Below are 288,358 nucleotides of genomic sequence, written 5' to 3'. Positions count from 1 at the left end.
AACTTCAAAAATGTTAATCTTTTTGATAATAATAATTTTTAGTACGGGAAAGTCCTGCATTTGCCTTAAGGCACGATGCCATGCGCCCCCACTAGTTTAAAATATTTGAAGAAGTATAGAAAGAGTTCATAACACACTATAAGCATGACACTAAGCAATTTTGATACTCACATTAGTATGATTGAAATTGATAAAAATACTAATATATTACGCTGTATATTTTTATAAAAAAATTTAAATTTCTCCATATATCAAAATGAAAACTTATGGTGAAAATAAATCCGAGTCCCATTGAGAATTTCTAAAAGAACAGTAACATGTAATTGGATAATATTTATAGTATCAATTCTGCTTAGATGCATCGCCTGATTCGATCCAATATACTCGCGGATCGGTTATTTACGTCCGTGCTTTTTCGGTATCCGTCGTATAAATCACGGTCGCTCATTGAACCAGTGCGATAATGAAGAAGTTTTCGCGTTCCTGGGCGAGCGACGTGCTAACACTCGGACCTTTCGCTTTGAACTTTAACTGGGAAAAAGTATCTATTACGTTCTCAATCTGGGTAATATTCGGATGATGTTTTAAATTTGTGTAATTAAAGGTGATCTGGATCACAACATTGGATTATTACAAGTCGACGTGATGATTTCCGTTTTTAATTCCTTCCTTTAGTGTAGTAATCGCAAAATAATTGAAAATAAAAAATTTTGATATATCTGCGTTTCAGAGGTTTTGAACATTTTGGCATACCTTAGAAAAAAAGCATGTTTTGTGTGTATGTAGTGCGGATACAATTTCTCGTCGACGGATTTGCGAACACTGATCAACCGATTTGAATGATTCAAAAACCATTCGATTCCCATTGATAAGGAGACGTACTGAATCTGATGCGCATATTTTTAATGATTATTAACTTCCCGTAGGGTAAGTTATTGTAATGGGCCGAAAAAGAATTGAAAATTTTTACATTTCTCGACGTTTTGAAGGTTTCTGAACATTTTGGCATACCGCAGAAAAAATTGATGTGTGTGTGTGTGTGAGTGTGTCTGTATGTATGGATACAATTTTTCGTCCACGTTTTCGGGCGCACGGATCAACAAATTTGAATGGTTCAAAAAACATTCGATTCCTATTGATAGGGAGATGTGCAGATTAGTTTTTAGCAAAGGCAGGTCCAGCCGTTTCAGAGATATGGAGCAAAGAGTGCAGAAAATAGAAATTGAGTTTTTGAGAGATCGGAGCATGCGATTTGAATGACCTAAAAAACAATCGATTTGTATTGACGGGGAGAAGTCAATATAAGAAGGGGTGATTAGTTTTTGGCAGAGGCAGGTTCAGCGGTTTTGGAGATACAGAGCTAAATGTGCAAAAAATGGCAGTTTTTGAGAGAACTAAGCGTCCGATTTAGATGATTCAAATAACTTTCTGCTTGTTTTAACAAAATAATTGATTTTGAAAAAAAAAAAAAATTGTTTCAAGTTTTTTTTTATTATTTTTTTTTTAATTTTTGTATATCGAAAATAATTCAGATTTTATATTTAATTCTGACTAAGTTTTAATATACTTTAAACAAATAATTTCAACTTTGTAATTCAGTTTATATAATTTTTATAAATATTAGACAATGTTTATAATATTTATAATATTCTATTTAAAATTCAGATTTTATTTTTAATTCTGACTAAAGTTCTAATATATTTAAACAATAATTTCAACTTTGCAATTCAGTTATATTATTCTTATAAATATTAAACTATGTTACAGTATTTATTTATAATAATCTATTTGAAAGCATTTAATATTCCTCGAGCATTTTGTTACGGTACGGGAAGTTGCAGCAATTTGCTTTAAGGCACGATGCCACCCACCCCACTAGTTTTTTTCACCAATTTTCCTTGCCACTATGCCATGCACCTCTAGTTTGTTCAGTTTTTAGTTGTTTTGAACGAATACTATGTAGGAAATCGGAGGACTTGTTTTTTTTTAATTTAATCGTGTTTTTCAAATTATATATCGTGGAATCCACAAATTATATTTACATAAAATAAAGCAATATAGATGCTTAAATTATTCCTCAAGTAATCAAGTAAAAATCATTCCATAACTATTGTTCGTTATTTCACAATTAATTATTTTCTAGAAAAGTGTGGTGTTATAACTTACTCCGCATTTCGGGTTAATTGTAATTTTTACCGGGGTAAGTGTAACAAAAAAAACGACAATGATACCTCTGATAATTTATTCTTTTCTTATTTTTAGAAAACCCGATTCTTTCTAAGTTATTATTTTCCTAAATCAACGTAAACTATAATTAATATAAATAAAATATATGTTTCCTGTAATATACATTGTTTCAATAAATCAACGTAAACTACAATCAATATCGTAATACAAATAAAACAATTAAGGGGCACAGCTTTTTTTCAAATTTTCAAAAAATCGAATTTTCAATTTTTTCATATCTCGATTGGTTATACCTTTAAAAATAACATACCGAAATTTTAAATCGATATCTTAAATAGTTTTTGAGTCACAGCCATTTAAAGAGTGTATATATAGTATATAGTATATAGTATATATATAGTATAACGATCATTTAATCTTTAAACGCGTTTTTCTCGAAACAGCATTTTTCGAATTTGCTGCAGCGATTACTTAAAACAAATGATCCGATCACTATCAAATTTTTTTTACATGCTCTATATATAGTTCTCCGTAAAATAATCTCTCTAATTGTCATGCATCCTGTCTCTAAATCTATCATCATACCATAAATCTCAAGTCATTTGTTTCTGTCATTTGATTTTCGCCTAGTTTATTTAAAGTAATTTTTTGGCGGATTTAAACCATAATAAATATTAAAAATTGATTTTATGGCAAATCAAACACGCGCTGTGAGTGTCTAGTGATCTTATACCTAGTTTCAGTGTGATTAATCAGTGTTTTTGTGTAAATAATTTTTGACAAATCACTGTGCTAACTTTACACAACTTAGAGAAGTGTCACCCTGCGGGGGACACTATGGACAAATTTTCCATTACGGAAACATATAACGTGCTTTACGACGATTCACTAACATGTTCTGAATATGTCAATAAACAATTGCGTCTGAAGGAAACAGAACTTTCGTCTGCTAATAAGCATATTTCAACATCAAATACCAATATGGACGTCGATCTAATGCAAGTAGCCAATATTGAACAAGCTATTCAATGCATTTCACAAGACCCTGCAGTGACTGCTTCAAAGCTGGTATGTAGTCAAAATCAAAATAAGCCCAAACAATTAACTAAGGTTCAAACATACAATACGGAAAATATTTGTACAACTAATCCGAGACATTCGTGGCAACTTGTTACAACAAAAAAAATTGTACAAAGTAAGAAGCGTAAATTATCTGATGATACTAATAGCACTCCGGTAACTCTGTCAAATAGATTCGAACCGCTAAATAGCATAAATCAGTTGCCAAGCACTATTATCAATACTACCAATAATAATGATTTCTCAACAACCAACCAAAAACCTCCACCGATTTTTATTTACGGCGTCGACAATTATAAAGATATGATGGACGAAATCAACACTATTATTGATATCGAACAATACACTTTCCGCTCCTTAAATAATAATGTAACTAAATTAATGTGTCAGAATTCTGATGTTTTCAGAAAACTAACTAAACATTTGCGTGCAACAAATGTTATTCATCATACTTATCAACTAAAAGAGGAAAGGGCGTATCGTGTTGTAATCAGGTATTTACATCATACCACAGATTTAGCAGAAATCAAGAATGAGTTCGTGAGGATAGGTCATGAAGTAAGAAACGTTACAAATATACTACACAGAGAAACTAGAAAGCCACTAAATTTATTTTACCTTGATCTTGAACCCGCAAAAAATAACAAAGACATATACAGCGTAACAAAGATTCTTAACAACATAATTCGTATAGAACCGCCACACTATAATAAATCCGTTGTGCAATGCAAAAGATGCCAACAATTCGGTCACACTCAACGTTACTGCAATAAGCCGTTTACTTGTTCCCGTTGTGGTAACAATCATACTACATCAGACTGCAAGAAACCTGAAAATGTATTAAATTTTTGTACAAATTGCGACGGAGATCATGCAGCTAGTTATCGTGGATGCCCAGCATATAAGAAGGTATATAATCAAAAATTTCCAAAAATGAATCATAATACACCACAAACGTTTATAAACCAAAAATCCAACAACAGACATACGGTTAATCCAACTATTACCACTAACCTGTACCCGAATCTAAATCCAAATCAGATCGCTAATCAAGGTCACCCTCGAACATATGCACAGGCGTTAAATAACAACGTTAATCCAGAGTCTGCTTCAGGCATATCTGCAAGCTTCGCTCAGTTCATGCACGAATTCAAACAGATGTTTAATCAATTAATTCATCAAAATGGTGTGGTTTTAAACCTGCTAACAACTGTATTAAATAAAATTAATCCGTAATGGCTAAATTTATAAGAATTGCACTTTGGAATGCCAATGGGCTCCTACAGCACAAGCTAGAATTAACTACTTTCCTCACTTTGAATCACATTGACATAATGCTAATAAGCGAGACGCACTTTACTAGTTTCTCTTTCTGCAAGATTCCGAATTACACACTACACTATTGCAATCACCCGGATGATACGGCTCATGGAGGATCAGCCATACTTATTCGAAATACAATAGTTCACACCGAACTTCCTCCGTACCAAAAAGAACACCTACAAGCAACAACAATACTTGTCAGTATGCATCTTTACAAATTATCAATCTCAGCAGTGTACTGCCCTCCACGACATAATATCAAGCAAACAGATTTTGAACAGTTTTTCCATCAATTGGGTGCGAAATTTCTTGTAGGTGGTGATTTTAACTGCAAGCACACTTCTTGGGGATCACGTCTGATCTCAAGCAAGGGTAATGAGCTCCTGAGAACCTTAAATAATAATAATTATTCATTTCTGTCCACTGGTACCCCGACATATTGGCCTAGTGATCCTCAAAAAATACCAGACCTGCTCGACTTCTTTATTTTGAATAACATAAATGAGAACGTGATGAATATTAAGCCATCATACGATTTATCCTCAGATCACTCTCCAATTGTTTTAACTATAGGAATAACAGTTATACAAAAAATAAATTCGAATATATTACATAGCAAATATACAAATTGGGAAACATTTCGAGAAGTTTTGAAAGAGCGAACAAATTTACATATCAGTCTCAAAAGCGACGCTGAAATTGACAAGGCTACTGAAGATTTGCTTCAACACATTAAGACTTCAATTCAAGAAGCAACTCCTAAAACTCAAGCATCACCTGCATTCCAAGATATTCCGTTGGAAATCAAAGAGCTTATTCGGAAAAAAAGACGTGCTAGAGGTAAATGGCAACAAAATCATAGACCTGACGATAAAAATACATACAATAAACTTTGCAGAGAACTTAAAAGCAAACTTAGGCAAGTCAGAAATGAAAATTTTGAAAAGTACATTAATAATCTATCCAGATCAGATAACTCGATATGGAAAGCAGTTAGTAATGTGAAGAAGACTAAATTCTTTTCTTCACCTATTAGAAACAGTGCTAATGATCCTTGGGCAAGAAGTGAAGAAGACAAAGCGCACCTATTTGCTAAATACTTGTCTAATGTTTTTAAACCATTTGATTCCACCATTGATAAAGAGATTGATGAAGAATTGCTTAAACCTCTACAGTCTTCACAATCTTTCGAACCTATCAAACCCAAAGAAGTCAACTCTCAAATCCAGATGTTAAATACAAGAAAATCGCCTGGTTTTGACAAAATAACAGCAAGGGCGTTGAAAGAACTTCCTAAGAAAACGATTGTTTTAATAACTTATATATTTAATGCCATACTAAGAGTAGAGTATTGGCCAAAATCATTTAAGACTGCCCAAATATTAATGATTCCTAAAAAAGGGAAAAACTTGACTGAGGTATCTTCATATAGACCAATATCCTTGCTTCCCGTAATATCTAAACTGCTTGAAAGGATCCTTTTGGACCAAATCAACAACGAGCTTCCTTCAGATTGGATCCCCTATCATCAATTTGGCTTTAGACGTGAACATTCGACCACACAGCAAGTTCACAGGGTTATTGACACTGTACTCAAGTCATTTGAAAATAAGCAATTTTGTAGTGGTGTTTTCCTGGATGTTCGACAAGCATTCGATAAAGTTTGGCACCCAGGACTTTTATATAAAATTAAAACATACTTTCCATCCAGGTATTATGGGATTTTAAAATCCTATCTACAAGATAGGATTTTTCAAGTGAAAGTAAATCAAGTAACATCTGATTTTCACAAAATAATGTCAGGTGTTCCACAAAGTAGTATTTTTGGACCCTTCTTATATGTATTATACACAAAGGACCTCCCATTACTTGAAAATCTGACAATTGCTACATTCGCTGACGATATTGCCATACTAAGCAGTAATCACAGTGCTGATCAAGCTTCCCGACAAACGCAAGAACTTATCAATGAACTAGAAATGTGGCTTGCTAAATGGAAGATTTGCATAAATGAAACCAAATCAGTTCATATCACATTTACCCTGAGAGAGGGTACGTGTCCTCCAATTTATTTAAATAACGTCCAGATTCCGAAACAGAACATAGTGAAATATCTTGGTCTCCATTTAGATAGCAGACTTACTTGGAAAAGCCATATAAAAACAAAAAAGCAGCAAATAATGATCAAAATAAAAGAACTTGATTGGCTACTGCGTAAAAAGTCGAAGCTCTCTGTCGAAAATAAGTTGCTGCTATATAAATCGATTATTAAACCAATCTGGACCTACGGAATTGAGCTCTGGGGATGTGCTTACAAATCCAATATAGCTATAATGCAGAGAACTCAGTCAAAAATTTTACGTTCAATTCTTAATTCTCCGTGGTACGTGACAAATGAGACCATTCACAGCGACCTCAATATGAAAACGGTGCAATTAACGTTTAAAGAAGTTAAAGAAAAATATAAGCGCAAACTGGACTCACATTTGAATCCTTCTATAGTTGACGTTACTCAACCTTTTGGCATTAGGAGGTTGAAACGACAATGGCCCCTAGACTTAGTCTTAGATTAGGTCTAATATATCATACTAATTGTAAAACTGAGAAGTTCTCATTGGAGTTCTTCTTAGGCATCACTCATAAATATTGTCATTTTAGCTCATAGGAATCTTTATGTATTTCTGATTGCTAAATAAAACTGAGTTCAAAAAAAAAAAAAAAAAAAAAAAAAAAAAAAAAAAAAAAAAAAACGACCAAAATTTAGGGTAAAATTCTACTTTTCTTTGAAAAACGCCGTCATTTTGTCAATTCTTGATTTTATTTTATCGTAGTTCATTTTACAGACAATATTATCTAGTTTAACAAGATTTTTTTTTTTAAATTTCATCCACGCAGAAGGCCGGAATCACTGCAGCAGTGAAGGGCCCTTTTATTGTCGCGCCGTTGGAGATCGACAATAACTTTAAAAATATTTAATTTTTTTCTTCAAAAATTTTACTATATATTTTTAAAACATGTATAAATATATTCCTAAAATTTTGAAATGATTGATAAGATAGTTTTTTTAATATAAATTTCCAAAAATCACCTTTTTTTAGGCGATTACACTAGTTGTGCCCCTTAACATGTCACAAACTATACATTCCACATAATCTTCTTCACTTGAATCTATAATATGTATATATATGTATATATGTATATATATATATATATAGTGTATATATATATATATATATATATATATATATATTATATTAAAACTAGCTTTTTGTTTCGACTATCTGAACAATATAGCAAGTACAAAATATGTTAAATAATATCAAAAATTGATAAATTCGAAATGAAATAAGATAAATGTAATTGAAAGTTAGTTGCTAATGATAACGCAAACCGAAATTTTATGATAGTTTAACTTTATATCATCTGCCAAAAATGACGCACCTGCACAATTCTGTTTACTACATCGGTCTGCGTGATAGTAGTAATGACAATATTCTATAGGACGGTTTAGATGTCCAATTAAGTCAAAAAAATAATTTAATGTCGTTTAAAATTCTATCAAAAAACGTCTGTAGCTATTTACCCCTGTTACAATAGGCCCCAAGCTCACCTATGTTAAGATGATGTTATACATGCATGTAATACTACAAATTGCAGTATTGTAATACTACAACAAAGGACTTACATATAAACCGATATCATAGTTCTGATCTGAGTGAGCGGTCCTGTATCAGTAAAGATGTGGGCTAGCACGAACTAGTCCCGGGTTCGATCCCATCCTCGGACAAACATCAAGCTGCGGGGTTATAGATCTAAAATATAATTTCAAGTAAAATCTCTTTCGACGCTCAGAATTATTAAGACAACTCTATGATTGGTTTATCTTAATTAATAAAAACTATATCTCAGTTGGTTAGATTATCGACATATTGCTTTCTAATAGCGCATTAAAAACCTAGAATTAATCAGCCTACAAAAATGCTTATAGCACACCTAATAGTTATGATTGCTATTAAATTAATGAATAAATTTCAAAAATAGTCCCGATTTGGACATACGGCATTGAACTGTGTAGTTCTGCATGTTCCTCAAGTATAAAAACAACTCTTGCATCTTTCAAGAGGTAATAAGGAACATAATCATCATCATAAAATTATATTTGAAAAATTAATAGACATAAATGAATAGTTAACTTAGCAGAAGAGATAAAAATATATTTAACATAGATGAATTCTAATTTGTTTCTCATCATTGGAGAGGACTCTACATTTCTGATTATTTATTTGTAAATATTCTGCTTTTTCGTTGTAATCAAATCAAATATTTTCATGAATACTGTGCGTGTAATTTACACACGTAATATGCGAATTTATTTACCGGATTTAATTAAAATAATGATATACGCATATTTGATAATGCAACAATATTTGTTTGCTTTAATAATAGTTGCAAATTTCATATTGATTAAAATCAAATATAAAAACAGTATACAAATATTTGAATTATGCTGTAAATTGAATAGAAGGCCAACTAAAATATAGAAGATATAGTGAATTTAATAATATTGTTCGTAATATAAATTACGATTTGCGAGTTCCGTTCGAAAAATAAAACGCATCCTATTTATGCAGATGTAGAGATAAGATGATGCACCATGTAGATGCTCTAACACTTTTCTGAAAGAAACCGGTGGCAGACTAATAAAAAAATGATGTCTTTTCAAAGTATCATAGCAAGTAAATCACCGTATAGACATATATTTTTATTGTGTTCTATGATTGTGAACAATTATAAAAAAGGGGTACTTTGGAAACATAACTATATCCAATTTTTAATATCCAAAATAGGTGTCTATTGGGAAATGCAATACTTCTCTACCAAAAACCGTGGTCAAAATCCAAGTTTTTGCTGGTAATAGTATTGATGTTCACATTAAAAAATACCGAAATATTCTATATTGAAACACTATCACTAGTTTGGTGAATGCTACACGTAAGCTTAATTTGGGGAATCTCCATTTACTTAATCAAATGAAATACCGACCACTGTAGCTGAAGGCCATTAGTTAGCAATGTGAGTAAATTTGAAGGTCCAAAGGTTCAAGGACCATGAAATTTGTATATCCCATATATGAATACATAACTATTATTTTTTTATGTTTAGCAACTATTATGTTGATTTATTTGCTATTACGTTTTGTTCTTAAAAATATCTACATACATTTGTCAAACGACATTAGTGAAAATTATGAAAATAAAAAAGTGAAAACTCTCAACAGTATTGCATTTACTTAAGGGGGTTGTTCTTTTTTTTACAAAAAATGCAAGGTATTTGTTTTTGTTTTTCTCGAAATGTATTTATCATAGAGACATGCGGTTTTTTTTAAACAAAAATTACAAAAACATAGAATATTACTAAATTTTCTTTTTCTTTTTTTTGCTGTCATTTTTTTAACCAGGGGGCGACAAAGTCGGCCTTGCAAAATTGATCTCTTTTGCGGTGCCACAGATAAATCCGTTGCGCATCGCCCGAAACATAAAAAAAAGAAACTACGTTGAAGAAGAAGTTTTAATCCAGTCCCCCTACCAAAATGAAAGAAATAAAGCAAGAAGGGCAAAAATGGCAGCTATTTTATATAAAAGTGTTAAAAAAGGCCTTGTTATTGGGCGAAAAGCTTCGCAGAATTTTTTTGCGTTATGTTATCAAGTTGTTTGAGGTAGGGGCAATTGCAAGTCGATCCGACTTGTAGTTTTTTTTTAATTTGTGGCACCGCATTGAAAAAAGTCATTTTGAGAAAAACGTATTTAAAGTTTTTAATATATTGTACTAAATACACCATTTAATTTAATGTACTAAATACACCATGGTGTTCAAAGATGCTGACATATTAAAAAGGTCATGTGCATGAGGTATTATAATGAAAAAGAGAGCAGCTGACATACAATAGCTCCGGAGCGATGAAAAAAACGGTTTCAGAGGATTATATATATAGATATATATATATATATATATATATATATATATATATATATATATATATATATATATATATATATATATATAACTTCGTCAAAAAAATAGATATTGAGATGATTTTTTTTTAAATAATTCTAAAGTTTTTAGCTTTCATAATATCAAAAAATCTCAAAATCGAAAACAAAATAAATAAAGACCGAACAACCCCCTTAATTACAACCATATTTTGACAAAATTTAAATTAATCTTATTATTCGTGGTTTATTTGTTAACTTACAAAATTGGATTTCTGTACTTGCTCGACATCTAAATTTGTAATTTTATAGTAAAAACAATATTTTTCCCTGATTCATTTCTCATAGGTTATATACTGCAGAACTTACGATTTTGCATTCTTCCTACTCCCATGGTGTTTGCTCAATGTATGTCAAAATCTCTTTTTAATTAGTTGATACGAAGTTACCATTCTCTATTACATTTTGCAGTCAAGTTGGTTGAGTTTGTAGAATTTGTTTGCTTCTGTTAGAGAATATGTTATACCCTCTTTTTTTAATTTTTTTAACAATAGTTTAATAGCAATCAGAAAATTAAAAAAATATATATGCTCTTGTACTGGTTTTAAGAACTTTAGTAATAGTAATGAAGTTCTAAATACACATACAGATTTATATAAAGTTATATGAAATTAATTTCATTAATTTATATTACAAATTAGCAATACACATCAGTTACTAACAGATATACCAGAATGACTTTTAGAGTTGTAATAATGGTGCGTGTTATTCCATTTTAACGTATTAGTGGTGCACCACTACGCACTTCGATAGTGGGCTTCTTCTTCAATCTTTTAATAGTTGATGTTTCCAATATAGGAGTTATTGCAGAGTTATTTTGGTTTATAATTTCATCTTGATGGATTTCACTTTTGTTTTTCATTACCCCCGGGACAGTGTCAATTCTCAGACCGCTAGTACATGGTTACTAATGTATCATTGTATGTAGATGCATTTGCAATACCTCATAATTTAGATAGTTTTCTTTGGATGGATAAAATTTTTGATCGATTGGCGTAGTTCCACAATTCAACGTCACAAATCCAGATCGGTTTTATCATCACTCTGTAGTATTTGGTTTCTTGATGATATTTTAGATTTACCTCCGATTAACTAGAACAGTGATATCAATTTCTTTTTCGTCTGTTTTGTTTTACTGTTGATGTGAGTAATCAACAAATAAATTACTGAATTGTTAACAGGAACAGTTTTAGAGAGAACCGTATAGTGGTGTCGAGTTGCTACCGCCGTAATCATTGAAATTTGCCAAATTTAATTTTTGGTACTCTAACTCAAATTCTAGCACTCCAACGCAAATTCTGGACTTATATATATTCATATTGATATACATTATATAGAAAGATTATATACAGGATAAATATAATATTAATTTGTTTGTTAACTATTCTGTCTGGTTTATTAACATTGATTTCCTCGGCCATCGACATGTATTTAAGTTATGAATCATATGTGCATTTCCTTCATGTTTGTCATTTAAGCATTTGTTGCAATAAAATATTTTTAGAGAGAAAAAAATCGGAAACGACGATCAATAGCTCCTTATATAAAAATAAGTCTACATTAAAAAAATATTGAATGAACCGGATTTTCACTTAGGTATCTATAGAGGTATAAATGTCGGATTAAGGAACTAAACGATATGAGACACGACATGATATGTCTAGGATTTATCATAACACTAAATACACCGAATATTTAATGTGTTCCGTATCCATAAAGATTACGAGTCATTTTTTGTGAAAATATCGAAAACGTCGGCTTATGAAAGCGGATTGGTAGATATGATATTTTGATATTTAATATAAGTATGAAATTTATAAAAACAGATTTATACAGATTGAAATATACAATTTGATTCTAACTATTGTAATACCTCATAAAAATGATAAAAAATCAGGGCACATTCAAAATAATTGGAAACATTGAACAATACATTTTATAAAATTAGTCTAGGCTGAATATGAATTGAATGAATAGGCAGTTAACTAAGTAGAATACAAGACAGGTAGATAGTTAAGTAGTAGTAAAGTAGATAGGTAAATAGAATATGCGTTCTTCGTAGATTCTAACAACTGTCTTTGTCAAACGCATATGTGAATTTTTCGGCCAATTTGATGATTTGCGCAAAACGCAAATATTCGGCGCTCTTCCTCAAAAGGTAAATGGACACCGCATGACATTTGCCCTTTATCAATATAAATGTTATATGGTGAGATTTGTTTTCATGGATTTTTGTACGCCAATGGTTAGACCAGTTTGGTCGACAATAGTTAAATCGGTTTAACTCAGATGTTGTTGCAGTTGTAAAAACAATTACTATATTATCTGGGAAATTCCAATAGATGTATCTTCCAGAACCAGAATGTCGCTTGAAGAGCGCTGACCTGTATACCCTCATTTTGAAAACTCTTTGCGTTTTAATTGTAGACTCCGTTCTTTAACCAAATTATTTAGCTTTGGTGAGTTTAATGTATTATATCTTCCAATACCAATATTATCATGTGCAAGAGAATAGCTGCAGCTATCAATAGGATGCTTCTAAATCGATTCATCCAGCGATTTACCTCGGCATCAGTATCGACGCCAGCGTTCGATATGATCGACTGATAAGCGACATCTGTTTCCATGTCGATTGTCTAGCATTGATTAGCGGCTTATTAATCTGTCGGGACGCGATGAAACGGAACGGCTTAGTTGCGGTGCATATTCGACACATCTGACATCTCATACATCACAGATAGTGTGAATCCATCTAGATATGCTAATTATACTAATTAACTTCAACTGCGCGATTTGTGTTATTATCGATGATTGACTCGATTACCTGCAACTAAATCCAAACTAAGCTCATACAATAAGCTACTTTTATATAAATCTTTATTCAAACCAATTTGGTGCTATGGTATACAATTGTGGGGCAGTGCTCATAAGACTAATATAGAATTAATACAGAAATTTCAAAACAAAGTTTTGAAAATTGCCTTAGGAGCTCTAAAATATGCTCCCAACTGGTTGATTCATGTCGACACGAATACACCTACCATAAATGAAGTAATAACAAAAACAGCACACAAGTAGAGAAACAAGCTAATCAGCCACTCAAATTCATTAGCAAACTCATTGATAACAGAGAACTATTCAAGAAGATTGAAAAAAGAAAAGCGCCACTGGATTTAAGCCATCAACTATCCTGATAAAAATGGAAATAACTTAATCATTATTTACAAGAAATTATTCAATAAGTAAATAGTTAAAATTATGTTATTATCAATAAAATATTGTGAATTTTATATCGAATGGAAAAACAACTACTGAGTTGTTTTTTCCAACATGCCCTTGTAGTATACAATGTCCCTTTTCGGTCGACTATTGTAAATTCATCAAGTTTATTGAATGTCCTTTACTGGACAGTTGTAAATAAAAGAGATAATTAAAAAAAATCTGCAACGATGAAATGCTTTGAGCTTTAGGTGATAGAGACCAAAAGGTTTGATCGTGTTTCCACTCAGAATTGGCTTCAGCCTGGCATTTTAAATGATTTTGATGCCTTTTTTCGAGAAAAACCGATATGCTAGTTTTCAACACTCTAGCTCATTTGACCGAGATATCATTGAAAGTATGCGAAAGGGGCCTCTTTTTTCATAGTCACTTTTTGTCACAACTGTAAAAGATATCGACAAACAAATAACGCCATTCTATTCACATTGTTGTAGACTATTTTATAATAACAAATATTGTTCAATAATTATTATTTAGTTTATGAAAAAGTGAAAATATTTTTGTTTGTTTCAAATTTTCGGATAGTGCGGTAATCGTTTTTCTTATGCTATCCAACATTTAGTTTTAGTCCATGTCGTAGAACACATTCAAAAGTTGAAAAAAGTTGAAGCATGACTAAACCCTCTGATTAATCATTACTAAAATGTTATTTCAGGCTTCATTTTGAGCTGCATATTCAAAAGATTTTTTCAAAATATTATCAGCAATATTAGATAGTCGGTTGCTCTTAAAGCATTAAATTATTATATCAGATTCTTGTAAATTTGCTATTATGAATTTTATTTCACGGGGTGCAATCTATAACCAAGTAGTAATGAAATCTATTTTTACTTAAAAACAAAGACCAGAATATGTTCCCAAGTAACCATAGTTCTTTCAGACATTGCTGCATATAAAAAATGAGTCACAAATTCTAATATAGAGTATGTAAAAATATAAATTTAGTGGTGTGTGGCATTATGCCTTAAGCAGGTTGCTGCATTTTTCCGTACCGCAAGTAATCGAGGAATAAAAATATTTCGATAGAATTTCTAAAAACAGCTGGACCTGCTTTTTCCAAAAAAACATTTCCTTAAAACGTAAAGACATGCAAAAAATCGTTAATTTAAATTTTTTGCGATCACTATAACTTACCCGGATAGTTAATACTAATAATAAAAATATAAAAACAAAATTTGTTAGTCTTTATTATTTTCGATAATTTAGTTTATTATTCTTTTAGATTTTGTTTTTTATTGCACTAAAAGCATAAAAATTTTGTCATGTTATCTCAAAGTGTAGCGTTATTGGTCGTACATATTGTATGAATGCATATATTTATGTATTACAGGTACAATTTTTTTAAAATAAATTAAATTCAATTAATTCCTCATAATCGGCTCACAAAAATACTTGCAAACATCACTCAAATATGTTTTATCTGGCTCTTATTGTTAGTGTGGAATGTGGAATGTGGAAGCGTGAAAACCTACCGTAGTCTAGTATATATCAGCATTTGGTATACATCAACTAATTTAAAATATATAATTTTAGGAGCTGTTGTGTTGATTTTTCTTAACTACGTAGTTTTTTAATTTCTAGTTGGCTTATCCATATTTGATGTACTGCTTTTATCACAATTTATCTAATCAGTCTGATTACTAAGCCGGAGAAATGCTAGTTTCAATTGGAAAAATCTTTACTTACATATTTCCAACTGAAAACTGCCAACTACTACTTGTTATCAAGCTGTCTGTCTTTCCTAGCTAATGCAAAGGTATATTCATTTTTTTTTGTTTATGATAGTACATAAAGAAAGAAAGAATATGATAATAATTGGAAATTATTTTTTTTACTTGTATATCAGGAAATGGACCAGAAATAACGCCAATATTTCTGTTTAAACGCTATGACTATCTTCAAGTATTATTTTTAGAGGTCTTATATCACCATAATAAATATTTTCAGAGTGCAATAAGTCTCAAACGATATCTGTAATGACAAGACGGCATGTTCCGAGTTCCATCTGTGGTATACTTGGAACTAATAAACGAACTCGTAACTTATTTCATTATATTTTATACTTCACGTGTTCCCGTTTTGTTTAGTAGAAAAACATTTCTCCAGATGGTTGAACGAAGTGATAACTTTTACACCAAGGTTTCTGAGTTATAATTTCAGTTTCTTCAATAAACGAGCATACTTATTATACATATAAAAGTAAATGTTTCACTTTGTTCAAAGTCTTAGTTGAATCCAATTTTTATATATAATTATAATTAAATTGAATCCAACATTATATAAATTCATAAATAATTAAGAAATTGTGTTGAAATTAAACGTTTAAAAATTTGTATATAAAATAAAATATTTATTTCTAAAATGAATTGTTTGTTTGTAAAATTCGAATGTTTATTAAATTTAAACAATATTTTTTTAATAATTCACACTAATATTCACAGAAAGTGAAGAATATATTTAGCAAAATGCTGTGCGATTATTTGTGTGATTATTTATGGCTTAGTCGTTACAGGTATCGATATCGATACCGGCAGCCTGATGACAAGCAGTAGACCTTTAGGCCATCTATATTTAGAAATATGCTTTAGCATTTCATGTAAGTAATTATTAGTTTATACATGAGTATATGTCACAAATACGTTAATCATATTTGACAAAATTCAAATTAGTCGGAAATCGTTAGTAGTAAATCATAATCAGTGTGAATAATAGGGACAGTTATTTAATCCTGTTATTAGTGCAAGTAATAATTATCATGAACAAGCCTGCAACACACGATACGTCTTACTTAACGCAAGTTTCATTAACCAACTCGAGCTCTCAAACTTGGAATTCTCGTCGCAACACACAATATCTGATAGCAATAACCTAGATAGAGCAATTTCATGATACAAATAAAACTTATACTTACATTATTGGTAAAAAATTAATCTTAATTAATTTTATTTTATAATAAATCCTATGGTATCATAGATTAATATGATATATGGAAAATATGCTGTACTCGTATATTGGAAAAATAATCCGTATCTAGTCGCCGAAGTGGCGGAATCCGAGTGGAAAGGGTTAGTCTACTTTGGGATTTAAAATAATTAAGTTTTAATTTTTAATTTAATTTATTTGTTGAGTTTATAGTTTGTGAGAGTTATATTATTTATATTAATTATTGTGAGACAATTTATTATTTATATTAATTATTGAAACACTATTTAACTTGTATAATTATTCAATTTCATCAGAAATACAAAAGTATATACTTGAGGTATATTAACTATTTTGCCGAAGTGTCAACAAAAGACGATTGCGATTGCTTAGATTTTCTTTATTTTGTTTTATACAATTATGGCTAGATGTCAGGAGGACGCCATAAGTTTATGAAAGTGTTAAATTTTAAATTAATTATTTCTAAAACTGTTTTTTAATAAAGCTGACATTTTCTGCAGTATTATTTTGTACAATTTACTTCAATTAATTATTACAGGACAATTCAGAGTTTATTATTACAAACAACATAAATATGTAGATCAAATAATAATAATTTATTATGAAGCAAATAATGCTAAAATAAATATTTTTTTAATCTAATTCTACAAAAATCAATATAATTGTTTATTACTGATTCATTGTATGAATTTCAAGTATAATGCAACTTAGATATTAATTTTATTTTGATGATTTTTTTCAAATGAATTTAATTGAAATTTTTTTAAAATCTACTAGCACAAAATACATAAATACTTTATTCACAAAAATTACATAGATATTTGCATAGCATTTATTACGCATAATAAATTTTAACATAATATTCATATTTTATTCAACTTTTGCGTATTTTATAAAATTCTAAAACTTTATAAGAATTATTTATAACTATGTGTAAGTGACATTTTGCCCTAAGGTAAATAACAAATAACATTTGCTTTAAATTGCATAAGCTTCCCGATATGTGTGAATAATTGAATTTATCAATAAATATTTGATTTGTGTATGATAGAACTATATGATTACATATCTAAGTATCAACTTGTATATGCAACATATTTTGGTATCTGCTAACCTTTCCACTTGTTTACTTACTTACATGTCCTATATGTCTGCTTGTCTTCCTGATTACCAATATGTCTGTCTATTAGTCGACTTGCTTACTTATCTGCTTTTCTATTTTCTACCTTTCTACCTTGTCTATCTTTCTAGTTGCTTACATGTCCACCTACTACAATTTCACCAATCTACCTCTCATATATCAATATTTCTACATGCATATGAAACAATCCTAGTGATTTGTAATAAACATTTCAGACCATGTGAAGTTTTTAACTTTTTTACCTGCAACTCGCAAACCACTGGACCTGCTTTTGCGAAAGTGTAGTTAATTTTTTACTCCATCAATAAAGTAAAATGATGTTTTGATCATAAGATTCAAAAAATCCGTTTTCTCAAAAACTCCAAACTTTTGCACTTTTTACTCTGTATCCCTATGGTATCTCTGTAACGGCTGTTTCTGCCTAAAACTAATCAGCACCTCTTACTGTCAATACGAATCGAATGTATTTCAAATCATTCTTTGAATCTTCGTTGAACCGTGTTCTAGAGATCGATCGTTGACAAAAATTTATATCTACACAAAATACACATACACGTAGATCCGTTTTGCTAAAATATATCAAAATATTCAGGAGATTTTGTAACGTAAAAATAAGCAAGAAGATTCAATTTAGATTTGTTTGCAATTACTATAACTTACCCTAATGAAAAATAAAAAGATAAATCAAACTTTACAAATTATTTTGAAAAGCTATAAAAATTTGTTACAGATATTTTATTTTATTTTATTCTTTGTGATTGGGACACGCATGTTTTAATATCTTTGTGTTCATACACGGTAAAACTTTTCTTTTATCGTATCAATCTAAATCCTTAGAAAATATTGCGTGGAGCAATAATGTTTTTATAATTGCAAATCAGCGACCGTAGCGCCTGCTTGAATTATTGGCTTATATATATATATATATATATATATATATATATATATATATATATATAACCAGTCGGTTTACTCCATCGCTAATAATTTAATGGTGTGCTGTTGCAATATTCCAACCTCAGCGCCAGGAGGGCGCGCTTTGCTGGTCGAGCCCTCATTAAAGCATCAAGCGAACACGCTATATTAGTGGCCGCAGTGGCCACTTCGGCGGACGCGCTAACCCGTACAACAATTATTGACGAGATACTAAAATGTCATACCTGAGATGTAGCATTAATCGAATTGAAAATGTATAGTTAATCAAATTCGAATTGATTCTAGATTGGATTAACGTCTACCATAAATTGCTGATGATATTGTGACCACTATATATAGTTTGTAGCGAAATCTTTTACATGAGAAATAGATTGATTTTATTATCTTCCGTACGGTTAGTTATACTAATCGCAAAAAACATGGAATTAAAAATTTTTGCTTATCTTTACTACGTTTAAGCGGTTTTTGAACATTTTGCCATACCTTATAAAAAATAGATCTTTGTGTGTGCGTGTAGTATGTGTGTGTGTGTATGTTTGGATATAAAGGCAGGTCTACTCGTTTCAAAGATACGGGGTAAAAGTAATAAAAATGGCATGTTTGAGATAGCAGAATGTCCGATTTGAATAATTTGAATAACACCACTAGTTTTAACTCAGATTTGTTGAAAAGTTATTTGTATTATTGTACAAATTGTTGTATTTTTGTACAATTGTATTTTCATACATGTAAATTAGACATGAACCTTATTTCATGTTTCTAATTCAATCTCCAATTTGACTTTGAGCAATTATATTGTGAAACCAATAATGTCACAATAAACTACACGAAAAAACAACTATTTGACTATGCTAATTAAAACTCTCATGTAATTATTGTAGAAATGTGTTCTTTTTCTGTTTTTCAAAAAATTGTCACTTGGTTCCGTAGGGTAAGTTATAGTAATCGCAAAAAATCGAAAACATTGTTTTTATATTATCTTTACGTTTCAGAGGTTTCTGAACATTTTGGCATTCAGTAAAAAAATAGTTCTGTGTATGTATATGTCATTTGGGGAACAGATCCAATGTCTCATCTTTAATTTTAAAGGTATTTTACAAAATAATTGGTACATTATTTAGCCAATGCAAAATATAAATTTCAGGCGTTCTTTTTTACAGAAATAATACATAGATATAACCTTGATAGGGTATATCGTCAGAAATATCCATGAACTGAGTTGATATAACCATTCAATACTTTGTCTCTTGTTAAATTGCTTTTTAAACCTTTTTTTTTTATATAGTATTTTTTATTGTTTCACACCTTTATTAAGCTAAGGATTCCAATACACTGGGGCCTCGCTTTACGGCCTAGATACGTTCCGCAAAACTTGGCCGTAAAGCGAAAAGCCGTATAACGAATCAATTATTCTAATACGTATTCATACAAATTCAATGGAATCGGTTCCAAATTTAATAAATATATAATATGGTTTTATTCAAAATGCATTTTATTTTTTTTATTTTGTTTAAATTATAAACATATCTAACAAGAACATAAATTTTATATAAAATAAAAAACTTCAAAAACGTTACATAATTTTCAAATAAAAATGAAACAACTAAAACCTACAGATCACTGTCACCATCATTTTGCGCTGGTGGGTTGAAAAATTTTGTCTTGTTTGTTTTGCCTTCTTGTCTATTTTTTCCTTTAGTAATTTATAACAGTTAATGGCTGAGTTAATTTCTCGATACACATAAGCGCTACGTTCGATGTCAGGATCGTTTTCAAGGAAGATGTTTATACCTTGTTCAAAATATGAAAAAGCGCTCGACATGATTTTTGATGTTAGCTGTTTGGATACAACAGGTTCTGTATCTTCATCAATTGCCGGCTCTGCTTGCAACTGAATGAGTTCCTTATATGAAAGGGGTTCCCTATCAGTTGCAAGTAGATCCAGCACATCAGATTCGTTCAAATCTTCAAAACCGAGATTGCGCAATATATCGACATAGAGAAAAAAAGCCGTTATAGCGAAACATTTTAGGCCGTATATCGAAAACGTACCTTAATTAAAGAGGGCCGTTATAGCGAAAGGCCGTATAAAGAGCGGCCGTATAGCGAGGCCTGGGTGTAGTTATTTTCACCCCCAGCTTGTAACATGTAAGCTTTTATGAAGGTTATATACGAACACTTGAATCTAAATTGTAAATAACAATTCAGTTCATAAATCAATTAAATAACGTATTATTAAAAATATATATTGAGATTTATTAAAAAAGTAAAAAACCTTTAGTAGATATCAGTTGGGAAATGTGTTTATTAATTTTTGAATACAATCGAACGGGTTGTTTTTTTTTTAAATAAATAATCGGAAATTTTGTTCCATATACTTGATGAGTCTGTTGTCTTAATGAACATCCTGATATATTTTGAACCCACGAAAACTAGAAATTACAAAAATTGGTTAAAGTATAGAAGCATAGAAAAATTTATAATCTATATCCAAATATTCTGATAATTAGTACTTACTCAATATACAAGAAATATATCGTCAAAATTTTATATGTTTTGTTAATATTTTCCATGATGACAGGAAGAATATTTATTACTTTATTACAAGCTATATTCTGGACATATTAATTCTAAGAATACAATTTCAGTTATTTTAAAGACGACATAAAATACTTTGATGCCTCCAAAGTTTATAGCATAAAGCAATTTCATATAAAAGCATAAATCATATAAAAATGAAAATATTGTAATTTTCTCATAAGCATTATGAGCAAATAACAGTAAACTTTTATGGATTAATCATGTCAAATTTATTGCGATTTGAGTAACGACGGATAATTTGAAACGTTAATATTTTTATGACTTTATATTAACAAGATATATTAGTACATAGATTATTGAAATTTAAATTTCTACCTGTGTTTTTATGCTCGTGAGATTCTTAATATCTATTGTGAAACTGAAATGAACTAATTTGTATAATTATATTTTAGTAATGTCAATAAAAATAACTCGTAGAAAATAACTAACGTTTTGATTAGGCAAATAATAATAAAAAACTAGTGGTGTGTATGGCATCGTGCCTTAAGGCAAATTGCTGGAACTTTCCGTACCGTAACAAAATGTTCGTGGAATATTAAATGTTTTCAAATAGATTAATACAAATTTTGTAACATTGTCTAATATTTATAAGATGAATTTTTTTTGAAAAAAAAAATTTTTTGGAACAACCATTTTTTTTTTCAAAATCAATTATTTTGTTAAAACAAGCAGAAAGTTCTTTGAATCATTCAAATTGGACGCCAAGTTCTCTCTGCCATTTTTCGCACATTTAGTTCTGTATTTTCGAAATGGCTGGTCCAAAAACTGATAACCACTTCTCCCAATCATTACCAATTGAATGTTTTTTAGATCATTCAAATCGGATGCTCCGTTCTCTCTAAAACTCGATTTCTATCATCTGCACTCTCTGCTCTGTATGTCCGTAACTGCTGGACCTGCCTTTGCCAAAAACTAATCAGCACATCTCCCTATCAATAGGAATCGAATGCTTTTTGAACCATTCAAATCGGGTTATCCGTGCGCCCGAAAATGTGGACGAAAAAATGCAGACATACAAAACATACGCACACATCCATTTTTTCTGAAGTATGCCAAAGTGTTCAGAAACCTTCAAAACGTCGAGAAATGCAAAAAATTTCAATCTTGGCCCATTCCTATAACTACCCTACGGGATGTTAATAAAATAAATAAGTTTTGATCACATTTACTGAATAAATACATCGATGTATTTTGTCTTAGCTTTTATTTGTCCATATATAGACTTGATTTGAATTGGTTCAAATTTTCAAATCAACACAACACTAGCAGATACCTTCTGCGTATGTATTTGCGAATTTGTAACAAATTGACAGCAACGATCAATTTGAATAAAATCTTAAAATACCAAGACACACATTGTTCCTAGTAACTACTTCCCACAATGTTCCATTTGCGAAAGTCACGCCGTGAACTTGAGAGTCAAGGGAGCAAGTTAGTGGGAGAATGTCCAACCCTTTGTCGAGTACCGTTGACCGACAACCGTGCCAGAACTACGGGTTATTGCTTGATTGCCTGAGGGTATCCCGGTGAACGTCTCAGTGCGGTTTGTTAGGGAACAACTCGCAACGAACTGAGTCCGAATGTAGTTTGCACTGATGCCGCATGTCCCGTAAGGCTAACGATGCGATTAGGTGTATCGCAGGAGCAGAGGATCACGAGTCATGGTGGTCTGATTTGTGGTCGAATGCAAATATAGGTTCGAGGGAAATTATCATTGGCGATGAGTTTCAAAAGACGTTGGAATATGAGAGGAATTCCACTAGCAATTAGATGTTGAAGTAACACTTTAAGAAATGGGTCTTATAGTTTAAGCTCTAGGAAAATAATAAATATAGGATGTCAAAGTGTCTGTCTTATTCTTGCGTTAACGTACTAAATCTATATAATAAAATTATTTCTGAATAATAAAGATCAAATAACAATGAATCTTTATACACTAGAAAATTTCACCTATTGAAAATATTAAATATCTGGGAATATATTTGGATCGAAAACAATTATAGAAAACCCACATTATTGCCAAACTAAAACAAATAAAAATATATATAAAATATTGCAGATCTGAATTGGCTAATAAGGCGTAAATCAATCCTATCGGTTGACCACAAGTTATTGATCTATAAAAATGTAATGAAGCTCATCTGGTCCTATGGTATAGAGCTTTGGGGTTGCGCCAGTAGGTCTAACATTGTTTTAATGCAACGGATACAATCCAAAATCTTGAGGTAGATCACCGACACACCTTGGTGTGTTAGTATAATAAAAAACTATTCGAAGCATCTTATAGCACTTTTACTTATGATTCCGCCTACTAGAAGTTTTTTTTTTTTATTTCATTAAGTAATTACAACTGTCCATAAATATGACATCTAGTAATTTTTTTTATTAATATTAGTTTGTCAAATATCTCCCTTTTGCTTTTTTGCTATTGGTTTATAATACAAAAAGGCGGAAGGGAGATATTTGACAACCTAATAAAAATAGAAAGGGCATATCAGGCCGCCCAGTGGTGGTTCTAATATTATTGTTGTTAAACTAAAATAGATTTGATCCAGGTAGTCTTATAAACTAATCAAATTAAACTATATATATTAGATTAAACAAAAAAAATAAATAATAAAAAAATAATAATAATAAAAAACAAATAATAATAATCTTCTAATCTTATCTAGTATTAAACCTAGGTCGTGGTCTACATTATTTCTAGACGATAACATAAAAGCCTTACTGTGCTAACTAAATAAGTTTTGTTCTCTTCAGTCTGTATTCGAAAGTTGTATCATATAATTTGGCTGCAAGTTCGTTGCTGTGGTTGTCAATATTTTGTTTGTGTCTCATTGAATAGTTTTTAATTTTTTCTGTGACTATGGCTGTGCAAGTGTCTTGATGTATCATCCAGTTTGGGACATATCTGGGAGCTCCTACTGCTTGTCTTAAGAGTTTGTTCTGGAACCTTTGTATAATTTGAATGTTACTAGAAGGTTGAAGAAAAAAATTTGTTTGGACTTGACAATGAACTATTCACTGTAACAATTTTACAGTGATTATTTAGTTTATATTATAATTTTACCTTATATTTTAATTATTGTTATGATTTTTAGTTACTATTATTTTTATTTTTATTTTTATTTTTCTATATTATTTCAATTTTAGTTACCTTCTTATATCAGTTCTGTAACTCATAGAGTTATTTGACGCTGATTGTTATAATTAAAAAAATTCAAAAAACTAATCTAACTTTTTTTATTTATTATAAACTTGTTTATAATTAATTGTCTTAAATATTCTATATGAAAAATCAAGTAAACTTTATATCCTGTAAACTAACAGGTTTTCAAATGAATTTGAATACGTTCAAAAGGCACGTTTGTATATTATGATATTTATAAAGTATATTATATAAAGGTACATGCTACATAATGTTATAATTGTCTAATTCGCATATCTCTATTAAGAATACCGTAGGTTAGGGCACAAAAGTCCAATTTGACTTTCAGTAATTATACTTTCTAATAGAGAAAAATAATAAATATGAATATTACGTTTACTATATTATAACACGGATACATTTGCTTTATTTATGAATCTGTTTTATGTGAGTATCAAATGTAAACTAGTTGGTATTGGTATTTTGCCTTGAGACTTAATCAATAAAACATAAATTAATTTATAAGTGATTCAGAGTATTCCGAGTGGATTTATTACACATCATTGCAAACAAACAAACGAACACGTTAACTCGGAGTATTTTCTAAAAGCAAATTTTTAAAAATCAATAATTTTAATTAATCAATAATTATATTTGAACCAGTTTCCGTAGGACTTTAATGGTTTACTATGTTCAAGACCAAATACACTATCGTTATACTAACTAAATCATCTAATTTTTTTTTTAACAAACGTCAAAACAACTACTCATTTTCTCAACCTTTGATGAATTTTTAAAATTAAACTACTTGTCGTAAGGCCGTAATAATTCAGTAAGTTCTATAGGACCATGATATATATCGCCAAAAAAGTTCCATAATAATCGGCCTAAATTTTTTTTTCAACAGTTAATTACAAGAAAACGGCTCAGTAGATTTTCACTTAAAACTAATCAGTATCATTCCCAACTAATATCTTTCAAACAGTTTTTGATTTTTTAAAATCGGTTCGGTAGTATGAGCTTAAATGTGGACAAAAGATTTAACACTTTTTTGCAAATTACAAAGTAACGGGTCGGCCGATCGTCGCACAAAACTGAGAAGCAATAATCCTCATCGAGATACATCAAATGCTTTTTAAATATCTGAAATCGGTTCAGGCGTTTTTGAGCAAACGTCGATTAAAGTTCTAATTTTGACAAATGCCAAAAAGACCGTACTAATTTTTGCAAACTTTGACGAATTTTTAAAGCTAAACCAGTTGTCGTGGGGCCGTAATATTTTAGTATAATCTAGAAGACTATGGTATCTACCGTCAAAAAAACAATCATAAAAATCGTCAAATTTTTTTTTAAACTTTATTACAAGAAAACGACTTGGCCGATCTCTACCAAAGACTAATCAGCACGATTCCCAACCAATATCTTTCGAACGGTTTTTGAATTCTCAAAATCGATTCAGAATTACGGGCCAAAACGTAGATGAAAATTTTTCCACTTTACTGCGATTTATAAAGAAACGGCTTGGCCGATCGTCTCACAAAACTGACAAACAATAGTCCTCATCGAGATACATCGAGTATATTTTATATTTTTGAAATCCGTCCAGCCGTTTTCGAGAAAACGTCGATATTTACGGCAAAAAATCTGTTCACATACACGCACCCACACACACACACACGCACATACTTTTTCCAAATTTAGTCTCATTCGATTCGGAATGGCTTGAAACGTCGAGAAAACATAAAATTGGCAATTCGGATTTTTTGATGAAAACATAAACTTCTCCTTCGGAAAGTTAATAATTGTTTCATCAAAATATTAATTCTCTAAAGAAAGTAGCGGCGTATAAAAGTAGTCATATCGATATTATGAAATATTTTCTAAGATATTGTTTTTAAAAACATTAATAAATGTATTTTTCTCTGAGGGTTTAGTTTAGGCACCTTTTAACGAATGATCACAACCACAACTATAAGAAAAATTGCTCATTTGAACTTCCTATTATTTAGGTCTATATAAAATCTATAAGGTACATCTAATTGTCGACATTTCCTCATGAAGTTGTGTAAATGTGGAAATTTCATCTAAAATTGAGTCAATGAGTTTCGCTGATCATACTAGCGATTATAAAAATAACACATGTCAATTTCTTCTTCTAATATTTACTTTATCATGCTTCAGATTATTTTTTCTTTAGTAATTGTGTCGGTACTTCATATAGATATCTGTTCATTGGTAGCCCCAACATTTCAGCCTGCTTCCTTACTTTAATTGGGATGGGTAATTTATTGCATTTTGTCATGAGGAATTAACTCTAGTGAAGATTGATCGCATACGTTTTAACTTCGGTTGTTTTTTGCACATTGTTACCGAGAGTCTAGTCTTGTCTGTCAGTGAAGTTTATTGCTCTAGCAGAAGCCGAGTGTTTTATATAGTAATTGAGTATCATTGAGTTTTTGTTTCACGAGAGGCTATTATCTCTGACGCCATTGTGTCAACGATATTTACTTACAATCAGACATAAAGTATTGTTGCAAGAACTGAGAAAGACTTTATCAGGAGTAGAAACGTATTATTTGAAAGTAAACTAATTTTATTCCATAGCGTATTATACTTTTTAACAGCCACTGCATTAAACTTTATTGTTTTACTAATATTATTTGTTAAACAACAATTGGTCAAATAGCTACAATCGAGCTTTTTTTAAATTAAAGCTTTATGTTGCTATTTATAGCAGATACTTTTCATAATTTGTGAGCATTTTGCCGAACCCATCATCTGATTTTCAAACCGTTGGTATCGCTTTTCATTAATTATATTATCTTAGTTCTTTTTCACATACAGGTTCCAGATCAGCCACCTATTTTACTACACTACGTAAGTTCAATTCAAATCACCTTTAATATCTTACATTGCCTCTTCAAGTTTGTTTTATCGAATGCTTTCTATCCACTTGAGAAGCATCGCTTTTTTGAATTCTTTATTTTTTCTCACAGATTTGCTTTTGACTCTTCGAAATAGAATTTGACAAGAACTATTCATATAAGCCCAATAAAACTCATATGCCAGTCTGATGCAAGAAGTTTTTTAGCTGTTTTCTGGTTTTGTTTATAAATATAGCGATATAATTTAGTACTTTTTCGTAAAATACTGCGGATTACTCCATTTAATCATCTCAGTTACCAGACTGGCGTAATCTATATTTGGGTTCTTCAATCCAGATAGATCTGAATATAACTCGAGCATAACTTTGTCTGTAGTACAGACTGTACCATAAGTTAATTTCAATAATGTCTGAAAATATTGAAATTAGTTGCATGACAACTCAGTTGGAGGGTTTTGATGATTTTTGGTAATATATTTCTACCATCTTTGACATGGATTTGTGGTGAGTGTACACAGTTATATAATTAACAAACTTTTTTTAATTTAACAACGACCAAAACTTAATGTTTTATGAACCGTTATTATGATGCGCAAAAGAACTCAAGAACTCCGCGGCTAACCACTCTTTCTTCAGCTTATAGGGCGTTAGCGTGCATAATTTTCATGTAGTTTAGCCCACAGAAGACGATTTTTCATTTTTAAGATCTGTAACCTCAAATAGAAATTTGATATCAGCCTGCCTCATATCGAACTTATGAAGAATAATTGGAAACCTACGACCAATTTTCCATTATTTTTCTGTATGATATATTATATGAAAATGAGGAATATAACAAATACACCGAAATTTATTTGATGGATTTTCAAAATATATTCCACAAAATCGCCGCTGCTGTACGGGAACAGCGTGCAGCTCAGTTGCACTACTGAATGGACAGCACAATGATAGATTTTAAATTATTTCTAAAACTATCAATATGTATTGAAAAATTAAAAATTACGCTTGCAATGCACACATAGAAATTACAATAATTCTCAATATTTTAACTCATAGTGATAACTCTTGGAGCAAAGGCAAGCACAGCATGTCGTCCAGTAACGACATCCGTACATACAGCATGTCATGTGGACGTCGTCCAGGGACGACATTCTTAGCGAAAAGGTTAATACGTAACATTTCTTGTTTCCATAGTTCTGTGATGTGGAAACTACTCACTTACTTGGAAATATATTTGAGTCTGTAACTTCAAGTAGAAACTGGTATCATTACTGCTTGTTATTAGGTTGTATGTACCGAAGGATTTGAACTCAAAACATTATGGTTCTAGTTATATTTCTGGAACCTACCTGCTACAGCATCGTATGTTAATATATGTAAAATATTATATAAAGTAAAATATAACATTAGAAATACTTGTACAGGAATTACGGTAACTGAAAATGATCAAAATATCTGACAGATGCAGTCTATAAATTTAGCTTTGTTGTATGGTTTCTCCATGACCTGTATCAGTGGATAAAATATTTGCAAAGTGCTGATTATGATATAATGCAGCAATGTTTTGAATGGCTATTTTTATTTGCGAATATGAGTTCAAGTGAAAACTGGTATCACTACTGCTTGATATTAAGTTGTATATTGCGCGGTATTTGAATTCGATTCCTTGTGATTGCATGATTCTTTTATTTCTGCACTAAGAATGATTTTATAGCAAATTGGTATAAATCATTAGTGATAGCGGTATGTTAATATATACAAAATATAACATAAAATAAATTATGAATGTTTTTTTTAATTTTATTTTTTCATTATAAATTACAATCTGTCTAAATAGAAAGACATTGATTAATTATTTTGACAAAAAATTATGAATAATAGTACAAGAATTATAGTGATTCAAAATAATTAATATAACTAATCGATATACTTGACAAATTTAGCTTAGTTGAACTGCTTCACTTTGACTCGTCTTAGTCGAAAATTGTACGGATTTTTTGAGCAATACGTTTCATATCAACGGTGTTAAACATGTAAGCAGGGCGTTGCGATATCTCGTCGCCTGGCAGCTGCATAATCGCGGGAGCTCGACGTATATGTGACGTGCCGCTGCCGGTATCACGGTTTGTACGATTCAAAATGCATAATTTCCTTCCGCGACGCGGCTGCTCGTATGTGAGCAGAGTGGCAATATCTGAGAGCAATCTGTTATGCGACTACAAGCTTCATACCGCTATATATATTGCTTCAAAATATATGAGCCAAGCTTTTTAGATTATTTCTTGTAAGTTAGATGTATTTTTGTTAAATTTTACACCTCAGACCCGCAAAGATTTACAAGAAACCTTACTAATAGCTCGTATTGTTTTATAAATAATATTCATTGATATAGGATGATAATTTTTCTATTATTGGCGGTATAATGGGCACACTCGTGGGTAAGTGGCTAGAACGACTGGATCTGAATTAGCTTGTTGTCAAACTGTAGCGACAACGGTTTTTACTAGGAAGCAGAGATAGCAATATGTTTAAAAGAAAATAATTTTGATCCGGCATTGCTGCATTAATAAATACTAATCGTTCTCTTACAGACAACTCTTTGGGTTGCGATCGTTGAAACTGACTACCATTAAATTAGCACAATAGTTTATAGGACTCTTAAGTTCATGTTTATGTTTAAAGTTCATTACTTTAAAAAAATATCAACATCACGAAATATTAACAATTGTGTAAATGTAAGGCCTTTTTGTAGTTTAAAGTATAAAGTGAATGTGAAATATATTCCTAAATTTTAAAGCTTTGGTTTTGCGATCTTTCAGGATCTTTGTACTACCAGATTTCAAGCAGTGTTAAAATCGATTACTACTTGAGAGCATAGAAAAAAAATTTTGAAGTAAAATTAGCTTATCTGAACAGAGATACTAAATAATTATCTTAACTGGAAAGATCAATCTTTAAAGCGTCGCTTAATAGCCTTCTATTGAATAGAAATTAACATAAAAAAACTGATCGTCTTGATATAATAAGCATACTCGTTTGTTACAATCCATATATAAATAGATGATTTAAAGTCAATTTTTTGCAATTGGAATTTCATCATACAAAAATGACAAATTTCTACAATTTATTTTGCAAAATTGGTCATATAAATTTATTTTATAATTGAAAATCAGTGTTTCTCTTAGGTCTGATTTGATATTAATCATTTTCGAACTTATTATTAACTAGCTAATGCATGTGAACATCTATCAATTTCAATTATTGAATCATTTTTATTGAAAAATATATTTTACAGGCAATTGAAAATTGTTAATTTGAAATAGGCTTTTTGTAATTTTCATAGTTATTGAAGGTGCTCTATTGATAAAAAATTATTAGTATTAGCAATTTATGGAAACGTCACACATAACACACATCTAAAATATTTTTGCTCAAATTTAGGTGCGCTACATTGAAGGAAAATTCGATCTTAACGTCACCAAATTATAATATAATATAGATTTTATTGTACCTTAATTACAATTTTGAATCTATAATCTTAAGCTCAAATCGTCGAAATCTGTTGTTTATATGTATTGCCTTAATAAATAGTGCGTACCTTGAATAAAATGTTCAGCAAAATCTTTATATTTAGCAACACACTTACTTTATTATCTATTTGAATATTCAAGTCAATTATGCTCAAGGGCTCGCCCGTAGGTAAGCGGTTAAGAGCGACGGGACTTGTTTCAGAGGTCCCGGGTTTGATCGCCGCTTCGAGCAGCCTGTTGTCAGGCAGCAGTGACAACGATTTTCACTTGGAAATATAGATAGCAATATGTTTCCAAGTGAAAATAACCCTTGCCCGGCATTGCTGCACCAATAACAAAGTCAACCCTATTAGATTAATTCTAATAACAAATATCGTCAAATATGCCCATAGGACGTAAAGTTCTGATTGCTGTTAAAAATATTCAAAAAAAAAATATGCTCAAAATTATTATTGTTAAAACACAATTTAAATAAAAATTATCATTTTATATAGCATATCATTTCCATTTCACAATCTAGTTCCGTTTCTCAACGCGAATAGTGTTTATGGATATATTCCAGCATTATGGGTCGCTAGATGCCCAAGAATAATATATGTTTTTGTGTATTTGGTATTATGTCACACGACTGAATTCGTTTTTCGGCCAATACGGTTATCTAAACGAAACCTAATCATACCCTCCATATAACCGAAGTTATCAATGTCTATAAGGCAAAAATGACGGTCGAGTTGCCACGCATTCTGTTTTTTGTTCTTCTCTGCACAATCCGATAAAAGAAAGTCAAATTCTTAGATTTGCGGTTGGTAGCTATTTTATTCAATATGTTATTATTCACCAATTATTGGATTAATGTGCAGATATGTTAACAGGTAACGTTAATGAAAATAGTTAAATGAAATTCTTTCAATATGATGTATTTGAAAAAAATCCAATTATAATTTGGAACCAATTATTTTATAAGAAATTTAGTATTATGTTTTTAGGAAAACTCGACATGTGCAATACTTTTGTTTTTTTAGAAGCAAAATACTGGTGTTCGTTCGTGTTCGTACGTTAGGTGAGATGCACCTGTAGTTGCTATTGCAATTTGTAATGTGTAGAGTAACCTCTAAATATTATAAATAAATTATAATAAAATTGTATTAAAAATGCATTGAAATTATAATATACATTTTTTAAACTTTATTATATGACGTTTATTATTACATATTCAAGCAATAAGCTATTGTTTCTCAGAAATTTTTCGATATGTTACCATTCCTGAAATTCTGAAAGTCTTGATTTTATTTCGCACTCAATGTTAGATTCGGTAATTTTAATTACTGATGTTTCAAATAATTTTGATGTTTTAATGTCACTAATTTATTATTAATTCTATAATAATTATTCATCTGAAAAGTCATATATTTCGAACTGTTCTTTTGTCCCATTTATATCACTCGATATAAAACTGTTTGTAAAATACTAACTGTACTATTAGGTATTAAATATTTCAAGTGAAATGACATGTCAAGTTTATAATTTAATAATTGAATTTAAAATGACAAAATAACGTAAGCAATAAATAAATGTTTAAATATCAGCATTTAGCAACCATTTTTTAAGGTTTAATCTTGCATCTCCTGGCTAATGATGCCCTGCCTACAAATCATTTTTATTAAAAAATCGGTACTAATGCTAAACATCCTTTCTGTTAGGTCCCACTATGTCAATTTTACAATTATAAGGCTGTATTTTGAACTTTCTTCTAAAGGATCCTTAAAATTAAAACACAACAAATATAGAAGGCCTAAAACATTATGATCTATAAATTTGATCAAGTAATTTATAACTAATAGTGAATACCTTTAATTATATCAAAATAAAATGAATGAAAATAACTTATAGAATGTACTTAATGTTCTGATTGTTGATAATAAAAAAAATAAAGAAATCCAGTTAACAGTTGGCGTAAATTTTCTTTATCGGTCCAGTAATATTAATAAAAATAATATTAACTAGTGGTGCATGGCCTTGTGCCTAAAAGCAAATTGTTGGATCCTTCCTTACCGTAATGAAATATTCATACAATAATAAATATTTTCAAATATATAATTAGAGGCACGTCAAATATATAATTATAAATACTGTAACTTTCACTATTCATATTTTATGAACAAACGGTAAGTGCTTATAACTAAATTGTAAAGGTAAAATTATTTGTTTGAAATATATAAGTGAGTTTTGAAATTCTATCTAGAAATAAATTCAAAATCCAAATCATTTTCAAAAATTGTATTCACACATACGCACACACGAATACGAATATCCATTTGGTATGCCAAAATATTCAAAAACTATGAAATGTAAAGATATACAAAAAAAATTATTTTCCATTTTTGGGCGAATACAATAACTTACCTTACGGGAAGTTAGTATATATTTTCGTCTTTAGAAGCCCAGTTAGATTAGATCAGATTAATATTATATATGACCTTATAAAATTGATAATTTAATATAAGTAAATTTATATTAGCACGGTGCGTTGAGTTTTACTATAGTAGACTCCTATTTTTAGTTTCTGTGATCCATAATTTTTTCTCGGTGATGTGGGCTTATTGATCCAATTTGTCATGAGCCTTTGGGGTCTATATGAACTATTTTGGTAATTACTGTTCTGCATAAACATAGTATCTAACATTTCGTAAACTTTTAAATATGTTATAGCTATGAGTTAAATAAAACATTTTTTATAGAAATTATCTTTGATCATAGAGAAGATTTTATCAGTGTTGGTCTATTATAATCAGGATGATAAGGGGTACAGGCTAACCAAGCGTTCGTAATGCGACAAAATATAACACTTTGTCTACGGTCGACGGTGCCTCGAACGAACACAATGACGGCCGGAACTGTTAGTTCTTATTAACGACGAACAATGAATTTCATGCATTGTGGTTTTATGAATTGTTGTTTGCCATCATCAAATAGACATTACGTGCTCGGCTGTACGTTATATTCACAAGAACAACAATTTGTTTTTTGGATATATTATTTTTGTGGCTTTTCGACATAAACAGATCAATGAAAGCAATATCTTATCATTTTATTCAAGCTTTTGTATTTTAGCCTTAATTAATTCCATACGTTTGATTTTGCAGATATGTTGTAATTATCTTTATTATTTTTTATATTCATTCAAATAGCCTCATATAGTCCCAAAGGGATATTTTAGCCAACATAGATTGATTACATATAGAGATAGACTATTTAACATAATATTAATTCTATTATGCATAAAAAACACAGTAAATAATAGCACTAAAATATCATTATATTATTTTACTAATAATATATCTTGCATTTATTAGAAAAGATACTTTGAGATGTTGCAGTATGTTATACGGTATTATTCTTTGATTTTTATATAACGTACAATTCCAGACGTTGTGGTCCAATATGTCTAGTAGTCTCCATACATTTAAATCCAAAGCGAATGTCAAAGTGAATGAGTTTTATTATTCATATTTGTCATTTTAATCTTCAGCATATCTTATTTGTTGACATATTATCTGTTAAATAATGATATATTGTTTTTCGATTTTCACAATTGTTCTACCTTATTACTATAATTTTTTAGTACATTACCCCTTCTTGTGTCCGTTTACAATCTGTAAAATGAATTATCAAAATTTTATTAGCCATTTAGAAACAATTTAGTGACAATATACTTACTAAAGATATAGATAATACGAGAAAAAACCTTTGCATTTTGATTAAATGGCTTATACATTTCTTAAATGGGTATAGCAGTTTCTGAGAAAATGTCGAGGAAAGTCATAATTTTGGTACTTGTACACATATTCATTTTATTGGAAATATTCTTGCAAAATAAATAAATAATTTCTATATCTGATTTTGTATAGGAATCTAAATTTATAACATTTGTAATTTTATATATTGCTAATATATAATGAATGAAGAAACAAAATATTTGAATACATATATCTTATGAGATATTTGTCAAAGAGCAAGTAAGACAGTAGCGAATGCTCTATTAGTTTTTATCAACTTTATAAATACAAATAATTTTGTAATAATAAAATTGATGTTTAACTACTCTCTGTTATTTAGTGAATGTACAGCGTTCTAATGTAAATTTTAACATTAAATTTTCTAATATTGTATATCTATTAACAATATTTTCCAACAAAGTGTATATTAGTAAAATTGTGTATAACATTATATGTTTACTGTAATAAATACTGCTTATAATATAAAATAATGTTAAATATATTTTATCAATAAAGTAATAGATATTACAGATATTTTACCATAATTCGCAAGAAAAGAGCATAGTAAAAAAATCATTTTATATGTGACTTTCAATTCTGAAAACTACATATCATGATCCATAACATAAAATTTTCGTGGAGAAAGCATTATCTGTAAAACATATTTAAAAAAAAATAACTATTTCAAAATATTTTCATGTAATTTTGTTTTTTGGGCAAGAGCTTATAACGATCTGCATCGTATATTTCTTCAAATCTTATGCCGTATAGAATCCTGGAAAAATTAGTACTCGAAATAATGTCATTTTATATGTTTCATCTTACTTGATTTTTTTTTTCATATATAAAAAGTGTGAAAATTCTCCATAACTTAAGTAAAACTGAAGTGAATCATAGCAAGCCCTGCCTTATACCCTGTAATAATTGTGCTGATGATTTGTTTTACAAATTTTATCCAAGTTGGCAGATGGCAATTTAACATGTTCTGTAACTTCAACAATATGTTTTGATGAATGAACTAAAAAATAAATAAATTACACCTTCACCATTTGGTAATTGTTCTAATAAATTTCAAAATAATCTCTATATTTGAGAAATAGCTACATCCAACAAAATATTCATTTACATTCTTAATAAAATATATTGCATCGTGTTTTTTCTAGATATCTAGCGAATCTTTTCATCCTATAGTACGATGCGCAGAGTATAGTGTATTACATAATATTTTAAACATGACCAACAATACGCTGGCTGTACTACAAATTGCGTTATGAATATGAAATTTTTGCAAAAAGTTATACGCAAGAATAGACCGTTACAGATGTGTGCACTAACACAATAATGATGTGGATAAATGGAAGCATTTGTTATTTTTGTACGCGTTATTTCAGAGTTGGATTGCTCTAGACACATTATTTCAATGCTTGGAATAGTAACATGAAAATGTTATATTATTGCGACTAGCCACGAGCGATTTCGTAAAGTAAAATACTCAACATATATGTTGGCAGTTTTTGATTTGTTATAAATTTACACAATTTGTATTTAGTTACGTGGACATTGTAATTCTTGAATAAATTAGGTTACTTAAGTTATTAAAGATCGCGGGCAGAAAGGTTTACCATCATTATCTCAAACACAAGTATGATCTGGCGTTTTTTTTAGTTTTTCTCTCCTACTTTAAAGAATAGAAAAAGATCTGTAAACAGTTCTACATCCAAATAAGGAGATAAACGGCCACATTGTCAAATTTTAAACGAAAGTGTTTTTGTTATTGTTAGTCCTTTTGCTTTTGAGGACGATTGTTTACGATATCTGATTATAATCTTCAGGTATACGTTATTGAATTGTTCTACGAAAAGTATTGTTATTTTTAAGTTAGATTGAAGAGTTTTTTTTTTAATAAAACCTCTAGAATAACTTACTCCTGGTTAAATAGCACAACTTAAACTTTCACGTTGGTGAGGTGTAACCAATAGGAAAATAGTAAATAAATGAGGAAAAAAGTAATTTTACAAGAGATGAATTAAATTAAATGCTATTTTAATTCTGATTATGAATTCTTCTCAGAAATTCCTATATGAGGGTTGTACCCAGTGTAATCTCTATAAAAAAGGGTTCATAAAATATGTATTTCAAATAGAATTGTATTAATCTTATTTGTAACGATTGTATTTACGATTAAAAAACAATGAGTCTGATTATAATAAATTAAACAAATATAGCTATCAACACCGGACTTCTGAAGTAGTAAGGGTTGATCTTTTTTTGTTTATTGTGTTTAAAAATACATATTTAGATTAAGATTTTTAATTTTGTTGTTTCTAATAATTGAACTGCATTGCATTGATTAAATAATGCATTTAACACTTTCGGGACGGCACCGATTTCAAAACAATCTACTTTACCGGCTGTAAACTTGATTTCATTGTGTATGTTATGCAATTTGTTTGATAAAAATTTGTGGTCATTGAAGGACATACATTTTTAATATTAATTTATTTTTGATCATTTTATAAAGAATGGTGACGTTCAAAACAATTTCCAAAATGCATAGCTGGTTGATTTTGACATGTTTTACAATAAAATGTTGTTAGCCGCCTCCCTCCTGGTGCTTTTCTGTCAGAATAGTCAATACAATCCCTTTTTCTTTTAGAATTAAATGCCACTGATTAGTCAGTATATTTATTCATTTTTGTGCTGCACTAATGGTTTGTTTTTTCTATTATATTGTCTAATAATTCATTTGTAAAATATAAAGTAAAATAATCTATTGGATGTCTTATATTGCTTGGTATTTGTAGTCGGGGTGTTTGTTGATGTATGTGAAACTCGATTACTGAAGGAGAATCGTCACATTCGCTAATGTCTTCCCGCTCTTCATTTATTTTGTCGAACTTCTTCTTTTTGTTGGTTAGATATCATCATCACATTCATCATTATCATCGGTGCGAATAGTAATCTCGTAAAATTTGTCTGTATGAATGTCTATTTCATAGACATTATTACTCATCTTCACTACTGCTTAATTCACAAAATTTACCAGTCGTTTTGCCATATTTAAAAGCGCTCGGTCGTTTTAAGTATTAAAAAAAGACCATATAGCAAAGAAAAAGGCTAAAAATACTACTAAAATAATTTAAAAATATTTTCAAAATACAATACTGTATCACTGCCATATGTAATTTATTCAACTTTTTGATGCAAACAGAGTCATTGTTTATAAAACAGCCTGTGCCTCACAGAGTATGTTTGTCCACTGAGATGGACAGCCGTCCCCAAAGTGTTAATATTCCATAAAAAAATTAAAATGTAGAATCAAAATAATTGATTTTTTGCCCCTGGGCAAAACTCCGCGTAAAAAACAGGTAACAAATTTTTGAAAAGTGTCAAAAAACATATTTCTACAATGATGAATAAGCTGGCAATATATGGTACTTGTTGTGATGTAAGTTGTTTAGTTTTCACAATATAATTCAAATCAAAGTCAAATTGAATCTTTGTGCTCCCTATGTGATAAGTGTGCATCTAACGGAAGTCTTTAGGTATAAAATGAAGAGTATAGTTGCCTGCATCAAAACGACAACAATATTTGGTCAATATTTAATTTATAAACTTTGTATTTCAAAGTCAATAATAGCTGCTAAATTTAACGTAGCCTTCCTAATAATCAAATAATGTTTGATAGAGCCACAAAAACTATCTAGTTTTTTAGGTAAGAAGCATTCTAACAAAAAACAAATATTATAACTTTTCTTTAATTTCTCACATGGTACATGAGATTTCTACTAAAACAATTTCTGTGTTATTCTGTAATTATATAGAATTTTTTTACATTGAATATAATTTATATTATCAATAAATATTTTTTAACGATTGCTCTAGTAATTCATGTTCTTCCATAAGTATCGTTTTATCTTCTCTTAAAATGTATGTCGGGTAAAGAATTTCATATCCGGCTATTATGGTTTAGTGTACTATATAGAATAGAATTCCAGGCCGATTGCTATTATACTATGTTGTTAATATTACACTTTTTGGAAATTTGACGTTGATTTTCAATAATAAGGTGTCCTCTTAATATTTATTACATAATTCATTTAGATTATAAATAACCAAAATTTGGTCTGACATAAAAGTTATTTAGTATTAGTCCAATTACAGTATACATAGAGACTTTTACGTAAATTCGGTTAAAAAAATTATTATTTAAAAAAGCATAAAGTATTATGAGAATGTCAAATTTTACCAATCAAATTCTGAACGAGTTGAATAACAATAATTTTTTAATAAAAAATATTTCCTTAACAATGATAGACTATCTTATAAAAGATGGATAGCAACATAAAAAATATGATATTAGTACATTTAGATCAGCTGGTGTGGTAAAACACCTTTATTTAAATGGATATTAGGAAGTTTAGATGCCTATCAGTAAAAAAACTCTTTTGATCTATTGCGTAGTTTTCATTTGGCGTTCGTTGAAAGATGAAAAATCAAATAAAAAAATTTGTTTTTTATGGTGCCAAAGCCTTAAAAAACGACAGTGTCAAAATTCGTACTAGTCAATCTTCACTCAAAGACTGAAAACGCTCTTTGATTGCAAAGAAATGGTACTTTAAACTGTTATCACCAACCAAATAATCAATTCTGGTGTCTACATTAAAAAACCAAATAAAAACAATAAAGGTGAAAATGACGGCCTGAATTCGTAAATCAAGACGATTTTTTTTACTTTATTTATTCCGTTTTTGGCATCACATATCTTTGGACCCTCGGTAAAATTTATTGGAGCTTGATCGGGTTGCTTTACCATCTCCATAATATAGTTCTGACCTTGCAAGATCTAATTACTTTTCTACAAATCCCTTACAAAACTCTTTGAACGGTAAATAATTTATTAATTTTGATGGCGTCAAACTATACCGGATTCAATTTTGTTAGTAACTAAAAACAGAAGTTTCTTGAAAATGAGATGATGATGCTGATTGAAAGCTGATGGCAAGTCATTGATCAAAATGGCCTATACATTATGAGATAAAGTTATTTAGTTCACTGAAAAAAATGTCTTCGATTTTTAACAACAGTTTGGAAATTACTAGTTGCCAACTTTGCCAACCTATTAGTTAGAAATGAATCGATTTATTTTTTATTGTAGTTTAATTATTCATATAATTTCATACAGGATTATTATATGTATAATATGTAATATTTCATAATTATATGTATAATATAATTATACGTATGTTTCAGTTTTTGCTTCATATTAAATTAAGAACATTATCTATTGAAATAATTTAGAAAGACATTAGCAATGGCTAATTTGTGGATATCATAATAATTATTTTAGAAAATTTTTGTGTGCTAAAAATTATGTATTTAATAATTCATCTTCCGTCTTGCTTTCATTTTTATGCAGAAAATAAAACGAATCTACGATTTGACCTTTCTGACTTGAAATTCGTTTTTAAATGAATTCCACTTCACTTATTCAAATTCACTTGCCGATTCTGCAGTAAAATAGAGAAATGTTATGGCAAAGCCATAGCGTTCCAATTTTTATACAAAATGCCATGTATTTTCTGCGCAATCATCAGGCATTCCTGTATTTTCTAGGTTAGGTTATCTATCTAAATCTCTTGATTGCACAGTAACTACATAGGATTTTGACGGTTTTTAGTACCACTCTGTATGAGAACTGATTCACAACAAGCTTTGTCATAACATTGATCAATATTACGGCAGAATCGGCCCTTTAATTTAGAGGCTCATCATATTTTGCAAAATCTCACAGTACAATAGTTCTAAGACTTCTGCGCCTCTTATTCAACATTGTTCTATCCTTAACTTCTAACGAATAGTCAAGTCTCTCAACCATCGTGGCGAATATCGTAGCGAGTGCATATATGGCGAACATTTCCCGTGCACATAAATTTACCTGCATCGTTGTAAATTTTGCAAGGTAAAGTTAACCAAATTAAGGCAACGTTAATAACAGTAAAGATATTTCTTTGGACCCTTCTCTGCGAGTCGGGTCGCTCCCGAGACCGCAGACAGATGAGTTTGTGAACTGAATCTGCTCTCATGTCAAGATACTTGAAATTGTTGCGGGAGCGCATCCGACGATATATGGAGTGCCTATTCGGGCATGTGTAGTTTCAATCATTCCAACATCTTTTGTATAACATTAGCAAGTCGAGTTAAACAACAATATATAAATTGTTAACTATCTTATACAGAAAATTTATTATTATCTACTATATTTACTACATTTTATGCACGTCACCATAATCTAATATGCTATTGTATGCATATTATTTTGAAAAAAACTAGCTGTAAGTGGAATTCTGTCTTAAGGCAATTAAGGCATCGTGCCTTGAGGCAAATTGCTGGTACTTCCCATACCAAATATTATTAATTTTTTAAAAACGATTAACGTTTTTGAAAAAAATGTACTTTAAAAAAATAATATTTTTGAGAAACTATATATATGGACCAAAAATTACTTTTTTTTGAAAAAAAAATTTTTTTTAAAAAAAATAATTTTTTTTTAATTTTTTTTTTTTTGAAAAAAATTTTTTTTTTCTTTATTTTGACATATTGTGGAAGATCTGAACTTTTTTTCAAAGCAATCGTACTGATTTAACTGCATAGGGACAAAATATAAAGCGCGTAAGCGCCGCGTCGCTGTCTAACGCATAAGCATTGGTACGGAACCCATAGGAATGTTAACAAAATGTATACTTATTGTTAAAATCTCTATAAAATATCTGATAATTTGATGTGCATATGTCTAATGATCATTTTTGACCGCCAAATGGCTCATATTTTTACTTTTTCCTTCATATCTCCGAAACCGCTAGACCTACCTTTATGAAAATTTGATCGATTCTTCATCTTGTCAATACAAGTAAAATGTTTTTTGAATTATTTAAATCGGACGCTCCGTTCTCTTAAAAACTGAGTTACCGTTTTCGGCACTTTTTGCCCCGTATCTTCGGAACGGCTAGACCTGCCTTCGCCAAAAACTAATCAGCACGTCTCCTTATCAATACGAATCGAATGTTCTTTGAATTATTCAAATCGGTTGATCCGTGTTCCCGAAATCGTCGACGAAAATTTGTATCCGCACATACATACACACACGTACATACATACACACACACATACACACACACATACACACACAGACACACACACACACCCACACATACATCCATTTTTTCTAAGGTATGCCAAAATGTTCAGAAACCTTTAAAACGTAAAGATATATAAAAATTTTCATTTTCGATTTTTTTGCGATTACTATAACTTGCCCTACGGGAAGTTAATATATGAAAATGGTAAGGCCATACCAATCAGAAACTAGTGGTGCACGGCATTGTGCCTTAGGAACATTTTTGAAAGAACTTTAAAATTTGTTTGAAAGCTGAAAAAAATAGATTTTTAAAAATTTTGGAATTTTCTAAAAAAAAATTATATTTCTAAATATTTTAGATATTTTGAACTTTTTTTAAAGCAATCGCGCTGCGTAGCAATTTCAGAGACGATATGTCAAAGCGAGTAAACGCCGCATCGCAGTTCAAAGAATAAACATTGATACAAAACCTATAGAAATGTAAACGAAATTCATTGATAAAATCTCTATAGAATATCTGATAATTTGATGTGCATATGTGTAATGATCATTTTTGACAGCCAAATTGTATTGTTAACTTCCCGTAGGGTAAGTTATAGTAATCGCAAAAAAATCGAAAATGAAAATTTTTATATAACTTTACGTTTCAGAGGTTTCTGAATATTTGGCATACCTTAGAAAAAATGGATGTATGTGTGTGTGTGTGTGTGTGTGCGTAGTATGTATGTGTGTGTGGATACAAATTTCCGTCGACGATTTCGGGAACACGGATAAAGCAATTTAAATAATTCAAATAACATTCGATTCGTATTGATAAGAAGACGTGCTGATTAGTTTTTGGCGGAGGCAGGTCTAGCCGTTCCAAAGATATGGGGCAAAAAGTGCCAAAAACGCTACCTCTGTTTTTAAGAGAACGGAGCATCTGATTTTGATAATCCAAAAAACATTTTACTTGTATTGACAAGATGAAGAATTAATCAAATTTTCATAGGGGCAGGTCTAGCGGTTTCGGAGATATAACAAAAAAAAGTAAAAAAAAATGCCATTTGGCGGTCAAAAATGATCATTAGACATATGCACATCAAATTATCAGATATTTTATAGAGATTTTAACAATAAGTATAAATTTCCGTTCATAATAAACGATAATGTTATTCGTTTTTAAAAAAATAATAATTTTTGGTACGGGAAGTTCCAGCAATTTGCCTAAAGGCACGATGCCTTAATTGCCTCAAGACAGAATTCCACTTATAGCTAGTTAATATCGTAAATAGTTCGAATTTTTTCTAGCTGAAGTTCTAAAGCTCATTTATATACTTCATAAAAATTATTTTAACTTTGCACTTCAGTTCATATGATTTTTATAAATGTACAATGTCCTTCGTTTTAAAATCGACTGATTAAGTTTTGTTTATTTACTTTTCTGTAAACATAAATAAGTTACAGTATTTATAATAATCTATTTGAAAACATATGATATGCCTCAAATTTTTCATTACGTTACGAAAAGTTTCAGCAGTTTGATTCACGATTCACAAAGACTTGAGAGGAATGTTGATGTTTAAGTTTTTGTTTAATTAAGTAAGGAACACAATTTATTGATACAAGGTACAAAGGCATTATTACTCTTGTATATTTGTTAATATACTGATAATGCTTTTATGTATTAGAAACTATGTATTCATTCTATAAATAAAATGACTTTTGCACTTTATGAATCAGAATAAATGTATGCACCATTTTTGAGAAAAGACGAATGGACAACTTTTGGACACGTGCACACTCCTTTCAGAATCTTGTAATCACATGATTACCAAATCGGATTTTCTGTCAAAAAAATAAATTTTGCTTTTGGGAATTTAAAAATGATTAAAAGTATTGATTATGCATATCACACTAGAATTACCAAATGTAAATTAAATTGTTTTGAATTTTTAGTTTTATTTTTTATTGCACCAAGGCGTTTCTTTACAATTGATAGACAGTCTGTAATAATTAAGTATTATCTAAATGAATGAACATATTTAAAGTATTAAAATGTACGTGAGTACATTGAAATACTACTAGTATTAAGAATGTGGGCAAACAATTTCTACAAAGGTATAAATGGTATTCAGTTTGAATTCAATTCAAGAATTATTTTCCGCCACAGTTGTTATTCAATCTTGTAATTAATAGCAATTTACAAATGAATAATATTTACAATATTTATAATAATTTCCATCGGTCAAAGTACACCGGAAAAAGCAATTTTGTCGTTATGCTATTAAGAAAGGTATGTCTGTAAAGAACGTTTTCGACAGAAAGATGTGATTTTCTTTCATCGAAATAAAAGTAATTTCTTCTTTGAATACGTCTCCTTCTCCAATCATCTATTTGAATTGCTTCGTATCCGTTTGAGATTTATACAATAAAAGAATTCAAAAATTTGAATCTTTTATTGAAAAACGTATGTAGGAATACCCGGAACTAGAGGTACTTGTACAACGAGTTTGTTGATCAGGTAGGTGTATCTGAAATATTATGTTTTTACTTTGTATTATATATGTTATATGTAATAATATCTGTAAGCCACAGTTTTCACTACAAGAAAATATCACTACGTTTATATAACGTAAGTGAATTAATAACATAAGTAATGTCATATGAAGATCTGAGTGATCTCAATAAAATAAACGACTGTGATCAACAATGGCAATATCTTAATTGGCATTTCAAAATACGTTAGAGATTTCTGCACAATTTATTTTTAATGCTAATTTATATTAATCATCTTAAAATGACACCTAGAGAAGCTGATTATCTTCATTTAATTGATGCCAAAATACATTACTAATAGTATTCTGAATGCTCCAAATAATGCACCATATTTTTTAATACATAAAGACACCAGCATGAATATAATAAACGATGTGATACAAACACATTCAAAAAATTATAAAAGCCGCTTACTGGATCACCCTAACGAACTTGCCAGAAAACTATGCCACAATACTACCAGGCAAAGATTAAAAAGGAAATTCATGTTTCATTAACAAATGCCAATTTTCAAAATCTCTGACTATGGTCAGAAAGTTTTGTATTCTTAGAGTAATTTTATTGCAATGTGTGAAAATTACTATATGAAAAAAGTCTTTCAATAAAACTATCACTTAAATTCAAATAATTATTATATATAGATAAATTGACAATGATTTTTGCAAAATGACATGGAGTATGTGTTAGACAAGAAAAAAATTTCTCCAACCATTTTTAGGCTTAGATTCTAGTAAAATACGCATTATTAATTTAATAAAACTATCTTCATGAGCGCAGTCAGCGGTATAATGACTATAATAATCTATAGTTAATTCAACAACTTTTCTAATTGTGACATTGGATTTTCGAAATTTTGACACGTTATTAAATGAAGTTTAACCAAGGTCAAATAATTAAAGGTCAAATTTTGCCTCACATTCATATAAACACATAAATCCACACAAACTTTTTCTAATATTGGTGTCAAATGATTCACAAAGAAACGATAAGATTGCAAATTGTATTTTCTGGGCAAAACATAAATTTCCTCTTCAGAAAATTGGTTATGGTCATATTGTGCTTATGTTAATGATCATTGAAATAAAATTATTCTATTGCATCAATGAAAAAAGAGAAATTTGTAGGAATCGACAATGACGTATGTCAACAATGAATGTTGGATTCTGTGAGTGTTAGTATGGATCTAAATAAGATAAGTGTAAATAGTGTCAATAAATTAATAAGAAGATCAGTGTTTTTTGATAGAGACGGCCAGACTTACGGATTTGTCACGTATGTCAAGACAAGAAATGTCTCCTTGGTAAGTAATATTGTACACAACAATACACAAGACAGAAATATTTCAATTCGGTTTCAATGCGCATACGGTATCGGAAAACTTCTTAACAAACTCAATTTATACTTAGTTGCAGTTCAAACTCGGTAGTATCTAATCAATATAATTTCCTCTTCCTAGAAACAAACAATATATCCTTACTAAAACACCCCGCGTTGCATTACTAATGACTTCTCGGTCTGGAAGTAGAGAATAAAATCTAAGCATCTTATCTCCATTGTGTTATTCTTTTGTTGAGATACTTAAGGAAACAAGAGAGTGCTAATTTATAGCGTTAAATAATAAATAACGAAACTGCGTCCAAATAGCTCCTCCCCGTATAAAGCACAATACAAGGTAACCGCTTAACGACGTCTCCTTTCATATTTATGAATACCGCAACCATTTATCGTGTAATTAAGTACTTCTTTTGCTTTTTGCGTTTTTCTTGGCTGCAAGAAAGCGAGGAAGGAAGCGCACTAAGTTTGTGTTATGTGGACGCCGGTAAAAGCATCTACAAACTAGTTGAATATATGTACTTCAGTAGAATTATTATTTATAATACGAAAGAAGTATATACTATTCATTTCTCAAGGGTTTTCTATTTATAGTGTGGGAGTCGTGATGTATATGGTAGTATAAACTTCACTTGTATAAAAATATATGAAATTTAATGATTATAAAAATATTACGATATTAAAATGACAAGTCCCATTGTTTTCTCCTCTCGTGACTAGCCTGCTTGATTCCCACACACTCCCTGCCCAGTCTTGACCTCACAGTTTGAAGAGAAAATACAGGGAAACACGTTATAAAAATATGGTGGGAAAGCAGATTATAGCTGTATTGTGGTACTAGTCAATTAGTAATTCCAATGTTTCGTCGGCAGATCCGCCGTATGGTAGGTAATTCGACCTTCCATCATCTTCAAACTCTGCTTATGGTTATGAATATAAGTCATGTAGTGAACTACCTGAACCTCGATGTCTTGGTGAACTTTGAAGATCCTGCCACGATCTACTGTATTAATTTTAATTTCTATAATATTTTGGGTAAACAGATGGCGCTCTGTAAGATTATAAATTTTCGCAATGATTAAAATAATCTAATCGACTTCAGTAGCCCTTTGGATCAAATATCGGATTCTCGAATCCTTGTGGCTCTGTGACAAACATTTTTATCAATTGCTCACCATTTTCACTACCATCATAATTAATTGGTATTAGTTGTATCAGAATTACTTAATGTTTGGAATGCATTATTTGTGGATACAGTTTTCATTTCTGCAGGCGTTGCATTCGTATTTGATGGATTCTTATCAGAGAAAGAAGTTGGCTCTTTATCCAAATCAGGATCATTGGTTTCTTTAACATAAGAGTCCAGAATTGTGGAATCCAATAAATAATTTGTCATCATTTTGTTTTGACTCGTCGCTGTCACCGATAATGGGAGGTAGCATCGAAAGACAATTTGTTGAGTTAACGGACAAGGAGAGGTTGAATTGCATTCAAATGAAAAGTCTAAGCTCCAAATTATTGTTTGTGTCAGCAATAAACACTGAGGTCTGGGTATACCAAATGGGTAACCACGAAAGTCCGGTTCAGGTAGTAAGTGCATTAACTACGATAACAAAAATAAAAATTTCCTTATATTTTTCGAAGGTTCCTGAACACGCATGCCTTAAAAAATGGATGTATGTATGTGTTTGTGTGTGCGGATATAATTTTTCTTCGAACATTTCGAGAGCACGAAACAACCGATTTGAATGATTCAAAACACCAGAATTCATCAGATATATGGTTGAGATTTTAATAAAAAGTATAAATTTTGTTTATATTTGTATGGGTTTCGTATCAATGTTCGTCCGTCATACTGCGACGGGGCGCTTACGCGCTTCGATGATTCATCTCTGATCAAGATTTGACCAGGGCTTTTTCTATTTAACCCGGAACCCTTTACAATGGTATGAGTTTATATACCTGTAACTTATAATAATAAGAGAGACTAGAAAATGTAATGAGAGAAGAATATTATAGAGTGAAGTTTAATATATATCATAAACAGTTTATTCACATATCTTATGGTGATGGAGTATTTATAATTTACAGTCCGATTATCATCACAGTGATTCTCACCAATCTCTAAATCAATTGAAAAGCGCAATTGCTATGAAAGTTTTAAAAAAACTGACCAAAACTACTTTTAAATAAAGTGCCGGAGAAGAATGAAAAAAGTGAAGGACTGGTAAATGTTAAATAAGCAATTACTGCAAAGAATGAGAGAGAACAAATCCTATTCGATATGATGAAAGTTGAATCGCAACTATGTGCATCAAATGATGCCTATTGCAGGTCTTTGCAAAGCAAATATTTAAACGTAAATCACCAATACTAAGAAGAAGACAGGTGATGACATATTGGCTCACACAAAAGGAGCAAATACAGAAAATTGGAAGCTAAGGCACTGGGTACGAATGCATGGATTAAAAGTTTCAGGAAACAATTTTTATAGAAAGAGGTTGCTGCATATAGATTTTTCTCAATATATGGTCCAAACCGATTTGCTACTATCCTAAACATCATTTATTCTATGTACCTATTCAAAACCGAATCAATGGTCATACTTATCCGAAACTGCTGGTTTCATTTATGAATGGATATTGTCGAGTTAGGTTAATTTGGATATATATATATATATATATATATATATATTATACATGTGTATGTAACCAATCTAGGCATTATTCATCATCGGATTTGGGCATATATCTTGGACCGTTCGATAGTCGATTTCAGCATGACCGCATCTGCATACCAAGGATCAGTGCACGGCGAGCGAGTGTTAAATCTCGCACGTTCACTGTGTATAATCCTTTTCATTCTCTTGGCTGGATAGCTCTGCAACTGTAATATAATTCATAACCGTACTGGATTTGAAATATTTGAATTTTCGACGATGAAACCTACGAGTTTATTTCAACTGGGACTGCTCCAGTGCATTCTACATGTAAACACTTGATATAGATACTTTTGTACAGACAAAATCCATTACACCAAATAAAGAATTAAAATAAAATATTTATAGTAAAATTTAATATACTTAATGCAATTTAATTTAATGCTATCCATTAATCATAAATCACCTGTTTTTTACCAACGGAGCTTTTAAATATATCTATCCATTTTTTTTTTAAATTAACCATTCTATGAACTCAACTTGTCAAGATATTTCAATTCTTATAAATTCAAACTGTGATATTGAAAATTTACTTCAATATTTAGAGGGCTATCAAAGTTATATCAAATATTAAACGCGTTCCAAATTAAAATGCGGATTTCTAATGGAGGTAGCAGTAACATAATAATACAAGTTTGCTGAAAAACTTGTATTTTCTACTTTTTTATCATCTACATAAGATAGGTCTCCTTGGTTTGAAAGTAGCGACGAGATTTGGATCATAGCTCCCAGATTCGATATTTCGCTTGATGTCAAGCAGTATTAATAGCCCTTACCGACACTGCTGCACCAGTAAAAGTTTACCAGTACTATAGATAAAAGTAATTAATAATTGTAAAGTAATAATTGTAAAGATAAAATTTATTACAAAGAAATAGGACAAAGATTTGGGTTGCCATCTATATAAAACAAACGTAGATTTTGAGTACATATTTTATTCCTACAGCTTTTAGAACTCTCGAGTTCTTATCACTGTTAAAACAAAAAACAAATCTATCAGATGCTTATGTAGTATAAGAAAAAAATTCTAAAAACTGCTTTCACTGATGCTCTTTATATTAATACCATTAGAGAAATATAATGTAGATTTCTACTTATTCATAAACTTGAAGTATGTCATCAAGACTTTTTCTGAATACTTCTGTTTTCAATTTGATCTAAGTAACCTGTTCGTTCATTTGATCAATTTAACCTGTTTTTATACTTCCCAAAATTAATTACTCACATTAGCTATTTAAATTTCTAATTATTGCAATTTATAAATAGATTTATGTTTTATAATAATATAATTTAATTGTTATAGCACGTTTGAAAATGATTTACCGGCCAGTTCTGCCAATAAAAATAGATCAATGTTTTGGCATGGCCATGTTTCGCTGTATTTTTCATATAAAATGGTACTAAAAACTGTGAATCTTTCTAATGTTATAATAATACAAGCATGAAGTTAGATTTAATGTGTAAAACGCCTGATCTTACAGCAAATACATAGCATTTTGTCAGTTTTTAGTACCATTTTATATGAAAAACGCAGCGTAAACTAGCCTTGCCATAATATTAGTATATTTTACGGAAAAATTGGCTAGTTATTATAATATCTTAGTATGATTTTACATTTTTATAATTTATCAACTTCCCGTAGGATAGTTATAGAAATGGGCGAAAATCGAAAATGAAAATGTTTGCATTTCTTCACGTTTTAGTAATCTGAACATTTTGGCATACCTCAGAAAAATAGATGTGTATATGTGAGTGTGTGTGTTTTGTATGTCCGCATTTTTTCGTCCACGTTTTTGGGCGTACGGATCAACCGATTTGAATGGTTCAAAACACATTCGATTCCTAATGATAAGGAAATGTGCTGATTAGTTTTTGACAAAGGCAGGTCTAGCCGTTATTATTGAAAATAATTCAGATTTTAATTTTAATTATGTTCTTATATACTACTAACAAACAAATAATTTTAGCTTTGCAATTCAGTTTATATAATGCTTATAAATATTAATAAAGTTATAGTGTTTACAATAATTCCAGCAATTTACTTTAAGGCACGATGCCCTACACCACTGGTTATTATTTTTTTGTTTCATTCAATTTAAATGTACAATAATTTTTATGCAAATATTTGATGAAACATCAATATGCCAAAAAAACAACACATTAATTACTCGTTTACAAATTTGCAACCCTACATCGCTTTTATAATCATCATGCATACAATTTAATCCGCATATCGATAAAATGGCATCCCCCACTTAATACGATTTAACGTAATTGATTCTGCACCCTTCAGGTAAAACGGCTCGAAATGAATTTCGTAACATTTCGGAGTTCATTTAATTGCATTAGATGAATTATGTTACAGTCGCAGGCGGTGTTTATTTTCAAAAACAATTAAAAACGTCAGAAGAGATAATCCTGGCGACACAGTAAATCACGGTGTCCAATGGTAAACGGTTCGATTCGGGAAAATTTATTATATTACCTTACACGTTTAGAGTGCGCCTCCCGGGACAGGGCGGGTGGAGCTGACAATGGGGGGAGCGGCTCCAACGAGTATTCGATGAAGTCTAAGTTAATCGAATTAAGCCGGTGTATATCTCATAAATAAATTTATTACAACATTAATTCACACGTCATTCCCGTTATGTATGACGTGACTTTGAATAATAGAAAACAGGGTTGAAATAATTTTGTACTGTTGCTGGTGTTTATTAATCTTTGTCATATTTTGTATTTGCTCCAACTGATATAAAGTTTGTGATATCAAATTTTATGACAAATATTTTTATATTTAAATATGTCAATTTTTCATTTTGTATTGACCTGTGGCTTACTGTGGCTGTTGTTAGAGCTTTGGCATTTTTGTTATGAATGGAAATAAAATAAAAAAAGCAATTTCCCGGCAAAATTGCCTATTGAATCATCAATATTAGATTAAGTTTATTGTTATCAAATAGAGTAAAACCAACTAAAATCTATGTAGTTAGGAAGTCATCACAACAGCCCATAGGCAAGAATTTCTGATTTCTAAAAACAAACAAGGTATTGATTATTAGAAGAAATCAACTCTTATTATCTAGAGTAAATTGCTTTTGAATGAATGATTCTTAAACGTCTAATTGTGGTCAGACCTTTGGCTTTTCAACCAAAAGGTTGCTGATATTAAAAGTTGTGTATGACACCAATCCAAAGCAGTTATGACATCGGTAGTAAGTCCAAAATATAAATAGAAATATTTCAAATAAAAATAGCCATTTTCCGGTAAAATTTTATTTAATTAAATATCACCAATATTTGATTCAGTTTAATAATATCAAATAGAGTTAGGCCAACAAGTTATGTAGGTAAGACGTATTATAACATCAAAATGGAATTTTTGATTGGTTAGAAACAAACAAGGTAATGATCATTGGAAGACATCAACTTCCATTAATAAATTCCATTTGAATAAATAGATATTGTATGTCTAAAACCAATTGTGGTTAAACCTTTGGCTTTTCAACCAAACGATTGCATCAGTTGTGATTTGATCAGTTTGGGAATCAAGAATATAAATAAAAATGTTTCAAATCAAAGTAATCATTTTCCGCCAAAATTGCATTTAATTATATATTATTATTATTAGATAAATTATGATAATATCAAAGAGAGTTATGATAATAAAAAGCTATGTAGTTAAGAAATATTATCACAAGAGCTAATAGAACGGAACCTCAGATTTTAGATTCAAAATCAACAGAGTGTTGATAATTTGTGAAAAATTCAAATACAGCCCGATAAAAGTACCTGCTCTTAAAAATATCACCAAGACTTTTATATATTAAAAAATAGTAATAACAGTCATAAAAATAGGCTTCTCCATAATTCAGTGAAACTATCGGATTTTAATCAGTAGTTTAAAATTCGATACTCATCTAGTATAACGTGATGTCAAATAGTTCATGTAAAACCCAAAGTATTGAAAATAAGCTATTAAGCTATTTCTCAGATAGGCTCAGATAGGCATTCAATAAATCTATAGTTGATTACCTACTAACGTCGTATTTAGTAATTTTTTTGATTACTGTAAAGGTAAAATTCATATAGACAACGTAAAATTTCAAAAAATTATTTTGAATTACAAAACGTATTATTTTGTGTATTAAATTGCTCGAAATTGAGACTTAATAGAATAATAAACGCTATTTCAATACTATGTTTTATATTGTACGCTCATTCTATGAACTGTCCAGATTCATAGTTTATAAGACGATTTTTAACTTCCCGAAGGAGAAGTTTATGTTTTCATCAAAAAATCCGAATCGCTAATTTTATGTTTTCTCGACGTTTCGAGCCATTCTGAATCGAATGAGACCAAATTTGGAAAAAGTATGTGTGTGTGTGTGTGTGAACAGATTTTTTGCCGTAAATCGACGTTTTCTCCAAAACGGTTGGACCGATTTCAAAAATTTAAAAGCCATTTGATGTATCTCGATGAGGACTATCGTCTCTGAGTTTTGTGCGGCGATCTGCCGGGCCGTTTCTTTGTAAATTGCAGAAAAGTGAAAAATTTTTTGTCCACGTTTCAGCCCGCAATTCTGAATCGATTCTGAAAATTCAAAAACCGTTTTTGGTAAAGATCGGCCGGGCCGTTTTCTTGTAATAAAGTTTTAAAAAAAAAAAATTTTGACGATTTTTATGATTATTTTTTTCACGATAGATACCATAGTTTTCTAGGTCATACTAAAATATTACGGCTCTACGACAACTGGTTCAGCTTTAAAAATTCGTCAAAGTTTGCAAAAATCAGTATGGTCTTTTTGGCATTTGTCAAAATTAGACTTTTGATCGACGTTTTTTCAAAAACGCCTGAACCGATTTTAGAAATTTAAAAGCCATTTGATGTATTTCGGTAAGGACTATCGTTTGTCAGTTTTGTGCAACGATCTGCCAAGCCGTTTCTTTGTAATTTCAAGAAAAGTGTTGAATTTTTCGTCCACATTTAAGCTCATCCTACCGAACCGATTTTAAAAAATCAAAAACTGTTCGAAAGATATTAGTTGGGAATGATGCTGATTAATTTTAGGTGAAAATCTACCGAGCCGTTTTCTTGTAATTAACTGTTGAAAAAAAGTGTTAAATTTTCGTCCACATTTAAGCTCATCCTACCGAACCGATTTTGAAAAATCAAAAACTGTTCGAAAGATATCATTTGGGAATGATGCTGATTAATTTTAGGTGAAAATCTACCGAGCCGTTTTCTTGTAATTAACTGTTAAAAAAAATTTAAGCCGTTTTTCATGGAACTTTTTTTGGCGATATACATCATGGTCTTATAGAACTTACTGTAATATTACGGCCTTACGACAAGTAGTTTAATTTTAAAAATTCGTCAAACTTTGCTAAAATTATTATCGTTTTTTTTAAAGTAGGATTGATGAAGTATATTATTTACACATTTTTTTGATCAAGTCGATTATTTACACATATCGGGAAGTTCATGTAATTTGCCTCAAGGCTAAATACCAAACCAACTAGTTTCGAATTATTTCTTGAAAAAAATATTTTAACACATATCATCACGAAAGAAAATTAATTTAATTAATTACAGATATAGGTGGCTTTATAGAAATCTATTCCTAATTGAAGAGGACCTTGGATAAACTTTCTGCCACTTATCTTTGGAGAGACTTATGAGAAATTTTCCTTAGAATATCACTTACAATTTAACATCTTACCATCACAATGAAATCTAAGACTCACGTTATTTTGTAGAAGTGGGTAACTGTAATCTCCATTTCCAATTTTCGGCGGCAACAATCCGTGGCGCGTTTTCAGGTCTACCCTTTGTCAATTATCGCACCAAATGACAATTATTCGCAATGAATTGCGCCGTTATGGAAAATTTTGCGCGAGAAAACGATTTTCAACACGTCGAACAGAGCAGGGAAAATGTAGAAATTAGAATCGAATGCATGAGATTATTATCGGCATGAATAAAATAAATAGATTTTTTTATTTGCATTGTTTGCAACGTTGGTAGATAGTTTGTATCAGAATTATATATGAGAGCTAGGAGCTTTTTGTAATAGGGGTTACTAATAACAGGTGTTTTTTTTTTGTTTTCATTGGACATGTCAACTGTTTTGCCTAATATTGTCGACGCCATATACAGAACTGTGCAGGTCCGTCATTTTTAACATGTAATATAAAATATATTTTAAAATCTATCTATGATAACATTTTAATTTATGTTAGTAATTTAAAATATTTATTATTTGGTTTCAAATTTAATCTTCAATAGTGTGTGACAAATTTTGTATTGTTGCTAAATTGTATAAATAGTTATTTTGATTAATATAAAAAAATCACATTTGGGATTAATTGAAACAAAACCATGAGGCCATGTGTAACATAAAAAAAATTATATGCAGTTTGAAGCGAAGAAGATTGGGTGAAATTAATAGTTGTAGTAGGATGTTTGCAAATATAAATTTTATTACAAGAGACACTACTATATCATTTAATTGTTATCTAATGTGGTTTACGTTAATTTATGATAGAAATTTATATTACAGGAAATACTATATATTTTATTTGTAATAATTTTGGTTTGAAATTTGAAATTTATATTACAGAAAATACTATATATTTTATTTGTAATAATTTTGGTTTAAAATTTGAAATTTATTAAAATTGTTATTTGTTATTTGATATAGCCTTAATTACATTTTCAAATCATATAATTTAAATCATTTATATTATTTATATCATTTATATCATTTATATCATTTACTTCAATTAATAATGAAGGTTAAATTAGTGAAGTTTCAGCTACTAAAGTTATAATTCAAAATAAATTAGTGTGAGTAATGGTTTACAGCTAACGACAAGAAGTAGCTTTATATAAAATACTTTTTACGTACGATCCAAAACTCATTAGGAAGTTATGAAAACATGTTTTATAACCTTTCACTATAGTTTCCAGACAGCTTTTGTTAAACTCATCAAACACGCATAGGTACTTGCCAATGCAATGCAAAAAGTTTTGTTCACAAACTTGTTCACTAAATTTATTCGGCGCACAAAATATATAATGTTTTCGTAATTATTTTGCCAGCAAAACCTAAGTTTTGTAATAAAACAGCAGAAATACCGTAGAGTATGTTAAAATATTTTTATTTATCAAAAGAATAGTTCATTTTAGTGTAAACACCTTTACACTTGGCAATACTAAAATAGTTAATTATTATAATGGGATACAATTATTGAATAAATTAGATTTGCAATTATTATTATGCTATTGATGGACATTTTTTCACAAATTAATCTATTAATAATTTTTTTTAAATTTAGTTTTGATTAAACATTAGTTGGACGTTTTCACCTTCATTCGTTTGGTACTTTTGATAAACCGTTTTACAATTATTAAAATATTGATAATAATTTAATTTAGAATTTTTCATATTTTAAAAATTTAAATACTTTAGCTCGAATTACTTGCATATCTTAAATATTAGCATTAGTTAGTTGATAATATTGTCTTTTATAAACGAAATCCTTCAATAATCAAGGTGTATGCTATTTCTGTCACAAATCGATGTTTTAATGAAATCTAGTCATTAATTTTTAGCTTGTTGTATAGCAAGTTACAGAATCGCACAACAATCGAAAATGTAAATTTTTACAATTAAGACCTTTCCAATATTTGGAGAGATAATAGATCAACCGATTTAAATCATTCAAAAAACATTCGATTTCCATTGACGACGAGTTGTACTGATTTAGTTAAATAATGGTAGTTTTTGAGATAACGGAGCATCTGATTTCAATAATTTAAACAACATTTACAATAATTACATTTTTGCGAAGAAATTTTTATGTTGCAGGGTAAAAGTTCAAAAAATGGAATGGAATGAACTTCACAAATCATTTTTATTGTTTTATATACTTGTGAAAACATTGATACACATGTATGCAAGTAAACAGGGCGGACAAATAGGAAGATGAATAGGTAGACAGGGTGACGAGTGGCAGAGTGACAGAATTGATAGGTAGACAGGTTGATACATAGACAGGTAGTATGGTAGACAGATAGTATGGTAGACAGATAGAAATGTAGACAGATAGAAAGGTAAACAGGTAGACAGGTAAACGGATGGACAGGAGGTCAGATACAATAGTAGACAGCTTGACTATTAGACAGATAGTCACTTGGAAAAATTAACAAATAGACAGGTACTGTTGATATAAAATTTAAATACAAAACGATTAATTATACATATTGGGAAGTTCATGCAACTCGCCTGAACACAAAATGCCATTTACACCTGGTTATATTAAATATTTATTTACATAATTTTATCATTATCCTATAGTAGCTTTAATAAATAAAATCGATTTGCAATTATTACGCTATTGACAGTAAATTTAATCTATAATATTATGTATCACATAAATAGTTTGTGGTTTTGCCATAGATAAACAAGTATAATTGGTGTTTGCTATATATAATATTACAGCCATTTTACTATAGTAGTAATGCTTGAATACAGAGAGATATTTTTTCGATCGATCTCATAATGATAGCTATTTATAGTTTTAGATTAAATCTGCATTTAAATATTTTAACCATTATGGGTATTTATAGTTCTAATAAATAAAACCGATTTGCAATTATTAAGCTATTGACAGTAATTTAATCTACGATTTTCGCATATAAATATTTTAGCTTAAATTTATGCAAATTTTATAGAATATTAAACACTCGATAATACTGAAATATTGGTTTTGATCATGACGGCAATATCTATTTCATAAAATAATCCCTACACTATAAAACTGTATAAATTAAGCATGGAGATTATACATAGCGCCTCGGTTAAAATAAATTAACATTAAATAAACGAATATAAATATTGTCGTATCAATATTTAAAATGCGCCCGGTAAATTGATTTGCACCCGTTTATACCTTTTTTTATCATCATATTTTTTTTAAAACTATTGCCATCGGCGTGGACGGGCCTTCGGCATTCATAAAAGCACATTGTTGTGGTGGCTGGGCAGATTTATACGCAATTAAAGTAATAAATTGCCATCGGAATGCGCTTCAATATATCATTGTGGATTTACATTTGATATATTTATTATCTACGTTCGGCTAATGCCAGCCGGCATAGGATTTGTGTTATTCCGCGTTATGCGGACATTCGGTTTCGGTGGAATTATTCTTTTTGATGCAAAATTCATGAAATCGCGAACTCTGTCCGGCGCGCGTATAATCTGAATTTAATTGCGCGAATTTAAAGTTAGATTTACGAGCCTTCGATAATGGACGATAATTACATTACAGATGTTTTTGGCGACGTGATGGAAATTTATTTCGTTATTAACGCTCTGATAAAAAACTCGTGCTGTCATAATTATAAAATGAATTAACTTAACACTTGAATTCATTTCAAATAGAATAGGGCGAGGCACAAAGGTCCAATTTGACTTTCATCAATTATATGTGAAAACCAAACCGATTACATATTGCTGACTATGTTCAGTAAAACTCTCATCTAATTCACCATTGTAGAAATGTGTTTTTTTCTTGCTTTTTTCAAAAGTGTCACCTGGTCTTCTTACTCATTGGAATTAGCTTCAATTTTTTTATCTCTGCTTTATTCAGCAATCAGAAATACATAAAGATTCCTATAAGTTAAATTGACAATATTTGAGAGCGATGTCTAAGAAGAACTCCAGTGAGATCTTCTTAGTTTAACTATTGAAAAGATAATGTTATATTGAAGCTAATCTAATTGTAAGACTAAATCTAAAGGCCATTGACATTTCAATCTTCTTACGCCAAATGGTTGGGTAATGTCGCCTATTGATGGGTTTGAATGCGATTCCAGTTTACGTTTGTATTTTTCCTTAAATTCTTTGAACGTTAATTGCACCGTTTTCATGTTGAGGTCGCTGTGAATGGTTTCATTTTTCACGTACCACGGAGAATTAAGTATTGTCCGTAAAATTTTTGACTAAGTTCTCTGCATTATAGCTATATTTGATTTGTAAGCACATCCCCAGAGCTCAATTCTGTAGGTCCAGATTGGTTTGATGATTGATTTATATAGCAGCAAATTATTTTCAACAAAGAACTCAGACTTTTTACGCAGTAGCCAATCAAATTCTTTCATTTTGATCATTATTTGCTGTTTTTTTGTTTTCATGTGGCTTTTCCGAGTACGTCTGCTGTCTATATAGAGACCAAGATATTTTACTATGTTCTGTTTCGGAATCTGGACGTTATTTATATAAATTGGAGGACCCGCTTTCAGGGTTAATATGATATGATCTGATTTGGTTTCATTTATGCAAAGCTTCCATTTGGCAAGCCACATTTGAAGTTTATTGATATGTTCTTGCGTTTGTCGGTAAGCTTGATCAGCACCGTGATTACTGCTTAGTATGGCAATATCGTCAGCGAATGTAGCAAGTGTCAGATTTTCAAGTAATGGGAGGTCCTTTGTGTATGAAACATATAAGAAGGGACCAAAAATACTATCTTGTGGAACTCCTGACATTATTTTGTGGGAATCAGATGTTACTTGATTTACTTAGCTTCAATGAAAACTAATGCTATGACTTTTTACCTAAAACAGTAAAAGTGTATCTAAATTATTGATGTCTAATAAAATTATCATTGATTTATTAAATATTGGTTTTTAATTAAACCAAGCGCACTTAGCAAAACAAAATTAAATTGAAATATTAATAAAAGCGTTCAAAGCCACAATCTTGATATTAAAAATAAAAAATATTTATGGAAAAGCTCTCCAGGTGGAGTAAAATGAGACACCCATGGGGCAAACATATTCAATGTCTTATTATTAATTTTAATTTTATTATTCTTTTAATATTATTATTAAATTTTATGGATACAGAGATACTAAGTATATAATCTTGATCTGGTATTTTGTCGGATATATATCAGCAGAGATGAAATAATATTTACATAATTTAATTCTAGTAAAAATGCTTTTTCACCTCAAGTTAGTTTTTTTTTATAGTTCACACCTTTGCCAGGATAAAAGTTCATTTGGTTCATTTTATCCCACCCACGTGTAAGATTTTATAGAGGTTATATGAAAAAATCTGTTGAAGATAACTATAAGTTAACAATAATTGTACCTCTTATAAAACTTGTACCTCTTATAAAACAATTGAATAACGTATATTTAAAAATTATGTAAGATCTCGTATACTAAACAACAGTGCTCACAACTAAAAAAAACGTTTTGTTTTAGAGTTTCAATCATGGTCGTTTATCTCCTGATGGCAGCGTGGCTTGATTTATGACAATGGCTGATTGCAGATCTTTTTTCACCTACTTTCAAATATTGTTGTTGAAAAAAATCCTAAATTTACTTCTTTTTCGTTTATTAGTGGTAAGGCTTTTCACCCATCTTACCTCTTTTCCTCATTACTATGATAAAGTATTTTTGAATGTTTTAAATCAAATGTGATAATTATTCAAGTTACTGCTCATTATGGAAAACAATATTGTAGCCATATCATTTCGCTCGTTATTTTAGGAGTCTCATCACATTTTTTTTATTAAACAATGAAACATATATACACATTTAAAAAAAAACATTCGAAACGATTGTATTTGATTCGTTTAAAAACATATATTATGAATGTAATTCTTTCATATTTGTAATCGGCTTCTATCGGTATATACTTTTCGCAGTGTATTAAACTTTTTGTGTTTAAATGGCCATTTGTGATCAGAATGAGGCATTTCTCTATTTTGTATTTATAGAATACATTAAAATGTAACGTGGATTATCGAACGGAAAAGGTCATATCGTTTTCACGCATGGGCCGCCACAAAACGATATGTACCAGCCCATTTTTAACAGAAACAGCGGCGGCACAGGCATTTCGCAGAAAAACGTTATTTCATACTTCTATTTGAAATTTTAATTGTAAGATCAAGTTAACTTGCAGACCTAGAAACTGTTGAAACTAACAGCCTGAACTTTTAGTTTTCTTTAATGAAAATATAAACAAGTATTGCGATCTCACGAATAATTTTCCATTTTTGAAACTAGTCAATTTTTTCAATCGTTAATTATAGATAATTTAAACGAGGAATTTTCATACCTTAAAATCTCTTTCCCAAGTTTTTTTAATTACAATCTGTCACATTTAAGACATTCAGTATTTATTTTGACTTAATTATATGGATTTTTGAATGGATGGCAACCCAATAGTTGTCCAATTCAATTATGACTAATTAACTATACTCTAATTATTTTTGGTTATTTTACTTATACTATATTTAATAAAATATGATTTTATTTCAATTCATAGCTATCGTCACGTTCTATATATACTAACTTTTCCAATCAAATTCTTTCATTTTGATCATTATTTGCTGCTTTTTTGTTTTTATGTGGCTTTTCCAAGTAAGTCTGCTATCTAAATGAAGACCAAGATATTTCACTATGTTCTGTTTCGGAATCTGGACGTTGTTTAAATAAATTGGAGGACAAGTATTTATTTTGACTTAATTATATTATTTTTGAATGGATGGCAACCCAGTAGTTGTCCAAGCCAATTATGACTAATTAACTATACTCGAAGTATTTGCTGACATTGGCGCCTAAAGAATTTTTACTTGAAAACGCTTGTCAAAAGTAGTACTATCATAGCACAAATATGATGCTATTCTATAAGTTTATAGTTTTTCTTTACATAGAAATAATCTTGTAAATGAAAAAATTTAGCAAAAGACCCGGAGTTGTTCTTACCACACCAGAATCGACGAACATTCGATAGCTGAAATGCAAATCATCAACAAAATGATACAAACCAGAAGACTAATAAGAATTGGCCAAAGGACCTACAATATTAAATTGTAAACAGACAGCTATAGATTAATTCAAACAGAGGATCTCTTAAATCAAGGAGACCTCTAAACTAAACGCTTTCTATGGCATCATCACATCGGCTTATAGAAACAATGTATTCTGATTGTCTATTAAATAATGAAAATATTGCTAGTGAATGCATTTACATTTACAGGATATATTAATCATAATATTTTTATTTTTCAGTGTCAAGACTGACCTGCTGCCAGGTGGAGCGATGAGTCGTCTTTACATAGCCAACGCTAATCGCCTCGATTCGGGCAATTACAGTTGTTCGCTGGCAGACGTAGCGGGCACAACCGTAGCCGTCCACGTTCTGAATGGTGAGTGCTTTTTTATATTTGAATCATCATTAAAAATAATTGTTATGTCGCGCTATTGCCATGTCATTTATTTATATTTGCAGTAATAATATAGTTGCATTAACTGCATGAAATATGCTGAAAAAAAATTATAAGTTTAAGTAAAGTTAAATAATGGAATAATATTTAATTATTACTTTATTAATCGAAACTTTCTGATACACTCTAATTATTAGAATATTTGTATATTACACTAATTACCACTTTATATAGTGTGTCATTAGCGAAATCTACAATTATGTTGTACGTTGGTAGCAAGTTTTACTTGGAAATATAATCTACACAAAAACGGTAAGTGCTTTACGATACCTTATTTGCATGTTTAGTTTTTGGCTTTGCCTACGTTCAATCATTTCGTTCACTTTATATAAACCCATTCAAAAGTTTGAAATATTCTGAAGCTAGTAAGACATTCATCATTCATTTGTATAATTATTTAGATAACGACGTTTTTATATGGGCATTTTAGTACAAATAAGAAACACTTTGTTTATTTGAATGCCGATTGTAACATCGGTGACAAATATGATACTAAACAAATTAGATAATAAATTTAAAATATGAAATTGCAAAAAAAATCAAAAATAGTTATGGGCAAGCGGCGGCGTAGTCGGTAAGGACGTGAGCTAGCACAAGCTAATCCCGGGTTTGATGGTTCCATCTCCGCCTCGGCTAAGACCGACATCAGGATTCATGACGTTCAATTTTTACTTGGGGTTATGTATTTCAAATATGATCTTAAGTAAAATTTGCCTACAATATCTCAGTTAGTGAGGCACCTTACATACATTGTTCAGAAACAATAAAATTATATCTCAGCCAAGTTAAGCAATCAATAGATAGCCTGCTAATAGTGCACTAAAAACGTAAGATTAAGCAGCTTAAAAAACCTTATAGCTCTGATTGCTGTTAATCAATAAATGAATAACAATCACTGTGCAATAATTTGAGGAAAAACGTACCTGATTACCGTCATGATAATATCTATACTAGTGGTGCATGTAATCGTGCCTTAAGGCAAATTCGGAACTTACCGTACAAAAAAATTAAATTTTCAAAAAAACTTTAAAATAATAATTGACGAAAATTGGTACGGAACCTATAAAAATGAATACATAATTTATACTTATTATTAAAATCTCTATAGAATATCCGATAATTTGATGTGCATATGTCAAATGATTTTTTTTCTCAGAAACTATTAGACCTGCCTTCTCAAAAATTTAATAATTTCTTTATTTTGTTAATACAAGTGGAATATTTGTTTTTAGTTATTAAAATCGGATGCTCCGTTCTCTCAAAAACTGAATTACTATTTTTGGTACTTTTTGTCCAGTATCTTCGAAACAGCTTAGTTTAGAAAAAATATTTAAAGACTTATTGATATGAGTATCTTAGCAAATTATAATTGATCATCCATAATACATTTAAATCTTCTCATTTTTTGTTAAATTGCGTTTTATACGTGAAAGGGTTAATATACGTATATATGTTTTAAGCTATTTCTTCGCAAATATAAATTTCAGCTAAGTTACATTAGATAATTTCATTAAACTTTATTACCTTACTAAGGAAACTCGTTTTGTTCTCATCTACCAAATGTATCTTGCAATTTTATGTCATGTTGTCATGAAAGTAACGTCACTCAAGAGTCTGAGGATTTGCTTTTCTCAGACTTACAAACATGCTTTCATTAAACAGTTAACTATAATCGCACGCGAATGAATTCCAGCAATGTCCCTGAGCGATAAACTTGTTTTCAGATGCACTCGGAATATGGCTTGGGGATTGGCGTGTACTTTACTCAAATACATACTTATGGAATAGTATATATTTATTGTACAATTTCGGTTTCATTTTCTACTAAACAATTATTAACTTCCTGTAGGAGTGGTTAGTAATCGGCCGAAAATCGAAAATGAAAATGTTTGCATTTCTTCACGTTTTGAAGGTTTCTGAACATTTTGGCTTAACTCAGAAAAAAATGGATGTGTGTGTGTGTGTTTTGTATGTTCGCATTTTTTGTTCACCTTTTCGGGCGCACGGATCAACCAATTTTAATGGTTCAAAAACATTCGCTTTCTTTTGATTGGGAGATGTGCTGATTAGTTTTTGGCAAAGGCAGTCCAGCCTTTACGTAAATAAGAGCATAGAGTGCAGAAAATAGAAATCAAGCTTTTGAGAGAATAGAGCATCCTATTTGAATGATCTAAAAAACATTCCATTAGTAATGATTGAGAAAAGTGGTTATCAGTTTTTGCAGAAGCAGGCCTAGTCATTTCGAAGATACAGAGCTAAATGTACAAAAAATTGCAGTTTTTTTTTTTAAGAAATAAGCATTGATTCAAAAAAATTCTTCTCGTCCTGACAAAACAATTGCATTTGGAAAAAAAATTCATTTAATTTTTTTTTCATTTTTTTTGTATGCAGAAAATAATTCAGATTTGAATTTTGATTCTCGCTAAAGTTCTAAAGACCACCTATATACTCTAAATAAATATTTTTAACTTTGTAAATCGGTTCATAATTAATTCTTATAAATATTAGACAATGTTACAGTATTTATTTATAATAATCTATTTGAAAACATTTAATATTTCTCGAACATTTTGTTACGGTTCGGGAAGTTCCAGCAAATTGCCTTAAGGCGCGATACCATACACAGCTAGTTAATCTTTTAATTGAGCGACTGGTGTAAAACTCATTTAATAGAATTGTGGTTGATAGGGGTATTACACTGAAATCAATCATATGTTAAGATGATAGGTAGATAGATAGTTAACAAATACAATATATTTCATTAAGTATTATATGTACATTTATTATTACATTTTGTAATATGCAGCGCCTAGTTTTATATCTTGCCATTTGATTTGGCATCCATTTAACACTCACAATCAGTAAGAAAATACTACCCTTCATGATAATATTTTTTTCATATTTTTGCAAATATATTAAATGTTAAAAAAAATTTAATTTTTTTGATTAAGATGTGCAGTTTTTGTATCATTGAAATCGAAAGCTTAGTTCTTTCAAGAACTGTCAATGTTTCAACTTTTATCGCCGAAACGGCTGGATCTGCCTTTGCGAAAAACCAATCACCACTTCCCCCTATCATTACGAATTGAATGTTTTTCGGATCATTCAAATGGGATGCTTCGTTCTCTCAAAAACTCTTTTTCTAGTTGCTGCATTCTCTGCTCCGTATTTCTGAAACGACTGGACTTGTCTTCGCCAAAAGCTAATCAGCACCAATAGTAATCTACCAAGTTTACTGGCGCACGGATCTACCGATTTGACTAATTCAAAAAGCATTCGATTCATATTAGAAGGAGAAGTGTTGAATACATTTTGACAAAGGAAGGTCCAGCCGTTCCGAAGATACGGGGCAAAAAGTGCCAGAAATGATAATTGAATTATTGATAGAACAGAACGTCCGATTTGAATCATCTAGAAAACATTTTATTTGTTCTAACAAAATGAACAACTGACGAAATTTTTGGAAAGGCAGGTCAAGCGGCTGTGCAGATCCAATAAAAAAGTAAAAAAATGTCATTTGGCAGGACAGAATGAACATTAGACATATGCACTTCAAATTATCAGATATTTTATAAATATTTTAATAATAAGAACAAATTTTGTTTACATTTCTATGGGTTTCGTACCAATGCTTATCCGTTAGACTGCAATGCGGCGCTCACGCGCTTCGAAATTCATTTCTACGCTGCTAACTATTTCAAAATATTTCAAAGTATAAGAAAAATTCAAAACTTTCTAAAAAAATTAAATTCTCACAAATCTATTTTTTCAAAGTTCTAAAAAAATGAATCTTTTTTGAAACATTTGATTTTTGGTACGGAAAGTTTCATCAATTTTCCTTAAGACATGAAGCCATCCACCACTAGTTTCTAAGGTTGTTGTAAGGTCAGAATGTTCAAAAACCTTTGTAGCGTAAATTTATGCAAAAAAAAATCTATTGTGATTTTTGGACAATTACAATAACTTACCCTGCGGGATGTTAATTATTAATGCAAAGTGCATCCACTACTTGCTCGGCTAACGTAGTAAATATGACTACTTTAAGTATTGTTTTATCGGACCTTAAGAATTTCTAGCAGAGAATACTACGAGACTCGTTACTTTAAGAATCTTCTTCAATGAGAGTTGCATAGTGTAACCATCCCGACGTCTCTCCTAAGCACTGACTTTAATTATCCCCAAGCACGTCAGACCTTATGACACTATAGTGAGTACGACCATCCTGAAAATAATGCGAAGTGCATACTCACTTTTGCGCAGCTTAGCTTTATTGTCGGAAATTTTATTACAATGGCGAAGATTTCAGATTTTATTTCCAAATACTAAGTGATTTTACATGAGATAATAATATAACAATCAATTGAAATCTTCAATTCCTCGTAATGTGAAGTGAATGTTAATAGCTTGTCATAGTTTGAAGTTATAGAAACTATAATTTTTTTTTTTGTAATTAGTATTTCGGCTAAAATAAGTTAAGTGATCTCATAGCAATTGCTTTAAACGAATAAGATTAGAAAATATATAATTATTAAGGACCTTATTTTATTATAGCTATTTTATTGTGCAATTGTGTTATCAAACTTTTAATCCAATTCCTAAATATGGTGAAAGTTGATTTAACGCACCGTCGGGCGCAATCCAAACATGCACAGAATATTAAGAATATTAAGTAGATCAGTATTATTTTAAAAATTAGTAAAATATAAAAATCCACTGAAAATACTTGACGCACAAACCTCACTTTTTCTGAAATGAATAAATTAATTAATTATATAAAAAATGTTAAATTCTGTTGGAATGTTTATACAAAGACTATATAAACTATAAGGATAATAAATACTTAGTGGTTTTTGTCATTTTGTACGTCAAATGAAAATTTTAATGTGGACGAATAGAAAGAAGACATAAAATAATGAGGCTACTAAGATCTGGAGATCTCGATGACATCACATAATGGAGATACATACTAAAATATTGGCCCTGTATCAGTTGGCCCTGTATTTACTGTGATGACAGAAATAATAAGTAGATTTTACACATCATGACTCTGAAACTAATATAATAATGGCAGAGTTTTTAAATAAATTTATTTAATTGATGGGTTTAAGATTATTATTTTTTATGACTCTGTTTTCACTTCTAAAATCAGTTCTGACAATATTTAATGTTTATTAAAAGCATAGAAAAAAAATTATTTATATATCTTACTTTTTAACTTTCCTTAGGGCAAGTTATAGTAATCGCAAAAAAATAGAAAATGAAAATTTTTGCATTTCTCGACGTTTCAAAGGTTTCTGAATATTTTGGCATACCTTAGAAAAAATGGATGTATGTGTGTGTGTGTGTGTATGTGCGTGTGTGTATGTATGTGCGGATACAAATTTTCGTCGACGATTTCGGGCACACCGATCAACCGATTTGAATAATTCAAAAAACATTCGATTTGTATTGATAAGAAGACGTGCTGATTAGTTTTTGGCGAAGTCAGGTCTAGCCGTTCCGAAGATACGGGGCAAAAAGTGCCGAAAACGGTAACTCAGTTTTTAAGAGAACGGAGCGTCGGATTTTAATAGTTCAAAAAACATTTTACTTCTCTTGACAAGGTGAAGAACCGATCAAATTTTCATAAAGGCAGGTCTAGCGGTTTCGGAGATCTAATGAAAAAAGTAAAAAAAAATGCCATTTGGCGGTCAAAAATGATCATTAGACATATGCACATCAAATTATCAGATATTTTATAGAGATTTTAACAACAAGTATAATTTTGGTTTACATTCCTATGGGTTTCGTACCAATGTTTACGCGTTAGACGTCGACGCGGCGCTTACGCGGTTTGATATTTCGTCTTTATGCAGTTAAAGCAGTACGATTGCTTTGAAAAAAGTTTAGATCTTTCAAAATAAAGAAAACATTTTTTTTTCAAAAAAAAAAATTAAAAAAAAATAAATAGAAAATTTTTTTTTTCAAAAAAAAGTAATTTTTTGTCTAATTGTTTGTCAAAAATCTTATTTTTTCGAAGTAAATTTTTTTCAAAAATGTTAATCGTTTTTAAAAAAATAATATTTTTTGGTACGGGAAGTTCCAGCAATTTGCCTTAAGGCACGATGCCTTAATTGCCTTAAGACAGAATTCCACTTACAGCTAGTTAATAAATTAGTAAGTAGTGTTAAATGTTTGATATAATTTACTTTTTAATAAATTCATTGTTTTTCATGCTATTATTAATTGAGCCAAATTTTTGTTAAACTTCAAAAATGACATCTTTTATTTATTTGGAAGCGTTTAGATAAAAAAATTTCTTGAACTTATTGACCCAAATCATTATTTCAATGCCAAACAATTTATAATGAAATATTATATCATTTTAATCTTAATCGAAGTAGTCAATTTTTATAGTAAAAGTTTGTAAAAGCTTTATGGTATACTCGTATTATTGATTTTACATAAAATTGACTTGATATATAGGTATCAAAGTTAAATAAAAAAATAATATATATAATAAGATTAACTTGTTTGATCAACAGCATTTATATTTTACTATTTCCTCAACATATTTGACAACTGCTAGTAATCAACAATAAAAAAGTATGAATGCTCAATGTTTGTAAGGGCTGTAAACCCAAAACTAGTTTTTAAAATTCTAGTGTCAAAATACGTAATTTAACCCTTACATGTTAAGAAATATTATAGCTTTTTTACGTGGAAATTATGAATACGAATTTTACTATTATATTTCAGCATAACTTGAATGAACTTAAGATTTTGAAAAATTTAATATTAAGGTCTGCTATATAATAATTCTATACTATATTTAAGCTATAAATATAATAATGGCTATCTTTATGCAATACCAGTTATCGCTACTTGCAATTTATCTTTTAAAATATATGTATATATTTAAATACCAACAGAGAATTAGAAATGTTTTTACTAGGGCTCTTCAAATTTTCATAAACTTATATGAGCTGAATTAAATGTCTATATAGCTTTTATTCAATCCCTAATAATTTTTAGAGTGTGATGAGTAGTAAAAAGTTGATTATTTACAAAACTTGTGTTGGAACTATTTTCCAACTTGAAAAAGTATTTTCGAGCAAATTTGGTATCAGTAACTAAGTTGATTATATATAATACATATCATTAGACTCTTTTAAAATGTAATTCTTTATATTTAAACAAACTGTCCAAAGTCTAAAGCTCTTTTCAAATTTAAATGCTCAATTGCATCTATTGGCTATGCTATTTAAGTACTCGTACATTAAAAGATTGTAAGTTTTTGCCGATATATGAGAGTAATTGATATTATAGAATTGCCTATATTGACCTAGTAATTGAAATAATTGAATAAAGAGTACAGTTAGGTCAAAAATAAAATACTGAAATCTCTTTAAATTTTTTATGCTTTGTTTGCAATTCAGTTGATATACAGAGCTCATAGAGATGCAATCTCTCCGAATGCAGTAGAAAATAACTAGTTCTGAGGGAAAGTTTTGATTACTTTCTGTAAATGTTGCCGCTTGTCAATAAAATGTATTACATTTGATATAAAGTGAATGCTTCGTCATACTTTACCTCTATGAAATGAAACCCATGAAAGACCACAGGATTATATTTGATGTAGGAATTGGTTTTAATACGCAGGTAGAACGGAAAATTAAATTTTAATTGGACCGAATAAGCGGTTTTTCTAATAGTTGACTCTATACACGTGTATTAAAATATAAATATTCATATGTGTTATTAGATGAATTGTATATTTGTTGTTTTTGCTATAATATCAGTTCAAGATGAATAACTATCAGATTGATCAAGAATATAATAGAAACAAAAGTATTGGTTTTTGAAGTATAGATAATTGCCAACTAATTATTATAAAATTTTCAAATGGTATTAGTTATTATTCAGGTTCAAAATAGTAATACCGATACAACAACAGTAATCACACCCAACTTAAATCAATAGAACAATGTAGATATACAAGTAGTACATTCAGTAGTTTACTTTACCTAATTGGTTAAAAAGTTATAAAAATATCATTAAGTTGATATTTTGCTTTGTTAATAAGATTGGTAACTAAACTGATCAAAATATTTCGAGGGGAAATTATTCAAAATCCATTTGAAATTATCTACAAAGTAAGAAATAAAGGACTTCCTATTAAATATATTCTTATTCTTGAACTAGAGTTTTGAGGGACCTAAAACAATAACTGATTTTAATAGATCAAATATAATTCTGGACTTAAACTTACGTTATAAGATTATCAGAAAATAAAGAAGCCTGATAAATTATCCCTACAAATACATTATCATATCCTTCTTTTTGAACTATAGTGTTAAATACCCTACACATAAATTATTGCCAATCTGTGAAATCAGTTTTCAATTTAAAATTACGTTTATTGTTGAGAAGAATAAAAAGGCTAAAAGACGTATACATAAATATATTCTTATTATTGAACTAGAATGTTAAGTTTCCTAAAATATGTGTCATAGATTGAAATACAATTCTGTACCTAAATTATTCTTTAGGCTGATCAGAAAAGAGTCATTAAAATTATCACGAACCTATATTTAAATATACTTTTTCTTCAATTTGAGTCTTAAGTACCCTAAAACATTGATTAACGTCAATGAATTAAATTCATTTGAAATATAATTTAAGACTAAAAGAAAGAAGCCTGAAAAATTATCTCGTATATATAAATATACATATTCTTGGATCAAGTACCCTTGCACTTTGAAAAAATTTAATGGATCAAATGCTATAACGATTAAAAATTATGTACTAAGATCAAGGGAAAGGAAGCATGAAAAATAATCCCACATGCATAACAATGTCGCTTTCCTTGAGCAGGAGAGCTCAGTAAAAAGTACAAAAATATTTGAGTATAAAACTTTATGTATTTTTGAGATATTACATATTTTCTAAAATTTACACATTTTTAAGAATCTCAGGGTTAATGACAACAGGTTCAATAGTCAATGATGACAAAATAATTAAATAAATATAATATTATATAAAGTGACACTAATGACAAAAAAATAATGAACTAGTGGGGTGGGTGGCATCGTGCCTTAAGGCAAATTGCTGGAACTTCCCGTACCGTAACGAAATGTTCGAGGAATATTGAATGTTTTCAAATAGATTATTATAAATATTGTAACATTCTCTAATATTTATAAGAATTATATAAACTGAATTGCAGAGTTGAAATTATTTGTTTAAAGTATATTAGAAACTATAGTCAGAATTAAAAATAAAATCGGAATTATTTTCGATATACAAAAAATTTAAAAAATTAAAAAAAAAAAAAAAAAAAAAAAAAATGGTAAATTTTTTTTTTCCAAAATCTTATTTTGTTAAGACAAGCAGAAAGTTCTTTGAATCAATTGAATCGGGACGCTTAATTCTCTCAAAACCTGCCATTTTTTGTACATTTAGCTCTGTATCTCCGAATGGCTGGGCCTGCCTTTGAGAAAAACTAATAACCCCTTCTCCCAAGCATTACTAATTGAATGTTTTTTAGATCATTCAAATCGGATGCTCCGTTCTCTCAAAAACTCGATTTCTATTTCTACACTCTTTGCTCCTTATCTCCATAACTGCTGGACCTGCCTTTGCCAAAAATAATCAGCTCTTCTCCTTATCAATAGGAATCGAATGTTTTTTAAATTTTTCAAAACGGTTAATCCGTACGCCCGAACCGTGGACGCGAAAAATTGTATCCATACATACACACACACACACACACACACACACACACACACATCCATTTTTTCTGAGGTATGCCAAAACGTTCAGAAACCTTCAAAACGTCGAGAAATGTAAAAATTTTCAATTCCGATTTTCGGCCCATTACAATAACTTACCCTACGGGAAGTTAAATATGTCCCAGATATTATTCTGAAAAAATTCTTTTTGAGCTTAGATTACTTGTGGATGAAACCATTTTATTAGTTAGTAAAAACCATGATTAAAGGAAAAATAGTTTTTTCATTATTCTTATTCTTTTATTTTTCAAGTTTAATTTAAAGTGCTGACCACGTTGGTGAGGCGAGTACGATCGGCCGAATTCACTGACAATGCTTTGCGATTGTGCTGCCGACACTTCGGGGCATTTATTACACTTCGAGATTTAATTAACGATCTGACGCGACGTACCGGACTTGCAGACGTTTGAACAAACTCGCAGACAGTACCAAAACAGCCAACGCAAACCAATGAATGATATTTAACAAACGCGAGCACATAGGAAAACGTATTTGGATATTTATTCAAATCTGAAGTTAAGTATTTTGTGGTATTTGTTGTACGATTATGTGCGCATTATTTAAATAACTCTACTGAAGTTTGCAATGAGATTATTTAGATTCATATTTGCATTCACTCTTTGCAGAATGAAACTTATTGAGAGATAAAATCAAAAAAAGGTTTCATGTAAAAATAAAGCAACTTGGATAATTTTCATGGTGATCGCATGGTGATTTCTGAAAGGAAATCAGAATTTGTTCAATAAAATAACCGACAATTTTAATGTATATTTCTCTTAATTTATTTCTATAAAACTCATAAGCAAATTTGAAACTTCTGCATGTACGTTTCCTTCAGACATTGAAACGTACAGTCATAGTTTGAAAATACGGTGGAGCGATCTTGTACTTTAATAGCAAATATATTTTGACTCACGAAGGATCGAAATTGTAATTATACATGTAGTTTTTTCTTATAATTTGTTCAGTAATATCTAGTAATTGATTGACACTAATTTTTTATTTTTTTACTTATCATGATTTATATAAAATCTTTTTCTATGGAAATAATGCAGAAAAGCAACAGACAATGACAATGACTATGACCAAGCTGATTGGAATGGATCTTTTTTTCATAAGTATGTTGTTTTTTGAAATTTTCTGTTGGATTTGAGAGAAGGATTGGATAAACACAGAAACAAAACTTACACAGTTAACTGACTTTTAGAAAACACGATTTAAATTTAAAATATGTTAGGAGATTTTACCAATTAATTAGTAAACTAATTGTATTAGTTTAATTATGGATGCTAATATGATTTGTCGATTTAGATTTTCAAAATTATTTTAGGCTCGTTGATTGTACAGAATAAAAATTTTTGAAATACGTATAAATATCTATTTTATTTTAAAAAATCAGTTATTATTAATCAAAAAAGAACTAAACAAAATTTCATTAAAAGCTTTTCTTCTAATTTAAATACTCTGAATATTACTGCTTATTTTCTTAGTGGGTACGACTTGAGCAACCTTACCCTGCGTATGCAAGTTATATTAATGTAGATTATATTAATATAGAGATGTGTAAACTTGTCTTGAAATTATTAAATTTCAAATTTCACAAACTGTAGTTGGCTTATGTTCTTTAGAGAAAAATAGAAATGATTTATAATAAAATTCTAACATTTTATTCCCAAGAGTATTCCGTGGAATTGATGCACTGTGCTCTACCGCTCACTTTGCCAGTTGCCGGTACTAGCGAAATGTATTACGGTTTTATTCAAATTTAAAGTGCAATCATCAGTAAGAACAAAACGCAGCGGAAGACATAAATATCCGGACGACGCATCCTGCGGATCACCATAAGAAACAGCAGATGTTGAGATACAGAAAATAAAGTTCATAGAAAAGGACTTGATGTCAAAAATAATGTATATGCTTAATTACAAAATTATGAATTTTGTGTTAGCACACTGCTAATAAAAATTACTACCAGTAACATATACAAAAAAAACTACCAGTAACATATTGTTAAAAATTTGCTATTTTTGTATACATTTTATTAATATTTAAAAAAAGTTAAGATATAGGTATGGCTGGACACAAAGGTCTGATTTAAATTTAAGCAGTTATATTATGTAAATTAAACATCACAAGAAGTGCCATATTTTAAACAAACAACTATCTGACTATGTTCAATAAAACTTCCATCTCCCAGCAGAAATGAGTTTTTTTTATATTTTTCAAAAATTTGCCCCATGGTTTTTCATATTCTTAAGCCGTGTTCGAATAACTATTATTTTAATGTATTTTTTATAAAATAGCTTTTTTACTGAATTTAAATTTTTATTTTGTTTGTTAACGCATTTGCCAGGGGAATTAAATTATTTTGTACATATTGGCAACCTAAGATACGTATAGTATTTCTAGTATACACATTAAGGTACAGCGTACAGTATTTAGTTCAGAAAGTTAACGGTAATCAGTATAGAACAGAGCGATTGATACACATTGTATTTTCTTAGTGCCCGGAGTCACAATTTATTATATTTTTACACCTCAATCACATTTTATAGGTCTATATTATTTTAAGATGTTTAGAGTTTCATCAAATACATCAGAAAAAGGTTTTTAACATTTAGTCATGAAGTAATGACCTAGTGAATCTTCAATAAAATTTACTCTGCCTGATTTCCAACTAATTGATTCGTGGATAAAAGAAAATTGTTCATTTAAAATTTATGTTATTGTTTATCAATATTACTAGATGTTAACTATTTAACAGTTGTAATAAATATTGTAATTAAAAAAAAAGAAAGAAATTTGTTGAAAATTTTTCATGAAAATGTGGGCGCAAAACTATACCCTTTGCTTCTGATTATCAAGCAACTCATGAAGTTTGCAAAGTTTCAACAAATATATTTAAAAATTTAAAAATTGGTATAGCGGGTTTTTGGAGAAAATATCCAAAGTCTCAAAGAACATACTTATGCAAACGCATATTGTTTCTAAGATTGGTATCAAACGATTCAAAATGATTGAAAGACATTTGACCTTAAGATTTTATAACAATATTAATAATGGTATGTTTTAATATTTATTTTAATGTGTAATTTAGCATGTGCTGCCATACAAGAACACTATTATATTAGATATTAGATAGTAAGAATGTGCTAATAAATCAAGAGTTTGATTAATTAATGACATTACTACATTTTCAATTGAATTTTTTTATTTACGTATATTTAATTTATCACATTTATATTGTTTTATATGTTTTGTGGTTATTAGAAAGTATACTGTAATAAATTTGTAATAAAGCTCTAATTTTTTGTCATTTGTTTGCCGATTTTTTTAAAAACCGAATAATCATAGCAAATTTGATTTAACTTGAATTATTCTATGAATCATATTTATATTGATATATAACAGTATTGATTAATGAGTATTGTGAATAAAACCTTTACAATCTCTCTATCTATTCCTGCACGTCTGTGTTTGCGATGAGAATTTCGTGTATATTCTTTCAGCATTGTGTTTCTGAAAGAAACAATCAATCTCAGTGCAATATATCACACGATCAAAAACATGGGTTTTCCAGGATGAGAAAGGTACAATTTGCAAAAGGGTTATAGATGGAAAATAAAAATGTCTTATTTTGAGAGTTCTATCATTTACTTTAATAAATTCCAGAAGCATCATTTCTACGGAAGTCGGGAGCATTTGTCTTTGTACTATTTCAGAAAGTGTTACAGAACTTCTGTAAAAAATCTAGTTTTTATTTCGTATATATATATATATATATATATATATATTTAACTTGAACTTTAACTCTTTCCGGCAAAATATTATTCATAATTAATATGAAATATAATAAATCCAACAAAAAAAATACATTTATAATCTTCTATGTATATAAAAATAAGTCGGGTTTTCCTTCCTGACGAAATAACTCCAGAACGCACGAACCGATTTCAACAATTTTGCATTCTTTGAAAAGGTCTCGGGCTCCGCAAGGTTTATAGCTAAGAAAATTAGTGGTGCATGGCATCATGCCTTAATGCAAGCTGCTGGAACTTCATGCACCGTAATTAAAAATTCGAGTAATGACATTAGTGAGAATTATCAGAATTATGCTTGGTTTAGTCAACGAGCAATTCTTGCCGCAAAGAATAATGATGTACACGCCCTGAATTTCACCATTCAATCAAAAATTGCTGGCGATTTGGTGACATATCAATGATTCCGACTGGTCTTCCGTTTGACTTCAAATTTCCAGTTTGTTTGCGGGATAAATTTCAAATAGATTATTTAGAAAATCATTGTTTTTCACATGGGCAGTTATACGTTGCCTATTCACGAGTTGGAAAATCATCCGCTTTGTTTGTGTTAACGTCAGACCAAAAAACAAAAAATGTGGTTTAGCAAAAAACACTTCAATGAAACGGATAATTTGCGGATTCACTTCCATTTACTTAGAGAAGTTCAACTAAAAAACAGTTCATTTTTGTAATCGAAATAAATGCATTACTGTTGTATAATAAAATCACATTTTTCCTTTTCAAATATAAAACAAACAAAAAAATTCTTTATCTTTCTCACGAAACCATCTGGTGGCGAAACAGAGTGCGTCGGGTTTGCTAGTTATATTATATGTTAATGGAAATTTTTATATAGTGTCGAAACTAGTACAAACAAATAATAATATTGTTTAATATTTATATTTTCAATAAATTATATATATATATATATATATATATATATATATATATAAATAGTCTGTTTGAGGGTGTATATTTCCATTATAAGCATGCTAATGCATATTGTTAGTTTACAATTGCTAATGTGAAAATTCAATGTTCAATATCAACTGGTAAAAACATAAAATTATAATGACATGATACAAAAAAGACTTATAAACAGATAATCAATTATTAACTTCCGTAGTTATAGTTATTAATAAGCTCTATTGAGTTCTATTATATAATAATGGGCAAACTCAAAAATTTCTATTACATTTTATAAATGTCATATACAAAAGTATATTCTTTATTTAAGTAGTTAATTGAAACTGTGCGATATAAAAGGAAATATACTACCAGCAGAAATGTTAACTCAGACTTCTCGTCCGTGAATCCTTATTCTTCGTCAGAAAACTTTTAATTGGTTTAATACTTTATCTTCAATTCAATGCGCCTGTTATGACGTTGTTTGTTTAATTTAATTGAAAAGTACAAAAATGTTTAATACAAGTTTAATATTGTTATGTGGACTTATTTGTTTTCATAAATATGTTGACATCTAAGCTCGCATTTCTTGTTTTAGTAGAAGATTAACTGGCAGTGTAAAACAACATTTTAATATTTTGAAGAAAAATTTTCTTTTTCAATATCAACCCTTCATTATATATAAATAAATATACATGTTATATTTATATATTTACGAAAATTGTTTTTACACATATTTGTATATATTCTGATATGAGTGATATTCATTGAATATATTCTTATTGATTAAGATTGAGTACTCTCATGAATATTATTAAAACTCAATAAATTTACATAATTTGTTTATATAAGAATTATACTCACATCTTATTTAATTAGTGATCAAGAGATGCAGTTTAAACTGCGTTGGGTTATGCCTAATCGTAAGTCTCATATCCTTGTTATAGTATTCTGTCTTGTAATCATTTATTTCAAATCAATTGAATATAAACTTGTTTACGAATTTATGAAAATGGAAATAGTTGTAGACTTGTTTTGATACCTATTTTGCAAGTCTCATAGTTTGTCATCCCTTATAATTTGTTTACTAGTTTAAGTCATATATATATATATATATATATATATATATATATATATATATATATATAATTTCAGGACCGAATCTAGTAGTAACTGAAATAAATCAAAAACTATGTAGAAGGCATTTTTCTTACTTTTTACATCTTCGTTAAAATACCGCTAGTAGTATACGCTAAATTGATATGCTTTTGCAAACATTCATTTCTATTCTGGCTTGTAATGTTTCCAGCTTTTTGTAATCAATACAGAGACTGTTGTAGACAATTATAACATTGATGATATAAATTTATTTATAGTGTAGTTTTTTGTATTCATCTTTTGTAAAAGTTTATTTGTATTATGTATTGCTATCTACGTTAGAGATTGCAAACGTGTTTCTGGTATGTATTACTTGCAGCCGTCGAATTTTGATATCGATTGCAATTCTGCAACACAATAACAATTTTCTAGAAAAGTGTACCGTACGTTTCGTCAATTTCTTGGTTTTACTGGTTTTGAAAATTGAAAGATATATAAATGTATTCATAGCAAGAGGTGATTCGGTGAAAATCTAGATCATCATATAAATCAAAATTATAAATTGAAATAATTTAGATAAAATTTGTTGGCCCTTATTTTTTAATGAATCACCTAGTACTAATATTGAATATATGATTGCTCTTAATAGAAAGAAAATTTTAAGAATATTAATTAAGGCAGAAAAAGTGTAATGCTCTTCAAAATGGTAAATTTTCATTTTACAAATATATATAACAAAATTAATTTTATTTTAATTAGTAAAACTAAAAAATAATAGTTTATCATGATTAAATAACTTTGACAATAATTATTCGTTATTTATGCATCATTTTCACATATAAAAATGAAATTTTTTTATAATAGTGAAAGGAAAGTTTTCAAATAAAAAATATAATACATTTTGAAATTAAAAACATTCATTGAATTAAAAAAAAATAAAAAAATAATGGATACATGTTGATACATACTTGTTAATATCAATTTTAGTTTTAAAAACAATTAAGCTAAACTCGCGTATTGTCTGTTCCGATCAATTTAAAATAATTAATTTTATATAAAAATCTAGGTTAATATGAACAAAACCTTTCTGGGAACCATTGCAGACTCATAAGATATAAAATGCTATTGAACCGATATGATTTCAAGAATCGAAACGCTTTCATCTATCTTTATTTGGGTATATTTATCATTTTCCATTTTTATAGTGAATACCGACTTTTTTCACTAAAAAACCGGTTTTTGAATTCCATAATTTTTGCCAAAAAACCGGTTTTTGAAAACAGACATTATATTTGAAAAACTAGATATTCAATATAGCTAAATACTCAGCAAAAATCAAACTAGATATTCAATAAAAATTATATTTGAAAATACGTCGAGCAACAAATGTTTACCAAAAAAAACTTTGTAATATGCTGAACTAAAAATATGTAGGATCGTGGTTAAAAAACAATTCATTGTATGGATTTATGACATTCTTTATCAAGTTTTACATAAAAATCTGCGATAACTAATAAAATATTCACTTCGATAAACACTGTAATTTATATTATATGACACTCAAGTTAACAAGTATAAAAATAATGTATTAGTATAATGTATCGTATCACTGTATATTATTAATGATTAACCCTTAATCAGTAGTACAGATTACTCGACGAATCAGACACAAATTTCAGCTCGTGTATTTTCTGTTTCCTAGCTGACATACTACCATTACTCAATGACTCGCTGTTTGAACTCGAAGAATTTGACTTCTTGTCATGTTGATCTTTAGCACATTTTTCTTTATTTTCCTCTAGCAATGATTTCACACTGACCGACTTATAACACAACGAGTTATCGGCGGACAGTGGCTGTCTCTTAAATCTTCCCGACTGGCTTTTGAAACTGAACGTATCGATAAATGTTCTTCTTTCTGACACATTGGACCAAGAGGTTGTAGAACTTTCAGTGTATTCTGCTGTCATATACGTTTTCTGGCCATCATAAAATGATTTGCTTCGATCGTTTAATTTTGTTTTGGGGTGTGTGACTATCGGCGGTAATGATGATTTTTTAAACTTTTTATTATTACCTGTTTTGCTATCTTTATTGTCTCTGCCAGATTTGCGTTTTCCTCTAAAATCCCGAGGATCACAGTCTATGAACGGCGGTTTCAAATAATTGTTTTCGAAAGATTCTTGACTAGAAGGAAGACTTAAAGGATTGATACTTTTGCATGATGTGTACGTATGAGCTGATTCTAAATACTGGTCTTCTGGATTGAATTCCTTTTTTACGAGTTTTGTAGTTTCTACATACTGTGAGCACTCTACGGGAACCGTTTCTGCTAAAAATTAAAAGATACGTTAATAAATTTTACGAGGAGTTATGAAGTCAAGATTTTGCCCTATATATAGAGCTATCGATATTATCATTCAATTTACTTTATTGGTCTGATCATTTGTAACGATTTAATTATTACTTTGATTATAAAGTCATTTGGTTAAATTTTTGCATATTGGATATTACTACAGTAAATTGAACCATGGTGTCAATTATCTTATAGAAAATATTACACAGGCCAACAAAGAAAATGGTGCAAACGCTTTTAATGCTGTCTTTAAGTATATTTGGGGCGCTGATTTCAAAAATGACATTGGTTTTTTTCTATGAGCTTTAGTTTTCAAGATATGATTTATATGATATATAAGGAATGAAAGTACAAAATAGTAATACAATTCAGAATGTTATTTTAATGAGATATGCCTACTCGCACATACAAACTTACAAGACCCATTCGGCCATAGTTGGGACATTAGTTGACACTCTGAAAAGTTCCTTTCCGTGACGACCTACAATGTACCTGGTTTCGGCAACTTTTTTCCAAGTTCCAAACTAGATCTGATACAATCAAATGGTTTACAGATTTGAAATCAGCACAAAAAATACTTTAAGAAGCAGCTCTAACATTTGATGCACCAAACAAAAAAAAATTTTGTAGGCCTGTCTTATAGCACTAAGGTATATAGTATAATATATTTGCAATAAAGCCATTTTTTTAATTTTAATTGAAAGTTATTTAGCAAAAATAATTGTAATTGATCTCAAAGAAGCCTTAATAATTGCAGGAATATATTCAGGTGAAAATATTAGCTAGGTATATGGTGAGCATCAGTAGATGCATAAAATCTAATCAAAGCTCATGTATGGTGAGCATTAGTAGATACATAAAATCTAATCAAATTAATAACAAAGCATTACTTACTTATTGATTGTATTATTATGTTATGATTGCAACTTGTCTCAGATTCGGCTTTCACATTTAATTCCGATGCTTTAGAAAAATCATGACTGTACAGATCCATTATTTCATTATCTTCTTGCTCAACTATGTCTTCACTAATTTCATCTTCAGATTTTACCATGGAACATACCGACGAAGGTTTTATGACTTCTTTGTAGTTGTTATCAGCTGATTTCGTGAATGAAACCATTTCAATAGTATCTTCATCAAAAGAATATTGCGATATTTTGGTGACAGGACAATTGACTTCTGAATCAGTATCGGCATTTCTGTACATATTATCTGTATTGGTGAAAGTTTCTATATTTACGGTTTGAGAATTTTGAGAATCGCTTGTGAAAATAAATATATATGCAAGGTAGTCAAGAAGGTCTTGTCGCTTTTCGTGAACTTCACTATTACATTCTGATTCATTTCCGAATTCTTGAAGATTTTGCAGTTGTTTGATAATAGTTGATGCTCTTCTCAATGTGTTGATGAATCTAACATTCTCACATTGCTCCTTGCCAAGTTCTTCTTTTATACTAGCAAATTCATAATCTTTGCTTTCGCACTTTTGTTCAGACATTTTTAGTTTTAAAGCCAGATGTTGTTCCCTACCGATAGATTTGTGCAGTTCTTCTTGTATTGTGCTCAAAGTTTTTTCTTTGGCTTTGTGATCTATTAAGTCATGGCATACAATCTCGTACTTTTTACTTAAATCCTCTATAATGCTTTTTTGCGTTGCGTTCTTATGCAGGAGTTGGCATTTTTCTTCTTCGTGAAGTTTTATTTCCCTTTCCAACTTTTTCTGAAGCTCCGCATGGTCCAGACACTTTAACAAATAAAAGTTGATTTTAATACAAAGTACTCTTTCATGTTTAACATGGATTTTTGTTGGATAACTTTATACTTCGTAGTTATCGCGTAATATTAGATTAACAATACGCTTCACTTATTTATTTCCATCATCAACATACTAACGTACTAAAAGAATATTTTATAAAAACAGTTTTAAATATTACAAAAAAGGAAAGAAAGTTGTTTGAAAGCAAAAGATGTTTGATATGAATAAAATGCATTTATTCACCCGATGAATCAAATTTGACTAAAAATTTCATTACTATATTTTGAATTTTAAATGCAATAAGATAAATTTCATATAACTCGTATTGAATAGATTTCATATCTTACTCATATTTAAATTTTCGGTTAAATAAGATGTTCAAATGTTTACTTATTTTAATACTAAGAATTCTCTACTTAGTATTCAATAAAGACAATTTCAGTAATAACATTTAAAATTACATTTTTCACAACTTCACCAACCGATACTGTAAAAATAACTATAATTTATAACATTTGCATTATTGTGCAATTCGTATAATTGCACTTTTTGTTCCTTGTAATAATAATTGTATGTGCGATATGTGCGTAGTTATGGAATTTATCATTTAAAAGCTCTACTTCGATAACTCAGGTTGTTGGATTTTAATTTAACCCTTGTACCTGTGAACTGTATTAAACACTGATTTGTTTTGCATATTGAATGAATATATATTAATTTATTGTTTATTATTATACGTTGTTAAGAGGACTTTTGTTTTAGAAGTGGACTGTTAGTCCCATCAAAATCTGCGCTACTCCTTCTACCAGGGGTGGCAACAATCCCGGATAAAAGCTCCATGCCATGAAGATTGTCGCTTCATGGCCAATATAATAAATTGAAAATACGTCCGAACAGTAATAAATTTCAAAATTTTAGTTAACCCAGAAACTGAAAAAATTACAAACCTGTGCAATAAGATCTTTTATCTATCACTATAAATAACAATAAAATATTAATTTGCAAACTAGTTTCAAATTGTTATATAATATTATTTAAGTTATTATTTTTATTAGTTGTTTTCCTTTGTTGTGCTTTTATTTAACATTTATAATTAGAGGAGGTTGAAGTAAGGTTGTGTTTGAAATTATATATTTCACCTAAATTTCAAAGCAAACGTAATATGATTAATTATGGTGAAAACTATATAAATGATAAAAGAACAAGAGCAGTTTATAATCAAATATTCGATATAAAAAATTATTATTGTCAATAATTGTATATTATTTTTTCTAATACAATAAAGTCTGAGAAATATTCTTTGCAGTTGTTTCAATGAACAAAGGTTGTTTTTGGAAATTTACAATTATAAGGAACATGTGAGTGAGCAACATGACACAACCAAAAATGACGGATTATTACAAAATATAGGGTTTTAGAAAATTTCGATGGTGTGTCTACTGTCGAGTTAAAACATTCAAATATTTTGTGAAATGGTTTATAGACAATCAAATAAAGTTGTCCTAGAAGCAACTTTTCTGCCAATATTTAATCGAATAAATTGAATACCTTTGTCTCGAACTTGTTGCACTTCTCAATAACCTTCTCCAATTCTGCATGCACAGCAATATTTTCCCTGATGGTCCTGTGCATGACACCATGCATGCACGTGTTGGCGGCATCTTGAAAGTCGTCGGCTAATTGCAGCAGTCGTCTCTCCATTTCCCGTTTCATATCGTCCTTGTCCTGGACCAGCTTCCGCTCTAATTCCGAAATGGTGCGCTGATAGTGCACGTACCGTTCGTCTAATTTGTCATCGTCTCCACTTGCGTATTTAATCATCATGCCTTCGCGCATTACTCGGAATTGCTCCAGCGTTAGCAGCTGTCCTGGATGAAGGATATCGGTAAAGAATTCATAAGCATTGCTTATCCTATTGTATTTGAAAGAAAAGTTTCAGAACTTGGTGAATTAAAAGTGTGTTTTACAGACGATTTGGATAAATCGTCAAATCAATTTTTTTCAAGGTTAATAAGTTTTCAACGTGTGATTTTTGTAAAAAATGTGCCCATGATGTTTGTATTTCGCACTGGTTGAACGGTTTACCTATTATTTTGTGAAATCCTATTATTATTCATACTTGTTAACTTCCCGTAGGGTAAGTTATAGTAATCGCAAAAAATCACAAATGAAAATGTTTATATTTTATTACGTTTCTGAACATTATGGCATAACTTAGAAAAAATTGATTTATGCTTGTGTGTGTATGTGTGTGTGTGTTCATATACAAAATTTTCTCGACGATTTCGGGAACACGAATCAACCAATTTGAATGATTCAAAAAACAGATAAGGAGACGTGCTGATTAGTTTTTGGACGAGGCAAGTCTAGCAGAATATTATATTTATTTTGGCAAAATAAAGAACTGTTTAAATTTTTGTGAAGGCCGTACCAGCGGTTTTGAAAATCGAGTGAAAAATAGCAAAAAATGTCATTTGGCGGTCAAAAATGATCATTAGACAAATTGCAATAATAAGTATACATTTTGTTTACATGTCTTTGGGTTATGAGACATTGTTAATTCGTTAGACTGCGACGCGGCGCTTAAGCGCGTTAATTCTACGCAGCGAAAGCAGTTTGCATAGCAGCAGCGATTGCATTTAAAAAAAAAACATAATTTTCAAATTATAAAAATTATGACTTTTCAAAAAAGCCTTTTTTACAAAAATTTAAAAATTCTCAAAAATCAAATATTTTCAAAGTTAAAAAAAAATTTCAATCATTTGAAAAATTTATTTTTGGTACGAGAAATTCTAGCAATTTGCCTTAAAGCACGATGCCATACACCACTAGTTTCTACATAAGATACTTATACGTTTAATTCAACGTAAGGAGACTGATATTCAACAGTATACAAAACGCCCTGTAAATATGATTTCTTTAGACTATTCTATATAAGTTTAAAGAGCACGTTATACATATTGATATTCTCAAAATAACTGGTATAGTTTTTCAACTCGTACATCTTTTGATACACTTATATGTATAAATATTCGTACATTCATAAATTAGAAACCATGTCCCACTACTCAATCGAGAGTAGAGTTGGTTCACATAGAAATTATATAATTATATAAGGATATCTTTGTATAAACTTGTATAAAAAAATTATTTGCAAAATAAACTAGCAATAACTGTAATTACCGTATATAAATGTCACATTTCAAAAGTATCTTTGAAATATGCTGTGGCACAAGTACAGAAAGGTCAAGTGACTTTCAGTAATTGTAGGCGATACTGGGTACAGTTTTGCAAGGGTACTATCCTAAAAGCGAAACTATACTGATTTTGAGATATATTTCACATGGAAACAGATGAAGTATGATTGTTTGAACAAGTTCTCATTATTGATTTCATTCAATGTCTTACACATTAACATGAACTGTAGACCACATTGCTTTTAAAGAGTCAAAACTAAGTTTTCATGTTCGAATTCTCTTAATAAAAACTGTTAGTTGTGTACAGATAGAAACAGATTGAACATTAGTAGCTATTCACCAGCAATTAGTTTTTGCTTATTAGATAATTTGTTTTGTGTTAGATAATTTAGCTGAATCATAATGATGATTGCGACACTCGCCCTTTTCTCGTATGATTTGATTTTATAAATAATCCATCGTATTTATGGACAGTATTTTACTATTTGCACGTTGACGTATGTTTAAATTACTATTTAATTTACTTGCCTACCAGCTAACAATAAATTAACAAAATTATTGCTGATCAAGAAAAATTGACACAACCGTACCCAGTCTCCTCTACTGTCACAAATCAAACCAACAACTATCAAAATATGTTGAGTAAAATTTTTAGTTAATTCCTAATCATAGAAGTATGTTTTTTTACTAGTTTTCTAAATATGTCATCTGTCTTTGGGCGAGGTAAAGAAGGATAGTTAGGGGACAAACAGTTCAAGTTTCTTACTTTTATATTTAAAAAGATTTTGCAAAATAATAGCAAGTTATTTACCCAATGTAAAATACAAACTTCATGGGCCCATTTTATACAGAAATCACACTGTAACCTTGATCTGGAATTTTTTCAGAAATATTAATCAGCAGACAAAGGATTAACTATTTATTAAATTTGTCTCTCTTAAAATGGGTTTTTTAACTTAATTTAATTTTTTATTCGCTATTTTTAATTGCCTATGTATTTATCAGTCAGTTGATCCTTTTAACTGCAACCACATGAGAGCTCTTTTAGAGGTTATGTCATGAAAACTAACTTAAAAATAGTATTACTTCTTATAAAACAATTCTATAATGTATGATTAAAAATTATATTTAGGTATCATAAACTACATAAAAGATCACAAAATCCAAAAAGCTATCAATGAAGAAACTTTGTTATGAATATTGATACATGGCTATTCATATTCTGATAGCGTCGACATAAAAATTACAGTGATAGATGGTCACAACTTGCACTTTCAAATACTATCGTTGAAAAATACCATACTTTACTTGTTTTGATAATGCGGGTGGACTTTTTTACTCGGGGTTTTTTAATTATTTTATATCGATTTTAAATTTTTTCATATCACATAAATGAATTACTTTTTAAGGGTAATAACGATTATAATTTGAAATCCGTAAACTGCAAAAATAACACACAATAGTTTGCATAGTTCATACAATTTCGCGAAAATACTTCACAAAGCTTTTAGCCGGATGAGCTTTATAATCATGTTCTATTCTGTAAAACAGGGCATAAATGTTAAATGCAAAACTTTAGCGTTTCATTAAACAAACGTAAACTCGGAATGCCGTTCAAAAGTATTTTAATCTTACTTTTAAGCAGCTTAACCTCCGACGTCAGACGATCGTGCATTGCACGATATCTGGCGCGTTCCTCTTCCAGTTTGCGCTTGTATTCGTTTACGTCCGCTTGATGTTCATTATTTATTTCGTTCTGTTTCATATAATACTCTTTCATTTTATTAATACTGTCTTCTGTGATGTCCTTTAAATATCTGTCCATTTCAGATTGGCTGAAAATATATCAAATTAATATTAACTTGTAGTGCATGGAATCGTTCCAAATTGCTAGCAAATTGCTGCATCTCTCCATACTGAAAATTAAAATTTTTACAATATGTTTAAACTTTGAAAAAATTTGATTTTTGAGAGTTCTGAAGTTTTTTAAATAAAAACTTTTTTGAAAAATTTTAATTTTTTTTATATTTAAAAATTTCTGAAAATATTGAACTTCTTCTCAAAGCAATCGCGCTGCGTAACTATTTTAGGGCTGAAATATCGAAGCGCACACATAGTACATAAACACATAAACACACATATACAAACACACACACATACACACAAATGTATATACATATACATCAATTTTTTTAAAGCTATGCCAAAAACGTTCAGAAACCTTTAACCCTCCGTCGGTCGGCGTGGTCTGGCCAGACTTTTTTCGACTTCAATTAAAAATAAAAAATACTTCTAGTAATCCTATCGACTTGAAATTTCTTGACTTTTTCTAAAATTTCATTAGCTGTCGATCAATGAAAAAATCAGGACGATAAAATGTACAGAAGGATAATTATAAGGATATTAACTTTTTTATACTTCGAACGGCCGGAAAGGTCTGTCCAGACCACCCATACATTTTGTATGAAATATACGCTTTTTGATGTAAACCAGTATTTTGTCTTTTTTCATGGTATTTTCTATTCAAACTGCGTTGTTTATATTCTTTGCTATGTGTTCTAACATGAATGTTAGTATTTTTATGACGAGAGTTCCTTGAAAACCTACCAAACTTATTGGTAATCGCAAACACTGGAAATCGGATGAGTAATGCACACATTCATTTCAAAGGCGCCGAAAAAGAATAAATATTGTTTTTCATGGATTTAAAAGAGAAAAATTAACAAAAAAAGCAACGATAATACATAAGACACCAGAAACTCATTTATCCCATATAAATGCATGTAAAATGAATGGTGGTCCAGCCAGACCTTTCCAACCGTTCGAACGTGAAAAAATATCCGACCGACGGAGGGTTGAAACTTTTTTACCCTAACGTCAAACTGTTTAAATTGATACCATCTTCTGCATCTTATGCAAACTACTCGCTTCCATAACAGATTTATTTTAATAAAAAAATATAATAAATATAATTGAATAATCTGATTTGCGTCTAAAACCTCATCCTTTTAATAACTTTGGAATTATTATGAACAATTTTTAATACTTTTCGAAATTTTCTTAATGGTCAAACGGTAGTTAAAATATTTCGCCCATTCTGAAAATTTGAAAAACTAGTGGGTCGCGTGGCATCGTACTGGAACTTCCTCTACCAAAAATTTTTTTTTTAAAAAGATTAACATTTTTGAAAAAAAAAGATTTCTGAGAAACTATAAATTTTTGACAAAAACTTACTTTTTTGGAAAAAAAAGACTTATTGAAGAAAAATTTATTTTGAAATATTTTGGAAATTCTGAACTTTTTTTCAAAGCAATCGTACTGATTTAACAGCATAGAGACGAAATATTGAAGCGCGTAAGCGCCGCGTCGCCGTCTAACAGATAAACATTGGTACGGAACCCATAATAATGTAAACAAAATTTATACTTATTGTTATAGTCTCTATAAAATATCTGATAATTTGATGTGCATATATCTAATGATCATTTTTGACTGTCAAATGACATTTTCTTTTACTTTTTTTACTAGATCTCCGAAACCGCTAGACTTGCCTTCATGAAAATTTGATCAGTTCTTCATCTTGTTAATACAAATAGAAAGTTTAATTGAAGAAGAATTATTTAAATCGGACGCTCCGTTCTCTTAAAAACTGGGTTACAGTGTTTGGCACTTTTTGCCCCATATCTTTGGAACGGCTAGACCTGCCTTCGCCAACAAATAAACAGCACATCTCCTTATCAATACGAATCGAATGTTTTTTTAATTATTCAAATCGCTTTATTTGTGTTCCCGAAATCGTCGAAAATTTGTATCCGCACACACGAACATACACGCACACACACACACATACATCCATTTTTTCTAAGGTATACCAAAATGTTCAGAAGGTTTTGAAACGTAAAGATATATAAAAAAAATTATTTTCGATTATTTTGCGATTACTATAACTTGCCCTACGGAAAGTAAAAAATTAAAAGTATATCATATAATATTATGAAAATGATACAATCTAATAGATTTATAATTATGATCACAAATAATTTATTTCTTATAATTACAAAAAAAGTAAAACAAATTAGCTCCTAATGTTATGATATTATACAATCTTATTTGTCGGGGTTAAATTGTTAGATTATTGGTATGCAATCCTATTCTAGTCATGCTATTTTATAAACCAAAGTTTGAAACTGTTACGGTACCAACATTTTGGCTATATAAAATATCTGAAAACTTGTTACTATTTCATACACTAATTTTTAGTCACATTTTTTTTGTACCCTTAAACTAGTGATGCAATTTTCTGAACCAAAGATTGGTACTGTTACGGTTACTGAATTTTGGCTATAAAAATCACAAGACTTTTTGCTATTTCAAACACTATACAGTCCCTTGGTCACATATTTTTTTCTGTTAAAATCTCGTTTCTCTTAAAATCTCCTTAACTTATTTTTTCTAAAGTCGAATTTTTTTACATCCTCAATGCGAATCATAAATTTAGGAAACACTCAATGAAAAGTATGTCTAAAATACCCTATCCGTACTAGTGTACTTAGGTACTAATTACTTTTATAATCACATATTTTCTAAAATGTGAAAAATGTATCCATAAAATTTTTATTTTTTACGCTCTACCCTATATGAACCCATTTAGTGTTCAATTGTTACTTTCAACAGAAGTTACCTTTCTTCAGCAAGCAATCTATTTTTCTCGGCTAAACTTTGAGTTTGACGAACTAAATTCTCATTAGATACTCGCATATCTAATAACTTTCGATTTAAACTCAAAATCCTCGTTTCATAAAACCGCTGATCAATAGCAGGAATCAATAATTTCACTTTTTTATTATGTGACGGAAACGTTTTTCTCTTCCAGAACATTTTATTGTTGCCCATGATCATATAAAACGCATGTAATTTAGTATCCCTTTAAATTGATTTTAAATTTAATTATACCCCCCTTAATTAAAATAATTTATGACATTAAAATTTAGTAAACAAATTTGTTTTTTGTTTATTTTTGATATCTCGATATCGAATATATGGAACTTAATTATACTAAAAATTCATTGATACATTCAATAATAATATTATATAAATGAATACTGTATTGCTTTGCAAATCAGTTTAATTTTCACTTTAATTGTAAAATAAATTATTTGCAATGATACTTGTTTTGCATAATATAATAAATGCAATTTTTTATTGTTGTTTTTGAATAATAATTTCGATGTCACTCTGTTAGTTTTCGTTTGTGGCTTAATTTATAAAATAATTCTATATTTTAAAGTGCATTAATTGTTTTTTATACATTCAATCAGAACATGGTGTTGAACTGCAATGTGAACGTATTCTATATATTTTTAATTCACCTCGAGTAATATGTTACTTGAGTATAAAAAAATGGACATGATAGATCATCCTTTATTGAGTGCCAATTACTATTTTGAAATTAATTTGATCGAATTAGGCAAACTCTATATATCTTGAAAATAGTTGAGAATTTTAATCAATGCTAATTAAAATATCTGTAGGTTTTACATTTTTTTCTAGTCAGATAACATTTTTGGAAATAGATAAGTTATATTTTAACAAAATAGTGTACTCATATGGGGTAGAAGTTCGAGAAGTTTGAATCGGCTTGGGAAGCCTGATGTCAAACAGTATGAAAAATAGTTTTCACTTGTAAACATAGTTATAAATACCTTTTTAAGTGAAAATGGCGCCTGCTTGAATTGTATCTCTATAGTAATAAAAAAAAGTGTGCGTGTAAGGTTTACACGCGATTGAAGTAAACCTTTTTTGTTATCACAGGATGACATTTCAATTGTAAATAAACACATCATATAACAATTTTGAATAATGTTTATTAGTAATATGGTAACACTCGTGGTGCCCACATTTATTAGTGTCAACCATTATACACATTTATATATATATATATATATATATATATATATATTTATAATAGCATTAAAATATTTATAATATTTGAAAGCGATTAAAGTCATACTTCAAATATAAAATGATTGGTTTGTCATTGTAATTAGCATTTAGAACTTGGACCTTCATTAAAGAAATGAAGTAATTAATTCTATGATTAATAAATTCTATGATATTCGTTTACACAGTGGATTATGTAAAACAACGCCTAAAGAAATATCGTTTTTACAATTTCACTCAGCATGTAATAGTTGTGTTTGAAGAACTTCATGTAATTAAAATTAACATACATTCAATGACTGGTTGTATTTTTTCTTACTTTTTCGCTGGCGATATAATCTCATTCTTTGAACAGCTATAAAATCTGTCTTGCCTAAAATATTTTTCATTTTATTAACTTCAAAGATTTATAGAAGCAATTAATAATATAGAAATTAATTTAATAAACTTAAATTTTGTACACGGCACAAATGTATTATTTATTTTATTATTCTCTTTATAATTATTGACTGGAAACAGGGTAAGATATTCTTTAGATTCAGGAATTTTGTAATAAATCAAGATTTGTACTACAATGTAACCCTAAAATGTTTATTTATCCATGCCGATTTCCTTGTTGATATCGGTACGCATACCATAGATAATTAAGCACAAAATGACGCATACAACGTTGATGCCGGTACGCATACAACGACAGATCTCTATTCATAGGACACGACCGCTATTTCATCGAGAGTGACAGTTCGGGCGTAACGCAATTTCCGTTGCATTCTGACAGATTTACACACTAGTCGCGCCTAAAGAAGTTTTACTTGAAAAATGCAAATCATTGCAATATTACTTATTTGATTTAAAAAAAACTTTAAATTTAAAGTAAAACAAATTTTCTAGTTTGCTTTTCTTAGTTGCATTATAGTGCATGGTTTTCTGTTTATGTATTTTGATAAATATATGTATACGAAGAATTGCCTATTTTTTGCATGACTTTATCACTGTTCTTATAGTTTTAATTGTGAAAATACCTAATGCTTAAATAGAAAGTTGACGAGGTCAATAAGGACTGGAGTATACTTAAATCATTTCTGCTTCTACAGGTATGTACGAGTTTATATAATTTAATATAGCTACCTGTAGGTATAACTACAAATTTCATTTAAGTCGAATTCAATTTTCATCCAGATATTGTAAAATTATTCCTCTTAGGCGAGAATCCTGCCGCCATGCAGCACGGCGGTTGCGGGCGTTGGGCGCCCCTGGCTCTGCACCGCGCTCTTTTGGCACTCCTGCCGCCTTTACTTGCCTGGAGGTGACAACAAGTATAAAACAAAACCAATATATAAATTCCATGAACACCACGTGTTTTATAGTGACTAGAAAATATTTCAATTTTATAAAAACAGATATGTATATAAAAGACAAAAACTGTGTGTGCTTTTACAAGAAAACAAACATAAAATATTGAATAGATTAGATTAAAATAATTAGTGATATGCGTGTGATGTGGTCTAATATTAACGGCTTTACTATCCTTCAACATGTTAAATGATTCAATGTATTATATATATCGTATGTAGAGATGAAATAAATTATGCACGAAGAATTGTGTGAACATTTTTGTCAAAATCACACTTTCATTATATAAATTATTGGCCTGTCAATAGAAGAGAAGCCTTTTGTAATAAATAAATAATGTACTTTGATTTTCATGAACAAATATTATATCATAATCATTCTAATAATATTTAAGTATGTATAATCTCATCAGACAACCATTGTAATAAAAATTGTTATTTCATACAGATGTCACATTCACATTCATTATGAAATATATTAAAGATATCATTCAACATTTACAAACAGTATAAATTATGAGTTTTTATATTATTTATATAATCATATTAATTTAAGAAATGATTTACAGTAGCACATTAAATTTAAAAATGCAAATTTATAAGATGGTGCTGTACTTTATGATATTATTCATATAATTAGACCCTCTACCATCTTATTTAGTATATAGGGTACGATTGTGCCACTTTTTTAATCAGCCATATTTTTGTTAATTTACCAAATAACTAAAAAAAATAATTTACATGATAATTTGGACATTTTTCCACATGGAAATACTGAAATACTATCCTTTAATGCAATGGATTAGTTATAAAATCAAATCATACAAGAAAAGGGCATCAAATCCCCAGGCCTGTAATTGTTTTAATTCCACTTTATTGTTTTTCTAGTATTATTTTATTATTCAGAAATTTTATTTATTTTATTTATTAATTTCATTTCTATTATTATTTGTTTTTATTTACATTAAATCGTCATACTACGGATATCATTTTAATGTAGTTTCTATCATTTGTATTCTTATTTATTTAAATTTGTTAATGTTTATTATTATTACTAGATGTTAAATTATTAAACAGTTGTAATAAATATTGTAATTAAAAAAAACATCTCCAGGACGGTTGTGACAGGCATAAAATAGGTTGAAAAATAATAGCTATAAATACCAAGTTTATAACAATTTTTATTGTCAGAACAACACAATACACATACATCATTTAAACAAAATTTACAAAGTTTATTTAAACTAATGAATATAATATAATAATATATAACATGACAGTTTTTAAACAATGTTAACAAGAAATTATTGTGATTTATATTGTATTGAATTTCCCTTTCCCTTTATTTTTCATATTTGTCCCGGTTACATTAGATTTGTTTTATATTTGTTAAATTTTCTCCAGGAAATGACTAGAAATACATGTCACAAAGATACCTGAAAAATTTGTCACTACCGTACCCTACGCACACTTTTGAAAAAATTCAATGCTTTTTATAGATGGTGTTAATGTAGAGTGCTGACTGAATACAATAATGGAAACTTGTTCGAACAAACATACTTCATTTTTCTCCTTTTGAACTCTGTCTCAAACTCAGTATAGTTTAGCTGTATGAATACTATTACTACCATACCCTGGCACAACCGTACCCAGTTTCTATATTTTATTAGTAAATTTTTAATTTTTATTTAAATTAAAAAAGAGCTTAGATTTCAACTTTCAATCAAATAACTAATCAGATTCAAATTATGATAAACATTAATGAATAATAAAACATTATGTCAGTTAGAATTCATTAGAAGATTATGTGATTATATAATTTTACTGTATGAAATATATCGGATAATTTTAATTTCTATTATTAATCCTATGAAAATCAGAAAATTATCCAGTAAATACGTATACGATTATTAGCTTAATATTTTTTTAAGAACAGTATTTTTTTTAAACTATTAACTATTTAATTAAAATATTATTATCAATATGTATCTAGTCACATGATAATTACTTTTATCCCAAGATGTCATAAAACAGAATAAAAACTATAAACAGCTTTAAAGTTTTTATAAAATGGCGTGTCCAAAATCAAAATCTATTTGTTTGTTGACCACATGATATAAAATATAATTCATATTTCAATTAAACGAGATGTGTTCTTCAAAATATGCTATACTTTATTACATTTACTAACATATCAAGCATAATTATTATTTGTAATAAAAGTATTACAACTATCAATGCAACTATTTCTTTTTATTATGATACCATTACTATCATCAATAATCATAAACATTTTTAGTTTTATATAAATATTCACTAATGCAAGAAAAATGTAATTATAAATGTATGAAAATCAAATCAAAAATATTTGTTAAATTAGGTAACTTGTATAATATTTAAATATTCTAGTACAATTATTTTTATTATTGTATAATTGAATAAATAATAAACTTATATACTTGTCCATACAATAACAATAATGTTAACATTACCATATGTTGAATTGTAAATATGAAACATAAATAATCTAGATTATGATATCCTCTGTTTATAAGAATAAAGTTCTGTTAAAGTAATTTATTGCATTTTTAGTTTGCCTTTTTGGTGTCAATTTGTGTTCGAAAAAATCTACATATTAGTCCAGTCATTATTGGTAGAGTGTGCGTACCATATGTAGGTTTTGAGACAACTTTTAGGGTGTCAATATACAAGTATTCACAGACTTACAGCTGGGTAGAATCTCTATAAAATATCTGATAATTTGATGTACATATATCCAATGAACATTTTTGACCACCAAATGACATTTTTTTTAACTTATTTTTATTGAGAGTCTATAACCGCTGGATCTGTCATCCCAAAAATTTAATCAATTGTTCATCTTGTCAATATATTAAAATGTTTTTTGAATTATTAAAATCGGACGCTTCGTTCTCGTAAAAATTGAGTTACCGTTTTTGGCACTTTTTGCCAATCAATATTGCATAAAAACACTTTATGAAAGCTTTTTCTCATTAGAAGCATATATAATGTTAGGAGGAACTATGATAGAAAGGGTATTAATGTATATAAAGGGTAAGGGTAACAACTATTTTATTAAAAAGTATACTTTATAGACTTAAATGGATCTAATGGTGCATAGCATAGTGTGTTCCTTAAGGCTAATAATAAACAAAATTTGTTCTAAAAAAATTCAAAGAGTTAATTTTCATAACTATAACAGTGATGCTGGTATCGCACAAAACACTACGGAATGTTTACATTAACAGGAGATGCAGAATTAATCTATCTGAGAATATATATGTACTTATTAGAATAATGCATATGAAATACATACATTTTTAAACAGAATTGTAAATTTACAATTCATATTTAGAATATAAAACTTTGTTTATTTTAGAAAATTACGACAAAAAATTCTGAAAGTTTTGAAATTTGTTTGAACCGTAGTGAACTTCAAAAATTAAAACTGTAACAAACTTAATTTTAAATTTTAATAAAATATATATTAGATAATAAGATGTGCATATGTCTAAACATCATTTTTAAACGCCAAATATCAGTTTTTTATTTTTTTCTTTGTGTCTTCGAAACCGCTGGACCTGCTTTACCAAAAATTTGATAAATTCTTCATTCTGTCAATATAAGTAAAATGTTTTTTGAGTCATTCAAATCGGGCGTTCCGTTATCTCGAAAACTAAATTATCATTGTTTACACTTTTTGCCCCGCATCTTTGAAACGCCTGGACCTTCCTCCGTCAAAAACTAATCAGCACGTCTTCCACTCAATAGGAATCGAATGTTTTTTGAATCATTCAAACCGTTGATCCGTGTGCACGAAATAAAAAAAAATGGTATTCAAACATACATACACACACATACATCAAATTTTTGTAGGGTATCATAAAATGTTCAGAAAACTTTGATACGTAAAGATATGCAAAAATTTTCTTTTAGATTTTTTTGCGATTACTATAACTGACCCTGCGGAAAGTTAATAACATCATTTCATTGATCAATCATTTATTGAACTTTTATTAAATGTGCATAATATTGAACTTTTATTAAATGAATTTATTATAAAAATGAAAGCGAACATATTATAAATACTTTAAAAACATCTAATGTTAATCCATAAATGTTCATATTAATATTAGTAAAAATATTAATTGATTATTAACTTCCAATAGGGCAAGTTATAGAAATCGCAAAAAATCGAAAATGATATTTTTTTATATATATATATTTACGTTTCAGAAGTTTCTGAACATTTTGGCATACTTTAGAAAAAAATGATGTATGTGTGTGCATGTGTGTGTGTGTGTGTGTGTGTGTGCGGATACAAATTTTCGTCGACGATTTCGGGTTCAATCGATTTCAATTATTCAAAAAACGTTCGATTCCTATTAATAAGGAGACGTGCTGACTAGTTTTGGCATAAGCAGGTCTGGCCGTTTTGAAGATACGGGGCAAAAAGTGCGAAAAACGGTATTTCAGTTTTTAGAAAAATTGATTAAATTTTTGCGAAGGCAGGTCTAGCGGTTTAGGAGATCTAGTAAAAGAAGTAAAAAAATGTCATTTTGAGGCATATGTCAACGATCAAAAATGATCGTTAGACATATGCACATAAAATTATCAGATATTTTATGGATATTTTAATAATGTGTATCAATTTTCTTTACATTTCGATGGGTTTCGTAACATCGTTTGTCCGTTAGAAGGCGACGCGACGCTTACGCGCTTCGATATTGCGTCTCTATACAGCGATTGCTTTGAAAAAAAAATTCATAATTTCTAAAATATTTCAAACTAAAAAAATATCTTGTTTCCAAAAGTTTTTTTTCAAAAATTTAAAATTTCTCAAAAATCTAAATTTTTCTAAGTTTAAAACATATTTAATTTTTTTTTTTATTTAATTTTTGATACGGAATGTTCCAGCAATTTGCCTTAAGTCACGATGTCATACACCACTAGTTTTAACTATTTTTTTGTTCATTCAGGAATCCGAAAGTTTCAGCAATTTGTCCTGAGGTGCAACACATCACCAGTCCTCATCTTATTTTGGGAAAGAAATAAGATTTCCGTTAACTACATCTTCGGTTTGATGCCGTGTACGTGCGATGCTTTCTTTATCTCTTTTTATCATTAGATTTTGTCATTCCTTTTCATCCTTATCGATTAATGACTTCCCTGGAATAAAAGAAACATCTTAAAGTTGTTCACAATACCCATCGGAGTAGAATTCAATTTTGTTCCGGGGGTAAAAAGATGATGGTTTCGAGAACGATGCTATTATGTTGCGGCAAATTTATCTTTCGCCGACAATCGACTAGTAACATGTATATTGCTTCCGTAACTGCTGAGCATAAAAAATTCACGCACGTTTCGCTGCCAAGATGAACTGCAGCCAGACTTATTGCGCAACGAGCGTACTGCCGCCGCGGCAAAATATATAATAATATATTTCATTATGTATGGAATTATAACAGTTGTTACAGCGCATCGTAACACAATATACATTTCTATATTCTATCATATTTTATTACTGTTGATCCCAAATTTGATTTTGCAGTGTACAATAACAGTTCGTTAATTTTCCGTGGGGTAAGTTGCTATAGTACATATTCGCAAAAAAAATCGAAAATGAAGATTTTTATATATCTTTACGTTTCACAGGTTTCTAAACAATTTGGCATAACTTCAAAAAGGTGTATGTGTGTGTATATGTGTGAGTGTGTGTGCGGATACAAATTCTCATCGACGATTTTAGGAACTCGGATCAACAGATTTGGATAATTCAAAAAACGTTCGGCTCATATCAATAGGAAGACGTGCTGATTAGTTTTGGCAAAGGGAGGTCCAGCCGTTTCGAAGATATGGGGCAAAAAGATTCAGAATGGAAATTAAGTATTTCAGATTCTGAAACCATTTTATTTGTACAGATTTGAAGAACTGATCAAATTTTAGGGAAAGCAAGTCCAGCGGTTTCAGAAATCTTATAAAAAAAGTAAAAAAATGCCAGATCATCATTAGACGTATGCGCATCAAATTATCACGTATTGTATTAATAATAACAAATCTTGTTTACATTTCTGTGGGTTCCGTACCGATTTTTATCGGTATGACTGCGAGGCGGCGCTTACGCGCTTCGAAATGTCATTTCAAAATTTTCAATAATCTATTTTTTTCAAAGATTTTGAAAAATTTTAAAGTTATTTTAAAAAATTTACTTTTCGATACGCGAAGTTCCAGCAATTTGCCTTAAGGCACGATGCCATGCACCACATCCAACATTAGTTTGTTAACTTTCCAAAGGAGAATTTGTCTTCGCCAAAAATCCGATTTGCTAATTTTATGTTTTCTCGATGTTTCAAGCCATTCTGAATCGAATTAGACCAAATTTGGAAAAAGTATGAGTATGTGTGCGGGTCGATTTTCGAACTGTAGTCCACGTTTCCTAGTAAAAAGCTCAACCGATTTTAAAAATTTAAAAATCATTTAATGTAACTTCATAAAAACTCGCGTATTACTTTTGCACAATAATCGGCCAAGCCGTTTCTTTTTAATTAGCAGAAGAGTGATAAATGTTTCGTCCATACTTTAATCCTCAATCGTGTATCGATTTCATATATTCAAAAAATGTTGGAAATGGTCCTGATCAGTTTTTTATAATGATCACCCGGGCCGTTTCTTTGTAATTGAATATTGAAAAAAAAAATTTCTTTGAAACGTTTTCAGTTGATACATATCGTAAAATATTACGATTCTACGATAAATCGCTTAATTGTAAAAAATCGTCGAAGCTGGTGAAAATTGCCAGAGCATTTTTGACGTGATCATTCAATATTTTTATTCGTCGATGTTTTCTCAAAAACAGCTGAATCGATTACAAAAATTTAAAAGCCTTTTGTTGAAACTTGATAGGTGCTTGCCTTGGTTAGTTTGTTGATACGATCGGTGAAGCCATTTTTTAGATAATAGAAAGCTGTGAAATTATTTTTTCACGTTTTGGCCAAAATTCTGAACCGATTATAAAATTTAAAATCCTTTTGTTGAAACTGGATAGGCGCTTGCCTTGGTTAATTTGTTGATACGATCGGCTAAGCCGTTTTTCAGATAATAGAAAGGTCTGAAATTATTTTTTCACGTTTTGGCCAAAATTCTGAACCGATTATAAAATTTTGAAAATTATTTGAACTATATCTTTTGAAAATCGTGCTAATTAGTTTTTGACTGAGATCTGCCAGGCTATTTTTCTTGATTTATTGCTAATAAAGAATTTTCGATAATTTTAATGAATTTTTGTATAGCGATGAAGTGCCTGGTTTTGGTAAACATACAAAAATAGCATAGTCCTGCATACAGTAGTTCTATTATGCAATTTAATTTAATTTTCAATTAATTGGCTACGCTTTTAGAATACACTCTGAGCATCACACACGTGTTTAATTTTCAATAATTCGATAAAAAAAAATCTAAATTGAATAAACTGCAATAGTTAGTAGGACTAGAATTCGGTGTACTTATACTAAATCAATCATTAATGAATATATAGATTTTTTATTTGTCGAATTAATTATTTAGGCACGTCGGGAAGTTCTTGCAACTTTCTATAAGACAAAAGGCCACTTGTAACCAGGTTATCTAATTATCGAAAAAAGTCATTAATATTATTTCATACAATTTTTTAATAGTATAAAACATTTGGAAACTTAACCTTCTCCACTCAGATGCCGCCGCTACGGCGGCATAATATATGTTAATCTTGCAATTTGCGAGTGGAAAAGGTTAATTTTCATAATTATACTTATCACATCACGGTGATTATGTTTATCTAAGAACTTCCTGTCTTAACAAAAAAATTAAGTTTAAATACGCAATTATATTGTCGTACCAAATGTTTATTAGTCATATTTATTTTTGTTGATTACTAACCATTTAGTACGATTAACCCTGCCCCATCCTGCGACATCATTGCCTTGCCGGCCGTCGAATTGAAATACAGTGTCCGCAAATAGTGTTGATTCATCTAATGGTGTATTCTTGTATCAAGGATATCTCCACCGAGGCCAACTATCAGTTTGATGCAGGATAGGCTGTATTATCTAGGTACAGGTATCCTGTGTGTTTGTTCCATGTTTCGATAGCACCACGTAAACATTATCAGAGAGATTAGATCGCAAGGGAGACGGTGTGTCAATATGCACACCATGGACTAATAGGGAATTGATACATGATTAGGATATGCACACCGTAGATGGCAAACAAGGTTAGCCGATGACACTGACTTCATGAGTGAAGTAGATTCTATCGAGAATGAATTGCAAACAAAGACTTTTTTATGTACCCTCGTACAGCAAAAATTTGCAAGTCATCAACCAGACGCGTTAACAGATAAGCTGGTACTTGTACGAGAATACTGATTTTGGAATGCAGAAAAAATACTAGTAGGAAAACTAGAGGTTTCTTAAAACAGATTTTTGAAATTGGTATATCTTGAGAATGAATAATACAATATAAAAATGGATAGATGCAGTGACTGTTCGACTACTAAACTAAGTAAAAATAATTCCATGACTATTCTTCATTAATTCACAATTAATAATTTTGCAAAATAATTACGGTGTTACAGCTTACCCCTTGTTTGGTTCTAGTTGTAAAAGCTGCCAGGGTAAGTTTTAAGGACAAAACAGCAATACTAATAATACCTCGGATAATTAACTTCCCGAAGGAGAAGTTTATGTTTTCATCAAAAAATCCGATTCGCTAATTTTATGTTTTCTCGACGTTTCAAGCCATTCTGAATCGAATGAGCCCAACTTTGGAAAATGTATGTGTGTGTGTGTGCGTGTATGTAAACAGACTTTTTGCCGTAAATCGACGTTTTCTCAAAAACGGTTCGACCGGTCTCAAAAATTTAGAATCCATTCGATGTATCACGATGAGGACTAGCGTTTCTGAGTTTTGTGCGACGATTGTCCAAGCCGTTTCTTTATAAATAGCAGAAAAGTGAAAAAATTTCGTCCACGTTTTAGCCCGCAATTCTGAATCGATTCTGAAAATTCAAAAACCGTTTGAAAGGTATTGGTTGGGAATCGTGCTGATTAGTTTTTGGTAAAGATCGGCCGGACCGTTTTCTTGTAATAAAGTTTAAAAAAAAATTCGAGGATTTTTACGATTTTTTTTTGACGGTAAATATCATGGTCTTGTAGATCATACTGAAATATTACCGCCCTACGACAACTTGTTTAGCTTTAAAAATTCGTCAAAGTTTGCAAAAATTGGTATCGTTTTTTTGGCATTTGTCAAAATTAGACCCTTCATCGACGTTTGCTCAAAAACGCCTGAACCTATTTCAGAAATTTAAAAGCCATTCGATGTATCTCAATGAGCCCTATAGTTTGTCAGTTTTGTGAGACGATATGCCGAGCAGTTTCTTTGTAATTTGAAAAAGAGTGTTAAACTTTTCGTCCACATTTAAGTTCATTCTACTGAATCGATTTTAAAAAATCAAAAATTGTTCAAAATATATTAGTTGGGAATACTACTGATTAGTTTTAGGTGAAATTCTACCGAACCGTTTTCTTGTAATTAGCTGTTGAAAAAGAAGTTTAAGCCGATTTTATGAAACTTTCTTTGGCGATGTATATCATGGTCTTATAGAACTTACTGAAATATTATATCCATATTACATATTACGTCAAGTAGTTTAATTTTAAAAATTCATCAAAGGTTGAGAAAATGAGTAGTTTTGTTGACGTTTGTTAAAATTAAAATTAGATGATTTACTTGGTATAACGATTACTTAGATTACTTGGTCTTAATGAACATACTAAACCATTAAAGTCCTACGAAAACTGGTTCAGTTATAAAAATTATTGATTTGTGAAAATTTGCTTTTAGAAAATACTCCGAGTTAACGCGTTTGTTCGTTTTCAATTATGTGTAATAAATTCACTCGGAATACTTCTAATCACTCATAAATTAGTTTATTTATTATTGATTAAGTCGATTATTTACACATATCGGGAAGTTCATGTAACATGCCGCAAGGCTAAATACCAACAAACTAGTTTATTATTTACTTAGTTCAAAGAAACATGACTTGTTTCTATGTAATTATTTTTATAAATGAATGTAAAATAAAATTAGCACAACTATAATATATAGTATCTCTTGTAATAAGAATTTTTATCAAAATTCAATTCAGCAATCACAAAAATTGTTACACATTATATAGTATTGATAAATTGATATATCAAATTTAAAATTTAATACGTACGAATGTTTTTTGAATCATTATAATCGGATGTGTGTTCTCTCGATAACTGGTTGTTTTTGCACTTTTTGCTCCACATCTCCCAAACGGCTGGAACTGCCTTCGCAAAAACTAATTAGCACATCTCGTCCCGTCAATTCAAATCTGTTAATTCGTGCTCTGAACATACGCACGTACATTCGCACACATAGATCCGTTTTTATGCCAAAATATTAAGAAACTTCTAAAACGCGATTGAAGTAAAACTTTTTTGTTGTCACAGGATGGCATTTTAATTATCAATAAATAAATCAATTTTGAATCATGTTTATTAGTAACATGGTAACACTTGTGATACACACATTTATTAGTGTCAACCATTATATATACATTTCCATTATATATTTATACAATAATAAATTATAAATTATATATTTATAAAAGCATTAAAAATATTTATAATATTTAAAAACAATAATGTAATTAAAGCCATATTTCAAATATGAAATGATTGATTTGTCATTGTAATTATCATTTAGGACTTGGACCTTCATTATAAAAATTAAGTAATTGCTAATTAATAAATTCTATAATATTCGTTCACACAGTGGATTGTGTAAAACAACGCCTAAAGAAATATTGTTTTTACAATTTTATGCATCATGTAATAGTTGTGTTTTAACAACTTCATGTAATTAAAATTGACATACATTCTTTGACTATTAAATTTATTTTGAATTAATCCAGTGGCGTACCTAGGGGGGGGCGGTGGGGGCGGTCCGCCCCGGGCGGCACTTATTTTGGGGCGGCATTTTTCAGTTTATTTATACATAGTTGTAAAAAGCAACTTATTCATTTCATATTTATTACCTTCCGTAGGGTAAGTCATAGTAATGGACCGAAAATCGAAAATGAAATTTTTTACATTTCTTCACGTTTTGAAGGTTTCTGAACATTTTGGCATACCTCACAAAAAATGGAAGTGTGTGTGTTTTGTGTGTCCGCATTTTTTCGTTCACGTTTTCGGGCGCCCCGATCAACCGATTTGATGGTACAGAAAATAGAAATCGAGTTTTTGAGAGAATGAAACATCCGATTTGATTGATGCAAAAAACTTCAATTTGTAATGTTCAAATGCTCACTTATATAATTGAAATAAATAATTTTAACTTTGTAATTCAGCTTATATATTTCTTATAAATATTAGACAATGCCCTTCATTTCAAATTTGATTGATTGAGTTTTGTTTATTTACTTTTCTGTAAACATATATAAGTTACAGTGTTTATAATTATATATTTGAAAACATTTAATTTTCCTCGAATATATCATTACAGTACGGGAAGTACCAGCAATTTGCCTTAACTTACAATGCCATACACCACTAGATAACTTCCCCAAGGAGAAGTTTATGTTTTTATCAAAAAATCCGAATCGCTAATTTTATGTTTTCTCGACGTTTCAAGCCATTCTGAATCGAATGAGGAAAATTTGGAAAAAGTATGTGTGTGTATGTGAACAGATTTTTTGTCGTAAATCGTCGTTATTTCAAAAACGGCTAGACCGATTTGAAAAATTTAAAAGCCACTCGATGTATCTCGATGAGGACTATTATTTGTCAGTTTTGTGCGACGATCGGCCAAGCTGTTTCTTCATAAATCGCAGAAAAGTGAAAATTTTTCGTCTACGTTTTAGCCTGCAATTCTGAATTGATTTTGAAAATTCAAAAACCGTTCGAAAGATATTGGTCGGGAATCGTGCTGATTAGTTTTTGGTAGAGATCGGCCGGGCCGTTTTCTTAATAAAATTTATAAAAGAAAATTTCAACGATTTTTATGATTATTTTTTTGACGGTAGATACCATAGTCTTCTAGATCATACTAAAATATTACGGCTCTACGACAACTCGTTTAGCTTTAAAAATTCGTCAAAGTTTGCAAAAATTAGTATGGTCTTTTTGGCATTTGCCAAAATTAGAACTTTCATTGACGTTTGCTCAAAAACGCCTGAACCGATTTCAGAAATTTAAAAGCCATTTGATGTATCTCGATGAGGCATATCGTTTCTCAGTTTTGTGCGACGATCGGATACTGATCGGATATTGATACTGATCAGTTTTAGGTGAAAATCTACCGAGCCGTTTTCTTGTAATTAACTGTTGAAAAAAAATTAAGCCGATTTTTATGAAACTTTCTTTGGCGATGTATATCATTGCCTTATAGAACTTACTGAATTATTACGGCCTTACGACAAGTAGTTTAATTTTAAAAATTTATCAAAGTTAGAGAAAATAGTTTTTTTGACGTTTGTTAAAAATAAAATTAGATGATTTAGTTGGTATAACGATAGTGTACTTGGTCTTGAACATAGTAAACCATTAAAGTCCTACGGAAACTGGTTCAATTATAATTATTGATTAATTAAAATTATTGATTTTTGAAAATTTGCTTTTAGAAAATACTCCGAGTTAACGTGTTCGTTCGTTCGTTTGCAATGATGTGTAATAAATCCACTCGGAATACTTTTAATCACTCATAAATTAGTTTATTTTTTATTGATTAAGTCGATTATTTACACATTTCGGGAAGTTCATGTGACTTGCCTCAAGGCAAAATACCAGTACCAACTAGTTTTCTTTCTTGAATTATAAATTGATCATTATGATTGTTATTATTGTCAATATTTGATTTATATAAATTATGATTAACCATATGATTTAGAATTTTATTCCTCGGTGTATATAAATGTATATTAGTGTAAATTTTGAATTCCAATTTAAGAACAGGTTAATAATTTTATTTTATTGTATTCATTAAAATTCGTTGAATTCGTATAAGCATCTTTACGATTTTGTTCAGCGATTTTTCCTATTTTTTTATATCAGCTTATAAATGTCATTTTTTTTTGAAAAGTTTATATGATTACTTTGAAGTGATTTATCAATATTTTTTTAAATCATCAATTTTCCTTTTGAAAATCAGGGCTGGCAGAAGGCGGGGTCTGCTAGGTCTGCAAAGCCTTAGGGCATTATATAAATATGTTGACGAGTGCATATAAATATGTCTGAAAAAATTACTCTGTGTATTAATTAATATTGATTAAATAATTTATTAATTTTTCAACTTCCGTAGGGTAAGTTATATATAGTAATCGCAAAAATGTCGAAAGTGAAAATTTTTATACATCTTTACGTTTCAGAGGTTTCTGAATTTTGGCAAATCTTAGAAAAAATGGATGTGTGTGTGTGTTTCGATACAAACTTTCATCGATAACAGTAGGAACACGCATCAACCTATTTGAACAAAACATTCAATTCGTACTGATAAAACGTGCTAATTAGTTTTTGGCAAAACGGGTCTAGGCGTTCCAAAGATACAGGGCAAAAAAGCCAAAAATTGTAATTTAGTTCTTGAGAGAACGAAGTGTCCGTTTTGAGTAATTCAAAAAACATCTTATTTGTACTGACTAAACGAAGAACTGTTTTTGGGATGACAGGTCTAGAGGTCTAGCGATTACGGAGAGATTTATAAAGTAAGAAAAAGTAAAAAAATGACATATTTGGCGGTCCAAAATGATCATTAGACATATCCACGTCAAATTATCTGATATTTTCTAGAGATTTTAATAATAAGAACAAATTTAATTTACATTTCTATGGGTTCCGTATCAATGTCTAGCCGTTTCGCTTTGATATTTCGTCTCCAAAACAGCTGCGCAGCACGATTGATTTGAAAAAAAGTTACAAATTTTCAAAAAATCCAAAATTTAAATCAAAAAAGTCATTTTTTTCAAAATTTTCAGAATTCTCAAAAATATTTTTTTTTCAGATTTCAAAAAAAAATTTAATCTTTTTTAAAAATTTTATGTTTCGGTAAGGGAAGTGCCAGCAATTTGCCTTATGGCACGATGCCATGCACCACTAGTTTATTTGTATTAATTTATGAAAACTACTATTTGACTGACTTATAATTGAAAGGGCGGCAATCTGGAGACCGCCCCGGGCGGCGAAAGTTCTAGGTACGCCACTGAATTAATCTCAATTATTTAACCAGCTGTAGTATATGTCTTGCCTATAAAAATATAATAGTAATAACTTCAAAGGTATATAGTAACGTCGAAAACCTCAAACAATACAAATTACTTCAATAAACTTAAGTTTCTTACACGGCACAGATTTTTTATTTGTTTTATTATATGCACTATAATTATTTTTTGGGGATGGAATAAAATATTCTTCCGAGTAATTAATTCACGGAGATATGTTCGTTAGGGGCTGATTAGGAAATTACTTAAAAATTACGAATTAGCACGTATTTTGCCATCGCAGCGGCGGCTTCCGAGTGGAAAGGGTTAGGTTTATATACTTATAGGGAACAATGTTATAGATTATTTGCACTTCTATATAGTTTTGCAAAATAGAATTTTTGAAGCTGAGTGCTAAATATTTAATTAATTTCCGAGTACTGAAAATTATTTTGTTGATGAAGTATTGTGCTGAAATTATATAATACACACAGCACACAAAGAGTTTATTCAGCTTAAATTATATAAAAAATTGATGTGTTCTCTAAATCATTATCTAATATAAAATATTTCCATTATTATATAGGGTAGAGTGAAAACTTTCACATCACACTGATATCTCTAAAGCCAATAAGGTTGAAAAGCAATATTATAAGTAGAAGGAAAAAGATGTTTAACCAGACACCATCATGATTCTTATGACGTTGTTGTAGGGAAAAATTGCAATATTTAAAAATCCATAACAAAAGTATTTCCTTGCGTTTTGTTATTTATTATGATATTAGCACTTTTTCTTAGTTTTCCAGACCTCAATATAATTTTTAAGTAATTTAATTGTTTTATAAGATGTATTGTTAATAAGTTAGATTCAACAATTTTTTCTATATAACCTTCATAAATTCACACCAGAAGGGACCAAATGTACCTTCACCCTGGCAAAAGTTTAAAAAATAAAAAAATTAATTAAGATAAGAAATTTTGCAAGATATAAATTGAATAAATAGTTATGCCAACTCTGCTAATGAATATCTCACGAAATACTAGATCAAAGTTAATCACAGTGTTATCTCTGTAAAAATGCACCAATTAAATTCATATTTTGCACTGGTTGAATAGTTTAGCTATTATTTTGTAAAAACTCTTCGATATTCAAATAGAACATTGGACCTGTTTGGCCCCTGGCAGTCTCAAATTACCCCACGTATGGGGTAAAAGTGACTAGATTAGATTAAAAAAAAATAGCCAACAAAACACATTTCTAGAATAATGAATATGATGGGATTTTTACTGAACATATTCAGATAGTTGTTTGTTTGCTATGTGTTATTTGTTGTGATATCTTTGTTTTGGGTTTCATAATATAATTGCTTAAAGTCAAATTAAACTTTTGTGCTCCGCTCTACCCTCGTTAATAAAATAAAATATATTTTAATGCGAAAACGCTCAGCATACCGTTTTGCTTGACTTCATTTTTATGTTAGATTACTTCCTGCAAATTTCCATTTATTCAAGACTGACAATGCTTTTAGTGAAAGCATTTCATTTTGTAGTGGTAATGAAATGTCTATGCGATGTAAAACATGAATTATTTAACAGTTTCTTTATGAACAAAATGATAAGAGGGAGAGCTATAAATTTTACTATCTTTTTTAGTATTCGACTGTCAGTCGAAGTCGAAAAGCTCGTAGCCTTATTATGCAATCTTGTGATTCGGCGGAAGAACAGAAGTGGAGTAAAATTCAAGCTCACGCACATAACATCGAAATCGCTTGGAATTTGTCGCATTCAACGTAGTTCGTTGTGCTCTTATGTCCAATATCAAACGTCAGCTTTGGTATTTGTTTTATTGCAGTGGAAAATGCTCTATATAAACGTCGCTGCACGACCGTAATATGTTTTCTGACTTTATGGAAATATACGAGTCGCGCGCTGTCACGACTCAACAGTTCCTTTTTTTGCCAGAGAATATTTGGTCAATTCGTGCATGGCGGTGGATGCCAATGCAAATGAATATTTTTCTATGTTATGAATATTTATGATAACGGGAGATAAATATTGTTGTTATATGAATTTGGGAATTTTATTATGAGTTCTGAAATAAAAATGTGCATTTTGTTTAGACGTAAGTAGTATTTTCATCTTATATTAGTATATTTGCATTAGAGATGGGCTTATCATCTCCGAATCGGTTAGAATTTGACCCCGCTTTAGAAAGGAGTTATATCCGCTTACCAACTCCACGACTCCGACAACTTTGTAACCGAAATACTCTATACAAATGTGTTTTATAGTGCATTGTTTATGTATCTTCTGCTATTTCCATTCGAGAATTAATATTATATCGGGTATGTCGATTAGCAATATGCTAATCATATAATTGTGTAAAAGTAATAATATATGTATTACTAAATATTTTTTGCTGCTTAAATTCTATTGATATCACTGTTAAATTTTGCACTTTAAAGTATTGTTATTTCAAGCTATGGAAACACCAGATTGAATGTATTTTGTTCCGTGTATTTTTCGGTAAGTATATTCCTGATTGCCGTCATTCACGGCCAAAGATTGTCGTAGTTAGAAATATGACCCCTTACTATTCAATAAATTATACATTTGATTGAACACATTTTATTGTTCTGTATCTTTGAAGTAATATTTTTGTATTTTCTGGAAAATATAGAATAGCATTATTTTGACTCGTATACCTAAAAAGTTTAATAACTTCTCGAGTGCAAAGATTATTTTTTTGCCAGAATGTTAAACTTGTTAATTTATCGGATTTTATAGAGTTTCAAGTCATTCTGAATCGTTTTTAACTAAAATAGAAAACTAGTAGGGTGTATGGCATTGTTCTTTAAGGCAAATTGCTGGAATTCCCGTACCGTAACGAAATGTTCGTTACTGAATGTTTTCAAATAAATTATTATAAATATTGTAACATTGTCTAATATTTAAAAGAATTATATAAACTGAATTGCAAAGTTAAAATTATTTGTTTAAAGTATATTAGAACTTCAGTCAGAACTAAAAATAAAATCTGAATTATTTTCGAAATACAAAAAAACTAAAAAAAAATGATACAAAAATTTTGTTTCCAAAATCAATTATTTTGTTAAAACAAGCTGAAAGTTCTTTGAATCATTTAAATTGGACGCTTAGTTCTCTCAAAAACTGCCATTTTTTGCACATTTAGCTCTGTATCTTCGAAATGATTGGACCTGCCATTTCCAAAAACTAATAATTACTTCTCCCAATCATTACTAATTGAATGTTTTTAGATCATTCAAATCGGATGCTCCGTTCACTCAAAAACTCGATTTCTATTTTCTGCACTCTTTGCTCCGTCTCTCCGTAACGGCTGGACCTGCCTTTGCCAAAAACTAATCAGCACATCTCCCTATCAATAGGAATCAATACAATAACTTACCCTACGGGAAATTAAAAATTATCATCTTTCAATGTCAATATAATATTTTATAAAGAATTTAAATAAAATATTCCAATTAAATTGTACGCAAACTACTGACCATGTCAAGGGATGGCGTCAAGCGGAGTAGAGATGGTGTAGTGTGCTAATATTTCTCTCGTCCCGATTCGCGCAAACGTTCACGTCAAACGTTCGCAGAGCTGCGTTATTGATGACGTCGCTGGAAATTTAATAAATAATATACGTAATATTTGGAAAAAGGTCGATCGTCCGACGACGCATCGTAATAAAAAGAGATAAATGGTCTTCAATCGTTCAAAAAGAAAACACAAAATCAAGGACGTTTATGTCAAATGGGAAGCGCGTGGCGGCACGAATCGGAATCGATCAGTAGAAATATATAAAATATATCAATGCATTTTGCTCGCTTCACGTGGAAATTCAATATAATTAGCGTAGTATTTGTTAAGTACATCCCAGTATGTTAATAACAATACCCAATTGGAATATTAAATTCAAACAGGAATTTCATAAAATATTTTTTAGAAGAGACTGGGTACACTTGTGCCAGGGTACAGTAGTGACACAGTCGCCATATCCGCAAACGGCTAAACTATACTGATATTGACGTGGGGTCCAAAGGAAGAAAGATGTATTTGTTTGAGCATGCTCCCATCAATGCATTTAGTGTACGCCCTACATTATTATGATCTGTAGAGCGCATTGCTTTTAAAGAATCAGAAAAAAAGTTACTTTTTTCGATTTCTTTTAATAATAAGTCTTACTTGTATACTGTATTAATCACTTTGTTTGTTATTTTACTATAAGTTGAATATTTGTAGTTAAATACCAGCAATCAGTTTCCAAAAAAAAATAACTTAACTAAGACAAAATACCAAAAAGAACGAGAAAAGAAAATTCAATATAATAAATTAAATGGTTTTACAAAGATTTCTTGTTTTAACATTGTTTAAAAAGATATTTTGCTGTTTTTGAGTGATTATATTGTTTTGTGTTACAAATTACGGACAATAATTGTTGCTGAATTGTATTGTAATGAAAGCTATTTCGGTGTTTAACCTATTGTTTTTTTTAATCTATTTTTTGTCTATCACAACCTGGGGGTGTGGACGATTATGACACTCCCCCTTTTTTGTATGATTTGATTTTTTGACTAATTCATCGTATTTAAGGACAGTATTTCAGTATTTTTGCGTAGACAAAGGTTCAAATTACCATTTAATTCACTTTTCTTGTAGCTATCTAGAAAATTAACAAAATTATTGCTGGTAAAAAAAATGGTACAACTGTACCCAGTCTCCTCTACTGCAATGAAATTTATAAAGCTAAAAGTGTAGTAGATGATTTTCATTAATATAATCAGTTTATAAAAAAAATTTGTTACCATTATTTCCATGCGTTATATTATAATTTTGCTAAATTATTCATAGTAATTAATCGACTTTCATTAATTTCATATTGAACTGAATTACAAAACCAGTTAACTGTGATTAAAAAGTGTGCTCAACATATTGACGTGTGTACTCATGCGTGTATATCAGAAATGATTCACCATTTCAATTGCAATTTCAGAGAAAAATTAAACCCATTCTCAAATTCTACGATGATGATATTTTATAAAAATATGCAGAAGTGAAACAAACAAATTATATAGCAATTTCCAATTGACCTTGTGCAACCAATTATGCGCTGTTTGAAGAATTTTACCAATTTGCAGTTGATATTTATTTATGTGCGATGATAAAGTTTTTTAGATTTAACCAAAAAGATTGCAAAATTCCATTGCATATAATACTTTGTTCGCATAATATTACACAAATTTAAAATCTTATTTAATTAATATGTCTTAACTTTGAGAAGAAATTATGAGCTTTAAGTGCAACCTTAGTTTTGGTAAATTATAACCATTTCTCGGTTATTGTTGTTAATTTTTATTTATTTTATTTATTTAAATTTTGGAACCGTAACCGTGAATAATATTTCTAGGACTTCTGTAAACACAATTGCTCAAAGATTTCAAGAATTGATACTTTTGTTGAACTTTTGAAAATTGTTGAATTGAAATTATGGATGAAACTTGCCAACACACTTTAGTATATCTAGTATATTAACCATTTAAATATTAAATTTTATACCCGGAATTATTAATTAAAGAATTTTGTCATGTGAAAAAGAAGATTGATTAATTATCTAAACACTAGTGTATTGTAAAACATTACATAAATCGCAATATTTTCTATATCGTTGGTACTTTTAAGATATAAAATAAGAGTTTTTCATGGTGCTAAATACCAATAAAAATGCATAATACTTGTATTGATACTATTTATACTGATGGTATGGGCAAGTGAACTGAGTCAATCGATTTGAGTTATTCTCATCCACGTTTTTGAATTGTGACGAAAACTAATTATAGACAAGAATCTTTTAATACACCGTTGACATTTTTTTGTTATAAATTTCTGCGTATAAATCCCAAAGTAAACCACATGCGATATATCAAGTAGCATTACCATCAGTGATCAACTGCTGTTGTAGAATCCTATAAAAATTTATGGAGGCACGCGTTCGTTTATGAATATTTATATACCCGTCGGTTAGGGCGGACGTACGCAAAACTTTCTGTTAAAAAAATCTATCGTCGCTGAAAACTGATTTACAATTCGTGCGAGTTTCGCTCAGAAAGTTTAAAACTATGCGGGAAGCTTTGACGCCATTCTGTTTCAGAACTCTGCAAACACATAATACAGTGTTGCAATAGAGGACGATGAAACTATAGGAAACCACTTCGATAGATGCACACTTTGGTGGGTTCATAAACTTATCAGACTCCAAGGGGAGGGCATCGGATCTGCTAATAACTCTTGTTGCATTATTGGATTTATTAACAGATTATGCTATGGATATAGACTACTACTCTCAAATCTTGATTCAGTCTGGTTTTGGACACAATCTAGAAATGAGAGTTAGAGTGCAGAAAATAATAAAAAAAATGATTTGAGTGTACTACAAGTAAACATGTAGCACAACTTAAAACGAATTTCATTGCAGTATTAGTAATTTCAGATATATAACTACGTAATAAAATCCTATTATACCGGCGTCCCCGGAGTAAAAAATGTAGGGATGACCCCAATAATAACATTCAAGCCCTAGGCCAATATACACCAGAAATTGTTTGGTATGGAAACACGCCATGCCACACTATTGCCTGATCGATCCCTGAATGATACTTGGCTGCTGGTCACTCTTGTTTGTCTCCAAAGCGAATAAATCTATTGAAATATATGTTTTTGAAAATAATTAAATAGGTTAACAATAATTTTGTACTGGCTGTCTGGCATATCTTTAGTTTGTTCGAGCATATACAAGCAATTTAAAACAACACAATAACCACGGACTTTTATAAATTATTATTCAGTACAATTACATATGTGGGGAAATCAAGCAGGCTAGACTCGAAAGAAAACAATGGGACTTATCATTTTATTTATCAATAATTTTTATAATCAATAAATTTTATATATTTTCATACAAGTGGAGTTTATACTTTCATATTCATAACTACTCCCACATTGGTGACCCCGACGTGATAGATGAAGACAGAGAAGGAACATTTTTTGAGGATTTAAAAAATATAGATTTTGATGCAGCACCATAATCACTATTCTTCAGTGTCTACTTATAAGGTACGTCCAGTCTTCGGTTCATCGTAATTAACGCATTTACTACCTGATACAGGACTTTCGTTGGTATACTCATTTGATATACCAAGACCTCAGTGTTTATTGTTGACACAAAAGTTAATTCTGGGTCTAGAACTTGGGTCATGAATTGAATGCACTATCAAATGGTCATTGGAATTGCAATTCAACCTCTCCTTGTCCGTTAACTCACCAAATCGTTTTTTGATGCATAAGACTTAAAACTGCATCTTGTCAAGTTAATGACTCTTTAATACGTTTTCCTTTGAATCGCATCCGATTCGAGAATCCGATGTATGATCCAAAGGGCTACAGAAGTCGATGAAATTATTTTAATCATTGCGAAAATTCATATTCTCACAGATCACAGAGCGCCATCTGTTCACCCAAAATATTGTTGAAATAAAAATTAATACAGTAGAACGAGGCTGAATCTTTGAAAATCACCAATACATCGAGGTTCAGGAAATTTACCACATAATTTATATTCAGAATCATATGCAGAGTGTACTGCTATAATCTGCTTTCCCACCATATTTTTATAACGTGTTTCCCTGTATTTTTTTAAAGTGTGAGGTCAACACTGGGCAGGGAGTGTGTGGGAAAATCCAGCAGGCTAGACTTGGAGGAAAAACAATGGGACTTGTCATTTTATTTATCATTAATTTTTATAATCAATAAATTTTATATATTTTTATACAAGTGGAGTTTATACTTTCATATTCACGTCGGGGTCACCACTTTTGGGAATTAAATAAAATTGCCGATTAATAATATATTTAACCTTTAATTTAGTGATAAATTTTATAAATTTATTTGTATAATAATTCTCATTGCAAAAACATCCCGTCAAACAAAGCCCAACTATCATTTTATTTTTTTCCGCCGCTTACTAAATTTGACGCGACCTGCCAATCTCCCACACATATTAAGATATTTTGGATAATAATATCAATATTACAATTACAATTATCATTATTTATATTTACAATACTGTAAGAGAAGCTTACTTCATTTCAAGCTAAATACGAAATACAATTTAAATATCAAAATATAAACTACCAAGCAGTAATAAATTTAACTAAAGTAATTTGTATGGATACAAAATTACAACGTTTGCGCATTAATTTCCCATTTTCCGGCTTAATTCCGCGCTGTAAAAAATATTTAATCGCCATACTGAAAAAACCTACCGCATTAGAATAATTCTCTTATAAAACTACTCATGTAAATGAATGAAGTTAATTATGATAATTTGAACATCATAGACCTGTTAAAATCGGATTTTTTTTAGTCATTAAACTATTCATATTGCATAAATTTGTTCGTTAATTATACTGAGCTAACATTTACACATTCGCTTACAATTACTCACGGCGTTAGTTGAAAATTAATTGCCAGTGTAAATGAGACGACGCTAATAAAGGAGTTAAAGTACTCTGAAGTGCCGTATACTAGGTGAGGCTAAATTGTTGAACGGAGCTTATTATCATGGGAGGTGTAGGAAAAAGCAATATATACAATCTGATGTATAATTAATTTTTATGTGTACTATCAAAGTGAATAATAGAATTATTTTAGAAGTTTGTAAATATTAAAAGCAACATTTTATTTTATAACAATTTTTGGTTAATTTCTGCTAAAACCAGGATGTAAGCTCTTGAGAATATACAGTTTCAAGAATACCGGATATCATATTGGAAGCTTCTTTTGTGCAATTATAATTTCAATTTTCAAACTACATATATAATTTGTATTCTCCGTTTATCATAAAGTTTTTTTTGCATTCCTATCTCTCCTTGAAAATAGTAGATGAAATCAAATATCATTTTATTTTAATTTTATCATTGAAAATATAAAAATTTAGTTGAAAGTGGCATTTTGCCATGAGGCAAGTTGCAAAAACTTTCCGATAGGTGTAATAATTGACTTAATCAATCGAAATTGAGATTTAGATATTTAGATAACATTCTCAACTGTTTATTCCTCAAACCCATTTATATAATCTGTGATTATATTAATTATGGTGCTCAAACACGTATGCTCATGTCTGTCTTATAATTGTAACTCATTGTTCCAAAATTGATTATATAACTCAACCAATTTTCGTAAGACTGTTTAGTGCATGAACTTTATCGTCATATTAATTTTTATGAAAAACATCGAAATATTTTTTTAAAAAAAACTTTATGAATTATTTTGTGAAATATTAAGCCTCTGCTATAAGAAAATTCTGTTACAATTTCGTAAATCTTGTACGTAGTTCTAGATATTATTTAATGATTTAAATGAATGATAACATTTTTTACAAAACTAGAGAAGTTTTGTATACTGTTCATTTTCATGTTTGCTCATATCAAAGCCACTCATTGACTTGATTTACTTAACAAATCACAAAAGCGACTTTCGACTATAATTCCGAATCTATTGATAAATATTTCGGACGAAATATACATCAGAGTTATTTGAAGTGTTATCTCTGTAAAAAATGCTCCCTTGAAATTGATATTTTTATTAACTTTCAAAATAGCAATCAGAACGGGTTACAATTCTATAAGCTATTGTGATGTATGTAACTCAAATACAGTATTTGAGTTCAAGATATAAAAAATTATATGTAAAAATAAAATTGTTTAGAAAACTCCCCAGTGGGAGTTTCTAAATTGATCATTCAAATTAAGTCAGCTGGTTGCTTTTTCTTTAATCTTCTCACATCCGCGGTGACGAGCAGTGGAGAAATAGTAGCGTTCTTGTGCTTGTGAAGTCTGGCAAAGTGGGATGTACTTCTAGCTTTTACAACTTCTTGGACCTTTTCTATATTTAAATCATTATGAATTATCTCGTTAGAAACGAACCATGGTGCATTTGTGATTAGTCTAAGAATTTTGCTCTGTTTCCTTTGAATGGCAGATATACGCGTTTTGCTGGCGCATCCCCAGAGTTCAACCCCGCAGCACCATATCGGTTTAATCACCGTTCTGTATTTTGTGCTAGCTATAACAGGATTAATATGGGATGTTGCTATTACTGTGTCATCAGCAAATGTACCTAACATTGCATCTTCTGATTGTGGTAAATCGTATGTAAAAATAATATAAAGGGTTGGCCCCAAGCAATTAACTTGTGGGACGCCGGCTTTTATGAATCGATAACTGGATAAAACTGTACCAACTTTGGTTTTGAACTGTCTTTTCTCCAAGTAGGATTGAAAGAATTTGTGATAATCAGGAACTAAATTCTTGATTTTAATATGTAATCCTTCATGCCACACCTTGTCGAAGGCTTGTTTCGCGTCCAAAAAAGCTGCTGTGCAGTATTCTCCATCTTCAAAAGATTTGTGGATTTTGTTTACTAACCTATGACACTGCTGTATTGTTGAATGCATCGGCCTAAATCCATACTGATGGTTTGGAAATAGATTGTAGCGGTTAGAAATATCAGATAGTATTAGTTTTTCAAAAACTTTGGCTATATTGGACAGAAGCGAGATCGGTCTGTAAGAATCTACTAAATCAGGATTTTTCTCTGGCTTAAGAATTAATATTATTTCACACTGTTTGAGCGATATTGGTCAATAGTTCAGACGAATAATAGCGTTAATGATGTAAGTTAGAAGAACGTATCCCTTTTTTGGTAGTTCCTTCAGCATCTTTGTTGTAACTACATCTATGCCTGGAGCCTTTCTGTTCCGCAAAGTTTGACAACAAGAGTGTAGTTGACCCGGTGTAAACCTAGGCACTCGGGATTCTGTTGGCGAATATGAAGGTTGAGGGTTGAGTACGTCAGGGCTATTGCAACTGTTAATGTTTGGTTTAAATACTGTTTCAAGGTAGTCCGCGAAGCAATCAGCTTTCTCCTTGTTACTTCTGGCCCAAGTGAATCCGTCTGAAGTTGATACTTTTATGGGGTTGTTTATTAGATTCTTCCTTTTGTTGCTCCTTATAGGGCGCCAGATAGAATTATCGCTAGTGTTTAAGTTTGAAACATACCTGTCGAAGTTATCTTGGTTAAATTCTCTTAACTTGTACTTGAGCTTGTTACTTAAATTATTTAATAAAGTTTTAGTATGAAGATCATGATATCTCTGCAAAAGCCTTCTAATTTTCTTTTTTTTAGCTATGAGATTTCTGTTCTCAAAGCTGTAGGAAAAATTATTTTTACGCTCAATGATAGGAGTTGAAAATCTAGCTGCATCTTTAAGAATATTTGTCAAATTGTCTAAAGTTTTCTCTATTTCTGTAGATGTTTTCAGCCTTATACCCAAGTTGATTTTCTGAGAGAAATAGTCTCTATACAGTTCCCAGTTTGTATAACTGTTGTGTAATTGAGTCGTTGAAGAATATTTGATGGCTGTAGATCCAAGAGATAGTAACAATGGAGAATGACCTGAGGATAGGTCATGGCAATTTGTTATTGAGGAAATTGATATTTTGCAGTGGCTGAATATTGAAATTATTATTTTTTAAAATCTCTTTAAAATTAAAATAAGACATTAGAGCTGTTTCCTCTAGACTGTCCCAATTGACCCCGTCTATGGTTTACTCCATAGCGACACGTTTTGAAAACAGCAAAACAGCACATTTTTACAATGATGAATTAGCTGAAGTTTTATTGGTCATGGCTAAATAGTGGTTTGTTTGATATGTGTTATTTGTATAATCGGTTTGGATTTTACAATATAATTGATCAAAGCCAAATTGAAACTCTGTGTCCCGCCTTGCCCTGCATATGTACATTCATACACATATACTTTTTTCTATTTTCATTTTAAACAATTCAAAATGACTTAAAATAAAGTGAAAACAAAAAATATGCCGATCGATAGACAAACTACTATCTGACTATCTGACTAGGTTCTGTAAAACTCCCAGCTAATTCATTTCTATTGAAATGTGTTTTTCTGCTGTTTTTCAAAAACTTGTCCTTTTTACCTCATATGCAGGGGACGGCCAGGCGGTAAACAGGTTCAATATTTTGTTTTAAAATTTAAAAGGATTTTACTAAATCCTACATCATTCAACCATAGGTACTTTTTACCCTGTATATAACCTTGATCTAGCATTTTGCCAGAAATATGCATCACCGTTGTATAACTATTTATTTAATTTGTCTCTTGTACAATTGCTTTCTGTAACTTAATTTACTATTTTTCATTATTTATACTTTTGTCAAAGCAAACGTTTAGTTGGTTCTTATTGAGAGAAAGCTCTTATATAGATTATCTATGAAAGCCGTTGAATCTCACTTAAAATCAACATTTAGTTATAAAATAATTAAATAACGCGTACCATTTTTCATTTATGCATGTTTATCTATGACGTTTACTTACAAATTATATCAAGGTCTCGTTAACTAAACAACAATGCTCACAATAAAAAAAAACTCAACGTAAGAAAACACTTTTGTTTTGGATTTTTAAACATTGTCATTTATCACGCGATAGCAATGTCGCGAGAATTAAGAGTATAGCTGGTTATACATTTTATTCTCTACTTTCAAATATTTTTGTTAAAAAAGTCTTAACTTTACTTGTATTTGAGATATCGGTGCGCAAACTTTCTAGCCTCAGAACTTTAAGCCACGATTTATTTTACATTAATAATAATATCAGTACAGCACGTAATTTAATAAATAATATTTTTATACATCTTCATTACAACCTATTTATTCAACACTTTTGGCTGAAAACATTACAACAAAATTTAATGTATAAAATATTAATATTTACAATAAGCTATCATATATTTTATCGTTTTTAATATCAATTGAATCGTAAAATAAATAATGTAGTATTCTGGACTGATTACAGACAACATGAGTAGCATTCTCGTGCTTTAACTTGTTTCGCACGTAGAAACGATATATCATAATTCAAAAGTTTGAACAAGTTCGTCGAGCCAACTTGACTCGGCATTTTTCTCCTTGACATCAGTTCTTAATTACGAGAAAGAAGTGGTGTTAATCCCTTGGCAAATCTTTTGCAAATCTGTCAAATATTGAGTGCATAGTAAGTTTTATATTATTATTTTATGAAATACTGATGTGTGTGAAAACAAAATAGTTATTATTATTTAAGTAATTATTGTTGAAAAACAATGAAATTCATCACAAAAACATGAATTGTGCCAATATTATAGCTGATTTTAACGTTTCGTATCTTCATTTTGTAGAGTAGGGCGGGGCACAAAGTTTCAATTTAATTTTCAGTGATAATATACTATATCACAATACATAACACATATCAAACTAGTTGGTATTGGTATATAGCCTTGAGGCAAGTTACATGAACTTCCCGATATGTGTAAATATTCGACTTAATCAATAAACAATAAATTAATTTATGAGTGGATTTATTACATATAATTGAAAACGAACGAACACGTTAACTCGGAGTATTTTCAAAAAGCAACTTTTCAAAAATCAACAATTATTATATTTGAACCAGTTTCAGTAGGATTTTAATGGTTTAGTATTAAGACCAAGTACTGTATTGTTATACCAAGTGAATCGTTTAATTTTAATTTTAGCTAACGTCAAAAATAACTACTCATTTTCTCAAACTTTGATGATTTTTTAAAATTAAACTACTTGTCGTAAGGCCGTAATATTACAGTAAGTTCTATAAGACTATGATATATATTGCTAAATAATTCCATAAAAACCAGCTTAAATTTTTTTCAACAGTTAATTACAATAAAACGGCTCGGTAGATTTTCACCTAAAACTAATTTTTGCTATTTATAAAGAAACGTCTCGGCCGATCCTCCCACAAACGATAGTCCTCGTCGAGATACATCGAATGGCTTTTAAATTTTTGAAATCTGCCCAGCCGTTTTCGAGAAAACGTCGATTTACGGCAAAAAATCTGTTCACATACATCATATAATAATTTTGAATAATGTTTATTAGTAACATGGTAACACTCGTGATGCACACATTTATTAATGTCAATCATTATACACAATTGTGTATAATGTAATTGTATAATGATCTATAAATTATAAATTATTTAAAAATGAACCTTTATTAGAAAAATGAAGTAACTCCTGATTAATAATAGGTTGTCAAATATCTCCCTTTCGCTTTGTTCTTTATCTTTATTACAAAAGGGCGGAAGGGAGATATTTGACATACTATTAAATTCTATAATATTCGTTCACACAGTGGATTATGTTAAACAACTCCAAAACAAATATTGTTTTCGCAACTTCACTCATCATGTAATTGAAATTAACATACATTCATTGACTGCTTGTATTTTTTTTACTATTTAGCTGGCAATATAATCTCATTCTTTGAAAATCTGTAATATCGGTCTTGCCTTATTTCATTTCATTTTCATTTTCATTTAAATTTTTCATTTTAATAACTTCAAAGATTTATAGAAACTACGAATAATTTCTAATCCATTTTCTGATTCAGGCATTTTTCATTAAATCAAGATTTGTACTACGATGTAAGTTTAAAATATTTTTTTATCTATGTCGATTTCCTTGCTGATATCGGTATGATTACAACGACATCGAGGCTAATCACAATCGAAGTTCCAGCAATTTGCCTTAAGGCACGATGCCATAATTGCCGCAAGACAGAATTCCACTTACAGCTAGTTTATTATTTTAAAGTAATTTCACAAAATAACTAAATTATTTAACCAATGCAAAATAATAATTTTATGGGTTCATTTACATATTACCCCGTAAATAACATTGATCTTGTAGTTCGTCAGAAATATCAGAGTTAAGATAACTATCATTTTACTACATAATCTTTGTTGAATTGCTTTTTTTGGTTGTACATCTTTTACCTTTTACTACTAAATATTTTTATTGAAAAAATCCTAACTTCACTTGTTTTTGAGATATTAGTGGTGGACCTGTTTACCCGCGGACCTTTAAGCCCCGCTCTACCTGATTTATAATTTTGCTGAATTTTTGCATCACAATTCACTGTATTTTGGACAGATAATATTTACGTTGATTAGTATACTGGAACACTACGTAACTAGTTAAATTGAAATGTTTTTGGATCACATTACTACTCAATTATATATCGGAATGCCAACAATCCATTTACATCTATAGTTTGTATGCGTATGTGTTTGATTTTGGATGTAAATGCATTTTTGCACACATAGAATTAAATTTTAGAATTTCATTGTATTTTAGATCGTAAAAGATATATAATTATAAATCAGCCATTCATTTACAGACATCGACACAGATATATAAGAGAAAAACTAAATTAATTAAATTCTGAGTATAGTGTTTTTTGTTAAAAAAATTAAATCAAGAATCAAATTTATCTACCCGTAGTGCATATTCTCTATTCTTATGACGGACTTGAACATCTCAATATGGTTATTGTGTTTTACTCATAATATTATATTTTATCGATTATTATATTGTTGCATAAATTATAAATAACATATATTACCTATGAGGCAATTGCATTAAAATAAATATTGAGTATAATTATTACATTTATATATTGAAACAACTATTTGTAATTATAAACTTCTTGAATAAAGATCATCAAGTATATTTACATCAATTTAGCTCGAGAAACGCTTAAGTGTCTTATATTAATCATTACTCTCCAAGCAATGGAGTAGTTCCAAAATATATTTCCATAAGGACTTTTACTAATTGTCATTATGTTAATAGGGATAACAACATTAATTAAGATGATAATCATGTGCTGTCCCTAGAGCATATTATATTATAAGGTAGTGTTTATGATTTTAGCAAGGCTTAGCAAAGTCGTAAAATTCTAAATTTCATTTAATTAATTAGGCTCCAACTGAATTGGTTATTAAAATACAGTCTTTTTGTGAGTAGTTCAAATATATAAATAGTTAAAAATGATAAGAACTTTTACTCAATTTATATATTGTGTATTCTTAATGGAGAGAAAATTGTTAGTCAATTTTATACTCGTTGTTTTGATTTTGATTTTGATTTTGAATTAATAATTGCACTATTTTATTGTGCTGTTTAAATTTACAAACATTTAATAGCACTTGCCAATGCAATATATTTATTGACTATTTTTTTAAATTAGTGCTTTTAAAAATCGACAAATTTTGAATATTTGAAATTCATTATTTAACAAGTAGGTAATCTTAATGCTAAAAAAACTTGAGACGATTTTAACATTATGTTTTTTACTGTGATCCTATAAATGTTATTTGTGATAACGGTTTCAAAGTCAAAATAATCAGAAACAATAAAAACTAACTAAAAAACCCAAAAATCCTTGCAGTTCGACAAAATTTTAAGTTTTACTTCGAAACTCATGCTTTCCAAAGTGCATGAGATAATTTCTTTTGTTTAAAATTTATATTTTTCTAAATATAATTATGAATCATTGTTTGACCAGTAGGTAGTTTCATCTCTCAAAAACTTTCAACAATTTTTTTTTTCTAAGTTTATAATAATTCTCTTTTAAACATAGGATATTATCTTATAATCATTGTCTAAAGTTTTATTCAGCATATCAGTAATTTATAATAGATCACACTTATGTTAGTAAATAAAATTACTTATTATATATATATATATATATATGAGAATATAATAATGACTATGATGAAGCAGATAAAAATAAAATTGATTATATTATTAATTGCAATATAAAATCTGTTAAGTTTTATTAGAAAAGACATAATATATATTTAGTGGCAAATTAAAATACTACGTTTTTTATATGAATATAATATTTTAATTATTGATAAATAATTATTTAGGCTTAATTATTTATATTTTATATATGTGTATTTATGGCTATCTATATCATTTAGCATATAAATAGATCTAGAGGGTAAAATCCTAAAGTTATACTTAATGATAACTTTGTTCAGGATTTTGTATTTAATATCCGATAATCACTTTCCATGAAGATTTATTATTCTTTGTAACGAATGTCGACAAAATATTTTTATGAGCACAACACTAAAATTAAACTTTTATGCAAGCAATTTGTGCGAGGCGTGCGAAATAGAAATTAATAAAATGAAGAACAAAAAATAAGTACGTGATCAAATTACTTTTGTTTCTCCCCAAAGAGAAAGAATTTTGGTATTTTCATATGCTGCAGATATTTAACGAGCTGCATCATTGTATTCTATCTTATTAATTTGTGGAATTACATTTGTTAAACCTAAATAAAAAATCACATTCAAACTGAACTTGATTTGATTTTTAATAATTGCGAATCTTTATTACAAATTAAATGGCATATTGTATTTTCGTAAATCGTAATCGTGAAAATAATGGCCTTTTTTATAAGTAACACTATATTAAATATGTAATATATGAAACATTTACTTTTCATAAATTTGTGACCTGGTCGATTTTACTTCATAGGCGGTGAAAATAAACTACCATATCCTTTTAGATTTTAAAGAGGTTTTATTGAATTACAGTTACATTTAGTCGTGGTTGAACCACAAAACTGAAATTGACAAAAGTTTTAAAAAATTTAATAGTTTGTATTGTCTCTAGAGAGTCCGAACTCACTAATCATCCTGGGATACGAAAAGTAATATTGATATTAATTAAATATGAAAGTTATAAAATAAATTTTTATTTTATAAGTTTGGTTAAATATTTCACAACAAAAAATCAAAATTGCTATCTTTGGATATTTTTGCCCCGTATCTCCAAATACGTTTCCTCATTAACACAAATCGAATGTTTTTTGAATATATAGAAATTTTCGATTTTTTTTTTGCGATAAAATAAATATAGAAAATATTCAGTAGTTTTTGCAGAATATTATAACAAAAACTGACAAAACAGTGTTTTCATGAGTTAGTTCTGTATGACGAAATGAATCGAATGAATGATTTTTCAAACAAAGTTCTATGTCACCGATTTCCCTGCAATTTCCATTGTCAAAAGTGCGTTTGATCCGGTAGTTGACGGATGCCATAAATAAATGAGAGTATGCGCAGCAACATTGGCGCGTAAATCAAACCAATTACGAAAGCTTAACAAACATTTATACGGATATCGAATACAGCAAACTCACTCGATATGTTATGTAACAATATCCGCATGGCGCGTTCCGTTAATTATCTGTTATATTTGACGAAAATGAATCAATAAATTTTAATATGAAATACTGATAATTGAATTCATAGTACTGATAAATGATGCATAAATTTTCAATCATTCCAGCTTTAAGTCATTTATAGGTCATTCAGTTAATTTTGAAAATGGTCTAAGTCTTTAAAAACAATATTATCGTATGAAATCCATACAAAATTTCATATTCATAATATATTTCCATTAATTAAGACTAATAAAATTAAAAATTAAAATGTCGCATAATGTAAAAATATTTTTTAATTTATTCAAATGCAATTCATTAAATATCTTGAAACAAGAAATATATGACTTAGACCACTTTCATATTTATGGGCACATATGTAACTCTGTATACTGCCATAAGTAATTAATACGACTAGTGATATAAGATATCATAAATTAAATAAACTTGCTTTAAATAGTCATTCTATAAGTAAATAAGGATAGAGCAAGGCTTAAAAGTGCAAATCCAACATCATTAACTCAAAAACAATTGGAGTATACGTTTTTTTAGTGAAAATTCTTTTTAGAAGGTAGAAGATGTATAACCTGGCATTATCTGTCGCTATCAAGAGGTAAACGACCATTTGTCGATATTCATAAGTACATACTTTTTTTAGTAATGCTTAGATTGAATATTATGAATGACTTTATTGTCAATTGACACATGCGTATATCCGTTGAATGATTCCTGTTAAATAACAAGCATATAATTAGTGGTGCATGACATAGTGCCTTAAGAAAAATTGCTGGAACTCCCCGTAGCAGAATTAAATATTTCAGCAAAAAAATCAATAATCCATAGATCAATCATTAATAACAAGTGTGAGATAATCAAAATTACTACATATGTTTTCGTTCATATAATATATAGTGATGATCTCATAGCTCAAATTACTAAAAAAAATTTACATTAAGAATCCATCTGATGATATATTTCTTACGATTAACACAAATGAAATATATACATTTTTGAACTGAATTTTAAATTAAAAATTTATATTTAAAGTATAAAACTGTGTATATTTTTAAAAATTTAGAAAAGAAGATTCTGAAAATTTTGAAAATTGTTTGAACCGTAAACTTTAAAAATTAAAAATCTTCGTTCTCAACCCAAAAAAATTGTGACAAAACTAGTTCACAATGTCTGATGATCATTTTAAACCGCCAAACATCTTTTTTGTTACATTTTTCTCTGTATCTCCGAAACAACTATACCTGCCTTTCCAAAAATTTAATCAATTCTTCATTTCGTCAGTGTTTTTAATCATTCAAATCGGGCCTTACCTTAAAACTGAACTACTATCGTCGAAATGGGTGGACCTGTTTCCACCAAAAACTAATCAGCACGTCTTGCCATCAGTAGGAATCGAATGTTTTATTTAATCATTCAAATCGGTTGATTGATGCGCCCGAAATCGTGGACGAATTATTGTATGTTCAGAAATGTTTGAAACGTAAAGATTTGCAAAAACTTCATTTTCGATATTTTTGCGATTACTATAACTATGCGTTGAATATTCAGAAACAAGTTCTTCACATTTTCGTGTGTAGTTTTAAGTCGATAAAGTTTGAATTATTACATATACAATAACGAATTCAATTCTCCATATCATATTATGCGAACTAACTATTTCCTATCACAGATCCATCGCTAGTTTTTTTCGCATAAAACACAAAAAATACTTGTGCTGAGTATCGGCGCTTTTTATTTTAACTATTCGGTATATGGCCGAAGGATTTTGTTATTCGACATTTGGCCAAAAAAGTGGCCAATATGCCGAATACCAAATTGTAACCAAATATTCGGTGCAAGCACCATTAATACAGAGTGATAAAAAAGTGCCCATTAAATTTGATTTTTTTTTCATTGGTTAAATAACATAAGGATCATTTCGTTAAATTACTCAGAAATTAAAAACAAGATATTGGATCTATTTTCTCTCAGGATGTTGAAGGACAAATACCAAATTTTAGGAAAATAGTGAAAAATCATATGTATATCATTAGGAATTAACTAGGATTTTTCTGAACATAGTTCAATAGTTTTTTATTTGTTACGCGTTATGTGCTGTGATATAGTTCATTTGGTTTAGACAGTATAATTACTGGAAATCAAGTTGTCCTTTGCGTCCCTATTATATGAATAAAGTTAAACGAATTAAAACTTGCAATCCTCAACATAATTTTTTTTGTAATAAATTCTAATAAATGTTATGAATATTATAAATATTATTTTCTACTCCCGTAATATATTCTGAACTTAATCTAAACTTTTTTTCGGCATAATTCAATATCTAGTGACACATGACGCTTTTTATGTCGTTACACTTTCGGAAACTTTTTTTATCAAGACCACTCGAAACAAGTGTCAGCAACCGACGTTAATTTGCCTACCAAAATTCTTACTTTGTTTTTTCTAATATTAAAGTACGGAACAATTTTTCAAAATAAAACATTGTATATATAAGCAGATTAATTTAATAATTTTCGTTAAGGCCTCTTTTTGGTATAAATAGCTATTATGTGGCTAATTATATATGGTTGAATTTATAGATTTGCTTTTCGCATCATTTGGCTTGATTATGTAAAACTTTTATGGGAGACCTAATTTCAATAATTTACTTCATTTCAATTTCCGACAGGTAGTAAAATTATTTGCAATTGATGAGACTGTGGTTAATGACTTTATTTTTCTTTCTTTTCATTATTTTGTGTTACTAAATCCATGTTTAAATGAATTCAGTAATCCATCTTTTCGTTTCGACTGTATTTTTGCAAAATTCGTTTTGATAGTATCTTACAAATGCTCTACCTCATAAGGGCAAATTGGCTTAATTATCGCCTTGGCTAGCAGGATATTATTTTCTAGATACAATTAGTGTTGTACCAGTTATCCAATCACTTTTTTCCTCTGTCACTATTTACTTTTTTACTTATTTTTGACCATATAATTTCTGTTTTAAACCATTGTTTTGGGTACAAAATTAACCATTTCCACTCGCGAGTTCCGAGATTTATATTAATTTTACCACCGAAGCGGCGGCATCCGAGTGTAAAGTGTTAATTTAAGGATTATTCTTATCGGTTATATAGTATGTATGTTATACGCAATATAATGTTATTTAGAATAACAGTGTTGTACCATATGTCAGTATTCTTTGAAATTCTCAATGTAAATAAACAAATAAGTATATTTAAGCTATATATATATATATATATATATATATATATATATATATATATATATATTTAAGTATAGTTATACCTTGTATATGTTTGAAAATTTTGAAAAAAAAATTGTCTGAAAGCTTAAAATTAAAAATCTTGGTGCGAAACCTAAAAATTTGTAACAAAATTAGTACTCATTTTTGAAATCTCGATAACATATTTGATAATTTGATGTGCATATGTCTAATGATAATTTTTGATCGCCAAATATAATTTTATTTTACTTCTTTCTTTGTATCTCCGAAACTGCTGGACCATCCTTCCCAAAAATTCAATCAATTCTCAATTTTGTCAATACAAGTAAAATGTTTTATGAATCATTAAAATCTGGCGCTCCATTATCTCAAAAAATTAATTACCATTCTTGGCTTTTTATGCCCGGCATCGTTGAAACGGCTGGATCTGCCTTCAAACTAATCAGCACGTCTTCCTATCAATAGGAATCGAATGTTTTTTGAATAATTAAAATCGGTTAATCCATGCGTTTGAAATCGTGAACGAAAAATTGTTTCCAAACATACATACACACAAATACATTCATTTTTTCTAACATATGCCCAAATATTCAGAAATCTTTGAAACGTAAAAATATGAAAAAATTTACATTTTCGATTTTTTGCGATTACTATAACTTACCCTACGGGAAGTTAATTAACATGTACATGTACCTTATAAAACACTTAAATTACATATACTGAAAAATTATATTAAAGTTTCGTAAATTTAAGGACAGTCTTCACAACCGAAGAAACTAACAAAGAAATAAAATACTTTTGTTAAGGATTTTGAAACCGTTAATTTTATGACAGCAACATTGTAGGAATCAAGGTGATGGCTGGTTATACATCTACTTAATATAATAAATATTGTTGTTAAAAAATTTGTAATATACTTACTTTTGAAGTTCGGTGAAGGACCTTTTTCTCGCGGACATTTAAGCCCCATTTTACCCTATATACTTGTCATTTAATGATTTGTATAGCCCAATTTACTATATTGTTCTATCCTAAATACTTATTACAAAACGTAAAGAAAAAAATAGGTTTATTAATACGTATTATAGTTTTGACAATACTGACTTTTATAACGTAATTATATTTAATTTATTTTAACTTAAACCATAAAGTAATGTATCCATTAATAAATTGAAATGAATTTAACTTTGACCAGAGAATTAATTTTATTTCATATAGAATTTATATTTAACATGCTCTATCAAGTAGCATTATCCATCAAGTAGCAGCGTAAACTCATTCCAAATCCACTTATTAGCAGACATAATAAAAAATTAAGTATTATTCACAATACTTATTTTTAGCAAATTAATTAATGTGTCTGTGCATATTTATTAGAGTCCGTGACTTCTGAACAATATTCCGATCCGACGATATTGAAGTGTCTGAGTGGAATAAGCCTCCGGCTATTATAAGGCTGTTGAGACTTTGATCAAATTTTGTGTCGATTGATTTAATTGTAAGTGAAAGGAGATTGATCATTAAATATATCTTAGGGTTATTAAACACTTTGAATTTTATCGAACATTATTCTTTATTTATAATTATAATATATTGATACAATTCAATTCAAATTTAGCGTTTGATCAATGCGTTGGTTGTGAATTGCATTGAACTACTGTTTTTAAGTTGAATGTGGCATTTAGCTTTAAGGCAAGTTGCATAAACTCTCCGAAATGTATAATAATTCACTTAATCTAAATTGAGGTTTAGATACTTAGATAAAATTTTAAACTTGCCGTAGGGCCATAACATTTTAGTATGTTCTTTAATACCATGATATCTATCAACAATCAAAAAGTTTTATCAAAAAAAAATCAACAGTTAATTACAAAGAAATGTCTCGGCCGATCTTTGGTCAAAACTATCAGCACGACTCCCATATAATATCTATCGAATAGTTTTTGAATTTTTGGCTAAAATGTGGACGTTTTTTTTGCTGCTAATTACAAAGAAACGGCTCTGCCAATCGTATCAAAAATCTAATCAACGCGACTGTTTATCAAGTTTCATCAAATGGTTTTTCAATTTTTGAAATCGACATACCGTTTTTGAGAAAATGCCGATGAAAAGCCTAATTTTAACAAACGTCAAAAAGACGCAACTCATTTGTTCAAACTATGACAATTTTTTAAAAATAAACGACTTGTCGTATGGCCGTAATATTTTAGTATGTTCTAAAAGACTCTGATATTTATCGCAAAAAAATTATAAAGAGCGTTGACAAAATAGAGAAAACGTTGACGAAAGTTCGAAAATCTGTTAATACACACATACTTTTTCCTAAATTGGTCTAATTCAATTCGACAGAACGGCTTGAAACGTCGAGAAAACATGAATCGGATTTTTTGAAAAATAACTTCTCCTTCGGAAAGTTAATAATTAAATTTCAATTATTAGCTATTAACAAAAATGTATAAATCATTTAGGTTATTTAATGGCTTACTAGTAAATTATTTATCTTGGCCCAATTTGGAACAAAATCCATAGTACTACTCGAAACTTATAAGTGTTAATATGAGGAAAAACTTTTATTATTAATATGATTAATTAAAGTTACAATGCTTTACTATGCACAAGATTAGGAAAATGATGTACACAGTCGTCTGATCATCTGATCATAGAAATATTAAAATACAACTTGCAGAATACGAGCACATTGCTGAAGTATTTATTATTAATTTTTTAGTCAATTACTACAAAAGAATATTTATGGAAATCATTGCACGAGTTTGATCCAAGCCTTTCATGAATTTTTTTTTTATTTATTTATGGCTTTTAATCTTTCGATCATTTCGCCAGTTACATAGATATATACATTTATTTACAATTCCAAACTTATAAATCAATCTTAATACTAGTTATATACTTATACATAATTTTGTATATGTCAACATTATTGTAGGATATCAACACTTGTGAATTTATTGGGAACACGATTCCTTTGTCCTGTAACATTTTATACATGGATTTTCTTTGTTTCATATATTTTTTACATTTACAAAAATTATGATCTATCGTTTCTTGTTCTCTGCCACACTGGCACATGGGATTTTGTATTATTCCTATTTTTGCAAGATGGGATTTGCTTCTTGTGTGTCCGAAATTCAGCCTTGATATAGTAGAAATAAATTTTCTGTCCTCTTTTACCTTTTTAAACCACGTTTTTTGTGTTATCTTCATATTTGTTAGAGCGTATGTTGATCCCTTATAATTTAAAGATTTGGAAAACTCTCCTTGTCAAGTTTTTGAACTCTGCTCTTTAACCAGATAATTTAATTCTATTGCCGGCAGCCTCGTGTATTCTTCTCCATTTTGACAAGCTTCTCTCGCCAGAAAATCTGCAGTTTCATTTCCTATGATATCCGCATGTGTTTTAATCCATATTAATGTCATAGAGTTTTCACTATAATTTATTATTTTCATTGTATTTATTATTTCCAAAATTAATTGGCTTGATCTTCTATTTTGCTTTTGTAAAGCCAATATGCTCGCCTTGCTGTCATTGAAGATAATACATTTTGGTATTTTCCTTTTCCCTTTTTTTTTTCTTAACTTCAATATTACTAATACAATTATACAACTAACTTATATTCAATACTATACAAAATGTTATTTCATAACAGTATTTTCTTTACCCTTATCTGAAAAATTTCTGAATGTGTTGTTTATTCAATACATAAAGAATCAATTTCCTCTTTTAAAGCTGTCCATATTTTGTCTGTTTCTTTATTTGTTTTATGCCTTAGTCTTGTTTCGATTCCTCCTCTTTTCTTTCTCTTCATTATCGCTATCGTTATCTTCCTGATTATTCGGAGTTTTCCATTCAGTATCGTCTTTGTTTATTTCCCTCCTTCTATCGTAGTATTCTTTTACATTTCTTCTTCTGTGTGTTTCTTCAATTTTTAATATCGTTTGCTTATCACGTGGTATTTCGTTTTTCTCACTCCTGTCGTGTATTATGGGTTTTTGTGTTGTGTTATGATAATTATTTTTGTATCTATTTCGCTCCTGTGCGCTGGGTGGGTCTCCCGTTATTTTGTTGACATTACTATGGTTTGTACTGCTTATGTTATTGTTGTTTTTATATGCCGATTTAGGTACCGTTGTTGTTGGTCTTATGATTTCTGGCTGTTGATATATTTCTGTATATTTTTCTATCTGTACGTCAGGCAGATCGGGAAATTTGATTTTATTTTTAATTTCTACTTCTGGTCTTATGATATCAGCATATGTTTTATTGTTTAATATCGCCCTGGCTTCCCTAAAACTTATATTATAGTCGGTCATTATATTTTTTATTTTGATGTGATATAAGTATTTACCACATTTTTTGTCTTTTGCCTGATGCTCTTCCTTGCATAGTGCGCATGTCGGAGAATTTTCTTTGTTTTCACAGTCCTTATACTTGTGTTCGCCTGAACAATGACTACACCTTGTTTTACCCTTACACTGATAGGTCACGTGGCCGTAATTTTGGCAATTAAAACATTGTGTAATTTTATTGTATTGTTCGACCCTGAATTTGATTGCGTATATCGACACACGATCAGGTAATTGTTGTCCCCTGAAGGTTATTACACAAGTTTTTGTAGGCACTAATTTATTATTTACTTTTTTATTTATTCTTTTTAAATCTAAAATTTCAACATCTGATTTTATATCTTCTCTTATTTCTTGATCTGTCATATCAGCGTCTATGTCGTGTATGACACCCTTCCTAATTAGTAAGAACGTGGGTATATATGCTCGCAATTTGTTTTTAACGAACACCTCGTCCTTAATAATATTATTTGCTATATTATAGTTATTAAATATAATTTTGATTCTGTTTTTTCCTATGGATCTTATTTCAATTATATCATGTTTGTATTGTGGAAAATTTTTAAACATAAGTTTGCCTATTGCCATTTGGTGTACCACTCCATTGTTTATATTTTCGGATTCCACGTAGATAATGAATGGTCCTATATCTCTGTTTGAGTAAGTCAAATTTTTATATTTATTATTATATGAATTTTTATTTATATCATTATTTTGGCTAATTTCTTTTATGGGTTCAATAATTTCTAAATTATCTTGATCTTCTAATTCTAAATCCATATTTTTGTTGCTATCTATTTCTGTACTAATATTTTCTTCTTCCATACTTTCATCCCAATTTGTTTCCGACTCTTCCGAGATATCTTCACTAGTCTTGTTAAAAGTTTTAACGTTTTCTAGTTTTTTAGAAGTATTTTTTAATCTTTCCGTCACTTTTTTAATTTTATCAGTTTTAACACTTTTAATTGATTTATTTAATAAATTAATACTAACACTTTTTTTCCCACTATGTAGTTTATTGCCTAAATCACTTAATTTTTTAGAATATTCACTTTTCTTGTTCATTAAACTATTATAGCATTGTTGTGTTGAATTTAAATCTTCATTATAATATGTTTTCATTGCATCAGCAATGCTTGTTACTAAGTTACTGATTCTATTGATATTGTACTGAGGCGGTGATGACTCACCGTTCTCGCCGTACTCACCACTCTCCATATCTTATCGATGTGCACGCTTCGAATGCTCGAATTGAACTGCTTTCATGAATTCAAATTCTTAACGGTTTTAATCATAAATTTAACAACAAGAAATATTTACACTAAAGTTAAAAGAAACAGGGTAGTTAGTTACAGGCGTTTTTCAATAGGATCTTAAAAGTTATTAAAATATAATATATATTTTAAGATTTTATAGTTTGTAAGATGTGGGAAAATGAAAAAGTTGACATGCCCAATAGATATAAAACAGTATTTTAATATTGTTTAAGATCATATTGAAAATGTTACAGATTGTCCCTAGTTCCTCTATCCAGACGCTAATCATCATTTCAAAATATTTTGAAAAGTTCATTTACAAATCGTATTGACAAACATATTTAATTAACAACATTATTCGGATTTGTTACCAAACGGACTATAGAAGTCACTTTCGGCTTCTTCAATTCTCGAATTCTATGCAAAATAAGAGAAACTCGACAAATCAAAAATAAATACCCTTCTAATTAAAAGACAAACAAGAATGTTTAAGTCAGGTCATCTGAAGTTATTTATAAAAGGATCGAGTCATAATATAGAGAATTTGAATTCAATGTTTAAATAAATCGTGCAAAATACAAATCTACAATTTTGAATTGATATTTGAAAGAAAGAAAATCCATACAAATTATATAAACTGTTAGTGAATATATAAGATTTGAGCGCAAATCAAGCTTGAAAAACTTTAAATCAATTATTAAACAAGATGTTTTCTGATACTTATTATTTTATTTAGATAATTGTGGTAAACGTTTCCATATAGTTGATGGATATAGTTTGATGATTAATCGAGTTAATTCAAGCAAAAACTATATATGATCTTCTACTGAATGTTGTAGAAGTAATTAAAAGCCATTTGATTTTTTTTATTAATATTTTCTGTTCTATAATGGCAATTCCTAATCTGTTAATTTCAAACTAACGATTGAAGATTTAATTTGTCACTCAGGTCTATTTAAGAGGTCCTATGGATACAGAATTCCTCCTCCAAAATTTACTGATGAGATTTGCAAATACAAGCGCATTAGTAACACTTCTGAGCAACTTCAAATGGAAGTTATGAATATAACTGAAGGCAATATCAGAAACCTTCAGCAATTCTAAGAGGTGCTCAACAAAATCCTTTAAACCCTATTTATACCACATTTAGTTATATCAATGAAATAGGTAAAGCAAATAGACTATTCAGATCAAATACAAATACATCAAATCATGCGATTGATTATATTCTTCACTATTTTATTATTCATTTAAACATAATTTTGAATATTACCAGAAAGGTTACATTAAAAAGATCGATTAAACGTATTGTCGTACTCAAATATCGATTTTTAATTTTAATAAACATAAATCATTAAAAATCTAATAAAGTTCTACGTATTTTTAAAACTTTGAATTCTTAAACAATTAATTTAAACAAAATTGCAAAAAGAACAAATAAAAAATAATAGCTATTCTATAATATGAATTAGGTCAGGGCGATGCGCAAAGGTTTAATTTGATTTTGAAAAATTGTATTGTGAAAACCAAATTATATCACAACAAATAACATATATCAAATAAACAACTATCTAACTATGTTCAGTAAAACTCCCAGCTAATTCATCATAGTAGAAATTTTTTTTTCTATTTTTTTTTTTTAAATTAACCTAGTCTTTTTATCCCGTACGGGGTAAAATGAGACGGTCAGGGGACAAGCAATCCAATGTTTTATTTTTAATTATTAAGGGATTTAACAAAATAACAGCTACATTACTCAACCAAAGCAAAATATAAATTTCATTTGTACATTTTTTACAAATGACACTGTATATTATATAACCTCGATCTTGTAATTAGTCAGAAATATGCATCAGCAGAGTTGGAACAACTATTTAATTAATTTATTCTTTGTAAAATTGATTTTTTTAACTTAATTTAATTTACCGTTTATTTTGTTTATACCTTTGCCAGAGTGCAGATTTAGTTGGTACTTTTTACCCCAACCAAGTGTAAGCATTATTATAGGTTCACTTAAATCTAACTTAAAATTAACAATACATCTCATAAAACAATTAAATATCGTATACTTAAAAATTATATTAGGGTCTTTACGAGATTATATTAGGGTCTCAATAACAGTTCTCACAACTAAAAAATTAACAACAATAGAAAATACTTTCGTTGTGGATTTTCAAACATTGCCGTTCTCCTGATAGCAACGTCGTAAAAATCAATGTAGGTTGGTTGGTTGGTGGTATCTGTAATAGCTGGTTATACATATTTCGCTTTCAAATATTGTTTTCAAAAAAATTCTAACTTTATTTGTTCTGGAGATATTGGTGGTGGATCCTTTTTTCCGCGGATGTTTATGACCCGCTCTGCCCTATAACCCTTTCTTTCAGCATTTCAATAATAATTAGTCTTGCACTCAGTAATTATAACTGAACAAAAACATCAGAAAATTAAATTGATATGCAGATGAAAATGATGCTTGTTCAAAGTTTGCTATCCATTAATGTCATGATATACCATTCTAAAATGACAAAGTAACATTATAGAAACAACTTGTCTACATGTCTATATACCTATCTTCAAATTTGTCTATTTATCTACCTGTCTTCCTGTTCACCTGCCTACCTGTAATCTGTGTATCAATCAATAGTTTTACATAGATATGAATCAATAATAATGATTTTTAATGATCATTTCAGACCAAGAAATGACAATTTTTCACCTTTGCCCGGAAACTTCGAAAACGTTGGATCTGCTCGTGAAAAAATCTAATCAGTTCTCTATTCAGGTATGAAAAAGTGAAAAATTGTCATTTTTTGACTAAAATGATTGTTGAATGGATTCAATACAAGTAAAATGTTATTTGAATCATTAGAATCGGATTCTCAGTTCTTCTTAGATTAGCTGGTTATACATATTTTGCCTTCTGCTTGCAAAGAATTCCTTACTTTACTTGTTTTTGAGATATCGGTGGTAACCTTTTTACCTGCGAATCTTTAAGCCCCGCTCTTCCATATATCTTTTACTTTCAACATTTTTGTAATAATGTGCCCTGCGCTCAGTAATTAATACTGAACAAAAACATCAGGAAATTGAATTGAAATGCAGATGAAAACTAGTGGTGTATGTCATTGTGCCTTAAGGCAAATTGCTGGAACTTTCTGTACCGTAACAAAATGTTCGAGGAATAATAAATGATTTCAAATAGATGTTTATGAATTAGAATAGAATATAGAATAATATAAACTGAATTGCAAAGTTATAATTATTTATTTAGCGTGTATAAGTGTAAAGAGTATAAATTTTTTTTTGGAAAAAACTTGAAACAAAAAAAATGTTAAATATATATTTTTTTCTAAAATCAATTACTTTGTCAGAACAAGCAGAAAGTTTTTTGAATCATTTAATTCGGATGCTTAGTCTTCTCAAAAACTGCCACATTTTGCACATTTAGCTCGATATCTTCAAAACGGCTAGACCTGCCTTTGCCAGAAACTAATCACCACCTCTACCCATCATAATAAATTGAATGTTTATTGGATCATTCAAATCGGATGCTCCGTTCTACAAAAACTCATTTTTATTTACTGCACGCTTTGCTCCGTAACTCCGTACAGCTGGACCTGTCTTTGCCAAAAACTAATCAGCACATTTCCCTATCAATAGGAATCTAATGTTTTTAAAAAATTCAAATCGGTTGGAAAACGTGCACGAAAAAATGCGGACATACAAAATACACACACACACATCCATTTTTTCTGAGGTATGCCAGAATGTTCAGAAACCTTTAAAACGTATAGATATGCAAGCATTTTACATTTTCGATTTTTGCCCCATTACTAGAGTTTACTCTACGGGAAGTAAATAATGGTTGTTCATAGTTCACTGTCCATTAGTGTCAAGATATACCATTCTGAAATGAAAAATTAACATTATAGAAGCAACAATATTAATATGATTTCTTTTAAATCATTTTTAATTCTATGTTATAATATTAGCTACGTTATAAGATAATTTTTGTCCTGTTATTTCTGCCAAATGAATAATTTTTTTTACGTCGAAAGGTGTGAGTTGTATGGTCTTGTATTTAATCAAGATTTTGTCGCGCACCAGTGATTCGTGACCGTGTCCTGCGAACGGTCCGCACGACTGAACATGCCCCTGTGTTGCAAAGATTGCTCAGAATACCAAATTACTTTATGGTTGTAGACTTCAGATTCATCAGATCAGCAGGTGTTCAACTGAATCAATAATCATACCTGATTCTGGAATATAAAACGTTTAGCAGCACATTAAGAAATACGATCTAAGTCGTAGAAACCATCCAGTCAAATCTGTTCCGGGCAGTAATCTCATTATGATATAAGTTTAAGAAACCTTAGTACTTTTAGTTATTCATCTATCGGTCAGTTTGTTTAACCAACTTTAAAAACTTGTTGGTCTATCCTTATATTTTTTATTCAATTTTTTTCTGCAATCTGTATATATTAAAACATTAAGCAGACAATGCTGACAAGTATATGATAAAGTTGATTACAAATTAATAGATACACCCAGTGACGTATCTACTAGAGTTAATTAAAATACGATAATATAATATTAAAAACAAAAAAAAAAACAATAAAATATAGCAAATTAAAAGCATTAAAGTTAATTATGCTATAAGAGGTCTTCGGGTATTTTTCTCTTATGTCTGGTCTGCTGGCCTTCCAGATAGACTTGATTGGCTAATTTGTTAAGATAGACGTCTATTCTGTTTTTATATTTGGTGGCAATTAATGTTATAACTAAATTTAAGTGACATTTCGTTTTAAAGCAATTTGCTCACCATCCAATATTGTAAGTGTGCTCTATAGATTTGTCGTTAGTTATTGAAATGCTATGAGATTTCAATAAGAGGTAACTAGGTTCCATTTACACCTCGGGCAATCTGATGTTAAGCAGTAGTGACATCGGTTTTCACTTGGAAATCTAGTTAGCAATGTGTATCCAAGTACAAATGGCTCTCTTATAAATTTCTGTATCAATAAAAAATCATAATATAATAATATAATTCATCATATAGAGAAAGGACAAGACATAAATGTGAGTCATTATATTTTATATGTAAGAAACCTATTTTGTAAGAATTGTATTGATTTGCAAAATGTATAAACAAAAAGTTTTGATTCTTTGCCTCTGAAAGGGTTGCTGAATTGTACAAAGACAATTTTTGAAACTATATTTCACTCTATCTTATGGCAATTCTTGATTATTCAAATTTTAATCAGAAATATTTTCAATTGCAAATTGTGAGATTATTTGTGATTATGTTCAAAGAGCAATGATGTTACTTATATTACGAAGTATTTTTCAAATATATCTAATACGAAACCATATGTTGATGCTTCCTTGCTATGGGTGGGAGAAAAAAATACACTTGGAATTTATGACATTGGCCATTTACATGTGTAAACTACAAGGTTATAGTTTCTCCAGGTGTTCACATTCCAAAATTAAATACGTATATGACGCTTAATAAACTGATATTTTTAAAACAATTATTAGTTATTTAGAAAACCCGTATTTTTTTAATACTTTCTGAAGATGTAGAAATGAAGAAGACTATGCGTTATTCACGTTTGGGTATATTCCATAGATACAATATTTCTAGTGAAATTGCAGTCTCATAAAAACATGGTGCAAGCAATCAAAAAAACGTGTTGTCTGATGACTTTATTTTTGTGAAGCCTACAAAACAATAGCATATAATAGTAATGAATGCGTAATACTTGACAGCAACAAGCATTAATAAATACTAGAATTACTCAGTGCTGGTATAAAACAATCGCCTATATCTTTGAGATTTGACTTTGGTAGTAAAGTAAGTGTTGATTCCAAGGCGGCGCATATTAAACATGCTATTGAAATTGCAAAAACTCTTTAGCAAGCGATGCGAAAATCCAGTTGAATTTTCCGCCGAGGACATAAGGTCATTTTTCAGCATGTTACAAGTGCCAGTCAGATGCCGCTGCAAAAACGCGCAGCAAAGACAACGCCAAAGTTATCGTTCTACACGATCCGAGAGTAAACGCGGCGCCTCTGCTGCAATTTCGTTTCAAAAAGGCAACAAGAATTTGTCAGATTTTAAATTAAAGTTCTCTTGAAACTTTGTTATTTAAAGTTAGGATTTTGTAGATATTAAATACTTTATAGTGCTTTCATAATATAAAAGAGCTGGGGGCTTATTGTAACGAAGTAGCGACATGCGTTTTCTTAAAAGATACTAAAATATTTTTTTATCTCAATTGGACTAGTAAACCGTTCTGCATAACATTGTCACTTCTATTGTCCCACAGCCCGAGGCAGTGAACAGAATTGTGCAGGTGCGTCATTTTTGACAAGTAGTACAAAATAGAACTATCATAAAATTTCGGTCGGATTGCTTACGTTGAGTTTAAAATGAAAATTTTTAAATTGATTCACAATTGATCACAGTTTGTTAATGTATGAATAAATTGTACATTTAATTCTATTTTGGTGTGGTTTTCACAATTGCATACATTAATCCATATATTTAAAAATTGAATAGTTATCGCTAAGCCGTGGAGTTGGAAAAAATTATATTTAACAGTTTTAAACTTGTATATTCAATAACATTTTTTTAAATGTTTAAGGATGACTGTACTTTTTAATAATTCTTAATATTAAGTTCATTAAACATTAATTAATAATTTTTGGAAGTTATGCCGTCAAATTGCTTGTCCACTAAGGCAGGTAGTTCTAAAACAAATTTATAGGTTCAATATAAATTCATTTCAATACTGAGTTGTGAAAATTTCATTTTTTTATTGTACTCTCTGAATCTTGAATATCGTTTTGATTATCTGTATAATTATTTGCACACGTTTTTTGTTTTATTTCAGGACCATAATTTCCATCTTAAATCGGGTTTTATTGAAAAACTAGGAATTTTCTATATTTTATACAATTTTTATCAAACTAAAATTTAACCCCAGACTATGAGTTTTATCGTAAAATACTTGCTTTAAGTTCATAATTTGTTTATACATAAATAAACTATCACTATACCTAACAACCATATAACTATAATTTAATTCTTTGAAAACTCCTTCGGATACTTCTCTTTCATCTTATTTTTTTATTTGCATAATATGTGAAACATCAATTAATATGCATACAAGACTTTAGCTTGTACTTATTACACACTTATGTATTAATCGCACTTATTTCAGAATAAGAGCTTATAAAACATTTGAAAAAATAAAATCTCTATAATTTTATCAATTATTTTTTTATATTGATTATTGACGCATGATAATGCGTCATATGATTGTACAAATTTAATATTTGGTATATGTTACAAGAAATAATATTTTAAACCGAGTATGTAACCACTTCAAAGATCTGATAAAATTCCAGAAATCTTTGTTTATCACTGCCTAATTATTTATTCTTGGCTACCAAGAACATCTTCCCATATATAGTGCTGAATTCTAAATGTTCATAATTAGTCTTGATACATCATAATAATTTTCGGATTAATATAATTTAATGTTTTTTTCATATTGATTGTTACCATTTGGTATAAACACTCAATATATCGTTTTTTTAATTCAAAGTAATTTCTTTATTGTTCTTAAGCTTGTAGTAAAAGCATCCAAATAATATTTGTTTAAAATCAAAGTAATAATGTTAGAATCAATTTATATTTATTTTGCAATCAAGGCTTCAGTTATTGTTATCCTTAAATTTATCGTCGTTATTCTTTATAATCATATGTATATCACGCAATATATATATATATATATATATATATATATATATATATATATATAATATATATATATATCTATATTTCAACTAAAAATAGTGGTTCATACATAGTCTTATAATGCATAATATTACTAGTCAATATTTATAATTGGCTTCACTATGGCCCAAGTTTCAACCCTATTAAACTACAGCGAGTTATCTTTATAAAATATAAAATTTGTTATCTCAACACATCTTCAAAATTGACCCATATTTTCTCAATATTAATAAATCATTTGAACAATTTAATATTCCTTTTTAAAACGGTATTCTAGAGCTGAAAATATATTAGGATACGAATTTCGCGATCGAGTAAATTATAATTTTATGCAGAGTTCGGTAGAGATTTGATTAAGGATTACAAAATTGTAAATGGGTTCTGAGGAAATGATCATAAGCGAAATATTAACCAGGTATAAGTAGCATTTTGTCCTAAGATAAGTTGCATGAACTTCTTGATGTGTGTAAATAATCGATTTAATCAATAAATATTTGATTTGTATATGATCTACCTGTTTTACAGTTCACTTATTTACCTGTTTAAGTAACTACTTGTCTAAGTGTCTATCTGCATAAGTTGTTTATTTATTTACTTGTGTATCTACCTTTATGTCTACACGTATACCTAGCTATCTGTTTACATTTCTTCCTGCCTGCAATTCTATCTGTCAACCAATCAACTTGTCTACATGTCTATATATCTATCTTCTAATTCGTCTACTTGTCTACCTGTCTACACGTTTACCTGTATACCTGCATTGTGTGTATCAATATTTCAGCCTAGTGTGGATCATTTCAAACCCATAATTGACAATTTTTTCGATTTTTTCTGGCAACTTTAGAAACGCTAGATCTGCCCGTGCAAAAATATAATTAGTTCTTTATTCCTTCAATACAAGTATTTGAATCATTCAAATCGAATTCTCAGTTCTTCCAAAAACTGCAGTTTATTGCACTATTTGCTTTGTATCTCCGTAACTGCTGGACCTGTCTATGACAAAATCTAATCAGCACCTCACGCCATAAATTGGAATTGAATTTTTCTGAATCATTCAAATCGGTTGATACCAGCTCTCGAAATTGTGAACGAAAAGTTGTACCTATACAAAACACATACCACACACGCATAAATACACACATTTTTGAAGTAAAACTTCTTTAGGCGCGACTATGGTGTAAATCCGTACAAATGCAACGGAAGTCCGTTACGCCCGAACTGTTCGTCATTCGCTCTCGATGAGATCATTTCTATACGGGTCGATTGTGATTTGTCGTCGTGTCGAGTGAATAGAGATCTGTCGTTGTATGCGTACCGATATCAACAAGGAAATTGGCATAGTTAAATAAACATTTTAAAGTTACATCGTAGTACAAACCTTGATTTAATGAAAAGTGCCTAAATCAGAAGAATATTTCACCCTGTTCCTTGAAAATAATAAAACAAATTAAGCATTTGTGCCGTGTACTAAACGGAGGTTTATTGATTAGAAATTATTTTTATATTATTTGTAGTTTATATAAATCCTTGATATTACATGATGAGTGAAATTGCGAAAACAATATTTGTTTAGGCGTTGTTTAACATTATACACTGTGTGAACGAATATTATAGAATTTATTAATCAGCAATTACTTCATTTCTCTAATAACGATTCAAGTCTTAAATGCTAATTACAATGACAAACCGATCATGTCATATTTGAAGTATGACTTTAATCACATTAGTGTTTTTAATATTATACATATTTTTAACGTTATCATAAACATATAATTTATAATTTATCATTATATAAATGTGTATAATGGTTGACAATAATAAATGTGTGCATTACGAGTGTTACCATATTACTAATAAACATTAATCTAAATTGTTCTACGATGTATTTATTTTTACTTAAATGCCATCTTGTACAGTAGCAAATAAGTTTTACTTCAACCGCGTGTGAACTTTACGCGCACTCATTTTTTCTAACAATAAGGTTTGCCAAGACGTACAGGAGGTTTTGAAACGTACATAAAGGTAAGCAAGAAAAACTATTTCTGCGATTACAATAATTCACTCTACGGCTAGTTAATAATTTATCAGAATCTTGATCATTTTCGTATTTTCATGACAAAGTATCTTTCTGTATTGGGGACGCTATTATCAAACAAAATAAATAATTTCATCTAACTATTTTCTTTTGATTGCAGTTTCCTGTCATACAGCAAAAGAAAATATGTGAAATCCCACGATAAGATTAAAAGCGACTTTCATTCCAATATTTTTCACGACATATAACTGAGAACGGTTCATGTATCTGACAATAAAAGATCATCCATAACATTTGTAATATGAGTTATCATTCTGGATGACACCTCGCAAAATGGCACGGGAGACAATGGCAAAAAATATCGCTCTGTCTAAAAGCTCGGGAAAGGGTTCAAAACGAACATTAATCATTCGTCTTCAATCGGAATCTCTCCAGAGGTCAGAAATCGCCGGTCTTTTGTTTTTTTGTTCGATTTGACACTATGAAAACCCTATTTAATAATGTAATCTCGGTTTAAAAGTTTTTTGAGAATGCATTATTTATTGGTTTATTTATATCTGCACTTAGTAAGGGTTTGTTTTTTAACATACGAAATGTTATGGTTCTTCAAATCTTACTAATTTTAAGAAATGGTGCTTTATATTATTATAACTACATATAGTTATTGATGTTTACTACATCAGTAATGGTTTCAAAAACATTTCATTTGAACTTAATATAATACTTTAGTAGGAAATTAAGTGTTTCTATAAAATAATTTCGTTAAATAATTCTGGACTTAAAGATTTAATCTAGACATCTAAAAAATTATAATAACGTACAATTTGATATTTTCCATGTAGAGATAGTCTTTCTATGCAAATTTATTGCATAATATTTAATTGAATTAATTTCCTTCATAAAATAGCAAAAAACTAACCAAATTCCTTTTATAATAGCAAATAAAATGCATCAAATTACTAAAAATTGTGGTTTTTTGTAAAGTTTCTATCTTTTTTTTAAATAGAGGTTAATTTTTGTTAAAAGATTATATCTATAAAATTATAATTCATGTGTTTATGCTATTATTGTAAAAATTAAATAAAAAATAAATTGCCAAGCTTTTGCACATCAGTTCTTGATGAATATTCAAATCAAACTGTCTTATAGATATATTTAATTATTTTTATTTTGTTATTGATGTATTATTCAATTTTTTTGATCCGAAGAATGTAATTCACATTTGTAATGAATCAGTCATAATTTTATTTAAACACTTATATTCATCAATTATATTTATCACTTTTCCAGAAAATGTGAAAACAAATAAATCTGTTGATTTTCATAAATTTAATTGTATTTAAATTATTAATTCTTGCTCCAAATTGTTTGACTGCGTCACAATGATTTCTCACTGTGAAATGTAAACTATACATTATTGATTCCTGACAAATAAGTCGATTTGTTCAGATTTAAGAGCCACAAAGTAAATTATTACGACTTCTTTCTAGCTGTTGAAAGATATTTTTTTAGTTTTGCTGTAATTGATTTTATCGTTGCTTTTTAGAAACTATTGGCTTCTACGCGTGTATTTCCACAAGATAGTAACGAACTCTGTTAAAATATTTATTTGTCATCGAAAGACCAGATATCATTGCAGTCTATGTTTTTTTAATTACAATATTTATTACAACTGTTAAATAATATAACATTTAGTAATAATAATAAATAATAACATGAATCTAAATAAATAAGAGTACAAAGGATAGAATTTACATTAAAATGATATCCGCAGTCCATGTTTATGTGTGTGATTTGATTTGTTTTAATTAATATTGAGATATAGGTGATGGTATTTTAATTGAGTATAGATCACGTTGTGTAATTTATTAAGATGACAATGGTTTTTATGTAGAAATTTGTGGTATCGCAAATCCGGGACAGTGGGTGCTTTTGATGCTAAAGAATAACAAATACTATTCGAAGATACAATAAAAAGCAGATCTTTCGATTTTTTAATCCGAATTATTGACATCAAGTGCAAAAGTTTACATATTTTATAGTGTACATATTTTATAGTTTTTCATATTTAAGCCTTTTATAAGTTTTGCTCAATTTTCATCATATAATAGTAAAAATATATCGCTTTTTAATGCATTTGTTCCAGGCGATTGGAAAGCTCATTTTTGGTGTTTTTTTTTGCTAATTTTGATGAAAATGAAAACCAGAAATTAATAAAGTTTTATAAATCTATTTTAACTCTCTTTTTAATTTTTGCATTGAGCAGTTTACACTTTTTTACCATATAAGCATACTGGTCGTAAATAATATCTTCAGATTTGATAGCTGTAATTTTACTATCAAATAATGAAAGCAAAGATTTACTTTATTCCAATATTTTTCAAAAATTTGGGACAATCGAAAGGTCCGGGACCAATATTGCTTCTAGAAAAATTCGGAATGCAAGATGCAAATTTCGGACTATCTCAGTCACAACGAACGCATGGTCACCTTAAAACTACCACTTATTGCCAATAAAAATAAATCTCCAAAAAACACTTTCAAAATGATTTTTTACAGTATTAGTTTGCTTACCTGTAGGATAAGTTACAGTAATCGAAAAAATTATAAATAAAGTTTTTAGCATAATTTTACGTTTCAAAACTTTCTGCACATTTTGGCAAACCTTAAAGAAAGTGTATGTGCGTTTTTGTGTTTAGTATGTATGTATGTATGTATGTGCGGATAAAAATTTTCGACGATTTTTAGAGCACAGATTAACCGATTAGAATGATTCAAAAAACTTTCGTTTGATGGAAAGACGTGCTGATTAGTTTTTGGCAAATGCAGATCAGCGGGTTTCGAAAATATATTGGTTTAAAAATGCAAAAAATGACGATACTGGTTTTGAGAGAATAGACCGATTTAAATTCGTCAAACGAATGATTGACAAAATAAAGAATTGATTAAATGTTTGAAAAAGCAAGTCCTGCGGTTTTGGAAATCTGATATAAAATATATAAATAAATAGCATCTGGCGGTCATAAACGATCATTAAACCTATGTACTCTAAATTAGTAGATATTTTATAGAGTTTTTATTAATAAGTACAAATTTTCTTTGCATTATATAAAGATTTATAATGTGTGATCGTTAGTCTGCAACGCGGCGCTTACGCTCTTCGATAATGCGTCTCTAAAACAGTTACTTTGCGCGATCACTTTGGAAAATATTCAAAATACTTCAAAATTTTACTCATTAGTTCCTCTTGATATTTTCAAATGGTAACTGATACTAATAAATATAAATGATACTTGTCGCCTATTGGCGGTTCAAAGTATAAATGAAATATATTTGGGCTAACTGTTTATTCTGAAGAAAGAGTGGAGCATGATAGATATCCAACATACATCAGTTACAATTCTAACTTTACTCCTGGCATCGATTTAAATTATGTACATTTATTCCTGTATCTGTGTTTATATAGTAATATGATTCGTTACAACTCCGATTGGAGAGTGCACTGCACGTAGACCGCTGCATGAATGACATATCAGTAAGTTCTTTGTATATTCCACAAAGCGCCGAGGCGATATATTCATGCGAAGCGGGTAAACGGAAAAGAAACTTACATATTTAAAACTCGCGCGATATTCCGACGCGACAACGTATGATGAATGCGAATGCCATAACAAACGCAAGCAATGCATCCTATTTTCCATATAGAACAAGATAAACTGAATATGCAAACAGTTCTTGTGGCATGCTCAGCAGAATGCTATAATATCACGGCGAAAATATCACAACTCACTATTGTAGCTTATGGAAAAAACATTAAACTCTATATGAAAATTATGTTTGAGCGATGAAAGTAAAAACTGCATCATGCATCTTATATGGGAGGCGGAAATGGGGTGCTGGTAATAGTCTGGTGTTAATATTTTTGCCACCTAAAAGGTAGTTAAACGAGTCATTTTTCTTAAGGCAAATTGTGAAAACTTCTTAATATATGCAAGTAGTTGACTTAATCAATAAGAAATGAGATTTAGGTAATATTTAAATTATTACAATAAAATTTGGATTCTTTGACATTTCAAACTTTGTAACAATTTTATAATTAAATCTATCTTTGCAGGCTCATGATATTCTCAAATATTTGTGATGACCATGAATACTATCAATATACAAATTTTCTTCAGAATTAAAAAAAAAGAGTGCGCGTAAGGATCACACCATATCATACTGTACAAAGTAGCAAATTTAAGTTAAGTAAAAATAAATACGTCATATAACAATTTTGAATAATGTTTATTAGTAATATGGTAACACTCGTGATGCCTGATGTAATTAAAGTCATACTTCAAATATGACATAATTGGTTTGTCATTTCCATTAATTAGCATTTAGAAATGAACCTCCATTAGAGAAATGAAGTAATTGCTGATTAATAAATTCTTTAATATTTGTTCACACGGTGGATTATGTTAAACAACGCCTAAACAAATATTGTTTTTGCAACATCACTCATCATATAATTGTGTTTGAACAACTTCATGTAATTAATATTAACATACACTCATTGACTGCTTGTATTTTTTTCACTTTTTCGCTGGCGATATAATCTCATTATTTAAACACTTGTAATATCTGTTTTGCATAAAAAATATTTTCCATTTTAATAACCTCAAAGATTTCAAGAAACTACGAATAATATAGAAATAATTTCTAATCAATAAATTTGCATTTATTTTTTTTATTATTTTCGAAATTCAAAATGTTTATATAATTTAAATTTCACAGGTTTTTAAACATTTTGGCATACCTTACAAAAAATTGATGTATGTGTGTGTATGTACGTGTGTGTATGTATGTGTGTGTATGTATGTGTGTATGTGTGTGTATGTTTTTTTTTTTTTTTTTTTTTTTTTATAGAGGTGCAAAAAAAAATCTTCATAAGACACCGCCATCGTTGATACTCCGCTGTCCATCCTACAGCAGACAAAGATGGACGGCCGTGTGGAGATTTTTACCCACCAAAAAAAAACACTCCTCTCCCCTCTCCCCGCAGATGGTACGGGGAGGACTGGATTGGAACCGCGTTAGCATTACATCAATCCAGTCTGTGCTGCGCCTTGCGACGCCTGTTTACGACTACTGGTCCCTTTCTCCGGTTTTAGCCTTCAAAAGATGCTGTGCATAAGCTGCTACAGCTGACCAGTTTTCTTTTTGTTTCATCATGTAGGTCACAAGACTTGAGGGGGTAAGCCTGGTGCCTATAATGTGCTCGGCGTTGTTTCGATAATCCTTCCACCTAGGACATTCAAAGAACGTGTGCTCAGCGTCGTCTATTTTATATGGACAGTATTTGCACATTGGCGTGCTATGCAATCCCATCTTAAAAAGATAGGCATTGAACTGTCCATGTCCTGTCAGTAGCTGGGTTAGAAAGAAATCTGTGTTCCCGTATTGTCGAGAGAGCCAGACGCTAATGTCCGGAATCAGACGCGCCGTCCATCTGCCCGTCTCTCCTGACGTCCACCGATTTTGCCACTCTTGTATCGTTTCATTTTTAATTCTCGACCTTGTTTCTCTGGAATCGTCACCACCTAATTTAGCGTCGTAGAGTTTCACTCTCTCGAAAGCTAGCAAGTCAATCGGTGTGGCTCCTGCTATTACCAGCACGGCTGCTTCTGAGACTGTGCGATAGGCACAGGTAACTCTCAGAGCTCCTCTTCTTTGCACTGCCGCTATTTTGCGCCGATAAGTCTTTTGCTTGAGGATATCCGCCCATATCTCTGTTCCGTAAAGCAGTACAGAATGGACTGCCTCAAGCAGGACTCGTCGTTTTCGGGTTTGTGGTCCCATGCAGTTAGCCATAATCCTTGACATGTTGGATACCGTCTTGCTAGCTTTTATGCATGCACTATCGAGATGCTCACGGAAGGATAGCTTCTCATCTATCATTACTCCCAGGTAGCGCAAGGCCCTTGTCGACGTCAAAGTTGTCTCTCCTATGTCTACAGTAAATGGTTTTGGAAACCATTTTTGTCGGGTCAAGACAACCATCTCCGTTTTTTGTTTGGCGAGTTTTAGGTGGTGTTTCTCAAGCCAGGTCTCTATGGTGTCGACGGTCTCTCGAACGAGTAGTTCAGCTTCCTCAATGTTGTCCACTACGATTGTGGCTGCGACGTCGTCCGCAAAGCCCGTGAGTTCCACCTGCTTCGACAAGGGAATCTCCAGGAGCTCGTCGTAGACAGCGTTCCACAAATCGGCTCCTAAAATTGAGCCTTGAGGTACCCCAGCTGTAACCTCGTGTTCTTGATGACCTTCCGTCGTTTCCACTATCAACTTTCTCCCATCGAGGTAGTCGTCTATTAGTCCTAGATTTTCTGGCTTTACGTCAAAATTATGCTCTAGTGCGTGTAAAATATCCTCCCAATTCGCACTGTTAAACGCGTTTTTAACGTCGAATGTGAGAAGGAGACACACTTTACGAGCTTTAAGACTACCACGCCATGCTTCTCTTGCTGTTTCCGTTACCTTTCGAATCGCGCCGATCGTCGATCGTCCTTTTTGAAATCCGTGTTGGTTCTTAGCAAAACCTCCGGCGCATTCAATGTCGTTGCGCAGTCTGCATTGAATAAGTTTCTCAAGCAGTTTGCCGGCGATGTCTAACATGCAGAGTGGTCGAAACGACGATGGCGTTACAGGGGTTCCCTTACCTTTGTCTATTAGGACCAATCTTTGCCGCTTCCAGACCGTAGGAAAGGTGCCGGTCGCTAGACAGGCATTGTAGACGTTCAGAAGAATATACGGAAATTCCAAGGCTACAAACTTGATCACTGAGGCTGGGATGCCATCAGGGCCTGGTGCTTTGCCAGTTTTTATGGTTTTTGCCGCATCTTGGAGTTCCTTGACAGTGAAGGGCGTAGTTTCACTGTTTTCCACGTATTGTCGCCTTTTCCGTGGCGGATGTTTAGGGAATAGTTCCGCTGCGATAGAATTCATCAGAGCAGGAGATTTCGGTGCTTCTGGTAAAGCTCTACCAAGTCGTTTTGTAACGATTTGATAGGCTTTGCCCCAGAGATCTTTGTCAAGGTCATTGCAGATTTCCTTCCACAATCCGGCTTTAGCTGATTTTATGGCTTTATTTAGGCTCTTTTTTGCCTGTTTGTACTCGTTTGTATACAAATCTTGGTAGGGGGAGCGTTTTGCAGCTCTTGTGGCGCGGCGACGTAATGCGTGGCATCTTTTCCGTAGTTCTGCTATCTCTGATGACCACCAATATGCTGGACAGTGCACACCCTGATTTTTTGGTCGTGGCATAGAGGCGTTACACGAGGTAACAATAGCGTTCATAGTTTTAAATACCGTTTCTTCCGTTTCTCTGCGGGTACTTAGTTTTGGATCAGCTTGAAGAGTAGATGCGTTTTGCTCGAGGGCTGCTCGTAACGCTTCCTGGTCAAGCTTCTTGGCATTCCACCTTCGTTTGCAAGAGTTGCTTGGTCGAGTCGGACCGGATCCAATACTAAATGTCACATGTTGGTGATCACTGCCACTATACTCTTCAGATACAGTCCAGTCTCTAATCATGTTCGCCGTCCTTGGAGTGGCAAACGTAATGTCGAGAATAGATTCCTGATACCCTGGCCTTCTAAAGGTTGTAATACTCCCAGTATTTAACACAGTAAGGTCTAATCTTGCAGCAAAGTCTGCCACGTCATTTCCTCTAGTGTCCGAGTATTTGGCGCCCCATTCTGCCGATTTCGCGTTGAAATCCCCAGCTACAATGACTTCTCCGTCAAAATTGCCGAGAGTGTCTTCTATGCTTGCCATTTTCTGGCGAAATACGCTGATTCCTTCATTTGGTGAGAGGTAGACGCTTACACAGTAGGTCGTGGGAGTCTTGATCCAGACGAAACCCTCGCCGCTTCCGTAGTCATTGACGGTAATCTTCTTTGAGTTTGTGATCCATATTGCTGCCGTGCCAGATTTATCTGCGAACCATGTTTTATTCTGAATATTCATATATTGCTCGCAGATAAGGCAGATATCGATCTTATCTTCAAAGATACGTTGGCGCAGTAGATTCTGCGCCAAGGCACATCTGTTCAGATTACCTTGTAGAAATCGCGTCATTTCTGTTCTCTCGTGGCTTCGGCAAGTGCTACACGGAATGCGTTACAGGTACCGGATCCGGCAACATGGCTCCCGCTGTTTCGATCTTCTTTGTCTACTGTACATAAAAAGCATTTTGGCTTTTCCGCGCAGTCTACATACTTGTGATTTTCCCCACCGCATTTGTAGCAACACTTGCTTCTGTCTGGTCCCCCGCATTTATGCGTTTGGTGTCCGAAACCGAGGCATCTAAAGCAGCGGGCCACTTTAACAACTGGGCGAATGCGACAGTTAACCCACCCAATTCTTATGCGGGCCCCATTTAGGGCTTTGATTGCATTAGCCTCGTCTATCTCACAGAAGGCCGCTCGTTGTCCTCTTGATGTGACTTTGGTCAAGTTCACTCGTCGTATTTCCAGTTTTGTCGTAAAGTCCCGAATGAGTGCTTTACGAACGTCATTTTCGGTAGAGACACCATCAAGGTCAAGAATCTCTATCGTCGTCAGCGGCGTCAGTGATTTCACTGTTCCTATGTTTTCAGTTGCTGCCCTTATCGCAGCTGCAAAGGCTGCACTATCTTCGGACTTGGGACTCATTTCCAGTAATACACCTCCATTTCTTGTCTGTTTGATGGACTTTATGTCCACGCCAGTCTCTGTCGGGTTTACTTTTTCCTTGATCTCCTTAAGGATGTCAGCGTACGTTCGTCCTTCAGCTGGTTGAACCAGAACAGCCTTGGTTCTATGTTTCCTCCGAGTTGTCCTATGATGGTTGTTTCTGTGCTTAGCACTATCATTTGTATCGATTTTTTGGTTTCCGGTTTCTCGGTTTCCTCCAAGGTTTCTTTCGGATCTCGGGCTCCTTTCTTCTTCGAACTTTTTCGAACCACTTTCGTCCAGTTATTTTCTACAGCCAATTTTTTAGGCGGATGCGTTTCCGCGTCAGAGGTGGGACTAAGTGAAGATAGCAACCTTTTGTTTGTGTTTTGCTCCTGGGTCTTAGGAATTGGCGTCTGAGTTACACCCGGTTTAATAGTTTTCTCGGGAGAGGTCTGTGTAGTTTGCACTGTCATTGCGAGAGCTTTGGGGGTTGCCGTATATTCTTTCAATGCCAGGCTATATGCTGTATCAATCGACCTAATTAGCTCCTTTATTCTGCTGTGAATATTGTTCCTATCTTTCACATACTCCGCTAGCTCGTCAATTTTGGAGCCAAGTCTCTCCATCGGCGTTTAACGACATCTAGTCGATGGTGCAGAGTTTACTCTGTCACGGTGAAGATTACCGGGAACCTTCTTGCCTCCTTTTACTATAGCGGCTTTTGCCGCATCGTGCTCGACGTCCATAATTACGTCACCTGTCTCTTGTTTTTTTGGGTTTTCATAGTTATCCATGCTATTTAAATAGTCCTCCAGAGCAAAAGGTCGTCTCCGAACGCGGTGCCTTGGGAAGTGGAGGGGTGATCACTCCTACAGCTACCTCCATTACTGTAAGAGCTTGTGACCATTGGAGTGGGAAAAAAAAAACATCCGCTCCGGCCGTGCACCTTCTTCCTTCATTGGCATCCTCTTGCTCCCGTGGGTGCGGCACGTTGATGCCGGGAGTTTTCACGTACGGTGCGCTATATGGATCATCCACACATCTCTTTCGAGCAGTGTCCCCTCATACGCTTCGGTATGTGACCCTAGGTCAGATGGTGTGACCAACCAAAAGGGAGTTTTTAATTTTTTCCGCTATACACGGACGGTGGCTGTTACTCCTCAGCTCCGATGCCATATTTGGTCCGCGAGGGCTATTTTATTTCGCCCCAATCCGCCGATCTTACGATCGGTTAGGATACCCCCTATCCGCCACCTGGGGACGCGCCCGGTAGGAGTTTTGCTTCTCCCGACGGGATGTGTGTGTATGTGTGTGTATGTGTGTGTGTGTGCGGATACCGATTTTAATAATTTAATAATTCAAAAAACATTTTACTTGTATTGACAAGATAAAAAACTGATTAAATTTTTGGAAAGGCGGGTCCAGCGGTTATGGACTCTCAATAAAAATAAGTTAAAAAAATGTCATTTGGCGGTCAAACAAGTTTGTTGGACATATGTACATCAAATTATCAGATATTTTATAGAATTTTTATTAATGTGTTCACATGTTGTGTAAATTTTTTTATGCTCCGTACCAAGATTTTTAATTACGGTATGGGAAGTTCCAGTAATTTACCTTGAGGCACGATGCCATGCACCCCACCAGTTACTCAAGGTATGAGTTTCTAAAATAAGTTCAGATTTTTTATGACAACGTGTACAAATTATTTATCTCCTAATTACAAAGAAACGGCTGGGATGATCGTTGCACAAAACTAATCAACGCGACTTCTTATCGAGTTTCATGGAATGGCCTTACTGTTTATTCTATCAATCAATATTTTCGAATATAGTTTTTTATAGTTTTTTGCATCTTTTATTATTTTTTAGTAAATATTTACTAATTATCATAGCAAATAAATAAACAATTGATAATTATATTATATTTCCCTAAGTTTCTATTATTTTCCTGAAAGTTTATAGCAGATCGAGTTTTTTTATGTTTTCTATAAATCATTTTCTACATTACTCATAAAATCATTTCGTTATTAGTTTTTTGCCTCTATTAATATTTTAAAAAAAAATCAGACTTTAATAAAAAAGACTAACGTTCTAACAAGAAAATATTTAAAAAAACTTTGCAAATATGAAACTTGAGACTTGATTTCTGAAACAATCTGGATGCAAATAATTTATTAAAATCAATTAACGTTATGCAGATTAAAATAACATATTTTTAAACGTTAAAAAATAGTAAATTATTCAATGTAATTTCAGTCATTCTATTTTCGTATAATTTGAATAAAATAATGATTCTGCTCTCACATTCTGCAAGCTCTTGATTGAACGGATTTGACTTCATCCATCTCTTAAACAAGTCGTCTATAATGGAGTAAATTAATGTAAAAATATAATAGTCATAAAATAATAATACACAAAGTATTGCTTTGTGACATATCTTGTTGCCTTTCAGCTGATTAATAATCTTTTTGAAGACTCATTTTATAATTAATAAAATAATGTTATGATACTTTTTCTCGTTCGTAACTGATGATAACATTACTGATTAATACAGCACATTATTAGCGAAGATTTATTTAAAATATGATATAAACTAAGACATTTTTAATTTTTTTTTTTTGAATTATTTACTATTATGTAACAAACTAAATAGATAATCTATCAATGTATGTACCTTGATTTGATGCAGTTAGTCATCATAAATCCCGCAAATATTGCAGACTTATTTTGTAACTTCTTAGGTAATATATTAGTAAAAATATTATTATAGATTTGTGAGTTTTTTTAAAAATTGTTAAATCTCGTTCAATATACTATTATATTATTGTTTTCATGATCTCAGCTAATATTACCTCGATTTGTAAACAATCAATTGTAAACAACTTGTCAGCATTATCTCCTAAATGTAATTATTTTTATAGATTGCAGAATGGAAATAAAATTTAAAAAAAAATACCTCGTTTATTATAAGTGTGCATGTAATCAATACTACAGTCATAAAAAACAATAATTAGGATTAAAATACTATTAGCAGAACATTTATGCACTATTAACCATAATCAAATTTAATAACAATAATTTAAAACAATATCAAATCTAATTTAAAATTAATAATAAAGAGTAATATTTTATTACCAGAACATTATTCATGCACCATTAACCAAAATCTAATTTTATAAGCTTTTAACGGAATCGTAATGATCTATCAACTTTTGTATAATACTGAAACCTGCTTCTACATTGATACATAGATTATACTAATAACATTGATCAATAGTATTACTAACATGAATAATTATTATTAGACTTTAAATTAATATTCACTATCATTTGCATTTATTCCTCTGCAAATAGCGTAGCGAAATTACTCAAGTAAATCCTTGCCATGGGATAATACGTAATCTGGATTATAAAATAATTTCATTGATGTGGATACCGCATGAAGCATTTTATTAATTAAATTGAAATAATGTAATATTTATGTGATATATAATATTTATTATGGTTACTGATATCAGCATCGCTCTCTTTGTTTTTATACCGTGTTATGTAATAATGAAATTTAAATTAAAATTATCGATGTTACATGTCATATTACTCATTATGTAAATTAAATTATTTCAAAAATATAAAACCGCAAAATAAATTACATTATATATTTTATTTATTCACTTGGAATGTATTTTTCACAATAGTAAATATAATGTTCATTTGAAACTGGAGCATTACAATAATAATTAAATGATCTAATAGTCCCAAACTGATGATAATAGTAATAATTTTATCTATTTATTAGATTTTTTATTAATTTAAGTGATAAGTTATTAGAATATATGCATTTCTCTAGCTTTCTCTAGGTCATAAATTAAAATAAATTTTTATTATGCTTACTAATTTCTAAGTGAAGTAATAACTAGAAAAATAAGCTAATGATGAGGACCTGTTAAATACTTTTATTCCACTACTGGCCTATCAGTCTTGGTCAAATCTACCAAAAGAAACTATCAAATAATACTATTCACCAATGTGACGACTAAAATAATGGTTATCAAAATGAGGATTGTCAAGCACTCATCTCTTTTCTTAGGTTGTTCAGTAGAATTCCTAGTAAATTCCCAACAATAGAATTATGTTGTTTTAACTATTATTCTCAACTGTGTCATCTGTCTCTTTTTACCCCTTAGGCGTGATATATTGGGACAGTCAAGGAACAAAAAGATCTAAGAATTAATTTTTAATTTTAAAAGGATGTTACGAACGAAATGATAGTTACAATATTCAACCATTGCGAATCTTAGATTTTATGGATATATTTTTTATTAATTAACTATTAATTTGATTAATTTCTTGTGAAATTTCGTTTTTCAACCGAATTTACAATTTATTCAATATTTTTTAACATACCATAGGGTAAGTTATTGTAATCGTCCCAAAATAAAACAGGATTTTTCTGCATATCTTCACGTTTTGAAGGTTTCTGAACATTCTGACATACTTTAAGAAAATGAATGTGTGTGTATGTGTGTGCGAGTGTGGGTATGTGTGGATACAATTGTTTATCGACGTTTTCGCTTAATCGAATTAAATTGTTCAAAAGCATTCGATTCCTATTGATAAGAAGACGTACTGATTTGTTTTAGGCATAATTACGGAGTGTAAGGTTACGGAGCAAAGAGTGCAGCAATTGAAAATTAAGTTTTTGAGAGAATGGAGCATCCGATTTGACTGATTCAGAAAACATTCCACTTCTATTGACGTTTGATGGATTGATTTATTGATTGATATTTTGCAAAGTTCATTGGTTTTGGCGATCCAATAAAGTGTAAAAAAATGCTATTTGGCGGTAGAAAATCAGATATTTTTGACCGTATGGATCAATAGGTATCAATAGGTATCAAAAGCTTACAAGAATCTTCATTTTTTTTAGAAAAAAAAACAAGAATTCAAAAAGTTTCAATTTAGAAAAAAAACTTTATCAAACAATTCCTAAGTTTTCCAAATATATCAGTATTTTAAAATAATTTTTTTTTCAATTTTTTCAATAATTTTCAAAAAAAAAAAATGAAAACTTTCAAGAAAAATTTAATTTTTCTTTTAAAAATTTTTAATTGCGGTACGGGAAGTTTTAGCAAATTGCATCAAGGTACGATACCATGCACTACTAGTTATTGTTTACCAGGATGAAGCATTAGTCAACTCTTTTTACCCTTCTTGCATGTAAATTTTTATAGAGTTTATATAACAAAAACTGTTGAATTTCAACTTAAAAATAACTGATGTATACTTAAACATTATATCGAGGTCTCAAAAATTAAACAACAGTGATCACAACCAAAAAAACTAGCAACAAAAGAAAATACTTTTGTTATAAAATTTTAAACATGGCCGTCCATCTCCTGATAGCAACAATGCTAGATTTAATGCGATGGCTAATTACACGTCTCTTCTAAATATTGTTGTAAAAAGGATCCTACCTTTACTCGTTTTTGAGAAGTTGGTGGTGAATCTTTTTATCCGCCCCGCCCTATCATACATTAATTTATCTATGTATCGTATTATAATTAAGTTTTCGCCTTACTTCAGGAAGGACTCCCATAACATAATAAAAATCGGTTTCCGCCAGTATGTATTGTGTGAATTTCGCATATATCTATTCTGAAAAGAATTTGTTATTGTATCTGACCCTCAGATGACCGAACTGACAGATCTTAACGGGTTTTGATAGGATTACGAATAAAAGAACCCGAAAAAGGAACTTTTGACAGATGCCTCATATGTGCGCATCGGCTCGGATTCGATATCTGTTTGCATTACGCCGCGAATCCTTTTCGACTCACGGCGTCATACGTGGATGAGTTCACAAGTGGGATATGGTAAAAAGTTTTAGTCGATAACACCCCGAGGATATTGTCAGGGAATAAAGAAAAATTTTATTCGAGAATCTATATGTATTTAATGACGGAAAATAGATGGTTGAAATGCGGCGATGATGTGGCTTTTGTGGAATATCCAATTGAGTATGAAAATCTTCAAGGTGTGAACGTATTTCTCATATTTTATTAATATAATTTCATTCACTGTTTGTACGCTTACCCATCTAAAGATTTTTCTCTAATTTGAGATAGAAACACGTTAGGTTTTTAACTTCCGGTAGTGTAAGTTATAGTAATTGCAAAAAATCGAAAATGAATTTTTTTATATATTTTTACGTTTCAAAGGTTGTTCAGAAACCTTTGAAATGTGTTTTTTTGCATACAAATTTTTCGATTTGTCGACGATTTCGGGAGCACGGTTCAACTGATTTGAATGATTCAAATATTCTTTTCTAAAACAGCCACGCAGCACGATGGCTTCGAAAAAATACTTGAAAAAAATTTAAATATTAAAAAACTTTGTTTTCCTAAAAAAAAAAAATTTTTTTATAATTTTCAAAATTCCTAGGAAACTAGTTGAAATTTTATTAAAATTCTGAAATGATTTTACTTTACTTTATTAACTTCCCGAAGGGCAAGTTATAGTAATCGCAAAAAAATCGAAAATGAACATTTTTATATATCTGTACGTTTCACAACCTTCTGAACAATTTGGCATACCTTAGAAAAAATTGATGTATATATGTGTGTGTGTATGTGTGTGTATGCGTGTATGTGTGTGTGTGCGAATACAAATTTTTGTCGACGAGTTCGGGAACACCGATCAACTGATTTGAATAATTCAAAAAACATTTGTATTGATAAGGAGACGTGCTGATTAGTTTTTGGTAAAAGCAGGTCTAGCCGTTCCGAAAAGTGCCAAAAATGGTAACTCAGTTTCTAAGAGAACGGAGCGTCCGATTTTAATAATTCAAAAAACATTTTACTTGTATTGATAAGATGAAGAACTGATCAAATTTTCATGAAGGCAGGACTCGCGGTTTCGGAGATCTAATAAAAAAAGTAAAAAAAAGCCATTTGGCGGTCAAAAATGATCATTAGACATATGCACATCAAATTATCAGATTTTATTTACATTCCTATGGGTTCAGTACCAATGCTAATTCGTTAGACGGCGACGCAGCGCTTACGCGCTTTGACATTTTGTCTCTATGCAGTTAAAGCAGTACGATTGCTTTGAAAAAAAGTTCAGAATTTTCAATTTTATGTCAAATTTATAGTTCCTTAAAAATCTAACTTTTTTTAAGTAAAACTTTTTCAAAAATGTTAATCGTTTTTAAAAAAATAATAATTTTTGGTACGGGAAGTTCCAGCAATTTGCCTTAAGGCACGATGCATACGTCCCACTAGTATTTGATTTCCTTTTTTACCACAATTTCACGTCTACCATTGATGTCAGGAGCACGGATCAACCGATTTGATTCATTCGAACAAATTTGATTCGTATTAGCTTTTAGCAAGCGTAGGTCTAACAATTTTTGACATACAGAGCAAAAAGTAATAAACATATCCGGAGAATACGATTTGAATCATTCCTAGTTGACGTAATGAAGAATTAAATTTTTGCAAAGGCAGGTCCTGCGATTTTGGTGATACAAAAAAAATACTGAGATTGGCATTTGTTGGTCAAATTTTAACTTTACGTATCACTATTATTACTATATATCTCAAATAGAATTATCATTAAATAGGTAGACAGGTCCACTGGTAAGACAAGTAGTGAAGTAAAAAAGTAGAAAAGAATTAAAGGGGTAGACTGATAAAATAATAAACAGGTAGATGAACTAGTAGACAGATAAGCAGATAAACAAGTGGACAGGTAAACAGATAGAGAGGTAATAGGTAAATGAGAATAAATGTTGAGAGAAAGACAGGTGGACAGAAACGCAGCTGAACAAATTTTGTTTGTTTGTTGTTTATACATACATATTTCTATACAATTTATATATCAGGTATAACTATCCTAAGATATAAATACATAAACTTATATTTAATACTAACTAATAAAAAAGTAAATAAAATAGTAAAGTAAATTTAATACTAACTAATAAAAAGTAATAAAACTAAACAAGTAGATAGGAAGACAGATCATATATAAATTACAAAAATATTATTAAATAAATAGTATATTTATACATATAAGTAAGTTTGAATAAGTAAGTTTGTGTAACTTGCCACTTACTACTAGTTTTAAAGTATATTAGGAATTTAAATGCTATTATGTATATAAGATAGCTCTCTATTAATCTACTGATATATTTATCGCAAAAATGGTAGTTTTTTTTAAAAAAAAATACCTCTTTACAAATTATAGAATATATTGGATTTTAGCTTAAAGCTTAAATATTATTGATATTGATATTGATAAAATATTATTTTGCGGCTATTTTATAAAGATTAAAATTGGTCTAAATTCTATCTACACTTTCAAATTGATTTTTAATTCCAATTAACTGTATTGGTACTGTTGGTACTGTTGAACAGTTTGGATATTGGTACAAGATCGAAGAACTTGATATAGGCAAAATTATGGTCATTTTAACATTTTATAGAATTGCTATAAATTTTTATTATGTTTATTTTTATCACCAAATAACAATATTTAACACGAAAACAAACCAATCTATCAGTTGATTGAAATCGGTTGATTCGTTCACTCGAAATTGTGGAAAGCAAATTGATCTAGGGATATGAAAAAACAAACAAGTATACTAAAAAATATACATCTATTTGTTTAAGGTATGATCACAAAATAGAGCATCGTAAATATATCAACAAAATTTCATTTTTTTTTTTTTTGGTTATAAACTATTTACTTCCTCCACTTTCAATTTGCTATGTTTTTTTATTTTTGCACTAGTCACTCACGCAAAAAGCAATCAGGATATGTATTATGTATTATATATAAATATATAATATATTCCTGGATAACATTCCGTTGGAAATTCATAATTTGATCTGTAATTGAAGTTGCGACAATAGTCGGGCAGTTTTGAGCGGCTTCAACTCGGAGTACCGTGAATAATATTAAAAAAGTTTATGAAATGTCAACGACTTCTTGGCATTTTCAACTTTGACTCTTCTAATTTAATTCAATATTGGAAATGCATTCAGATTCTGTAAAAAGATTGTACAGCTGTCAAAGTAGTGAATCTCTGCATTTGATTTCCGTTTTAGTAGTTAAAATATATTGAAGGAAGTTGTATGGTTAGCGATATAAGTTTTGCCGGATTCCAAATGTTTTTCCAAAGTTGATGGTCGTTTTTGCTTATATACGAGATAGTATTTGAATATAATGCTATTGCACTTGAAAAGTTTTTATGCTGATTTCGAATAATATATAAATAATTGAATAAATGATACGTATGATGAATAAATGTTTCAATTGATTGGAATTCAATTGAAATTTTGAATTCTTGTGCAACTATAGATTAATTTTACAAATAAAAACATTATTGAAATAAATTATCAATAAATCTTGAACAAATTTTAAATTTTGAATGAATTAAATGAAAAATTGCTATCTAAAAATCAATTATATAAATATTTAATTTATTAACAAGTTGAGATACAATTTCTTTTATAACAATAAACAGCATTTGGTGAAGTATATTTTTTCTAAATTGTTTAGAAATTCATAAACTATTTTATTAAAGTCGTGCGAATTAAAAATCAGTTCTATGATTTTTTATAATCATCAAAAGTCGTAAATTTTCCTTTCATTTAATATTATGTCAAGATTTGTCGAACTTTGTGTTTCTTTAGTTAAATACTTATGACGTGATTACATTTTCAGATAACAAACATGCATAATTGGCACAATTTTAAAATTTTTAAATTTTGAGTGTTTTTTTAATTTACTAATAATATCATACCTATAAGAAATAGCAGGAAATGGTCATTTTATAGCAAATAATATAAAATTTTTGATAACTTACCTATAGTGTTTGCGCCGCACCTGCATAGGTTGTCGGACCTGTAAAAGGTTTGTTTTTCTACTCGGACAATACGTTTCAAATTTATGCAATCGGGCAATTCTGACTCAAAAAAGGCCGATGCAGGCAATAGTTCTGGATTCGAGTGATATTCATTTCGTGGCTTTCATTCATTCAGTTACTTTCAACAAGTACTTTCAGTTCCCTTCATTGTTCGAGTCTATTCATTCCGTGGTTTTCATTCATTCAGTTACTTTCAACAAGTACTTTCAGTTCCTTTCAGTGTTTGTTATCATCAGTTCAATATTATCAGTGGATTAAGTTTCTATTGTGTGTCAAGTCAGCCAGTTATTTTTTTTGTTTTGTTATCAGTGTATTCGAATTCCCTTTCAACATTTCCAACCGACTACGCTGATGTTTCCAGATCCAACCAAATAGCTGCCGCGGCTTGGACTTCCAAACAGATAACATTTTTCATGCAATATTAATTAGTGTTCATTTTTGTTTTTCATTTATATAAAATTTATATAGAATATATTTCAGTTTATTATTAATTACGGATTAAGAAGAACTTTATTTTTAATTTATATTTGTTTTTCCAATTAGTTTTTGTTTTCTGCATACATCTAATTTTTTTTATTATTCCTCGGAGTATAAAATACTTCTAAAAGGGTTGAGAAACCCCCCAACATCAACATATAGAATTCACTTGAATACAAACAATTTCATTTATACGCAATTTCAAATACTCTTCAAATTCATCTCGGCTAAGTATTATTTTAAAAAAAAGAAAAATTATGTATATTTTTAAGAGAATTTATATCTTTCAAATAAGAAATTGTTCTAAACGAAAAATAACATTTACTAATTTATTTTAAATGTAGTTTTTTCAAATAATAGAGCATTTTCAGAATTAAAAATGTGTCTATTTGGCAAATATCACATGAAGTTGAAATTTAATATAATATGTAATCTGCTACAAATACTTATTTATTAACTTACTGTGGATTGAGTTATAGTAATCGCAATTTTTGCATAATTTTACTTTTCAACACCTTCTGAATATGTTGTCATACCTTAGAAAAATTGATGTATATGTGCATGTGTTATGTGAATAGAATTATCCGTCGACAGTCAACCAATTTGAATAATTGAAAAAACGATTCCCATTCACGGGGATATGTGCTGATTAGTTTTTGGCAAAGACATGTGTAGTTTGGGAGATAAAAAGCAAATAGTACTAAAATTGACAGTTATTCAGAAAATAAAGCCGATTTGAATGCTTCAAAAATTTTTTACTTGTATTGACAAAATAAAGAATTGTTTAATTTTTCGAAGGCGAGTCCAACAGTTTTGGAGGTACAGGAAAACCAGTTAAAAAATTGACATTTGTTGATCTACAATGATTATTGATATTATTGATTTATATACATGTATAAATATTTATACCCAGATCACAGGTAGACATGTGGACAAGTAAACAAGTAAACTGGTAGACAGGTAAACTGGCAGTCATGTAGACAATTAGACGAATAAGAAGATGGACAGATGGCTAGTTTGAAAGGTTGACAGTTACTCGTATGGACAGGAAGAAAGAGTAGTAGTCGACAAGTAGGTTGATAGGCAGGTAGACATGTAAATGGTAAGACAAATTGACAGGTAAACTGTTGGACAGGTAGGAAGGTATAAAATTAGACAAGTTGAAACTTAGACAGAAAGGTACTTCAACAGGTATACAAGTAGGCTATTAGACAGGTAGATCACATGAAAATCAAATATTTGTTGATTACATCGATTATTAACATCTATCTGGATGTTTTGTGCACTTGCTTTATAGCAAAATGCTGTTTACACATAGTTTATTTTTACATTATATACTGCACAGAAGAAGCTAATTTTATTTTTTCTTTAACTTATTTGAATTAAGAAGCTATTATAAATTGTGTGAAAAATAATTTAATAAGTTATAAAAATGTCTATAAAATCGGAGTTCATATTATTTTGAGAATTTTATTGTTAATCACTTGGTGATTGTTTGGTAATTAGAAATGAATCTCTGGTATTATTTTGTTTTATATAGCTAAAGCTTACCAAATCTATGCTATTTTTTCAGAACTGTGTAAGTAATACACAAGCAAAATCCTTACGCTTGTAGTCCTCCTGTTACACCATCAAAACACGTTGAAGAAGAAATGGGGTGACATATGAGAACTATTTTTGCTTAAGTATATGATTCTGTATTGTATAGAACAAAATCTTATGTATTCGAAAAGTCTGAAAACTTGACACAATCTACTTTTTGTAAAAGGATTTCGGACTAAGTGTAGTAGTGTTGTGACACGTTTCCTAGGCTGCCATCTCGGCAAGGTTATCCTCGCATTTTGTTCAGTCGATCCATCATTCTTCACACGGCGCTTTATAAAATCCAGCTCATTTGCGCGGAAAATGCGTTTTCGCATGCGAACGCTCAACGGGCTCGACTTTCGTGAATGATTATTTAGCATTATATGGAGCACAATGCCTACCGTTGCTCCTTTCGCGCCCCTTTTGTGCTCTCACGACGGTCAATCGAGCTGGAGTCGGTAACTTTTTTATGGGCAGTGAACTTTTTAAGGTTTTCGGCACACTTGAGCGGTTATGCAAAATATTTCTGAATATTATCAAAATAGTTAGAAGCCGTGCACACATGGTACTGTGGCGTTAGATAAGATACTTAAATGCTATCAAGCTATCTATAGAGTTTGTACTTACCTCACATTTGGTTTACATTTTATCACCAAGGTCACAATCTTTTCTGGACAAATCTAGCATAACTAAAGTATTGATTCTTATTATTCCAATTCGATTGTTTTTATATGGTCAATCAATAGTCGTTTTTTTAACTTTTTGTAGGGCATGTCTTAGAAAAATGAATGTACGTGTGTGTTTTGTGTACCTACGATTTTGCGTCCACGATTTCGGGCGCACGTATCAACCGATTTAAAATATTTATAAAACATTCAATTCCTATTGTAGAGGTGACGTGCTGACCAGTTTTTGGCAAATATTGGTCTAGCCATTTCGAAAATACGGAATAATGAGTGCTAAAAATATAAATAAAGTTCTTGAGAGAAGAGACCAACCGATTTGAATGATTCAAAATATATTTAAATTAAAATAATGGAGAACTGGTGATTAAATTTTAGCAAAAACATGTCAAATTATATTTATATTTATATTTCGGAGATACGGAGCTTAATGTGCAAATAATTTTAGTTCTGGAGAGAACGAAGCATCCAATTTGAATGATTCAAAAAGCTTTTGCTTTTATTGACGAATCGATTGTTTTAGGAGAAAGCAAAAATAATTTCTTTCATTTTTTTTTATTTCCAAAAAATATTTTTTTAAAATATTGAAAATAATTTGGATTTTAATTTTAATTTTAGATAAAGTCTTAAAGCTCACTTATATACTTAAAATAAATATTTATAACTCTGCAATTCGGTTTATATAAATCTTAGGTGTATGAGATAACATGTCAGACAAAATCCTTAATTCTAACGTCATCGTCGAATTTATAAGGTTTTTTAATTTGTCTATAGTCGGTTTTTAAAACTTTATAACTTTTTCGTTATAAAATACGGAAATACAGAACACAATGAATTGCTCAATCAGAGCTTTGACAATAATCTGATAATTAGTATTAGGGTAGGGCGGGGCTAGTTGAGCAAATTTTTACTTAAACGGATGTAGCTCCTCAATGAAAAGTCTCAATAAATTGCAATACGGCTTAATGGATTTGTTGTTTATCGCCCAACAAAAGTGTCAATACTAGTTTTTGGTAATAAGTAAAATTTAAACGCTACAGCTGTTTAAATACAAAAAGTCAAGTATGCTCAATGTACCCCATAGGTGGGGCAAGTTGAGCAGTAAAGAAGTATAATAAAATTATAGGTTCAATGTCGATTAGTGATGAAATAAAATAAGCTTTTAATAACCAGTTCTATATTTATAGTCTTTATTGACAGAGAAAACAAAACTTATAGTAATTTGCTTTGAATAATTAACGATTAATTAAGTTAGGAATTATTTTCCATTATATTCAGTATTTTGGTTTAAAGTCATTATTTCTTTATATCATTATTCATAAACTTAGCTTAAATCTTAAAAATAATAATCAATTTCTGGAAGTTAATGGTAATTGTCTTAGTGACAGAACAAGTTTAGTAACTATGCTCAACTAACCCCAACTCGGAATTTCAAAATAAAAGTGAGTTTATAAAAAAACCGTGAGAATTATACCCAGAATCTCTGTGCATATTAAATGTACTATAATTATATGGAAGAATAACATTTATCTGATTAAAAATAAATAACATTTGACTAAACCAGACGAAAACTCGTGATGAATTACTTTTTTACTTTTCGGTCTCAAAATAAACAAAACGCCCGTGAGTCTCACTCATTTGCCCATCGGCTACTAGCGATCGCGGAATGTTTATTTCTCCCAAACCTCTATCTTTCCGCCATATAATGCCTAAACAGATGGTGAATAGTTTTCGGGATATTTCGATTGCTCAACTTGCCCCTATGCTCAACTAGCCCCGCCCTACCCTAATAGTATTGTAAAATGGAAAACATTTTTTGCTTGTGGAAAAAATAAGCTTTGATTAGATTCCAAAATAAATCTGAGTGTAGCTATAGCTTAACATCAGTATTTTTAGGCTAACAAACTATGAATTGAATTGGCCACAGATGGCCACATACCAAGCCTGTATGAGAGCTATTATATTTGCTCATGTTGTAAAAACTTTCAATAAGTTATTGGAACAACTGTTACAAATATATTAATTATCTTAATTCTTTATGTAAATATCCAAATGCTGAAGTAATCAGTCGTGAGTTTAACGCTCATATTTGGCTTCAGTTATTCATGAAGTATTTTATAAACTTAAATATTATTACATTTTATTTAAAATTAGGCTACATGGTGTAATTAGATAAACTGATGGCATTGTTATTTAAGTTTTTTTTCATTATTTTTTTATTTCATTATGTTTTATTTCATATTTTGAAGAATATTTCCTAAATCGTTGTCCCACTCTCGGTTTATCATGTGAAGATCTCGAAGGAGAACATACTTGTGAGGAATATAGACGATACATCAAAACGAAAGTGAATACATATGTTAAGTTCGATGCAAAGAGCTTTCGAGACGATTTTGTCTAGACAAATATACGAATGTACCAGACGGGTATTCATATCGCAGTGCAAATATATAGATAGAAATCTAATAAAAAATGAGTTTCTTCATGCATAGTATTATAAACAAATTCTCTAAATCTATATTAAAATTTTCACATCTTATTGAAATTCTTCAGAATGTACAAAGAGTTACCTCATGTCATAAGGGCATATTATTACTTTTCTAATGTTTCCTGGAAAACATGATCGAAGTTAAGTTTTAGTTTAATTGTAATTGTCTATATATAAATTTTATTGGGAATGATTTTATTTGTAAAAAGTTTTCATAAATTGCTTTTATTCAAATAGGTTGAACTATATCATGCAATAACAATTAAAAGACTAATTAACCATATTTATTACTATCTATTACTAATTTGTGCAGGAAAGTTGCGTATTTCCCCAGATTAGCATTAATCTAAAAATAAAACAGTAAATAAAAGATATTAATATATTAACCGTTGTGACGGTTACCCATATAAAACTCAAGATAAATATATAAATTTTACCTCTATTTTACTGGCAGAATTCAATAAATTGTACGGGTACAGAACGCAATGTTGAATTACTCTTTAATCTCGGATTACAAATCGAATGAAATATCTATGAGAAACTAAAAATAGGAGAATCCAATGAAATGTATAATTCGATCTTCTGAGACATATGAATAACATATTATCCGATCCATATTTACATTTTTTTACATTTATATTTACTACTTATTTAGTACCATTATTCCAATATAATTTTTTATTGTAGCACAAAATTCAGAATATTTCAATTTGCAAGAATATTAATATAAATATTTCAATAAGAGTATAGCTTTTTCTAAATTTCTATAAAGGAATTGATATATGTATAATATGATTTAATTGTATGTACAATCCACTCGCTCCATTTTGTTGAAAAACATTATTAAAATTGTTATTTGTTAAAATAATTTCTTGAAACATTTTTTGAATCATCAAAAATTTAAATTTTGCACAAAATTGTATTTACAATTAATTCAACTGCGGTACTAAGTTTCTATCAGAAATTAATTTTGTACACTAATGTACGAACTCATTTACATCATCTGCGTCAAATTTTTTTTTCAAAATTATTCTCTCAAACTATTGAAAATTGTATATTAATTTCTTATTATAGAATTAAATGGTTTAAATAATAAATCGAATTTCCTCCTCTACTCGTATAAATAAAAAATTAATAAAATATTATATAAATTGATAATATATCTAAAAAGTGTAAAATTATTTAAAATCAAATTATTAAATTTTAACATGCAAGAATTGTGGATGTATTAAAACATATTTCTCTGCAATAAAGGCTGCGAAACTATTTTGTTTAATTTGTTTTAAATTTTTGGCATATTTCATCAAGATAAAGAAAAATTAAACTAGTTATAAGAAGTATGATGTCTTGTGGCAAGTAGCATATGAACATCCCGATATGTGTTATTAATCTATTCAATCTATAATATTTATTTTATTCACGTATGATCTATCTGTTCATTTATGTTTTCTGTCTACTTTCCTGCCTGTTTATCTGCTTACCTGTATACCTGTTTATTGGCTATCAGTCCACAAATTTACTTGTTTACCTATTTTCCTGAACACCAGTTTTCCTGTATACCTGTCCAGTAGTTTACCTATCTACCCTTCTTCTGGTTTTCCAGACTACCAGTCTTTTAGTTCATTAGTCTACCGGCATAATTGTCTGCATGTCTATCATTCTGCTGGTTTATCTGTCTACCTGTCTCATTTTCTATTTTGATCCTGATCACCTGTTCAGCTGTCTAACTGTCTATCTGCATACCTTTCTACCTCTTTATCTGTTTCCATGTCTATCTATTAACTAATAATTCGGTATTTATATGAATTTAAAATAATGAATTGTAAAGTTCATATTTAACCAAGAATAATCGATTTTTCTGTTTTTTTTCTGCATTTCCGCTGGACCTCTCTTCGCTAAAATGTAATCAATCTGCATTCCGTCGACACAAGTAAAATATTTTTGAATCATCCAAATAGGATGCTCCGTTTTCTCATAAAATCTCATTCTACTTTATGCTCTGTATATCCCAAAAGGGTGGATCTGTCTTTTACACCGTTAATATGTATGTTTTTTTAAATTAAAATTGGTTTATTCATTTATTTTACACATCCATTTATTGTAATGTACGCAAAAATGTTCAGAAAATTTTGAAACGTAATGGTATGTAATAAATTTTATTTTCGATTTTATATTCGATAAACTAAATTTTTAATTAACCGTAGGGTAAGTTATAGTAATCGCAACAAAATCGAAAATGAAAATTTTTAGATATCTTTACGTTTTAAACGTCTCTGAACATTTTGGCATACCTTAGAAAAAATTGATGTAGGTGTGTGTGTGTGCATACAAATTTTCGTCGACGATTTTGGGAACATTGATCGACCGATTTGAATAATCGAAAAAACATTCGATTCGTATTGATAAGGAAGCGTGCTGATTAGTTTTTAACAAAGGCAGGTCTAGCCGTTCAGAAGATACGGGGCAAAAAGTATCAAAAACGGTAACTCAGTTTTTAAGAGAACGGTGCGTCCGATTTTAATAATTCGAGAAACATTCACTTATATTGACATGATAAAAAACTGATTAAATTTTTGGGAAGACAGGTCTAGCGGTTATGGACTTTCAATAAAAATAAGTTTAAAAAACGCCTTCTGGCGGTCAAAAATGATTATTAGACATATGAGCATCAAATTATAAGATATTTTATAGAGATTTTAATAGTGTGTACACATTTTGTGTAAATTTTATTGGGTTTCGTACTAAGATTTTCAATTACGGTACGGGAAGTTCCAGCAATTTGCCTTAAGGCATGATTCCATTCCCTCCACTAGTTTACATAAGTAAATCGTAAAGATTATAACGAATCAAATATGTTACGGCAAGATTTCTAAGCGATGGATGAAAATTATTGTGCCTCCATTAATAATTCCAAATATATTATAATGCATATTTATATTAAAACGTATACATGTATATTTCTATAGAAGGTAACAAAAATATTTATCACTTTATTTGTATTTATCTCGCGGAAACCAGCATCGCCGGCGGAAAACGTGCATTTTGCATTATCGGCTGAGCAAATCCATATATGAATTCACCGCACGAGGTGGATTCGAGGGCGATGTTGACCCGAACGGACAATAATAGCCGCGCTCTCACACCCGGGGCAACAGTTGCGCGTCTGGGCAACTGTCGACGCGTCGAGTCCGGGCGGTTATTCAGCCGTGCATCGCAAGGTGTGCTTCTTATCTCGTCCGCACAGCACACGAGGTCGGGTGGCCCGCTGGCTGCGTGATATATGGGGAATACTACGATTGTGTCGATGACGGTACATTTGCTATATTGCAATGATGAAGGACCAGTTAGCACCCTTTCATGGAATTTCTCGATGAAATATCATATTTGTATGTTTATAAAATAAACAATTATTTTTGTTCAATTTGGTTTTCAATAATTTTTAGTATTATGGTATAATTTATTCGTTACTTTTTAACAATTCTTTTTTAATTTTCCGTGGGGTAACTCATAGTAATCGTCCATATATATTTTCGCATATCTTTACCTTTTTTCTAATTGTGATTGTTTTCGTTTTTTTCCTAATTTTGAGATTTTGGTATATCTTAGAAAGTGTGGGTGTGTGTTTATGTGTGAATGTGTGTGTGAATATGTGTGGATGCAATATTTGACTCACGTTTTTTAGAGTACGCATCAACCGATTTAAATGATTCAAAAAGCAATCGATTCCTAGCGATAAGGAGAAAAAACTGCAGAAAATATAAATTTAAGTTCTTGAGAGTACAGACTATCCGATTTTGATGACTAAAAAAATATTCAATTCGTAATGATGGGGTGCTGATTTGGTTTTGACCAGCCGTTTCGTAGATACGGAGCTAAATATGCAAAAAATGGTAGATTTTCAGAGAACGAAGCATCCGATTCAAATGATTTCAAAAGCATTTGCTTGTTTTGACAGTGTGAAGAAACGACTAGTTTTTTGTGAAAGCATTTTTTTTATTTCAAAATTTCAAAAAAATATATATCTTAAATGATTCTTATTTAATTCTAGATAGAATTCTAAAACTCTTTTATATACCTCGAATAAATAATTTTAACTTTGCAATTCAGTTTATATAATTCTCAGAAATATAAGATAAGATTGTTAATTCTAACTTCGGTGGATTGGGTTTTATTAACTTTTCATATAAACAAGCATTTATAATTTGTCTATAACATAAAAATAATGAAAGCTACATTATTAATCAATAGTAATATATTTGAAAACACTTAAAATTTTTTGAATAATTCGTTATGATGCGAAAGTTTTAGCTTTCAAATTATTATTATAAATTTACGTAAACTGTAAATAATATAAATAAAATATATAATGTCTTCTTCAAAAGAAATTCTTGTCAAAAAGCAATATAAACCAATTTTATCAAAATGCAAATATAATGTATCCTTAACATAAATAGAATGTGCTCACATTATACAAACTATACATTTCACCCAATCTATTTCACTTAAATTTGCATAATCTTCATTACATATCAGATAATAGCATTCCTAAATGGTTAATAGAATTAAAATAATATTTTAATATTGTTCAAGATCATATTGAAAAACTTCTGTTACTACTTATGCCTATTACAATAAGCTCCTAGTTTTTCTATATAAGGTTTGGGCATTGGCACCTAATCAATAAATACCAAAGTTGTCATCCAATAATCGACCACAATAAAGTTTTACAAATGTAAACACCGTTTCATTATACATTTCATATGTAGTGGCAGTTAGATTATCAATATTCTGAAAGTTCATCAAAGCTGAACTATGCAGCTTTGATGAAGGACCAAACGCACTTCTGCTCTTTATCTCTTAAATAAAATTGGCAGCAAGATCACTCTAGGGCTACTCATCGATTAGTGGTTAGAGCTATACAATTTCAATCTGATGACCTTATTGGACATCCTGATGTCAAGCGGTTGTAACCCCGGTTTTCACTTGAAAATATAAATAGCAATAATTTTCCAAGTGAAAATAGCTTTTATCATGCATTCCTGCATCAATGCTTCAATGCTTTCAACTTGCTTACCTGTACTCTGAGGGAAGTTAAAAAATCCGGGCTCCGGGTGATAATTTTTCTGGAAAGGGGCGATAGGTCAAGAAAGTTTGGGAATCACTGCTCTATACAATTATATATATATATATATATATATGTGTGTGTGTGTGTGTGTGTGTCAAACAAATCTAAATTTATATGGTTAGAATTTTGTGAAAATATTATCCTTAATAATAATAATAATAAATATACTCAATTTTGTTAAAATCTGATATAAATATTTTTGAAGTGAAACGGCGTAGAAATGAGATTGTATCGCCAGCGAAAAAGTAAAAAAAAATACCATCAGATAATGAATGTATGTTAATTACATGAAATTTTTCAATTTTTCAAAACACAACATGATGAGTGAAGTTGCAGAAAAGAATATTTGTTTAGGCGTTGTTTAACATAATCCATTGTGTGAACGAATATTATAGAATTTATTAATCAGCAATTACTTCATTTCTCTAATGAAGGTTCATTACAAGATCATATCATATTTGAAGTATGACTTTAATTACATTAATGTTTTTAAATATACATATTTTTAATGTTATTATAAATATATAATTTATAATTTATCGTTATATAAATGTGTATAATGGTTGACACTAATAAATGTGTGCATATTAATAATAAACATTATTTAAAATTGTTATATGACGTCTTTATTTTTACTTGAATGCCATATTGTACAGTAGCAAATAAGTTTTACTTCAATTGCGTGTGAACCTTACGCGCACTTTTTTTGTTTCTACTTAAGTTGGCTTTTTAAAATGTATATGCTTTATACTTGTTTATCTATGTGTATATGAAAATGTAAATGGCTAATATTTTTGTTTAAAGATCCATAAAAAAAACTTAACTCCATATCTATGTTATTCATATACAACGTAAAATTTGCATGTATGTGATAATTTAATACACATACACGTAACACCGCAGAGTAATGATTGCCTTGATTGAGGCCTTGAATTCAGTTAAGTGACAATTGTGAGAGATTGAAGTTATATTATCTAACACACAAATTTTTTTAGTGATTAGATAATTTGTTTGTTATTTACATAAAAATTAGATATATTTTTATATGAGTTATGTACAATCACTGATGCTTTATTATCATTTTGATATGAAGATAATGAGAAGATAATGATAGTGAATTGTGTAATTTGTGAAAAATTGTAAATGATCTTGGTCTTGAATTAATTGAAGTAATAATGTTATGTTCAAATAGTGATATGACTATTAAATTAAGACAATTATATTAGAACAAAATTAGAAACAAATTACAAATACATATTATAAAATAAATAATAATTTAACTTATATGAAAAGAAAAGTTATCATTTATCATACAACGGTTGATGTCCGTGTTGATAAGTCCTGCTTGAACAATGATATCGCAACTAAAAACACATATTTATTTATTATCTCGAATTAATAATACTCATTCGTTTAATGTTCTTATCTTCCTCAGTGGAATCGAACTCGCAGTAGATTTATATTGAAAAAAATATTGAATATAACAACTGTCACTGGCAGATACTGGCACATCAAGTTCACGCGCGAGTGATTACCGCCTTGCTTTAAAAAAGGTCATGCGGAATAATTCGAACACTTTTTTAGATCCATAAAAGGTTTTATATGTATATCGTATATTGATTTTTTATTCGATTTATTGTTTCTGTGATAAACCGTGAAGTGTAGTGATGAGTGCCGCGAAACAGCTGGTTCCGCCTGATGGAGGATGGGGCTGGATGGTCGTATTGGGGAGTTCGCTTATTCAAGTAAGTTAATTTGTATGTAATCTAGTTCTTGTGATATTCTTTTCTATGTTGTTTTTTTTAATCATCTTATATTTGATGTCGCCATCAAAAATTATAAATTTTGTTGCAGTACTATAGATTGTCCTAAAATTCTGACCAAAAATTCTTCACTAGATTCTCTTTACAAACTCCCACATGTGGCATTCAGAATACATCAATGCAGCAGCATTTAACTGCTATAAATGCAAAATATTTTTTTAAGTTTTTATTTAGATATACGTTTTTTATTATATGTGATTCAGTTCTACCTAGTATTTAATACTTATGTAACAACCAAATAAATAAAATAATATTTTAACAAAACTATTATAAAACATTTTTGCCTAATAAAAAAAATATAAAAATAGATATAATTATTTTGATCATTTTGAATTTTAAATATATTTCCAATATACTTGCTGTTCAAATATTCTACAAGTAATTAGTTTATTTTTTATATATAAAACTGTATTTATTATTTTATTTTTATATGATTCTATGTAATTTATTCATAGATATTGATGGTTCCTTAATATAAAAGAGTTAATTTCATCCAATATTCGTTGAAAATTCAGCATTCGGTTTGTTAACAACAAAATGACTACTGTTTATATAGTTCGTATAGCGTCTACTAAAGTAATTGAAATATTTAAAACAATCAATTATTTAATAGTGATTTCTTCACTATTATTATTTAATAATAGTAAAAAAAACTTCAGCAAAATATGTATACAAAGTATCTCAGATAATATTGCAAGTCACTCTATAATATAGAGAGATCCATATCATAAAATAAACAAACTCACTATATGTTTATTTGAATTCAATAATGAAAATAACTAGAATATTAATGACCTTAAATAAATTCTCTTCTAAAGTCAATTACATTTTTTTATCATAAATAAAGATAAGAAAATTTCTTACCTAATTTATATTATCATACGCAGATATAGTCCTTCAATTTTATCATAATGAATATATTTTGAATTATAATTACGATTCATAATCAAACGATTTATGTTGATAAATTTAATAGAAATTGCATCTAGTTAAACGAATCTTTGTAATTTTAACTTATTTGAATAAGAGCCTTATAATTAACACCAACGTTGTTGACGAAAACTTTTTATGTCGGCAAATTAACCTTAATAATTTGAAATAACCTTCATTATGAATTACCACATACAAAAATAATCGAAAATAAACTTTTATAATCTGCGTTTAGAAAAAATGATTTTTGCGAGCATACGTATATAGACAAGACTGGGTACGGTTGTGCCAGGTTAGGGTAGTGACAATCATCACAACAGTTGAACAACACTGTTTTTGAGATAGGGTCCAAACAGAGAAAGATGAAGTATGTTTGTTCGAACAAGTTTATATTATTGTATTGCTCTATATTAACATAATCTATAGACCGAATTTTTTATGAAGAGCCAAAAGTAAGTTTTTTGTTCGATTTCTTTTAATATTAACTGTTACTTGTACACAGATTCCTTTGTTTATTATTTTGCAGTAAGTTGAATTTTATTAGTTAATTACTAGCAATTAGTTTTGTTTTATGTGACATATATATGTTATGAAATGTATTTCTTGCTTTTTTTGTGTGAAATTCAAACAGATGAAGAAGAATCCAACTTAACTAAGACAAAATACTAAAGAGAACGAAATAGACAAATTCAATACAAGAAAATAAAAAAAATTCATAAAGATTTCTTGTTTTATAAACAATGCTTAATTATATACTGTAATATTATCTTCATAAGTATTGTTTAAATGATTATATTGTGTTGTGTTACATATTTCTGATAATAAAAGTAGTATAAACCATTTTGGTTATTTTAGCTATTATTTTTAACACGTTTTTATGATGATTAATTCATCGTATTTAAGGGCAGTATTTCAGTATTTCCTTGTAAACAAATGTTCAAACTGTCATCTAGTTTACTTTCTTGCCAGCTAACTGATAAATTTGGAAAATTAATACTGTTCACAAAAAAGTGTCACAACCGTACCCAATCCTATATAAATATATGGTTTTTTTCGTAGATGAGTTATGAATTATTTTTATAAATGGATATCAATTTATGTGTATGTGATGAATAATATATTCAAAATGCTTACTGTGGCAGGATTTTATCGTTTGTATTTTTTTAATTTTAACTTTTTATCTTATACTTATATTGAGTTTTGTACCATCTTGCAAGAATAATTTATATCTAACTAAATGAGTGAATTTTACTATAGTGACAGGCGCTACACCTACCATTTCTCCAAAAGGTTGAATTTTTTTAAAGTATTTTTTTTAATTTGCAAGGCATTTACATGCAAAATAACGAATTTTATATACGATTATTAATAGTGATTAAAATAGCCAAATAATTTCAAAAACATTGAAATAATTTTATTTTTATATTTTTCTAGAGGTTTAATATTATAATATTACTCATATGTTACATTTTTTTTAAATTATTAAATTCTATTTGATCATTTAATTAAATCAATCAATTTTGTTTAATCATTAATTTAAATAAGCTTAGCTTCACACCACTACTTTCTTTTAGGTAGGCTAGATAGGTAATTAGCTGTAAGATTAATTTATACAGTCACGATATGAAATGAATAAAACAACTGATCATATTCTGTAACTATCATCGATTATTTACTAATAATCTATAGCTATTTATATGAGCAAACATTTATTACCCCCTAACACTTTTAAAGTTACAACCACTTTTAAATTACCATAATCTTACTTTATGTTCGAAACGATTCATGTAATATAATCTTCCTTTAACAGATTCTATTAATAAAAAAGCAATGATAAAAAACAAGTTACTGTTTTGACAGACTCTAGTGATGCCCATGGGACATGTGTTTGGTTTAATATTCGCCCAAAGATTTGCTACCATGGGTCTGTCTGCTACTGATGTGTCCGTGTTGATGAACGCGAACGCAGCAACCGGTATGCTACTTGGCCTGCTGAATGGTCCTCTTCTCAAACTGATCGGCTACCGCGCCCTTGGACTCCTCGGAGGATTTATGATAAGCGGAGGAATCATGCTGAGCGCTTTCGCTACGAGTTTCACCCAACTGCTCCTGACTTTCGGGCTAATCATGTGTTAGTTGAAAAATGGTATACCTATATGACTATACATACTTCATATTTAACGATATCTAATAATATTTTTTAAATGAGTGTGTTCTACTGGCACATTTTATTTTCATTAGTAATGCAGCCGATTTAATTATGTATATGCCACTAGAATTATTAACTAGTCAGTTATCTCCATTCGATTTCATTAAAAATTGAGCACTGTTGTGTTACGTTAGAAACGAGCCATGGCCTGTGAATTTGTAAATCAAAGAATATTATAGGATTATAAGTATATTTTAAGAGATTGAAAATTATATCATTAGTATATATTTATTTGATTAACATGAGCACATAAAACATATTAAATCATAAACGCAATAAATTTATTTGAAATTCATATTCTCTTTATTGTAATCGCACGGCATCGAACGGCTATAAAAAACGCCCCCTCGACGGGTCCGATACATTGACCTTCGCATAATATATAATATATTCATTCTAATTAGCAGTACTACTTATTTAGTTGTTTGTTTATATTTTTATTTATTTTTATTGCGCTTAGTTTATTAGTTATGTCTTTTTATTTGTTGTTATAATTCATAATTTACTCATTTACCTCATAAATCATTTTATTTTTAAGTTTACTCTATATAATCACAAAATTTAAATTTAATATATCAAAATTGAAGAGGCTTACTACTGGGTAACCTTTTAGATCTAATGTTTAATATTTCATATATCATCAAAATTACTGAATGTCCTCCCTTTTGTAAAGACAGATTGTAATTCAATAAAGAGAATAAAAAAAATCATATTCTCCGCAATGAATCATATTTGGCGAAACAGAGTATTATATTTAATGTGACTTTTCAAATTAGGTGAGTCGCTGTAGGGCATCGGATATGCATTACATGTTGCCAGCTTTCTTTCTGGTCGAATTTTCCTGAATTTTACATATGCGTAATTTTTCCTTTTACCAATGCGTCTATGCGTCGTAGCGTTTGTCGTAGCCAGTATAAAACTATTTTCAGTGTCTAATGACTTTTTTTTCGTATTCACGTCGTTCATATACAGTTCCGGTTGACTTTTATCAAAATGTTTTATTTAAACAAAAGCGCTGACATGCGATAAATGTTAAGAAGTGAAAACTCCAATCAGGAAAAAATCTGGAAATGTGAGTATTCCCTTTATTCGGTGTCACAAGTAAAAGAATTTGAATAGATTTGGAGATCCTTGTATTATTCATACTCAGTGTCCTATGGCGCTTGGTATAAATCCAGTTTTTGTAGTTGCATATTTTTGGTTAACATCTGAAAAACATTATAAACTGCTAAGTTTTCAACTATTGCAACAACTATCTGAAATTGTTGATATTTTTAATTTGTTTATTTTATTCCAGAATAACCTAAAAGTATATTGAAAATTTTGAAGTTTAAAAATTCTCTTACTTTATTACGAAAGTTCCAATTTCAATAGTCATTGGTTTATAAGCATCACTCACAAAATGTTGATACTACTTCATAACCAATGTACTTGTCATTCACAGTTAACTGATAATAATCATATTTTAAACTGTATTTTATAGTAAATAATTCACATAACAATTTCATTCTTGTAATCAAACCTAAAACTTGTAATTATTTACTATATTAATTAAATTATACTGACGTGCTGTAGTGCCTGAATAGAGACAAATTTTGAATGTCAATAAAGTAGATGATTTAGGTCAGAAGATAACTTCAATATTTATTATATTTTACGTATATATATATATATATATATATATATATATATATATATATATATAGGTCGGTCCTAAGGTCCTTAGCGCCCGCATGCAACTTTTTTCTAGCGCCCTTCCCCCCTATTAATTTTCACCGTTTTAACAGTTTATCATTAAAATTATATAAATATTTACATATTTTTTAAAAATTAATTTTTAATTATTCTGGATTTAGTACACAAAAAATTAGATATAATCTAGAAGGGTATAAAATATATTAATTTTAAATTTATTTATTATTATCGATATCAATAAATAAAACAATCCCTGTCATAACTGCACATTTTAGTAATATTCAATATGTAGTAAATTGGTTTAGAATGTAAGTTCGACTATCATAGCAAAATAATTAATATTTTTGTTAGATTAAAGTTATAGAATTTAAGAAATGCATTTCAGAAATAGTATTTATTATTTTGATATAAAGATCTTGATATCATTTAATCTTTTTCGATTTCACGGTAATTTCAAACAAAGAATAATATTGGATAAGTAGATTAAGTAATAAACAGAGCTGTTATTTACTAATTTGCAGAATTATTAATCGGTTAATTGTTTCTACTGATATCACATTGCAAAATAAATATACTTTTTGTGTCTCCGTACCCCTAGTAAATTATTTATTATAATTTTTTAAGTATTCTAGATTTTAAATAAATAATTCCAGATTTTATATAAAAAATATAAATATTATATTATAAATTTAATTTCCGAAACTCGTTTTGGCGCCCCCTAAGGCTTGGGCCCGCAATTTTTTGCATGCATCGCATGCAAGGCAGGACCGGCCCTGTATATATATATATATATATATATATATATATATATATTATACTCTAAATCAATTAATAATTATATAATATATTTTCGAAAAGTTTCTACATGATTTTTTTGTGTGAAATTAGCTCTGGGCGGAATGGTGCTGATGACTGCATTTTCAACAGCTGTTAACTTGTATTTTAAAGAAAAACTGAATAGAGCGACTAGCATTACTGTTACACTTTCAGGTAATTATATTGACTCCATTAATTGATTTTTAGTTACTAAATTAGTTACTAAATGATTTACCATGTCATTTCTCACACTTCATTTTACTAAAAGTAGACGTGGTGCAAGTATTTTTTTATGTAATCTTTATAATAATGCAATAGATTGTCTTAAAATTCTTGAACAACTGGAACAGGACTTCTTAAACTTTTGTCCCCCGCGACGTAATTTATGATTTATTTATTAGTTTCTTGATTTAGCGAGTTTCTTGACAAACCCACACAAATATAAAAAAATTAATTAATATTTTTAGATGATTTATTTATTAGGTAACAATACACATATACATATATACATATGGACATATATAGTTTTAGAATTTGTTGTAAAACATAAACAAAAAATCTGTTTACACACACACACATACTTTTTCCAAATTTGGTCTCATTCGATTCAGAATGGCTTGAAACGTCGAGAAAACATAAAATTAGCGAGTCGGAGTTTATTTTATAAAAACATAAACTTCTCCTTCGCGAAGTTAAAAATGGAAGTGATGTTATAAAAAGATTCATAAATACTTGACATTAAAACCTCTCGCGACCCCAGAAGCTTCTTAGGCATTTGGCTTTGCGACTCATAGTTTTAGAAGCTCTGATCTAAAATGTTTCTAGATTCTATACTCAATCTCACATATATTTTAAGTATCCTATTCCTAAGTATAATGCTCTTTTAAATTCACCTATAACACTAATGTCTTCTAACTTTTATTAAAACTCTTAGTTGCCATCTTTGCAAGGTCTTCATATATCTGTTTTTTTGTGTATTATATTGTTGTTCAATGTTAGAAATTCTCTAGTATCTATATTATGTATCATTACAATTGTGATTTTAAATTTTGTGGATAAACTTTGATAAATAAATATATAGTTTATTATTTGGCCACTTTATAGAACGATTCGAGTAGAACTAAACAAAGTGGCTACATTCTCAAGTTAAACATATCAACTAACTATAAAAGTATTAGTAATATTATTGTTGGAGGTTGGAGCTTTAACAAAAAATACCTCGTTTCCAATTCAGAAGATTGATTTCACATAAGTCAATTTTGGTGTATTAATTATTATGTTTTATGAAAATTTTTATTATTTTTATATCTAGTTTATCCTCTAGTTTTGTTTTGCAATTTAAGTTCCTCGCTTTCCAGCATCGGTTTAATTAAAACGAAATCTATACACGCATATAGTAGAAACTTCTATCAAACGAGTTATATCAGTGAGGTACTCTTTTAATTTAAAATGTTCATATATGTTTTCGATGTTATATATCTAATTTTGTTTTTATTGCGTGCTGTCCATCGCGCAAATGTTCAATCCGCTCTAAAATGTTTATTTGATGTGCCTTTTGCAGCTCTGGGTCCAATATTTTTCCCTTATTTTATCACCGGTTTGATGAGCCACTATGGTGCTTTTGGATGTATCCTGATATTGGGCGCAATATCGACGCACACGATAATGGCCGCATTACTCCTGCAACCAGTCGAATGGCACATGAAGAAAATACCGACGACGAATGTCGCGAATAAAATCGACAATAATGGCTCGGAACAGAGGACGGAAACATCCACAGGAAAGCCGGCACAAAATAGGTTTCTGATCAATGATATAATATATTTTCATTCCAAATATGTTCTATTGTTGCAAAAACAAGGAAATATAAATATTTTCCATACAATAGTGTTGTGACAGTAGTATAATACGGGTGACTTGAGTATACTTAATTAAACTAGCAGCGCCACGTGTATTTTTTTTTAATGGCATATGGTACATTTTTCTATTATTAGTACCAAATAGGTACTAAATAATCCGAGTCGATTTTTAATATGTGCTAATTTGGTCTTAGCTTAAGAGATGCAATGTTAGCATTGAATTAGATTTTATGTCTTAACTAACTTTAGTTACAAAGTCTTTAGAAAATTATATGAACGCAGCAGAAACTATTTGTGCATGACATCGTGCCTTACGGCAAATTGCTGAAACCGTACAATTGATTTTTTTAAGAAAAACTTCAAAGTTTTTTGAAAACTTTGAACTTTTTCTTCAAAACAATCGTTGCGTAGCTGTTTTAGAGACGAAATAACGAAGCGCGTTAACACCGCGCTGCAGCCTATCAGGTAAACATTGGTACGGAACCCATAGAAATGGAACAAAATGTGTACTAATTATAATTTGATGTGCCTATGTCTATTGTCTAAATGTTCTAAATCGGACGCTCCATTATCTCAAAAAAGCAATTACTATTTTGGCTTTTTTTCCCGTATCTTCGAAACGGTTGTACCTGCCTTTGCCAAAAACTAATCAACACGTCTTTCCACTAATAGGAATTAAATATTTTTAACTTCCCAAAGGATGAGTTATTGTAATCGTCCAAAAATCGAAATTGAAAATTTTTGCATTTCTCGACGTTTTGAAGGTTTCTGAACATTTTGGCATATCTCAGTAAAAATGGATGTGTGTGTGTATGTACGTATGGATATAATTTTTCAGTCACGTTTTCGGGCGCACGGATCAACCGATTTCAATGGCTCAAAAAACATTCAATTCCTATTGATAGGGATATGTGCTGATTAGTTTTTGGAAAGGCAGGAGATAAAGAGCAAAGAGTGCAGAAAATAGAAATAGAGTTTTTGAGAGAACGGAGCATCCGATTCGAATGATCTAAAAAAACATTCAATTATTAATGATTGGGAGAAGTGGTCATTTCAAAGATACAGATTTAAATGTGCAAAATCTAAATGTGTAAATAATTGATTTTGGGGAAAAAAATTGTAGCAAAATTTTTTTTCAAATTTTTTTTTCAGACAATTCTTTTTTGCAAAAATAATTCAGCTTTAAACAAATAATTTCAACTTTGCAATTCAGTTTATATAATTCTTATAAATATTAGAAAATGTTACAATATTTATGAGAAATGAAAACTGAAAACTGAAAACATTCAATATACCTGGAACATTTCGTTACAGTACGGGAAGTTCCAGCAATTTTCCTTAAGGCATGATGTCATACACCCCACTAGTTTAAATTATTCATATCGGTTGATCCGTTCTCCCAAATTCGTCGTCGAAAATTTGCACCCGCACATACACACATTTTTTTATGCTTAGAAATAACTATTTATTCATTTTTATAATCATTTTTTCTAATGTATGCCAGAATGTTGAGAAACTTTGGAATCGTAAAGATATATAAATAATTTTATTTTCGATTTTTTTGCGATTACTATGTAACTTACTCTACGGGAAGTTTTAAATATGAATGCAATAACAAGAGTTCAGCGCAAAACAACTTTGAAATAGCACATTGTTTTCGATAAAATGTTATATAAATTAGTTTTCAATACTATTGGCGTTTTCCGTACTTTTCATTATCATGGAATGCTAGTCTTTAATATAACTTCATAACATCTTTATCTAATCATTCCCTAAAATGATTAATAATATATGACTAGACTTGCTTAGAGTTAATTGTAAAATCTCCTCTTTTATTCACAAATATTTGATAAGCAATTTTATTAATTGAAATTACGTTTGATAAAAAATTTGATTTATTATAATTTATGAATTCTTTTATGGAATCGAAATTTTCATAAATAATTGGAACTGTTTTTACTTGTTTTAAAATGGTAAAATTATATTAATATTTTTGCAACAATGATTGTTGGATAGATTTTGAAAATGTGATAAAATACATTTATTTACAACAAATAAAAGCCTAATAATTTGATTTTTATAGTAAAAAGCATTTATTAATTATTCCATATCAAAGTTGTTGAAAATAATGCATGTTGATTTCGAATCTTCAAATAAAAAAAATGAGAAATATTTACTTGAAAAATCACAACGGATCGTTTAATATAAAATTATGTTTTGAACATTTTCTATTATGACTAAATCTTTGTAAATCCAAAGATGCCATAATAAAAATTACAGTATCAAACGTTAAAATATTAGCATTATTTATAACTTCGTAAATCAAATAACGAGTTTAAGCAAGAAATTGAACTTGTATACCAAGAAGTAAAAATTACTAAGATTATATAAATAAAACAAAAATCCCAATAATTCTTCAATACAATTTGTTTATAGTATAGTCAGTCATAAACTTCAAATAGATCAAGTGACAAGAGATATAAGGTTATTTAAATTAACTATATATCTCTTGTTACTTCAGCAATAAAATGCATGTAAAATATAAGTCAAACAATTCTTTAATTTTTCTTTTTACATGCATTAGATTCAGATGTAGAAGAATCATATAAAAATATAATTTATTGGTTCATATTGATTATTTTGTAGAATCTACTGATAGTCTTAGCTAATAATTCACACAAATTACATAAAATTTTAGTACCTGCTAGTAATCGGTGCCAAATAGTGGTGCTTTTATATTTGTGATTTTTATGTGATTAATGTAATGAAATAAAATCTTCTTTATTCAATCATTTCCACAATTTAAATTTTACATATTAACTTTTTTCTCAAATAATTATTGAATTTTGCTTTCATAACTTTTTTCTCAAATAATTATCCTTTATAAATTGATGTGGTACAAAATTATCATTTTTCTAATTACAAACAAGATGGTGTAAATTTATATATCTTTCATTGAAGAAAAAATTGAACAGCCCAAACCGTAGCCCAAATGTTGCTTATCTGTTTCTCCAGTATTATCGCCCATATCCACTAACCATCATGTGATGGCATCCACATATAGGATCAATCTATTATATGTCAAAAGTTAGACATTTACATATAATTGCTTGTATGTTATGTCCATATCTCGCCATTGTTTAATAAATTCCCTAATCCGCAGATCCAACACACAGTCGACGTGCCGGATTCGCAGAGCTGCAGCGGCAGTTGTCAAGTTCCTAGATTTGGACATTTTAACTGACAGTGTTGGACTGAATGTGCTTTTGGGAATGGTCCTCATCATATTTGTAGATATCAACTTCGCTCAAATAACGCCGTTTGTGATGCAGGATCTGTCTTTTAGTTCGAATGACATTGCGTTTTTCATGACAGTCATATCAACCGTTGACATCTTTGGTAGATTTATTAGTCCATTTATAGACGAGTATTTGAAATTTGGAGCCAAGAAAATGATGATGATCACTTTAGGTCTTATGATTCCCATCAGAATGGGTAAGTTTAAAGTAATAATCGATCAAATTTTAATATTTTGATCGTTATAATAAGATATTAAATATATATGTGCTTAGATTTTTCATATTAGGTGTATTAGGGTGGTCCCTAATATGGACATTTTTGAATTTCCTTGCTGCCAAGGGCTCAAATGGTTCCAAATTGATAAAAAACAATTCTCTCATAGTTTTGGCTCTTAATATTGTTTTTTAGATAGTGTGCAATTCAATCAAAGTTTTGTATGGAAATAATATGAAAAAAAATTCAAAAATTTTTAAAATGTGTTTAGATATAATTTAGCAAACAAATGAATGAGTTTTATTCAAAATTAGTCGCTAGGTTATACCTAAGAATTTTTTTTTAATTTTCAATTTTTTTTTCATGCTATTTCCATACGAAGTATTGATTGATTGATTGAATTGCGCACTATCTAAAAGTTAATATTAAGAGCTAAAACTTTCAGAGAATTGTTTTTTATTAATTTGGAACCATTTGAGCCCTTGGGAGCAAGGCAATTCGAAAATTTCCATAAGGACCACCCTAAGATGCATATGTATAAATAAAGATTTGATAGATTAACACTAAACCGACCAACGCCGGTCAAATTGACCTTCAAACCTTCGAACTTAAATATTTTTGAACATTTTTTTTTTGTTTTTTTAATTTCAATAATTATTACAACTGCTAATTTATTAACATCAAATAATATCAATATCAATAAATAAAAGAGCAAAGGATAAAATTTACATGAAAATAATATCTGTAATATGATTTAATGTAAAATATAAGCAAATAATAATAAAAATAAAATTAATAAATAATATGAATAAAATTTCTGAATAATAAAATAATACTAGAAAAATAATAAAATATAACAAAATAACAATAATAGAAATAGTAAGATAATAATAATAATAATAATAATAATAATAATAATAATAAAAATAATAATAGTAATAATAATAATAATAATAATAATAACAATAATAATAACAATAATAATAATAATAATAATAATAATTTACAAATTTATAAGATCATTTGGAATTTTTCGTTTTAGCCTTGTTGGGCGCGCTTCTGAGTATACTTTGTATATATATATATATATATATATATATATATATATATTTCTGAGTATTTTTGAACGTTAAATATCAAACTATATGACAATTCTTAGAATTTACTTATAATATTTTCCTCACTCTTTGATTTTAGTTATTTTTTCTATTTTCCGAAAAAAATTGTTGTGTGGCCTAACTACCGCGGTTGGTCAATTTGGCCGGTGGAAAATAATGCTATTTGTGGAATTATTTCCGTCGAAATGTAAGTGCAGATTTAAAACATATCAAATAAACCATAAAATTTTAGAATAAAGTTCTGGATTGTGAATGACGTGAACAATTAATGGGTTTACATATTTGGGAAATGATGAGAGGAGATATTATTTAATTTTTCAATTGGATAGTTTGTTGTTCTAAAACTGGTAAATCTATTTACAGATTTTGAAGCAATTGTTTAAATCAAATTTCATTACCTTCAAGTTAACCGAAAAAATGCTTGTCCCATGTTTCAAACATTATTCTATAGAAATAAAAGAAATCAGCAAAAATGTATAGAAAACTTATAGAAATTAGAAACTTATAGAATTAAAATTGTATAGTAATTAGGTGTTAGTTGCATTTTGCCTGAAAGAAAAACGCTAAACTACACAGTCTGTGTAAATAATCGATGTAATAAATACTTATTGAGTATTAGCTAATTAACTAATCTGAATTAGCTAATGATTCCTAACTGAATTTTTTCTAATAATTTTTGATTTAATAAAATCGGTTTTTGGCTTATATTCTAGTTGGCTTCCATTTTGATTGTCGCCAAGTACTAATGCACACTAGTCCTTAGCGAGTTTTATCAAATGGCTTTCAGTTTTCTAAAATCGCCTCAACAGTTCTCTGAGAAAACGTCGGCGAAAATATCAAAAACACTATGCTTTCTCCAATTTTTGTCTTAAACGATTCACAATGACTTAAAACGTCGGATTGTCTGTATATATTTTTTTCCTTAATATAATTCTAAAAATATTTTACAAATTTTTAAATGAATTTGGCAAAGTCGAAACTTTGTCGAAACCTATGATAAACCCTATAATTTTTATACACTTTTTTGAATAAATGTGAATATGTCATATTTTTACCATATTATAATTAATTGTTATTGTTGAATAGTATATTAGAGTGATATCTGATCTTGCTTACTATGAAAAAGTTGTTTAAATTAATAATTATACTGCAAAAATGGTATTTTATTTAAAATATAATTCAAATTCTGCAGGATAAGTAAAGAAGTATATACTCATTGCATGTATGTATTTGGTAGGGGGAAAAGAAATCTATAATTTTACGAAGTTTAAAAGATATCTGATTTTACTTAACATGCTTCGGATTGTCCGATTTTTAGCTCCTAATCGATGTTACGATTGCTAACATACCGGTAAACTTTGATCATTTCTCCGATCGACATTTTTAATGTCTGGCCTACCTGTGCAAGGTTCATCTTTAACATAAAAAATTCCTGAACAAAATCTACGAAACCAAAATTGCACATAATTTGCTGTTACAGTATCGGAACCATAAACACCATTCACAGTATTAGCCGCCTGGCTTGCATTTTCGCCTTTGTTAAAGAAAAATTGTAAAATATACCGAAAATTCTCTTCAATTTCACTAACACTCTGTGGCTTGCAACTGAATGCACCAAACAAAAAACATCGAAATAAATCTGAAGTTGTTTGATCCATTACGAGTCATCTATCAGTACTGTCATCTACCAAAAAAATAATGGTTTTCTTTTTCCCCAACCAAATATATATCAATTATATTTATTGAATTAATTCACTATTATATCATTATAGGTTTGTTATTTTCGGAAAGCTACTATCAAGTTCTAGCAGTTTGTGCTATTCTTGGTCTGGTCAAAGGTGCTTCAACGGTCTACATGTTCCTGATTTTACCTAGTTGTCTTCCAGTGGAGAAATTGGCAGCAGCCGGGGGCGTTATGATGCTGGGTTGCGGGGTTTTCCTTATGACCTTTGGTCCAGTAATGGGTGAGTAATCTTGATACTTATCTAAGGCTGTTAATAATTAACAGAGTATTTCGTGATATGAGGAATATCTGTTACCCTGCTAATTGGAGAGGCAAGTCAAAGATACACCGAGATGAAAGCCAATCATGCATATATTGTATTTGATTTCGGAATCCTCTATAGAGCAGCAATCAAATACATATTATAGAGGCTCAATTATGCATCAGATCATTGTTTAGTATAAAGCATGAAAAAAACTTATTTATCAACTGTTTTTCCGATGATCTTAAATCGTATTGTCATTCGGAAAGATTAATTTATAAAAAAGAAACTAAGATAAATAGCAGTAATTAGAACTTTGTCTTCTAACTCTGTTGTAAAAAACAAAATTATTTATCTCGTGAATAAAATTAAACCTGATTCGAACGTTTCTGGATATTTTCAAATATGCAATGAATGTAATAGGTTCTTTATATTTTTATAAAAGATGACATAATATCGTAACGCTTCATGCTAAAACCCGCAGGTTCCGAGTTTGCAGCCATTCTTTGCCAGCTTGATATCAAGCGGTTGTGATAGCAGAAATAATTTTAAAAAATAGTTGTTCTACTTATCAACAAACATAACAATTAATAATTTTAACCTTATTAAAAAGACAAAGAATTAACACGGAATTATTAAAATTTTAGGTTCATTTGTACAAAAGAATTAACACGGAATTAACACGGAATTATTAAAATTTTAGGTTCATTTATACAAAATTGCACTGACTTAATGGAGCACCATTAGTTCCTACTAGGGTTTATACAAAAACCAACATTTCAGAAAACTGGTTTTCGAATTTTAATTTTACTAAAAAAACGGTTTTAACCGGTTTTCGAATTTTATATAGAAAATAAATTTTTGCTCGAATATTCTGTAATTTATCCGCAAATTTAGCGTATTTTAGAGCAGTATTTGGCTGAATTTATTTATTGTTCAACTGTATAGATAGTAAACAAAATTATTTTAATTTTAATTAGTAGAACTAAAAAAAATCAATAAATTAAAAAAAAATAGATACATGTTGATACATACTTGTTAATATCAATTTTAGTTTTAAAAACAATTAAGCTAAACCTGGGTATTGTCTGTTCCGAGGAATTTTAATTAATTAATTCTAAACATGCTAATTATTTTTTTGTTTAATAAAATATGATTTAAAAAAACTTGAACGTCTATCGAATTGGTACTAAGACGTGTCCTTTGTTTACTCGTAATATTTCCTGGAAAAGAAAATACTCTCATACTTGCGACCAAATTATGCTTAATTGTTTTTAAAGCCTGATATAATAATTCTAAGTTTTTTGTTCTTTAATTTGTAGCTTCTAGGGTTTAAAACTCTTTCTTTTAAGTTTGAGTAGAGAAAGTTACTTCTTCAAGAAGAAGTCACACTGATTTAAATTAATATATACACCGATATAAAAATCTAAATTAATATATACAAAACCTTTCTGGGAACCATTGCAGACTGATAAGATATCAAATGCTATTGAACCGATATGACTTCAAGAATCAAAACGCTTTCATATATTTTGTATGTTTGGCTATATTTGTCATTTTCCATTTATACAGTGAAAACCGACTTTTTTCACTAAAAAACCGGTTTACGAATTACATAATTTTTGCGTAAAACCGGTTTTTAATACCGGTTTTTGAAAACCCACAAACCCTAGTTTCTACTCAACTAATTTAAAAAAAAAATAATAAAATATTTCAGAAGTCTATGTATAATTTAATCTTTTATAAAACGAATATGATTTAATGAATCGCAGTATAAGTGCAATATTGTATGGCTAATACGTTGCTTTACTTATTCACATATTTTATTATATCAATATTGAAATACTAATTAAAGGAATAATTATATCCAAATTTATTTTGGATATTTGGTCATTGATGATGATCTGTATATTATTTTATTGAGCAAAGATTACGACTTTTACTCATAATTAGATATTATCACATTTAATTTTACAATAGTTATTATTTAATATCTGATTTTTTTATTTCAGGATACTTGAGAGATTCTACAGGATCATACACACAGTGTATCATGGTATTAAACGCTCTCAGTATAATAGTTATTACATTTTGGACATTGAAAAATCCTGACAATAAGAAAACACAAAGCAAACCCAAGAAACAATAATCAGACCTTTTGTATTGTTAAAAATTATTATTGTACAATTAGTTAATGTTAGCTTAGCTAATAGAAATAAAAATGTACATGATATTCACAATTTTACTTGATTTACTAGAATGCTTTGTATCGGATTAAATGTGTAATATATGTAAATAATTAGACTGCGACCAAAAACTTTAGTCAGCATTAATTAATTATTTTCAACTATTTGATATATTCGATTAAAATGCTACGATATCTTATTCAAACGAAATAAATAATAAAATTTTAAGTTTGACATATAAGATTAATGCATTTGAATTGGTTTCTATCACGAACCTGCAGCTCATTATCTTTATCAAGATTTATAAAAGAAAATTTATACGTTCTACGTGATATTCGTAGATAATTAAGAAAATTATTGGACTCCACGTTAAATGTTTTAAAGTATTTTATATGCCAGATATGATGAATAAAATTGTTAACATCTCTATGAGTTGAATTATTTATTTTTTATTTTTAAATTAAAGTGCATATGATAACTATAGCTAAAATAGTATGTATGTGCGAATATATGGCCGTGTGTAGTAATATTTCAGCTTAATAAGGTTTAATTCTAAACAAAAAGGTTTTTTATAAAGCATTGGTTAATTAAAAAGAAAACCCAATTGTATGTTATGTCTAAAGAATATTTTGTAAGTCTTCCATACGTTTTTAGTCCAGTTTGGTTTTTTGCTAGATGAAACATAATATATTGAATTAAATAATATACCAAATATTTCAAATTTAAAACCAAATCAACAAAAAATGTGATACAGTGTGGAGAAAATATATGTTCAAAACTTATACAAGTACACTTAAAACATCATCACAATTATCAAAAATGATGGATGTAAAATCAATAAATTGAAATACATAATATTTCAATTATGCCAAACTATTGTACTGGAACATATTTCAACAATTCTAAAAAAGTTGTTTCAATTATTGTTACGTTATATAAATACATATATGAAAATTTAGTTTTTATTAAAATATCTGAGGTAAATGATGCTAAACTTTAAATATTTTCAAGACCTATTGAAATTATATATTAAGCAGACATTTAAATTCAGATTATTCAATTTTTGAATGTTATTCAACTCCGAGATTCTACTAATGATGACAGTAATTTTGTGCCATTATTTTTCTAGAATTTGCAAGAACACATATACCTGTACTTTTTTCAGTTACAAATGTGATTTAAAAAAAATCATATTGTAGAGGTTGACAGGTAAACAGATGGACAGGTGATTAGGTAGACAGGTAGACACGAATACAGGCCTAGAGGTAGACAGGTAGATCATATATTGAAAAAAATATTATTTATTAAACAGATTATTTATATAACTCGTGAAGTTTATGATACCTATTGCACCTATTTATTTTAAAGAATTATAAGTTTAAGAATTTTCTACCGAAAGTGTTCCATTAAATTGCTTAAAGCTAACAAATTCTATATAATTATATTTTTTTATTTATACTTTTGGATTAAATTAAATTAAATGAACTATTAAGAAGCCGTTACCAACAATTTTACACCCTTTTTTAAATAATTTTTGAAAATATTCTGTGATCGATTTCCGTCAGTTTCCGTATTCATACATCATTTATTATGGTGCTTATGAAAGCTAACGAGTGACAAGCAAGTATGACATGACATTTTTATTAGATTTGTGAAAACAGATTAAGTTATGGATAGGATACACTTTATCAATTTGATTGATGATATTACTGTATTATTTTCCTTATCCTGCCGTTCATTGGCGTAGTTTACTTACTTACTCAATAATCAAACTTAGAAAATAAGAATAATAAAGGAGTTTGGTGTCCAATTATTTATAATCAGAATAATCAGGTTCCTTATTGTTGCTTGGAATCATTGGCTGCGTATAAAAACATTAATATGTTCAAAAGCTTTCTTTCAGTTTTTTTTTCAGAAGCGAAAATTGTGCAGGTACTATGAATACAATAAAATTACTTTTCTTTAAGTAATAATTATGAATAAGTTCGACTAAAACCTGAAATAATATTTATTATTATTGATTACGGTTTGCTTATAAATAAATAAATAAATAAATAAGTAAATAATATATATTAGAATTGCTCTGTTTTAGGGCAGTTCTAAAATAATACGAAAGCTCTTTTCCTCATATTTTAGCTTTCATATGTATTATATCTCAAATATATTCTGTATTACTTTTATTATATGTTCAGGGTTTCTTTATATACTTTTTTATTAGGTGCATGCAGGCATTGCTTTGGTATTTTTAATAAATTCTTACTGCTCTTAATTTTTTTGCTTTGGTAGTTTTTTGAATTAATATTGTTCACTAATCAGTATTGTACTCATATTCACAATCAGTATAATCATTTAATTGTCTAATTCTTCGTAAAAGTATAATTTAAACTATTAACTTTTCATCAATTTCAATTTGCTCTAGGAGGACACTTCATAGGTTTAACTAAAGTATTTCTATTATCTTCCCGTCGAGAAGAAAAATTTTTTTTTTTATATTTAGTTTCAAGAGCTCATAGTCATTTGGCGTACCTTAGATGAAATTAATTAATGTGTTTGGGTGTTGTGACCGATTTGAATGATTCAAAAATCGATTTTTACCATAATAAGAATCATATTGTTTTAAAGAAAAGCTTGATTAGCAAAAGGTAAAAATAATAATGGGCATCAAGAAAAATGCATATACAACGTTGGGTGTAGGGGCTATATGTAATATGGGTAACTAGTAATAGGCGTTTTTCAATAAAATATTAAAGATATTAAGATATTTTTTGTCTGGATTCTGCATAATATTGTTATAGCTACTGACCTGCAGGCCAACGTAATATACAGAACTATGGATAATTGATTTGCATTATTATCATTGACTAACTTTAAATTTTATATATTTTATTTCATTTCAAATATATCAATCTTTGATCATGTGTAAAAATGTTTGAGATTGCTAAATTATTTAAATAGTTATATCAATTAATGTAAAGAAAACACACCTGGGGTTAATTGAAACAAAACCTTGAAACTATTTGTAAAATACAAGAATCATATACAGATACAAGTTAATAAGATTAATTAAAATATATATGCAGATTGTGAAATGTGAGTAAATTTGGTTACAGGATGAACTATATCTTTTATTTGTATTATGATATTAATTGTAATTAACGTCGATTTATGATGAAAAGTTTTATTACAGGTAATACTATATATTTGTATAGTATATATTAATTACAGTTTACATTGATTTGTGAAAAGAATTACTTAAAACATGTAAATTTTCTTATAAGTAAAGAATAAATTATCACAAGTATTATCACCTTTTTCTTGTCGTAACTATACTTGCCTCGTTAGATGTTATACATAACTAGTCCCAAACAATGGGTAAATTGTAACCCATCTTTATTTTGTAGAAATATAATTAGTAGATTTCAAGATTTGAAAAAAAAATTAAATTTGAAAAAAAAAACTGTTGCAGCAATACCCAAGCTCCTCTGCTTAATTTTTAGACGCAAACTATTGGATTTTGTACTAATTATTGATAATAACATTAATATTATAATATAATATATTAATACTTATATTAATATTCAATTAAAAGCGATTTTAAGTTTACTTGTATACTTAAAATTAATGATTTTCTTAAAATTAATGATTTTTTTCTAGTAAATTTATGGTCGCTTTCTTGAGACATGTAAAATGTTTTGCACAGTAATTCGTAATAATTTTAATTTTACAAAAACATGAAAAAACAATATTTGTTCAAAAGTTTTGCAATTAAAATTAAATTTTGCGAAGATCGTTGCAAATAAATTCTCACTGGGCAAAAAATGGCTATACTTTTAGACTATACGTTTAACAAAGTTTTATTAAAAAACAAAAAACTGCTTATTTATTTAATAAAAAAACTTCTACTTATATTAAGTTAATATTATAGAATCATAGCTAATATTATTCGGTTATTTTTTACTATAAGTGAAACCTTCAGATTTGTATCAAAGTTTATGCTTTTTAATCATAACATCAATTATGGCATTTCATTTTGATTCAAACTTTGCGGTTTTATTTAAATGATGGCTGTCCAATACCCAAAATTTAAAATGTCAATACTATGTTTGATGGCGCCACTAATTTTTTTTTTAATATTGTTCCACATTACTTTGTGAATCTTCCAGTTCTACGGTGAGCTCCAAACGCGCGGTATTTGGGGCAGTTTTCGTGAATTTGGCGCGTTTAGTTCAGTGTTCGTAGGTGCGTAGTGAATTCATCTTCTAAAATTCGGTCATGATAGTGAAATTATTGTTAGTTATTAAAACTGTGAAAATGATTCAGACGCGTTTAGTTAGTGAATATTTCGTAAAACTCAAAGTTAGTACTATTGTTGGCGTTCGACGTCAAGCTAGCCATGTTGTTCGGCAGATTCTAACCTACCTGCATCGCCGGTGAGTGATTGCGTAATATTTCTATATATCAAATTTAGCTTGCATTCAATTTTATTGAACTTTCTGTACGTAAATGTCCCTTCGAATATTTCGAAATATCTATTATTCAATCACATTGAAATATTCAAATCAAAATTAATTTATATATTGGTGCAAATTGCAAAATGCTGTATGAACGGGTTGTCCAATGAATTATAAATACTGGGATTAATAGATTTAATTAATTAAATAATATTTAATTTTGGCAACTTATAACTTCAAATTAGAATTGTTAGATTATTCTTGAGATAATTACACGTGGTCGTCGTAGAACACGTGGTCATCGAGGATTTCGAATTATTTTGAAAAATCTACTTAACACGTTAATCGTCACAATAATATCTGAAAAAAAAATTTATTGGTCATTGTAACTTCATTAGATAATTTATTTAAAAATATATCAAGGAAACTTAGTGTATCAAAGAAAAAAAAATTTGTTAAAATTCCTGGAAAAACACTATTTTTATGGAACGCTGACCCTATATTGAAACTTTTTTTTCTCGAATGCCAAAATTGACGTGTCCTTCAACAAGTTGCGTATACCAGACATATCTGACATGGTTCACATAAAACTTCTTAGCGTCAGTCGTATATGACTGACATGGCGGTTAACGTGTTAAATAACATTCAATTGTTACCCAAAGCAATTGAAGTTACATTGAAAATAAAAATTATATCAAATAATCTCATTGTTATTTTATGTACGTGCCCCATTAGAATACTTTCCAAAAAAAAATCACAATCAATTTTAAAAATTAGTATAATAGACTTTGATAGATTAATATACTCTTGAAATCGTAGTTTTGTAGATGCATTTTAGGCAATATTCAATACAGAATCTTGAACAAATCATGAAAAGTTCGCAGACAATTTCAAAATATTTAGATTTTCTCAGTACGTACGAAAGGCAGTGTGCTCGAACATTCTGCTTGAGGAATTGCTTGTATTTACATAATTGCATATTATTTTATTACTTAAAAAATTAGGTCGATCATCAAAAAATGTAGTTAATTGTATTATTTAATTAATATAGTTATTTCTTATTTTATCGTCGTAATAATTTGACAAAAATTGCTTCTAAATTTGCATTGTCGGTTTTTTAGTTAAGCTTCGCAATATGGTTATTTATATGGAATAGACGAGCGTCTCCTCATATCCATAGAAAGTATTCTTTCTATTCACCGTATTTAAATCAAACCCATGATAATTTATCATAAATTATCACATACAAAATCCAATATCATAAATAATTATTAAAAGTAATTCCTTAAAGCAAGTAACAATTTGAGCTACTAGTTGCTTCTTCTGTAATATAAAGATAACATCTTTTTTCATTTCACCTGATTTAGATTATATAACTTATATTGTAATAATACAACTCTTTGAATCATTATAAATTGAAAATAAACAAGTTGAAGTAATTAAGAATATTAATTTTAGCTTGCAAGTCTTGTTCATTGATATTGATTAACAAAACTAGAAAAAGACTTTTCAACTGTAGAAGGTTGCAATGAAAATCGTCACTTGCTTTAAGTCAATAACTTTATTAATTAAAAGAACACATTTTAGTTTCCAATTATAATTATTGGAATAACGTTATAATTTATCTGTCAAATGGATAATCGCTACTAAGATTTTTTTCCGATCTGTCATTAAAACAATGTCTTTTGTTCAACAAACAATGGCAAATGTAATTTGCTAACTAATCATTAACTGGACAGTTGCAAATAAATACTATGAAAAAAATTATTAATATTTCGAAGATTATATTCTTATCGAGAAAATTTCAAACCTTGCCAAAAGTCATAATGTCATGAGCATTTTCATTTTTTTTATTTATTTAATATGACAAACAGTAACAGCATTTTATCTCATTTGTTTTATTGTTTTCTATGTACTATAATGGTAAATTATAAATCATAATAAGTACTCGCATATGTGTACTAATAACATTTTTCGCGTTCTCCATAAAACCATATACCAGTACTGTGACTTCATACAAAACAGATATTAAATCCGAAACAAAAGTCTAACGAAACGTAAATTTCTATGCATTTAACAATTATAAATAAGTTCAAAGCGAAAATTCTGCACTAGTTCAGAGTTGCATTTTGTATCTAAAAGTTAGTAGAATGTATATGGTCTTTCATTATGCAGCACTTTCAAGTTACTAATGGAAACCATATTTAATGTACGTCAAAGTAAAACCCGCATGCAGCTCAAACTAGTGCGAAGTAAAAAAAATCTTATTTTCACGTAAACACTTGAGAACTAAGACCATTTATTAATTCTGATGGATAAAACTAATATAGCTTTACATTCAGGAGTTGCTTTACCTATAGTTTCACTTTGGTAACGAGCAGACTAAATCAGAGTATCCATTATATTGCACACAACTTAATGTGTTGAGTTGCTATTCGGCTTTAAATAAAGTTTGATAAAATGCTGTTTAATTAATTTATTTTTTTTATAACAATTGTAATAGAAAACTTAGGGCGTTCTAAAATAATGCATTACGCATAACTTTTTGGAAAATATTTTGTCTAGAATTACCAAAAAGATTTTCACAAGTCGTATGCATGCGAAAGGGTAAATACAGTGGTTTCCAACCTTTTCGTCCCGATTTCTACCTCCCTCCCCCCAAATGTTTTTGTAATAAAAATTGGTGCGCCGCCCTTAATTTGTTTACCAACAAATTAGACTAAAAATTAATTTTAAATTTTATGTAAAAATGTACTAGAAAAATAATTATTTATATGTTCATTCTTTCATAAAATCTCCAAATATTTGGTCGCGTTCCACGGATCGGACACCACGGTTAATATGTCGATCAGAACTAAGAAATAATCTATTGATTTGATTACTATTTAAATATAAACTTTTTAAACAACGTTTTGTTCATTTAATTCATTTAAGTCAAAAATATTTATTTAAAGTATATAATTGAATTGTTTTTATTCCAAAAGCATTCGTTTTGTCAACACAAGCAGAAAGATTTTTGAATCATTCAATTCGGATGCTTATTTCTCTCAACAAATGCCATTTTTTGTATATTTAGCTCTGTATCTTTGAAATGGCAGGGCCTGCCTTTGCCAAAAACTAATAAACATCTCTCCCAATCATTACTAATTGAATGTTTTTAAATCATTCAAATCGGATACTCCGTTCTCTCAAAAAGTCGGTTTCTATTTTCTGCATTCTTTGCTCCGTATCTCCGAAACGACTGGACCTGCCTTTGCCAAAAACTAATCAGCTCTTCTCCCTATCAATAGGAATCGAATGTTTTTTGAACCATTCAAATCGGTTGATCCGTGCGCCCGAAAACGGGACTGGAAATTTGTATCCATACATACACACACACACATCCATTTTTTCTGAGGTATGCCAAAATGTTCAGAAACCTTCAAAACGTCGAGAAACGTAAAAATTTTCAATTTCGATATTCGGCCCATTACAATAACTTAACCTACGGGAAGTTAATAAAATTTCACTATTAATTCTACAATTATACATGAATCAAATAAATAATTGTACATTGTCCAAAATACAACATTAATAAACAGCACTGTAACTGCTTTATAGAACATATAGTTCTGATTGGGTTTTAAATATAAAAAAAAACTTTATAACTAAGTGCCAACAGGTTATTTTATAAATATTATATTCAAAGAGTTTTATTATTTGTAACACATTAGCATCCTTTAACTTTTGGAACATCCAGCGTTTTAATAAAAGTCTGATATCATGATATCAAGTAGCACTGATGAAACAGTGAAAAATTTATCTCTAAAGAAGTATAGCCCTTTCTGGCATTTCTGAGTAATTTAAATTATACCAGCACTATTAAGAAGAAAAAAGTATTAGATTGTCTAGTAATAGATAATATATCAAATAGACAAGACTAGTTGAGTATGACAGCAGATTATAATACTTTTAATTTTGATATGAAATTAAACTTCTTACTATTTATTAGAACATTCAAATACTATTTTATTCGACCAGGTTATAGTATGTAGTATCGCGAAAAAATAATTTAATCGTCTATGTTATATCTCAACAGTCTATTATTTCGCAAAAGTCTCTCGACACGTTGCTGAAATTCTGAGTTTGATGCATGGCCCATCGGCCGTCCTCCCCGAATAATGCTGCCGTGTGGATGTGCCACGTGCGGTGCACATCCACACGTATGATTCGGCAGCATGGCAGCATGGGCCGTGCGAGTCCATTGCGTGTTTTTGATTTATCGTCGTTTCGCGCATTTCAGCCGTCCCTGTTGTTAATCTTGGTTTAACTTTCGAGTGTGAATTATTAGATAGAATTTATCATGCTATCAAGTCGGATTCGTTACCTTTTATTTGAGAGTGTAGAATTGAATTATTTTTAACTTAAAATTTTCGTTTCTTCTACTCTTCAATAAATATGTTGTTCAAAAATCTAAATAAACTAGTAGTGCATGGCATCGTGCCTTAAGGGAAATTTCAAAAAATGATTCTTTTTTTAAACTTTGATAAAATTAGAATTTTAAGAATTTTGTAATTCTTGAGAAAATTTGACTTTTCATATTTTGAATTTCCTTTCTAAAGCAATCGTGCTGCATAGCTGTTTTAAAGACGAAATTTTAAAGCTCTTAAGCGTCACGTTGTAGTCTAACGGTTAAACATTATAAATCTTGGTACGGAACCAATAGAACGGTAAACAAAATTTGTACTAATTATTAAAATCTCCATTGTATAACTAATAATTCAATACGTATATATTTAACAATCCATTTCTGACCATCAAAAGGCATTATTTCATCTTTTAAACTTCCCGAAGAAGTTTGTTTTCATCAAAATATCCGACTCGCTAATTTTATATTTTCTTGACGTTTCAGGCTATTCTGAATCAAATGAGACCAAATTTTGAAAGTGTGTGTGTGTGTATGTGACCAGATTTTTTGCCGCAAATTGACGTTTTCTAAAAGCGGCTGGACCGATTTCAAAAATTTAAGTCATTCGATGTATCTCGGTAAGGACTAGCGCTTCTGAGTTTTGTGCAACGATCGGCCAGACCGTTTCTTTGTAAATCGCAAAAAAGTGAAAAAAATTCGCCCACGTTTTAGTCCGCAATTCTGAATCTATTTTGAACATTCAGAAACCTTTCGATAGATATTGGTTGGGAATCGTGCTGATTAGGTTTTGGTAAACATAAGCCGGGCCGTTTTCTTGTAATAGTTTTTTTTTTTTAATTCGACAATCTTTATAATTTTTTTTTGACGGTAGATAGTAGATACCATAGTCTTGTAGATCATACTAAAATATTACGGCCCTACGACAGGTCGCTTAATTTTAAAAATTCTTCAAAGTTTGCAAAAATTAGTATTGTTTTTTGGCATTTGTCAAAATTAGACCTTTGATCGACATTTTCTCAAAAACGCCTAAACCGGTTTCAGAAATTTAAAAGCCATTTGATGTATCTCAATGAGGACTATTGTTTGTCAGTTTAGTGAGACGATCTTCCGAGCCGTTTCTTTGTAATTTAAAAAACTTTTCGACCACATCAAGCTCCTACTACCAAATCGATTTTAAAAAATCAAAAACTGTTCGAAAGATATTGGGAATGATACTGATTAGTTTTAGGTGAAAATCTACCAAACCGTTTTCTAGTAATTAACTGTTGAAAAAAAGATTAAGGCAAAATACCAATGCTAACTAGTTTTATTGGATCTCTAGAACGGCTAGACCTACATTCCCAAAAATTTAATGAGTTCTTCACTTCATCAGTGCAAGCAAATGTTTGTGTTTTTCAAATCGCAATTATTATATGGAAAACTAAGAAATTCCTATATTCATGCTTGTGAACTATTTTAGTAAACCCATCCCTTAAATTTTTTGAAATAGAAATGAGTGAATATTATCATCAAATTTTAATCGCAATTTTTGTTTCCTTTTTTATAAAGAAATGAACTGGTTGTTTTCTACAAACTGCTATAAACGATACTTATTCTAGGTTTTACAAATGCCAATTGGTGGCAATCTACTAATTTCTTTATCCACCTGAAAGAGTCGTCCTTTCTAATTCTGATATTATTGAGCATTGCCATAAAAGCTTATTTTCATATAAAATCGTATTTAAATTTATCTTTTTAAGTAAAGATTTACCAATTACAGCTTCAGGTAGACCGATATATGAATTGAATCTGAAATGTTGCGATAAAGCCCTTGCCATTGAGCCATGAACAAAAAAGTGAAATGATTAAAACTTTAATAAATCCTACTTTATTCAAATCGACATGTTGAATAATGTTTAGAAAAACTCCTTTATTTCGGAAAATTTTGAATTTTACCGAATAGCTTCTACATCAATCATTCGCATGGTTCTAATCTTATTATGCTTAAAGGTTTTATTTATTTCAGTAAAATTTTATTCAACAGATGCATTAAAGAAATGATGCATGGATCTTCTGGCATGTAAAATTTTCGATGCTTTTAACTCGAGATTTATAACATCGTGTTTGCTTCATATGTTTTATATTTAAAGGCTTCTGAAACCATCAATCACTACACAAGTGTTGGTAGACGGCGCGGTGTCGGAAAACCAACCCTTGCACTAAATATTGCAATAAGTTTATTAAAATAGCATATAATCATATTGATATTTTCTTGGTAAAGGTTATTATGTTATAAACAATAATTGATCCACTAGATAAAATGAAATTAAAACTCCGTAGGGCAATACATTAAAATTGCAAACATAAATCGGAAATGCCATCCTTTGGATTTTGATGATTGGGATACCTTTATGTATTTGTGTTTTAACATAGAGTTCCACATTTTGGAAAGAACGAGTATTGTTTTTTTTAACTTAACTTTTTATTTTTTTTTTTATTTTCTTATAAATTACAATCTGTCTAAATAGAAAGACATTGAGTAATTAGTTTGACAAATAACATAAAAATTAAAAAAAAAACAATGGTTTACCTTTTATTAATGTACTAAATTATATCTTACTTAAATATTGATATAATAAAGAAAAAAAGAAACTCAAGTATAATCATACAATTATAAACAAAGTACATTACACAGACTACATATACACATACATACACATACATCTATCATAGATAATATGGTAGAACAACTTATTTTTGATTAAAGTGTTAGATCTATTAATTGCATTCTTTTTAGTCTTATATTATGTATGGTGTTGTAAAGACTTGCTATCAGTTCGTTTGAATGATGGTCAGTTTTACTCTTGGAGTTAAGGTCATTCTTTTTGATTTCTTCACTGTGATTGTGAATGTATCGGTGGCTGGGTGAATTAACCATGTCGGTACATACCTGATACAGAAATTGAAATTTATTTCAAATTTTAAATTACTTAAATTTAAAAGTTTCAATCTTCTTCATATTTTTAATGTCTTTCCATTTTTCATGATGTTTACATTTTTCTTGATTTTATTTTTGTTTATTAATTTTATTTATCTAATATTCATTTATAGAACAAGAATATGTAGATATTTTCATATATACAATTCTATCGTATTAATTATTATTATATAATATTATTTGCTACAGTTATTATACATACTTAATTACTTAATTTTATAATTTTTTAAAATTGAATTAAATGTAGTTTGAATTTAGTTGATGGTACATAATAGGACTTGGCAAATCAAGATATTATAGTTCCATATTTTTGGGGAAATATCTTAAAAGCATTTTCATAGCTCGTAAATGAAATATAATATGATCTGGTAAAATTTTTCAATCAGTGATTACCTAGACGCATGAGGTTATCTAAAGCCGTTAATATTGTTTATTTGCTAGTTTTATTGCGGCATTACCACAAATTATTTTAATCATTTTAAAAAGAAATATATTTAGTTTTTGTCGAAAAATTGCAGTTCAAATAGACAATAGTAATTGATTTATGTAATAACGAGTATAATCACAAAACACAAAATTTCTTCACCTTTTCCAAGATGAGCATATTCGTCATTCACTGTTCACTGGTTAACAATATACTATATTCTTTCTGTATATTCTCATATTTTTAACAACCAGAACTTTACGTTAGCTCTTTGAATTCTCCTTAAGTCGTATTTTTAGATGGTAACCCAACGGTTGATCCACCTATATTGACATTTTTATAGTTAGAATGCATCTAATAGAAATGACTTATTAAAAAATTAAATTTATCTTATACAGAATGCCATATGCATACATAATATATTTTATTCGGCTTTGTCACATTGTTTACCACTTATTGTAGTCAGAAATGTACAATTGACGCAAATAGGTTTGTAGAAATTTTATTTATTCAGTTTTTCGTTTACACATATTCAGAGTGTTGATAAAAACTTGATTTTCTTGATGTTGAATATTCCTGGCAAAGATAAAAAAATAACAAAAACAAAAATTCTCTAAACACAATTTACGCATGTATCCTGCTTGGTTTAAAATGCTGAAATATATCTGAAGTCGCACAAATTCGAGACCAACAAATTTTCTGCTTCATGTTACATTTCGTAGCCATTTGGTTTTCCACAATTTCACCAAACAATGTACTAATATAAATTTTAATAGGTTTTGGTACACTTTTGCTACTCTCTCCTATTTCTATTGGGTAATGTTTGAAATTGGGATAAGGATTTTTTCGTTTTACTTTTATACACTGTGAGAGTAATGAAATTAGATTATATACAAATTTCTTCAAAATTTGTGAAAAAATTAAAAGATTTAGAATGAACTATTCAATTAAAGACTTGGACAATCTCTCCTTTTGCCATTTCCCAAATAGGAAAACCCATTTATTATATTGGTCTATATTGCCACTAATTTTTCTACTATTTTAAGAGGTCGCTATTACCTCATTTAACCATTATTATTTCAAATACAAAATATTTCAATTTCATTGCGTTTGTCAAAATATCAACGAAACACTTCAAGTGCAAAGTACTCGTATGCTTTATTTTTACGCTTTTTATGATTTATGGGCCAATTTTGATTTCACACATAGTACATCGCGTTTAAATTCCCTCGCGCATTAATGGAACGTTCCGTCACAAAGTGTATTACCTTTTTTACGGAACACGTAACATGACGCTCTTGTAATTCAACGCGAGCATATCAAAACAAGCACAGGATCTGTCGTGTCCTTTTTGCCGGGTCATAAATTATTCACGCATTCGCATTTCCGATACGGCAGGATAAGAACGAATTTAGGAGGCCACAGACGGAAAATGAAATGCGATATATATACTCTCGCGCTAATATTGAAATTTTGGACCAGAATGCTTTTGAAAAAGACACGACGTATTGATATGACAAAATTCATCGCATATCAATAGTCCATAAAGAGCAATAATTAACTAGTTGAAAGTAGCATTTTGCCTTAGGGCAACTTCCACGAACTTCCCGAAATGTGCAATGATTGACTTAATCAACCGAAATTGAGAGATATTGGTTGTGAATCGTGCTAATTAGTTTTTGATAAAGATCGACCGGACCGTTTTCTCCTTATAAAGTGTTAAAAAAATATTTAACGATTTTTATGAAACTTTGTTTAACGATAGATATCATGGTCTTATATACTAAAACATTACTGCCCTACAAGTCGTTTAATTTAATAACAAGTTAGAATTTTAAGGCATACAAGCATGTGTCTGTGCACTACAATTAATTTGAATCAGTTTGAGACATATCAAATGGAAATTATGTTTGGATTTAATAATTTATCCAAACATCTAAATCTAAATCTTGGTCGTTTAAGTCAGTTATTACACATTTCGGGAAGTTCATGCAATATGCCTTAAGGCAAAATACCACTTTCAACAAGTTTGCAATACTTAAGTATAGTAGTAAATATTTCTCCTGGCGCATACATGACTATAGTCACATAGGAATATTCAATTAAACCTATTCACTATGACAAGAGACAATATACAAAATTTATTTCAAACATACTCGTATACATTGTTTAAAAAAAACTTTATTGATATAGAAAATTATAGATGCATTAACCTTCATAAGCAAAAGTGGAATTACAAAACGCAACAATTCTTGAAAAAATGTATTTTGCTTTAGTCATACTCTATAAAAACTGCCTTGAATTCTTCATATACGAGGTGTGTTCAAAAAGTACCCGGAATTACTAATAATTAAATTTCGCGGATCTGGAGTGTCTGATTGTCAAAATTTTTTTTTATTGTGTTGGTATACATGCCCCTAAAGTATGATGAAATTTTCAGCTATATTCACTGTTTACTTTGTCTGTGGTAGTCGCTAAGGTTCGACGTGTTTTTCTGAGCTCGGCGATTTTTACAATGGAAGAATTGAAAAGTCAAAGAATTTGTATTAAATTTTGCGTAAAAAATGAAATAAAGTGTTGCAAAGTGCAAAAATTCACCAGATATGGCTCCGTGTGACTTTTTCCTATTCCCAAAGTTGAAGAGACCCATGAAAGGACGGCGGTTTTCCTCGATTGAAGAAAATCGCTGAGAGTGCTCAAGGACATATCAAAAAGTGAATATCAAGGGTGCTTCGAAAATTGGAAAAAACGCTGGCATAAGTGTATTATATCTGGGGGGGACTACTTTGAAGGGGACCACATTAATGTAGACGAATAAATAAATATTTTTTTGAAAAAACGAAAATTCCGGGTACTTTTTGAACAGACCTCGTATTAAAATAATAAAAATTGTTAGCGGATCTTCTGAAAGTGAAAAAAATTGTTGACGCTGATCTAATTTACTACTGACAATGAGAAATTAATTAATACTAGCTCATAATATATTGCATTTTTATTTATATTTGTAGTAAATCTTGTTATAATCATGTTACTACCTCGCATTAATAATTTCATTCAAATACTCTGATAATAAAATCGGAAATATATGTTTTAACAATCATAAATTAGTATATTTGAAAAAATTTAGTATAAATTTTTCTAGGAAAAAACTCGAAAATTATGCCTTTGGAATGTTATAGAATAAGTCACTTAACACAATTTAATTTAATCATTTGTATATAATTAATTTTTACTTCGATATTTTATTCCATGATTTTTCAAAATATTTATATACGGAGTGTTCCAGACCTTGACATCAAGCCGAAACAGGGTCATTCCGAAAATTTCAAAAAAAAATATCTCACGTTTTACTCGTCATTTTTAGGTTTTTACTTTTATACTCGAAATATTTCAATAATAAAATTATCAAGTGTTTTACTCTTTAACAATCTAGATTCATTACGCCAACTTTATTTATTTATATAAAGTATATTTTTTTTAAAGAAGAGTCTCAAAATCGACCAATTTTAAAAAAATTTAATTCATAGTTCAGCAAAAAGTCCTAATTATTGAAAACTTGGCGCAACAGTGGCATTTTTTACGAAGTTTAAATGAACAAAATTGATAGAAGTTATCCACAATAACTTAAAACTTGTCATAATTTGACCAAAACTAATATATCAACTTTTTTATAGGCACTGATACTTGATCTGAGTACCGAGTACCTAACATGTTATCATTCGATCAAGTCCGCTGCAAAGTATCAAATCATTAAACTTAAAGTAATTTTTAACAGTTTGGACTGCATCTTTGCTAAATACAAACATGACATTTTTTTGTTCATTAAAATGTCTATTTTAAATTCATCTGAATGGACATTCATTTGCTGAATGTCCTTTACTGGACAGATGTAAATAAAAGAGTTAATAATAATAAAAAAAAATTAAAATGTTTACAAAATATTTCATTACCAATACCAGATTATACCTAGCAATGCTAAGCAAATCGGTCTCATAATGCAAGAGATCTGAATAACTAGAAAACAATGGAAAACCCGTTGCTAATAAATCTGGGCAGAAGTTATAATGTTTCCGCCGCTATTGTAATTTTAAAACAGTGCGCGGTTGTTCTCAACGAGCTTTATCTGGCGACCGTGAAAGCGGCAAAGAGCGCACGAAATTGTCTTTGCGAGACTTCTACATACATTTCTTAAGATTCTGTTATGATAAAACACCTTTCTCCAACTTTCTATAATAAAACTGCTATATACAATAGAAATCTAAAAGATCTTTCATAGCATCTTGATACTGCATCGAATTGAATATAAACTAGTTGTAAGTTGTAAGTAGCATTTTGCCTTAAGGCAAGTAACATGAACTTTCCGGATACGTATACATTAGGGCGGGTCGATTTAAAAGTCGTTTGGTTTAGGTACATATGATACTTCGAATACTTTACTATCCATAAATCATATCTTTCACTATTTTCGGATATTAATTCATACACAAAAAAAAAATATTTTGTTTTTTTTTCAATGCATTTCGTCTCTGCGTTTCTATGCCAGCTAGAAGCTGTTATGGCAACGACATTAAAGAGCCGTGCGAAATTTTTCATACTTGAAACCAAAAACGACTTCAGGTCATTTTATAAGTTATACATAGTTATATTCACATATATGATGATTAAATAAAGTTTATAATAAAAATAAATCGCTGATTTTTGTCATATTTAAGTACTGAAAATGATGCAATTTTTGTATGGTGGACCTCTAAGGGGAGGCCTCGGGGGGTAAACCATGAGCATGGATAGATCGGCCTTTCAAAGTTCGTGGGAATTGGTCATATATTTGGATACTATTGGGGCGCCCTAAGTGTGCCAAAACAAGATTTTTCAAAAATTGACCCAATCTTTGGGTCAATACACGGGACATCAGAATTCATTTAAGAGATATGGTTTCTTCGGAAAAGTATATTATTTTGATCCCTAGTAGCCGAAATGCGACTTTTTTACCATACAAATCGACCCGCTTTAGTATACATAATTAATTTAATCAATAAGAATTGAGATTCATCATATTTGGGTAACATGTTGAGCAGTTTTTTTCAAAAATAAAATTTTCGCTTCCATGTCTTCCAAACATACATATAACCAGGGCCGGATTTAGAAATTTGGCGCCCCGGGGCACTGACGAAAATGCCGCCCCATCCCTGAAATTTTACGAACTTTCAAACTTTTTTTAAAGCAATCGCGCTGCTTCAGCTGCGAGGTATATAGAAGCGCGTAAGCGCCGCGTCGCAGTCTAACTGATAAACAATGTTACAGAACTTATATAAATGTAAACAAAATTTATACTTGTTATTATATCTTTGAAATATTTTAATTATTTAATATGTTAAAATAATAATGTGCATATGTCTTATGATCACTTTTGTCCGCCAAATGTTTCTTTTTCAAATTTTTTTTATTGGATCATCGAAACCGCTAATCCTGCCCCCCACAAATTTAAGCAGGTATTTATTCTGTAATTTTTTTTTGAATGTTATTGGACGCTTTTTTCTCAAAAACTTAATTATCATTTTTGGCATTTTGGCCCGTATCTTCAAAACAGGACCTGCCTTGACCAATAACTATAATCAGCACGTCTCCTTATCAATAGGAATTGAATCATAAATCGGTTGATCCGTGTTCTCGAAATCGACTTGAATAATTAAAAAATTTTAGATTTGTATTGATGGGGAGACGTGCTGATTAGCTTTTGGTATCGATATTTCTTATCTGAAACAGCTACGCAGCGCGATTGCTTTGCAAAAAGTTCATAGTTTTAAAATTTCAAAATACAAGGTTGTGTTTTAGAAATCTTTTTTTTCATTTTTCAATGAAATTTAAAGCTCTTTATAAGATGTAATTTTCAGTACGGGAAGTTTCAGTAATTTGTCTTAAGGCACAGTGCCATGAGTCACTAGTTTAAATTTTTTTTTGACGCTATAAGCTTGGTAGTGCACAAATACGTATATTTTAAGAGGGCTCGAGAACTGAAGAACATATTTTTCTTAAACTTTCAGCTTGTTTACGGATCTTTATATTAGCCAAATTGCCAAATTTGATAACTTATTAACCAATTTGATAATTTACGTTCGGAGAGGGAGGCAAGGCAAAATAATGAGTTTTAGTTAACGTTTATTTCAACCCAAATTTTGCATTGCAATCGTATTATGTTTTGTTAATTAGATTTCTTGAAATAAAAAATGTTGTTAAAAAAAGTTGATTATATTGTATAGAATTTTTTCTCACTATCCAAATTTTGCCGCCCCCCAAAATTTGCCGCCCTGGGCAGTAGCCCCGATTGCCCCTACTATAAATCCAGCACTGCATATAACATATGTAATTATATAAATAAAATTTATAAAAAATTATTTAACACGTGTCATTTCATCCATCCAGTTAAGTGTGTACGTCAACTGTAATCAGGAACCATAGATAAGAGTGTACGGAACCTGCATAAGCACAAAATGCATAGATTCTGATTAGAATCGCCAATTCCAATTCCAAACTTTTATGATTTTTTATAATTCAACCGCCTTTCGTAGGCCTATAATATTTTAGTATGTTATTTTATATTATGAAATCTATCGTCAAACAAAATTTCAAAATAGTCGAAAAAAAAACATTTTCAATGTTTAATTACGAAAAACGACCAGTTCGATATTTACCAAAAACATATCGATGCGATTCCCAACCAATATGTTCGAACAGTTTAGAATTTAATCGATTCAAGATTGTGATCTAAAATGTAGACGATAAGTTTACACTTTTTTTCGCTAATTACAAAGAAACGGATTGGCCGATCGTCATGCAAAACTGACCAACGCCAGTCCTTATCGAGTTACAGCGAATAACTCTTAAATTTTAAAATCGGTTCAGCCGTTTTTGAGAAAAAGTCTACTAGAGGCCAAAATTCGGCACACAACCGCATAGTTACATACTTCTTTTTATTTTGGTATCAAACGATTCAGAATGACTTGAAATATCCAAATTACCCAAAATTAACAAGTCGGATTTTCTGGCAAAGACGAATTTCTTCTGCTGGATGATAATAAATATATGTTACAATAAACAGAAAACATATTATATAATAAAAAATATTTATTTATTAACTGGTTGCACATGATATTTATAATTTATGAAAGAAGAATGAGCATTTTTAACATTTAAAATAGTTTGTACCAAGTAGCATTTGGCTTAAATCACAAAAATATTTCATTTTATTAATTTTAATAAAGTACATTATATGCAAAATAAATTAGTAAAACAATATAATTTAAACATTTGCAATCTTTGCTGTGTATAAAACTATATCTTATTAATGAAACTGATTTAAATTCATTTTTGAACTTTGTTCTTATATGTTGTTCGTCATTAGCTAGGAATGTTCCTACATATACTTTAACATTCACCTAAATATATATATATATGTAATCTTATATGTATATAAAGTTTTTGATCTGTGTTGGCGAGGTAATATTGGCTTGATAAACAGTGTTTTTAACATGATGAATGTTCAATTGTTAAATCTTGTGAAAATGTAAATTTGCAATTTCAGCTGTGAATGTTTTCCTGGCTGCCTAGCATGTGTATTGCATCATATGGTGTACTGTATCTAGCGTTTCCTGACATGTCTGTGAATTTTTGTGAAATATTGCACAGTTATAACTTTGTTAAATTATCTATAAATTTATATAGTTAAACTGATTTATTTAATAATACACATAAAGCATCGGGAATAATTTTAAAATTACATGTTTATTTTATGCTTATCAGATATAGAATTGATGATATAGAAAAAGTAGCTATAATTTTTTAAATTATTTCTGTTAAGCTAATTAGTGCAAAATCATTTCATTCCCCTTTCACCGTTCTTATAGAAGTATTAAGAATATCATTAGTACCTTAGTTAAAATATTTATCACCTCTTCAGCTTTAATCTGAATTTCTTCAGAAATTGCTTAATATATCCGAGATAAGCGCCTTCAGTCTTAAGTAATTTAGATCTCTGATCTTTCAAATTATTTACAATAGACATATAACAATTATATATTTAAAGAAAATTATATTATTTCTCATAATTAAATGAAAAAAATGTATCTGTAGATATACTAATTATTCTGTGAAATTAATAACACTTCTTTAATATGTTTATTAAATTTTATAGTATGAATTCCACAAAAATTATTAATGGCACTCAATTCGTTTAGAAATTAAAAAAAAATCTGCATTTATCATTATTAAATGACTAAAATAGAGAATAAGATCTATTATTATTATTAATTAAATTCCTTTATTCTAATTATCATGCATTTGAAGTGCATGTTAAATCCGCGAATTACATTCGGCTTCATTAATATTACAAGCATTAAAAACACTTTGCATGATAACTCATTGCATATTTTCAACATGCCATGCATTAAAAAATATATTTTATAAAATAAGTATGTATTAAAAAATTATAGACTATCAAATTACTTTTATGGGATGTTTTGGTAAGTGCACATGCAGCTGCTGACATCATGTTAGTGTATTTTTAATATCATTTATTAGTATTGAATTACTTAACAAGATTTATTAACATTATTCTGAAACATGCATTTTTGTATGGAATTCAAAATACCTTCACATTGCTAGTGTGATCGTGACTTATGAGAATGTGACATGAAATAGAGAACAAGATGAATAGTTTTTTATTTACATTCGATTTGATTAAAAATCATGAAGTTTTACCATCACTTGTTCTTCTTTTAATAACAAACTGCACAGCTATATGTAGCAAGCATAAAACAAATGCACCAATTCCAAAATAGAGGAATGTGGATTTTCCGCCTACGGCCTTCATTAGAAATCCTCCCAAAAAGCTTCCTAACGATACTCCAATACCTTCAAAAATAGCTCCAACTAGACCCTAAAATGTAATATTCAAAATCAAAAATTGATGATATGAAGACAATAGATATCGTGATGCATTTTGTCCTATAGTGAAATTACATAAAAACTGCTTTCAAACTATAATAGTTAAAATAGAAAGAATAAATATGCTAATTAGTAAGAATTAAAATTGTGTTTAAGTAGAGAATATAAAATTTTTAATTGAACAAAACAAACTTCTATTTTCATAAATGAATTATATGTTCATTAATGAAAACAGATAAACGCAGTTCCCAATTCACATATTTCGAATGAATAAATAATTAATGCAATGGCTTTCACAAATCTAAATAACTATGGGCAAGTAACACTTAAATATTCAAATGTTTATTATGAAGAAACAGATTGATCAAATGCCAGTTGAATTTTATAAATAATGAACTCATATATGAATATTAAAACATAGAAAGTTATCAAGTGCTTTTAAGTATTCAAAATACTTATAAAAATAATAGAAAGTTTTGGTAGTTGGTTACAAAGAAAAGGTCTACTATTTTGTCTGTTTTCACAAAAATCATTCAGTACAAAAAGATAAATCTATGCTTCATCCAGCACACAGTTAAATAGATACTACTACCTTTTCGAAAATTAAAAATAATAATAAATTATTATGTGAATGCTTGAATATTACCTGAACAGTAGCTTCAGCTCCAGGTGGAGCAACTACAGATGCATATGATGCCATTGTTGAATAAAATAGTCCAAAAGTAAGCCCTTGTAATAGTTCTATTGGTAAAACCCACCACGGGTTTACAAGAAATGAATATAAAATAAAACGGGCACTTAATGCAAACAAAACCAATGACATAGCATGTACATGTGATATGTTCTTGATAATCCATCCTAGAAAAAAATAATTTATTGTTCCATCATTTATCACTACAATAAACTGAAAATTTCAAACACAAATTCAATTTTCTAGTTTCTGAATTCATAAACAAAATTGAGAAACGCATTAAGGTCGGAATAAGTTTTTTCATTAAAATTATAATTTGTGCTATTTTATATAGCTTCATAAATAGAATACTCAATTAAATTCAATTTCTCCTAGGTAAAAACGTTTTAAATTTTAAATTTGTAGTTGTCCTTTTTTACTCCCTGAACAAGAAGTTTGTTTTTGCCAGAAATTTCTATTTGTCAATTTTAATATTATTTTATTGTTATTATTATTTGATTAGTTTTACAAGTAATTGCATTTCAGTAATACTATTTCTATTAGTTATATTTACCTGATAAGAAAAAGAATGGTATTTCTCCCCCAAAACATTGCACTCCTAATAAAAGACCTTGCAATGTTTTCATCCATGAAGCTGTATTGCAACCTTCTAAATTGGCTGCCAAATCTTCTAAATGCCAAAATAGAAAATTCCATATTATTGCAGTTCCTAGCCCAACACTAATACACCATAAAGCAAACACGGCAATACGTGGTGATTTTAATAGCATTCCAGTGTCTCGCAAAATACTCACCGACGTTGTGCTTTGAGTATACTAAAAATTTTAACACATTGTTAACAACAATTCATTTTTCTTAGTTACTTTTGTTATACCTTTAATTGATTGGAAACGATTGAGCAAATAAGGAGCACAAAAAAAGCTAAATAAAAAACTGCAGAATAGTCTTTCTTTGCCTGTCCGGAACTCATTTCATCAACAATGAGTCCAGATATCACAGAAAATACTCCCCAGCCAACTGCACCCCATAATCTTTGATTGCCATACTTCTGAGGCTCATCACCTATAATAAAAAAGATGTATTAAATAGAAATTGATGGCATTTTATTCTTCAGTAAGTGAATTATTATTACTTGATAATTTTCTTTTCACGGCGTTTCAAGTCATTCTGAATCGTGCTTTTGGTCAAAGGCCAAAATTGAAAAAAATACTGAAGTAGGCAAAATATGGCCTTTTGTGAATTTGATAAAACTCAATAAAAAACTACATTCTTTACTTTTTCGCGACGATCGGTTCAGTCGTTTCTTCATAATTAACTTCCCGTAGCGTAAGTTATAGTAATTTTAACGCAAATAAATCGAAGATGAAAATTTTTATTACCTTTACGTTTCAGAGATTTCTGAATATTTTGGCATACCTTAGAAAAAATTGATGTATGTGTGTATGTTCGCATACAAATCTTCGTCGACGATTTCGAGAACACGGTTTAACCGATTTGAATGATTCAAAAAAAAACATTCGACTCCTATTGATAAGAAGATGTGCTGATTGGTCAGGGCAGGTCTAGAGGTTTTGAAGATACTAGGCAAAAAGTATCAAAAACAGTAACTCGGTTTTTAAGAGAACGGAGGGTCCGATTTTAATAATTCAAAAAACATTTTACTCGTATTGACAAAATGAAGAGCCGATTAAATTTTTGGAAAGGCAGGTCTAGCGGTTTCCGAGATAGCGTAAAATAAAAGATCATTTGGCGGTCAAAAATCATTAGACATAAGCACATCAAATTACTTTTTAATAAGTATAAATTTAGTTTACATTTCTATGGGTTCCGTAATATTGTTTTTGTTAGACTGCGACGCAGCGCTTACGCGCTTCGATATTTTCATTTTTTGAAAAAAGTCCATTTCTATTCAAAAAATTCAAAATTCTCAAAAATCGAATATTTCAAAGTTTAAAAAATAATTTTAATCTTTTTAAAAAATTTAAATTTTGGCATAGTAAGTTTCACCAATTTGCCTTAAGGCACGATATATCACTAATAGTTATTTTTTTTAAAGATTTTAATGTGTAAACTAACAATTTAAAATATCATAAAAGTACAAAAAATGATTCAATTACTAAAAAAAAATACATACAACGTGTATGTCGTGATAGCGCGCCTTCGTGCATTTGAGTAGATAAATGCTTCCAAAGCAAATTTCCGATCATTTTTAAATAATTTATGGTATTTATGCTATATGTCGAATGAAACTGATATCACTGGCAAGTTTTTACAACAGATGCAACAATATTTGGAACCCCTACTCCTTGCAGATTGAAAACCAATGGAATTAATGGTTTGTTGTAAAAAAAAAATGAATAATATCTAAACTCAGGGACTTGAAAACATAGTTCACTAATTAAATTACCTAGAATTCCAAAACATATAGCATCGCCAACACTGACAACCACAGCCATTCCAACCCAACTCGAAATCAGCAAAGAAAAGAACAACCAAAACTGATATGATTTCATTATCTGTTAAAGAAATATTAAACATTAAACATAAAAGATTAACTTTTACTCTAAATGATTTATACAATAACTTTGCAATATTTAAATCAACAAATACATTATCTTGAATACTTACATGTGGATTATCTATGACGTCTTCGCTTACAAAATTATCTATAATTGTCGAATTGCATTTGACTTTACACATAGGGTGGAATAAATGTGTATGATTATCCTTAGGGCAGAAAGCTACATGTTCTTTTTCTATAAAAATCAATTTTTCCATTGAAAATTTTAAAAACTATGGTAATATTGGTAATATTAAAATTACTCCTGTTGGTAATATTAAAATCTTAAAAACTATGGTGAAATTATATAAAAGTGAATAATTTAAAAATAATGTTCATCTTGACCCAAGTACATGATGTTTGATTATATGTTCAGTTTACTATATGGTATCATCTCATATATTTTAAAAATACAAGAAAATAAGTTGATCTTTTAGTGACTTGAGAAATAATATATTAACACTGTCAATCATTTAAAAACAATTTTGTTCTTTTAATGTAAAAAAATTATTCAATTAAATAGAATATACACCGATTAAATAGAAAATAACTCAATTGAATAGAATAGAATAGAATAGAATTATTTCAAAGTTTCCAATAAATTATATATGCATCTTTGATTAAGTAGTATACAAACCATCTTCCATAATGACTTTTTTAACTCTGAAGTTCACACATTCTTTGTCTTTCAATGTGTAATTTAGTTGAATATTTGTTTTAAATATCAAATTTTCTAAAATATGTTTACTACACAGCTCACTAGCATTCCAATGAAGACACACGGTATCCCATAAGTCACTATTCATTTCACAATTTACCTATAAATTTAAATAATATCCATTAGTAAAGAGCATTATTAAATAAAAAAAAAAAACATTTTGTATTAACGTACCTCACAAGACATAGTGCCATCTAGAATTGTTATGTTTGTTTGATCAACAGCACAATTTGTGCCCGTGGCTTGTGGGCAATGCTTTAAAAATGAGGTGCCGTCCCCACAGTCGAAACTCATTGCCACTTGTTGCTCTGATTCTGGCACATACAGAATACTTAAGAATGAAACTGCTGTTAGTATTTGGAAAAGGATGAACATTGCCTTTTTCAAGTTAAATCTGAAATAAAATCAATTAGTTTTAATTTCAAACTTTCAAATAAAAATTAGAAACATCCATACTGTGAAGAGTGAAGGTATTTTAGTAGAGTAATTTAAAATGATCGGAGTAGATGAATAAATTTACGAGATTAAAATTATTTGTAGAAGATTTAATAGTGCTTTCTTGTTTAAGAATAAAGTACTGCTTTAAGCAAAAAATTTAGAAAATCATAAATATCATTATTGTAAAAAGCAAAAGTAAGTTTGCGGTGTACTTTAAAATCATAAAATAAATAATGTGTTGTGTGATTTGATTTTTTGAAGGACCAATGATTTGTTGTAGACACTTTAATAGTAATATTAATTATATAGTGTTTATTTTTAATATAACTACAAATAGTATTTGTATTTACAATATTCTCAAAGTTTAATGTATTGTATTGATTGATTTTATTTAAGATTTTTGATTAAATCTGTTTTGTTTTTTTTTTTATCATAATACGGGATGCTTTGATTTGGCATGAACAGTAAGAGTAGATGTATAAATGTATGAAATTTATAAAAAATTTATTATATATCGTTTTTCTAAACAAGTATAAAGTACACCTATTCTCAGTATTACACAATATTTATTTTACACTTTTCGATTTTATATGGTTTTTGAAAATATTAATTTTTTTGACAAATTTTTTTAATTTTGCATTTACTGTAATTACAAACACTAAACTATCTACAATAACATTTTCATTGTTTTACTATCCAAATGTTTTATTAAACAAAAAACTAGAAATTGAAAGAAGGGATATATCTTTAAAAACCAATAAAAATCCTAAAATTTTAACAGTAACTCCTTAAAACAGATTTTTTTTATATATATTTGTTTCATTATTGAAATAACTTAAATATTCTTATAATTTATTAAATGTTTTTGATATTAAATATATTTATTCTTTGTTGAGTATTCATCATATTAACGACTGACAAAAGGTTTTTTTATAGTGATTTTTGTTTAGCATGGTTTTACCAATTAAGAGTAAATTTTTCCAATAAACATGGATTTTATGGAACTTATCTTCCACGTAAAATGGATTATTTAAGTGTATTGCTTGAAATTTAAATATAAAAAATTCTTAATATCAATACTTACAATTCAATCAATACTTAAAACTTCTTAATATCAATACAATACAAGGTTGTAGAATATTTTAAAATGATAGAATGAAAATAAGCCGAAGATGAATAAATGGAAGATATTATATACAGAAACGTCTTTTGTACATAGATATAAAGTATTGATGTAGATCTAATTTTAAAAGAAAGAGTAGATTAGTAGTATAAACAGAAAGGTTTTCTGTACAAGGATATAAAGTATTGATTTAAATCTAAATTAAAAAAAAGAATAGATTAGTAGTATAAACAGAAAGGTTTTCTGTACAAGGATATAAAGTATTGATTTAAATTTAAATTTAAGAAGAGTGAACATTAAGTGAAACATTATATAAAATAATGTTGAGTTAGACCAACAATTGTCAGTCACTAAAACTATTCGTAGGCAATGTTATAAACATATTACAGTTTTTTATATTATTGCACATTACACAACTCTACTTTACAACATAATAATACCTATCAGCAATAACTCCAAAAAGTGGTTTGGCTAGCATACCCGTAATAGGTAGCACAGTATATATTGTCCCGACAACAACACTGGAAAAACCTAATTGTTTTGCATAAGTCGGCAAGAAAGGCACAACAGGAGCAGTACCTAATTCAATTAAATTAATTAGATGCAAAATTAACAAGTCATCTTTGCATGAATATATTACCTGCATTGAATAGGAAATACTGTCCTTTCACTGGCAGTAAATCTTTATTGATTTTCAGGCCCATTTTGTTCTTGTTTTATTAACAATTTGTTCATGAATGAATTAAGTATTAATTATATAATACGTGTTCATAGAATTTGTTTGCTGTTTAAACAAGATACTTATATTAGGAAGACATAACCTATATTGTACATTTTTTCGTACAGTGTAATACTAATACTATTGTGTATTTTAAATTTATCTAGCTTTTGTATGACAGAATTCTGTTATCAGTATTATCGTGCACGCACGAATATTGGATTACAATTACAAGAGGTATCAAGTGTAGCATTTTATGAAATGTAAATAACTAAATGAGCTGTTGATGTTGAATGTTGATAAATTGAAATGTCATAACATAATTGTCACCATTGTCACATTTGTCGCATGTGCCAAACAAATGGAAACGTACACTCGGAACATATGTCAGCATAATAGAATAACCGTTTTTTTTTCAGTTTTAAAGACGTCATCATTAAAATCTATATACATCGTTATAAATTACTCAATGTATCAAAGTATGTTTGTATTACTTTTTTATATTGGGATTCAGAACAACCGGGATTTATAATTCCCGTTTTGTGATTTGTTTACTTACAGTCTGTAAGTAAAAAAAATGCTAGGCATATTTTTTACACTAGTTGGTTGAAGCTTTTAATTTTTTCTGATTATGGATTCAATCTTGAACTTCACATCTTGAAAGTAATTTATCATTGCTGAGATCGTCGTAAATCGGTTTAAAAGATTTTAAAACATCAGGAGTGTAAGTTACAGATATAGATTTTAACTAGTGGGGCGCATGGCATCGTGCTTTAAGGCAAATTAAATGTTTCCAAACAGATTATTATAAATTCTGTAATATCGTTAAATTTTTATATATTATATAAACTGAATTGCAAAGTTGAAATTATTTGTTTAAAGTATATTAGTATTTTAGTCAGAATTAAAAATTAAATCTTAATTGTTTTATATATACAAAAAAATCTTTTTGAAAAAAAAATTAGAAAAAAAAAATTTGAAACATTTTTTTTTCCAAAATCAATTATTTTGTTAAAACAAGCAGAAAGTTCTTCGAATCATTTAAATGGGACACTTAGTTCTCTCAAAAACTGCCTTTTTTTTGCACATTCAGCTCTGTATCTTCGAAATGGCTGGGCCTGCCTTTGCCAAAAACTAATATAGCCACTTCTTCCAATCATTACTAATTGAATGCTTTTTAGATGATTCGATTTTTATTTTTGGACGATTACAATATAACTTATGCCCTACGGGAAGTTAAAAAGAATATAATTTTTTTTTGAAATAAGTATATCATAAATATTTAACTTTAAGAGATTTTCTTTTTGCCAAAAAACCCACTTGCTAGCTTTGTTTTGTCGTCGTTCCAAATCATTCTGAAACGTTTGGGACTAAATTATGCAAATGTGTGTAAACCAAAATATGACATTTCTTAACACTTGAATAAAAATGGCTGCACCCACCTGCACCGATTTGAAAAACCTGATAAAATTAGAGACTCTCGTTGTTTTGTTTTGCGTGATGAGCGGCAGAGCCGTTTCTTTTATAATTTGGCGCATAATTTTTTGCCCACGCTTTCGCCAAATATGCTGAACTGATTTTAAAAATTCAAAAACTGTTCGAACAATATCAGTTGGATATGGTGCTGGTTAGTTTCCGGTATAGACGATCCGCCAAGTTGTTTCTTTACAATCAATTGTTGATTTTTTTTTTTTGACAATTTTGACTAAACTTTGTATCATTATAAAAGTTTATTAGATTTAACCAAAATCCGAAATTATTATATGTCTACGAAGTGGTAAATTCATAAAATTTCGGAGTAATAAGACTTGTAATAATTATAAATCTTATCGTCATACTTTTAATAGATTAAATTTGCCTTCAATAATTATTATATTAATAATTAATATATTGCTTGACTTTAGTTAATAAACTAATGGACATACTATTGCAACTAAATATTAACAATTATAGTTGTAAAAATTACGGATGTTTTATGAGCCGTTTTAAAAAGAATCGGACAAGTAGGTACACCAAACATAGACCTTATAATACATTTTTTGAAAAAAAAAGTATTTTAATTATTTCTTCAATATATTGAAGTTTTTCTTATATTATATTATCATGCATGGTGATAATATAATATAAGAAAAAACTGCAGGGACCACTGTTCACATTTTCAAATGTATTTTTTTTTTTTTTTGAATCAAGCTATTTTTTAAAATTCAAATTCCAGTTGCTTTTGTATATACGAACACAATTGGAACAAACAAATGTTTATAAATAGAACTTATGCTGCATATATAGTAGATACAATGTAATATTGTTAAGTTCAACAATCTAACATTTCCTTCTATTATTATTATTCACATTATTTAAGTGAATAATTTCACTCATTCTTTACTGCAATAGATTTTAGTTTTTTTTAGTATTTACTCTTTTTGAAAAAAAGTGCATAATTCTAATCGCGGCACTCAGAAACTGCAAAACTTTATGCTTTGAAATTTACTGCTAAGAAAGTTGTCTCTTAAGTTTTTCTAATTTAAATCATGAAACTTAATATAACTTACTTATAATTTGCAAAATTATTCAAAATCAATTGTTCATTTAATTCTAACTAAATCTAATTCTGAAATTGCTAGCAATCAAGATGTTTCAATTAATACACAATTAATATTTGCCCAAATCTAATCAACAATTATGGTTTACTATAAAGAAATTTTCTTGGCTTATGTATATAAAAATTGAATCTCATTTTCGGAATATAAAAACTTGCAAAGATCCTAGACTATCTACTATTTGCAATAAAAAAAAAACAAATATTATTAGGTAATGTTATTGGAAAGTTTAATTGTGTTACGTATGGAAAAAGTATGCACTTGAATATACCTAATAAATAAATAACTACAATTATATGAATAGTTTTCTAATTTTTTTCTAGTTTTACATATTTAACAGAAAAATACAAAACAAATTTCACCAAAACGTTTACAAATGCACATTTTAATCACTGCGGATTCAATTTATGATGTTCTCCATATATTTTATGTATTTTGACCCATTTGCATTTAATATTTTCCTTCCCTACATCTTCTAGTAAACTCTCACCTAACGGAGATTTGTGATTGATTTGGATGGAATCAATATCATAGACTATGTCAATGTTCCTCAAATATCTGAAATAAGAAAATGTATACATTAATGCATAAGCGTAATAATGCATAATACAGACCACTTATTGTGATTCTTCATCAAAAGCATAAGGCAATAATGTCTTGCTTAAATTCATGAGATACATCGCAATATAAAACTACAATATAATCTTCATATTGTAATAAAAAAATTCATACAAGTATTTTTAGTACCATCGATAATAATTGAAACTAATTATAAGATATAATGTTCAGTTTTTAAAAAGTTGTAGAATCAGGAAAATTACATCATTTTTCCTTTCGTCATATTATTGAAATACTATAACAAAACTCAAATATAGTACAAGTTATAAATATTTTTGAACATCGAACAATTCATTTTTATGTTACTCATATGTAATAAGTATTGAAATGTTTTAAATGCACTATATCTTTTTAGCATAAAACAAGAATAAAATAATTTCGTTGTATAAATAGGTAAAATCTTTTCAATAAATACTAACTTTTCAATGCCATTCCATGCAATCATAATTCCATTATCAGTACATAATTTGGGGTTTGGTCTGAATATTTCGTAATCCATTTCTTTGCAAACAAGCGATAGAGCATCATATATGAAATTATTACATGCCACACCACCAGAAACAACCTAAGAATATAGTATATTGTAAATAATACTATTAACTTATCAGTTGATATAATTAAAACATCATACTTTATTTAAATGAATCCACTCACCAATTTAGCATTATCTTGTGGAATTAGTTGTTTTAACCTACAAAAGTCCATAGCTCGTTGCGTTCGATGGCAAAGATGTCTTGCAACAGCCATTTGGAATGAAGCACAAAAGTTTTTATAATCCGGAATAATACCGTCCGGACTAACACCTATAAGAAATTGTAGACAATCCAAAATCCATTTATAATACCTTAAATTTTAAAAATCTATAACTTAAACTATAGAAGCATAAAAATAATTAACTCTAATTTTATATTAAATTAGAAACATTTACAGGAAATTAAAGTTGAATTTAATAACCAAACTCATAAGGTGTAATCTAATTATCATATTTCAACCAAAACTAGCATAAATAGTTCTAGCAAAGTAGGTACAAATCAGAAATTGTAGAACAAAATACAATTCTTCAATAATTATTATTGCCAATTATAATAATGATTTATTGTATCTTCAGAAACTAATAATTAACATTAGGATTTTAATTAATGTGCGCACTAGATTTTTAAATTTGAATTTTACTAAAATATATTCATTAAATGATTATCCTAAATTAAGTATTTAGTTTACTTATCATAAAATAAATTACCCAAATTCCTCTCCTCTGAAACAATATGTCTTCGAGCGGTGTTTTTAAGACCGGCAAATGAAAAGCAACAGTCGTTATGATGTTTTAACAAAAATGGAAAATCATATTTGAATGGATTATTTGCACCTCTTGCTGCTAACTCTATTGCTTTACCACCAGACAAATTTTCAAACCCTTTCAAGTTATTTAACTTCAGTCGCCTAGCTGTCTGTATTCAGATGAATTAGTGAATTTATTTATATACAATATGATATATGTAAGAAGGATGAATTTATAATGAGAATACCTTGTCAAATGCCTCACCAGGTGCATCATCATATGAATCACCGAGCAATAAAATTTTATCAATATCTTGGAATACAGCTAATAAACTATGGCCACCACTGCAATTGAAAATACATATTATACTTATAACAGAGAAAATTAAAGTTACTGAAATGATAATCGTAATTAATCGTTATTTAATAAAGTTTTGTTTGCAGTTTCTTACAATATTAATGCTTTCCAAATTGAAATAATAAATTCTAATAAATTGAATATATATTTTTAATATGAAAATGTAAACTTATGAAATCCTTAAATTTCATAAAAAGCCAAGTGTTTAGGTTCCTTTTCTTTATCTTTAACCATAAACATTGCTTCCTAATTTCTAATCCTAATTCATTATACTATCAGAATAACTAGAGTAATACATACTTATTAATCTTATTGCTAGAACAAATTAAAATAATTATAATAGTAAAATTAATTATACAGCTAATCATATTTTTTATATATTACCTAATGAGTAGAACCAGGAAAGGAAATTGAATTTTTTCTCTATTACCCAGTCGTACTGTTAATGCATGAGCTTCCATATGATGAACGGGAATGAGAGGTTTTCGGTGTTGTCGAGCTAAGTGTTTTGCAAAGCGTACACCAACCATCAAACTTAGGGGTAATCCTGAATAAATAAGTTTATAATTGTAATTTAAAAATATGTATATATCAAGTGTAATTTCTTCAGTAATCTTATCTGAATTTAATTTTATAAGCCAAAAAAATGTACTTAATACAGAATGATAAAATGTTAATACATTTCTGTACACCTCTATATTTGAATATGATACAATCAACTTTCAACTAATATATTTACAATTACATATTGTCAAAAAATAAAAGTACTTATGAAAAATAAAACTATTTTTGCTGGATAAATAAACCTATAATGAATCATTTCTTGGCACAATATTCTTGCATGCTTTTGACAAAAGTCAATTTATTAGTTATGTATATTCTACCTGGCCTATTGGTAACAGCAATGGCATTAATATCCTGCAATGAAATGTTGGCTTGATGTAATGTCTTTTCAAAGACATTTTCAATATGTAATCGATGCTCATTTTGGGCCAACGGAGGTATGATTCCACCATTTCTATACAATTCAAATCAATCAAAAATATATGTTTATTTGATCATTTCATTGATGAAGACTATAGGAACATACTTTATATGAAGAGCTTCTTGGCAGTGGACTGCTTCACCTAGAATATTTCCATCGGTGTCCACAATTGCACATCCAGTGTCGTCACATGATGTTTCAATTCCTAGTATAAGTGCTTTATTACTGGAATTAGCTGCTTGTTGATAATTTGATTTCAAAACATTAGTTTGTCGTACCAGTTTCGTTAAGTAGCTATATTTTGTAAACATTCTGTTGATGAAACGCAATCTATTTTTTTTTATTTATGCAGAATTGGGCTTTTACACATTTCATTTATGTGCCTTAAATGATATGGTTAAATGATTGAATTTTGAAAAAAAACAAGGAATTTATACTATTATGAGTAAAGTGAAGAAATTTACTAGTAATTTATTTGATTTGTCCGAAACATATTTATTTGAATTACTTTCTAACCTAAAAAAAGCTCATTATTTTGTTTCTGTCAACTAATCATTGCTTTGACAGGAGAAAATCCATCCAGTGAAATTGTCAACTCAATTTTAAAGGTCCTCTTTTATATTCATTAAAAATAACACAAACTAGTGGTGCATGGCAACGTGCCTTAAGGCAAAATGCTGGAACTTCCCTTACCAAAAATTAAATTAAAAAAAAAAAAAGTTATTGGAAATGAATTTTTTTTTATTTTGAAATATTTTGGAAATTTTGAACTTTTTTTCAAAACAATCGCACAGCTTCAACTGCATCGACGATATCGAAGCGCGTAAGCGCCGCATCGACATTTAGCGGACAAACGACGTTACGCGGAACCCATAGAAACGTAAAGAAAATTGATACACATTAAAATCTCCATGAAATATCTGATCATTTGATGTGCATATGTCTAATGATCATTTTTGATCGCTAAATGGCATTTTTTTTTTACTTTTTTTTACTGGATCTCCTAAACTGCTAGACCTGTCATCCCAAAAATGTTTTTAAATTATAAAAATCGGTCGCTCCGTTCTGTTAAAAACTGAGTTACCGTTTTTGGCACTTTTTGCCCCATATTTTCGAAACGGCTAAACTTGCCTTAGCCAAAAACTAAACACAACTTCTCCTAATCATTACAAATTGAACGTTTTTTGGGTCATTCAAATCGGATACTCCGTTCTCTCAAAACCACGATTTCTATTTTCTGCACTCTTTGCCCCGTATCTCTGTAACGGCTGGACCTGCCTTTTTCAAAAACTAATCAGCACATCTCTCTATCAATAGAAATTGAATGTTTTTTGAACCATTCGAATCGGTTGATCCGTGCGCCCGAAAACGTGAACGAAAAAATGCGGACACACAAAACACACACACATCCATTTTTTCTGAGGTGTGCCAAAATGTTCAGAAACCTTCAAAACGTGAAGATTTGTAAAAATTTTCATTTTCGATTTTACTTTACTATAACTACCCTATGGGAAATTAAAAATTCTCAATTGTGCTTCAGATCAATTTTTTGTTGTGTTCAAAATCAAGCTGTTTTTACTAACACTTCGAAAGAACCTCATGTAAAACTTCCTTTGTCAATACAATAGTCATGCATAGGTTTTCCTAAAAAAAGGATAAATATAAAAAAATTTAATATTTATATGAGAATTTTTTTTCTCATATGGATTAAAGAATCAAGTAATTTGAGTAACAATTATATTTCTCATTATATGATAAATATATTAAAAATAAATCATTCTGTATAATTTGGTATTATATAATTAAGTCAAACTGGGGCCTCGTTCAATCAGACTTTGCTTTAGTTTTCGTACGGTCTCAATTTCATCTACTTCTTCAGTTTGTGATTGATCATGCAAATCCAAAACTTCTCTTATTGTTTCTTTCACTCTATTAATATCACTTGAATTAGTTTTAGCTGATATTGGTAAAATATGGTCAAACTGTATCACTTGATTTGGTAAAGCTTCATTTGGACACATGTGGAGAGAATCTGCAAATAACAAAAATATATATTAAACATTCAGGTCTAATACTTTCATACTCTATATATCACTAAAAATAATTAAGCAAACCTTGCAAGTTAAACAAATTGTCTTTAATTTTTTCAAATTCTTCCTTCGCTATTTCCTTATCCATTTTATTTACTAAGAGTATGGCAGGTTTTTCTAATAAATCTGGTTTATACAATTCTAATTCCTTATTGAGTATAAAGACTGTTTCAATACAACTTCGTTGTGGATGCTTTCTTGATAGTTGAAATCCTTCAATATCACAGATTAACAATAAAAGTTTTGTTCTTTCGACATGCTTCAAAAACTTATGTCCCATTCCTGTAAATTAGACTAAATTTATTATGACTTTAATATAAAACAAAATCTTATGCAAATTCAATTATGGCAAATGATACAGAAATGTCTTTATATATTGAAAAACTTTCAAATATGTGAGAATAATGATCATACCCATATTTGCATGTGCACCCTCTATCAGCCCAGGCAAATCGGCCACAGTTATTTGTCTTAAATCTCTATATTCCATTACTCCTATATTTGGCCGAATAGTGGTAACTGTTCAAAATCAAATTTAAATAATTACTTTATAAAGTGAAGCTTTAATATATTATATTTTAAAAATATATTTGAAACTATCTACTTTACATGGATAACTAGCAACTTTTGGCTTAGCTCTAGATATTGCTCTCAAAAGAGTGCTTTTTCCTGCATTTGGTAAGCCAACAAGTCCAACATCAGCAATTAATTTGAGATCCAGTGTTACTGAATAAGCTTGCCCCTTCATTCCCAAATAATTGTTATAAGCATTTCCGCCAAAACCACCTCTTGCTACTACACATGTTTTACCTTCTTCATCCATGTCCTCTAACAAAAAAATTAATCTTATAATTCAAGTTAATTATCTATGTTTTATTTTTAACATTGTCAAATACCTATAAGTTTTCCATCTTCTCGAATAACTTTGATTCCAACCGGTACATCTAATTTTAAATCATTCCCTTTTTCACCAAGAATTTTCAATCGTGTACTGTTCTGTCCGTGTCCGGCAGCTAGCCTTTTCTGTGGCCATCTAGAATGGTTAAAAGAAATAACAACTGTAAGATTGGAAATTCGAATAGAGTCTTAGGGCAAACATATAATACATATTCATAATAATACTATGAATCATATAAGATTAAGGTCAAAATCACTTAGACCATGTAATTATTTAGTATTATTAGTATAGTATTGTAGGCACTTACATAAACAAAGGTGATTTGTAATTTGGGCAAAAATAAATAGTCAACAAAAGCCGATTTTGTTAATTAAATAAATTCACAGAAAATGAAGTTAAACCAGGGATCTTTAAATAGCACATGCCATAATAATGAAAATATACATCGTATAATAAAATGTTTATGGTTAAAATCCCACATTGAATTACTTCTTAAAAAGTATATTTTCATAAAATTATTACACAATATTATTACTATCAAAGCTCTTCCCAAAGGCAAGTGCTTTGCATTGTTAATCATTATTATCTCTTGTTTATAGTTCATAATTTGTTCTATGTAGAGAATTTATTTGGAAAACCTGTCAATTATCAATTGTTGTGTACAACAATACAAAATTTATCTTTCATCTTGTTATTTACTTTTGTAATACTCCTTTGAGTGTGTTTTTTGAACTAGCTTCAAAATAAATGCATCCGCCTTGACCACCAACACCACCATATTTGGGCAAACCATTTCCTCCAGTACCTCCACGTACATGAAGACGCAAAGAGTCGATTAATTTGCTTTTCAAATACTGCCTAGCCTTAAAATGACAAAACTCAAATTAGTATTTCAAATAGTCTAAACACAGACTCGTTAACAAATGTTTGTTTTTATAGTCTCGATTGTAAAATCATTGACCAATAAAACTAAAGTATCTAACTAGATTGTTGTTAGAATATTTCTTAAATCATCAATAATAGGTTTGATAACAGGTAGAATGAATAATTAATATAGTTTTAATGTTACCTTCTTCTGAGGAAAACGTAAAGCCTGATATAATAACACCATTATACAGTTTACATAAAAAAATTCACTATACCATAAATGTTACATATATTTATATTTTTCACTATCAGACTACATAAACAAACATTTAAATTATTTTTGATAATCATTTGTATAATTCTTGCAACTTTATAGGTTAATTTTTCACGTTCATAAACAAGTTTTAGTTTAAGTTTTCATTTCCCACAATAGATGGCCATTGAGTAATAACAGGCGCGCAAACCAATCGAGCTTTTGTAAAGTATTATGTTTTGTGTAAAGATGGAAAAAGTGTTTTAGGATATATCAAACGAAATGTTAAACGAAAATAATATGACGAAAGCAAAATAAATATATAATATAAATTAATATGATGAGAGCAATATATATATATATATCGTAGCACAACGTTAGAAAAAATTGTTTGATCGTCGTTTTCCGTAAAATATATTTGTTTTCAAAACGTATTCCCTGCAAGTCAGTTTCTTGCGAATATCCTTCGAAGTTCCTGTTGGTAATCTATTATTAATTTTGTTTAAATATTTAGAAATATTTAAAAATATTATATAAACTAGTAGCGTGTTGCAATCTGTTATATCAACTTTATTTTATCAGTTAATTGCAAGGAAACTGCTAGATTGATATTTACCAAACTTCATCAGTGTTATGTGAAGTTGTCAGAGGCGCCAAATACAAAATTTGAAAAAAGAGATGAGTATATGAGTGTAAACGAAAATTTTACCTTTGTGCACTATTTCAATGAAGTAACTGCTTTTAATCCACATTTTTTCAAAAATATAGAAGCACATTTAATGAATCTAATTCATTTAGTGAAACTTGCGTTGTTTAGTTTATCTGCTTTTTAGTTTGCGTGCCATTAAAATTTAAATTTTTTGGCAAACTTTGTAAAAAAAATGTATTGAAAGTAGATAGAAACATGTTAGTTGTAAATTGTGCTAATTTGTTATTGAAAAAGATCAGTCTAATCCTTTTTTCATAATTTGCTAAAAGTACTATTTTAAAAGTTACAAAAACATTCGTCAGGTTTCGATTAATGTTGACGCTCTTATTTTATATGCAAGTCGTGCGAGCCGTTCAATTAATTAACAGTTTCAAACATAATTTTTGCCCGATCAATCAAAATTAATGTCCAAAGTTCATTTGAGATATTTTAGTGCCAAAAATCTATTAGTGATAAATAGACAATCTGTTGTTTCGTAATTCAAAATTTCGAATTTCTGTAATAGTTTCCAAAAATACTAATACTCGATACGTTTAGATATAATTTACCTTGATATATGATATTTGTTCGTGTTAAGAGCTATAATTTTTATTTTATTACTCAAATTGTTCTAGACAGAAAAAACTTTTCTCAATATATCTACTTGTATTCCTAGATATCTATCTTGAAAAGTTTTCGATCCATTATGCTATAATACATTTTTTTGCATGACATCGGTAAAATGCCATATTAATTCACAATGTGCAAATATCAGATGAACAATTTCTTTGTAATTAGTAGTTAAAAATTTACGTTTAAACTTTCCCTAAAAATCCTAAACTATTTTTAGCAATTTTAAACTTATTCTAAATTCGACGTTTGAATTTAAGAATGGCCGTTTATTGGTTTTATGCAAATATAAATTAAACTTTTTTTAAAATTAATCGTTGACTAGTCTTTTTTTAGTCGTTTTTCAGCTCCAGTCTGAATATTTAAGAACCATTTGATTATTCGCAAACCTTATTAGCGTTTGTTTAAAATGGAAATTGTTGCATCAAATGTTAGAAGTTTAGAAACTACTCGTAACATTTCAATTCATGTTAATGAACTCGATTATTTTCGCTTACTATGCAACTTGTCTAAAACGCAAAATTCCACTTAATCTTTATTTACATTTTGCCAGTTTCTGTGAGTTATATATTTCGGCGCTATATTTCATAATCTTCTTAGTGATTATATGTATTATAGCAGTAGTTAGAGCTTTGTGATTTGATTAAAAAATTTCAGGTTCTCGATACCCTTTTCCGACAGCCAGATGTAAATTTTTAACTTCCCGTAGGGTAAGTTATTGTAATGGGCCGAAAATCGATATTGAAAATTTTTACATTTTTCGAAGTTTTTTTGAAGGTTTCTGAACATTTTGGCATACTTCAGAAAAAATGGATGTGTGTGTGTATGTATGTATGGATACAAATTTTCGCCCACGTTTTCGGCCGTACGTATCAACCGATTTGAATGGTTTAAAAAACATTCGATTCCTATTGATAAGGAGATGTGCTGATTAGTTTTTGGTAGAGGCAGGTCCAGCAGGTACGGAGATAACGAGCAAAGAGTGCAGAAAATAGAAATCGAGTTTTTGAGAGAACGGAGCATCCGAGTTGAATGATCTAAAAAACATTCAATTAGTAATGATTGGGAGAAGGCGTTATTAGTTTTTCGCAAAGGTAGACCCAGCCATTTCGGAGATACAGAGCTAAATGAACAAAAAATTGCAGTTTTTGAGAGAACTAAGCGTCAGATTCAATTGATTTAAATAACTTTCTGCTTGCTTAACGAAATAATTGATTTTGTAAAAAAAATTTGTTTCAATTTTTTTTTTCTTGTATATCGAAAATAATAATTCAGATTTTATTTTCAATTCTGGCTACTTAATATACTTTAAACAAATAATTTCAACTCTGCAATTCAGTTTATATAATTCTTATAAAAATTAGACAATGTTACAATATTTATAATAATCTATTTGAAAACATTCAATATTCCTCGAATATTTTGTTACGGTACGGAAAGTTCCAGCAATTTGCCTTAAGGCACGATGCCACCCACCCCACTAGTTTGATTTTCACTTGGAAATGTAGATTGCATATGTTTACAAGTAAAAATAGCATTTATCTAGCATTACTGCATTATTTAAAAAAAAACATCAGTATTACAGAAGTCGCCTTTCATTTTTTGAGATAGAGGCCTATACATCAATTATTTTTATGCAGTAGAATATTATATAAATACAATATATAATTTAGTTTGCTATTAAAAATACATTTATTTCAAAATCACATAATTTGCTATTTTTAAATTATTTAAACTAATGAAATTAAAACAAAATGTGTGCCTCATATTCTATTTTTTCTTTCAACGTGTATGTGAAAAGACAAGGTGGTCTTTTCATCATGGACTCATTCAAAGATCTAATAAACTTCCAAAAAATCTGAATATTATTGAAAATCAAATCCATGCATGCAAATTCAAAACGGCATGCTAATTTGATCGGTAAATTATTAATTTAAATCCGGAATTAATATATCTACTTAAAATTTCAATTATATTTAATAACTGCATTGCATAATAGAACAAACCATGTAATGTATATGTATAATTTAATTGGATATTAATATTGTTTTAAACAACAATCTACACAATTTAAGTAAATTTGAAAAGTGATCATAATTTCTAATTCTGATCACTAATAAGTAATTATGGTATTAAACTTTATTGAAGTCTTCTGCATATTCAATATTGCTCGCCCGATCATCTATCGATTTAATACTTAAAAGCTGCATCCACAAAAACATTGAAACATTAGACTTCTTCTGAGTCAGTATATTTAAAAATATAGATGCAATGTCATCAATTCACTTAAAATGTCTGTAAACTCCTTGCAATTTCGCAAATACATTCTGCAAGTTAGAATTTTTATCTCGTCGAAAGGAATTGTCATGTTGGAGGAAGGTGAAGTACTCTTATGGAGCAGGCGTACTCACTAATTGTTCTCAAATTCTAATAAATCTAATCTAATACTTGTTCGCAATGTGTGAAGTAATCCATTTATACAATACTTTGAAGAACTATAGTTATATCTGTTATTAATCTTTATCTTATAATCACCTGGTTTAAAAATAATTCAACTTTATGGTGCATTCTAGTGAAAAGAGATGAATTCTGTCATTTTTAATACATCGTGGAAAAGGGAATATTTTTTTTACTAATATTTTTTTATAATTCATTTATCAACGTTACAAGAGTATAGAGAAAAGGTAAAAACAAAAAAAAAATCATTATTCCAAAAATTAGCAGTTCTTGAAATAGAGACTCTCAAAAAACGGATTAACGGATAAGCATTGGTACGGAATCCATAGAAAAGTAAACAAAATCAACAAAAAAACAAACTTGTTCTTAATATTAATATATCCATAAAATATTTGATAATTTGATGTACATATTTCTAATGATCATTTTTGTCTACTAAATGGCATTTTTTTCACATTTTTATTGGATTTCCGAAACCGCTAGACCTACCTTCTTATAAATTTTACGAATTTGGTCAACACAAATAAAATGTTTTTTGAATCATTCAAATCGGCGCTCTAAATAATCAGCACGTCTCCTTATTAATATGAATCGAATGTTTTTTTTAATTATTCAGATTGGTTGATCCGTGTTTTCGATTTTCGACGATTTTCGTTGACGAAAAATTATATCCGCGCATACATACACGCACAACACACACACACACACACACATACTTCCATTTTTTCTAAGGTATACCAAAATATTCAGAAACCTGAAACGTAAAGATATATAAAAATTTTCATTTTTGATTTTTTTGCGATTACTATAACTTACCCTAGAAGAAGTTAAAAACATATTAACAAAATTGAGACTGTTTAATAAACAAGTCCATTTTCTGGCTACTTTTCTCGGGTTTCTCAAATATTTTAGAAATAGTAAAAATTGAAATTTGAAAATGAGGCTATGTATCAGAGAGAAGGGTAAAATGAAGATTCTTTGAAAATTTCAAGTAAATCGTTCCAGTAGAACTTAAGAAATCGTGGACATCGTATTAAAAAAGACAGTTTTGTGAAAAAACGAGTTTAAAGTATTGCAAAAGGAAAAGAACAAGAAAGGATTATTATGGTCAAACAGCTGTATCTTGAATATTTGAACTTTGAATATATGAAAAAAACAAAATAACAAGTTTTTGAAATTTCTATACTAGTATATCCCCTTACAAGTTCTGTTAAGCCTTTGTAAGAGTTTCAAATTATATTCAAATTTTATATTTGGAAAAGAGTTATTATAATGATACCACGATACACGGTAGTATATCTACTTTTTGCTTCAAATATTCAGGTTATCCGGAATGTATTTAACACAGTTAAATCCATACGAAAATGACAACGAGCACGTTTTCAGTTTGAGTGGTACACCAGAAACCAATTTGTGCAGTCAAAGCATTCTATTCGAAATATTATTGTGCAGCACTCTATAAATTATTCTCTAATCTGTAGATAGATATTATTGAAAACGGTTTAGTGCGGCTTTTACTTTACTCACGATCAATATGGAACGCATTATTCTCGTCTATAAATTCCTTGCATCGCCGCATTAATTTAAATATCAATATTTTAGCTTCAAATATGTTTAATAAAGTTTAATGCAATATTTTAGTCCTGGAATATCGGACAAATTACATTTTAGCTGCCAGATGTTAAACTATGTTCAACAGATAATATCAGTCAACTCAACCACTAGAAGCTACGCAGGTTTTGATATAGTTTATGTAACGTATTTTATCCGGTTTTAAGGGCCCATTCTGCCGTAAAACAGACCACATTATGGCAAGACTTTGTTACGATCTAGTTTTCATACAAAATCCTACTAAATACAGTTAAAATGTCATGTATTTGCGGTGCGCTCAAGCGTTTTACACATAAAATGCAACTTCACTCATATGTTATCAAGCCATATCTCAAAGAATCAGTTATGATTACATCGTTTTTTGATATTTACGCGTTTTCTAGGTTAGGATTTCTATCTAAGACACCTGATTGCACACCAACCGCATAGGATTTTGACAGTTTTTAGTACCTACCAATTTATATGAAAACTGCATCATGATAACAAATCTTTTGTCTATTTTGCGGCAGAATCGGTCCCTAAATTCCATAATTATTTACCACTTGATTATAAAATTTTTGTTTCACATTTTTAACTACCCGTAGTTTAAACATAGTTAATTGTTTCTATTTTGGATACAATTTTATGTTCATTTTATTGATAAATTCTCAAGCAAATGCATAATTACAAATTTTTACTCTAGACTGGATTGCGCTGAATATGTTCATAAATCTAAATAACTTATGATTTATGTCCATCCAAAAATTTCAAAACGCTTCACAAAATTGATTTAAGGGTATGTATTTTTGCATATAAATGAGTATCATTTATGAGTTGTATATGTATACTTCTTGTGGCAAACCGTTCAAAAAACATTTCGATTTTTTTTCTATGAACACAAGTTTACTCCATTCAAAAGTCCTAATGAAAAATGTCTGTCACTGTTACTACTACCTCTGTTACAAATAGCCCCTAGTTTCTCCACTTCTACCAAATTTGTTTGATACATCTACCAAACTATTAGACTTCTATAGAACTTTTAATTATACGCATATTTTTTTATGATTGAATTTTGAGATTTTGCATTTATTATAATATTGGCTCTATTAAGTAAATATTTTGAGTGAAACTTTAGATTATTTAAATTTTTGACTATTATATAATCCCCTCGTTTTTACATAGTAACAATATTTGGTTATTCGAAATTTCTACCTTAATTTATCAAGATTATAATATTTCCTAATGCAAGAAGATTTTTTTTAATTCAATTTTCCTTTTGCACTAGTTGGGTGTTGATTTATGCTATTAATCAAGTAACATAGATTATTTGTGAATATCAAATACATAATATAAATAGAGCTATTCTTAGTGTTTTTTAGGGTGTTGCTTGATTGAATTGAATTTTGCTTTTCGAAGGACCGATTGTAAATACTTTGATTTTGTAACTAGTAATATTTATTTTACTTTAATTACATAAATTACATCGTATTTATAATAATTTTAATATGTTTTTTTACGTGTTGAATGATTTGAGTTTAATTTTATAATAAATCGATTGATGATTTTTTGTTTTCTATTTCGCATATACCCGCATGCTTTGATTGGCGCGAACACTTAGTATTCTATGAGCAGAAATTTCTTTATTCTTTATTCCAAAAACAACGAAATCATTCTCTGATGTAAATGGTACATACTTTTAGTTGTGCTGTAGCTATTTTTATTGGATTCAGTATTTATTTAAACTCAAACCCTTGTGCCTACAAGGCCGAGGTTTCTACCACTGCACTACAAAGTCCACATATTAGAAAAATACTATAAATGAACAGAGATTAAGGCAAGAAAGATCTCAGTTTCCAAAGTTTACTTGAACATATAAGTAAATTAAGCCCTTCCTGGTAATACTGCAAACTTTGTTAAACTATAAGAAATATTATTATTGTATCAAAAGAAGTAAATGCTTTCTAATACAAAATATGCATAATAGACAATTCAACTATTAGGTTGCTTTCTAAATTCCATTCTTAAATTGCAAAGAAATAATTGTAAGGTATATAGTTTAGTAGATATACGTAAGTTGTACTGATCGTGAGTCAAAACTGGAAAACCATTCGAATCAACTTGCCTAAGGCTTACTTTCTTCAAACATCTTCAGAAGACTTGAAAAAATAAACTCGTTAGATTTAGAATAGTCAAAATGCAATTTAGATTTACTTTAATTTTTCTGTATCTTCTTTCCATCTATTAAAAACCATTTGGACAAAATTGTTTAGTCACATTTTTTATGATGATATGTAAATGTAATGTCATATATATACATTTATAATTCAAATGTCCCGCCATTATTATTAGTGATATCGGTAATGGTGTATTTACTCCCACCATCTCATATATCCGCCATTTTCATGTTAAAAACTATGTAAAAAACCTCTTTCCTGCAGATCGCAAAACCAGTAAAATTAAAATCAATCAGCATATTTTGAAGAAGTTTTATTTTTACCACCACCTATCAAACTTAAATTGAACACCACACCACCAAAATTACTCAATGCCGTTCCAGGCAGTTTGTAATTAATATAATCCTATTAGTAAATGTTTATTGTCAATACCTACTACAAATTTATTTCATAAAGTTCAGTTCATTGTGATGTTATTTGCTTAAAATATAATACATAAGTACTCTTAAATTGAAGGCGAAGTACATGAGTATCTCCAATTAAAAATCTAAATTGATATTGGATTATGATTGGATTATAGTTCAATGAATTTTGCTCATTAATAATAGGCTGTCAACATAATTGTGGCAATCACAAGTCATCTTACAGAATTTCTGCATACATTTTCTAATGCTACAAAGATGACTTAATATCAAAAATACAATGTGAAATGGAAAGCTTTGACAAACCAATCAGGGTGTAAACATCAAGCCCTATTTAATGGTCCAGTAGGCACGACTCACAGACTTCAGATATTTATATATAAACTGTTATATAACAAAACTAAAATGCTCATTATATTATTGTCATCAAAAATATTAGTAATATTTTAATTAAAAAGCTTATTTCTATATTTTATACATTAACTCGTTTAAAAAGTTTAAATTGCATAGAACAATATTCTGCACATACTATTTCGGTGTAGTAGTAACATTTAGGAAAACAATTACAATTTTAGCAAATTACTTTGTGTAATTGCTTTGAAGAGCTATCCGCAACAATACAAAAGAAAATGATTAAAATATCATTTGTTAGACTTCCGGAATAAATATGAAAAGTGCAATAAAAAGCTTCCTGTACTCTTAAAGTTTTCGACAAAATCTATTTCTTCTATAATAGTACAAATTTTTGTTTTATGCTGAGTATTATGATTACTATAATTGTCTAGTAAACAGTTTAATAGAAAATTTCAATATCTATAAATGCATTCCTATTTTCTTTATTAAACTATTTTACAAGTTTAATTTTAATAGATAACATAATACTTAACAGATATGTTTGCTCCATATATCAATCATCAGCATTTTTTTTCTTCAGTTTTATTAGAATTGTACAGCTTTTTTCCCAAACTATACACGTGCATGTATAAATAATTATACAGATGGTGAAAATATAATTTCAAATATTAAAGTTTTTATACATTTAAAAGCACGTTAACAGTACACTTCAGATTCCACTTTGACTCTTGAGATTTATGAAATAATTATAAAAAATTTATCGAAATGCTATGAAAAAACTAATATGGAAAATATTGCACCATAAAGAAATGAAAAAATATGCATTAGAACTACATGATTGAGAGTGCAATTTGTTCTATAAGTTGTCCGAAACATTTGATTATAAGTGCAAGATATAAGATCGGATATACTACGGAAACTTTTCACAAAGTGTTATTGAAAAGACTTTGTAAAGAAATGGGCTTATTTTACACTACATTGGACAAGCGTAGGAAAGTAAAATCATATTTTCCTCGTGAATGTTTTTGATTTGATCGAAAGCTCTGATGCGTTACATGTATCACGTATAAGTCTTTCATAGGTCTAAACTTGCACGATTTCAGAATTCGTAATGTATTCACATTACACATTATCTGAATATTTAATAAAAATTTCATTTTGAAGTAATAATGCTTTCAGTTTATAAAAATCAAATTGAAAAATTGCTGATGCATATAAGGTAGAGTCAGGAATTCTTTAAGAACAATATTTGAAAGTAGAGGAAAGAAGATGTGTAATCACGGAGGAGATAAACGGCAATGTTTGTTAATTTCAAAGTATTTTCTTTCGTTGTTACCGTTGACTTTTTAGTGTGAGCTTTTTTAGTTGTTCAGTTTGCTAAAGACTTCGTATTTTTAAGTTACTTGTTTTATAAGATGTGTTGTTATATTTGTAACCTGTATAATAGCTTAAGCCTGTGCTTGGGGTAAAAAGGGCTAACTGAACCTTCATCCTACCAAAGGCGTAAATAACAAACAAATAGTAAATAAAAATGCAAATTCAGTTAAAATATGAATTTTACAAGAAATAAACTAAATAGTTATATAAACGAATATTTCTGACGAAATAATAAATCAACATTATATATAGCGTCATTTTTGTGAAAAATGTGCTCATGAAATTTATATTTTGCACGGGTTGAACATTGTAGCTATTATTTCGTAAAATTCCTTTAAAATTAAAAATAAGACGTTGGATCTATTTGATGTCTGGCTATCTCATTTTACCTCGCATATGAGAAAAAAGGGACAGATGAGAAACTTTGAAAAAATATTAAAAAAAACATTTCTGTTCATAAATTACTGGAAGTTTTACTGAACGTAGTACTATAGTCGTTTGATCGATACGTGTTCTGTCCTGTGGTATAGTTTTTTGGTTCCCTATAATAAAAATATGATGATTTAAATATTTGGTTTCTCAATGATCCGAAATTAAACTTCAATTTTTTTAAATTGTTAGTAACTTCCCGTAATCGCAAAAAAATCGAAAATAATTTTTTTTATATATCTTTACGTTTCAGAGTTTTCTGAACATTTTGGCATACATAGAAAAAATGTATGTGTGTGTGTGCGCGGATACAAATCTTCGCACGATTTCAATTATTCAAAAAACATTCGATTGCTGTTGATAAGGAGACGTGCTGATTAGTTTTTGGCATAGGCAGGTCTAGCCGTTTTGAAGTTACGTGGCAAAAAGTGTCACAAACGGTAACTCAGTTTTTAACAGAACTGATTAAATTTTTATGAAGGCAGGTCTAGCGGTTTCGGAGATCTAGTAAAAAAAGTAACAAAAAATGCCATTTGGCGGTTAAAAATGATCATTACACATATGCACATCAAATTATCAGATATTTTATAGAGATTTTAACAATTTTTACATTTACATTCTTATGGGTTCCGTACTAATGCTTATCCGTTAGATGGCGGCGCGACGATTAGGCGCTTCGATATTTCATCTCTATGCAGTTAAAGCAGTACGATTGCTTTAAAAAAAGTTCAGAACTTCCAAAATATTTCAAAGTAAAGAAAAGATTTTTTTTCAACATGTCTTTTCCAAAAAAATAATTTTTTTCAAAAATTTACAGTTTCTCAAAAATCTAATTTTTTTAAAGTAAATTTTTTTCAAAAATATTAATTTAAAAAAAAAAAATTTTTTTGGTACGGAAAGTTCCTGCAATTTGCCTTAAGGCACGATGCCATGCGCCCCACTAGTTATTTATAGTACTTATTAGAAATTAGCCCAAGTCAAAAAATTACTTATAAATTCAAAATTTAGAAGAGTAAATTGCACTAAATATTCAGGACATGTTTGACCTTTATATTTCTCTACCATGCTCATACATCGACAATAATATAAAACAGGATAATTGCATCCATTCGTAACACTGGCTCTTCTAAATTGCCTCATTCTAGCTCGCAAGAGTTCTATGCAATCTGAGATAAGTTTTTATATAAAGAACATACACTAATAAAAAAAAATGTACAAGAAGAACACAACTAGATAAATTTCTTGTCGTAAAGTAAAACTATATTACTACAAATTTGAGAAGTATAGCATTATGCGTAAGACTAATATTACTAAAAATCAAAGTAAATGCCTGCGATTTTATCTAAATAGTTATCTAAGTCACTTATTTATTTATCTATAATTAAATGAATTATATGCCATATGTTGTGTGTATATGTATATATAAGATTTTACACGTATAGGCATTAGAAAATTTAGTGGTGAATGTGATTTTGATTTTGAATGAAATGGCAAAATATATATTAGCATTATAAACTGATTCTATCTAATTAAATGCTATGGCAAGTAGCTTAACAATATCAAAAACAAGAATAATCATCTAATTATAGTTGCTAAATATTTCAGCATCGCAATAAATCATATATTAGTATTATATACTAATTAATACAGGCGTCGTTTTGCAGTCAATAATATATTTGTATATGAATTAGTCTATGTGGCATAGTGATACTTAGCATTAGCATTGTGCGTAAAAACATAGATAAAATATTTATATTAATAAAATACCTATTGAGTTGCTTTATAATACACATTTTATAAAAGACGAATTAATCGAAAAACCGCTAAATTGTAACTACTAGTGAGTAAAATAACTAACTAGTAACTTATGACATTTTTTGTGCTGGTCATCAACATAACTTTTTTTCTCAAATAATTTTTTTTAAGAAAATTTTAATACATTTGGAAACTTATAGATGGCATATTTAGTATAACGCGATTAAAATCACGAATAAAAATCTTCAGTTAGTGGAAATCTATTTACATTATGAATATTCTTCTAATACATATGTATTTTTTTTATATTATTTTTGAACAGCAATCAGAACCTTACGTCCTATGAGCTGTTGGGCTGAAACTTCTCCTCACTTCGTATTTTTTAGATGGTAACATAATGGTTAATCCATCCATATTTGATGATTTTTTTGTTATTAGAAGTAATCTAATAGGGCTGACATTATTGGTGCAGCAATGCCGGGTGAGGGCTATTTATACTTGGAATCATATTGCTATCTATATTTTCAAGTGAAAATCGTTGTCACTGCTGCCTGACAACAGGCTGCTCGAAGTGGGTATCAAACACGGGGCCTGTGAAACAAGTCCCGTCGCTCTTAACCTACGGGCGAGCCCATATGTATATTTTTTTGATGTACATATATGCGAAACTCAATTTTTAGCCATTATTTACAATATATTATCGATATGAAGGCGTTTAAATTATGCAAGATGTTATTAATGACTATTTGAACACTAGATTTTACATCATCTCCGAAAGTAATCGTAAATCAAAATAATTATTAGATTTTTATTCCTAAATAAAGCATCGACGATTTTTCTTCTATCATATCGGTAATTCAAAAAGTTACTAGTTACTGAGTTTCTCTATATATCGCATGATATATATGTTATAAATTGGTATAAATAGATACAAAAACTTAAATTAATTAAAAACACAATAGTTACCTTATTTAAATTAAATTAATTACAAAATTTGCTAACTAAAATTTTACCGCCCTACGACAAATCATTTAGCTTTAAAAATTCGTCAAAGTTTGCAAAAATTGATGATTTTTTGGCATTTGTCAAAATTAAACCTTTCATCGACGTTTGCTCAAAAACGCCTGAACCGAATTCAGACATTTAAAAGCCATTCGATGTATCTCAATGAGCACTATAGTTTGTCAGTTTTGTGAGACGATCTGCCGACCCGTTTCTTTGTAATTTGAAAAAGAGTGTTAAACTTTTTGTCCACATTTATGATCATTCTACCGAATTGATTTTAAAAAATCAAAAACTGTTCGAAAGATATTAGTTGGGAATAATGCTGATTAGTTTTAGGTGAAAATCTACGGGGCCGTTTTCTTGTAATTAACTGTTGAAAAAAAAAATTAAGCCAATTTTTATGAAACTTTCTGTGGCGATGTATATCATGGTCTAATAGAACTTATTGAAATATTACGGCCTTACGAGTAGATTAGTTTTAAAAATTCATCAAAGTTTGAGAAAATGGGTAGTTTTGTTGACGTTTGTTAAAATTAATATTAGATGATTTACTTGGTATAACGATAGATTACTTGGTCTTAATGAACATACTAACCATTAACGTCCTACGAAAACTGGTTCAATTATAAAAATTATTGATTTGTGAAAATTTGCTTTTAGAAAATACTCCGAGTTAACGTGTTTGTTTATTTTCAATTATGTGTAATAAATCCTCACGGAATACTTTTACTCACTCATAAATTAATTTGTTTATTATTGATTAAGTCGATTATTTACAAATATCGGGCATTTACCAGTTGTAAACCTCTGAAACGTAAAGATATATAAAAATTTTCATCTTAAATTTTTTTACGATTACTATAACTTACTCTACGGTAAGTTAATTAAGTTTCTATTTATATGCAATTCATTGAACATTTGGAAAAAAATGAATGTATTAACCCTTTCGACTCAGATGCCGCCGCTCCGGCGGCATAGTCATGTTACCGTTGCGCTCGGATGCCGCCGCTCCGGCGGCATGATATGTTTTACCGTTAAGCTCGGATGCCGCCGGTGCGGCGGCAAATCGTGTCGGCGACGACTCGTCGCAAACTAAACTTACATTTAATTTTTTTTCATTTTTTAAAAATCAGTTTACTATTACATTCATTTATTGATTTATTTATTAATTTTACAAATAAATATATAACAAAATTAATTTATTAGCCCATAATTCTAATAAAGATCTGTGAAGATAAATGATTTTTTTAACAATATAGAGTGCAATTTTTTCTAATTATCAAAATTTTCTATTTTATTATCATAACTATATTTAAAAGCAATATAATCACATTTTGAAAAAATCCGATACAAAAAAAAATTCCGAGTTGAGACATAAGTATAGCACTATAATATTCCGAGCGCAGCGTACCGACTGGCAGTCCGACTCCCGAGTCGAAAGTGTTAAAATCCTGCAATGTTAACCTTCAGCATATATTGTATTTAAATCTACGGAAACCCAAAATCTCTCAATAATAATTGAAATCATTTCGTTAATGATCATTTGAAGAGAAGTTATTAGGGCGCGGTAACTTAAATTGACGCTTTGTCTCTAGTCATTTTACCCTTTTAAATTACAACACTTCTACATATAAAATTTGTTCTTCGATAAGACCTGCAATTAATTTTAATGATAACGAATCTTGGTTCGACTTTATATATTGATTAAAAGATAAAGGAGAATGCAGTACATTTGATGTTTGACATCTAATACTGCTGTTGCTAAACTGATCTTCAAATTTACACTGACTAGCGTAAGTATGAAATCATAAGAAACTAAAATTAACAGTATTAATAACTGATTGGAAAGATTCAATTAGATTGCTTATATATATGGCCAAGGCCAATCTTTCTTACATTTACACCTTACAATTCTTGACCACTTAAATTTCAACGTTTGTAAAGATAGTTAAAAACAAAATTAAAATTAGAAGTTTCTCTATCAGAAAACATTGCAAAAGCAATTTTCTGTGTGGTTAAAAACTCATGGTCAAATTTACCAAAACTGTTGTGGTAGAAGAAATGGCAGAACGAATGGTCGCCACCATGTTGTGACCATGTGTGTACAAAGTTATATGAAACATGTTGGAAAACTAGCGTTAGAGTTTTGCTCTATTTCTGTAAAAATAAGTTGAAAAAAACGCTGCAAATTATGCTTCAGTAAACAAATCATATTATCAACGTGGTAATATGTTTTAGGATTTAATATATAAGGAAGTTACTGATTCAGTTCCATTCACTGCTGCAAATGCACTAGGAAACAAAAAATTTAGAACTTCTGAAGTCTAAAAAATTTTTTGAAAGTTATTCGATAATAGTCTAACTATTCACTTACCGTAGGGTAAATTATAGTAATTGCAAAAAAAATTTAAAATGAAAGGTTTAATATATATTTACATTTTAAAGGTTACTGAACATTTTGGAATATCTTCGTGTGTGTATGTATGTGCGGATACAATTTTTCGACGATTTTAAAAATATAGATCAACCGATTTCAATGATTCAAATAACAATCGATTCCTACTGATAAGGAGAAGTGATGACTAGTTTTTGACAAAGTCAGGTCCGACCATTTTGAAGATACGGGGGAAAAAGTACCAAATTTAGTTTTTGAGAAAACAGAGCGCCCCATTCCAATAATTCTAAGATTATTTTAGTTGTATGCACAGAATGAAAAACTGATCGAATTTTTCGAAAGACAGGTCGTGTAAAAAAAAAAACAATGGCAAATGGCACTTGAACATCAAATTATCAGATATTTTATAGAGATTTTATTAATAAGTATAAATTTTGTTTACATTTCTAAGGATTTCGTAATATTGTTTGTCCGTAAGACTGCTACGCTGCGCTTGCGCGCTTCTATATTTCCTCTCCATTCAGCTAAAGCAGCGCGTTAGCTTTATTAAAACTTCCAAAATATTTCGAAATATAAAAAAAACAAATCATTTTTATTCCGAAAAATTCAAAATTCTCAAAAATCTATTTTCTTCAGTTTAAAAAATTAATTTTTGGTGCGGAAAGTTTCAGCAATTTGCCTTAAAGCATGATGCCATACACGTATGCCAAAATGTTCAGAAACCTTCAAAACGTGAGAAATGCAAAAATTTTTATTTTCGATTTTCTGCCCATTACTTTAACTATCCTACGAGATTAATAAAATCCGAGAAAAAATTCATGAGATAAATATTGAATTATCAATAGCAACTGCAATGATAATAACTTCCTTATATAAATATTGTACATATATATTAAACAATAAAAACAATCCCTTAGCTTTGTTGTTAATGTTTCAGAATAAAATCGGAGCTGTTTTTAAGGACTTTTTAAGTTTGCCTGTTTTGCGCCTTTATTCACTCGGCTTTAATTAAATCTCAAAAGACTATTATAGAGGTAACAATATAAGCTAGTAAAAGTAACAGTTCTAAAAGCTAAAAATTAGGTTAATATCTATCAAAATTAATGAACAAAATTCAACTGCCCATGCTCATAATAATATAGCCCTAGTCAATCATATAATCAATACAGTAACTTATGAATTATTGACGCAATTCTGATTGATATAATATAAATAGAATAGAATGAAATTAATGACCTTGTTACTATATATATAATTGTTTTATTACCTGATAAGTCGAGCATTTTATTATTCGAATTAATGATTCAGTTTTATAAATATTGATAATTCGCGCCTGGGTTGTTACTCATGGTTGCATAGAATAACAAGATATTTTCATAGAGATTATTCTGACCTTACATAGGTACGATGAACTAGTTGGAACGTTTTGGCAATTGGCTTGGAGCTCTATATATTTTTAACACAATATGCTTCTTTAACTCGGTAGGAAGTCTTCGTTTTATTAAGCCATTTATTGGTTGTGTCATATTACTTGAAGAATTGAAACGGATGATAAAAATTATGAGCGACAATTAAGGATTATCATGCGCGTTGAATTCGACGATTTCTCGGTCGCGATAAAATAAACTTATCATAGTTTGATCAAGTAGAGCTTCTACAAACATCCTATTAATTACACGTTTTTTTAAAAAAAAATGGTTCTTTAAATATTATATATAAAATAATTTTAAATTTCTATTATGCATATTAAATTATACGAATATTTAACCGGAACAAGTTTTGATCCGGAAGAATAAGACTGTCTTATTTTAAAAGCTCTTGCAAATTTAATCATTTTTGCATTATTATTAACTTTCCGTGGCGTAAGTTATAGTAATCGTCAAAAAATCGAAAATGAAAATTTTTGCATATCTTTACGTTCCAGTAGTTTCTGAATATTTTGCACGTCTTAGAAAAAAAATGGTGTGTGTGTATGTGTGGATACAATTTTCGGGAGCACGGATCAACCAAATTGATGATTCAAATTCCATTCGATTCCTATTGATAAGAAAACTTGCTGATTATTGTGGCAAAGACAGGCCCAGCCGGTTCGGAGCGAAAATGCAGAGAACTCTGCTTTTGCAAAGACTAGGCATCCGATTAGAATTATTCAAAAAATGATCGGTTTTAATCATCATCTATGGAAAGACGTGCTGATTAGTTTTTTGCAAAGGTAGTTCCCGTCATTTCAGAGCAAAAAGTGCAAAAAATAGAAGTTATTGAGAACAGATCATTTAATTCAAAAAAATATATTGCTTGTGTAGACTTTATAAAAAATAGTAAGTTTTTGCATAAGATGAAAAAAAATATTTTATTTTTTTTAAATATAAAATTTTTTGGATTTCAATTTAGGCTAGAAATATTCAAAATTTTTCGTATATTTCATCACGTACGGGAAGTTTCAGCAGTTTTAGTCCTATGAATTATAAGCGAAGGAATCAGTGGTACAATCTGCATTAGAAATTTAAGACATGAATAAATAAACTTCAATAGCAAATTTTCATATGATCTCATGATAAACTATGTGTTAGTATGTATAGTGGCACTCTTCTTCAAAGCAGGTTGCCGAATAACCCTGATATATGATAATATTCGACATAAATTTTTAATGTTCTTAATATACAATTTTTAACTCTTTATTTTAAAACTAAAAATTTTAAAATGAATTCCACTACATTCCGTGGGTCTATAATAATTCATATTTATGTTTAATTTCAAAATGTTTGTTTAGATCATGAACCCTATCTCTATCAATTCGTTAAAAGCGTCAAAAAATATTTTTAACAATTATGAAACAATAAACCAAAAAATCATTAACGATTAGTTGATTACATTCAAAATCTAGTATTTTTTAAATGATGAAAAATTTCGAAAATTTGAATTTTTTGAAACTTTAAATTTTTTTGAAAATTTTGAATCTTTACTTTGAAAATTTTCAAAATTACTAAATTTTCTGTAAATGCATTTTTTGCACGCCGTTTACTCAAGCAAAATGTTATTTGAATTAATCTAACTGGATGATCCGTTTTTTCAAAAACTGCATAATCATTTTTACACCCTTTGCGCTCATTACCTCCGAAACGGCAAAATTGCCTTTTGCATGAACGCCTCGCGATCGTGTACGAACCGAATGATTTTTCAATCATTGAAATCGGTTATTTCATAACGTCGAAAATGTCTGGGACCTTTGTTTAAACCGTATAACTAAACCTCAAAATTAAAATATTGGTACGGAACCAAAAAAAAATTACACAAAAAATGTGTACACATTATTAAAATCTTTATTAAAAAAAAATCACATAACTTGATGTACATATGTCCAATAAACATTTTTGACCGCTAAATGACATTTTTTTAACTTATTTTTATTGAGAGTCCATAACCGCTAGACCTGCCTCCCCAAAAATTTAATCAGTTTTTTATCTTGTCAATACAAGTAAAATGTTTTTTGATTTATTAAAATCGGACGCTCCATCCACTTAAAAATTGAATTACCGTTTTTGGCACTTTTTGCCCCGTATCTTCGAAACGGCTAGACCTGCTTTCGCCAAAAACTAATAAGCAGGTCTCCTTATCAATACGAATCGAATGTTTTTTGAATTATTCAAATCCGTTGATCGGTGTTCCCGAAATCGTCGACGAAAATTTGTATTCGCACACACACACACACAAATACATCCATTTTTTTTAAGGTATGCCAAAATATTCAGAAACCTTTGAAACGTAAAGATATATAAAAATTTTCATTTTCGATTTGTTGCGATTATTATAACTTACCCTACGGAAAGTTAAAAATGTGTTTCTACTTTTATAATGTACTTTTTATAACCACTTTTATAATAATGCTAAAAATGTTAATTTTATTTACATAGTTATTTTGCTTGACAGAATGTAAAAAGAACTTGAAAATAAGTTAAACATAATAAGCGTTTCAACATTATATTACAAATTCGAAACTAAATACTGAATAATTATGGACGTGTTTATACAATTTACATCCGTACATCCATTAACATAATTTTCGATGTTTTCGAACCGCTTTTCCTTATTAAATATTATAATTGAAATACCAAGAAAGCTACAATAGTATATTCAATGTTGCATAATTATTTGTGATAAAGTTCTGAACAATTTCAAACTGTTACCGTGTACTAGGATGGCTCATGCTGGGAAGTTTATTTAAGCACAACAGTATGTTTGATATTTTTAATTAACGAAATTCAAAATTATTAATTATTTATTAGATTTTGTAAAATTATTATTCATAGTTTAATAAAATCTAAATTTCTGATAACACTACAACTTGTATAGCAATATGTATACTTGTATAATACAAGTTGAAGTTCATAATAAATTGACAAACTGCTGCAATTCGGAAAAGCTTAATCTAACTCGATAAAGTGATTGATACTCGGGTTTCAATTCATATTTAAATTATTTTGGATGAAGTTTGTAAACAGAAAATCACTTATTAGTCAGTCTGAACAATAAAATAAACTAGTCGGATCGCTGATTTGAATGGTTCAAAAAACATTCGATTCCTATTGATAGGGAGATGTGCTGATTAGTTTTTGGCAAAGGCAGGTCCAGCCGATTAGGAGATACGGAGCAAAGAGTGCTGAAAATAGAAATCGAGTTTTTGAGAGATCGGAGCATCCATCTCAAAAACATTCAATTTGTAATGACGGGGAGAAGGGATGGTTAGTTTTTGGCAAAGGCAGGTCCAGCCTACTACAGAGCTAAATGTGCAACAAATGGCAATTTTTGAGAGAACTAAGCGTCCGATTCGAATGATTCCAAAAACTTTCTGCTTGTTTTTACAAAATAATTGATTTAGGAAAAAAAATTTTTGCTTCAAATTTTTTTTCTCCAAAAATGTTTTTTTATATATCAAAAATAATTCAGATTTTTATTTTAATTCTGTACTAATATACTTTAAACAATAATAAACAACTTTCCAATTTAGTTTATATTCTATTTTAAAACATTTAATATTCTTCGATCATTTCGTTACGGTACGGGAAGTTCCAGGAATTTGCCTTAAGGCACGATGCCATACACCCCACTAGTTTTAATTTATCGAAAATGCATATCGATGCCATATGAAATTAAAAATACTATAAGTATCTTAATCATTAAACCTTCGAGTAGTAAATAACATTTTAAATTTGTATCTTATACGAATGCTTACTAAAATAAAAAAATTAACTTAATAAAAGCTTGATTAAATGTTTATGATATAGAAATTTATAATAAATTTGTTTTTTTTTTTATTTTATCACTAATAGTTATATATAGAAACACTGCCTTTAAGTTTTCAATTTATACCAGAAAGATCAAGTAATTTTTCAGATTTTTGAAGAAATATATACTATAAAATAAAAACTAAATTAAACTTAACCCTAAAAAATGTGAATCATTTAGGTATTGATTTTACGATATTAAACTTGTAATTCATTTTTTAATACATAAAACACAGAATCTAGTAAATAAAGAACATATTTAATATCAATAGAAGTTTTCAAGCAAGTTTAAAAACCTTCTCTTTCTGAAGAAACTTACTCACTTTCTTGTTTAATCATTCACTTTAAATAAACTAGAAAAGATCATTATGAAAATATTTCTATACTGGTTCGAAATCCTGCATCTTATGAAAAATATGTTTTTGAAATATCTGTTAAGAAAATATGCATTTAAGATCTGAACATTTTATTTTATCTGAAACAGGCTTTCAACAATGTTACACTCTATTCTTTGTGATTTTAGTGAATATAAACTTTTTTGAAAGGATTTTTATATCTAGTTATATTCTTAGTTGAAATTCTAGAACCAAGAGAAGAATATTGAGTATCACATACAAAACCCGCGTAATGCGAGCACAATTTTAGTTTCTGGTATCATTTTACATTACTCGTATGTGTACGAACACGCTAATGCATACAATTTACCTTGTAAATTTAAACCAGAGTGCTGTTTTGCTTATGCAATTAATATCATATATCACAGAAAAAATTACACTTTAATGTAATTTTCAAATCCACGGTTTAGGTAACTGAAGCATGAATCTAGAAAATTCATACTCACGATGTGCAGATTAAGATTTCATCATGAATGTTTCCTTTCACATATACATGTATGAAATGAAAATTATCAACAACAATAAATGTTTGAGGCGAATTTTAAGAACAAAATTTTTTTTTGATAAATGTGAAATTGGTATATAATGGTTTTGAATGGTTTTAATTTAAATTAAATGTATATAATTAGGTGTAAATGGCTTCTTGCCTTGGAAAGAGTTGCATGAACTTCCCAATATGTTCAAATAATTGATTAAATCAATAAATACTAGTGGTGTATAGCATCGTGCCTTAAGGCAAATTGTTGGAACTTCCCGTACCATTATAAAATTTCCGAAGAATGATATTTAGTAAAAAAATTTTTTTTTGGAAATTAAAAAAAATATTTCCCAGAAAGCAATCGTCAAGTCAGCACAAGTTTTTTGAATCATTCAAATCGGATGTTTAGTTCTTTCAAAAACTGCCATTTTTGCACATTTAGCTCCGTATTTTCGAAACGGCTGGACCTGTCTATGCCGAAAACTAACCACTTCTCCCCATTATTACAAAATAGAAATCGAATATTTTTTGAACCATTCAAATCGGTTGATCCGTGCGCCCAAAAATGTGGACGAAAAATTGTATCCATACATCCATACACATACACACATGCATTTTTTCGAAGGCATGCCAAAATATTCGGAATATGCAAAAATTTTCAATTTCGATTTTTGGACGATTACAGTAACTTACTTTACGGGAAGTTAATATTTGAATTATTTATCATCTACTTGTCTAACAGTCTACTCGTTTACCTGTCTAAGGGTGTACCTGACTATTTTTGTGTATGGCTATATCTATCCACTAATTTTATAGACTTATTATGTTATACCTGTCTACCTGACTGATTTTCTATTTTTATATTAGGTTGTCAAATATCTCCCTTCCTTTTTTGCTCTTGGTTTATAATACAAAAAGGCGGAAGGGAGATATTTGACAACCTAATGCATACCAATCTGCCACTCTGTCTACCTATCTGTCTATCTTTTACATATCTCTTGTCCACCTGTCTGCTGGTTCACTTATCAACCTGTCGACCTGTCTACCTGTCATCTGTGTATCAATATTTACATGTTTATTAAACTATTAAAATGATTTGATCATTTCAGACTACAGTCATTTTTTAAAGCTTTTCTTCCGGCAATTTCAAAAAAAAACAAGTTATTTAAAACATTCGATGGAATCGTTTTCTTACTCATTATTATATATCTACGAAACTGTTGGACCTAATCAGCAAATGGTCTCGAAAGATTTGAGAAAAAATTATATCCATACAAAACACATATGCATACCTCCATTTTTCCCAAGGTATTCGAATGTGATCAGAAAGGTTTAAAACGTAAAGATATGCAAAAATTTTCATTTTCAATTTTTTTTAACTTCCCGTAGGGTAAGTTATTGTAATGGGCCGAAAATCGAAATTTAAATTTTTTACATTTCTCGACCTTTTGAAGGTTTCTGAACATTTTGGCATACCTCAGAAAAAATGGATGTGTGTGTTTGTGTGTATGTATGTATGGATACAAATTTCCAGTCACGTTTTCGGGCGCACGGATCAACCGATTTGATTCGTTTAAAAAACATTCGATTCCTATTGATAGGGAGATTAGTTTTTGGCAAAGGCAGGTCCAGCCGTTACGGAGATACGGAGAAAAGAGTGCAGAAAATAAAAATCGAGTTTTTGAGTGGACAGAGCATCTGATTTGAATGATCTAACAAACATTCAATTAGTAATGATTGGGAAAAGTGATTATTAGTTTTTAGCAATGGCAGGCCCAGCCATTTCGAAGATACAGAGCTAAATGTGCAAAAAATGGCAGTTTTTCAGAGAACTAAGCATCCAATTTAAATGATCCAAAGAACTTTCAGTTTGTTTTGACAAAACAATTGATTTTGGAAAAAAAAAATTGCATCTTTTTTTGTTTTTTTTTTGTTTTTTTTTTTGGATATCGAAAATAATTTAGATTTTATTTTTAATTCTGACTAAAGTTCTAATATACATTAAACGAATAATTTCACCTTTGCAATTCAGTTTATATAATTCTTATGAAATTATATAATATATAATATTAATAATAATCTATTTGAAACCATTCAGTATTCCTCGAACATTTCGTTACGGTACGGGAAGTTCCAGCAATTTGCCTTAAGGCACCCCACTAGTGCACTAGTTACGTTGGTTTTAGATAGATGCAATTGTCCTATCTCATTGTAATCAAATTAATTATTACAATTTCTCTAACAATAATGAAATTATATTGATGCAGCAATACTGAGAAAGGTAGGACTATCTTGGGAACGTTCTGCTTGACATGAGCTGCTTAGAATCAGCTGTAATTTTTTTTTTAGAATTTATTTTATGCTTTTTCTGTCATTATCATCATTATTACTAAATTTATTCTTTTACAATTTTCATATGTATTTCAATTAATTATGAAAATTAATTTCATTTTTGTAGTTATCAAAGTATGTATGTATGTATAGTACCACCGCATATTATGTTTATCGACATCATAATTACTGATTATCAGTACAGGTTTGATAACTTAATTTCTATAAAATATAATTGTGATGTAAATAAAACTATTCATAATTGTGAATAATAACTGAATGATATTACAATGAACATTTCAATGTTTTAATATATGTAATTAAGTACAATAATCAATCTATTTTTATCATATAAATAATACAACAAACAGAAAGCAAGCAAAGTTACTATAGTCTGTACAATTATATGTTAACATTGATCGATACATTTGCATAAATAACAAACACGGTATATTCATACTCATCAGTTGGCAATCGATAAGTTCAAGAAGGTCGAATCAATTGTTTTGCATAATGTCCACTTGCTGATAAACGGACTCCAATTAGGATATTTATTTGTGACTTCGCACACGTGCCAATTGGAACGAAAATTGCACCGTGATTCCCGATTATTTACTCAGCTATTCAGACTGAAATTGTGAAGTTTTAAATTACCATTTAAAGTATTTCATTCTAACGATATTGTCGTGTAATCCATTTATTCTATTTGAGTTTTTCACATTGGCGATAATGTTTCACAATTACACTGATTATGGGTATTTGAATGTCAAGTTAAAATGTTACTACTATATATCAGCCATCTAACAATAAGCTTCGCACGAAATGAAATCAATAATAGACTTGAGTACATGAATTATTGAATTTAACTATTTACAAATAGCATTTTGTCTCAAGGCAAGTAACATGAATTTTTTGATACTTATACATAATCACCTCAATCATTGAGAATTTGAGATTCAGCTATTTAGATACAACATTCCATTGTTTTTTTTTTCGAAAATAACATTTTCGCTAAAAACTCATCGATACCATTACTAAGTGATGTCTTTCAAAAATAGTTGTAATATCTGTAATTGTATACGTTAAATCAATTACTTTAACCCCTTGTTCGGGAATAACGTTTGTGGCTCGTGACAATGTACAAGTGCCATCTCGGTCAATAACAAGCTACACACGTTACCGATTGCAAGAATGTTCTGTGCACTTACATAGGAACATTGTTTTATGAAAGGTCGAATAACTTTCTATATAGTTGCAAACAGTGGTGTTGTGCTAATATTTTTTTTGCCGGAACGCTAAAATTTAAAATCCGGTTCATAAACCGGTTCAAAAAATTTGATATATTTCGATAAGAACTCACAAATCTAATATATTGACTTTTTATATAATCAACTCTATTATACACAGCTAGTCTATACATTAAATTGTATTGTTGAGGGAATCATTGAGTACATAATTTATATTCTTCAATGACATTAATCATATTTATTCTGGTATTATTTGTATTCATTGATACCTACAGGTATTTATTATGATATAAAAGTACTCAAGATTTATTAGAATACTTTATAAGACTTAACCTAATAATATGATAGATATAATCTATTACCTATCTTACTATATTATATTATTGTATATCATATTATCTATCATACCGTGAGATACCTATACCGTCATTAACTTATTATATACCCTACATACCTTTTACTTCTTATAAATACTACTGTCTAATTTATATATTCTATTAATAATATGATAGATAACCTATTACCTATCATATTATACTATATTATTGTATATCATATATAGATATCTATTATCTATCATACCGTGAGATATCTATACCGTCATTAACTTATTATATACCTACAGACCTTTTACTTCTTACTTTATATATTCACCTATATTATATAGGTTTACCTTACGCCCTATGTATTATCTCTACCTATCTATTGCCTATACCGGGAATTGAACCCGGGACCTCCGCGTGGAAGTCGCGCACCTTAACCACTACCCTATCGGATACCCCCACTAATAATATAATATGGGACGCACTGTTGTTTCCGCGGGTCATTTTCTAATTAATTAGGTAATTAATACTAAGGTGGCGCGACGACACGCGAAAAAAGTCGGTTGATTGTAGCGTTACGGTGGTGTAGTGGATAAGGTCGTCGCGTGCCACGCGGCGGACCCGGGTTCGATTCTCGGTAGGGTTAATGTAGCGTGTAAGGGAAATTATAGGTAATAGGATATATAGTAGATATAGGTTAGGTGTATTCGGTATACAATGTAGTTATTTGAGAGTATATAATGAAATATAGCGTATGGTACAGATGTAAGGCGTGTAGTATAGAATGCAACGTATAGGCACACGTAAGGCTATAAAAATACATGAATAGAAACCTATGATGTAGATGTTAGCGTATAAGAAATGCAAATGAATGTAAGATTTAATTTATAAATATTATTTTTTCTATAAGAAGTTCATACACCTCAATTTGTTACTAAATTAAAAACGACTTTGATAAAACCAGTGGTTTTGTGCTAATATTTTTTTGCCGGAACGCTAAAATTTAAAAACCGGTTCTAAAACCGATTTTCATGTTTTTCCAGTTCCGTTTAAAAAGGAAAGGAACAAAAATTATTACAAAACCCATTTTGTGCACATATATGTATGTTTATTACAATAATAACATTTAATAAAAATTAGTTGAATAATAACGTATAAAATTTACTTATTAAATCATTTTCTGTATGTAGCGATGTTTTTATATTTTTTTTTGTCGGAACGCGTTTCGGCTCAAAAATGATTTGCCGGAACGACGTTCCGGCGCGTTCCGGCTCGACAACACCACTGGTTGCAAATACCTAGTTACACATTTCTAGTTTGCTCAAATATATTGCAAAGGGATATTTTCCTCATAAAACGCAGAGTAATTACATAATTACAATGTGTTTGACAGTGATAATGATAGCTATACAAATACCGTTGTTGATCATCAACTAACTTTTATCATCAACAAACAAAAAAACAAAATCAACAAACTGTATTGAAAATCCAATATTTCGAAAAACAACTAAATTTTCGTCACTATCATCAACAGTTGATGATAGTGATGAAAATTCGGGTTTGTACAGTGATTCCAGCAATTTACCGCCTATTTGGAGGCGTGTTAGGCAAAATAGCGTAGGGGGAAGTCCCGTAACGACGGACAGCACCTAATACCGGACACTCTATTTAACACGTATTATAAATCGAGTATAAATCTTTTTATATCAAAATACAAGTGAAAGGGGCGCGGGTCACACAGGTGGAGGATCACGCCAAGACTCACCTGTGACGCACACGGTCACGGCGGGAGCAACCCTTTGCAGTTTTAGGCGCAAAATCACGGCGTCACCTAAATATCAATGTATGTAATTCTACTGTATTTAGGCATTTATATTTGAGTGGCATTGAATGATAAAAGTAGTACTTGATTGTTATCCGTAAAATGGTAGAATATTATTAAATATTTTAAACTATTTTAGTAGGCACCACCAAATGAACGAACATGCTTGACCCTTAGTACCGGACACTAAATCGTCCCTTAGTACCGGACAGTAAACATATTGATATTTCTTGTGGAAATTGACGTAATTTATTCTAATTATTTAATTTTGTTCTGTATGAGTGCTGACGGTCACTACATACCCCCATTTTTCGTATTTCATAGTCAAAGATTGAAAATCTTATGATGAATGCTCTAGCTGAGAGCATCAGTGTGGCCCAGCCAAAAGGGTGGATAAATATTTTTTTTTTTTGCAATATCTAAGAATATTTGTCAAACACACATGTGCAGACTCTTCAAAGTATGGAGATGGCTACCTATGTGTTCAATACTGGTTATTTTGAAATGTCCGGTACTAGGTGCCACTTTGTAAAATCATATTTCTTGTTACCAAAGATTGATTGATAGTATTAATTATTTTTTAGCAAAGATTGCGTTTTTGTTAATTTAGTTTGATTTCTAACTTTGTTATCTAACAGATGTCATAATTTAATAAACATTTCGTAAAATATTTTTTGATTTATTTATAAATAACCTTAGGTGTCCGTCACTTGGGGACTTTCCCCTAAGTGATGATGAAGAAGATGAAATATCTACGAATATTTCAGAAGATTGGGTTTGGAAAAATATCGATAATAGTTTGTCATCCATTTCGTGCTCTAAAAATTATTTTCTTTAATATGGACGTCAACTGTATTCAGTAGCTACCTGCGAAACACCAAAGCAGGTACGTATTCAGTTCTAATTCTGATTAGATAGCTCTAGCGCACGGCAAAATTATAAACTTCGATGATTTTTTTAATACTAAAATAGAAGATCTGCAATTAACGCGATTTCCAATCAATATCTTACAAACAGTTTTTAAATCTTTAAAGTCGATTTTAGGTTATGGGCTAAGACATGGACAAAAAAAATTCCATTTTTCTGCTAATAACAAAGAAACGTCATAAAAGCTAGTCCTTATCGAGTTACACAGAATGACTTAAATTTGACGGAAGGTCAAAAATCGGCTTGTGCTTGTAGCATGGAAAAAACATAAACTTTTCTTTCGGGAAATTACAAAAATATTCGAAAATGAAGCCTAAATTACGATAGCCTTCCTATAACGCGGTACTTCCATAGTGCGGTTTCCGTTCAACAGCCCATAAGCTCTTTCCGCGCAATCAATGAATGAGCTGAGTAAAATTATATTGTAAAATATTGTTGCTGTGTACAACATCGGTCTTAGTACTGTTAGGGCTCTCACAGAACGTTAGTCTTCCTAAAAAAAAATCTGCTTGATTTTTTTTTTATCGGAGAATTGTTATTTGATTTACCATTTTGCTTTATATCCGTATATAAACTTTTCTATTCAATAAAAACAATCTCTAATTTATCATATTTTTTGCATATGTTGCTGTCGAAATAACGCGGTACAAATAATATAATTTGTAGATACTTGTTCTAAAGTTCTTAAAGCGTGGTTTCCATACAAGACGATAAACGGTTTTCATAGATAAACGGTTTGTAACAATTCTCAAATAAATTAAATATTGAATAGTAGTAAACTTTTAGCAAAGATATTGACTGTGATCTTTTACGCTAAGCAATGTCTGACTGAAATAAACTCTCTATATGTTTTAATAAATAAAATGTTTTTTTTTAAAATAAGCTTTATTACGTTGTAAAAACAAAATATCGGTTATCTGTCAAAATATAACTTCAAAACATAAACAACTTAAGCTCTTTGAGATTGCAAAGTACAAAACAGAAATTGAACAAGTTTCTGAACAATTTCTCGTCCTATATTACCCTTCCTTATCTTTATTTTCGCAGCCACAAACCATTAAATTGACAGAGGTTCCACGTGTCCTGAAACTTGTAAACTCAATTGCAAAGTTGTAAACAGGGACCTAAAATAGATTGAAAAAATATCTTGAATGCAATCATTAATGACAAAATCAAAATTTTGTTTTTCGTATTGAATACCTAAATATAAATATTAGAGAAAATATAACAAATATTTTTTTTTTACTGTCCGTTTGTGAACTTAATATTTATTAATAAGTTTGAATGATATACGAGAGAATATAACAATTTGTAATTCTAAAATTTGTTAATAGAACTATCGTATCTTATCGTACTTCTAACTCACAATTTGATATATAAATGTATGTAACAAGGTTTATTAAAGATCAACAACATTAGTTTATTAACCCTTTCGCTACGGACGCCGTTCCTAGACATCTGCATACAGCAACGTGCTGTGTGTACGGATGTCGTCCTTGGATGACATGTTGTGTATGCTTTTGCTTCAAGAATTATCATCAAATGTTAGTTATTGAGAATTCTACTCTTTTATAGTAATTTTTCGTTAGCGGCACTCCGCCGGAAAGCTCTCCCGTAGCGAAAGAGTTAAAATATAAGTGCATTTTCTTGGTAAAAATTCTAAAATAACTAAAACACTAACGATAAAATTTGCAAGTGTTATAAGTAAAGTTGAAATGTAAATGAAAATGAAGTAAATTAAATGTAAATGGAAAATTAACTGTTCCTATATGCAATATCACTAATTTCAATTTTATTCACGCGTTCAACAAATGAGATTAGCAAAATAAATATATCTTTAAAATTACATGTCAGTTTGAGTGAGTAATGATTCGATTGCCTTATGTAAAGACCCCTACGGTTGATTAATTTTTAATTTAGATTTAATAAATATATTATGGCAATTTATTATTGTATTAAATAATTAGCTATAAATATTTAACAACAGTTTATTAATATATTACAAAATCTATTTACAAATAACTCGCGCTTAAAATAGATTTACGGAGTTTTTATATGTCTATGTCCATGACCATATATCAAATTGACAGATAGATGAAAATGCGTATTTACTTCAACAGAAACAACACCAAACAATATATATGTTATAAAATAATTGTCCTTGTCTTTGATATAAATACAAGATCTGTAGATATATGATATTTTTTTATTATTGACATATTATTGAAAGCGTTTTTCCAATATTTTATTTCATCAAATTGTCCGTTGTGAAAAGCCCGAGTCTTACTATATATGGATTTTTTTATACTACAATAAATTATCTGTAAATACAAATATTTTCTATTTGACATAATAATTAGATAACATCCGTTCATCTATTAATTAAAAATACAACAATCACATACTTGAACGTCCAATCACTTGTGTGGCATTTGATTTAGATTTTGTAAGAAATTTGTTGATGTTCCATATGACATAGGTGCAAATATTAAGAAAAAAAAACAACAATCAGAACTATATTCTTTAAATTGTTGTAATGTAATTCCTTCTCCTGATATTTTTAGTAAGGCTACTCACTGCTTGATTATTCTCTTTATTGATTAACTATATTTCAAGTGAAAATAACAAAAAATAGTAAAACATAGTACAAATTATAGTTTTAAAAAAATGTTTTTTGTGTTGATTACTTTAAATGCTATGAAAATATGAAATATTCATAAGTATATTTTGGATGTTTAAATTTTTTAAATTTTTAAACACTTTGAACATCTTCGAAATTGGTGAATAAAAATATAAATAACATCAGAAAGTTTAAAAAGAACCAAGAAAAGTATTTCTAATTTCTCATATTTTTGGTTTATGGATTTATTACGAAAACTAAACGGCATTTCAGAAACATATATCAGAGTTGTCATAAAAAGGTTAATTTATTGCTTTTATTGACCTAATTCTTACATTGAATTTTTCACAAATCCATTAATCGCCTTGAACCATAAATATCAAGCCTGTATTTTTTATATAGATACTTATAGAACGCGCAGATATCAAATGATATATTATAAATGTTTTGTAATATTAGCAGTTGCACCCTTAAATCTTTGTATTATGATATTTAAATTAAATATTTCACAGTATGCCCAACTAAACTACATTTAAACTCAACAAAGATGTTGGAAGCTCAACTTGTAAATTTTTTTTTTATTTATTTATTTATATATATATATATATATATATATATATATATATATACATTATTTTCATATCTCAGTCAGGCAGAGGTTTCTGGTATGAGAGATTATGAAAAACAGTACTTGTAAAATATGAATCGGTAATTCATCAAAATTCAATAAACAATGTTGATAAAATGATAATTTCAGTAAACTTGATACATTTTTAATCTGATAATATTTATCTTTGAAATCTATGATAATAAATCTTCAAATATAGGATATATGTACAAAACATGTACATGTATTTTGATTTTTCTCATACGTTTTAGTAATCAGCTAATTTATGTGGTTTTACATACAGTAGAGACTCAATTAACTGGACTAATTGTTGTCGATAGGTATTCAGATAATCAAAAATCCGGATAATCAAGTATATGGAGAATAATGTTGTGTATTTATTAAAAATACAAATACATACATAGACATCAACAAAAATGAGGTTTATTGAAAAATTAAAACTTCCTTATGTATATAATGTACATATATATTTCCTTAGATTACATTACATACATATACTAAACTGCTGCATTAATTATGCAAAAATGTGAATTGTAGGTATCCATTGAAAGATCACTCTGTTTTCATCCACAATATGAAATATTTCTAATAAAAAACTAATATAAGAAAGATCGCTCGAGGTGCATTTGCTTCACCAAAGTTGTAACTTCTTATGTAATAAAATAAACAATTTTGACATCCACATATTTACAATTTTTGTAAATTAAAATGAATAGATAAATATGTAGTCATAAAATTATTTTGACTCTATTTTTAATCACTGATTTTTTTATACTTTGATCAAGGTAATAGAATATATCAATAAAATCAATGTATTAGAATAGTTATTAGAAAACAATTAGAAAAAATCATTATTAATATACAATCTATTTAGCAAGCAATTTCTATATTTGACTATTGATTTAACATTACAGTAACAATCTGCAACAATCTGACTATAAATTTGTCATATCACACCAAAACAACAGAATTTGTTGAACAATGAAATAATTATATTATCTGTGACTAAACTTGTTCCCTCAATATAATTTTCATTATATCTGTATTAGATTATGTTATATATCAACTGTCTGCAAACTCTCTTCAAGTTATTGAAATTCAAATTAAACCTTATTATATCACACGCTCAAGTAAACAGTTTGGAAGTTACCCTGTCTATAACTACTAAGATGTATTCATATTTTTCATAAATTAAAGCAATAATTCCTATAGGTTATTATATATATATATATATATACCATATTGTATTTTTTGTGATTGTAACTAATAATATTTTTTATTATTTCAGGTAAGCATCGAATTATTTCTTCAATTTTGGGTCTTAACCATCGTTATGTGAGTTTACTTTTCGTTTACATTATCGTTTACTTTTATTTATCTAAAAAGCAATCATAACTTTGAAGTTACATAAAAAACTACGTTATTTTTTTATTGATGGCAACCCAAACAGTTGTCTCTTCTCTATGTGATGAATTTAATTATGGCAATTTCTAGAAATGTAATAATAATGATTTTTATTAATGCAGCACATAATGTTATCTGTATTTCCAAATTCAATTTCTATGGGTAATATCTCACACTATTCTTCCCTGAATCGAGTTTTACTTAGTTCAACAATATCACTACTGCTTAACATCAGGTTGCTCGAGGCGGGGATTGAACATGAGACCTCTTACGGGTACTTTTGACCTAATTATTAATGAATGCTTTAAATTATTATCGAGATTAGCTTTTGAATTTTTGATATTGGTAGAGCCGTTTTTGAGAAAAATGTTTATGCAAGGTAAAACATCGGTTCACAAACACGTATACAAAAAAATTTTTTTTTATTCGATACTATATTTACGACTGTCCAGTTGAGGACATTTAGCAAATTTGTTAGTTTACAATTGTCAGCCGTATATAATAATAACATGTTGGAAAAAGCAACTCAATAGTTGTTTTTCCATTCGTTGTAAATAATATTAAAAATATTTTAATAATAATTATATAAACTTTAATAATTTCTTATAAATAATAACAAATATTTTCTTATAAATAATAACAATCTTCATCAGGAAAATTGATGACTTAAATCAAGTGGCGATTTTCTCTTCAGTTTACGATGATAATTTTCTGTTAGTAAGGAGTTTCCTAGTGCATTTGAGTGACTGTTCAGTTTGTCTCTATATTTATATGCTGTTTTTGTTATTATATCTTTTGTGGTAGGTGTATTCGTGTCGAGATAAATCAACCAGATCGGAACATATTTTGGTGCTACCAAAGCAATTTTCAGAAATTCGTTCTGGAATTTGTGTATGTCTATATTAGTATTATGCGCACTTCCCCATAATTGCATTCCATAGCACCAAGTTAGCTTGAATAATGTTTTATATAAAAGCAGCTTAGTTGTATGAGCTTAGACTGGATTTAGTCCCTAATAACTGGTTTTTATGTCGAGCTGTTGCCTCTTTTTTATATGGATTCGCCAATTAAGTTTTCTATCGAGATATATGCTGAAATAGATATTTCACATGGTTTTCTTGTGTTACTTGAGTGTATCCTATTTTCAGTGGTAGACTTCTCCTCTTGGAAGTTAAATACATCTGACCGATTTTGATTAGTTTTACCTGGCGATTATTTTGGCAGTTTCTTTTGCAATTAGAAAGAAATTAATTTTATTATTTTATTTTTTTAAATCTCAGATTTTATTATTTCTAAATTTGAGATTACATTAAATACGTTTTTCTGCAACTTCGCATGCGTCTGAATCTTTGAACAATTTAGAATTATTCGAAATAATAATTTCAAATTATTAATAATCTCTTAATTTTGAAAAATATTAATTAAAAGTTATATAAAACTTTTCCTATTTTTTTCCCTCAAATATATAAAACACTCAAACCTTAATTTTTTTTCGAATTACTTTAAGAAACGTGTAAATTGCATCCGAGCACTTACAATAATAATTTCAGTCATGTTTTCCAATATACCTTGAGTTCTAATATAGTTTCTTTATATATATTTTTTTCTCCATATTTGTCTTCAGTATTTTTTTTGTATTAACTCTAGTTGATACGCCACTGGGCGTATCTACTAATTTGCAGACAATCAATTGTAAACAACTTGTCAGCATTCTTTTCTAAATGTAATTATTTTCATAGATTGCAGAATGAAAATAAAATTAAAAAAAAAAGTTTTCTAATACTTTAACTACATATAAATTATATATGGTTTGTTCAATGATGAACATGTCATACGCTACATTATACTGTAATTGAAATAATATCAATACTTAATTAAACAAAAAAAACTACAATTAGAATTTTTTGCACATCAGTAATGTATTAGTAAGTATTAATACGAAAACTTATTTTTATAATTTATTTAATTTTTCCGAGTGTTGTGATCATATTATAGAAGCATACATCAATAATTTTTATATTGATTTCCGAATATATTCGGAAAAATTACGTTTGATTATCATATACAATTATAAATATTCAATAATTCATTACACAAAGTACCCCACACAATTGAAAAATATTGAATTTTTTGCACATCAATCATTTATATGACAGTTTGAATAATGATACGGCTAATTGATGTGTTTTTCACAAAAATTCATGCAGATTTGTTTGTCTATTTAAAAACAGATTTTGTCGATTGCATGAATTATTATTGGCAAACAAAATAATTTAACTGATTTCTAACTTTTCGAAGAAAAGTTTGTTTTTGCGAGAAAATCCAAATGACTGATTTTATGGAATTTGGTATTCTCGACGTTTCAAGTTATTCTGAATCATTTCACACTATTCGTAGAAAAATTTGTGTGCATGTAAGTCAAGGTTTAACCATTTGTCGACTATTTCAAAAACAAGACGCACCGATTTCAAAAATTTAAATGCCAAAACTTTGTTAACTTAAAAAAACTCGCATTTATGGAACAATTGGGTAAACCGTTTTTTTTTGAATTAGGCATAAAAGGTAAAATTTTTTGTTATCGTTTCCGGCAAAAATTTTGATTCGACTTTAAAAACCAAAAAAAAAACTGGAAAATATCATTGCGTATGATGCAGATTAGTTTTTAGTATAGATCAACCAGACTTTTCGTAACTTTTTTTTGATGATTGTAAAACTTCATATGATGATAGAGTTTATGATCTTAACGAGCTTCGTGAAAGTTTATAGAGAATTGATTTAAATATAAAAATTCATCAAGGTTTGGAATAATGGGCTGTGTCCAAATTTCAAAATTTTGTAGTCACACTTTCAAAGTTGCTGAATCTCAATTATTAATTTGCTATTATAAACAACTCTAGAATTTTAAGTTTGAAATTTGATCAGTGCATGATTAGTAAACAATCATCATTATTTTTATTGAGATATGTTTTTGAAAATAATAGAGCGATCTGCTTGATACAGGCGGAGTGTGTAAAACCGCTTTCTCTCTTATTTCATCCTAGGTTATAAACTTTTTGTATGACGTGTGCTAGATCTTAGCATTTTATTCCAATATTCTATTCCACCTCGCCGTCAATCATGAGTGTTCTTTTTCATATTTTTATTTTAACACCAATGACATTCGCATCCTTCAATTTTCCATTATGCAGCATCGGCATTACTTTGCAATATCAGTTCAATCCAGTTTAATCTTCATTTTAAAGCCCTGTGTAGTACATTTATCTTTGCATGAGTTCTATATAAAGTACTTTATCACACTTTCATAAAGTGCTATATAGATTACTTGAAAAGATTCACGCGCCACTAAAATTAAAAACATGATTTCTCATGTCTTAATTTATTAACCAATACTATTGCTTTCTTTTTTATTTCACCTATTTGTTTTCGACTTCTCGGGGTTTATACTGCTTTCTATTTTTCCAATTGAATAATTTTTCACACTTTATTTCCTGGATAGGAAAGCACTAAGAAATTCATTGGCGTCATCTATTACATTTAGAGTTGCTTTGAATTGCTGCCATAAATAACTCACTTATTGATAGTTACATTACTAACGACTATGCCAATTATCAAGTGAAATCATGCACAAAATTCGAGATCAATCGAGTAGTTTTCGAACTCCTAAAATAGTAAGAAAATAATTTTTCAACTGTTACTTATGAAGAAGCTTTATTCATCCTAGCTGAAACTAATTTGTTATTTCCAACTTATATATATATAATATAATATAACTTATACTGTATATAATATTATATTTCTGCAATCAGTTTAGATTTGCTTTCATTTTTCTAATCCAATTAGGAAAATATTGAGAAATACGTATGTCAACGACTGAGAAAATATAAAATTAAATGGTCTAAATCCGGAACAACTATTGTTTTTTAATTCATAATTGAAAAAATGTGCTTTCTCACTTTTCTAAAATTTGTCATACGTCTCTTTTTACCCCAAAACTGGGCAAGCCATGAAACAAACAAATCCAATGTCTTAATTTTAAATTCAAGGAGTTTTCATAAAATAATAGCTACATTATTAAACTAATGCAAAATGTAAACTAGTGGGGTGTTTGGCATCGTGCCTTAAGGCAAATTGCTGGAACTTACCGTACCGTAACGAAATGTTTGAGAAATATTGAATGTTTTCAAATAGATTATTATAAATATTGTAACATTGTCTAATATTTATAAAAATTATATAAACTGAATTGCAAAGTTAAACATACTTGTTTAAAGTACATTAGAAGTTTAGTCAGAATTACGATTAGAATCTGAATTATTTTCGACATACAAAAAAGAAAAAAAAATTGGAAAAAAAAATTGAAAAAAAAATTTTGGAACAAAATTTTTTTTTTCGAAAATCAATTATTTTGTTAAAGCAAGCAGAAAGTTCTTTGAATCATTAAAATCGGACGCTTAGTTCTCTCAAAAACTGCAATTTTTTGCACATTTAGCTTTGTATCTCCGAAATGGCTAGGCCTGCCTTCTCCAAAAACTAATAGCCACTTCTCCCAATCATTACTAATTAAACCATTCAAATCGGTTAATCCGTGCGCCCGAAAACGTTGACGAAAAATTGTATCCATACATACATACACACACACACACTTCAATTTTTTCTGAGGTATGTCAAAATGTTCAGAAACCTTCAAAACGTCGAGAAATGTAAAAAATTTCAATTTCGATTTTCGGCCCATTACAATAACTTACCCTACGGGAAGTTAATTATATGGACACATTTTTATTATACATATAATCTTTATTTTGTCTGAAATATTCATCAGCTGAGTTGGAGAAACTATTAATTTAATTTATTTCTTGTAAAATTGCTTTTTTTTAAACTAAAATCACAAATTTACTATTTTTTATTATCAACATTTTTGGCAAAGTCAAAGCTCTGTTGGTCTTTTTCACCTCACACACACATAGGCTTTTATAGAGGGCATATATAAAAATAAAACTATTAAATCTAACATAAATTAACAAACATCTATTGAAATAATTAAAAAACCTGTATCTAAAAGTTGTATCAACAACATGTGTTTACCTACATACCTTACTAAAAATAGTATTCAATTTTTATAAGAATATACCAATAACGATTAAATATTAATTAAACATACATCTTGATAAATTACCTAATTACTTTTATATATTACAACTATCTACAAATGACACTAACATTGATCATACTAAATTGTAAACTAAATTTGGCTTCATATTAATTTATTAAACAATCATCACTTTATCACGAAAAAATAAACTAACATCAAACGAAAGGTAAACTTTTGCAAATTTTAAGTTAGTTATATTATTGAATGCCTAAAGTGAATCAAATTGATTATCAAAATTGAGAAAAGTCGGCTAATGTCTAATGTCTAAGTAAACGTTGACGAAAGCCGAATCTCATTTGTTTCATTTTTTTGGCACAATTCTAATAAGTGTTGTGTAGGAAACAAAACCATGAGTAAATTGCTCTACCAAGTGGAAAGATAAAAACACAGAAAAAGCTCATGAGACAAACAAAAAAATGTTCGTAGCAGTAATCTATTCTAACTTAATCGGGTTATACTCAATCAGAGCAGAAAAAACTTTCAAAAAAGACCTTAAAAAAATTAATAAAACCATTAATAATTTATTAGTGGTATTATTATCACACTACATTCGTTATGCTTTAAAAGCTTTTATGATGTTTCAGATTATTTATTTCTGATAAATGCAACACTTTGTAAACATACTGCAACTTATCTGTAATGAATTTCATTATTATATGTATCTGCAAAAATATAATAAGTTTCTAATTTCATCATTACAAGAAAAATGATTTTTTAAATGATTCAAATCCAGTGCTTAGTTCTCTCAAAATCAGACATATTTTGCACTTTTAACATCGCATCTCTAAAGACGCTCGACCTGCCTTTGCCAAAAACTAATCAGCAGGTCTCCCCATCAGTATAGTAGGAGCTAATTACGTTTTGAATCAATTTCTGAAATCGTCGACAAAAAATTGACCCTACAGGTATGCACACATATACACACATATGAAACGTAAAATATGCAAAACAAACATTTTCGATTTTTGGGCGATGACTATAAGTTAAACTTAGGAGAAGTTAAATATTGTTTTAATGTAAAACAAAAATAATTTATAATACGTTATGTAGTATTTTTATTTATATCATTATATTAATGCATTTCTGCATTTTCGACAGCCATTTCTCAGTGGTCGATACTGCTGAGTGCTGAGTAATACCTATAATGTTTTAGCATGCGGTGTCGAATATTTGCTTTGATACTTCTAAAGTTATACACATGCAATAATACTCCTTCATATATATGTACATATTATGTTCATCTTAAAATTTTTGCTTAAAAACTATTCCTTTTTCGTCTGTACTTGAAATTGCCATCGATAATCCCGACTTGCTTAGCCCGACCTTGTTTGTTCTTGTTTTTTGCACTACCAAGTCCTAATTGGAACCATCAGCGATGTGATATTTCTTTCTGCGTCTGACCGAATTTCTGTCTGAAAAACCATCGTTTACTGCATAAAAATTCATTTTACTTCTTTAGACTTTGAAACAAAATATAAAGCACAGGTGAATAATAGACAATAAATCCATTTCTTCCTCAATAGATCGAATAGTAGTAGATGGATCGACGGTTTTTCTTTGATTGCTAGAATTAAATATCAAAATTATTCTAGAAATTATTCGTCTGTATATGCAATTAGTCACGTTAATTAAATTGATTAATTAAATATCACAACTCTTGTTTGTCAAATATGCTAGTATACTTCAATTTCAGCTGTGACTATCAGAGCGAAATGCATTGCATCATTGCTAACTGGATGTGAGTGAATATATATATATATATATATATATATATATATATATATAGTATACATATGTATATATATATATGCATAAAAATAAGATCAAACAGCAGACTCTGAGGGTTTTAAACTAAAAGGTTTTCATAATATGTGACTAACTTGCTTGTGAATGTAAATAAGGCACATAGTACTTCAACCCGTGACATTTCAAATTCTTTTTCTCCCAAGATTTGCAAATGCGTTTTTTCCTATTTTTAGGGTTTGCTTAACTATATTTTAATATATACTTGCTCAATAATGCACTAGACTTTTGATAAAATATTTAATAAAGTTAGTTATTCAGAAGTTCAATATGCCGGAGAAAACAGTTTATCAGACAATATTGAAGTTATTTTCTACTAACGTTTTGGAAAGCTTGAAAAATAAAGACCATAAATTAACACTTTGCCGTCCGCACGTTTTGTAAAAATTTATTCGCTTGGCGCCGGTAGTGTTAATTCGTTATCACTTTGCTTGTCCCCGCCCATTCTGAATATTATCGAAAAATTACAAATTTTTAGTTCTTACTAATGTTGAGGGGTATAACTTTTTGTTATCTAAATTAAAACACCAACAAGAGGGAAAGATTTCTGCCACTGGCCAAAGGAAGATACTGTGCTCATGACACCACTGTGGTGTCGCCGGCTGTTAAGCGCTAGTTCGCGCTCGACACCACTGTGGTGTCGCCGGACGGCATAGTGTTAAAATTACATATTTATTGATATTATTTATTTTCAGAAATTATTTTATGAAATATATTATCAATTGCTTCAAAATCAATTGTTCCTAATAAGAGTATTAGGTAAATTTTAATATATTCTCAATATAAAGTACAATGCGGATTATATTAAATATGAAGTAATTAAGATAATATATTTACCTAGTATGAGTTTCAAAAAGCTTTTCTAATCTACATATATTTAGTAAACTATAATTTCATTAGGCGAATCTCACCTTTACTTTTCTGGGATTTCGATGAAACTTTATATATGTTGATGGAGTTGATAGTCAAACCAAACAGTTTATGATATTATAGATCTATGAAAAGTGGTAATTGCAAAAATTAAGTAAGTATAACTAGACGTAAGTGGCAAATTATCTTATGCGAATTGCAAATCTTTTCTATATGTGCAGATTATCGACAAAATGAATGAAAAATAAGATTTAACGAATTTTGAGGTTGTGACAATAAGCAGTTTGAAACTGTCATCAAGATCGTCGATCGATCGATTTCAGTTTCATAAAGATTGTCATCGATAATAAAAGAACGATTCTGCCGATGTTTAACAAAAACTGATCAGCACGATTTTGACCGAACTGATATTTTTCCAACAGTTTTTAAATTTCAAAAATTCATTTATAATTATCACTTAGAGGAAAATCTCGTAACGCCGGACGGCACCTAGTGCCGGACACTCTATTTAACACGTATTATTTAATCGAGTATAAATCTTTTTATTTCAAAATACAAGTGAAAGGGGCGCGTGGGCACACTGGTGCAGGATCACGCGCCAAGACTAACCAGTGACGCACACGGCCACGGCGGGAGCAACCTTTTGCTGATTTAGGCGCAAAATCACGGCGTCACCTAAATATCAATGGAAGTAATTCTAGTATATTTATGCATTCACATTTGAGTGGTATGCAAAGATAAAAGTAGTACTTGATTGTTATCCATAAAATGGTAGAATATTATCAGATATTTTAAACAATTTTAGTAGGTAACACCAAATGAACAAACATGCCATAATTTAATAAACATTTCGTAAAATATTTTTTGATTTATTTATAAATAACCTTAGGTGTCCGGCACTCGGGGACTTTCCCCTACTTAAGTGAAAAATTGCACGGTACAACTATTCATTTATTGATATAATTTATATATTTGATATGTTTTTATATATTCTGTACTTTCACTTATTTATCAAATTTTCGCATATACAAAAGTTTATATTTTATGGCAACATCAATCAATGTTTCTGTTAAATACCTGATGTTGAAATATTGAAACCATTTTCTGTAGTTTTTAATAAAAAAAACTCATTGGTGTCATGGCATTAGTATCACTATGGTGTCTATGAACAGGGCAACTTAAATTAGCTTTTTTATTTTCTCAATTATGAAGCTGATAAAACATAAAATTTTTGTGGTGAAATAATTAAACAAGCAGCTGGATCGACCCATGGAAAAACTGAAACATATTTGAACCATTTTGCAATATATACATTGTGAAGTAAGAATTATCTTGCTGTTTATACTTACTTGGCAATAATTTAAAAGAATCATATCTGTCAACGACCGTTATCAAATGATGTTACGAGTAGAAGGAAAAGCTTTCAAGCTTTGTTGAGATAATGAGAAAAGTCGGTCAAGGGCGTGGCTATATAATAAATTAGAGTAATATCTCACCACAATATTTCCTCACAAATAATAGTTTCTGTTGATTACTACATATTACTAACTATTAGAGATATCCTTATTTTATGTGCTATAATAAAGTTTATTCATTATATATATATATATATATATATATATACTAGATGACCCGACAGACGTTGTCCTGTATCCACGTCTACAATTTTTTGATATCCTATACTAATATTTACCGTTTACCTAAAAATAATAATTATTGCTTTTTAAGTTTTCTCTTCACACCAAAATGGATATACTTCAATATGAGCGATGTTTAAAGAAAGAACTGCTTCAAATAAAATGATAAGTCTCTATTCTCATACTATATTTAAAATTGAAGTTTTTTAAATGGTATAACAAATTCAGAAAAAATTAATATATCGGCGCTAAAAGTACAATATCACCTTGGATTTTACCGCACAAAATAATTGGTCCAATAATGTTGCCTATAATTTTCATTATCTCGTATCATATTTTATCTGATTTTTAGTACTCATAAGCCTAGACAATATTAGAATCTGTATAATTATAATACCTAAATTACATTTTTCTTAGTAATAATTTAACATACATTATTACCTGGGACGATCCTGAGGTCCTCGGCGCCCGCGTGCCATTTTTTTTCTAGCGCCCTCCCTATTATTTTATCTGTTTTAACAGTTTATTATTGAAATTATTATCATTAATTACTATTTGGCCTTTGAAACATTTTACTTATATATTTTGGGGATTTTAAGTTATTTATTCTTCGCATGCGTCGCATTCAAGGTAGGACCGACCCTGATCATTACCTAATTTCATATTTTAAGTAAATTAATTTGTCAAATCCTATTCAAATGTGTATAATTCAATCTGCCATGCCTATACTGTATCCTATATTATTTCAATTTCTGGCACATCTCAGCTGCTTTTTGGCAGTAATAATGTCAACATTTCATTTTTCTTAATCATGAATTTATTATGCATATTCTAATATTGTCTAGGCTTATAAGTAAGTTAAAATTTTAGGCAGATGACAGTTTTCATTTGTTTTCAATGCCATACAATGTCTCGAATATTTTCAATGTCAATCAATGACATGCCGTTTTTTGCATTTTTTTGATTTATTTCTACAATATACCCATATTTTTTTATAACCACATACATCCTGAGAAATTCCTTTAACAAACTTCAGAAAGGTATATCAAAATCCAAATAATGGTTTAGGAGGAGTATATTTACATATATCATTACATAATTTTATATATAGGATAAAAGTTACCAAAATTAGGTAATATATACTGCATAATACTTAATGGTACTAAAACATTTTGAATAAGTACTACTATATTATTTATATCACTACAAATCATTCTAGAAATGATTAATTATAATGAGCTTTATATTTCATGTATACAATTTTCAGAGAATAAGATTTTTTGACAGAACTTTCAATATAGTTCTGTTTTTATAATATAGGAAAAGTACCTTTAATAAGTTATTATTCTGTTCGCATATGTATCATGAAAATAATAAATTTGAAAAAGATTTGTTGTGATAAATCATAATGACAAAAGCATATAATATACATACACACACTATACTAATAACTGACGAAGAATAAAAAGTAAAAAAGCTTAAACTTAATGATACGTTTCGATACTTGAAGTGCTAGTATTTTCTGGGTTGTATTACTCAATTTTATTTCATGTTTTTCTCGTTAACAGCAAATTATTCAATGCATATGAAATAACTATAGAATGGAAAAAAAATGGTTCATGGTTCATAATAATAACTTGTGAATATGATTCATTCATGATTTGAACTACACGAAATAAATTTATATATGACAATTCGTTGTTTGTTCATTTTACTAAGCCAATCACCAATATGAACTAGCTGTAAGTGGAATTCTGTCTTAAGGCAATTAGGGCATCGTGCCTTAAGGCAAATTGCTGGAACTTCCCGTACCAAAAATTATTATTTTTTTAAAAACGATTGACATTTTTAAAACAAATTTACTTCGAAAAAATAAGATTTTTGAGAAACTATAAATTAAACAAAAAACAAAAATTTTTTTTGGAAAAAATAATGTTTTCTTTATTTTGGCATATTTTGGAAGATCTTTTTTCAAAGCAATCGTACTGCTTTAACTGCATAGAGACAAAATGTCAAAGCGCGTAAGCGCCGCGTCGCCGTCTAACGAATAAATATTGGTACGGAACCCATAGGAATGCAAACAAAATTTATACTTATTGTTAAAATCTCTATAAAATATCTGATAATTTGATGTGCATATGTCTAATGATCATTTTTGACCGCCAAATGGCATTTTTTTTTACTTTTTTTGTTAGATCTCCGAAACCGCTAGATCTGCCTCTATGAAAATTTGATCAATTCTTCATCTTGTCAATACAAGTCAAATGTTTTTTGAATTATTAAAATCGGACGCTCCGTTCTCTCAAAAACTGAGTTACCGTTTTCGGCACTTTTTGCCCCGTATCTTTGGAACGGCTGGACCTGCCTCCGCCAAAAACTAATCAGCACGTCTCCTTATCAATACGAATCGAATGTTTTTTGAATTATTTAAATCGGTTGATCCGTGTTCCCGAAATCGTCGACGAAAATTTGTATCCGCACATACATACACACACGTACATACATACATACATACACACACACACACACATACACACACACACACACACATACATCCATTTTTTCTAAGGTATGCCAAAATGTTAAGAAACCTCTGAAACGTGAAGATATATAAAAATTTTCATTTTCGATTTTTTTGCGATTACTATAACTTACCCTACGGGAAGTTAATAATATTACAATTCTTTTGATCTATGTTTTATTGTATTATTCAATAATTTGAATTTTGGATAGTAATAACTTGGGATTTCCAAAAACCGATGCGATAGTACATTTCATTACATTATATATACAAATAGGCTCAAACTGTTGAATTAATAAGTATCTCCTGAAATTTATAAGGAATATGAATAAATTGTATATATCTTATTGTCATTAACTACTGAGTTGCATTATAGATTTGTATCGGATTTAGTATTATTCTCTAAACATTTATAATAAATATATAAATGTCTATTATAAACATAGTATTTTGTATTATGACTCTATCAATATATTTTTTGTCTGCCTCATATTTATATAGAGCCATATTTCTATTCTACATAAATTTTCTATATATTCTACATTACACAAGTTCGCCAGAAAGTCCGACTCAACAATCTCATGTTTTCTTGTTTTAAGTCATTCTAAATCATATGAAAAAACTGGAAAAAGTTTGTGTGTTTGTATGTGTATGAGCCAAAATTTGACCCTTCGGCGGCGCTTTTTCTAATTTCTTAAAGTTAAAAACAATGAATATAAACTACTAACTACACATTATTAATATGTAGTATGCTTAATTAGCTTACTAAAATTCTGCTTTTATTCTCATTTATCTATGGTTTTCTGAATGGTGCTTTTGTGGTACTTAAATGCTATATATTGTTTTCGAAGTGCTTTAATAATAATTTTAACGTGATCGCTTGTAATTCTACTCAATGCATAGTCATCAGGTAGTAGGTATTAAAGAGCTTTATACAACGATATAATAGTTTTCAACAATCAGTAGGAAAACTCGGAGAATAGTGAAAATTTGGCTAATGTAAAATGTAAGGATTTATTTGCAAGAAAAATTCAAATTTTTTTAAACTCTTGGATCATTTTAGTTTCGATCGATAGATTTAGTCAAGAAATAAATAGTGATTAAATAGATTGTTGATTCATATATCCAACCATCATCGAACGTAATGTATCACTCACGGACCACGGTCGTCACTATACCTGTCTAATTGAGATAACATTAATGATAATTAATGTGAGGTAAAAATTAATGCTGTAAGGGAGCATCCATTAATCACGTAAGCAAGATTCTAGGGATTTTTGGACCCCCCCTCGCCATAGGTGATACATTGTGTTATTCAAAATTACCCCCCTCTCCCACCAAACATCACGTGTATTTTTAGTTACATGAAAAACCTGTAAAATTTTTGAATACAGTAATGTTTTTTTTTTTTGAAATTATTTGATAAAAAAAAACAGTTAAAAAATAAATACACGTGATATCTTACTATACTCCTCCCTCCCCGACGTGATGTTTTGTGATTTTTTGTCAAACCTCCCTTTCCCTAAAAATCTTACATAGTTTTGCATTTAACATTTTAGATAAGTCATTTTATTTTACCTTCTTTGTCATGAATAAATTTTGCAACCATTTGAATAAAATGCATATTTTTATTGCATCATTGTTCATTTCAAAACTTACCAGAATTACCTATATATTTTTCAGTAATTAATTCTTCTAAAGTATTCATAAAAATGTTATCTGTAACGTGCAATTGCAGCATATGCAAATCAATTCATTACAAATAAAACCGTTTGAATAATTATAAAATTACAAAAGACAATATAGATAAAAAATTCATTTCACAAAGTGCTCCTTATAAAAAGAACTATAGCATAAAATGTCTTATGTATACGTGCTGAATTGAAATTTTATTGTTGAATGCATATGCAATTTGACGGTGTCCTATTACATTATCATTTTCAGTTGTTGCAAAATAATTCATTTATTTTTAGAGTTGTAGGAAAATTTCTATACAGTTAGTATTACACTAACTCTTAAAAAAAATGGTTGTATGTATGTGTGCAGATACAATTTTTAAACGAGTATTTCGAGAGCACGGATTAACCGATTTGAATGATTTAACCAAACGCATTCTATTCTTACTGATTGGGGAGACGTTTTGATTAATTTTTGGCAAGTCCAGCCGGTTTGAAGATACAGGACAAAAACTGCCAAAAATGGCAATTCAGTTCAGAGAGAACAGGGCAGTCGATATTAGGTTTTCGAACTTTAATTTTACAGGTTTTAGCCGGTTACCGGTTTTAGCCAAAAAACCGGTTTTAGCCGGTTTTGGAATTTTATATAGAAAATAATTTTTTTCTCGAATATTCTGTATAACAGAAATTTATCCGCAAAAATGCGATCTGAAGCAGTATTAAACTAAATTTATTTATTGTTCAGTTTTATGGATAGTGAGCAAATTTAGTTTAATTTTAATTAGTAGAACAAAAATATAATGGTTTATCTGGATTGAATAACTTTGAAAATAATTATTAGTTATCATATATTTAAATTTCATATGATAGTGGATAGATATTTTTATGATAGTTAAAGGAAAGTTTTTCGAATAAATAAAAATAATACATTTCTAAATAAAAAACATTTATTAAATTATTAAATTTAAACAAAATTGTTTTTTATTTACGGCTTCTAAGGCTAAAAACTCTTTTTTTTTCAAGTTTATGTAGAGAAAGATACTTCTTCAAGAAGCCACACTGATGTAAATTAATACATACACAGGTATAAAAATCTAAATTAATATACATAAGACAAAAAGATAACACAAAACCGGTCTGGAAACCATAGCAGACTGATAAGATTCAAAATACTATTGAACCGATATGATTCCAAGAATCAAAACGCTCGCATCTATCTTGTATATTTGGCTATATTTGTCATTTTGCATTTATACAGTGAAAACCGACTTTTTCTTCTAAAAAAACGGTTTTCCAATTTCATAATTTTCGCCAAAAAACGGTTTTAAAAACCTACAAACCCTAGTCGATATGATTCAAAAAACTTGCATTGACGGCGCGAAGAATTGACTAAATTTTGCAGATCCAGTAGTTTCGAAGATTCATACACACAATTGTAAAATTGTAAACACGCCATTTTGCGCACAAAAATGATCATTTTGCATATGAAAATCAAGTTATCAAATGTTTTTTCAAAATTTTAATAATAAGTGCTAATTCTTTTTCTATTTTTTTGGGTCGCGTACCAAGATTTATTTAATTTTCGTCTCCTAATTTATTTATTATCTATTGGTTCATTCACATAATTTGCCTAAAAAAATAAGTCAGTTTTTGTTAGATCTTAGTGCAATAACTATTACATTATAAGCGCTGAAATTTATTGGATTTTATTATCTATATAGAGCTTCTCTCTTGTAGAATACGTAACGCTTATAAAGTTCTGATTTAATCTAATAAGTATTATATAGAATTATAAAAAAAAGCACCTTCGTCAAAAACAGTAAAACGTGAGTATTGTTATTGAACTTTGATAAAAACATGCAATATCACTCTTTGATCACCTACTTTTAAAAACTCTGACTATTTATGACGTTTGAAAATAATATGAAATAAATCGATAAAGCAAATGAGACAGTTGGGAGGAGTCGAGATAAAATAATTGTTTAGGACCTGGCACTGAAATAGAAATCAATGGATGATTTATTTTGCAAAGGAGATGACATTCCCGTATTACAGAAAAGAAAATAAAATTGAAACAATTTGAGTCGTGAAAGAGTTGCCGAGTCAATTGACGACTTGCTTGAATAGAGATGCTGACTGAAATTGATAAACTGTACCAGTTTATTGAAGGAGAAATGGTCAAAAAATTGTTTCAAGTTATATGATGTATGCATTCAATATATTAAAAATTATAAAGTCACTTGATAGCAAAAAGCAAATCAAGAAATGTTGTCATAGCAATGGACCAAGAAATGTAGGATAAAAGAATATATATGCTATATCCTGTCCTCATTTTCATTAGAGTAAATGACATAAAGTTATTACTGCCAGTATTAAACCAAAACCAATATGTGAATCTTTATCACCGAGGCCGAACTTAATGCGTTTGTTTATTTTCCAAATAACTGCGAACCTTCTCTTTAGTATCTTTTATACTATATGTTCATTTTTTTAATAATATTTAAAATAATTTTGTTGCATTGCTGATTATTTTTTAAGTTAAATCGAACCATGTCGTATTTTTGAGTATTATGTAATATGTATAAAATGTTTTTGTGTAATTGAATAAATGTCACTAATACTGATATTTCTAAATTTTATAAATTTAACAAGATTGGAATTTTATTACTTTAGTAACAATACATTCCCAACGATATTTATTAGTTTTATCATAAAAAAACGTTTGAATTGTGTACAGAAGCTTCTTTTACGACTGCCTTTTAAGCATTTTTATGATCGTAATGATTTGAAAACTCGTTCGTGAACAAGCTTATAATTGTGTAACAATTCAGAATGGTCGGTTCGAGGGCAAATAGCTAATATGATAAAATCATTTTCAAAACTTTGAAGTGCTTACCACATTGTAACAGCTAGCTACTTAATTATTATATTAGTCGAGCTAGCTACTTAATTATTATATTATGATTGAAATTGTTATAACTATTTAAAATTTCATACATACTTTTCTGCGACTTTACCAAACACTTGAAAAAATAAAAGGTAAAATGTAAATAAAGGTATGATTGGAGTGGATAGATTTATTGTAAAATGAGCGTTTTTGTTAAATCTGTGCACGAGACAATCGAGTTCAAATGCCTGATTTTTAAATGTTAATTATATTTTTTCATTATGAAAACACATAGCTATTTGTTTTGATATTTTAATAAATATTTTTTTAGAAAGCTTTTTAGAAGCTTTGTGCGACGACCGGCCAAACCGTTTCCTTCAAATTAGCAGAAAAGTGTAAAAAATTTCCTCCATGTTTTGGCCCACAATCCTGAATTTATTCTAAAGGTTTAAAAACTTTCAGACTTCAGTCGATTTTGTTTGGGAATCGTGCTGACTACTTTTTGATAGAGATCGGCTGGGCTGTTTTCTTGTAATTAACAATTGATTTTTGTTCGACAATTTTTGAACGATAGATTTTATGGTTTTACATAACATACTAAAATTTTACGGTGTTAAGTCAAGCCTATCAAATGTAAAAATTCATCAAAGTTTGAAAATTTTTATTTTACAAAAGTCAAAACTAGAAATTTTATTAACGTTTTCTTATTATCAGAAACGACTAAACCGACAGCAATAATTTAAAACCCATTCGATAAAACTTGATAAGCACTCAAGTTGGTTAGTTGTTTTGTACGATGGGCTTACCCCTTGCTTTAGAATTATCAAAAAAGTGCAATATTTTTCGTTGACTTTTTAGCCAAAAATCCTGAATCGATTTTGAAAATTTAAAAATTATACAAAAGGTAATTTAGGAATCGTTCTGATTAGTTTTTGACAAAGATCGACTTACAATTAATATATTCAATTATTATTTACAGTCATGACCTCGACAATTTTCAGACAATTTTCTCTTAATATCATATGTGTACTTATAATTAGATATATTATCTCGTGTGGTTTGAACACAAATTGAAATTTAGTTATTAGAACCCCGATAGTAGGCCGCATACATGCGACATAAATCCGTTTACAAACTATTATAGCATGATTTGAATTTAATTTAATTGCGAAAGATTATGATAGATTATGCACTCAGAAGGTTTAAAAACATAAACTGCTTGATTTCTAAATAAGTGATTTATATATAATTGATCGATAAATAAATATTTTAAATTCGCAAGTTTGCATCTATTTCTAACACCTTGCTAAAATATAAATATTTAAAGCTTTATAAACATTATTTTGATTATGGTATGTCAGCAACATTTTTTTTATCAACTTTTGAAACTTAGTATTTGCTAAATTACATTTTTAATCTGTTATTTTTTTGAGAGAGCAACTCAGTTACATACATATTAAATTTGTATATCTAATAGTGTAACAATTTTGGCTTGTGGATGCAACAATGCTCGAAAAGGAATTTTCAATGATTATATTTGCAATATATAACCCTAAATGATTTTTTGATATTATGCTGCTTGAAATCGAGCTTGGCCGAAGTTGGGTTACGCTCCACCTGGCCTTTTCAACAAAATAATTCACGATGATTAAATACCCTCAGTGAAAGATGTAATTAGCAGCATTAGACTTTACCATTACCAGAAGCTAGAAATTGTCATACATCTGCGAGAAAGAACCACACTCGTCGAGGAATCGAAAAATTACTCTGGATTTATCTTACTTTACACATTAACACAGCGGATTTCAAACTTTTTTCATCGCAAAAACTCGACGATGCATTTATATACTTATCCGTTCTAAATCAGTTCTGGCAATACTTAATTTTTTTCACGTTTCAGAGGTTTAAAAATATTTTGGAAAAAATGGATGTTTTGAAATGAGTATTTGTATTTATGTATGCACGTGTGGATACAAGTTTTGGTCCAAAATTTTGGCCGCATCTATCAATCGATTGAAATCGAATCAATCGACTAAAAGAAATTTGATTCCTATTGCTAGAGAGATGTGCTGATAAGCTTCTGGCTGATAAGGCAAGTCCAACCGTCTCGTATTAAGAATAAAAAAGTGCAGAAAATGGGAATTCGAATTTTGCAAAAACGGGGCATCCGATTAGATCGATTAAAAAGATATCGATTTTTACTGATGGGGAGGCATATAAAAATAGATGTATATGTGAGCGTGTGAATGTGTGTGAGTATATGTTTGAATACATTTTTTTAGAGCACAGATCAACCGATCTGAATTATACAAAAAATATTCTATTCATATTGTCCGGGAGACGTGCTGGTTAGTTTTTGACAATGGCAGGTCCAGTTGTTTTGAAGCCAAAAATGGTAATTTAGTTTTAGAGATAACGGAGCGTATCTAGCTTCGAATGAGCTAATTTTCTCTAAGTTTTCAAAAAATTTAAAGTTTAGTTAGGAATTTTAAAGTTTAAACATTTTTCGGTACAGAAGGTTTTTGCAATTTGTCTTTAGGCCTTAAGGCTTACGAAGAAACGGTCCGGACGATGTTTACCAAAAACATATCAACGCGATCCCCAACAAAAGTATCTTTCGAGTCTTTCGAAAAGTATTTGAATTATTAAATTACAAAGAAACGGCTTATTTGATCATTGCGCAAAATTTTTAAATCGGTCTTGCCGTTTTTAGAAAAAAGTCATTACATATAGGCTCACATATATACACATATACTTTTTCCAAATTTTGACTAATCCGATACAGAATGAATTGAAAAGTCGAGAAAATATAAAAATAGTAAATCGGATTTTTTCTCCTTCGGGAAGTTAAAGAAACATTAATTTCTCGTAGTGTAATCTATAGTAATCGCAAAAAAATCAAAAATGATTTTTTTAAATATCTTTACGTTTGAAAGGTTTCTGAACATTTTGGCATCCCATAGAAAAATTTATGTATGTGTGTGTGTGTGCAGGTACAAATTTTCGCCGAAAATTTCGGGAACACGAGTCAACCGATTTAAATAATTAAACAAACATTCGATTCGTATTGATAAGAAGACGTGCTAATTACTTTTTAGTAAAGGCAGGTCGAGCCCTTTCGAAGATACAGGGCAAAAAGTGTCAAAAATGGTAATTGATTTTTTGAGAGAACGGAGCGTCCGATTTATATGATTCAAAAAGCATTTTATTTGTATTTACGAAATAAAAAACTTTTTTTTTTTATTTATTTATTTTTCATAGCAATCTATACAAAGTACATAGCGCCTTCATAGATGTTATGTTATATTCTGTAGTAAATCATTGCAGATTCTTTTTTTGAGACGCTTTGGTGGTAAAGGATTGAACAGATCTGTCGCTAGTACGTTTGGATGACGACTTAGACGAGCTTTGTATCTGGTGCAGTAAAGACTAATTTCTTCTTCTATAGTTCGAATTCTGAGATCTTGATGTATCAACCAATTGGGAACGTATTTTGGAGCGTTCACGATTTCTTTCAAAATTTTATTTTGGAATCTTTGTAGAATAGTTATGTTCGATTTACTGGCCGCACCCCATAGTTGTAGGCCGTAGGACCATATTGGTTTAATAATTGTCTTGTATATTAGGAGTTTATTTTCTATTGTGACTTGCGATTTCCAGCCCATTAACCAATTAAGTTGCCTACGTGTTAATTCAAGCTGCTGACGCTTCTTTAAAATATGTTCATGCCAGGTTAATCTTCTATCTAAATGTAATCCCAGATATTTAACAACATTGGAAACAGGAACCAAATCACCATTCAATCTAACAGGGGGGCATGTGGATGAAACTATGGAGAATAAAAGTGAAATAAAGAACTGATGAAATTTTGGCGGACATAAATCATTAGACATATGCACTTCAAATTATCACTCATTTTAAAGGTTTTTTTATAATAACAAATTTTGTTCACTTTTCTTTGGTTTCCGTATCAATGTTTATCCGTTATATTGCGACGCGGCGCGCTTCGCTTCGTTTCTACGCAGCGATTGCAAAAAGTTCAAAATTTCCAAAATATTTCAGTATGAAAAAAAACAAATTTTTCAAAAATTTTAAAAATCTCAAAAACCGATTTTTTTCAGGGCTCTAAAAGAAAATTAAATCTTTTTTAAAAATTTAACTTTTTGGTACGGAAAATTCCAACACTTTGCTTTAAGGCACGATGCCATGCACCACTAGTTTCATATTCTAATGTTAATTTTATTGTTTGACAAAACATTCTTTCATAAATCCTTCGCCAAAACGCTTTCATTCTTTTTATCTGTCGGACAAGTGTTGTTATTGAACAGTCGTCTTCACTTTTATTGGTTCCTTTCTTCCGAATGTCGAACAAAATATCATTTCGCTACTTCGAAGGTCAAACGCGCCGTCGCGTTTTGTAGGTGCCGCGTCGGGCGTCGCGATGCGTCGGGTTACAGCTATCAGGCCGGTATCACGGAACAAACAAAGTTCAGTTAGCCGCGCGAACCGATCTACGCCGCATCGCCGTATCCGCCTGCTCTACGCCGGTACGCGCGACCACGCCGTTACAACGGACCTTGCGATGAATGGTCGAATTATGTACCGCCACAACGCAAAGCCGGTATTTTCAAACTGAACGATTAGACTTTGACCGTGACAACAAAGGTCGAAATAAAATATTCAAAAACATTTTTGAAGATGAACCAATGCCAGAACGTCAAATTAAAATGTTGATAGTTGTTTTTGTCACGTTCGATTTGCGTAGTGGCTTCTACAGAATGATATAATATTTTTAAATTTATTAATTATTGTAATATTTGATACAGGAAATTGTTTCTTATTTCTAATAAAAATTGATTTCATGTGCGGCAAAGTTGATTTGATTATTTAAAATATTAAAAGTTGTGCAGTGTTAAATTTTTCCAAATCCTATAAATTAATCAAAATTAAATTGTGATATGAAATATTGATACTGAAATTAATGTTCTGATGATATTTATATAAATGTTAAAAATTTAAAATTAATAATCAAAATATAAGCATATAAATGTAATCAATTTTTACCATTATTAGTTAGTTAAATATTGTCTCTGTCACGTTGCATTTACGTAGTGGCTTATGCAAAACGACGGAAATAATGATTATTAATAATTTGTAATAAAAACTCAGATTATTTGAAATCTTTAAAATTGTGTAGTGTTAAATGATTTCAAATCATCTAAATAATGTCAAATAAATTAATATTTAATTGCGCTGTAAAATTTATTCTCCAATTATATCTATATTTAAATGTTAAAATATATGTTAAATTTATTAATCAATCAATAAGTATATGAATGAAATCAATTTCTACAATAATTAGTTAGTTGCATAGCCGATAGTGACATTTGCATAGTGATTTTTGCAAAACGATACTAATATTTAAAATTTTATCAATTGACAAGTTGCAGTGTTAAATTTTTCCAAATCCTATGAATAAATCAATATTTATAATCGTGATGTGAAATATTGATACTGAAATTAGTGTTCTGATATTTATATTTAAATGTTGAAAATTTAAAATTAATTATCAAAATATAAGCATATAAATGTAATCAATTTTTAACATAATTAGTTAGTTGAACATTGTTTTTGTCACGTTGCATTTACATAGTGGCTTATGCAAAAAAACACAAAATTTCAAATTTTATCAACGAAAAAAATGATTATTTATAATTTGTAATAGAAACTCAGATTATTTGAAATTTTTAAAATTGTGCAGTGTTAAATTGTATTTAAATCATTTAAATAATGTCAAATAAATTAATATTTAATTGTGATGTGAAATATTGATACTGCAATTTATTTTCCAACTATATATATATATTTAAATGTTAAAATATGTGTTGTTAATATTATCAATTTCTACAATAATTAGTTAGTTGCATAGCCGATTTGCATAGTGATTTTTGCAGATCGATACAAATGTTTAAAATTTTATCAATTGACAAAATGATTATGATTAATTACTAATAAAATTAAATATATGTGGGGAAAACTTGACTTGATTAATTGAAATCTCTAAAATTGTGCAGTGTTAAATTGTTTTCTAAATCTAAAAACCAATATTTAATCTTGATGTGAAATATTGATACTGAAATCAATCTTCTGATGGTGTTTATATTTAAATGTTTAAAAGTTAGAATTAATCAATCTTTAAGCATACGAATGTAATCAAGTTCTTCGATTTTCATAGTGGTTTTAGCAGAACGATACAAAAGTTTTAAATTTTACCAAATAAGTTTATGTATAATTCATTTCTAATAAAAACTGGATATATGTGACAAGGTTTTTGAAAATTTTAGAATAATTGTACAGTGTCTAATTTTTTCAAATTATTTAAAAAATGGTAAATAAATCCATATTTGTGATGTGAAATACTGATACTGCTATTTATCTTCTAAACGCATTTATCCTTAAACGTTCAAATATATGTTTAAAATAATTTATTCAATCTTTAACCATATCAATGTGTTGAATATCTACAATAATTAGAATAAATAATGTTGTTAACTCTATATTTTCTTAATGTATATTGCTAAATTAAGTGTTTATTCTAATCAAAGTGGTTAAATCGTATAGTGAAAATGTTTCAAAATTTATTAAAAGTGTTTCTTAATTTATGCAACTAGTACTAACTTTATTTAATAAATTTGTGGCTTGTACATAAATTATATTCTGAAGCGGAAATTGCTGGCGCGGAATTAATATTCCAAGGATATTGAATTTTTTCCATAATCAGTCATTGAATTGGCAATTATTAACGGAATATTTGAATGTTGCCGAATGCCGTCCATATCGGATATGAATATCATTTTTGAAAAGCAAGGTTTCATATATTATTCGTAAAAAGGTAAGATACTATTTTTTCATCATTTCGATAATAATCTGTATATAAACAATTGGTTCCAATAATTATGGTGAATTAAAACCACATCACATTTAGGTGAAAATAAGTATGTATAATTTATCGAGGAAAAACCATATTGTTGGTGTTATGTTTTGTTATGCATATTAAATTTGCAACCGTAATCAATCAATTAATTTGGAACGACTAAATTTCGTTATATTTGTTTATATGGATTAATTGATACAAATTGTGCTCTAAATATTTTCTTCGAAAAACAAATTAAGCAATATTTTTGTTATAATAATAACATAATTATTATTCTTTCTATCGGCAAAAAAAAACAAATTACATAATGAACTAAAATATAGCAAGAGTAATAAATTTAATAATAATTATATGTATAAAGCACAACTAATATTATTGTGAATGATATTCATTATCAATATCAACGATAACGTGATCACGATAATGTTGAAATGACTTATGAAGTTAGTAATAATAATTAGTAAAAATAAGTAAATGGACAAAATGAGTAAGTGGATTTTGCCTTATGGCAGATTAAATCAACCGAAGTTAATATTTTTTTAACTGTTCAAAAATGAAGTTTTCGCTTTCACTATAAACTAAACATTGCGATTTCTAACTATTATCTCTCAAATACATTTATAATATTAATTTTAGTGCGCTAATTAAAAACTTTCTTGTAGGTCCTAAAAGCGCCCGATATTTCGAATTTTAATGAATTTATATATTTTAACCGATTTTCCTAGAATTGTTTAGTGCATAAACTTTGCCGTCATGTTTAAATTTATTAAAAACTCCAAAACATTTTTTGAAGAAACTTAATAAATTATTTTGTAAATAAATTAAGCATCATCATCCATTAAGCAACAAGTGTACGTAGTTCAAGATTATTTAATCATTTTAATATTAAACTACTTGTTACGTTTGTGTGAATCATAAAAATTTTATCATTATCCATTTTTTTCTACGTTGAATTACGAAGAAACGGGAAACGATTTCTAAAAACAAATCAACACAATTTCCAACCAATATCTTTCATACAATGTTTTTAAAATAAAATAAAATCGATCAACGGTAGTGACTTTTAAATTTTTGAAATCGGTCCAGCCGTTTACGAGAAAACACGAACGAAAGATCGAAAAATCGGCTCACATAAAGACACAGTCATTTTTGTGATTCGGTCTCATTCGATTCAGCTTTTCACAAATTAGCTTTTTTGAAAGAAAACAAACTTCCTTTTCAGAAAGTTCATAATAAATTATTTTTTAAATCCGTAAATATATAAATATACATCAGTAAATATTATTCCTTACGCTACATAACCAATCAAAAAAAAAAACAAATACTTTATCAAATAATCTTATCAAAAATGAATTTTGCGACAAATTGTATATTTTTATATCGTTTAAGTATTTCTGTCTTCTTCATAAATAAAACGAACAAGTGTAACGATAAATATGCATATTCATATTTATATCTTCTTGATCGTTTGCATATATTCAATTTAAAACACCTTTCAACCAATCAATCAATATGATAGTTTACATCAACATTCTCACCTATTTTGACATTGAATAATTTAATTTATGTTCTTGAGTACTGTATTACTCTCAATAACATTCTTTTTTCACAAAGTTTCTCAAAAAACAAAATTGATTTTGAATAATTTTTTTCTACTGCATAAATTCGAGTTTGTACTAAATTGCACGCTGTGGTAAAAACAAATGTCTTTTTAATGGGTTTCTAATATAGTTTTTGTATCTAGATGGAAAATATATCAAGCGTATGGGTTCTACAAATCTGAAATTAAAGCTTTAAAATGACTGAAATCTACATTTATATACAAAAAATAATAAATATTTAAAACAAACAAACCATACAAATGTAAATAAAACGAAGAAAGTTTGAAATTGGATTATCGAATACATTAATAATATATAATTCAGCTATGACTTCGATCTTAATCAATTAATGTCAAATCATTTTAACGACTTGTTGATTATAACACTGAAAAGCACAATTTAAATTTTCTCAGAAAAAAACAAAAAGAATAACACAACATAGAGAAACTGGTCAGATAATTTATCATTAATTAAGCTTAATATATCTTCAGACTAAATCTACAAGGAGATTTTCTCAATGAAGGAGATCCTAAAGTTACATGTTATTACCACAAATAGGCTTCTATATATAAATATAAATATATAGGTATATATATATATATATATATATATATGTATGTAACTAACTATATATATATATATATATATGTATGTATATTAATACTCAATTAGTCCAAATAAAATACATTTTGAAATATTTATTCTGTACGTGAAACCAGTGCTAAAATCACGTTCAATTTGTAAGTTAATTTGCCTTAAGGCAAATTGCGGGAACTTACCATATTGTTTTTTAAAATTTCTAAAAGCTTAAAAAAAACCGTTTTTTAAAAAATTTAAAATTTCTAAAAGCTTTTTTCGGACATTTTTCAAAGTTTAAAGTATAGAAACAGAAAAATTTAAATATTTTTTTAAAAATTAGAAAAGTTTGCCTTCTTTGATAATTACGAATTTTTTAATTTCCTAGAAAGTTTTTGATACTCATTAATGTCGGTTTATCCATACTGTCAAAAATATTTAATTTTTTGACCGCCAAGTGGGCCTGCCTCTGCAAAAGTCGCAAAAACTTAATTTCCATTTACACACCCTTTGCATCATGTCTTTAAAACGGCTGTACCCACTTTTGTTAGAAACTTATCAACACCTCTCCTCACTAATAGGAATCGAATGCTTTTTTTAATAATTCAATTGGATCAAATCGTGCTTCCGAAATCGTAGACGAAAAATTGTATCAATGCATACATACACACACTTGATGTTTTATCACCAATAACTTTATATAACATTCTAATACGTGTAGTAATTCGAATAAAATTCACTTTCATATGATCAATAAAAATTAACATAAAACTAACATAAAAACTTACATTAATTAACTACTATCTGTGAATATTGTCATTTTTTCTTGTTTTATGATAAATTACCCATTTAAAAACATACAATTTCTATAGGAATTCATTAATCCAATACATGTACTGATATAGAATTGCTAATATTGTAATAAATAAACAGATGTAGTAAAACCGGATTGTTTTAGCCTCAATTATCTTCATCATTTTATAAAACAAGAAATGACTTTTTATTTTAATACTGTTACTTGAAGTGCTCGAATAACATATGTAAGTTAATTACACTACACACATTATTGTGCACGAAACAGCTTCGTAACAGATAAATTATTAATTTTAAGATTATTTAGATTCAATATTAATTTATTTTAATTTTATAAGGTTTTGTTGACAATAAAAAATTTCGACTGCTAATTTTTGTTCATATTTTTCATTAAATAGCACGTTTGTTGCCATCCAATTCTACCTTCGTTGTTCTAACACTATCAAATTTTAATATATATTATTTCAATAGAAAATTTGTTAGAATTTTTATTGGAAACAATTGTTGATGCGTTTGATTATGATTTCATTAAAGGTCCGCGTGTTAAATGGTTCACCACAAATATCTCAAAAACAAGTAAAGTTAGGAATTTTTTAACAATAATATTTGAAAGTAGAGGTAAAAAAATGTGTAACCAGCTACCGCCTCAAATTGAGCAATGTCGCTATCAGGAGATAAACGGCAAGGTTTAAAAATCTATACATAAGTATTTTTATTCATTGTTAGTTTTTTTTTGGTTGTGAGCACTGTCGTTTAGTTAACAAGACCTTAATATAATTTTCAAGTATTTATTATTTAATTGTTTTATAAGATGTATTGTAAATTTTAAGTTCGATTCAACAGACATGCATATATATTCTCTATGATAGCTTACACGTGAGTGGAGTAAAAAGGACCAACTAAACCTTTTTCCCGTTAAAGACATAAACTACAAAAGATAGTGAATAAAAGTGTAAATATGAAAAGCAATTTTATATGAAATAAATTAAATTATTGATAGAATATTGATAGAAATAGATTTGATTATTGTAGCTATTATTTCGTTAAATCGCTTGTATAAAAAAAGTGAATTTAGTAATATTTGAAAATACGCCTATGCATCTATTTGTCCCCTGGCTGCCAATTTTACTTTACCTATGGGGCAAAAAGGACAAATAACAAATTTTAGGATAATTTTTATTTTAACTGGAAATGTAATTTAACACAGTTAAATAGTTATTTGATACGTGCTATATGTTGTTATGTAGTTCATTTGGTTTAGACAGTATAATTACTTAAAGTAAAATTAGACCACTGTGCACCGCCCTACCTTATTTGTTTTAGAAAAGGATGCTTAAAAATGTTCATGATTGCGGAG

The 288,358-nt window shown here is 29.3% G+C and overlaps 4 protein-coding genes across 5 annotated transcripts; 1 reads left to right on the top strand and 3 right to left on the bottom strand.

Annotated features, from left to right (window-relative positions):
• The first annotated feature begins 61,736 nt into the window (after nt 1-61,736).
• On the top strand, nt 61,737-190,372 carry LOC113365775 (monocarboxylate transporter 13-like). 2 transcript variants are annotated; one of them, XM_026607320.1, is made up of 7 exons: nt 61,737-61,838; nt 176,889-177,159; nt 179,821-179,922; nt 181,310-181,547; nt 184,771-185,102; nt 188,011-188,202; nt 190,236-190,372. In XM_026607320.1, exons 1-7 carry the CDS (start codon nt 61,836-61,838, stop codon nt 190,370-190,372), a joined length of 1,275 nt encoding a protein of 424 aa, XP_026463105.1. In that variant the 5' UTR covers nt 61,737-61,835. The 2 variants fall into 2 exon arrangements, with proteins under 2 accessions (XP_026463105.1, XP_026463104.1); XM_026607319.1 differs by lacking the exon at nt 61,737-61,838 and adding an exon at nt 173,777-174,020.
• A 19,617-nt stretch (nt 190,373-209,989) lies between these two features.
• Nucleotides 209,990-218,083, bottom strand: LOC113366422 (major facilitator superfamily domain-containing protein 6). The gene is made up of 11 exons (XM_026608018.1): nt 217,780-218,083; nt 217,580-217,718; nt 215,753-215,972; nt 215,498-215,678; nt 214,929-215,056; nt 214,708-214,816; nt 213,175-213,362; nt 212,854-213,115; nt 212,256-212,467; nt 211,424-211,601; nt 209,990-210,324 (listed from the first exon to the last, which is right to left on the bottom strand). Exons 1-11 carry the CDS (start codon nt 217,841-217,843, stop codon nt 210,245-210,247), a joined length of 1,761 nt encoding a protein of 586 aa, XP_026463803.1. The 5' UTR covers nt 217,844-218,083; the 3' UTR covers nt 209,990-210,244.
• Nucleotides 218,084-220,843: 2,760 nt separating this feature from the next.
• LOC113367369 (probable tRNA N6-adenosine threonylcarbamoyltransferase, mitochondrial) lies at nt 220,844-224,124 on the bottom strand. Its single transcript, XM_026608980.1, has 8 exons — nt 223,799-224,124; nt 223,593-223,726; nt 223,093-223,255; nt 222,599-222,695; nt 222,313-222,520; nt 221,727-221,875; nt 221,492-221,637; nt 220,844-221,012 (listed from the first exon to the last, which is right to left on the bottom strand). Exons 1-8 carry the CDS (start codon nt 224,002-224,004, stop codon nt 220,844-220,846), a joined length of 1,272 nt encoding a protein of 423 aa, XP_026464765.1. The 5' UTR covers nt 224,005-224,124.
• A 1,371-nt stretch (nt 224,125-225,495) lies between these two features.
• Nucleotides 225,496-227,888, bottom strand: LOC113367368 (GTP-binding protein 10 homolog). Its single transcript, XM_026608979.1, has 7 exons — nt 227,751-227,888; nt 227,381-227,544; nt 226,680-226,816; nt 226,393-226,611; nt 226,198-226,302; nt 225,808-226,065; nt 225,496-225,725 (listed from the first exon to the last, which is right to left on the bottom strand). The coding sequence occupies exons 1-7, from the start codon at nt 227,790-227,792 to the stop codon at nt 225,496-225,498; spliced, it is 1,155 nt and encodes a 384-aa protein (XP_026464764.1). The 5' UTR covers nt 227,793-227,888.
• Between the last annotated feature and the right edge of the window lie 60,470 nt (nt 227,889-288,358).

Source organism: Ctenocephalides felis, unplaced genomic scaffold (genome assembly GCF_003426905.1).
Source record: "Ctenocephalides felis isolate EL2017-DRISC unplaced genomic scaffold, ASM342690v1 CF-g0.4_SCAFFOLD_01170, whole genome shotgun sequence".
Taxonomy (NCBI): domain Eukaryota; kingdom Metazoa; phylum Arthropoda; class Insecta; order Siphonaptera; family Pulicidae; genus Ctenocephalides; species Ctenocephalides felis.
Note: the sequence above shows the minus strand (reverse complement) of the source record. Positions and strands in the feature narration are given on the sequence as shown.

Excerpts from the sequence above, each read along its gene's own strand:
- LOC113365775 (XM_026607319.1), top strand. The coding sequence starts at position 173,943 with ATGAGTGCCGCGAAACAGCTGGTTCCGCCTGATGGAGGATGGGGCTGG. Across the intron at positions 177,160-179,820 it reads GACTTTCGGGCTAATCATGT|CTCTGGGCGGAATGGTGCTG; the intron begins GTTAGTTGAAAA and ends GTGTGAAATTAG. Across the intron at positions 185,103-188,010 it reads TATGATTCCCATCAGAATGG|GTTTGTTATTTTCGGAAAGC; the intron begins GTAAGTTTAAAG and ends ATATCATTATAG.
- LOC113366422 (XM_026608018.1), bottom strand. The coding sequence starts at position 217,843 with ATGGGCCTGAAAATCAATAAAGATTTACTGCCAGTGAAAGGACAGTAT. Across the intron at positions 215,057-215,497 it reads AAAAGTCATTATGGAAGATG|AAAAAGAACATGTAGCTTTC; the intron begins GTTTGTATACTA and ends TGATTTTTATAG. Across the intron at positions 213,363-214,707 it reads TATATGTTTTGGAATTCTAG|GTGATGAGCCTCAGAAGTAT; the intron begins GTAATTTAATTA and ends TTTTTATTATAG.
- LOC113367369 (XM_026608980.1), bottom strand. The coding sequence starts at position 224,004 with ATGTTTACAAAATATAGCTACTTAACGAAACTGGTACGACAAACTAAT. Across the intron at positions 221,876-222,312 it reads TTCAGAGGAGAGGAATTTGG|GTGTTAGTCCGGACGGTATT; the intron begins GTAATTTATTTT and ends AATTTCTTATAG. Across the intron at positions 221,638-221,726 it reads CACAAGATAATGCTAAATTG|GTTGTTTCTGGTGGTGTGGC; the intron begins GTGAGTGGATTC and ends CTATATTCTTAG.
- LOC113367368 (XM_026608979.1), bottom strand. The coding sequence starts at position 227,792 with ATGGTGTTATTATATCAGGCTTTACGTTTTCCTCAGAAGAAG. Across the intron at positions 227,545-227,750 it reads TACGTTTTCCTCAGAAGAAG|GCTAGGCAGTATTTGAAAAG; the intron begins GTAACATTAAAA and ends TGTCATTTTAAG. Across the intron at positions 226,066-226,197 it reads GGGTGCACATGCAAATATGG|GAATGGGACATAAGTTTTTG; the intron begins GTATGATCATTA and ends TCTAATTTACAG.